The 288,358-nt window shown below is 36.1% G+C and overlaps 7 protein-coding genes and 3 long non-coding RNA genes across 20 annotated transcripts in view; 9 read left to right on the forward strand and 1 right to left on the reverse strand.

Annotated features, from left to right (window-relative positions):
• Positions 1-10,330, forward strand: part of LOC584837 (histone lysine demethylase PHF8) — a 26,865-nt gene extending 16,535 nt beyond the window's left edge. For both annotated transcript variants that reach the window (XM_031000540.1, XM_031000542.1), the window contains 11 exons: positions 1,912-1,998; positions 2,719-2,886; positions 3,404-3,627; positions 4,095-4,258; positions 4,994-5,112; positions 5,599-5,693; positions 6,722-6,960; positions 7,338-7,546; positions 8,151-8,370; positions 9,009-9,133; positions 9,608-10,330. In XM_031000540.1, the coding sequence (XP_030856400.1) occupies positions 1,912-1,998; positions 2,719-2,886; positions 3,404-3,627; positions 4,095-4,258; positions 4,994-5,112; positions 5,599-5,693; positions 6,722-6,960; positions 7,338-7,546; positions 8,151-8,370; positions 9,009-9,103 (1,620 nt within the window). In that variant the 3' untranslated portion in view covers positions 9,104-9,133; positions 9,608-10,330. The remainder of the gene's footprint in view (positions 1-1,911; positions 1,999-2,718; positions 2,887-3,403; positions 3,628-4,094; positions 4,259-4,993; positions 5,113-5,598; positions 5,694-6,721; positions 6,961-7,337; positions 7,547-8,150; positions 8,371-9,008; positions 9,134-9,607) is intronic.
• Positions 10,331-13,115: 2,785 nt separating this feature from the next.
• LOC105440461 lies at positions 13,116-17,697 on the forward strand. Its single transcript, XR_971656.2, has 3 exons — positions 13,116-13,281; positions 14,547-14,696; positions 15,885-17,697. It is a non-coding gene; the product is annotated as an uncharacterized LOC105440461 (long non-coding RNA).
• Positions 17,698-17,714: 17 nt separating this feature from the next.
• LOC100890200 lies at positions 17,715-35,721 on the reverse strand. The gene is made up of 13 exons (XM_030972387.1): positions 35,512-35,721; positions 35,062-35,130; positions 34,057-34,143; positions 32,768-32,803; positions 32,106-32,151; positions 30,646-30,785; positions 29,532-29,666; positions 28,584-28,718; positions 23,329-23,442; positions 22,748-22,824; positions 20,780-20,974; positions 20,318-20,504; positions 17,715-19,187 (listed from the first exon to the last, which is right to left on the reverse strand). The coding sequence occupies exons 1-13, from the start codon at positions 35,563-35,565 to the stop codon at positions 19,020-19,022; spliced, it is 1,443 nt and encodes a 480-aa protein (XP_030828247.1). The 5' UTR covers positions 35,566-35,721; the 3' UTR covers positions 17,715-19,019.
• Positions 35,722-37,347: 1,626 nt separating this feature from the next.
• On the forward strand, positions 37,348-50,457 carry LOC100890124. Its single transcript, XM_030973187.1, has 13 exons — positions 37,348-37,748; positions 38,410-38,472; positions 39,377-39,463; positions 39,963-39,998; positions 40,949-40,994; positions 41,425-41,561; positions 42,652-42,792; positions 43,238-43,375; positions 44,218-44,313; positions 46,246-46,322; positions 47,451-47,639; positions 48,320-48,506; positions 49,386-50,457. The coding sequence occupies exons 1-13, from the start codon at positions 37,707-37,709 to the stop codon at positions 49,566-49,568; spliced, it is 1,422 nt and encodes a 473-aa protein (XP_030829047.1). The 5' UTR covers positions 37,348-37,706; the 3' UTR covers positions 49,569-50,457.
• A 911-nt stretch (positions 50,458-51,368) lies between these two features.
• LOC115917981 lies at positions 51,369-61,389 on the forward strand. Its single transcript, XM_011677002.2, has 13 exons — positions 51,369-51,757; positions 52,425-52,487; positions 53,306-53,392; positions 53,882-53,917; positions 54,577-54,622; positions 55,063-55,199; positions 56,212-56,352; positions 56,808-56,945; positions 57,515-57,610; positions 58,781-58,857; positions 59,447-59,635; positions 60,314-60,500; positions 60,772-61,389. The coding sequence occupies exons 1-13, from the start codon at positions 51,716-51,718 to the stop codon at positions 60,952-60,954; spliced, it is 1,422 nt and encodes a 473-aa protein (XP_011675304.1). The 5' UTR covers positions 51,369-51,715; the 3' UTR covers positions 60,955-61,389.
• A 2,643-nt stretch (positions 61,390-64,032) lies between these two features.
• Positions 64,033-76,190, forward strand: LOC100893481. The gene is made up of 13 exons (XM_030973188.1): positions 64,033-64,441; positions 65,109-65,171; positions 66,823-66,909; positions 67,406-67,441; positions 68,415-68,460; positions 68,916-69,052; positions 70,110-70,250; positions 70,693-70,830; positions 71,379-71,474; positions 72,654-72,730; positions 74,150-74,338; positions 75,018-75,204; positions 75,467-76,190. Exons 1-13 carry the CDS (start codon positions 64,400-64,402, stop codon positions 75,647-75,649), a joined length of 1,422 nt encoding a protein of 473 aa, XP_030829048.1. The 5' UTR covers positions 64,033-64,399; the 3' UTR covers positions 75,650-76,190.
• Positions 76,191-94,634: 18,444 nt separating this feature from the next.
• Positions 94,635-96,817, forward strand: LOC115919238. Its single transcript, XR_004061757.1, has 4 exons — positions 94,635-94,702; positions 95,433-95,519; positions 96,115-96,150; positions 96,767-96,817. It is a non-coding gene; the product is annotated as an uncharacterized LOC115919238 (long non-coding RNA).
• Positions 96,818-97,098: 281 nt separating this feature from the next.
• LOC105440471 lies at positions 97,099-104,582 on the forward strand. The gene is made up of 8 exons (XM_031000053.1): positions 97,099-97,272; positions 98,181-98,321; positions 98,721-98,858; positions 99,596-99,691; positions 100,002-100,078; positions 100,545-100,733; positions 103,247-103,433; positions 104,264-104,582. The coding sequence occupies exons 1-8, from the start codon at positions 97,216-97,218 to the stop codon at positions 104,432-104,434; spliced, it is 1,056 nt and encodes a 351-aa protein (XP_030855913.1). The 5' UTR covers positions 97,099-97,215; the 3' UTR covers positions 104,435-104,582.
• A 1,956-nt stretch (positions 104,583-106,538) lies between these two features.
• On the forward strand, positions 106,539-214,747 carry LOC594527 (inositol 1,4,5-trisphosphate receptor). 10 transcript variants are annotated; one of them, XM_030972394.1, is made up of 55 exons: positions 106,539-107,004; positions 113,773-113,843; positions 115,821-115,936; positions 120,183-120,269; positions 121,375-121,533; positions 122,272-122,370; positions 135,160-135,243; positions 144,682-144,828; positions 149,668-149,763; positions 150,184-150,344; positions 153,260-153,359; positions 156,148-156,308; positions 156,761-156,902; positions 157,389-157,541; positions 158,143-158,315; positions 158,873-158,992; positions 159,649-159,849; positions 160,330-160,581; positions 160,999-161,155; positions 161,858-162,008; positions 163,302-163,349; positions 166,668-166,855; positions 167,355-167,795; positions 168,843-169,040; positions 172,697-172,798; positions 173,513-173,650; positions 174,227-174,352; positions 174,801-175,001; positions 175,485-175,736; positions 176,305-176,430; positions 177,006-177,134; positions 177,617-177,737; positions 178,437-178,612; positions 179,354-179,502; positions 180,050-180,161; positions 181,254-181,310; positions 188,214-188,522; positions 188,861-189,086; positions 189,550-189,824; positions 190,370-190,570; positions 191,037-191,147; positions 191,600-191,695; positions 192,646-192,780; positions 193,681-193,788; positions 194,243-194,435; positions 195,115-195,237; positions 195,723-195,895; positions 196,339-196,503; positions 197,120-197,306; positions 197,985-198,119; positions 199,107-199,273; positions 199,812-199,977; positions 201,280-201,440; positions 202,090-202,251; positions 208,219-214,747. In XM_030972394.1, the coding sequence occupies exons 1-55, from the start codon at positions 106,913-106,915 to the stop codon at positions 208,294-208,296; spliced, it is 8,457 nt and encodes a 2,818-aa protein (XP_030828254.1). In that variant the 5' UTR covers positions 106,539-106,912; the 3' UTR covers positions 208,297-214,747. The 10 variants fall into 10 exon arrangements, with proteins under 10 accessions (XP_030828254.1, XP_030828255.1, XP_030828256.1 ...); XM_030972395.1 differs by lacking the exon at positions 181,254-181,310 and adding an exon at positions 181,685-181,726; XM_030972396.1 differs by lacking the exon at positions 181,254-181,310 and adding an exon at positions 181,685-181,717.
• A 39,373-nt stretch (positions 214,748-254,120) lies between these two features.
• LOC115919508 lies at positions 254,121-270,120 on the forward strand. Its single transcript, XR_004061884.1, has 2 exons — positions 254,121-254,209; positions 269,107-270,120. It is a non-coding gene; the product is annotated as an uncharacterized LOC115919508 (long non-coding RNA).
• The last annotated feature ends 18,238 nt before the right edge of the window (positions 270,121-288,358 follow it).

A 288,358-nucleotide genomic window follows, 5' to 3' on the forward strand; every position in this document is an offset into this window, starting at 1 on the left:
ACAAGTATGGTCAATATTTGTGTGTATATCATTTCTTGAAACTTTGATTAGTGGCTCATTTTGCATGTACTGGTATACAACATGTAGATTCACTAATATTTTCATGTGACACTATGTGTATGTTTTTCAGTATCAGGTGCACTAATATTCTTCAGAAACAGTTTGATGCTATCCCTTTTAGAATATGGTAATTTTCAATGAAGCACTGCATACAATAAAGAAATAAAACATTAAACATATTGTAATAAACCGTCAAGAAGCCAATTAGGTATTGTATTAATAAAGAAAGAAGTTGAAATATTAAACTGAATAGGTGGGTATAATGTGTCCTATATTTTTCTCTGAAGTTTCACATAAAAACAGAAATAAAAATGTTGTCAATTCTACTTTCAAATTAACATGCAAAGAAATTATTTTGTCTTAGGTTCTTTAAAATATCATGCAGTAAACTGCTGCAAAAACAGCTGCATTTTTTAAATTTCTTGTAAGTGAATGGCAACTGTGCTCAAAGGTCTTATGCATATTCACTGAGCTGTATGTTATAATATAAATAATATGAAGCGTTATTCACTTTACATCATCATAAAAGAAAATGAAAAGCAGAGGATAACTGCTGCACACCTGGGGGGTGTTTCACAAAGATCCTAAATTGAACTTATCTCTTAGTTGGACTTAAAAAATATGGAAAGCCATTAGCCTCTTTGAAAATATTTTGTAAAAGTTATTTTGAAAGGCATTCATTGTTTATTGAAATCATTCATATTTTCTATCATCAAGGAGATTTCATGTTCTGGATGTGGAATTAATAAAAAGTCTAAAATACTTGAATTTCTGCTTTTGAATATATTTCATTTAAAGACTCCAATGGCTGTCCATAATTTTTAAGTCCAACTTAGAGTTAAGTTCTACTTGGGATCTTTGTAAAACACCCCCCTGATGAAGTATTAAGTTTAAGGAAACAAAGAAGTGTTCTTTTCTGGACTATTTGATTTGGAACTCATTCTGGGTAGGGGCGAAGGGAGTGAATATTAGTCCTTCCCACCCTAAGTTTTAATGATCGAAGGGTTGGGATTTTAATTTGATAGATTCACACACCATTCCTAATACCCTGCATGAGACTTGATTCACATAATGTACTAAGAAGTGAATAGCAAAGTTACATTTAATCATACCTCTGTGCATGTATCTACCCCTATTGAGCTATTGTGCATAAATGTATATTTATTCCACTATTTTTGCCTTGTATACAGGTATTGATATACAGTGATGTAATGCATCAATGTATTGAATGTATTATCATATATTATTTCTGAAATTTTGAGCCATGTTCCTGTATAACCTATGGATGTAGATAGTATCAAAGTCCTCCAGTGCCAATTCACAGATGTGTTAAATCCTCTCCTTCCCTTTCAATGTGCCAATTTTTTTCTTCTTCAAAAGCACGATTTATTCTTACAGAACATAGTGCTTAATCATAAAGTTCCTGTACTACATGTGTATACTTTAAAGGTAAAGACCAGTTATGGTCATGCGATTGCATTGTGAAAGAAACGTTGTGGAATCGATCAGAAAAGGTTGATCATCTAGCATCTAGCATCTGCAAGGTTCTGGAATCATCAAAATGATAAGAAATTTGGCCCATTCTTCGTAAAGTTACAAGCACTATACACAGAAAGATGTATATGGGACTACCCTATATCTCTCACAGACCATGAGAGAAACAAATTTACCAAATATATGAATTAGTAGGTGGTTTCCCGGCAAATTTTTTATCATCATGTATTAGTCAAAACATATTCTTTCACATGATTGGTAATACTGGTCTTTACCTTTAATGCCAGCATACATGTCAATTTAACACTGGTGAGATTTAAGAAAGCAGCATGTTTCTGTTGTATTCTTTGCCTGCAGGTCAGACACCATCAGAAAGAGATTCCAGAGGCCATCAACCATAGTCGGTTGATCAAGGAGCTTGCCAGGGAACTCAAGTCATGTGAGGTAATGACAAACTATCCCTTAAAGCCCCACTGCACTACTTATAGCTGCATGGGCCCTCTATATAGCAAACAATGCCTATTCGGTGCCTGTTGGTCCCCCATGATCCCTTTTTCTTATGTTAAGTGAGAGCTGATTTGATTAGATAACCACCTGTCATTGACCTTGCAGGGAGGTCTAACTCCCTGGCCAAACTAGTGCAGATGGGCTTTAAAGTAATTTTATGCTGTAGATAGGGTCCATTTCAATAAAGTATTATTATCATTGTGATACAGTAAAGACCAGTGAAGTTATTGGGCATTTCAAATCAAATATCATACAAGAAGTTGAATTATTCTTTTAAGTAGAATTAAAAACTGACTAACAAGGTCAGGGTTTTTAAAGTGCAGTTCCAGAAAAAATGATGGTGTAAATGTTGACATTTTCAGGACTTTTTTTATAGATATCAGTTGAATTACTTCAAGGAAAACAACACATAATGCTAGGGTACATCAAAAAGATTAGTGGGAGTTTATGCTAACGTTAGTTTAACTGAACCATATTTACCTTCAATTATCAATTATGCTTAATAGGTAGCTCCCACTTTATTAAAAGAGTAACTATGCCATCTTTTTCCTGTAGAATGAATGGTGCGAATCAGAGAATAAAACGTTTTCTTTTTAATGGAGAGGAATCTGTATGTTTAATGACTGTCTTTCATTGTTTTTTCTTCTCTCTTTCTAGCCACAAACCAAGAAAGAGAAGAAGAAGTTGAAGAAGAAGAAAGGCCAACTGGACGTTAAGCAGACTGAAGCATTAGAGATTCTACACAGCCAAACAGAAGATAGCCTTCGAGGCGGCATGACATCACACCGGTTACCTGCCCTTATATCCAACCCATTACCCGGTTCGGTGAGTATCCCTAATTACATGGAATTTGAAATACTTGTGACATGGAAGGTAGTGTTTGTAGTTACATTTGACAATCTAAAAATCATTTTCTTTAGAGCACATCAACTACCTGGCTCATCAATACTGATGATGACGATGGTGACGATGATGATGGTGATGATGATGATGATGGTGGTGAAGATGATGATGATGGTGATGATGATGATGATGATGATGGTGGTGATGATGATGATGATGATGATGATGATGGTGGTGATGATGGTGATGGTGATGATGATGATGATGATGATGATGATGATGATGATGGAAATGATGATGATGTACATGTTTCATTATATGTAGTCTAATAATGATATTGTTTAATGTGTTTCAAGTATTGAGCTCGAGCACAAGAAACCAAACATACCTCAAGCTATACATTCCATAGCAGACTCCCTAGATCAAGTTCAAACAGTCTAATACACAGGTTTCTCTGTATGATAATTTTATTGTTTCAATTCATTTGATGTTTGTCCAGTATCGAGCCCAAGCCCAAGACACCAAACCCCTCAAACTACGCATTCCAAAGGTGGAGTCTGGTGATCAAGGCCAAACCTCGACCACTGCAACCTCAGGGAGTGAGGATGAGAGACATCGGAAGAAGAGAAAGAAGAATACAACAAAGAATACAACAAAGAATACAACAGACTCTAGAAATCCACAGATGCTCAAACTTGTTGTCTCAAATGGCAAAATTGTCAGGTATGCAGCCTTTTTGAGGGATTGTGCTTAGGTGCCCTTTTATTCTCTATTTTATAGACTATAAAGTACAATTCAGGGTATTTGCGCACAAATTTGCATCACTTCAAATGTAATGCCAGAAAAAAATATTTAAGACTGCTCAAAAGAGTTGCAAAGAATTTCTATCAATAGTTTTAGTAGTAAGCAATGTAATTCTTAAGCATTTGTGATATGTAGATTTATTGGATATTATGTTTCTCAAGAAGTAATAAGTAAGCATTGGTACATCACATAATTTATGATAATGAGAAAATTTGAGTTACTAGTTCTCTTGTCCTTCAAAAGGGCTTACAAAGTATTATAAGAGAATTAAAAAGAAGACAGGGCTTGTCACAATTTTTTTTCCTTTAAACAAAATTTTTGAGTATACTTGTTTATTATTGCAAATCAATGTATTTATTTGTTCGTTCTCTTTTATTCATCAATAGTCGAGGTGGATCACCTGTAACAGTTCAAAATACTGGCTTCCAACCCATATCTAAGCATGAAGCCAGCAGTGAAGAAATCAACGTTGATGATATCTCGGCCGAAGACATCAAAGAAAGACGGAAGCTTATGTCATCGCAAGGATCTCTCAAGCTCAGATTATCATGTAAGACACGAGTGTGTGATAAATCTTTATTAATGTATCAGGCACTATTTTCATTAGGACTTTAAAGTTTGTAAAATTCATGAACTGTTGGAAGGTTGAAAATGTATCAACATATGAAAATGAACTGGTGATGCATGTGGGAACTTGTAATGTATGTAGCCTGTGTTAATTAATCATGAAAATAGCAGCTCGTGGAAATGTCAGTGTCCCTATCCTCTGCTAAAATATGTCATCCATTCTTATTCAGGTCGTATTTACCATCATATATACCACTTCTGTGTGTTTACAGCCAATGGTAATTCTAAATATTAAGGTGGTATGAGCAGTTCACATGACAGTATTCATCATTACACATCAGATACACTCGAGTCAGATGATTATGTCTGATTCACATCTTATTTACCATCTTATTTATCATTACCATATATGTTTATTTGTATTTACAGTCAATGGTAAATCTAATCATTAAGGTGGTATGAGCAATTCACATTGCAGTAGTCATCAAAATACTTCAGATACACTTGACTCAGATGATGACGTCTTCTTGTACTTGTCTTATTTACCATTACTATATGTATATTTTTCTTTACAGTCAATGGTAAATCTAATCATTAAGGTGGTATGAGCAGTTGACATGATAGTAGTCGTCATAATACATCAGATACACTCGACTCAGATGATGTTTCCCTTTACCTATCATATTTACCATTGCTATATGTTTATTTGTGTCTACAGTCAATGGTAAATCTAATCATCAGGGTGGTATGAGCAGTTTACATGACAGTAGCCACCATGATACATCAGATACACTGGATTCAGATGATGATGTCTTGCCTTCGGATAGGAGTCCTAGGGTATGTATGGTTCCTTGCTTTATCTGTCCAGTTCATCTCTGATAGTGGAATGATTAGGTCAATGCTATAAAAGATATATTACTCAGTAAATGGCTGGAAAAATCTGATAGTTTGACTGTTTCAGAGGATTAAATATTGGACTTCATAGTATTATACAGGTAAAACATTTTACTATATGACTGAATAGAACATATATTCAAAACTGTTGTAGGTCTATAGTAATGAAGTTTTAATCCAAATATCAGTAATGAAGAGGCCTTTTTATAGGTTTCTGTCGATGATCTTGGTTTTGATGAATGCTCCGTTTTTCAAGAGAGAGGGAGAGAGAAAAATCAATTAAAAGTGAATAACGTGTTTGGAGTTTGTATGATGCTGTTTCACTTAAATACATATGTGCTTTGTTATCGCAAAGTTGCTAAGTAGTAAAAGACCACAAAGTTGTATTTCAAAAATAGAATAATTCTCATTATCTTTTTTCTACTTTAGGCTCCTCAACTGAGTAATGTAGATGTCTTGTTACAAGCAACCAAACTTGAACCCTTACCAACAATTAGTCTAGCAGACATTGAAGCTGAGCTCAAGTAAGTATCAATACATATTCATCAATTGATTTAAAACTCATGTGCTGTTGATTGATGGTAATGGTCTTTGTACGTTATTATACAAAAGACTATTAATACCATGTGATGGAACAATGACTACATTTAAAAAATTTAAATGCTATTGGGACTATTTCCTGAAAGAAAAGGAAAAAAAGGACACCATTGTGAAGCATGAAAGTGTGTTATGCAATGTAGTTAAAGATAAAATTGGGAACTGGTCATGCAATGTCATTTTGTTTCTTTTGTTGTAAATATTGCAATATTCTAATTTACTATGTCTAGGAGAATTTTGATTTTTTTTTTTTTTTTTTTGCTTTTTTCTTTCTTATGTCTGTTACATGTAATTTTATCTAAGCGCCACGAGCACCGAAAGGTGGACCTGTGCGCTGTAGAAGTAGCCACTATCATTATTATTATTATTATTATTGTGAAAGAAAAGATCTGATTTTGATTGGCTGTTGAGCCCTGTTACCGCGGTAGTTGCCATTGATGGCAAAGTTACCATCAATGGTAAGTTTTATGCGACAGGGCCCTGGAAGTGATCGGGAAATTTAATGTAGTACATAAGAATTGATGTATACTTTTAAGATTTGGAATGATCAGAATGAAAAGGAATTGACACAATCTTGCAGAAAATAACATAAAATTGCACACAGGATAGAAATGGGGAAATGGGACCACACACACATGTGGCATGAAGGTTTGGTCTAACTTTTTCTGATATTGTTCATCACGTTTCAATTATGACAGCATTCTCTTTCAGGGGACATTTCTACTATAACATTTAGTGCATTAAGTGCTTCAAAAAGTAAAAAATCTTTGAATGACCTGTCATAAAATATCTTGATAATCAGACAGGCGATCAGCTTGGAAAAGTCATGGGATTCCTGACTGACCTAAAAGTTTATAATTAAGATTGCACCATGAGCTAATTCCAGGATTTTATTTAGAATCTGAGGCAAAGATACCCAATCCCTTGCATGTTATATTGTGTCCTCCTTGATCAGGAATCAGCCAGCATCACCAGGAACACAAGATGCTATCCAAGGAATGCTCTCCATTTCACTCCCAGGACGATCGTCCACCAGCCCCACTCTTGCCCATGAAGACGACGACGACTACGATGACGATGACAGCAACGATGAGGACTCCTCCAGAGAGAGGAGAGCATCCAGACACAGACATCGGAAACGATACTCGGATGACCTCGAAGAATTGCCCAACTGCTTTCAAGATGCCAAATATGGTAAGAAAGGTTTCTTTAATGTGGGATGCAAGGTGCACAATATCAGTACCATCGTTGATTCCTTCATGTTTAATTGAAAGGAAATTGTTACATCTGTAGTGCTTATATTTTTGCGTGTGAAGAGTAACATTCATATCTGTATCCTTCAAAATTCTTCTTAGATTGATTTGCAAAAACTTTTTTTCATTCTGAATTTTGAATATAATAATGAGAAGGTCAAGCTTTTATCTTAATATTTTGCAATGCCATTTCAAGCAAATAATGTTGTGCTGCCTGTGCAGAAAAAAAAATTATCCAGATATTTGCTCTCTCTCTCTCTCTCTCTCTCTCTCCCTCTCTCTCTCCCTCCCTCTCCCTGCCTCTCTCTCTCCTGACAGTATACCCATCCCTGGATGACGATGGAGACGGTCCGCTCTTCAAGTCTAGAAGCAAGACTCCAAGGAGAGATCAGTTGGACCTGCCCTGGAATCCCAAGGCCAAGGTGTTGACTCCGAGTCAGAAGCTAATCAGACCAGTCAGGGAGAATGCTAGGAGACCCAACATAGAGACAGGGTTAGCGGACGCTGCAGCCAGATTAGCAAACAAGGTACCTACAGATATTTCCTTTCTAAAATATAATTTAATAGTGCAGATAAGACTGGAATCATATATGCTTTTGATAAACTAAACTTATATTCTATACTGGTAATCAAGATGTAAGTACCATGCAGTTAAAAATAGATGAAAAAATGCTTTTGCCTTTCCTTTGTGTTTTTCTATTTTTTTCTTCTTGTACACTAAGAATTTATCTTTGATGTGCCCTCTTGAATTTCTGTAAACAAATGTGTAAAATTATTCATTAAGTCTCTTTTTTCTCTTTTATTTAAATTAAACCTTTTTTGTGACACCCATGTCACATTCAGATATCATGAACAGAATTTTGAGAGTACATTAAGGCTTTAATCTTTGTTTGAGAGTACACTAAAGTAAGGCCTTATTCTTGTCATTTTAAACTGTACATAAAATTTTAGATCAAGTGTAGAATGATTATGTACCAAAAGAACAGGAAGGGCAGCTCTTTCAATAAACATATCGTAGAATTGTTGTCACAGTCTTTGACGAATTTGCCACCAATCCCCACCGAAAGCAATAGACAAGACTTTACAATTCGACACACCCTGTGATCCTCTCTATCTACTCCTATCTCTTAGCCGAGACCAAAGAGGCAGTACATCAGGCGGAAACCCCTCGCACCCAAGAGGGCAGCAGAGCCCCTAGAGGATATTCCATCGACCAGCAGCGCTTTCCTGGCCCAGTCTCAAAACGACCCGTTCACATTCCATGATGCTCTGGATGTAGAGGACATTGACCTTACCCAGAGTGCACCAGCTGACCTGCTCAAACCAAACTCTGCCCTTGGACCAGGAAGACGTATGTTTTTCATTATTCTTGTTTTTTGTTGTTTTTGTTTTCTCTCTTTACCTCTTCAGAGAGACTTTATTATTCCATTTCAAATACATATATTTACACATAGACTATTTGTCATTATTCTTGTTTGTGTTGTAATATCCAGGGTGATTTAAGATATTTGCTCTTATGATAACTGCCCTGGGCTTTATTTCTGCAAAGATTTAAGGTTGGGGTTGCATTTGGGTTTTAGGTTAGGTTTGTTGCGGGAACATGCGACGTAGAACCGTTCTCAACTTGTAGGTTACGTAATTCAAACATACCATTAGTTTAGCAGGAATGTATTTTGTATTTTTTTGGGGGTTTTTTTTTTGGCACTAAATGAGTAAATTTCTGGATTTAATATCACTCCTTATAGCTGCTGACCTCTTATTTGTTAGTTGTTCATGAATTGTTAAACTATCATGCGAGTTATGTTAATTGCTGTTATAGTATATGCCTTCTTAATTTCCTGCATGACTGAATACAAGTAAACCCTGACAAATAGTTTTGATTCATCCAAGGGCTTTCTAATCATTTATCACTTTGAGATTTCCAAAAGATTCTGTTCAAAAGTTTTAATTTTTACTAATGTTTAAATTCTATGAATTTGTTGTTGACAGCTCCTAACAAGAAACCCAGGAAGGGGATGGCAACGGCTAAACAGAGGCTGAGTAAGATCCTTAAGATGAAGAAGGGAGGAAGAATTATTATGTGATGATCTGCAACATCAACATCAACAAAACAGGTATTGTTATTAGATTATGTCTACTTTCATATTATATCATGTATTGACTATAATTAATGTAATTAATATGCAACTGACTTGCACTTGTCACAACTAAAAGTAGCCCCTGACCCCCATAAAAGAATTGTCAAATTGATGTTGTTGTGCTCTGTTTTGGTATACTTAAAATCAGTTAAATCTGTGATTACACCTTATTTCCTTCTTTAGTGTGACATTTACCAACACAAAATATAGTTCAAGATGCAATTTGTTGATGAGGAACATTGCTTCAGTCACCTTTTAGTTGATTTTTGTTTCCTTCACATTGGCCTGCATATGCAAATTGTTTACTATTTGTTTATTAAATTGTTGTCACATTACTAGATGTGTTATTAATCCTCTATCTCTTTTCTATCCTCCCCTTGTCCTTCTGATTTCCCCCTCCTTCTTTTCCTCCTCTTACTTTTTCTTCTTGCCCCTTCGCCTCAAATACAGAATCCAAAATTCCTCACCAGGCTGAACTGAAGAGATGGAGATAAAGTGACTTTTCACTGCTTCATAACTTCAAGGGCACTGCAGGAGCCAGCCACCACATAGACACAATAAAAACAACTTTCATAATGTACAACAATTCCAAGATTCCAAAAATCTAGTTTTCTAAAGATTCATTCAGGTGTAGAACAGTGGTTATCATGGGATGTTCCCTCCACCTCAGAGTTGCAAAATACAGGCAAATCCTATATCAATATTACACAGCCTACTTCAAGCTGGTATCACCAATCAACCTTTAAGGTCGATTCTGTGTCTACATTACTTCTGGCGTTTGAGTGTAGTTTGGTATTTAGGTTCTTAGAGCTTGAAGTTTGTTTTAGAGGTATTATAAGACAGATTCAATTGTAAGTGATTTTGCATTTGAGTATATACAACAGGTATAGGTATTGTTTATGCTGTATTTCATAGAGTGTACCTACTTTTGTTGTTTTGGTTTATCTAACCACATGTAAAAAGATTAAATGGAATTCTTATGTTCTCTTTGTCAGAATGTTCCATAGATCCATACAAGATTGTCTTGATTTTCATATGATTTTGATTTTGCTTAAATGCTTTAAAGGGACTTGGTAACATTGTTCAGATGAGAGAAAATGGTGCTAAGGTAGTGACTTCAATGCTAGATGTACAATTAAGATAATCTAAGTGTCTCACAGTGTCGCCTTCAAAGAAAACCAGAAATATCTTTGTGGTTTGAGAATTTGTTCAGGATTGTTTGTATGTTGGAGGGTTAGTACAGTAGAAGGAATGTAATGAGTAACATTTCATACAAAAATTACCCAGTTTTTTCATCAATTTTTCTGAACATGACATGTATTTACATCAAAAAATGTTTTGTGTGCAAGTTTGGTTCAAATAATTAATTAATTAATTAGCCTTCAACAATGTTACCGAGTCACTTTGAGTAGAAGATGCCATTGATTGTTAACATTCTTCAACCATGGCAAATCCCACCCAATGATGCAGATAATCAATAGTGTCATAAGAAAGGTTCATGATATGAGTCCATGATGTATTAACTGAGCAGAAGTCACATTTGTTATTATAATGCTTCAGTTCCAATATCAATGGTCATGATTTTTCTGAACATGACATTTATTTACATCAAAATTGTTTTGTGTGCAAGTTTGGTTCGAATCTACTAAGTTTTATTTGTGGTCACTTTCAGAACTCATGATTTTGTTTGAAAGGTAAAAACCTCTATTGAAACACTAAATGATAATAGTGATAATGCACCCACCCCAACCTCTCGACTAATCAAAGATGTTCATCCAGTAAAATTGTTGAATTTGTCAAAGTTGAATTCTACCTTTAAACATTTCAGTGACTAGGAAAGAGAGGATAAATTAACAGAAAATAAGGAAGAACAGTATTACATGCACGACCTAATCAAGGTTAACTGAAATAGTATATGAAATTGTAAAAGATGGGACTAAAATGATTTGTAATTTGACATCTTGCAGGTACAAGAATGGACAGACCGTGAATATTATTTGAAGTTAAACTTGCAATATAATTTTATCCTTGTACAAAGTCTTTTATAAATATTTGAAGGGCATTATATGTTAGTTTTCTATTTAGTACAGACTGTTTTCAGATTTTCCATTAGCTTAATTGTGTAAGCCTTAATATTTCACATATCTGAAATTAATGATGTCTTTTTGTGAAATGCTTGTTTGGACTTAATTTTAACACTGCACTCAGGTACCCAATGTTGATTATCTGAGGGTTTTAATGTTTGCTTTCTTTATGTTTGTACCCTCCCATTCCTCATCATTTCCTTCTCTCAGCCTAAATTCATTTCTATTCTCTCTTTTAGCCTAGGATAATAACAGTTATGTGTTGCTCTGAATAAGGATTGTTTTGTGTTTCACTACATTGAATATGGGTATGTTTCTCTGTACAGATAAAGACAAATACAAAATGTACATACATTGTAGATCCGCCATAGAGTTTGTACTATTTTCTGTAAATATAAATGCATGTACATTGTATAATAACCTGTACATTTATACAAAGTGTATTATACAAACCATTTCTGAGTGCAAGAGTAGAGAATAAGAAGACATTTTTAGCCGTGTTTTGAGGTGCTTGTTTGTTTTATTCCTTGTTTTTGTTCCTTTTATTTTCATCTCTTGTTTGTGATTGTGATGTTTTTTGTTGTTGGAGGTTTCATGAAGAGAGTACCATGAGAAAATGATAAAAGCTGCATAAAAACAAAACTGTGTTTATTTTGTATTTTGTTACCATTGTCTTTATAGGAGTGAAACAGAGTGTCCATTGCTAGCAATGTGTTGAATATTGGAGGCAGATCCTCAGGCAAAGCAACAGATTAGGCCATTTTCACAATGTAGTCAAATTTAAAGCATAAATCTTTGTCACGTGCCTCGTTACAAATTATGTAATTCACCTGTAATAAATATGATTGTATTTCACTAGTCAGAATGTGAGAGGGGGAATGGTCTACCTGTCAAATGTAAAGTTTCAAAGCCATTTATCACAGGTGAGGGTGCTTCCATGTTCCTCCCCTCTCTCTCCCTCTTGTTATTCATCTCCATCTTCTTTTTCTCATTATATATTTTTTTTTCTTCCTTTTTTTTCTTTCTTCCTTCATCATTTTTTTCTCCATTTCATGGGGAGGGGCACACAAAGTGATATAGTCGCTATATACAAAGCGATATTATTTTCATTTCTTTTCACATGATAAAAGCAATGACAAACAAGTAAATGGAATGATATAACAGAAAATTAGCATTGAAATATCTTTGACATTGTTTATTTTAGTCTTGTAATGCAAAATAATTTGGTTACAGGAAATGAAAAAAAAACGGAACCTACTTGGAAGCAATACTTGTTAGGTGTAGATTCGCACAATAATAATATACATTCATACAACTATTTTTTTTTATGCGGAATAAAAAAACATGACAAAAACAAACAGTAGCAGGATGACAAGATGAGGATGTTACATGAAGATAATAAGAATGAGAGAGTGACAAACGAGAAAACGGCAGATCGAAAGAGAAGAAGAAGACAGAGAGAGAGGGGGGGGGGGGGGGGGGGGGGAGGAAAGAGAGAAAGACGGAGAGGGAGATCGAGAGAAATGGTGTCTATGATATGGAAACGAATATCATACACAATTTTGATGTGAAAATAGCCACTCGATCCCGCCAAATACGAAAACAACTGGGGATCTATAGTTATTCTGATACGTCTGCGCCAAAAAGTGCTTGAAAAGTTTAGGGCATTTTTTAATCGCTTTCAGCCCTATACACTGGGAGATGAATAAGTATGTGATTCACCCACTTGATTTAGAAAAATGATAATAAGAGGGAGACATTTTATCTTAAAATGAATAGATTTACGATGAAAACAAAATCAAACCCGGATCTCTTCCTGTCGAGTCAGAATACGTCATGCGTCATATAATAATAGAATTCGTTACTATACTCGGTACACATGACATACGTGACTTGCATAGGCCGCATTAGAGTTTTCGACGCTATTGGTTCAACACGCACATAGCATTGGCTGGTAAACATAAGAAGCCTAAATTCGCAATTACCTTTGGAAGAAGTACTGAAATTGTTTTAACAAGATGGTATGATTGATAATTGACGGTGAGTACTACTTAATTACATTTCTAAGGATTATTAATAATGTCAGTGAAGTATTTTTGAGAGTGTATTCCTACTCGTATTCGCACTCTATATATCATATGTATATCAGTGACTTGCAGAAAGATATCCTCGTCTGTATGCAGGTATGTGCACATTATTGTCCATGCACCTAGCTGTTTCTTGGCAAGGGTACTTATTAATAAAATATGGTGTGAACATTAAAACGTGCAGAAAGTTGTGTTTCATACTTTCATTGCTTTTTTTTTGCTGCAATATGATGTGAAGTGTGCAATCTACCGGCTGATATGTTGTCAATATATATACATATAATGCGTGATACAGTACATCATCATAATAGACAATCATTCAATAAAATATCATAGTACAACTACAAGTAAAGATTTAGTTTGCCTGCCCCATTCCTGGCAACTTATAAATGCTCATGGGAATCACAATGATTTTCATCCTTTGTTTTGTATGATTTGTTCTCCTACATGTATGTAATCCTCTGTATACACTTTGTTTTGCCGAATAAATAATATTAATAATAATAAAGTACGTTAATTGTAACTTTTCAGAATTTTAAAACCAAGCTTTTTTGTAAAGATTATGAAAGGCATCATTTGTTGCAATAGTTCAATCTATTTCTATTACCGGTATGTGTTTTACTCTGTAAATTAGCCTGTCTGTACTAGTTTAGCCAGGGGGGATCAGGCACGTAGCCAGAGTTTGATGTTTGGAAGGGGCACATATATATGTAACCAATCGAGGCCAAAAAAAGGGGTCTAAAAAAGTTCAACTGATCTTGGAAATCTTGGCTATAAGTAGTGCAATGGGGCTTTAAGAGTAATTGCATGGGTTTCTTGTAAAGCTGAAACTAATTTGAGATTTTGAGCTCTAGCTCTAATTACAAAAAATGTCATAGATCTACATGCAGCATAAATGTCTTTTTCTTCCTGGTCAGGAACTGTAACTAACTTAAATACTTATTATTTCGTCTATGTGTCCTATATTACCTTAATATATATGACTAGGATTGATCGTAACGTGCCTTCCTAATGCTGAGTACACCTAGAAAGAATGTATAACTTGCAGGTAGAACCCAAGTTTTATTTATGCCATGTATCCCATGTACCAAAAATCTGTGTCCATTGCTTTTCATATGTGTGTGTGTACCGGTATGTGATTTTCAGCAAGATTTTGACATTTTTTCATAGTTTTGTTGATTAAAATTCGATATTGTGTTCTTTTTCTTCTCCTTACAGCCTGCGCCTACGTGGGTTGGCAAGTCCGCAAAGTCTTCCGCAAGTGTACCAAGTCTGGACCGGCGGAAGGGGATGTGGACAAGCTAGCTGATAGCTCACCAGATGGCCAGGGAAAGTCAACATGTATCCTCAGGGGTGACCAGTCAAATGGTAAGGCTAGTAGATTAATTCATAAGTACATGACTTTTAAAAAGCACAATTGAAAATAATTTCCTGCTTTTCCAAAAAAAATGTAGATCTCTTGTGCCCCTTAAGACTGCTTGTGCCCCTGAAAGGTAAAGGCCAGTTTTGGAAACGCCCCCTCTCAAAAAAATGAAATGGAAGCTCTTATTACCTATCATGTGAAAGAATGCGTTTTGACTAATACGTGATGATACAAATTTTGCCGAGAAACTGCCTACTAATTTATATATTTGGTAAATTATTATATCTATTTGGACCTGATAGATATTGTGCACGAGTTGCGTAGTCCCATATACATCTTTCTGTGTACAGTGCTTGTAACTTTACCAAGACTGGGCCAAATTTCTTATCATTTTGATGATTCCAGAACCTTGCAGTACACACCAATACTTATATGCTAGATGATCAACCTTTTCTGATCGATTCCACAACGTTTCTTTCACAATGCAATCGCATGACCATAATTTTCTTTAAATACTCTGGCACTACATTTCCTTATGGGAGAAAGTAATTTTCCTATTATTGTCTGGTTAAGGAAATGTATTTCAAGTTGCCTACATTGCCATTTTTAATCTTCTACTTGGGTCTTTTCCCTGTTTGCATCTCCCCTCTCTCTTTCGTTCATCTTCTTTATCTCCCTCATATTTTAATATTCTAATCTAATTGGTCAGTGTCAAGCGGAATGTATGTAAATTTCAAAGCTTGTGTGTTTGACCTCATGTCTTCTTATCTTTCCTCATTTACATTGCTGTTAATCTTTATATTTTGACTTGGCCATATCAATTTTATTATAAGATAAAGATACAACCATGCAAAAGATAAGTAGATTATTGTTTGTTCTGTTGTTGTTGGATTTATTTTCTACTTGTATAAAATATTAATAATTACCATATACATGTAACGTAATATTATATAATTTTGAATGTTGTTATCCCTTGATTCTTCAAATTTGGTATATTAATATCTTACCAAAGGAGATGTAATAGCAGGAATATAGTGCCCTTCAGGCTCTCAGCACAATATCTCTCTGAAACGCAATCTCCATTCTCTTGCTCTATAGTGAATGTACCATGCTTTTTGCATTTTCTCCAGTTTCCAGTAAATTGCATTTGTATTATTCTTTCATTTCTTTTTCTCTTTCTCTCCACTCTCCAGGTGTTGCCAATGGGAAGAGCAAGACGTACGAGCAAGGGAGCAACGGGACAGCGCCGCCCCCTGCCTGTGACACGGGAGGATGATACTAGTAACCCTTTTGACGCCAGTAACATAATCTCACACAGTCAATGTGCTTGTTATTAGATGAACTGGTATTGAAAGGGGTCAATTCATAATTTCACCCTCTGTGGCCTACAATTATACATGATAACTAATTTAAGTGAAGTTCCATCACATACTCTCCTATAAGGTGAACTCATAAATATCAATTTTGCATCCCGTTTCTTGAAGTGGAATTAAGCATTGTATCTGTTTGACATGTACTTTGGAATTGCCCATCACCCATTGAAGTAAAGCAAACACTTGTGTCTTGACTGACCCAGCTAAATTGGAAATGTCCCCCCCCCCCCCATCTTCTCCAAAGATAAGGACCTGACCTAAACTACCTCAATGAACTAATAATATTGCTGTCCTCTCATGTGACAGGGACATTAAAGGGCAAACCAATCTTTGTAACAAGTTGAGATTTTGTTTTAAAAATATTAACAAATTGAAAGAAATTAAAAGTTGATTCCTTAGAAATTATGTTGACAGTACGTCACAGTGATATTACTGAATTACCAATTTCATTCAAATTTATTAGTAAGTTTCTCAGGTATTTCTGCTGTCTTTCAGAGGAGCTTGCAATAGAAAGTTGGATTTTCCTTTAACATGAAGGCACTTTTGCAGTGCCATATATAAAGTCCTTTGTAAAATCCAAAGCAATGATAGTAAACTTCTGGTTATCCATGATATATAATGATTTCTTGTTTTGTGATTAGGATGTTTTTTATTGAACATTCTTTGGCCCTACATTCAACCCTTTTATGAATTTGATAAAGTGAGCATTTGCACAAATTTAAAGCTGCTTAGTCCTGTTAAATGTCCCCATTTAGATAGTTGTATGTACTGGTGCTGGAATTGCTGAATCATTATCCCACCCTGTATTGGAACTTCACTTAGAAATTGTAGAAAAGTGTATTACCGTATTAAATTTGTTACAACCTATCTCATTGCCGTTATTGATAGGAGAAATCTTTTCTTTTATTCATACCAGACTTATGATAGCTCAAAACTGAAACTTCCCAAACTGGGAAGAAGTTTTTGCTGGAAGTTACTTCTGACAGACGAAAAGAAAAGGTTTCTTCTCAAAATAATGGACAATCATCGTTCAACATGTATTTCTTTTAATGTGGTGGTGGTGGTAAATGTGGTGTATGTATTTATTTTTAAATGAAAAGTTGGAAAGTGTATGAATGTACATGCATTATATAAGGTGTAAATGTCTTTCATAAAGTTTTGGGATCTCTCTCTTTCTCTCTCTCTTTCTCTCTGAGTTTAATTATAGTCTTTTAGATGATGATATGATTTTTTTCTTTTAATCTCTTATAGATATTTTTCATCATTTGCTGATGGGGGTGTAACCCAGAGAATGTTGTTCATTCAAGGAATAACTGTTTTTGAGAGGCATCACTTATTTGATCTACTGGTATTGATGCATTTTGTCTAATACTTTACAGATTATTCAAATGGATTACACGTAGTACTCTTCATCATTTCTTTCTTCTTCTTTTTTTTTGGGGGGGGGGGGCAGGCAGAGTAATTTTGCCCAATAGATATTGACTTAAGACTACAAATCTATGCATAATCAGATAAATGGACTATGTTAATTTGACCATTATATATATTTCTCCTATTTTTGTAAATTGAATATCCTTGTGTCTATATTGCATAAAATGTTATATATTAAATAAAAAAACAATTAAAATCTTTACAATGGTATACACATGTTTTTTTACTCATTGTTTATTGGATAAGAATAATGTTTGTAAAAATAGGTATAATTTCTTCCAGAGATATATATATTTATAGACAGTGTTTTTCTTGATAGGCCTAAACCCATTTAACATGCATTTTAAGTAGCTGAACATAATTATGATTCGGTATGCAGTGTCAAATACATGTACATGTATTTGCTCAGAGAAAAAAAATGTTGCCTACAGGTAGCATCCTAAGTGAAAATATGAAATAAAGGAAAGAAATTAACAAAATGTTGGTAAATTCATCTCAAATGAAATTAAAAGGTCAGGTACATCCAATTTAATACACTGAATGAATAAGTAAATGTATGACAGATCACTTAGTTGTTGAAGCTAGGGTCGTGAAATGTTTCAGTCTGCTTCTAATATTACCTGTTACAAGCCTCTTAAAGCATTTTACAGGTTCGATAAGTCTTCGTTAAAATACTTCATCAACAAACTATGATAATCAATGTCCATAATTAATATATTCTGTATAGATATTTTTCTTTTTTAAATGAGCTTTTCTCCCACTAAATATGAAAGTATAAAATGCATGTAACTCGTTGTACACAGTACTACATCTGGTGGCGCTACTTTGAAGACTATAGCTATAGAAAGTGATAAAGTATCTATTAATGCTTTGTATAATTATGATGGCCGAGATTTTTTCTTCGAAACAAATCATCGTACATAAATACAATCGATAACTGCGAATGTAGTCTAGGAATGAGACAGATTACATGGTGACGTGTGATAAAATAATGAGATTGAACTGTTATTTGTTAGGTGTATATTTTATGAATATAAAAGGAAGAGAAGAGAATTGGGAAAATGTATGGAGACGGGTGTCAAAGAGAAAAGAAACTGTGATTTTGTTTGTGTGGAATATGAGACAACGTAGAAAAAGATTGTGCAATTTAGCTTATTAAAACGAGTCAAACGTCTAACTTCTTAAATAAACCTTGAAATCAAATGCTAACTGTAGTGCTTAATAAATTTTTCTTAAAGGACTGCTCCAATATTAAACATATAAAATGCACATGGTAAAACAAGATCTGACATGCAGTGATACTTCATAATTCCTTTCACCCGTTACCTTTCCGTTACAAAAAAAAAACGTCCAGTGACAAATCTAAGACAGTTGCATCACTTACATAACGTCACAATTACTTCATCTCCCCTCTCAATTATTCACTCCACCCCTTAAAAACGAATTATGAAAATAGCCATCCACCCTGCTATATGAGGTGTCCCTAAAAAAAAGTTGTCGATTGCCTCCCTCCGTCGCTTGATCTTAGAGAACGAGGATGACAGATACTGCAGCCAGAACGACCACGGATACGATGGCGGAGAGTGATTGAGCTCGACCTTCGGTAGGTGCAGGTGGTGTTGGATGTTGGTAGTCGGCGAGAAGGGGAGCAACGTTGAGCCAAACATCGACATCGTCAATCGAATCCAGCAGCTGTACATCAAACACATAATATGTTCATTTATCATATTCATATTATTATTATTATATAATCATTCTTTTTGGTTACAGCAAGCCATGGTACATTTAAAATACCTTGGTAATATATTTTTTCTTAACATCCTCTCCTCGTAAAAGACCTTTTATTGTTTCGCACTTCGTACTAACTAAATATGGAATCGGTGCTTTCTTTCTTTAAATATCGTGGCAGTGATGGTCTCTTCAAATTGATATTGAGGTACAAATCCAGGCATTTGTTTTTATTGCTCTAGGAATATTTCAGAAAAACAATGCGTTAAAAATAGATATGTTGATGCGCAGGCGCGTAGCCAGAGTTCGACGTTTGGGGGGGCACATACATGTAATCGATCGAGGTAAACAAAAGGGGTCTAAAAAAGTTCAACCGATCTTGGAAATTTTAGGGGGGCACGTGCCCCCCCCGTGCCCCCCCCCCCCCCCCCCGTGGCTACGCGCCTGTTGATGCGACATCAGACAATTTCATTTTTGTCCTGCAGGTTGTATCAATAAGATTAATTCCTTATTTTTCATCTTTATAACATGGGGTGAGGGATATGAGATGTGGAAATGGTATTGATCGTGCATCCAATCGTAGGTCCATGATCAAATGCAGAGACAACGGTATGCCTACTGCAAATAAGTAAACACATTTCTAATGGTAATAATATTGTTGGTACACGGTATTTTTCCAATTTCTAATTTTATTTATTTATTTATATAAGTATTTGTACATATTTCTGATATTTATACCGGGTAGCACATTTTCACCATAAGTCGTGCTCTTTCATGAGGCATTGCTTGGTAAGAACACAATGCATTAATCATGAATGAAAACTCATAACAATAACATAACAAAATACAGAAGGAAATAAGTATTATGTACACAAATTCTTTGGTACCGTCTTAATAAAAAATAGACTTATTCAACAAAATACTATTGCATATTTGTAATAGGCCTATATCCTATTATTATTGTTACCGTTTCAAATTCAAAATGTCAAAATTTGGTATACATAGAAGAAAAAAAGCTTTTTTTTTTTTTTTTTTTTTTTTTTTTTTTTTTTTTTTTTTAGAAGAAGAAGAAGAAAAAAAGCTTGTAAAATAACCTTTTGATGCTGGTATCCGTTTTGAGGCAGCGCGAACCTGTATCCAGACGGACACGATCGTGTGTTGACGTCATAGCTGCCAGCAGACACACTGAATGTCCAATCGGTTGTGTCCGAGAGGCTCTGACATGCAAAGTAGAGGTTTTGGGAACAGTCTGTCGGTGTGTACCAACGACTGTTGGTGCCACTGTGGAGTGCAAGAAAAATGCATTTATCAATTAGATTCCAAAGATGCCTTTAGAAATAAAAACCATCCCAATGTGTAAATCTCACACGAAAGTTGATTTGTGGTTTATGGAGACTATAGGGAGTTTCGTGTCGTATTCATCTTCTTCTTCTCTTCTTCTTCTTTGCTTCTTCTTCTTCTTCTTCTTCCTCTTCCAACATACTTGAATGGGGGCGTGGCCTGCCTTTCTACTCCCCCCTCCTCGATGGCAAACAACGCCCATACTTCCCACTCACCTGAGCTTGATACACGACGTCGAATCGGTGATTGGTGTCGCTGGCTCTCCTTTAGCCCACGTATAGACGGCTGTCTCCATCAGTTGAGGGTTGACCTGATCACCACCAGGGTACTGAATGCCACACTTGACGAACTCGCTGAAGTCTTCGATGATCCCCACTCGTGTAGGACCGTCGATGTTCTCATTGTCGAATCTATAGTGGAAGGAAGGCATAATAAAGGAAGGCATAATAAATATTGACGCATACATGCAATAAGAACCTCACATGAACATGGCACATAGACCTAACGGTACTTACTTGGTGCTTGTAGATGATTTTAAGATTATGCAAAATAATTCACCAATATCATCATGCGGTTGACAGTATATAAGTGTTGTTCATTTACTCCTGCCCAAAAGCTACCAATATGGGATGTATGTCTTTTTTAATCTTTCACTAGAGTATGCCACAAATTGATATAAGTACTGGGGTCGTACCGCAACGTGGGATAATCCGATAATGCATCCCTGTTCTATACCCTCTCCTCATTCGATGGCCCTGTTTCCCTCACATTTCATCAACCTAGTAACCCCCACCCCCACCAATTCCCTTTCAACCAGGGGTTCGTCCCATGGGACACGTCCCCCTCAATTGTTTTAGGGGCCGGGAATCGCCCCCCCCCCCGGAAAATTTGAAAAATGCACACAAAAAAAGTGTATAGCAAATACTGACTAAAGACTGCAACAAACTTTTAGGTTCTGGAGGGCCCAATAGTGCAGCGTTTAGACAAATAAAATGCAAACATTTTCTCGCTCGATAGCAAAGTGTTTTTATACTATAGTTTTGCTAAGGAATATAATAACCTGTGAGGGTGAAGTCACTTCCGTCACCTTCACCCCTCTCGTTCTCTATGCTCCCTCCAACTAGCGTAATGGTGGGGGGGGGGGGGGCTTGGGGGCAGTTGCTCCCTAATAAAATTCAAACGTGGTTTATTTCTAATTCGATACTAGCGATTTACAAAATAATGTTGCTGAAATAGCATGGTTTTTCCCTGAGCTTCCGGGGGCTCTGCTCCCTGGACCCCATCAAGGGCCCTAAGGCGGGCCCCTGGTTGCTCACGTGACCGCCTAAAACCCCTTAGATTCTGGGAGCTACGCCCCCTTTACCCCACTCCAATTAGTGACATGCATGCAAGTGTCACAAATAAGGTATCAAAACATGCTCATCCGACCGTAATTAAATGCCTAAAACCCTGAGCTTCATGGGGTTACGTCCCTTAACCCCCGCCGGGGTTTTGCCCTTGGAAACCACGCCAATTTACGCTCCACTCGCTTCGCTCGGTTTGCTCTACCTGATCGTACATACTTAAGCACCCCCCCCCCTTTTTTTTTGGAGATGGTCCCCCTCCCCTGGCGCTCAAGGTGTGATTTTTCAAATTTTCGAGGGCCCCCCCCCCCCCCCAAAAAAAAAAAAAAAAAATTAGTGCTCACTACCCCCCCCCCCCCCCCCCCAACTGAGCGGATTATCGACCGGCTGTTTCGCCGCTAAATATTTTCTCACGGATTGGGCCCCCTCCCCTGCCGCCGGCTAGATCCGCCTCGGGCGGGGCCTGCATGTAACATGTAAGAGTGGGGTGATGTGGATTTTTGTTTGTGTGCCTCCCCCCCCCCCCCCCCAAAAAAAAAAGAAAATAAAAAAACGTTTCTGCTCATTACGCCGCTGCTCCCTCGTTCCTCACATTTCGTCCCCCCCCCCCCCCCCCGTCATGAAAAGAAATCGCTAGATCCATACGCCAATGCGCGCGTGTGTATCTGATGTGAATACATTAAAATATCTTTAAATGTCCAATAACATAATACTAATAAATATTATTAACTTATTATGCAGATTAAAAGAAAAAGATAAATGACATTAATTTATACTCTCCTTAGGAAACAGCGGTTTTTATTGTTTTTATTGTTTATCATCAAAAAGAATAGAACTTACACATAATGAGTGCTGTCGCTGTAGAATCGGAGCGCGTTGGTCTCGTTCTTTCCTCCACATTGGGGATAGTTAGAGAACTATATGACAAGGATAAGTTTGAGAAAAAATTAGAAACATTCAATAACTATCGTCTAAAAATAAAAATGTTATGTCAAAATATCACTGCTCCTTGAAAGTGTTTGTATTTCTCGTTATTATTATTTTTTGTTACCTGTATAGTGTACTTCAATTTAATGCAGATTTCAATCTTGGACGTGATAGCATGACATCGGTATATTTTACCCAAGATGCTTTACAGAAAATACTCTCTGTATAGCGTCTAAGTTCAAAGAAGCAGCAATCCGAGGGGGGGGGGGGCGTTTCATCAACATTTGTCAGCCAACAACTGTCAGCACTGACTAAATTTGACCAATCAGAGGCCTGGAAAATAGTCGGTGGCAATAGAATTGTCGGTAAAAATGATTATTAGTCGCTGAAAACCACCGACTAATTGTTTCATGAAACGCCCTCCTGGGGCCCCCAACGCCCCCAACTTTAGTTGGATGAGATTTAAAATAAAACCACTCCTGTGACCCACTTACCTCATTCCGTTTCTTGTCCTTCCAGAATCCAGGATGGATAAACTTGCCCTGATGGGTATAGAACTCATCAGTTCCTGCTGTGGCAAGATGAGCAATCACAACGCTTTTGCCATCCTGTCGATCAAAAATAATAAATAATGCAAGTTTTTCTTATCTCACACACAAAAAAGGGAGATATTTATTTATTTTTATAAAAATCTTATTTGATAATGATAATAATACACAGCATTTATTAGGCGCTTAATACAGTTGTGTCTAAGCGCACCATTGTCTGTCTACAAATTACCAAGCAAAACTTATAATAAACACACACATTATAAATCTGTTCTTTATTCAATAAATCATGCATATATAGTAATACAAATACAAATGAGATCAAACATGAGTCTTTGATCAAAAATAAGGTCAAACAAATAAGGAATAAGATGGTGGGCACCTCCTTTGACCGACTCACGACTGCGCCGTGTAGAATATAATTCATGAATTAAAAAGGTGCGTTTTCAGCAAGGGAATGAGTATTATGAATATGCGCTAGTAATTTATCTATTTATTTATTCATTTATTCGTTTTATTCAAACCGGGTAACTCTCTCAGTATTGAAGTCATTTTTCTGACAGGCCCTCTATAGATTATAGGTAATAAATACAAAGGAAATTGAACAACTGTTTGTAGTGTCAAAGAAAGTTCACTTTCCTCTTTTTGTGCACTAAATGATTGACAACCCTGAAAAGAAATTTGTTTCTTTCGATAACTTGATATATTTTTGTATATATTTAACTTTACAGACGCCTTTATTTCTTATTTCTTTTTTATCATTACTTTTAGTGATATAATTATGATTTAGAGGAAATACTTTATGAAGAACATGTCAAATTGCAGACGCTATGTGAATGATGAGGTCTAGAAAATGGGAACTTTTAAAAGTTGGAATCTGTCTTATAATTAAACCAATCGATTAGCGGTGACCCGAGTAAAAATGACAAATACTCTTGAATCAGACATGACAATGACTGTTGGTATTCCCTCCTAGTTCCTTGAGCCCCCCCATCCCAACTCCCATGAGCAATACTCCTAGTATTAACCCCAGGCGCGCCGGAAGCAGTTTGGGACTGGGGGGGCAAACATTCCAGGGGGCTCACTTTCCAGGGGCAGTGACGTAATGAGACTGGAAGTTCGGAAGGGGGGGGGGGGCACACGCAATTTCTGCATCACCACCAGTCTTACACGTTACATGCAGGTCCCGCGGAACGTTTTTCAAAGTGGAGTATTATCGATCAGGTAGAGCGTAAATTGGCGTGGGGTCCAGGGAATGAGCCTCGGCAGGGGGTCAAGGGGCTGAGCCCCCGGAAGCTCAGGGGTTTTAGGTATTTATTTACGGTTAGATGAGCATCCAGGGGCCCTCTGTAAGGCAATTGACGTGTTCCAAGGGGGGGGGGGAGAGCCCCCAGAAGCTCAGAGGTTTTGATATTTAACTACGGCCAGATGAGCATCCAGGGGCCGTCTTAGGGCCCTTGGTGTGGTTCAGGGGGCAGAGCCCCCGGAATCTCAGGGGTTTTAGGTATTTAATTACAGTCAGATGAGCATCCAGGGGCCCGCCTTAGGGCCCTTAGTGGGGTCCAGGGGGCAGAGCCCCCGGAAGCTCAGAGGTTTTCGGTATTTAATTAAGGTCAGATGAGCATCCAGGGGCAGCCTTAGGGCCCTTGGTGGGGTCCAGGGGGCAGAGCCCCCGGAAGCTCAGGGGTTTTAGGTATTTAATTACGGTCAGATGAGCATCCAGGGGCCCGCCTTAGGGCCCTTGGTGAGGTCCAGGGGGCAGAGCCCCCGGAAGCTCAGAGGTTTTAGGTATTTAATTAAGGTCAGATGAGCATCCAGGGGGCCGCCTTAGGGCACTTGGTGGGGTCCAGGGGCAGAGCCCCCGGAAGCTCAGAGGTTTTAGGTATTTAATTAAGGTCAGATGAGCATCCAGGGGGCCGCCTTAGGGCCCTTGGTGGGGTCCAGGGGGCAGAGCCCCCAGAAGCTCAGGGGTTTTAGGTATTTAATTACGGTCAGATGAGCATCCAGGGGCCCGCCTTAGGGCCCTTGGTGAGGTCCAGGGGGCAGAGCCCCCGGAAGCTCAGAGGTTTTAGGTATTTAATTACGGTCAGATGAGCATCCAGGGGCCCGCCTTAGGGCCCTTGGTGAGGTCCAGGGGGCAGAGCCCCCGGAAGCTCAGAGGTTTTAGGTATTTAATTACGGTCAGATGAGCATCCAGGGGCCCGCCTTAGGTCCCTTGGTGGCGTCCGGGGGCGGAGCCCCCGTAAGCTCTGGGGTTTTAAGCATTTAATTACGGTCAGATGAGCATTTTTTATACCTTATTTGTGACATTGGCAGGTCACTTTTTTTTTCTCCGTCTTTCTTTCTTTTTTTCTTTAACATACTTTTTCAAAAAGGAGGGGGGGGGGGGGGCTCGAGCCCAGCCACTTTGCAGACCATGACATAAAGGCTTCTAAATTAGCGTATTTCGCCTGACTGTAATTTGGGAATTTCTTATTTTCCAACAAACGCATAAAAAGGTATGACTTAAAAAAGAAATGGAGAAAAAATGCCGGAAAATCATGTCACAACATCATCATTTGTAAATCAATTGTTTCGAATAAGAAATACATCACCCCCCCCCCCCCCCCATCAGTACGCCAGCGTTCAAGGGCTCATGTCTTCTCACCATAGGCGCCGGAAGTGGGGGGGCAGGGGGGGCAGTTGCCCCCCCCAGTCAAAAAAGTGGGGGGGCAAAACGCATTTTTGCCCCCCCAAAACGCCCCCCCCCCCCCCTCCAAAAAAAAAAAAAAAAAACAGTAAAAGAATAAACATGGCTTGTATTTTTAATCCAAAAGAACGTAACAATAATAAAAACCTGAATTGAATCACATATACAATTCCATTCAAAGAAACGGAAAGTTCACAGGAATTAAATTTCATAAACATTGCGCATGCCACCTATACGGTATTTATCAATGGAGGTCTAATAGCGATACGCGCATATCGTGGACATATTGTGCGAGAATGGGAAAGCGTGTCCGTTTTTTTGTTATAGGGGTGAGAAGACATGAGCCCTTGAACGCTGGCGTACTGATGGGGGGGGGGGTGATGTATTTCTTATTCGAAACAATTGATTTACAAATGATGATGTTGTGACATGATTTTCCGGCATTTTTTCTCCATTTCTTTTTTAAGTCATACCTTTTTATGCGTTTGTTGGAAAATAAGAAATTCCCAAATTACAGTCAGGCGAAATACGCTAATTTAGAAGCCTTTATGTCATGGTCTGCAAAGTGGCTGGGCTCGAGCCCCCCCCCCCCCCCTCCTTTTTGAAAAAGTATGTTAAAGAAAAAAAGAAAGAAAGACGGAGAAAAAAATAAGTGACCTGCCAATGTCACAAATAAGGTATAAAAAATGCTCATCTGACCGTAATTAAATGCTTAAAACCCCAGAGCTTACGGGGGCTCCGCCCCCGGACGCCACCAAGGGACCTAAGGCGGGCCCCTGGATGCTCATCTGACCGTAATTAAATACCTAAAACCTCTGAGCTTCCGGGGCTCTGCCCCTGGACCTCACCAAGGGCCCTAAGGCGGGCCCCTGGATGCTCATCTGACCGTAATTAAATACCTAAAACCTCTGAGCTTCCGGGGGCTCTGCCCCCTGGACCTCACCAAGGGCCCTAAGGCGGGCCCCTGGATGCTCATCTGACCGTAATTAAATACCTAAAACCCCTGAGCTTCTGGGGGCTCTGCCCCCTGGACCCCACCAAGGGCCCTAAGGCGGCCCCCTGGATGCTCATCTGACCTTAATTAAATACCTAAAACCTCTGAGCTTCCGGGGGCTCTGCCCCCTGGACCCCACCAAGTGCCCTAAGGCGGCCCCCTGGATGCTCATCTGACCTTAATTAAATACCTAAAACCTCTGAGCTTCCGGGGGCTCTGCCCCCTGGACCTCACCAAGGGCCCTAAGGCGGGCCCCTGGATGCTCATCTGACCGTAATTAAATACCTAAAACCCCTGAGCTTCCGGGGGCTCTGCCCCCTGGACCCCACCAAGGGCCCTAAGGCTGCCCCTGGATGCTCATCTGACCTTAATTAAATACCTAAAACCTCTGAGCTTCCGGGGGCTCTGCCCCCTGGACCCCACTAAGGGCCCTAAGGCGGGCCCCTGGATGCTCATCTGACTGTAATTAAATACCTAAAACCCCTGAGATTCCGGGGGCTCTGCCCCCTGAACCACACCAAGGGCCCTAAGACGGCCCCTGGATGCTCATCTGACCGTAGTTAAATATCAAAACCTCTGAGCTTCTGGGGGCTCTCCCCCCCCCTTGGAACACGTCAATTGCCTTACAGAGGGCCCCTGGATGCTCATCTAACCGTAAATAAATACCTAAAACCCCTGAGCTTCCGGGGGCTCAGCCCTTGACCCCCTGCCGAGGCTCATTCCCTGGACCCCACGCCAATTTACGCTCTACCTGATCGATAATACTCCACTTTGAAAAACGTTCCGCGGGACCTGCATGTAACGTGTAAGACTGGTGGTGATGCAGAAATTGCGTGTGCCCCCCCCCCCCCTTCCGAACTTCCAGTCTCATTACGTCACTGCCCCTGGAAAGTGAGCCCCCTGGAATGTTTGCCCCCCCAGTCCCAAACTGCTTCCGGCGCGCCTGCTTCTCACCCCTATAACAAAAAAACGGACACGCTTTCCCATTCTCGCACAATATGTCCACGATATGCGCGTATCGCTATTAGACCTCCATTGATAAATACCGTATAGGTGGCATGCGCAATGTTTATGAAATTTAATTCCTGTGAACTTTCCGTTTCTTTGAATGGAATTGTATATGTGATTCAATTCAGGTTTTTATTATTGTTACGTTCTTTTGGATTAAAAATACAAGCCATGTTTACTCTTTTACTGTTTTTTTTTTTTTTTTTTTGGAGGGGGGGGGGCGTTTTGGGGGGGCAAAAATGCGTTTTGCCCCCCCACTTTTTTGACTGGGGGGGCAACTGCCCCCCCTGCCCCCCCCCCACTTCCGGCGCCTATGATTAACCCCTAACTTATCTTGAATTTAATTAACTTAACTTCAGTAGATTGTTAACACCGAAAGCCATTTAATTTTTTTCTGACAGAAAGCACAGTTGTTGAAAGTGGAATATGTATTTTCATGAGAATTTTCGTACGTATAATGAATAATCATCCTGTCTTGAGCAAAATTTTAAAATAAAATTGATTTCATACCTCTCGCATGGTTCTTAATGTAGGCCACTCGTTGTTGTAGTTGTTTCTGAGGTCAGCGGGGGTCAAGACCCGGTCACCAAGGTAACGCTCAAAAGGCCCGTTGACCGCGGCATCGTTGCCCTGATCATACTTTTCCTGTAACCAAGGTAACATTAAAAGAATGGGTATAAGGGTCGCAACCTGAGAATTAATCTATATCTTGTTTGAAATAAAAATAGACAAGACAATCTTATACTCATAAACTTAAGTTTATGTATATGGTTTTAAGAAAATTTTTGTAAAGATTTTTTTTTTTTTTTTTTAAACCATTCGACTTAAAAAACTTGTTTTGTAATAATCGACGTGCTAAGCATCGTATACAAGTCGAAACTTGATATTTTGATATGGGTTAATAAAATACATAAAAACTAATATTATAGATAAATTAAAAAAAATACACAAAGTTATCAACAGGCGTACGCAGGATTTTTTCAAGGGGGGTATTTTAACATTTATAAATCGGGCCGAAAATTTCGCAACGACTCAGCCAGCCGCTGAATAAGCGGGGGGGGGGGGGGGGGGGGGGGGGGGGGGGGGGGGGTAAGAGGTCACTTTTTTTTTCTTTTTTTTGGGTCCCAAAAAAAAAAATCGCAACGACTCAGCCCACCGCTGAATAAACGGGGGGGGGGGGGGGGATAAGAGGACACTTTTTTTGGTCTCGAAATTTGAAAATTTGACATTTTGCACCGTTGGGGGGGGGTAAGGTCAGCTTTTTTAGGTCGGCCATGGGATTTTTTTTTTTTTTTTTTTTAATTACAAAAAAAAAAAAAAAAAAAAAATCCAAAGGGGGGGGGGGGTTAGGGGGGTTTAGGGGGTTTACACATAAGGAATACCAAAGAGGGGGGGGGTTAACCCCCCCCCCCCCCCCCCCCCCTCTGTGTACGCGCCTGGTTATCAAGGTGTACGTACGTTCATATAAAGTCTGATGAACTCGCCTTCGTTTTCGTCCAACCACGCACCGATCTCTTCCACGGGTTGGGAGAAGAGAACGTGTTCGCTGTTACATAACTGAGCAATGGTACTCCCCAGATGGGCTATGCGCATCTGTATGGGCACATTGACACACACAAATGAGAATCAAAGGAATTAGTTATCGATACATGGTGAAACCAATATTATCGTGGAATATATAGAATAATTTAGTGGATATGCAGTTCCTAATAATATGCGGTAAAAGATGGCGTAGCGTGGGTCGATCAATGGGGGGGGGGGGGGGGTTGTGGCGGCGTCTCATAGAGTAGATAGAATATGAGAGAACAAGGTCGTCAAGTAAGGGGAGGGTGTGCGAGAGGTCTTATCGTCCTTTTATGTTGCCCCCCTCTCTCTCTCTCTCTATTTTTTTTCTCTCTCTCTCTATCTATCTTTCATTTCTCTCTCTCTCTCTCTCTCTTTCTCTCTCTCTCTTTCATTCTCTCTCTTCTTGGTCGTTCTGGGGGGGGGGGATTATACCTTCTTATCTTTAGCTACACATCTGACAGCTTGATAGTCTTCTTTATGCTACAGTTTTACTATATATGGGTGTAATAAAATGCAACTTATCATATTATATTGTGCAAAATCATTTTCCCGTCATATTGAAATTACTCGTTATGATTTCTTTTGTTGCAATGTAGTAGAGGTCAAGTACAATGGGTGTGTCATCAATGAAACAATGTCCAGTCAAATATTGACATCGCGGAGGCTGATACCAATCTTGACATTAAAGCTATAAATCGCAGATGAACTCAAATCAAAGACAAAGACACACAGAGATCTATACATGTGAAGAGCCTTATAAAACTATACTTTTAAAGAGATGTTAAGATTATGAATATGAAACATAAAGTCTTGATATTAGTATCATTATTAGCATTAATATAATTTGCATCATTATTGCTGCAAATGATCAGTTTAGGCCTAATATTGTAGTTCACAAAATGCAAAATCATCAATAAATTTTATTTTAATACTGGTATTAATTTTATGATTATACTTTATTGAATTCTATATATTTGTCTTTCTGTTTTGGGGGCTTCATAGTTACCTCATTTTCACAATACCAGTTATCGAGCTCGATGGCCCTGATTCCCATATTGAGAAGATCTGTCAAACTGAACTCCTGGTTAGCAATCCCAATACACAGGCTGGGATTGTACGGGGGTGGCCATGTACATGTATCATTAGCTGATTATGGAGGGGAAAAAATAGAAATAGAAGGAAAAATGGTTTTAAAGAAAAATAATTAAACAGTGTTTTAGATAACTTATATTTAAAGGTAAAGACCAGTATTGGAAACGCCCCAATTTCAAAAAATGAAATGGAAGCTCTTATTACCAATCATGTGAAAGAATATGTTTTGAATATTACATGACGATAAAAATTTTGACGGGAAACCGCCTACTAATTGATATATTTGGTAAACGTGTCGCGCTCGTGTGTGTAGTCCCATATACATCTTTCTGTGTACAGTGCTTCTAACTTTATGAAGACTTGGCCAAATTTCTTATAATTTTGATGATTCCACTAACCTTGCAGTACATCTATGCTAGATGATCAACCTTTTCTGATCGATTTCACAACGTTTCTTTCACTATGCAATTGCATGACCATAACTGCTCTTTAGCTTTAAGTATCTAAAAACTTATTCATTTCACACTTTTGCCTCTTTCACTCTCGGCAGGCTTTTGTTGTTATTGTTCTGTTAGGTTCTTCTGTTCCCCTTCTTTTTCGATATTATCACCTTTTAAAAAACTTTCCCCCTGTATTCTTCTTCTTTCATTCTCTTCTTGCTCTTTTTGTCCTTCTTCAATTTTTCTCTTTTCTATTTACGGTTCTCATTGTATTTTGTCTGATTCTTTATAAATCCACCAACGTATATGTGTATCATGTTTACGGGTGAAAAATAATGGTCAACCTTTAACAAGATAATTCAAAGTTCAGATGATTTATTCAAATCAGGAGCCATTGTGCCAATTACTTAATTACTTAATCCAACATCATAGTTTTGTTTATAATCTTAGAGGTTGACACACCGTGCGTCTTGGTCATTATATCTTGTGAACATATTATTATATAGCCTTTGCCCAAACAGTAGTCACCATGTACCTGGAGACGTCTAGCTCGTGATACGCCCACTTTTGATAACATTTTTATAATGTTTACTAAATGTATTTAGTGACGCAGTCGTAGTACTGACATGGGATAGAGAAACACAGTACCTTACTTGTATTAGTGAATTATTTCATTTTTTTCTTAAACTAGGGCATAGGTTGAATGTATATGCATTGTCGAATTGAGAATCGTACTTCCTTATTTAATGACAATTGCAATCGTTTTGTATAATTCTCTTCCGTATCAACATTATAATCATGTACGCTATTACTATTTTGTTCAATCGACCTTGAATGCGTATGCATTTTGATCTGAATGAATACAAAGATAACAGCTATGTCGTGACTAGAATTAATTAATCAACGAGGTAATTGGTATTTTCTTGATACTCACCCCCATACAAAGTTCCATACGGTCGGGTATTGTATGAATTATGTGCCTTGAAAAGAAAAGAGAATGTTACTGCAAAGTGGCATCATACTAGATCAACTACACACGTTATTCTACCTATAGTTAATACATGTCAGCTGAACAAGACTCTGTTATCACTGTTGGCCTATAAAATAATGATTAGCGAATTATATACTCTCCACCATTTACAATGTATAATCATTCTGCCACTAATAGACAGCTGCAATAAACGTTTATGACAGACCATAGAATTAATCTTAATGTTGCTATGCTTATCGATTTAAATGAATAAAACACCAACTTCCTTCTTCTTTTAAGGCACAAAAGGATAAATATAATACACTGTAAGATTCCCTACTAGTAACTACGAATTTAGTTTAAATGATATCAAACGTTACTCGAATAATATGTATACAAATTATATTTATTATCAATCGTATATATAAAAATGTTATAATGAAAATATTTTTTCATTTCATTGCAACAGAGATGTTTCTCTTTGACTAGCGAGTGGTATTGAACACAAGTACAAGAATGATATCATTACCAACAAAGATATAATTATTATGTAGTATTTTGTAAAGTAATTATTTATGAGAGGAATGAAACAGACTATAGCATAAAGTAAGTGTGTTTATACTTACGTCCAGGAGTTGTGCATGATAAAATGACAAGTCGAGCTGAAAGTAAACAAAACAAAAAAACAATTAGCCTGTCATAAGCGTTTATCTCCAATGAACTCGACTACATCTGTAAAAATATTATTACATTTAGAAAAAATAATAACATTTAGAATTGGAAACAAAATTGAGGATTTCCTCGACAAAGCTTTTGTACCAACAAATTTCAAGCCTTTCAAAAATGATGCAAATGACTTCCGAAAAAATCGTCCACAGGCAATTTCAATTTTCCATCACCTTTTAATCTGAATATAATTTTTTGCGGATATTGAAATTACCCCTGAATTTTTTTATTGAAAGTAGTTACGAGCATTCTGTTTCATATGAGACGAAAGATGCAAGATATAATATGTTCTTTTATTTTTCATCGACTTAATAAAATAACACTCTGCTTTTGCTCACCCTTTTGATTTCTGTATGCAAATATATTGTCACGCTTTGGTCTCTATCTATTATCATTATTAAAGTACAAAGCATATTTGAACAGAAGATTGTGAATACACACATTGTTTTAAATCATTATACTCTGCTGAGAGATTGTGAAACTGATAAACGTAATATAAGAATTGCCAAACCAGGGCGGCGGGGCTGAAAAATTTGGATTTCGGGAGGGGGAATTTATCCTAATATATTTTTGAGGTTTTCACTTTTGATCATATCGGCGAAAAGAAAAGAAAAAAATCAAACAAACGAACAAACAAACAAAAGGTCGTCAACATTTTTGCAGTTTGCCGACAATACAAGGCTTGACAAATCTAAATGTACCAACAAAAAATTTAAATGGAAATGTCACATCCCCATACCCTCCCCCTTTTATAGCGTTGCTCCTGTCCGTAATAACGGTCTACCTTTCTTCTAAAATGTGAATAAATAAATGCTGCTTTGATATAGCAAACCAGTATTTATTAGTGATAATACCACAACTAGTGTAGTTTTGTATGACCTGTTTAGAAAAAAAACATTTATTAGTGTTAATACCACAACTACTGTGGTTTTGTATTAGCAGTTTAGAAAAAAAGAATTCATTTATAAATTATCTTCGCCATTATCAGAGGAAGAAATGGAAGAAGAGGAAGAAGAAGGAGGAGGAGAAGGAGGAGGAGAAGGAGGAGAAGAAATAAATGAAGAAGAAAAAGGAGGAAGAGAAGGAGGAGCAAAATGATAAGAAGAAGAAAAAGGGAAAGGGGAGGGGGAGAAGAGACTTTTTTTCTTAATAAAGTAAAATAAATTAGGTAGATATTTTTCAATCTTACCTGTACTTCAACCTGTGTCTTGAGTGTATTTTGCAGCCATGCGTCTACCTCGACCGTTCCTCGCTCACAATGTCCAAAGTCATCACACTATTGGAAGAGGAGTGGGAGAACATTAGTCAGAATGGAATGGGGTGTTCGTGATGATGATGATGATGATAATGAAGATGTTGATAATGAATTTCCAATCTAATCCAGTCTATAAGATATTTCACACAGTGCTTGGTAAATTCTGGAGGTTTTTGTATTTCCTACATATTTCAAGCTTTTAGATTCACGATTCAAGATTCAATATTCAATGTATTGAATACTCGCAACCTTGACGATTGAATTGTTACTTGTTACTATATATTTCAAAAACTTATACAAATTACATACAGAGGGAAAAAAAACAGATAGTAAAAGTAAAGGTAAAATACAATGACAGAAAAAAAAGTGTACACAAATTGCAAATTTAATATTGATCTAGAAATGGGAAACCATGGGAATTTCATTGGAATAGAAACTAATTGAAACTAGGAAATTGTCAATTATGTGACAATTCATTTTTTATAAACATATCATTGTAGTATGAAACGGGGATGATGATGATGTAGTAATATGTAATTGTGAAGTATAGAGTATGCCCTAGCGACATGTAACCCCGAGCATTCAAAGCAAACTTTCTTTGGTATGTTCACTTCCCTGTAAAGTATTTTAACCCTAAACATGGTGCTCTCTCAGGGGGAGGAGTAGGTCCTCCCCAGATCCCGACCATAGGGTGACGAGAAATTCTGAATCTTGGCACATCGATAGGGCATCTTCTAATGAACAAGTCCGCCAAGTTGCATATCTACATCTGAAATGAAATTTGGCATTGTAAACTATATTTATGGAGAAAATCCATGGTATCAAACGATGCGTAAGATGTCATGAAAGCTAAAGGCTCCCATTTTGCCCGGACCCTTTCGGTGTTAATGTGTTTCTTCTTTTTTGTTTTAAAGGAATAAAAGTATGTTGTATGCTTACCGTACACACTACTTCTGTACTGACACCTCGGCAATCTGCACTTGATGATAAATGGTGGCACAGAACGATCTAAAGACAAAATAACATAGGAATCAGGATCACGTATATCATTCTTAGATAATCGGCATCGTATTTTACGATAATGATCTCGATTAAAAAGAAAACACTTTAATGAGCACATGACAAATACATAATATCGAAATGTATTGTTTGCATTTTATTATATGAAACACTCGGTTTATCTTCAGATCATAAGCAAAGGAAGTTGAATGTAATGATCTTGAGTTAGACATTGATTAAATGGGGTCACGGGTTGCATTTTTAAGATTAGTGAACAGACTCTATCCTATAGTTTCTGAAGTAGGACGACTCTGCTTCAATATAATTATTTAGTTCATTTTGTCACCGCAAAACTTACACTTTTTGTAAATAAAAAGAAAAACTATATACCTGCAAAATGATGATAAATCCAAGACAATTCTTCTTTCCTAAAATCTGCGCCATGTTTAGACAATTCTAAGCCACCAGGATGACTGAGTTCTAATAATATACCTGGTATTTGAACCAAGGAGATTTATGGTTATCTAGTCAAGCAAACAATCTGCATCCAAAGATCAAATATCATGTGGGCTGATAAATGGCATACACGAGGTATATCACCCATTAGACGTTTAGAAGCGCACTGAGATCAATCTACTAAAATGTTGTGGTACCGTTCTCATTGCAATTGAGATACAAACAAAGGGTAGTATTTAAAACGCCCTATTATATAAATCATCTGAGGACATTATCTCTGTGTGTCTGAGTCCCCAGCATATCGTAAATCAGAGTGTTACACACAGTTTCAATTAATCTGCGTGTATATACATGAATGATGTTGTTAAATGTGATGATACGGGTTTCATATACCAGGTACGATAGCGCTCTAGGAGAATAGGAAGAATATGAGTGAAGGCAATATCCGTTTAATGATTGAGTCAGAAAAGCTTTAAGTCTATGATAAATAAAGCACATGAGAAATCATCCCTCAGCAGAACATTATATCAGTTCCTAAAATAAAGATGACTTTGTCATGAAACCCGAATCATCACATTTGTGATCATCATTCATGACTAATTGCAATTAAGCTTTTCTCTGCTGTGCATGCAAAAGGAGTAATTTTGTCTAAATCTTTCATCAATAACTTCATCGTTAAATTTTCTCACTTTAGCTCGTACATTCTATTCTCTGAATAAGTTTCGTTTCAAGATATCTTCCTCAATATTTTTTTTTTTTTTTTTGTATTTTGTTGTTTAGCAGGTGATTATAAATGTGTTATTCATATTGCATTTAAACAGACTTACATATATGATTCATAACCTTTTGACCGAAGTGGTGGGTTCAAAAAACTAAAACTATATTCTCAATAATAATCGTCACTCGCTGATATAAACCTAGATGAATATGGTTTATCATGATGAGTATATATGCCGAGTGGGTAATGTAACTTTTGCTATATTCATGATAACACTGACGATGCCAATGACCTTTTAAGAATAGCAGGTTCGTTAGTATTGACCTCACCCTAATATCCACCATTTTATCTTGTAATTTCTGCGACTCAGATTTATACGGGACCAAATGAGGCCAAAGGGCATTTGAAAGTGAAGATCAAACATGCTAATTGCAGTCACTAATTGTCATCGCCCGCTTTAAAGCTTACATCACGAAACCAAACAAACTCCCTGAAATATTTTATGTTGCCCATAAAGTTGGAATAGATTTTTCTTACCTCTTTTCATGAAATGATTGTGGCCATATGATTTATTCTTAAAAGACAAAAATTAAAATCTTTTTAGAAATGTATTGATTCATGAAGAAAGATCAATTAAGTTGTAGAAAGATATATTATACTGTCTCAATCCTTTAATGAAAAGAGGATAGAACAATCTATTCCAGCTTTATGGGCAACAGGAACAACAATGACAAAAGATACGAAATGACAACACTTATAGCATTATCGATCAATAATAACGAAATTTTCCAATTGTCTTTACAAATGTTATTAAGACAACTATCAAATGACCGTATCATTTAACTGTAATGCCTTGATTGCCTTCATTACCTGTTACGAACTGTTACAGCAATAAGAGCTGTGTAATTAAACGTAATCAAGTAAACTTTAATGATAAGAAATCAATCACCACAGAAGTGCAAACAACTTAAACTATTTTAGGGGGAAATTGAACCGTTTATAAAATTCATGTAAATCAACTGCATCAGACTGTCTGCATTGGCTGTTGTATATCTACCATTATAACTACCTGAATAACACTTTTAAGGAGTTCGGACAAAATCATCGAGAAAATTGTCGCGTTCCAGCAACCTTTTGTTGACAGGTTGACAAATGGGAGTGCCACATCCTTTTAAGTAGGGCAACGGATACTAATTGGGAGCCCGACACTGCAAATTGAGGATAATTAGTTTCAGTGACAACGTTAGCAGTTATTCGGTTTTTTGTATTTACTCAAGCAGCCTTTGGTAAATGTTAAGATAATATTATCAAAGATTGACCCTCGAAATCTGTCCTATGTGAAATTTCAAAACTGCTGCATAAGGTTAATACTGACGTGATAATTGTTAAGAAGGCAAATTACAAAGGAATAATGGAGATCAAATTGTTGCCTATTTTCATTTTCATCAGCCAGGTAAGTTCTCATAAGCATTCAAAAAGTCGAGTATTAATAAGGTAAAAATATCTTCTCATTGATGATGATCATGATGATGAAAATTGTTTTACCTGACTGCTAAGAAAGCATGCATATGCTTGTAAGTAGAGAAAGGGGACTGACGATTTTAAGTCCTCCCCAGTGGACTTGGTAGTGGAGGTTAAGGTGCATTAGCGAAGGGCACGAGAGCTTTGACTTGGATTCGAATCCGGGACCCCTCATTTCCGCGACCACTGCTCTACCCTGATCCATTGCGCCTTCCCCATGTATGTACATTCGTGTATATAAATCAAGAATTTTAGTACAGATATAAATACGTTTATTTCTTTGAATATAAAAGTGACGGTTTTGCTTATTATTCAAAATGGTGAAATTTCGAGTAAACATAAAAGGATATTCAATATTGCCGCCATCCTTACAGTTATGCTGTATTAAGTTGTAGGTCTACAAATCAAATATCTAGATATCGCTACATTTCTACCATAACTTCTATTGTCAATAATTTTTAAACGGTCTTTGTAATTACCGTTTCTGGCAAGTACATAGTCTTATCTCTTCTTAATAATTTTAAACATCAGAATTTCCTTGCACCATGTAATACGTCAAATAATGATAATCCTTGCAATTATTGTTTTTAAAGGTATTGGTCGACAGTACAAGTGGGGTACAATGCATTGGACTCAGCGCTGACGTCGTTTGTGAGGTTAGACATTTTTAAATCTTGATACACCACATAATATGGTGATCAGGATGGTATAGATTTCGAATCAATTATACATGTAGGTCAAATCCAAACTATTTCGTCGCATACATTACCGACCACATCGACATTTTGTAAAATATCTGACGAGTGTAGCAATTTGCAAGCCCTACATTAGATTCTGGATCAGACCCAATATCAAGTATACAAAATATCACTTTTGGTATCCGTATAAACATATTCATAATTTCATAATATTTGTTAACGTATTGGACATCATTATGGCAAAATACATTGCCCCATTGCAACATGCACTATACAAAATATCACTTTTGGTATCCGTATAAACATATTCATAATTTCATAATATTTGTTAACGTATTGGACATCATTATGGCAAAATACATTGCCCCATTGCAACATGCACTTTGTAGGCAAAATACGCTTTGTTTTGGTTCTTACTAAGATGGCAGAACATTAGTGAAGATTTTATATATTTTGACACGATTTTGGCTTTAAAACCCAAACAGTAAGCACAAGGAAGAAAAAAGTTAGGGGTAAAAATTTGTTTAAAGTAAAAAATAAAAAAAACAACAACATTTAAATGAAAATCTTGAGTGAGTAAAACGTGTAACAGTGCTGATGGTCAGCAAATATATTCCAGGTTTCACATAATTTTAACAAAAATAGAGGGCTAAATGATTCTCTTCCGTCTGACAAAGCATAGTTTGACATTTACAAAACAATGGTGTCACTAAAGTAACATTGAACTGTTGCAATTGCAAAATATTATAGACCATCAAGTTGTCTGTTGGATTCATCTGTTAACTCTGTGTAAAATTATATGAGTTAAAAGATGAGTCTTTCTCTTGTTATATTCTGATGCTACAATCATTCTCATAATCAGTGTGATGGATATGGACGGTGTATGAAAGGAACACTTGAGATTGACCCCTGGTTACAGTTCGCTCTCAAAACGCAACGAGAAATTCAGGTGAGAAATTGCCTTATTCCACATTTTGAAAATACAACGAATATTATCATGATGATGGTTAGCTAAAGATTATAACGTTAATGATAGTGACAACGATGGCTGAGATGATAATGATAAGGGGAAGTTCTTGCAGTGGTGATGATAGTGGTAGCTTTGGTATAGTATATTAAAACTGTCGGAAGTTTTGAACTTAAAGAAACTGATGATAATTAAGTACCTTCAGAATTACAACAAAAATTTTAAATCTTCATAATCTTTCTTCAAGATTCATTCTATTAATATTCTAGAGTTCACAATTCTATATATTACTTTATTCAAAATGTTATTGGTTTATTGTGTTCTTTTATAATATCTGGTTTTACATGGAACTTCATGCTATGCCATTAATACATCACTGGGACTGATTCGTCTACAAAACTCAATATTAAAAACTAATGTCGTATTTGGTTGCCTGCATGTAAATGTTTATTTCGTCTCGTCCCTTGTTGATTTTATGAAGATTGATCTTGCCATCGACAGAATGCAAATATTTGATGTAAGTACACCATTTCCAATTAACTTCAATCATATACATATTTGATACAAATTTAGTCATTTTTGATTTTCAAACACAACTCAATTCAATTTAATTCCACCAGGGTGTATTAAAACATGACTGGTAGTCAAAGACTGAATTATACATGTTTTTACGGTGCAAGTAAATCACAATATATACAAATCGGAACAATAACAAAAGATGTATATGTAAACTGAATGTTAAAGATACACCAATTAGATTACATTGATCAAATTGTAATTACGAAATGAAGACAGGCAAAGTTTATCACATTTGACTGTCTGTGTTTGTCTAAACATTAGCCACATTCAGTTAAAATTATGACATAAAGTCCAACTATGATATCAGAGATTGTTTTAATAAGGTTTCCGGTCCCCTCGTTGTTTGTTTGGTTTTGTATATTGATTTTCGTTTTGGGATATGTAAGTACTCAGGATTGTGTTGTATAGATTAGTCTAATTTATGTTACTCATACAGTAATATGCATTTTGAAAATAAAGAACATATTTCGTACGACTAAATGGACAATATTTATGTTTATAAAATGGGTTCAAGAATGTAGCCAATTAAAAGCGTCGAAATGGATCACGTGTGCGTGCGTTATTTTTATCATACGCACGGGGAGTGCATTTTGGTGCTTACAGTCGTCAATTTCTCGACTTTATACTCATATTGTAGACCCATCTTATAAAACAAATAACACGTGTTTTTAGATCGTGCATTAGTGATATGCACTGCACTTGGTTAAGTCACAATGAGATGGACAATGAACTCGATAAGTCTTGTTCATTATCATACTGTGCCTTTAACCTCCTCGCCGTGCTTTTCACTAATGTACTCGCAAACATGTATTATTTGTATATTATCATATAATTAATACAAATTGCTAGTGTTTTAAACTTTAGTACTTTTCATCTTCACACATGCAGGCTCACAATGCATTTAATAATCGAGCTTATGGAGTTGCCTACGGAGGTATGTAAAATATATTAATTAAAGCAATTTTTTTCAATAAAAAAGTTAAAGATGTTATTCAACATCAAGATTGGGCTTTGCCTCTTTTGAATAGACACTCAATCATGAAGAAGAAAAAAATATGTTTGTAAATAAGCTAAGTCTGGAAGTGGCTCTAATGGGTTCCAACATGGCACCAAATGCCCTCCCTTTCTTCCCATTGCACCAAAATAGACAACTTAAAGGTAACATTTTAACAACAGCAACAAAATTGCGGGATACGAAGTCTGACGTGTCTTTTGAAGGTAGATCCACTATAGAGAAATACATCTCTGTAATCACTATCGCTATCGTTGATTTAAAATGCAGTTACTTAATAGTCTGATGATAATAGGCCTATTCAATGTGACCTTTGCAAAAACAAACAAAACATTTGTATCCTATCTTCTAGCAAATGATACATGTCAATGGCCGCCACCGTATGATAACGTCTGCTTAGGATGGGCCAATCATGAATTCAGTATCATCGACATGTTAAACATGGGAGTCAGAGCTGTGGAAATAGACAACTGGTATTGCGATGGTGAGGTACGCACGCTGAGAATACATTTTTTTAAAAATATATTATGGACTCAGAGGTGGCGCTCTCGGAGGCGAGGTGGAGAGGGGGGGGGGGGCACAGGGGTCCCCCCACTTTTTCAAGTGCCCAAAATATGCCCCCTTTTCTTCGACTAGTGACCCTTCTCCTGTGTAAAAGCCCCTTTTCAAGTCTTATAATTGCCCTTTTTACTTTGACACGTGCTCTTTTTACATAAGTGTCCCTTTCCCTTCTGATTTGTGCCCCATTTCCTATCTCCATAACATGTACCCCTAATTTAAAGCGATAACATGTATAAACAATGCAAATTATACACAATGCTCGCTCAGATTTATGGTTGATGCAATTACGTAACTTATTAAATGTCTTTATCAGTCTTTCATGATGAGGTTGTGCTTAAAATCCCCATCAGAAATGCTTTCCCTCTTTATAAGATCTAATTGGTCGCAATGTGTCCTCACAAAGCACGATTATTCAGACCATCACATCGAACTGCAAAGTGAAATGTTTAAGCAGTATCTTGAGGTCTTGAGATGGCTCCTTCCCAAGAACTCCCCGGTAGGTAGCAACATAATGAAACGCCAAATCCCGTACCAAGAGAGAGAGAGAGAGAGAGAGAGAGAGAGAGAGAGAGAGAAAGAGAAAGAGAAATGAGGGATAGAGATGGGAGAGAGATAGGGTGCGGGGTTTTGGTTTTGGAAGACAGGGGGGGGGGGGGTGGAAGGACGAGAAATTGAAATTGAAATTGAAGAGAAATTGTGAGAGTGTGGAAGAGTTAGAGAGAAAGAGAGGGGAGGAAATGGGGAGGGAGAGCTAATACCAATTGATATTCGGGGACACTCAATCATGATAATCGAGAACCTGTTAAGGAAATGAAGGAAATGTGCTTCTAAATCTCAAGAATGATATTATGATCCTTAAATAACCTACTGTCCATTTTAGTCTTGAAGGCATGCATTTGTGAATACACAATATGTTATTTTTCACATATATTTTGAATTCCAAATCGTTGACATATTTGACCACAAAAATAAATCTTTAGAAATTACCAATAAAATGTTTTACTCCTTTCTTATTTAGATGCGGGTTGCACATTTAGGAACACGGCGTGCCATAGGTTGCGGAGAGTTCAACGTACTCTTTTCTGACGTCATAGCAGACATCGGCCAGTGGATGCACGAGCCTGGAAATGAAAATGACTTTATTCGAATCTATATCAATGTATGAAAATGTTGACTCTATGAGTATTTTTATTTAATAATTATGAATATTTTCGTATTAAAATCAGGCATATCTCGATTTGTATGTTTTTTGATAACGTTGTGTGAAAAATGAATCACCATTCCATTATTTTGACCCCATACGAATCGATTTCATGTTCTTCTGAGTTTACTCCCAAACTGGAAATAAGCTTAAGGAACATACTTTTCAATTATTTCCAATATTAGACATTCATGATTCATCAAATGATTGTATGAATTTTGATGAATTAATGAAATGAAAGTTCAAACAGAAAAATAATCCCAGGCTGCCAACGTAAATTCAAAGTTTCTCTCATTCCTGAAATAGGTTTAATTACATCTTTATGGCATATTTATTTGTATTCTCCACACTGACTATGCCTACTTTGAAACTTAATATATTTGGGGATTTTTTTTTATTAAAGGAAAAGTATGACCAGGGTTACGATGCTGAAGTGAATGGTCCACTGGAGCGTTATCTGGGTCATGATGAGATCTTGAGTCCTGCTGATCTAAGGGATACATACAGAGGGGTGTACCCGACGCTTAGAAGGATGAGAGAGGTAAGAGTTAGGCCGAGGGGGTAGCCGATCTAAGGGATACGCATCGAGAGGTGTACCGAACCCTTTTAAAGGAGTAATGGTTTAAGAAAGGTTTTAAAAAAGGGGTAATCAATTAAAGTTATGACCTTTTATAACTGCTAGTTTTTCTTTAGCTAAAATTGGCATCCCTCTCATATATTTTTGTTTTCAATCGTCCTCTTCCCATGTCCTTAGATTAGCAAGACAGTGTGCGCTTGTAAAAATGACGCCTGGCTGGAATGCTCCCCAGGGAGTGGAGAACATGCATACATTGTGTGCGGATGAGCCTGAATCGAATGACCGGGGTAATAATATGATTGCAGGGCCCTCAGGGAGAACAGTATGAATACTGATGAGGCTACCCTGGGTAAACAAGACATATTATTATTAGTATTATTATTATTATTATTATTATTATTATTGTTATTATTGTTATTACTATCACTATTATTATTCCTCGTCCTCCTTCTCCTTCTTCTTATCCTACATGCACTCATTTTTGTTCTCCTTCTTCATCTCATTCTTTCCTCCTCATTATTCATCTTCTTCTCCTCTCTTCCTCCTTCTCCTTCTTTTTTAAAATTTTTCGTCTTCTTATTTTCATCTTCTTATTTCTTTTCTATTTCTTTTTCTTCTTATTAGTACTTCCTTCCCCTTATCCTTCCTCTTCGTTTCTATTTCTTCAACTAATGCTCCTTACTTGTCTTCTTTTTCTTCATTTTTTCATTAATGATAAGGAGAACATACCGCTTTTAGCGACATTTGGTTGAATGTTTGAAATGAGAGGAATATTAATTTTGTTTTCAATTATTCATTTCCATCAGGATGGTAAGAGAGTGTTCGTGGTAAGCGGAGATGATACCTTACATCAAGGTAAATACATCCATGTTGGGCAGTGTGACGGTTCAGGAGAGAATGCGGTAAGAATATTTGTACACCTAAATGAACAAAGAGTTCCATAGTTGGGAAAAAGGTCCGAAGTGTGTTCCTTTCATAGTGTGGTCATAATGTGCCATCCACGTATCAAACTCTTTCTTTACACCATGTGTAACCGTTGCTAGCTACATGTAAAAAAAAAACTTTAACAAAACGAGTGCCCAAGTGCACAGTGCGGATCATACTGTGTGTCGTACATTTCTGCGACTCTTTTTGTGACTATAGTGTGTCACATTAACACTGTTCATAATTATGTCACACAGCGTTATAACGGTTGGACCACAAAGGGTTCATAAATTATATAACACCACGAAGATGTGAACATCCACACCACGGGTTAAGATGTTATGTTTACATTTTGTGAGACTCTCTCTCTCTCTCTCTCTCTATGTGGCTACAGTGTACCATACTTCGTCTTATGTTAAAATCGTATGATCACTGTGTGTTTACAAATACAGCACCACAGTTGTCCAAATATACTGTGCCATCGCACAGTGATTTATACATTATAATTTTTTTTTTACTGTTAGCAGATATCACTATAGTATTAATGACTGCTTTGAGAGAAATAGTTGTTTTATTACGCTCAAGGGAAGGTTAGAATTGTGCTATTCCCCGAGGCTTGCCGAGGGGAATAGCCCAATTGTAACCTTCCCGAGAGCGTATGAAAACAACTATTTCTCGAATATTAAAGCAGTCATTAATACTTTTATATGCCGAAAAAAAATAGACTAAAAAATAAAAAATAAAAAATAATTTACATTTTTGTCGAAGACGGGATTCGAACTCTTGCGTACAACAAGAGGTGTATCGAAAACCAACGCTTAGACCACTCGGCTATCGCGCGCCGTTAACATGCTTGGCAGTTTTCTCCAATATATACATTAAAATGGATTGAAAACGGCTCCGCGTGAGGGATGCTTCGCAAAAGCTCCATGAAACGGACCCTTCTTTTACTTTTGCAATGCATATTGGCACGAACTTAGATCAAGATCTATCGGCAGATGTTGTTTTTTTTGTTTTTGAGAGTTAATTTTCGTCTTCATGTCAACAATGCAAGATAAAATTGTCGGTAAGATCGATCGAGATTCAATTGTATTGAAATTGCCGACCAATTTTTCGCACACGTATGGTATCCTCCATCGCTCAAACCATTTTTTAACATGTAAACCTATGGGGTAACCATGGAGACTGACCTATTTTTTTAATAACCATGGTTATTAAAAATATTGAAATGTTTTAAGCATGGTTACCGGGAATTTTACAGGAACAGTTGAAGTTTATGAATGCAATTCGACCAATCAGATGGCTGGATTTCTTAAGTGAGGTATATAATACGTAATGTTTCATTCACTTTGTCGTCACACTGTGCTACAAACTGTGAATAAAGTATTACACAGTGCGTTAACAATACATTGTGGTCAAACTTACACGATATTATTGTTCCAAATCCAACATGGGTGTTACACTGCAATTCTGTTTGTGGCAACCAGCGAAATTGTGTATCACTGTGTCACACAATGCGAAACCAGTATATCCACAATGTGTTCATATATTCCATAGATTTAAAGTATACAAATATGCCTTGTTGTTACAATTTCACACGTTACAAGTAGGCTATAGAATCTATATAGTATTTCACACTGGCAACTCTACAATGATTTTTATATCCTTCCTATGGGTGCTACTGTGGTGCGTACATTCCTCCACTCTCGTTGTGCCCACAGTATTTATCACTGTGTCACGCAAGTATTGTAAAAACAGTGTTACCACAGTTGTGTTCATACCGTTAAAATACCAGGAATGAACAGTACTGTAGTCTGAATTGTGTGATCACATTCAAACTATCCAATGATAGGTTATTTCAACTCTACCATGTATTTCGCAATCTTAATTATGTATATTGTTTCGTCTAGTTCACCAACTACCCACAGTGTGGCGGCAAAACGGAGACGTACTGCAGGAGATTTCGCGGTGACGCCACACATTACGTGTAAGTGATGTCTTCTATCAGACCAGTGTCTTATTTTCAGATTAAGATTTGTTTATTCTACCATTTTCAAATAATCTTTAATATTTTACTCCCATGATTTTATAGGACTTTCATTAATCTAGCCTCGGAATAGGTTTAGAGTAAATGAACACCAACAGACGAAACTTGTTGGGCGAAGTAGAGAAGAAGAATGTTACCTAGCAAGGGTGCTGTCAAAGTAGCAAGACCTAATTTTATCTCTCTGAAATTTTATTCAATTTTGTTTATTTGTACATGTGGCACTATTTGGGACTGCTTTGAATTGTTTTTGCAATCGGAATAAATTTCTTTCACTCACCCATAGTTGATGGTATTCCTCATTTATGAATGTGTTACATATGTGTATTTATTCTCTCTCATACTCAACTAAAATTGTCTGTCGAAATTGATACTTTCATGCAATGATATTTCAGAATATGCTCTATTGAACTTAGCCTTGAACACTTGTCTTATTAACATTACTTGAATTATTTTGATAAACCATCCACATCTTTTATACACTTCTAAAACTGGTATGATCGATAATATTGATGGATGATTTTACATTGTTATTTTGCTTTTGAATTTTGATGTTAGTAGTATAATGTAAATATCTGATTACTTTGTAAAACAGACAATATCAGTCTTGAGCTGCATGTCAAGTTGTTTTTAATAAAGAATTAAATTTAATAAAATAAGACGTATTTAAAAAAAATAGTTCTTCACGTATTCTTCACAATATCAGCGAATAATATTTTTGGTAATGGTAGATGCTACCTAGAGTTTGCAAAATTGTTAAAGCCTTGCTACCTGAAAACTATTGATGAGTTTTTGTCTTCATTTAGTCTTAACGTCATCTAAGGCGGGCCTATAGCGACCGATGCAATCACCGATCTTATTTTCGCTCAATATTATCTACTCGCTATATAGGCCGCGGAATCGTTCAAAAACCGTGATAATACGGGCATGACGGACAAGACACAAAGCTGAATATTTGAAAATGTCATTCGAAGGCATATTACGTTGACCGAACTCGTTAAAATATTATAAAATATCATCATGTCGATAAAAAAAAAATCAAATGGTGTAGCCTACCTTGTGTATACCCAGATTTGGCGCTATCTACGACGGACCTACAGCGAGCGGTGCGATCACGGATATGAGTGAGATGGTGAAATGTCGTATCAATCTTATTGCTACAGATATGGTAACCCCTCAACTCATGATGACTGGGGTCTATACGTGGGCCTATGGAGAACCATCAATACAGCTAGATGAAGACTCGTGTGTTATGTTAAAGTATGTACATGTATATTTCTAAAATATTGATGGACAGAAAATGAAGTGCACACTCGTTGACGGGGCTCTATTTGTATTTTAACTCAATCCTCTGAAAGAACTGAGAACATAATAGGCATCAAATTTCAAATGAGCTTAAAACCGAAAGGCTACTCTTTGCATTAATTTTTTGTCATACTAAAGATTGTAATTTTTCATTGTAAAATGTTTGACAAGCAGTTGTGTGATCAGTTATGAAATGATAATCAGGTCAGTGATTTGCTCAAGTCATGTGAAAATTAAATCAACAAATCACAACAGAGAAAAGGAAGAATTTGTCGTCCAACAGAAAGACCTTTAGCTCGGTCATACAGCGAATACGACTCAACACCGACATTTAGCCGACTGATTCTTGGCTAATCAATTACGTCTATTAGGCCTATTGACGGTCTAGTGTCCGTCTCGTTGGTGTAACTTGGGTATTAGGCCACCCAATCTGAGTTTTACTTGCGTCTCTTGGGCATAAACCATTTGGAAAATAATCAATTCAGTAAACAAACGAAAGCCTCCATAATCTATCGGAGAAGTCACCCATTTAAGATGTCGGTCAAAAGTCTAGTATACCATAAGCTTTCAATAACCATTTTAACAAACATAAAACTATAATTCATGCCTGGTACACGTTTTCCGTCACATCACAGCCATGAAGACTTTCGTTGGTATACGTCACCTGATTGCGACCAATCATTGAGCTACGCGTGTCAAAGTTCAACAGATCCTAATGACTGGTTGGTCAGCGAATCTACCGGCCCCTATGACGTCACGCGCGACTTGTGTCCCATTGGCTATAAGTTCAGTCTACCTCACAATGGATTCAGACAACAGAAGGTTAGTGGTCTTTGAATTTGTGAGTGGAAAGGGGTGGATCTAAGATTGTGTTACCCGGAGTGGGACTTTAAAAATATAATATACAAGAGAAGGAAGAAAATAAAAAGGATAATGATTTAGCTTGAAACACAACTATCATATTGCTCCGATTGTCTCATTTTCGCTCGCGTGAACATTGCCAGCACAAACCACTGACCTCTACCTCCTGAACCGATCATCGCCCATTCCCATTCACTATACGTTACGTACTAAAAGGCTGTATTGTCTGACCGTTCATGAATATTCATGTTTTTGCTAAACTCGGCAAAATGTTTGCTTTTACTAAATGGAAAAATTACGGTGGGGGGATTGGATGAAATGGACATAATGAAATAGGCAGAAGTGATCTATGATAATTCATGCGTTTTAAGTTTCGTGTGCTCGACCTATAATCTTCAAATCGCTTGGTAAACTGAGTCCAAAGTTAGACTTGTTTCACATGTGTATTATAGGCAATGACGAGCTTGCAACCTATTTTGAAAAATTACGGTGGGTGAACTTTCAAAAGTCAATGAGACATGAGGGCTCAAATGAAAGAGCTAGTGATAACGTACGTCGGGGTGGATGTGCTTTTCGTTTAAACAAAAAATGAATTTTTAACGATTTTTAAAAAAAACGTCCTTAGGCTAACATGTTAGGCTGCTGACGCTGACCATGCTCTGACGATAGGGGGCGTCGTGAAATGAGACTAAACGGAGCCATATGATACAATAAAGAGGAGACATCGAACGTGATTTTAGTTGGGGTTGTAGTGGTTGTACTATAATATCCCTTCGTATTTGCAATTATATTCGTTTGTTGTTTGTTTATTTTTCTTCTTTTGTTGTGGTTCTTTTGTAGTTGAAGGAGGCAATGCAAGAATCTTCTGTATGGCTAAACTTTACACCTTGGCTGACGGGTAACTTTCCCGTGACAGAAGCCCCTCTTACCAGCCCCTCAGGAAACTCAGCATATAACTTTAAACCCACTTGGACCTCTTCTTTAGTCGTGTTTCTTCCTGCGGCTGTTAGCTTAATGGTTTAGTGCAACGTTTTTCAACCTGGGTGCCGCAAGACATCTCCAGGGTGCCACGAATGAATTTTAGTAATACATATATTATACACTCGCTTCGCTCGCTCGCAATTTTAGAAACAGGATGATTTCTGGCAGCAAAGTGCCTGAATACCTCCATATTTCAGCGACGAGGCGCCCCAATAGCCTTCTATTTGACATCGAGGTACCTGACAAATTATATTACATCTTTTATATTACATTTAAAAACAGGATAATTCTGAGCAATGAGATGCCTGAATCTCCTCATATTCGTGCATCGAATAGGCAACATAGAATGATTTTTATATTCATGTATTCTGTAGCAGGCTGCCTGCATACTTAATTATGTACTTCATCTAGTGTGCTGATTAAAAAGTAGAATTTTTGTCATATCAAAAGTGTCTTCTTCTTTTTAGCTCGCTTGCTCTCGAAATTTAGAAACGAAATGTGCATATGTGGAGATGACACTTGACAAGTGTGAGGGTGATGCAAATTGAATATTATGTATAATGAATTTGGGATTGGAGTGACGCGAAACTTTTTGTTTATCTTAAAAGAGTGCCGTGACTATAAAAAAAAAGGTTGACAAAAGTTGGTTTTATTAATAGGGATATATGGGGGCACTGACGAGTCTCGCCCGAAAATCAACTTCTCCATATTAAAATACTTTATTGTAGTTGATATGTAATTTCATCAAAAAATATTTGATGATTGTGTGTTATGATAAATCAAATGTTGTAATAACAGTCTGCCACTCTGAGATTCTTGTTAGTTGATATTTCAATTTCATGTAATGAGATTTTAAATTTCGATAGATTACGAATTGTCTAAATATTTGATGGAAGTGAATATTACAAATAAAGGGCCTCTGTTTTAAATATGAATATATATATGTTTATGTATATAATATAGAGAGATGAAAATGGGTTCTAAGTTCAGAAAAAATGAAACTGGAGACATGTGTAGTGTTAGAGTTTGAATAAAAGTACTTATTAATACAGCTTTTAGGAGCAAACAGTTAGAACAAAATTTATGAACATAATTACAAGTGTGAAGGAAATACATATTCGTAAACTGTTCACATTTTCTTGGGTAAAAGGCAGGTGTCATCATTAATCGGAGAGAGAGGCGGAGAGATGAGGAAAGAGTGAAAGAAAAAAGGATTGGAGATGGAGAGGAGGGAGGAGAGAGGTGCAGTTAAAGGGGAGAAAAAACAGGAAAGATTTAAAATGAAAAGACATGAGAGAGAGAGAGAGAGACAGAGAGACAGACAGACAAAAAGGCATATGAGCATATAGAATTCAAGGCTATATATCGCTGTATGTGTCTTTCACGTGTGCAAGGCAAATGTTTAAAAAATGTACATAAGCTTTAATAGAGAACTTTGGACTTCTTCATATTTTGGGGGAGAACAATTTATTCTAGCTTCATGGGTAACAGGAACAACAATGACAAAAAATAAGAAATGACAACACTTATAGCATTATCGATTTAATCAATGATACAGCAATTTTCCAACTGTCTTTACAAATTAATATTAAGACAACTATCAAATGACCGTATCATTTAACTGCGATGCCTTGATTGCCTTCAGTACCTGTTACGAACTGTTACAGCAATAAGAGCTGTGTAATTAAACGTAATCAAGTAAACTTTAATGATAAGAAATCAATCACCACAGAAGTGCAAACAACTTAAACTGTTTTAGGGGAAATTGAACCGTTTATAAAATTCATGTAAATCGACTGCAACAGACCTGTCTGCACTGGCTGTTGTATATCTACCGTAATAACTATACCTGAATAACACTTTTAAGGAGTTCGGACAAAATCATCGAGAAAATTGTCACGTTCCATCAACACTTTGTTGACATGCGCTGATATTAGGGTGTCATACCCTTTTAAGTAGGGCAACGGATACTAATTGGAAGCCCGACACTGCAAATTCAGAATAATTAGTTTCAGTGATACCGTTAAGAGCTACTCGTTTTTTGTATTTACTCAAGCAGTCTTGGTAAATGTTACGATAATATTATCAAAGACTGACCCCCGAAATCTGTCCTATGTGAAATTTCAAAACTGTTGCATAAGGTTAATACTGATGTGATATTTGTTAAGAAGGCAAATTACGGAGGAATAATGGAGATTAACTTGTTGCCTATCTTCATTTCCATCAGCCAGGTAAGTTCTCATAAGCATTCAAAAAGTCGAGTATTAATAACTTAAAGGTAAAAAGATCTTAACATTGATAATGATGATGATGATGAAAATTGTTACCTGACTGCTAAGAAAGGATGCGTATTCTTGTAAGTAGGAAAAGGTGACTGACGGCTTTAAGTCCTCCTCAGTGGACTTGTTTATGGAGGTTATGATGCATTACCGAAGGGCACGAGAGCTTTGACTTGGATTCGAATCCGGGACCCCTCGTTTCCGAGACCACTGATCTACCCCTGAGCCATTGCGCCTTCCCCATTTATATACATTCGTGTATATAATTCAAGAATTTGAGAACAGATATAATTATATACATTTATTTCTTTGAATATGACAGTAACCGTTTTACGTATTATTCAAAATGGTGACATTTTGACTGAACATAAAACGATATTTAATATTGCCGCCATCCTTTATGCTGTAATACGTTGTATGCCTACAAATAAAATATCTAGATTTCGCTGAAATTCTGCCATAATTTCCATTGACAATATTTTGTAAACGGTATTTTTAATTATTGTTTTTGACAAGTACATAGGCTTATCACTTCTTAATCATTTAGAATATTTTGAATTTCCTTGCGCCATGTAATATGTCAAATGATTATAATCCTTTCATTTTCTTGTTTTTAAAGGTGTTGATCGGCAGTACAAGTGGGGCACAATGCATTGGACTCAGCGCTGACGTCGTTTGTGAGGTTAGACATTTTTAAATCTATAATTGATACACCACATAATATAGTGATCAGGATGATATCGATTCCGGATCAAATAATGGGCAAATCCAAACTATTTCGTCGCGTACATTACCGACCACATCTAAATGTTGTAGTATATCTGAAGATTGTAGCAATTTGCAAGCCCTCCTAGATTTAGGATCAGCCCATATATCAAGTAACAAGCACTTTTGGTGTCCATATAATATTCATAATATCATATTATTTGGTAACGTATTAGACATCATTATGACAAAATACAATGCCGGATTGCAACATGCACCTTGTAGACAAAATATGCTTTGTATTTGGTCCTTACTGTGACGGCAGAACATAAGTAAGGATTTCATATATTTTGAGACGATTTTGGCTTTAAAACCCAAACAGTAAGCACAAAATGGCACATGCGAAGAAGAAAAAAGTCAGGGGTGAAGTTTTTGTTTTTAAAGTTAAATTTCTTTTAAATTTCATGTAAATAATAACATTTAAATGAAAACCTTAAGTGAGTAAAAATTGTTACAAAATTGATGGTCAGCAGATTTATTTCAGGTTTCAAAAATTATAACAAACATGGATGGCTGAATGATTCTCTTCCGTCTGGCGAGCATATTTTGTTATTTTAAAAACAACGGTGTCACTAAAAGTGACATTGAACTGTTGCAATTCAAAAATATCACAGACCGTCAATTTTTCTATTTGGAGTCAGCAGGGTGTAAACTCTGTGTAAAATGATATGAGTTAACAGATGAGCCTTTCTCTTGTTATATTCTGATGCTACAATATTTCTCATATGATATTAGTGTGATGGATATGGACGGTGTATGAAAGGGACACTTGAGATTGACCCCTGGTTACAATTCGCTCTCAAAACGCAACGAGAAATTCAGGTGAGAAATTGCCTTATTCCACATTTTGAAAATACAACGAACATTATCATGACGATGACCAGTTGATGATGATAATGTTAATGATAATGACAACGAGGGCTGATAAGGGGAAGGACTTGCAGTGGTGATGAAACTGATAGCTTTGATAATATACAGTTATCTAAAACCTTCAGAAGTTTTGAACTTAAAGAAACCGATGAAAATTAACTATCCTTCAAAATTACAATAAACTTTTAAATCTTCATGATCTTCAAGACCCGTTCTATTAATATCTAGAGTTCACAATTCAATATATTACTTGATTCAAAATGTTATTGGTTTATTGTGTTCTTTTATAATATCTGGTTTTACATGGAACTCCAGGCTATGCCATTAATACATCACTGTGACTGATTCGTCTACAAAACTCAATATTAAAAACTCATGTCGTATTTGGTTGCCAGCATGTATTTGTTTATTTTCATCTCGTCCCTTGTCGATTTTATATAGATTGATCTTGCCATCGACAGAATGCAAATATTTGATGTAAGTACACCATTTTTAATTAACTTCAATCATATACGTATTTGATACAAATTTTAGTTATTTTTGATTTTCAAACACAACTTAATTCAATTTAATTCCACCAGGGTGTATTAAAACATGGCTGGTAGTCAAAGACTGAATTATACATGTTTTTATACGGTACAAGTAAAATACAATATATATACAAATTGCAACAATAACAAAACGTGTAAACTGAATGTTAAATATACACCAATTAGATTACACTGATAAAATTGTAATTACGAAATGAAGACACGCAAAGTTTATCACATTGGACTGTCTGTGTTTGTCATAACATCATTAGCCACATTTAGATATAATTAATACATAAAGTCCAACTATGATATCAGAGATTGTTTTAAGAATGTTTCCGATCCCCTCGTTGCTTGTTTAGTTTTGTATATTGATTTTCGTTTTGGGATAATTATGTAAATGCTCGGGACTGTGTTGTATAGATAACTCTTATCTAATGTTACTAAAGAGGTAAATATACAGTATTATACAATTTATAAATGTAGAACATAATTATTTCATACAACTATAGTACATGGACAATATTTATATATGTATATACTCTATAATACTGTTGATACAAAATGCTAGGGCTTTAAATGTTAGTACTTTTCATCTTCACACAGGCTCACAATGCATTTAACAATCGAGCTTATGGAGTTGCTTATGGAGGTATGTAAAATATTATTTAATGTAAAATATTATTTAAAGCAATTTTTCAACCAAAAAGTCAAAGATTGGGCTTTGCCTCTTTTGAATAGACACACAATCATAAAACCTTTCCTTACCCCCTCCCAACTCCTCTCTTCCCATTGCACCAAAATAGACAACTTAAAGGCAGCATTTTAACAACATCAAAAACAATGGGGGGGATTTGAAGTCTGACGTGTCTTTTGAAGGTAGATCCGAAATACATTGGAAATTCTGATTGGGTCACTGAACCTGTCATAAGCTGACAGATCACTATTGATTATGATGAATCACTACCACATATTGTGCACGTTTACTCGCTATCGGTGATTTCAAAATGAAGTTACTGAACATTGTGATGATAATAGGTCTATTCAATGTAATCTTTGCACCAACAAATTAATCTTTATCCTGTCTTCTAGCAAATGATACATGTCAATGGCCGCCACCGTATGATAACGTCTGCTTAGGATGGGCCAATCATGAATTCAGTATCATCGACATGTTAAACATGGGAGTCAGAGCTGTGGAAATAGACAACTGGTATTGCGATGGTGAGGTAAGCACGCTGAGAATACATTTTTTTTGGTTTAAATCATGGACTCAGAGGTGGCGCTCTCGGGGGCGAGGGGGGGGGGGGGTCCCCCACTTTTTCAAGTGCCCCAAATATACCCCTTTTTCTTCTAGTGACCCTTCTCCTGTGTAAAAGCCCCTTTTCAATTCTTATAATTGCCCCTTTTACTTTGTCACGTGCTCTTTTCCATTTCTAATATAAGTGTGCCCTATTTCCTATTTCCATAACACTATACCCATAATTTAAAGCGATTAAGAGCAACTTTTCGCAAAACGTTTGTTCCTCTTTTTCCTCAAATTGGCCGCAATGCGACCTCACAAATCTTAAATGGTTATTCAGACCATCACATCGAACTGCAAAGTATAATGTTTAAGCAGTATCCTTTACTATCTTGAGGTCTTGAGATGGCTCCTACTAAAGAACTCCCCGGTAGGTAGCAACATAACGAAACGCCCAATCCCCTACCCACCCCTCGCCGTCGACACCCCTCATCTTCATAGATAGTTTATTGGTTTCCACAATATCTCATTTTACAAAGAGTGTAACAACATATTGAAAATGATTATAACATACATGTACATACAATACCGGTACACACTATTCAGAATATTGTCCACTGAGTTGAACTTAAGAGATATACTGGCGGAGCCTATGGAAAAGCAAAGCTTGTTGGGAAAGGCTCCTTTAACTACGAATGACAGACAAATGACAGATAGACAGATAGACAAATGACAGATAGATGTTAGTTAAGACTCATCCTAAGCTTTGCATCTCTAGGACCGAATTTTAATTATTTTTAAATTTTCCACCGAACTTGTTGCTTGTAAATTTCAAGAGAGGTCCACCTTGATCTTAAAGGCATGCATTTGTGAATACACAACATATTAATTTTCACATATTTTTTGAATTTCAAATCGTCGACATAAATTATTTGACCACAAAAATATATCTTTAGAAATTACCAATATAATGTTTCACTCCTTTTTTTTTTATTTAGATGCGGATTGCACATTTGGGAACAGAGCGTGCCATAGGTTGCGGAGAGTTCAACGTACTATTTTCTGACGTCATAGCAGACATTGGCCAATGGATGCACGAGCCTGGACATGAAAATGACTTTATTCGAATCTATATCAATGTATGAAAGTATTGACTTTACGAGAATTTTGATTTAATGCTTATGTATATTTTTGTATTATAATCATGCAAACCTTCGTATTTCTTCATATTTTTGTAATAACGTTGTGTGAAAAACGAATCACCATTCTATTATTTTGATCCAATACGAATCGTTTTCATTTTCGTCTGAGTTTACCCCCAAACTGGAAATAAGCTTAAGGAACATACTTTTTCAATTATTAGCGATATTAGATATTCATGATTCATCAAATGATTGTATGAATTTCGATGCATTAATGAAATGAAAGTTCAAATAGAAAAATAAGCCCATGCAGGGTGCCAACGTTAATTTAAAGTTTCTCTCATTCCTGAAATACATTTTATTACATCTTCATGGCATACCTTTTTAAATTCTCCACACCGATTATGTCTATTTTGAAACTTAATATATTTGGGGATTTTTTTTTATTAAAGGAAAAGTATGACCAGGGTTACGATGATGAAGTGAATGGTCCACTGGAGCGTTATCTGGGTCATGATGAGATCTTGAGTCCTGCTGATCTCAGAGATACATACAGAGGGGTGTACCCGACGCTTAGAAGAATGAGAGAGGTAAGAGTTAAGCCGAGGGTGCATGTAGCCGATTTAAGGGATATGCATCGAGAGTTGTGGCCAACAATTTTAAAGGATTAATGGTTTAAGAAAGGTTTTAAAAAAAGGGGTAATCAATTAAAGTTAGGACCGTTTATAACTTCTAATTTTTCTTAAGCTAAATTCGGTATCCCTCTCGTTTATTGTTGTTTTTATTCGTCCTCTTCCTCTACCTCATCATCTTCCTCGTCCTACTTCTCCTCCTTCTCTTTCTTCTTATCCTATATGTACCCATTTTTGCTCTCCTCCTTCGTCTCGTTCTCTCCTCTTAAATCTTCATCTCCTCTCTTTCTCCTTCTCCTCCTTCTTTTTTTATTTTCGTCTTCTCGTTTTCCTTCTTCTTCCCCTTCTTCTTACCTTTTCCAACTTATTGTTCCTTCTCCTTTCTTTTTCTTCCATTAATTCTCCTCACTCGTCTCCTTCATTTTTTTCATGAATGATAAGGAGAACAGACGCTTTTAGCGATATTTGGTTGAATGTTTGAAATGAGAGAAATATTAATTTTGTTTTCAATTATTCATTTCCATCAGGATGGTAAACGAGTGTTCGTGGTAAGCGGAGGTGATACCTTACACCAAGGTAAATACATCCATGTTGGGCAGTGTGACGGTTCAGGAGAGAATAAGGTAAAAATATTTGTTCAATATCCTACACTTAAATGAACAAAGAGTTTCTCAGTTGGGAAAGAGTGTGATCATAATGTGCCATCCACGTATCAAACAATTTATTTACACCATGTGATACCTTTGGTCACAAAGTGACCACAAAATACACTATGTGTAACCATTGCTAGCTATATGTAAAACAAAACTTTAACAAAACGAGTGCCAAAGTGCACAGTGCGGGTCATACTGTGTGTCGTACATTTCTGCTGCTCTTTTTGTGACTATAGTGTGCCACATTAACACTGTTCATATGTCACACAATGTTATAACGGTTGGACCACAAAGAGTTCACATATTTAACACCACGAAGGTGTGAACATCCACACCACGGGTTAAAATGTTATGTTTACATTTTGTAAGACGCTCTCTCTCTCTCTCTCTCTCTCTCGCTCTGGCTACAGTGTACCACACTGTGTCATATAATTTTAAAATCGTATGATCACCGTGTTAAAAAATACAGCACCACAGTTGTCCAAATAAACTGTAACATGACGCAGGGATTTATACATTATAAGTTTATTTACTGTGAGCAGATATCACTGCGTAATGTTTCATTCACTTTGTCGTCACACTGTGTTACAAACTGTGAATAAAGTATTACACAGTGCGTTAACATTGTAGTCAAACTTACACACTTGTTCCAAATCCATCATGGGTGCTACACTGCAATTCTGTTTGTGGCGACCAGCGAAATTGTGTATCACTGTGTCACATAATGCAAAACCAGTATATCCACAGTGTATTCGTATATTCCATACATTTAACGTAACTATACAAAAATATGCCTCGTGGTTGCAATGTCATACTTTACAAATAGGCTATAGAATCTATACAGTGTTTTACACTGGCAACTCTACAAAATATTTGCATGTCCATCATATGGGTGCCACTGTGGTGCGTACATTCCTCCACTCTCGTTGTGTCCACAGTGTTTATCACTGTGTCACGCAAGTATTGTAAACACTGTGTTGTCGCAGTTGTTTTCATACCGTTAACACCACAGAAGCGTGCATGAACTGTACTGTAGTCTGAATTGTGTGATCACATTCATTGTATCCAATAGTAGGTTATTTCAACGCTACAGTTTACCATGTATTTCGCACTCTTAACTATCTTCATTGTTTTGTCTAGTTCACCAACTACCCACAGTGTGGCGACAAAACGGAGACGTACTGCAGGAGATTTCGCGGTGACGCCACACATTACGTGTAAGTGATGTCTTCTATCAGACCAGTGTCTTATTTTCAGATTCAGATTCGTTTATTCTACCACTTTCAAATAATCTTTAAGCTTACTCCCATGATGTTATAGTACTATCATTAATCTAGCCTCGGAATAGGTTTAGAGTTAATGAACACCGACAGATGAAACTTGTTGGGCGAAGTAGAGAAGAAGAATATTACCTAACAAGGGTGCTGTCAAAGCAGCAAGACCTTATTTTATTTCTCTGAAGTTTAATTCAGTTTTGTTTATTTTTTACGTATTCTTCACAATATCAGCTCATGAATAACATTTTTTAATGGTAGATGCTACCTAGATGATGCAAAATTGCCTCGCTACCTGAAAATTATTGATCAGTTTTTGTCTTCATTTAGATTCAACGTCATCTAGAACAGTTTTATTTCAATCAGTAATTATCTAGCTATGTGTCGCGGAATCGTTCAAAATAGGAGTGGCAAAAAAAAAAAAAAAATTGAATCATCACGGCGTTTGTAATTATGATCATGTTAAATTAATTTGATGTAAACATAGAAGCCGCAATAATTATGAAAATTGAATTTTACCTATTCTACTCAGATTTGGCGCCATCTACGACGGACCTACAGCGGTGGGTGCAATCACTGATATGAGTGAGATGGTGAAATGTCGTATCAATCTTATTGCTACAGATATGGTAACACCTCAACTCATGAAGACTGGGGTCTATACGTGGGCCTATGGAGAACCATCATTACAGCTAGATGAAGACTCGTGTGTTATGTTAAAGTAGGTAGATTTCTAAAATATTGATGGACAGAAAATGAATTGCACACTCGTTGACGGGGCTCTATTTGTATTTGAACTCAATCCTCTGAAAGAGCTGAGAACATAATAGGCAACAAATTATAAATGAGCTTTAAACCGAAGGCTACTCTTTGCATTTTGCCATACTCAAGATTGTAATTTTTCATTGTAAAATGTTTGACAAGCAGTTGTGTGATCAGTTATGAAATGATAATCAGGTCAGTGATTTGCTCAAGTCATGTAAAAATTAAATCAACAAATCACAACAGAGAAAAGGAAGAATTTGTCGTCCAACAGAAAGACCTTTAGCTCGGTCATACCGCGAATACGACTCAACACCGTCATTTAGCCGACTGATTTTTGGCTAATCAATTACTTCTATTAGGCCTATTGACGGTCTAGTGTCCGTCTCGTTGGTGTAACTTGGGTATTAGGCCACCCAATCTGATTTTTACTTGCGTCTCTTGGGCATAAACCATTTGGAAAATAATCAATTCAGTAAACAAACGAAAGCCTCCATATATCTCTCAGAGAAGTCACCCATTTAAGATGTCGGTCAAAAGTCTAGTATACCATAAGCATTTGTGAGTTTTCAATAACCATTTTAACAAACATAAAACTACAATTCATGCCTGGTACACGTTTTTCTTCACATCACAGCCATGAAGACTTTCGTTGGTATACGTCACCTGATTGCGACCAATCATTGAGCTACGCGTGTCAAAGTTCAACAGATCCTAATGACTGGTTGGTCAGCGAATCTACCGGCCCCTATGACGTCACGCGCGATATGTGTCCCATTGGCTATAAGTTCAGTCTACCTCACAATGGATTCAGACAACAGAAGGTTAGTGGTCTTCAAATTGGTGAGCGGAAAGGGGTGGATCTAAGATTGTGTTACCCGGAGAGGGACTTTAAAAAAATAATATACAAGAGAAGGAAGAAAATAAAAAGGATAATGATTTAGCTTGAAACACAACTATATACAATAAAGAGGAGACATCGAACGTGATTTTAGTTGGGGTTGTAGTGGTTGTACTACAATATCCCTTCGTATTTACAATTATATTCGTTTGTTGTTTGTTTATTTTTCTTCTTTTGTTGTGGTTCTTTTGTAGTTGAAGGAGGCAATGCAAGAATCTTCTGTATGGCTAAACTTTACACCTTGGCTGACGGGTAACTTTCCCGTGACAGAAGCCCCTCTTACCAGCCCCTCGGGAAACTCAGCATATAACTTTAAACCCACTTGGACCTCTTCTTTAGTCGTGTTCCTTACTGCGGCTGTTAGCTTAATGTTTTAGGGCAACGTTTTTCAACCTGGGTCCAGCAAGACATATCCAGGGTGCCACGAATGAATTTTAGTAATACATATATTATACACTCGCTTCGCTCGCTCGCAATTTTAGAAACAGGATGATTTCTGACAGCAAAGTGCCTGAATACCTCCATATTTCAGCGACGAGGCGCCCCAATAGCCTTCTATTTGACATCGAGGTACCTGACAAATTATATTACATCTTTTATATTAAAATTACATTTTGATCACGCTCGTTCACTTCACTCACTCGCAACAATTAAAAACAGGATAATACACCAGTTTACAGTTGTATCAGTGCGCATGCGCAGACATGGGCGCCATTTTAAATGGTGAGTAAACAAAGTCAATGACCCGAGGTCACGTCAGTGGTATTTAGGCTAAGCGTAAATTAAGATTGCGCCCATGCAAATACACCAGTTTACAGTTGTATCAGTGCGCATGCGCAGACAGTTGACCTCGAGTCATTGGCCCCGGAAGCGGGGCCAATAACCTTTGACCAGTGGTATTTATGCGTAAATTAAGATTGCGCTCATGCAAATGATGATGTGCGCGCACAACGCAGCGCGTAGGCAGTGATATCATCATAATTTGCATAGGCGCAATCTTGATTTAAGCATAAATACATGACCTCTAGGTCATTGGCCTTGTTTAAAATGGCGCACACCACTGTAAACTGGTGTATTATGATAACATCACTGCCTGCGCGCTGCGCTGTGCGCTCACATCATAATTTGCATGGGCGCAATCTTAATTTACGCACAAACCAAATGACCTCTAGGTCATTGGCTTTGTTTACTCGCCAATTAAAATGGCGCACGCAACTGTAAACTGGTGTATTCTGAGCAATGAGGTGCCTGAATCTCCTCATATTCGTGCATCGAATAGGCAACATAGAATGATTTTTGTATTCACGTATTCTGTAGCAGGGTGCCCGCACACTTAATTCTGTACTTCATCTAGTGTGCTGATTAAAAAGTAGAATTTTTGTCATATCAAAAGTGTCTTCTTCTTTTTAGCTCGCTTGCTCGCGAAATTTAGAAACGAAATGTGCCTATGTGGAGATGACATTTGACAAGTGTTAGGGTGATGCAAATTGAATATTATTTATAATGAATTTGGGATTGGAGTGACGCGAAACTTTTTGTTTATCTTAAAAGAGTGCCGTGACTATAAAAAAAAGGTTGACAAAAGTTGGTTTAGGGATACATGGGGGCGCTGACGAGTCTAGCCCAAAAATCAATTTCCCCATCTTTAAATAATTTATTGTAGTTAATATGTAATTTCATCAAAAAATATTTGGTGATAATTTTGTTATGATAAATCAAATGTTGTAATAACAGTCTGCCACTCTGAGATTCTTGTTAGTTGATATTTCAATTTCATGTAATGAGATTTAAAATGTCGATAGATTACGAGTTGTCTAAATATATTTTGATGGAAGTGAATATTACAAATAAAGGGCCTCTGTTTTAAATATAAATATATGTATGTTATGTATATAATATAGAGAGATGAAAATGGGTTCTAAGTTCAGAAAAAATGAAACTGGAGACATGTGTAGTGTTAGAGTTTGAATAAAAGTACTTATTAATACAGCTTTTAGGAGCAAACAGTTAGAAAAAAATACATGAACGTAATTACAAGTGTGAAAGAAATACATATTCGTCAACCTTTAACATTTTCTTGGGTAAAAAGCAGGTTTCATCATTAATGGGAGAGAGAGGCGGAGAGATGAGGAAAGAGTGAACGAAAAAAGGATTGGAGATGGAGAGGAGGGAGGAGAGAGGTGCGGTTAAAGGGGAGAAAAAACAGGAAAGATTTAAAATGAAAAGACATGAGACAGAGAGAGAGAGAGACAGAGACAGACAGACAAAAAGGCATATGAGCATATATAATTCAAGGCTACACACAAAAAAACGGAACTAAGTATGGTGAGTAAAAATCGTAGCTCACTCATTCAGTCGAGAGAATATAATAAATGCATTATTTTACACATTTGGTGAAATTCTACACACATGATATTTAAAACGAGTATGCGACCCGATTATTTTCTCGATGAGTCTTTTTACTCATTAAAGTACATCATGTAAGTTAATATTGGATGAGTTTTCTCCATCTTTAATGACCGAATGAATACAAATATTCACAAGTGTGTAGAGTGGCTTTTTGCTCCCTAATAATTATGTCACATACACTTTAATCGTTGTATGAGTAAAAAAAAAAAAAAAAAAACTCAGTCTCTTCGAAGCTGTACTCGTCTTAAGAGCTATCTTACTCTTTGCATGCGTGTAAATATTTCGCTCATGAAAAGGCAGAAAAGGGGCCGTAAGAACGGCGATATAACCTGACTGACTGACTGAGTAATTGAAGCATTACTCACCAGTTGAGTTGGAGCGATTTACTCACAACATTAGGTTAAATAACTCAATAATTTAAAATACTCATTTGCCATGTCACTATAATGTCAAATTAACAAAACTCGTTCCTGTGCATTATTATTTTCAATTTAATGAGATAATGCATTCACTTAAGTGTGTTACTATAGTGTCAAAGTTTATTTGCCTATTTGAGTAAGATTACCCAAACATTTCTTTGTGTGTATCTAATATCGATGTATGTGTCTTTCACGTGTGCAAGGCAATTGTTTAAACAAGGTACATAATCTTTAATAGAGAACTTTGGACTTCTTCTCCATATTTTGGGGGAGAACAATTTATTCTAGCTTCATGGGTAACAGGAACAACAATGACAAAAAAATAACGAAATGACAACACTTATAGCATTATCGATTTAATCAATGATACAGACATTTTCCAACTGTCTTTACAAATTAATATTAAGACAACTATCAAATGACCGTATCATTTAACTGCGATGCCTTGATTGCCTTCAGTACCCGTTACGAATTGTTACAGCAATAAGAGCTGTGTAATTAAACCTAATCAAGTAAACTTTAATGATAAGAAATTAATCACCACAGAAGTGCAAACAACTTAAACTATTTTAGGGGAAAATTGAACCTTTTATAAAATTCATGTAAATCAACTGCAACAGACCTGTCTGCACTGGCTGTTGTATATCTACCGTAATAACTACCTGAATGATACTTTTAAGGAGTTCGGACAACATCATCGAGAATATTGTCACGTTCCATCAACATTCTGTTGACGTGCGCTGAAATTGGGGTGTTACACTCTTTTAAGTAGGGCAACGGATACTATTGGGAGCCCGACACTTCAAATTGAGGTTAATTAGTTTCAGTGACAACGTTAGCAGTTATTCGTTTTTTTGTATTTACTCAAGCAGTCTTTGGTAAATTTTAAGACATTATTATCAAAGACTGACCCTTGAAATCTGTCCTATTTGAAATTTCAAAACTGTTGCAAAAGGTTAATACTGACGTGATAAGGCAAAATTACGGAGGAATAATGGAGATCAAATTGTTGCCTATCTTCATTTTCATCAGCCAGGTAAGTTCTCATAAGCATTCGAAAAGTCGAGTATTAATAATGTAAAAAAATCTTCATATTGATGATTATCATGATGACGAAAATTGTTTTACCTGACTGCTATAAGAAAGGATGCATATTCTGGTAAGTAGGAAAAGGTGACTGACGGCTTTAAGTCCTCCTCAGTAGACTTGGTACTGAAGGTTAGTGCCTTACCGATCAGGGCACGAGAGCTTTGACTTTGATTCGAATCCGGGACCCCCCAGTTCCGAGACCACTGCTCTACCCCTGAGCCATTGCGCCTTCCTTCTTTATATACATTTGTGTATATAAATCAAGAATTTGAGTACAGCTTTAAATACATTTATTTCTTTGAATATAAAAGTAACAGTTTTGCGTATTATTCAAAATGGCGACACTGCGAGTAAACTTAAATGGATATATAACATTGCCGCCATCCTTACAGCTATGTTGTATTAAGTTGTATAGGTCTGCAAATCAAATATCTAGATTTCGCTAAAATTCTACCATAGTTTCCATTGACAATATTTGTAAACGGTCTTTTTAATTATTTTTTTGACAAGTACATAGGCTTATCACTTCTTAATCACTTAGAATATATTTTGAATTTCCCTGCTCCATGTAATAGGTCTAATGATTATAATCCTTGCATGTTATTGTTTTTGAGGTATTGGTCGACAGTACAAGTGGGGCACAATGCATTGGACTCAGCGCTGACGTCGTTTGTGAGGTTAGACATTTTTAAATCTATAATTGATACACCACATAATATAGTGAACAGGATGGTATAGATTTTGAATCAATTATACATGTAAGTCAATTCCAACTATTTCGTCGCCTACATTTGAACTCTCAAAGTATATGTTGCCTTTTTGTCAAGGTCTAATACTTACCGAAATATGCTAATAGTTACTTTTCATCGGATTTAAAAACTAATTTCTGTCTATGCTATAATGTTAAATTAAAATATCATACTTATGCAACAACGTTTTCTTGAATGTAAAGCAAAGCAAAACAAAACAAACAAACCATTCTTTTATTAAGAGGGTACCAAATACTTTGTATGTTTGTTTATATATGTTCATACTTACTGTTTATTGCTGTTATAAATTTGTGTTCAAGATTTTGTAATTAATATTATTATTATTATTATTATATATATATACATTTGTTAAACTATAATGTACCTCATTGAGTTTAAAGATAAACTTGAGTTCTGGTAAAAGAAGAAAATGAATTCTCACATAATCTAACGAAACTTACACTGAATGTTCAAGATTACAAATAAATGTCATGTGCCAAACAATTTTGAAAGAAAATATATACTGGCTGAGTAATGAGCATAGAAAGATAAGGAAATCAGGGTACTACTGGCCCCGACACCATGTGCGTTGTCCAATATACGTCTTTCTGTGTAAGTGATTGTTACTTTACCAAGACTCTGCCAAATTTATGATGATTTTGATGACCATAGAACCTTGCATTACACACCATTACTTGCATGCTATATGATCAACTTTTCTGATCCATTCCACACCTTTTCTTTCACAATGCAATCGCATTACCAGTACTCAAGTTTATCTTTAACAGGGCCTCATGGAAGACCACCATTATTGGTGATAATGAGTCACCCTGTTTAAATATCAGAAATAAATAAACAAATGAATAAATGTATCGACCACAACTAAATGTTGTAGTGTATCTGACGGTTGTAGCAATTTTCAAGCCCTACTAGACTTTGGATCAGACCATATATCAAGTAAACTAACACTTTTAGTGTTCATATATATTCATAACATCATAATATTTGGTAACGTATTGGACATCATTATGACAAAATACGTTGCCCGGCTGCAACATAAACCTTGTAGACTAAATACGCTTTGTATTTGGTTCTTACTAAAATGACAGAAAAGTAGTAATGATTTCATACATTTGGACACGATTTTAGCTTTAAAATCCAAACAGTAAGCACAAAGTGGGAAAAATGCGAAGAAGAAAATAGTTAGGGGTAAAGTTTGTTATAAATTTTTTTTTTTTTAAATAATATCATTTAAATGAAAATCTTGAGTGAGTGAAAACTGTTACGGTGTTGATGGTCAGCAGATTTATGTCAGGTTTCACATAATTTATAACAAAAACGGAGGACTGGATGATTCTTTTCCTTCTGACGAGCATAGTTTGTTATTTAGAAAACAACGGTGTCACTAAAAATGACATTAAACTGTAACAATTTAAAAATATCATGGACCGCCAAATTGTCTGTTTGGAGTCTGAAGGGTGTTAACTTGGTGTTAACTCTGTGAAACATGCTATGAGCTAACAGATGAGTAGTTTACTTGTTATATTCTGATGCTACAATCGTTCCCATGTGATATTAGTGTGATGGATATGGACGGTGTATGAAAGGAACACTTGAGACTGACCCCTGGTTACAGTTCGCTCTCAAAACGCAACGAGAAATTCAGGTGAGAAATTGCCTTATTCAACATTGAAAATACAACGAGTATTATAATAATGATGATAATGTTAATGATAATGACAACGGGGGATTGACATAATAATGATAAGGGAAATTACTTGCAGTGGTGATAATACTGGTAGCTTTGGTACAATGTACAGTTGACTAAAACTTTCAGAAATTTTGAACTTAAAGACGATCTTTTTTCTGCTTAAAAAAAAAGTTACGGCACCCAATCAAAATTAACTATCCTTCAAAATTACAATCAACTTTTATATGTTCATGATCTTCAAGATCCGTTCTATAAATATTGTAGAATTCACCATTCAATATATCATTTTATTCAAAATGTTATTGATCTATTGTTTTCTCTAATAATATCTGGTTCTACATGGAACTTCAGGCTATGCCATTGATAATTCATTACAACTGATTCGTCTGCAAAACCCAATATCAAAAACTCATGTCGCATTTCGTCCTTGTTCCTTGTTGATTTTATATAGATTGATATTTCTATCGACAGGATGCAAATCTTTGATGTAAGTTCACCATTTCTAATTAAATTCAATCATATTACGTATTTGATACAGATTTTAGTTATTTTTTATTTTCAAACACAACTCAACTCAATTTAATTCCACCAGGGTGTATTAAAACATGGCTGGTAGTCAAAGACTGAATTATACATGTTTTTATACGGTACAAGTAAAATACAATATATATACAAATTGTAACAATAACACAATATGTAAAACTGAATGTTAAAGCTACACCAATTAGATTACATTGATAATATTGTAATTACGAAATGAAGACAGGCAAAGTTTATCACATTGGACTGTCTGTGTTTGTCATAACATCATTAACCACATGCAGATATAATTATTGCCTAAAGTCCAAATATGATATGAGAGATGATTGCGAAGGTTTCCGGTCCCCTTGTTGTTTAGTAAGTGTTGTACATTGAATTTCGTTTTGGGATATGTAAGTACTCGAGATTGCGTTGTATAGATTACTCTAATTTATGTTACTAAAGAGGTAAAGAATATGCAGTTTAGCAGTGAAGAACATGTTTTATACGACTACATGGATAATATTTATGTTTATAAAATGGGTTCAAGAATGAAGCCAATGAGAATCGTCGAAATGGATCACGTGTGCGTCCAATAATTGTTACCGTATGCACGGGGAGTGCATTTTGGTGGTAACAACCGTCAATTTCTCGACTTTATACTATTATTGTTAGACCCATCTTATAAAACAAATAACACATGTTTTTAGCTCGTACATTAGTAAAATGCACTACACTTGGGTTAAATCTAATGAGAGGTACAATGAACTCGACAAGTCTCGTTCAATAACATCCGTGCAGGGCATATTCACTAATGTACTCGCAAACATGTATTATTTGTATATTATTATATAATTAAAACAAAATGCTAGTGCATCCGCAAGCCTATACTGTATAAAATGCTAGTGTTTTAAATGTTAGTACTTGTCATCTTCACACAGGCTCATAATGCATTTAACAATCGAGCTTACGGACTTGCCTATGGAGGTATGTAAAATAATATTTAAAGCAATCTTTTCAATCAAAAAAAGTCATAGATGTTATGTAACATAAAAATTGGGCTTTGCTTCTTTTGAATAGACACACAATCATAAAAGTATATTTGTAAATAAGCTAAGTCTGGAAGTGGCTCTAGGAGGTTTCCAAGATGGCACCTTACTCCTCCCTACCCCTATCTTCACATTGCACCAAAATGGACAACTTAAAGGTATCATTTCAACAAAAGCAACAAAAATGGGGGATTAGAAATCTGACGTGTCTTTGAAGGTAGATCCGAAATACAGAAATAGATCTCTGTAATCGCTACCAGTACCATATTATGGTACACGTTACTTTGTCGCTATCGTCAGATTTTAAAATGCAGTTACTGAATAGTGTGATGATAATAGGTCTATTCAATGTAACCTTTGCACCCCAAAAATAATCTTTATCCTGTCTTCTAGCAAATGATACATGTCAATGGCCGCCACCGTATGATAACGTCTGTTTGGGATTGGCCAATCATGAATTCAGTATCATCGACATGTTAAACATGGGAATCAGAGCTGTGGAAATAGACAACTGGTATTGCAATGGTGAGGTAAGCACGCTGAGAATACATTTATTTTCAATCATGAGCTCAGAGGCGGCGCTCTCGGGGGCGAGATGGGGGGACACAGTGCTCCCCCCACACTTTTTCAAGTTGTGCCCCTCTTCCTTCGACAAGTTACCCTTCTCCTGTGTAAAAGCCCCTTTTAACTTCTTATAATTGCCCTTTTTACTTTGACACGTGATCTTTTTCAGTTCTTATCCTTTTCCCTTCTGAGTTGTGCCCAATTTCCTATCTCCAAAACATGTACCCCTAATTTAAAGCGATTTAGAGCAAATTTTCGCAAATTTTACACAACGCTCGTTATCAGTCTTCCAGGATGAGCTTGTGCTTAAAACCCATCAGAAATGTTTTTTCCTTTTTAAAAGATCTAATTGGTCGCAATGCGACCTCACAAATCTTAAATGATTATTCAGACCATCACATCGAACTGCAAAGCATAATGTTTAAGCAGTATCTTGAGGTCTTGAGATGGCTCTTTCCCCATAACTCCCTGGTGGGTAGCAACATAATGAAACGCCCAATCCCCTACCAACCCACTCTCCGCTGACACCCCTCATCTTCATATTCTCCCTCAGATAGACGTCAATTAAGACTCACCCAAAACTTTGGATCTCTTGGACCCAAAGTTAATTATTTTTAATTTTCCGCCGAACTTATTGCGGAGCTTGAAACTACAAAGAGAGAGAGAGAGAGAGAGAGAGAGAGAAGGGGTTGGGAAGATGGAAGGAAGAGAAATAGTGAGAGTGTGATGGAGTTAGAGAGAGACAGAGAGAGGGAGGAAAGGGGGAGGGGAGAGCTAATGCTAATTGATATACGGGGACACTCAATCATGATAATCGAGAACACCTGTTAAAGAAGTGAAGGAAAGGTGCTTATATTCTGATCCTTAAATACTGCCCATCTTGGTCAGGCACGCATTTGTTAATACACAACGTGTTATTTTCACATATTTTTTTTAACTCCAAAGCGTTAACACTATTTGAATACAAAAATATATCTTTAGAAATGAATCACCAATAAAATATTTTACTCCTTTCTTATTTAGATGCGGGTTGCACATTTAGGAACACGGCGTGCCATAGGTTGCGGAGAGTTCAACGTACTCTTTTCTGACGTTATAGCAGACATTGGCCAATGGATGCACGAGCCTGAAAATGAAAATGAGTTTATTCGAATCTATATCAATGTACGAATATAATGACTTTATGAGAATTTTTTTATTTAATGAGTTTGCATATTTTTGGATTGCAATCATGTATCCTTCGAATTTGTTAATAACGTTGTGTGAAAAACGAATCACCAATCCATTATTTTGACCCAAAACGAATCGATTTCATTTACTTCTGAGTTTACCCCCAAACTGGAAATAATCAGGAACATACTTCGTCAACTATTTCCAATATGAGACATTCATGATTCATCAAATGATTGTATGAATTTTGATGCATTAATGAAATGAAAGTTCAAACAATAAAATAAGCCAAGGCTGCCAACGAAAATTTAAAGTTTCTCTTAAAGTTTCCTGAAATAAATGTTATTACATCTTCATGGCATACTTATCTAAATTCTTCACACTAATTATGCCTACTTTTAAACTTAATATATTTTGGGCTTTTTTGTTAATAAAGGAAAATTATGACCAGGGTTTCGATGCTGAAGTGAATGGTCCACTGGAGCGTTATCTGGGTCATGATGAGATCTTGAGTCCTGCTGATCTAAGGGATACATACAGAGGGGTGTTGCCGACGCTGAGAAGAATGAGAGAGGTGAGAGATAGGCCGAGGGTGTAGCCAATCTAGAGATACTCATCGAGTAATGGTTTAAGAAAGGTAAATAAGGGGATAATCAATTAAAGTTACGACCGTTTTTAATTTCTAGTTTTTCTTTAGCTAAAATAGGTATCCCTCTCGGATATATTTGTTTCCAAACATTCTCTTTACGTCATCAACTTCCTCGTCCTCCTTCTCCTTCTTCTCCTTTTTCTTATTCTACATGCACCCATTTTTGTTCTTCTCCTTTATCTTATTCTTTCCTTCTCATTCTTCATCTTTTTCCTCCTTTTTTAATTATTGTTCATCTTTTCGTTTTCAACTTCTCATTTCTCTTTCTATTCCATTACCTCCTTCATCTTACTTCTTTTCCCCCTTATTCTTTCTCCTCCTTTTCATTTTCTTTAACCAATTCTCCTTACTCGTCTTCTTTTTCTTCATTTTTCATTAATGATACGAAGAGCAGACCGCTTTCAGCGATATTTGGTTGAATGTTTGGAATGAGAGGAACATTACTTTTGTTTTCAATTATTTGTGTCCATCAGGATGGTAAGAGAGTGTTCGTGGTAAGCGGGGGTAATACCTTACACCAAGGTAAATACATCCATGTTCGGCAGTGTGACGGTTCGGGAGAGAATGAGGTAAGAATTTTGTTCAATATCCTACACCTAAATGAACAAAGAGTTCCTTAGTTGCAAAAAGAAAGGCCTACAGTGTGTCCATAGTGTAATCATAAGGTGCCATCCACGTATCAAAACACTTTTTATACACCATGTGATACCTTTGGTCACACAGTGACCCCAAAATACACTGTGTGTAACCATTGCTAGCTACATGTAAAAAGAAGAAAAAACGAGTGCCTAAGTGCACAGTGCAGGTCATACTGTGTGTCTCTTTATGTGACCATAGTGTGTCACATTAACCATGTTCCTGTGTCACACAATGTTATAACGGTTTGATCACAAAGGGTTCACATATTTAACACCACGAAGGTGTGAACATCCACACCACGGGTTAAAATGTTATGTTTACATTTTGTGAGACTCTCTCTCTCTATCTTTTTCTCTCTTTCTCTCTCTCTCTCTATATGGCTACAGTGTACCACACTGTGTCGTATAATGTTAAAATCGTATGATCACTGTGTTTTACAAATAGAGCACCACAGTTGTCCAAATATGCTGTGCCATCACATAGTGGTTTATACATTATAATATCTTTTTACTGTGAACAGATATTTCGGCATAATGTTTCATTCACTTTGTCGTCACACTGTGTTACAAATTGTGAATAAAGTATTACATAGTGCGTTAACAATACATTGCGTTCAAACTTACACATTTGCTCCAAATCCAACATGTTACTCTGCATTTCTGTTTGTGGCGACCAGCGAAATTGCGTATCACTGTGTCACACAATGCAAAACCAGTATATCCATAGTGTGTTCACATATTCCATACATTTAAAGTATACAAATATGCTTTGTGGTTACAATTTCATACTTTACAAGTAGGCTATAGAATGTATACAGTGTTTGACACTGGCAACTCTGCAAATAATTTTCATATCCTTCTTATGGAAGCCACTGTGGTGCGTACATTCCTCCACTCTCGTTGTGTCCACAGTGTTTATCACTGTGTCACGCAAGTATTGTAAACACTGTGTTACCACAGTTGTTTTTATACCGTTAACACCACAGAAACGTGCATGAACTGTACTGTAGTCTGAATTGTGTGATCACATTCAATGTATCCAATAGTAGGTTATTTCAACGCTACAGTTTACCATGTACCACTCTTAACTATCTTCATTGTGTTTTCTAGTTCACCAACTACCCACAGTGTGGCGGCAAAACGGAGACATACTGCAGGAGATTTCGCAGTGACGCCACACATTACGTGTAAGTTATGGATCTTCTATCAGACCAGTGTCCTATTTTCAGATTAAGATTCGTATATTCTACCATTTTCAAATAATCTGTATGATCTTACTCCCATGATTTTATAGTACTATCATTAATCTAGCCTAGAGTAAATGGGTAACCAACAGAAGAAACTTGTTGGGAGAAGTAGAGAAGAAGACCTAATTTTATCTCTCTGAAGTTTTATTCAACTTTGTTTATTTTTTGATGGGGGTGGCACTATTTGGGACTGCTTTGGAATGTTTTTGCAATCGGAATTTATCTCTTTCATTTTTACCCATAGTCGATGGTACTCCTCATTTATAAACGTGTGACATAATAATGTGTTATTATTCCCTCTTATACTCAAAATTGTCTGTCGAAATTGATACTTTCAAGCAATAATATTCCAGAATATGCCCTATTGAATGTAGCCTTGAATACTTGTCTCATTGACATTACCTTAATTATTTTGATAAACCACTGTAATATCCATATCTTTTATAAATTTCTAAAACTTATATGATCAATATCATTCATTTATGATTTTACTATTGTTATATTGCTTTTGTATTTTGATGTTAAGACATTATAATATAAATATCTGATTACTTTGTAAAACAGACAATATCAGTCTTGAGCTGCTTGTCATGTTGTTTTTAATATACAAATTAAATTTAATTAAAGATAATACATAAAGATGTTTTTAAAGAAAATAGTTCTTCACGTATTCTTCACAATATCAGCTCATGAATAGTATATTTTTATTGGTAGATGCTACCTAGAGTTTGCAAAATATTAAAAGCCTTGCTACCCGAAAATTATTGATGAGTTTTTGTCTTTATTTAGATTCAACGTCATCTATGATTGGCCTTCAGCGACCGGTGCAATCACCGATCGTATGTCCGCTCAGAATTATCTACTCGCTATATAGACCGCGGAATCGTTCAAAACCGTGAAAATACGGGCATGCCGGGCGACAAATATTACAAATTATTACCTATAAAAGGCATTTTAGCCGCTAAATAAAAAGTCGTATTTTGCACGCTGCTCCGAATATTAAACCGGAGCGGTGAATATTTGACATATTGCCCTCTTCCGGGTGAAATCAGATGGACCGGCAAACAGACGGGAGTAAAAATCAAGCTCGATACCAAAGTTGTATAGGCCCCTATCAATAATTTGCTTAAAATGCCTTGTTTAGGTAATAATAATTATATTGACAGGGCTTCTTTCGGGGTACATCAGAAATATTGACCGCGCTAAGACCATATTGCCCTCGTCTTCGACTCGGGGCAATATGATCTTAGCTTGGTCAATATATCTGATATACCCCTCAAGCCCAGTCAATATAATATAAATATCATCATGAGTAAGATTTTTTAATTTTTTATTAAATGCTGTACCTTTTGTACCCAGATTCGGCGCCATCTACGACGGACCTACAGCGACCGGTGCCATCACTGATATGAGTGAGATGGTGAAATGTCGTATCAATCTTATTGCTACAGATATGGTAACCCCTCAACTCATGAAGACTGGGGTCTATACGTGGGCCTATGGAGAACCATCATTACAGCTAGATGACGACTCGTGTGTTGTGTTAAAGTAGGTACATTTCTAAAACATTGATGGACAGAAAATATATCTTACACTTGTTGTCGTGTTTGTATGTTATTTGAACTCAATCCTCTGAAAGAACTGAGAAAATAATAGGCACCAAACTATAAATGAGCTTAAAACCGAAGCTACTTTAAGCATTTTTCTATACTCAAGATTGTAATTTTCATTGTAAAATGTTTGACAAGCAGTTGTATGATCAGTTAGAAATGATAATCATGTCAGTGATTTGCTCAGGTCATGTACAAATTAAATCAACAAATCACAACAGAGAAAAGAAAGAATATGTCGAACCACAGAAAGACCTTAAGCTCGGTCAATCCGCGAATACGACTCAACACCGACATTAAGCCGACTGATTCTTGGCTATAATCGGGTACTCTTTATTAGGCTTTGTGTCGGTCTGATGTCCGTCTCGTTGGTGTAACTTGGGTATTAGGCCACTCTATCTGGTTTTACCTGGGTCTCTTGGGCATAAACCATTTGGGAAATTATCAATTCAGTAAAAAATCGAAAGCCTTCATCGATCTATCGGAGAAGTCATCCATTTAAGATGTCGGTCAAAATTCCAGTATATACCATAAGCATCTGTGATTTTTCAATAACCATTTTAACAAACATAAATCGTATAATTAATGCCTGGTACACGTTTTCGTTCACATCACAGCCACGAAGACTTTCGTTGGTATACGTCATCTGATTGCGACCAATCATTGAGCTACGCGTGTCAAAGTTCAACGGATCCAAATGACTGGTTGGTCAGCGAATCTACCGCCCCCTATGACGTCACGCTCGATTTGTGTCCCATTGGCTACAAGTTCAGTCTACCTCACAATGGATTCAGACAACAGAAGGTTAGTGGTCTACAAATTTGTGAGTGGTAAGGGGTGGATATAAGATTTTGTTATCCGGAGGGGGATTTACAAAAAATGATGTGCAAAAGAGGGTAGAAAATAAAAAGGATAATGAATTAGCGCGAAACACAACTACAATGAAGAGAATTTGAACGTGATTTTAGTTGGGGTTGTAATGGTTGTACTATAATATCCCTTCATATTTGCAATTCTATTCGTTTGTTTGTTTGTTTATTTCTATTTTTTTTTTGTTCCTTTGTAGTTGAAGGAGGCAATGAAAGGATCTTCTGTATGGCTAAACTTTACACCTTGGCTGACGGGTAACTTTCCCGTGACAGAAACCCCTCTTACCAGCCCCTCGGGAAACTCAGCATATAACTTTAAACTCACTTGGACCTCTTCTTTAGTCGTATTTCTTACTGCGGATGTTAGCTTAATGTTTTAGGGCAACGTTTTTCAACCTGGGTGCCGTAAGACATCTCCAGGGGTACCACGAAAGCAAAGTGCCTGAATACCTCCATATTTGAGCGACGAGGTGCCCGAATAGCCTTCTATTTGACAGCGAGGTTCCTGAATATATTACATCTTTTATATCAACATTACATTTTGATCACGCTCGTTCACTTCACTCACTCGCAACATTTAAAAACAGGATAATTCTGAGCAATGAGATGCCCGAATCTCTTCATATTCGTGCATCGAATAGACAGCATGAAATGATTTGTGTATTCATGTATTCTGTCACGGAGAGCCCGCATATATTTAATTATGTGCTTCATCTATAGTGTGCTGATTATAAAGTAGAAATTGATCATATCAAATCATTCTTCTTTTTAGCTCGCTTGCTCGCGAAATTTAGAAACAAAATGTGTAGATAACACTTGACAAGTGTCAGAGTGATGCAAATTGAATATTCTGTAAATAAATTCGGGATTGGGTGTCCTATCTTTAAATATTTTATTGTGTAATTTCATCCAAAAAAAAAATACTTATTAAATGTTGCATAAAACAGCCTGCCATTCTGAGATTCTTTTTAGTTGACTTTTCATGTAATGAGATTTAAAATGTCGAAATATTACGAATTGTCTATTATTTTATGGAAGTGAATTACAAATGAAAAGCCCCTGATTTAAATAAATAAATATAGAAACGTTAAAAAAAATACATATTCGTAAACTTTTAACATTTTCTTGGGTAAAAAGCAGGTGTCATCATTAATGGGACAGAGAGGCGGAGAGATGAGGAAAGAGTGAAAGAAAAAAGGATTGGAGATGGAGAGGAGGAAGGAGAGAGGTGCAGTTAGCGGGGGAGAGAAAACAGGAACGATTTAAAATGGAAAGACATGAGCGAGAAAGAGCGAGAGAGAAAGTGAGAGAGAGTGTGTGTGAGAGAGAGAGAGAGAGAGAGAGAGAGAGAGAGGGAGAGAAGGGGGAGAGCGATGAAAAATGAACAGTTATAAGAATTAAAATCATGTCGTATATAGAGACTACAATACGGATTTGTTATCAAATTTGCTCTAGAATTAATGTATATGAAATGGTATAGGAATTTACATAGAAGCATAGATTTCAAGGGTATCCTATATCAGTGTATTATGTGTGCATGGCAATTGTTTAAAATGGCACACAAACTTAGAGAAGTTTGGATTTCTTCTTAACATTTTTTGGGAGTTCCTAGGTTCGAAACCAATCCGATGCGCTAGTGCATTCATCCTCATTACCAAGTGCCTCGGAGAGGACTTAAAGCCATTGGTCCCCTGGTTGCTTTTATACTTACAAGCACGCACATGGTTTCTTAGTAGAAAGGTAAAAAAAAAACATCAACCATCAACCTTATTTTTCCAATAAAAGAGACGGTCATGGTAACTTTGGACCCGTTATGCTTTCTTATATGATGAACAGAAATATACATAATACTAATTAAGTTTCCCTCACGAGTTGACGAATCAATTTTTTTTTGTCCCTTTTTTTTTTTTTTTTTTTGATTTTTTTTCCATTTTCAGTTGCGTGTTGCTATTTTTTTGTACTTTTTGTTGATCGTTCAACATCATGGTATGGATAGGGATTAAAGGTTTAGGTCCACGTTCTCCTAACCGCCATATGATATGGAGTATCATCGCACTTATATATCGAATAAAACATACTCCACATTGATTACAGTTACTGGTTGGAAAGAAACATCTATTTAATCAAATAGCATTCATAGTATAGATTATGACTTTGCCTTGAAATACCGTCCAAACCACGAGAAATGAAAACTGAATATTTTCCGGAAAATGCGGGACATTTCTTTTAAAATTATAAACATATTTTCCATGTTTCAAGAAAAAAATATTGTAAGTTGCGTTTACATAGTTACATATCCTGAAAAAAACCCCAATATATTCATGAGATGCGAGTCATGTTACCGGATCTCTATTTTTGATCTTCCGGTAAATTCCACGTCATGTTGTGCAAACAATGGATTAATACAGCAGAGTGGTATTATAATAGTGTTTGGAGGGTTCATTCAATCTATGAAGGCCTTGATGTTGAAACACTAATCTATGGTAGTTCTCTCATGAATACTTATGCAAAACAATGTTGTAGAATTGATACTGGCCATATTATAGTAGGAATCGTAGCAGTATATAAAAGGACTAGTCGCAGTAGTAGTAGTATAATTGTAGTAGTAGTGGTAGTATAGTAGTAGTAGTAGTAGTAGCAGTAGCAGTATTAGTAGTAGTAGTATAGTAGTAGTAGTAGTAGCAGTAGTAGTAGTAGTAGTAGTAGTAGTAGTATAGTAGTAGTAGTAGTAGCAGTAGTAATAGTAGTAGTAGTAGTAGTAGTAGTAGTAGTAGTAGTAGTTGTAGTAGTAGTAGTAGTAGTAGTAGTAGTAGTAGTAGTAATAGTAGTAGTAGTAGTAGCAGTAGTAGAAGTGGTAGTATTTTATGTGGTCAGCAAGTAGGAGATAGAGCCACCCCTCCCCCCCCAAAAAAAAAAAAAAAAAAGAAAAGAAAAATCCCCCACCCCGATCAAACGATTTTCCGCTTCTGAATCATTAGGGAATAACTTTACAATCCTGACAAAAAATGCAATTAGTACAGTCTGTAGTATACTTTCATTCGTCTAGACTTATCTTCTCGACTTATCTTTTCAAATTCATGTTATTCGCCGCACTGTCATTTCTTGTCTGTACAGTATCGTAATTCATTAGAAATGGTTTTTATTAAAATGATCATCGCAGCCAATGGCTGAATTGCGATCCATTTCACAAGGTTATATACAATACAATTGCAATTCAAATTGAAATAACACAAAATATGACATAAATCAATAATAAAACATATAGACATTTCATAAAAATTCATTGATCAAATTCAAATTTTTGTTTAAAAAAAAGAAAGAAATAGGGAGAGGTGTAGGAGAGGGAGAGTTGGAGTGCTGACAAAGAGAGAGAAGGAGAGAAAGAGAGAAAGAAAGAGAGAGAAGGGGGACGAAAAAGAGAGACGGAAATAGAGAGAGAGAGAGAGAGAGAGAGGGAGAGAGAGAGAGAGAGAGAGAGAGAGTTGAAGAGAGGAAGAGACAGACAAAGGGTACCTTATCATTACAGATGAGGGGAGATGGCAAGAAATATTCAATAATGCAGAAAATTGAGATAAAAACTATCAAAATTCATTTACATAGTTCAATCATGGACTGTGAAATTCTAAAAATACAATTTATATTGGTATTACATTTTATTCAGAAGATTTATAAAGTAAGGAAGAGAGCTGCACTGGAAGCGTTTTGTTTTACATCGGTATTGTTTAAACTTTGATTGAGATCTTAGAGCATAAGTGCTTTGTTGTCTAAGAGGTAAACATTCTTTAAATTGTGGGTGTTTGACAAGTGCATTGGCAAAGTCTATACATAACTGCTCACGTCTTGCTTCTAATGAACGTAGATTGCACGTTTCCAATGCTGCTTTATAATTTTCATACTGACGTCCTAAAATGATTTTGCAAGCTCTTTTTTTAATATGTTCTGAAATATATACATGAGTTTTTGTTAAATTACCATTGAAAACCGGTACCCCATAATCTAAAATGGAACGAATGTATCCTTTATATATAAGTAAAAGGTCATCTACAGGCAATCCATACTTCTTAAGGCAACGAAACATAAACAACTTCCTATTACACCTTTTTGTGAGATCGGATACATGACTATCCCACTTTAGGTTTGATTGTAAAATTATTCCGAGGACTTTGGCTTGATGAACATAAATTCATTCTTTGTCGCCAATGAAAATTGAAGTTTGTTCTTCACAATTTTTATAAATGTTATAACCATAGAGAAACACTTGGACGGATTCAGTAATGAAACATATGGCGTTGATTATTTGAAAACATAAAGTAATGAACATGATTAACAAGAGAGTGAGAGAGGGCAGCAGTCAGGAATAATAAACCTCGCCGAAGAAATCTCGCCAAAGGAGGCTAGAGCGTTGTTTCATGTAAGTGTGACGCCCTCATTTTTTTTTAAATTGTTGTCTTCTTTATGTGTTTGCTATTTTGTAGTTAAAGTAGGCAATGAATGATCTTCTGTATGGCTAAACTTGACACCTTGGCTGACGGGTAACTTTCCCGTGACAGAAGCCCCTCATACCAGCCCCTATGTATCAAACTAAAGTACACCAACAAGCAGGATATCAAGCGATGTGTTTTCCTGTGTACAATATAAATATATACTCATTTACATTAGTTGTGTCATGAGCGGTAATTCGAGTGCAGCGTTAATCAATGTGTGAAGAAGGGTTTGATTTTCTTCCTGAAAAAGATACAGGTACCTTCCTTTTTAAATTTGAACCCATTTCTTATCACCAATGTAGTAATGTAACAAATCACTATGACGCCAAAAAATTAAACTCTCGAAAATTCATGCAAGGCAAGGCACACGATGCGATAGTGCACTTGGGTAAAGCATTCATCATCATTGCCAAATGCCTCGGAAAGGACTTAAAGCCATTGGTCCCCTGGGTAGCTTGCACTTACAACCACACACATGGTTTCTTAGCTGAAAGGTAACTCATAAACCATCAACCATTGATAAAAGAGACGGTCAAGGTAACTATGGACACGTTCTGCTTACTTATTTATAATAAACCTACATGAATTATTTAGTATTATTAAGATGTTGATATTACTGTAAACATGTTAATGTTATCATTAACATGTTAATAATATCAATATGTTAATATCATGAATTGACATTCCCTCATGAGTTGACCAATCAATTTTTATCTTTTTTTTTGAATTTTTCCTCTTATTTTTTTACATTTTAGTTGCGTTTTTCTATTTTTTTGTACTTTTTGTTGATTGATCCACATCATATGTTTAAAGGGCATAAGGTCCACGTTCTCCTAACCGCCATATGCTAATGAGTGTCACCGCGATTATAAACAGACTATAACATACTCCACCTTAATTACGGTTACTGGTTAGAAAGAAACATTCCATTTATTTATATGGTTATGAGTTTACCTTGAATTACCGTTCATTAATACGAGAAAATAAAAACTGAATATTTTCCGGAAAATGCGGGACAGTTCTTTCAATGTAAAAAACATATTTTCCATGTTTTAAGAGAAAATATTGTAGGTTGCGTTTGACTTTACATACAGTAAACATATACTGAAAATTAATATTCATGAAGTGTGAATCACGTTACCGGATTTCTATTTTTGATCTTCCGGGGAATTCCACGTCAACTGTGCACACAATGGATTGATACAGCAGAGTGGTATTGTAATCGTGATAAAATGTGGAAAATGTAGCGATGATCTTTGTTCATTCTATCTATGTAGATGTTAAAACAGAAATATAATGTACAGTAGGCTTGCGTTTGCACCATGTGAGGAGGGGGGGGGGGATTATATATGGTAGTTCTCTTCATGAATGCTTATGCAAAACAATGTTGTAGAGATATTACTGGTAATATAGTAGGAATCGTATTATTATCAGTATTATTATAGTAGTAGTAGTAGTACATATAGTAGTAGTAGTACATGCAGTAGTAGTACATGTAGTAGTAGTAGTAGTAGTAGTACATGTAGCAGTACTTGTAGTAGTATTAGTAGTAGTAGGAGTAGTAGTAGTAGTAGTAGTAGTAGTAAGAGTAGTAGTAGCAGTACAAGTAACGGTGGGTGTGGTGGTGGTGGACTGATGGTGGTGGTGATGATGGTAGTTGTACGGGCGGTGGTGTTGTTGGTGATGGTACAGCAGTGGCGGATCCTTGAGAAAAAAAATCATGCAAAATCACGCGATTTTTACCTTTTTGGGGGGTGCAAATATTTTCGAGGACCAAAAAAAAAATTGTGCTCACTACCCCCCCCCCCCCCCCCACTGAGCGACTTTTCGGCTGGCTGAGTCGTTGCGATTTTTTTTGGGACTCCAAAAAAAAAAAAAAAATGTCCGCTTACCCCCCCCACTGATCAACTTTTCGGCCGGCGCGATTTTCAAATTTTCGGGAGCAAAAAAAAAAATAAAGTTGGGCCCCCTCCCCTAAGAAATCCTGGATCCGCGCCTGTGGTACAGGTGGTGGTTACGGTCGTGGTGGTGGTAGTGATAGACCGGCGGTAGTAATGGACTAACAGTGGGGTGGAGGTGGAGGAGAAGGTTGTGTTGGTTGTTGTGATGATGGTGGTAGTGATGGTAGTAGTGGTAGGGGTGTGGTTAATATTTCAGAGATACTGCGGGATCAGACATTTCCGACATTTTGACATCATCATGGAATTTTTCATGGATTTAAGTTCCTTCGCAATTCACGCCTAAATGTGGCCTATTTATTTCTTCTTCTTCTTTTTTCTCGTTAAATGCTACTTCATGCAACGAAGATTACGCAATGCAGTGTGGTGTGTGCCATGTCCAATATGTGTGTAGGTATCAATCCAGGTGCACATTACATCATTCATAGGCTATGAATGATGTAATGTTAATATATCATAGCTCCAAACCTAAAACGAAGAGATAGTTTATTCCCGGAGTTTACTTCATGGACGTCATCCTGAACTAGATTGACTGTAATAGAAAAATATCTACCATGATTGGAAATTGGATTGAGTAGACACATCTTTACTACCGACTATCTATAATGCCATAAAAGTTGAATTTCGTTGGTTCGTTGGTTCGAGCGTTTATTCATTTAATTTTCATAAAAAACACAGCAAAAGTAAATAAACATACAAATACATACATACGCAGAGAATGTTCAGTTTATACGAATACCTTCAAATGCAATAGGAGAACAAAGGAAAAGCCAATATTGGCCTTGATAAAAAAAAAAGTTCCCCTGAATATCATAATTTACATTAGTGAGTATATATTAGTTAAATATATCACAAAAGAACGCGAAAAACACAATATAAAGACAAACAATTACAAAAACATGTGTGAAATAATGTAAGATTGGAGGGGTAAAAAGGTTTGGAAGCTAAATTCAACGGTACTCGGAATACAAGGTCAGTTTCATTTGTACATTGAATTTGTTTATATAGGCTTACGACTTGAGGTAGAGTGTTCCATATGCTTGGCAAAGTATTTCTTACAGATTTGTTAGAGAATGAACTCTTTACTTTCCATAAATGAAACGTGTTGCTAATAATCACAAATACAAATACGTAGAGTCTTCTTTTGTAATTTGAAGAGGGTATCAATTTTTCTATCACCCGAATTATACTTTTTATTACCTTTTACCTTGATAATTATTTTTCCTACACTTTATTACAGGTCATCAAACGAGCATCAAGCACACATATAAGATAAAGGAAAACAAACAATAATGTCAAACAAACTTTGTACCTGTGCATTATCCCTTTTATGCTGTTATATACCATAAGCAAGGAAATTGTATTCAAATGTTAAACAGAGTATAAATCAATAACAATAATAACAAAGACTGTGATATTTTAAAAGCATTATAGCATGTTAAGTATATAATATATACCTATTGATGTTTAAACAAAATCAAATAAACTGGTTTTATTCAGGATGGAAGGCCGGGTGTGTCTTGATAATGCTTTTCTACGATAAGTCAAGAGGTCCAACACTAATCTATCAGATATGTATACACATAGCTACTCCTTGACCCGTTATAATGTATATTATACAGTGTGTCCCGAAAAAAACTATACACTTTTGAAATGGCTGCCGAATAACAAATATATGATTCTAGGGGGAAAAGTTTTATATGTATGGAAAGCTCATAAACTCAACTTTCATAATTATGACACCAACAAGTTTGAAAATAATTCATGCTTGGGTGAGCACTGCTCACTTTTGTAAAGGGTATGAAAATTAGGTTGCACAGGAATTAGCCTTCCAATTTGTGAGAGGTAAATCCTTTGGAGCTTACAACATTGAGGGTAATATGATAAATTCATGATTTGCTGAGTGAATTTCATGGTTTATTAAACCAAACATTTATGCACGGAACAGGAATTTCATTTTTCTAGTGTAGCATTGTTACTTTCCCTGGTAGACTCAGTGGTGTGTTCATGAGAGTCAGGATGGGGTGATGGTACATGTTGTAATTTCCATGTTACAAACTGTTATTTTTTACATTTGTGACTTTGAATAAAAACCTTCACCCCACATTTCAGTTACCATTTACCTGAAGAATAAGTAGCCGACATCTTGGACATTCCTTTTTTAAACAAACCGTATTTGAATATTCGATTTACATTATCCCTACCTGGGTATTGAGTATATCAATGAGATGTTCAACTAATCTTACAATAATTGAAATGTGGGGTGAAGGTTTTTATTCAAAGTCACAGATGTAATAGAATAAGAGTTTTTAACATGGAAATTACAACATGTACCATCACCCCATCCTGACTCCCATGAACACACCACTGAGTCTACCAGGGAAGTTACAGTGCTACAATAAAAAATGCAATTCTTGTTCACTCATGCATAAAATGTTAATCCCATAAACCAAACATTTCACTCAGCAAACCCAAACTCATCACAATTGATCATAAATTGGTCATATCATCCTCAATTCCGTAAGCTCCAAAGGATTTACCTCTCACAAATTGGAAGGCTAATTCCTGCATGCGCAACCTAATTTTCATACTCTTTACAAAAGTGAGCAGTGCTCACCCGAGCATGATTATTTTCGCAACTTTTGGTGTCATATGAAAGTTGAGTATATGAGCTTTCCATACATATATAACTTTTTCCCTAGAATCATATATTTGTTATTCGGCAGCCATTTCATAAGTGTATAGTTTTTTCGGGACACACTGTATACTAACTATCAAGGATATCATACGGTTTTATGCCTTCTACGTTCTCATTATTCAGGTAAGTTTTAACACATTGAACCGATTCTTCATGCCTTTTGCACACAAGGCGTCATATGCTAGACACGGGGCTGCGTCAGGGCTTGGCGCAGCCATTGACGCACCATGTTAAGGCTCGTTCAGATATGACGCAGCAAAACCGAGGCGTTTATAAATGATGACGCTTCACATTTCTGTATATTATATCACACAGAACTCGCGCAAGGTCTTTGTTGCCATTCATCTACACGGTTTTTTTTTTGGGGGGGGGGTGGAAGGGGGTGGGAGGGGGAGGGGGAGGGGGGTGTTGCGGCGGTTTACATTGCCAAAGATGAACAAGCCTTTAGAGAACAATGCAAATGTTACTGCACTGAATGCCTTAACATGCTTAATTGGTGCAGGTAATGACCCATTCAAAATTACCCTTCGTTTACATGTATGTTGTATAGAAGGGGCAGAGAGAGGGAGAGAGAGAGACGGAGAGGGGGGGGGGGGGGGGGAGAAGGGGGAGAGCGATGAAAAATGAACAGTTATAAGAATTAAAATCATGTCGTATATGGAGACTACAGTACGGATTTGTTATCAAATTTGCTCTAGAATTAATGTATATGAAATGGTATAGGAATTTACATAGAAGCATAGATTTCAAGGGTATCCTATATCAGTGTATTATGTGTGCATGGCAATTGTTTAAAATGGCACACAAACTTAGAGAAGTTTGGATTTCTTGATCGTTCAACATCATGGTATGGATAGGGATTAAAGGTTTAGGTCCACGTTCTCCTAACCGCCATATGATATGGAGTATCACCGTACTTATATATCGACTAAAAACATACTCCACATTGATTACAGTTACTGGTTAGAAAGAAACATCTCCATATTTAATCAAATAGCATTCATAGTATAGATTATGACTTTGCCTTGAAATACCGTCCATAACACTAGAAAGTAAAACTGAAAATTTTCCGGAAAATGCGAGACAATTCTTTCAAAAGTAGAAACATATTTTCCATGTTTCAAGAAAAAAATATTGTAAGTTGCGTTACACCTGACATACAGTTACATATCCTGAAAGTAAATATTCATGAGGTGGGAGTCATGTTACCGGATCTCTATTTTTGATCTTCCGGTAAATTCCACGTCATTTGTGCAATCAATGGATTGATACAGCAGAGTGGTATTGAGGTGGAAAAAGTAACGATGATCTTTGATAAGTCTGTGGAGGTATCATTCAATCTATAAAGGCCTAGATGTTAAAACAGTAATCTGTGGAAGTTCTCTCATGAACATTTGTCCAAAACAATGTTGTAGAATTAATACTGGCCATATAGTAGGAATCGTAGCAGTATATAGAAGGACTAGTAGTCGCAGTAGTAGTAGTAATTGTAGTAGTAATTGTAGTAGTAGTAGTAGTAGTAGTAGTAGTAGTAGTAGTAGTAGTAATAGTAGTAGTAGTAGTAGTAGTAGTAATAGAAGTAGTAGTAGTAGTATTTTATGTGGTCAACAAGTAGGAGATTGAGCCCCCCTCCCCCCCCCCCCCCAAAAAAAAAAAAAAAATCCCCCACCCCGATCAAAGGATTTGTCCGCTTCTGAATCATTAGGAAATAACCTAACAATCCTGACAAAAAATTGCAAGTACAGTTTGTAGTTTACTTACATTCGTCTAGACTTATCTTCTTGACTTATCTTTTCAAATTCATGTTATTCGCCGCACTGTCATTTCTTGTCTGTTAAGACAATATCGTAATTCATTATTCATTTATAACTTTATTATCAAATGTAGACTTCACTATTCATAAAGCACACCAGTAATGAAACATATGGCGTTGATTATTTGAAAACATAAAGTAATGAACATACAAGAGAGTGAGAGAGGGCAGCAGTCAGTAAAAATAAACCTCGCCGAAGAAATCTCGCCTTATGCTATGGTCACATTACCCAAAAGTAGCCTGCTCGGCGGCCGAGCGGCGAGTTTTTAACCAATTCTGCCCGGCGGCTGGCCGGCCACCGAGCGGCGACCAGCCAGTCACCGCTCGTTGTTAGGGCATCGCTCGGTCGCCGCTGAAGTTTTAGCGCGGAGTTAAAATTTGGGCGGCGCCTGCCCACTTTTCACTCGCCGCCCAAAATACGCTCGGTGCCTGGGCGGTCGCCGCCCGGGCACCGAACTAATCGCTGGGCGATTCCTAATTCCAGCAGCGACCGAGCAGGCTACTGATCGGTCGGTCGCTGCTCTAATTTGTGACCATAGCTTAAGGAAGCCAGAGCGATTTTAATGTGACACCATTATTTTTTTTTAAATTGTTATCTTCCTTATGTGTTTGCTATTTTGTAGTAAAAGAGGCGATGAAAGGATCTTCTGTATGTCTAAACTTCACAACTTGGTTGACGGACAACTTTCCCGTGACAGAAGCCCCTCATACCAGCCCCTCGGAAAACTCTGCCTATAATTATAAATCCTCATGGTCTTCCCTAGCTATTTTCCCCGATTCTTTGAGTTGATTCTGCATAATTATAAAATAAACCACTATCCCCAACGACAGATAATAATAATAATAATACATTTATATAGCGCAGCTTTTATACAAAATATATTCAGCTGCGCTGGTTAAGAGCTCCTTTTTACTAAATTCTACAAAATAAGATCACTCAGTTGAACAAATAAGTTTTTAAATTGGATTTAAAAACATTGAGAGATGGAGTGCTTCGTATTTCTATTGGCAAGCTATTCCATAGTTTGGGGGCAGCAATAGCAAAAGCACGGTCTCCAAGAGTTACTTTAGTTTTGCCATGGGGAATCTGAAACAATAATTATCTGTGGAACTGCGCAGGCTACGACTGTGTGATTGGACTTTGAGTTGAAGTAATTCTGTGATGTAATTGGGGGCTTGACCACTCAATGATTTATAGACAATTAACAATATTTTGGATGAAATTCTTTGACGGACTGGCAACCAGTGGAGTTCTCTCAGAAGAGGGGCAGATGGTGAGATGCCTCAATATCCCAAGTCTACCTTTGTGCTAAACCCGTGCTTATATCACAGGGTGCACAGTTAGGCCCTAAATTGTTAGATCTAATTGATATATACAGTATAATAATAAATGAATGAATAAATAAAATAAATACATAAATAAGTAAATAAATAAATAACTCAACAAATAATAAAAGATGAATGAAGAATAATACCAACAATAAATGTAATACCAAAGAACATCAACAAGCGTGATATCGAGCAATGTGTTTTTTTGGACAGAAGTTAAATGTTTGCTTGTAAACTCACTAAACGAAGGATTTGAAAATAATGAACTTTCTAGCACGCAAAGACAAGCTATAATTAAGCTATTACACAAAAAAGGTGATCAAACTAATTTAGAAAATTTTAGACCAATCTCACTTCTTAATTATGATTACAAGATTGCGGCATCAGTCCTAACTAAAAGACTCCAGAAGGTAATTCCCCCATTAATTTCCAATGATCAAGTAGGGTACATCAAGGGTAGAAGTTTAGCTGAAAATATCAGATTAATCGAAGATATATTTTATTATGTCCAAAACCACTCAGACAAAGGACTTGTATTTTTAACAGATTTTAGAAAAGCATTTGATTGTCTTAGTTGGGATTTTCTCTTTGAATGTTTACGGAAATTTGGATTTAAAAATGAATTTTGCAGATGGATCAATACTCTGTACACAAATGTTAAAAGCAGTGTCAATGTAAACGGTTGGTTAACAGAACAAATTAACATAACAAGAGGCGTACGCCAAGGGTGCCCTCTCTCGGCCCTGCTTTTCATACTCGCTGTCGAGGTACTAGCTATTAAAATAAGAAACGATCTAGACATCACAGGAATTACCCTTTTTGATTCAGTCGAAATAAAGATACTGCAATTTGCAGACGACGCAACAATTTTTGTTAAAGACACAAAATCTTTAAAGAAAGCTATAAAGCAGATAGAACATTTCGGTTTATTTTCAGGTTTAGAGCTGAATAAATCAAAGAGTTCCATAGTTAACATTAATGGAGACACCACTGGTGAAAACATTTATGGCATTCCATGGACCTATTCTGATGTTAAAATATTAGGGGTTCATTTTGGGAAAAATGAACAAAACCTAATAAACCCAAAATATCAAAGATTGAAAATATAGTACGTCTATGGAAAGCGAGGCGCTTAACTTTTTCTGGTAAAATAACTATAATCAAATCATTTCTTGTTTCTCAAATTATATACAATGCTCAAATGATTTCCATGCCGGAAAATGTAATAAAACTCATTGACTCTTTACTGTATACTTTTTTGTGGAATGGAAAAAAAACACAAAATAAAAAGAAAAGTGGTTTGTATGAGTTATGAGTATGGAGGACTAAAAATGGTTGATTTGAATGCTCTGTTACAAAGTTTTATATTAAAGTGGATATTGCACTACTTCTCCCACGAAAACTCAAAGTGGAAAAAGATAATTGATGGTTTCTTTAAAAAAGTGGGCAATTTAAAATATGTGTTAAATAGTAAATGTACAAAAGATGATATGAAGTTTTGTTTAAAGAATATAAAAATGCCCCAATATTACAAGAATATGGTATATACTTGGTTTGACTTTAAAGAGATAGTAGAATGTAAGACGCCAATTGATTTACAATGTACTAATGTTAGAAGTGAAAACATATGGTTTAACTCAAATATAAGAGATCACAACAAAAATGTACTATTTATTAAAAAATGGTTCGATGTAGGCCTTTTGAAAATTAATGATGTCGTAAAAAACTCTAGATTTATGTCTTTGAGAGAAATTGAAGAAAGATTTGAGAAAAAACATGCTTCTTTGTTTCAAGAATATTATATCATAGTAAATGCAATTCCCAAAGTTTGGAAACAGAATATGTTAAAACAGGTACATGTATATGATGCGACACGAGAAGAAAATGAAGGTGTCATGAAAAATGTTTTAATGAATGTTAACACTAAACGAAAGTCGAAGTTTTTTTACTCTACGTTGTCTATTCATTCAATTGTTAGACCTCCAATAGAAGAGAAATGGGAAGAAATGTTAAATAGTGCAGAGCAAATCGACTGGAAAGTCATATGGTCGTTTAATTTACAAGCTATGAAAGAAAACAAAATATCAGAATTCAATTTTAAGTTATTACACAACTTATTACCAAATAGGTATAATTTATTTAAATGGAAATTGTGTAACAATCCCTTATGTTTATATGATGATCAGTTACACGACAATCTCCATTTATTTGTAAAGTGCAAGCACACAAGATTGTTTTGGTTAAAATTTGGAGACATAATTCGAAAACTTTACAATGTTAATTTTTCTTTTGACAAGTTCGTTTTAATTGAAGGTTATAAATTGAAAAACAAAATATTTAAAAGTTTAAATTTTCTTATCATATATGCAAAATACGCAGTTTATTTAACATTTATGCAAGCAGAAAATCGCAAACTCATGTTTCATGAAGTCTCTATTCTTTGTATTTTCAAAAGACTAATCCACAATCGATTAAAGATCGAAAGGAACTGTAAAACAAAAAAGATATGCATTTTTGAAAACACTGTTATTCAAGAAAACGAAACATGTTTTATTTGAACTATGCTAAGATGCTACGATGTTATTTCAATTGATTGTGTATGATTGTTTGTTTTGTTCAAATGCATATATTTATCAATAAATTCATTTTACAAAAAAAAAAAAAAAAAAAGAGCAATGTGTTTTCCTGTGTACAATCATTTAAAGGCATAGACCAGTTTTGGAAACGCGCCCCTCTCGAGAAATGAAACGGAAGCTCTTATTACCAATCATGTGAAAGAATATGTTTTGACTAATACGTGATGATACACATTTTGTTGGGAAACCGCCTAGTAATTGATATATTCTTCGGTAAATTATCATATCGATCCGGCCTGGATAGATATCGCGAATGCAATTCAACATTAAACATTTGGGCATATATTTCTGCTTTTTGCGAATTTAGGTTGAAGTATTGCCATCTAAACGTCTGAAGGTAATATCTAAACAGTATTGAATGGATATTTTGCACCTAAAACCCTTGAACCGCAATTTTATCACTACCGGTCTTTACCTTTAAATTAGTTGTGTCATAAGCGGCAATTCGAGTGCATCGTTTGTCAATATGTTAAGAAGCGTTTGATTTTCTTCCTCAAACAGATACAGGTAACTTTTTTTTAAATCCCATTTTTTATCACCAATTTAGTAATGTAACAAATCACTATGACGTAAAATATTAAACTATCGAAAATTCATGCAAGGCAGTTGTTTAAAAATGGCACACAAGCATAAAGAAGTCTTCTTAAACTTCCTCTTAACATTTTGTTGAGGGATCCTGGGTTCGAAACCAACTCTATGTGATAGTGTATCTGGATACAGCAGTCATCCTCATTACCAAATTCCTCGGAAAGGACTTAAAGCCATTGGTCCTCTGGGTAGCTTATAATTATATACAAGCACACACATGGTTTCTTAGCTGAAAGGTAACACATAAAACCATTGATAAAAGAGACGGTCAAGGTAACTATGGACACGTTCTGCTTACTTATTTATAATAAACCTACATGAATTATTATTAACATGTTAATACTATTGTAAACATGTTAATGTTATCATTAACATGTTAATAATATCAATATGTTAATATCATTAATTGACATTCCCTCATGAGTTAACGAATCAATTTTCTCTTTTTTTGTATTTATTTTTTTGGATTTTGATTTTTTTTTTTTTTTTGGATTTTTTTTTTGTTGGATTTTTTTGGATTTTTTTTTTTTTTTGGGGATTTTTTTATGTAAGTTGCGTTTTTCTATTTTTTTGGTTCTTTTTGTTGATTGTTTAACATCATATGTTTCAGGGCATAAGGTCCACGTTCTCCTAACCGCCATTTACTAATCAGTGTCCCCGCGTTTATAAACCAAATAAAACATAATCTAACTTAATTACGGTTACTGGTTAGAAAGAAACATTTCCATATATTCATATGGTTATGAGTTTACCTTGAAATACCGTTCATAATACGAGAAAATAAAAACTGAATATTTTCCGGAAAATGCGGGACAATTCTTTCAATGCAAAAACATATTTTCCATATTTTAAGAAAAAATATTGTAGGTTGCGTTTGATCTTACATACAATAACATATTCTGAAAATCCATATTCATGAGGTGTGAGTCACGTTACCGGATTTCTATTTCGATCTTCCGGGGAATTTCACGTCATTTGTGCGAACAATGGATTGATACAGCAGAGTGGTATTGTAATCGTGAAAAAACGTGGAAAATGTAGCGATAATCTTTGATGAGTCTTTGGAGGGTTCATTCAATCTATGTAGATGTTAAAACAGTAATTGTAGCTCCTTGAATGCTTATGCAAAACAATGTTGTTATTATAGTAGGAATCGTAGCAGTATTATTATTAGTATTAGAAGTAGTAGTGGTAGTACATGCAGTAGTATAGTAGTAGTAGTAGTAGTAGTAGTAGTAGTAGTAGTAGTAGAAGAAGCAATAATAGTAGTACATGTAGTAGAAGTAGTAGTAGTAGTAAATAGTAGTAGTAGTAGTAGTAGTAGTAGTAGTAGAAGTAGTAGTAGCAGTAGTTATAGTAGTAGTAATAGTAGTAGTAGTAGTAGTAGTAGTAGTAGTAGTAGTAGTAGTAGTAGCAGCGGCAGCAGTAGTAGCAGTAAGAGTAGCGGTGGTTGTTGTGGTGGGGGTGGTGGTGGTGGTGGTGGTGGTTGTTGTGGTGATGGTGATGTTAGTGGTGGTACATGTGGTGGTGATGGTGGTAGTGGTAGTGATAGACCGGCGGTAGTAATGGACTAACAGTGGGGTGGAGGTGGAGGAGAAGGTTGTGGTGGTTGTTGTGATGATGGTGGTAGTGATGGTAGTAGTGGTGTGGGTGTGGTTATTTCAGAGATACTGCGGGATCATACATTTCCGACATTTTGACATCACCGAGATTTGTCATGAATTTAAGTTCCTTCGCAATTCACGCCTAAATTGTGCCAATGTATTTATTCATCAACATTACATTATTTATAGCTCCGAACCTAGTAAGAAGAGATAGTTTACTCCCGGAGTTTAATCCCGGAGTTTACTTCATGGACGTCACCCTGAACTAGATTGCCTGTAATAGAAAAATATCTACCATAATTGGAAATTGGATTGAGTAGACACATCTTTATTACCGACTATCTATAATACCATAAAAGTTGAATTTCGTTGGTTCGTTGGTTCGAGCGTTTATTCATTTCATTTTCATAAAAAAACACAGCAAAAGTAAATAAACATACAAGTATAAATACATACATACGCAGAGAATGCTCAGTTTATACGAATAACTTCAAATGAAATAGGAGAACAAAGACAAAGCCGATATTTCCCTCGTTAAAAAATAGTTCCCCTGAATATCATAATTTACATTAGTGAGTATATATTAGTTAAAGATATCACAATAGACAGCGATAAACACAATATAAAGACAAACAATTACAAAAACATGTGTGAAATAATGTAAAATTGGAGGGGGTAAACAGGTTTGGAAGGTAAATTCAACGGCACTCAGAATACAAGGTCATCAGTTTCATTTGTTTTTTTTAAACATTGAACTGTTTTAAATAGGCGTACGACTTGAGGTAGAGTGTTCCATAATTGGCAAAATTCTCACAGATTTGTTAGAGAATGAACTCTTTACTTTCCATAAAATGAAACGTGTTGCTAATAATCACTACCCGTACAAATACGTAGAGTCTTCTTTTGTAATTTGAAGAGGGTATCAATTTGTCTATCACATGAATTATACTTTTTATTACCTTTTACCTTGATAATTATTTTTCCTACACTCTATTACAGGTTATCAAACGAGCATCAAGCACACAGATAAGATAAAGGAAAACAAACAATAATGTCAAACAAACTTTGTACCTGAGCATTATCCCTTTTAGGCTGTTATATACCATAAGCAAGGAACTTGTATTTAAATGTCAAATAGAGTATAAATCAATAATAATAATAATAAAGACTGTAATATTTTTGAAGCATTATAGCATGTTTAGTCTAAAAGTAAAATACATATTTATTGATGTTTAAACAAATTAATTAAACGGGTTTATTCAGAGTGGAAGGCGAGTGTGTCTTGATATACTTTTATATACTTCTACGATAAGTCAAGAGGTCCAACACTTTATCTATCAGATATGTATACATATAGCTTCTCCTTGACCCGTTATGAATGTATATACTAACTATCATGGATACCATACGGTTTTATGCCTTCTACGTTCTCATTGTACAGGTAAGTCTTAACGCATTGTACCGACTCATCATGCCTTTTGCACACAAGGCATCATACGGGGCTGCGTCAGGGCTTGGCGCAGCCTCTGACGCACCATCATAATAAAGGCTCGTTCAGATGAGACGCAGCAAAACCGAGGCGGTTTTTTATGATGACGCTTCACATTTCTGTATATTACATCACACAGAGCTCAGAGAGTACACGCAAGGTCTTTGTTGCCATTCATTTACAAGGTTAATTTTTAATTTGTTTGGGGTTGGGGGTTGGGGGGGGGGGGGGGTTGCGGCGGTTTACATTGCCAAAGATGAACAAGCCTTTAGAGAACAATGCAAATGTTACTGCCCTGAATGCCTTAACATGCTTAATTGGTGCAGGTAATGATGTAATCAAAATTTCCCTTCGTGTGCATCGGGCATAACTCTCTCAAAAGAGGGGTCTGTTTCTTCTTTTAATTACATGACCCGTGTGCAGGTGTTGTGCTTTGTACATTTATGTCGTAGAAGAGGCAGAGAGAGAGAGAGAGAGAGAGAGGGATAGGCAGACGTGCTAATAAAGAATTACAGATGGAGAGGAAAATTGGGAGGAGGGAGGACTGAGAATTCAATGGAAGACATGGAAAACGGAGAGCACTAAACTTCCGCATCTCTGTCTATATTACACATCAAAATGAGCCCCCCCCCCCCCCCCCCCGTACCTCCCTGTGATAAAACGGGATTTATCTGCTTCATTTTGCACTATTTTGACAATAAAACTGTGATTTTTTTTTGTGATTTTTTAAATAGTATTTTGGTATACAATTTTACTGATGTAATATAGCAGGCCTTGATCGGTTGTACCAGCGGCAATGGCTGCATCGGACTGAGTGCTGATGTGACTTGCCAGGTAAGATAAACAATAGTAGTCGTTGAGATGAAGGTAGGAAATGTCGGAAGTCTAAGATAAGGAATGTTCTTTTTAATGTCATTAATCCTGGTGATCATTTAATGTACATTGGTATCATACTGCTGCTGTTTTGTTCGGTTTAATTATATTCAAAGATGTTTTGCCAAATATATTTGATGCATAATTAAATCCCAAATAAACTCATATTTTATCAAGATTAGATTGAGGGTGATCATCAAAGGCCTAACATGCTTTTTGCATCCTGTACTAATTACAATAACATATCAATGCCGGCAAACCCAACTGGCGAATATTAGACGATAGATTTATATGAAAATAACGTTTACAAAAGTTTGTATCGACTCTCTCTTAATTATCTTTCTATTCATGTGGACATATACACGCCTAACCTTACAGGTTCAAATTTAAATCATTATTTTGTAATAAAAAACCTGACGTAGACGAATTATCTCATCAAAACAACAACCACAAAAAAGAAACAAAACAACAATTTCAGATATGCTGGATAGAAAAAATTGACTCAACAAAACAAAGGCAAATTGTCTGAAACATTGCTGTACATTATTGTGTTCACATTTCATACATTTTCAAAGCCAACGCTTATTCTCACCCTCTATTGACCCCTCCCCCCTCTCTCTCTCTCTCTCCCCCTCCCCCCCCCCCCCCCCCCCTCTCTCTCTCTCTCTCTATCTCTCTTTTTTGTTGTTAGTGTGATGGATATGGACGGTGCATGAAAGGAACGCTCGAGATCGACCCCTGGTTACAATTTGCGCTTAAGACACAACGAGAAATTCAGGTTCGTGGAATGTTAAATTCATTGGTGGCTAAAGATAAAGATGTTGACGGTGATAATCACGATGGAGATGATGAGAGTGGTGATGATGATTGCAGATGGTGATGGTGATAATAATGATGATGTTGATGATGGTGACGGTGGTGGTGGGGATTGTGATGTTAATGATGGTGGTGGTGATGATGGTTGTGGACTTTGGATGTGGTGATGGTGATGATGGTGGTGTTACTTATGATAATAAATCGATTTGATAAAGGAATTATAGATAATTATATGACAAAGAAGAAGACCATAATCTATTACTTTAATTTTTTTAGACTGATTTTCTTGACTGATAATCGTGGCCATGATGATATTTATATTTCTGCAGAATTTGCTATTCTGCGTTCATTTTTGTATGATTGCATTGTTTATTTCTTGTTAACTTTTCAAACTCCTTAATCGGTAAAGTTTTCATGAATTCATTTTCAAAGAATGTTATTCTTTTCTCGATATCGACTAAGTATTTCATCGATCTGTGCTTATGATTTTTATTGTGCCATGAAGCTTCAGGAGGAACAGATATTTAGATCTTGTGTTATGTTAACCCCATGCACAGATGGACATCCCTGTTGATCAAATGCAAATATTTGATGTAAGTAATGATGATGCAGAAATCTGTCTATCATAAAAGTCGATATAACCATTTTATGTATCTATATTTCCATAATATTTATATCTATTGATAGCATTTTTAATAATGTGGTCAATGTGTCTGATGGTTTAGTTTACGTTTAAAGTAAATCAAATCAAAATCGACGAAATTCGTGAAATGAACTTTGTTATTGCATTGATTTTATGAATGAATAATAAATGACAATTAATAATTAAAATTAATTATACTAATATTGGATATTTTCTATAGTGCACATATCCACCACATAAAGGTGCTTAAGGCGATCCAGTATTACCCCTGCTTTGCTAGGCTACCGTTTTCGGCGCTCAAAGCATTCGAGGATTCCTTCCTACCCGTATACCATAACACATTGGTGTATTGTTGATAATGCGGTACATTTTTCTGATGGTTTATTCCATTATAAAGCAAGATAAATCAAACAAATCGACGAAATTAGTGATTTGAACTCAATTTTGTTAATTTTTTTTTCTTAAAAGATTCAATTCATTACACTTTTCGTAATTCATGGCGATGATGATGAATTTTTCATTTTTTAGAATAAAGTCTAGCATTGTTTTATTCTATCCAAACACAGGCACATAACGCATTCAATAATAGGGCATATGGACCCGTCTATGGAGGTAAACGTATTTATCTTTGAAACAAGATTTATTTTTTCCTTTGGATGAGCGTAATATGGGATACATTAAACGTCACAATTTGCTTAACATTTTATGTAATGATTAATGTCGAGATTTCATTTTGATTATTGAGTGGTATAATAAAACAAGTGAAGAATAGGAATGTTTTAAAAAAAAAAGTTATTCAACAGTGATATTAATGATTTAATTTCTTCTTCAGATTATATAGTTCATTCTACTTTTTTTAAAGCACCATCTTAGAATGTCAATACAGTATATCAACCTGATACGCTTTGTTAAAATCAATTAATCTTATCTTCTAGCAAATGATACATGTCAATGGCCGCCACCGTATGATAACGTCTGTTTGGGATTGGCCAATCATGAATTCAGTATCATCGACATGTTAAACATGGGAGTCAGAGCCGTTGCTATTGACAACTGGTGGTGTGATGATGCGGTGAGTAATTGAATAATCAAGGTCCTCTTTTATCAATTTTAAAGCTCGAACACACTATATAAATTATATGCAGCCAATTTCGGCTCCCTTTTTATTTAGTGTTTGTTGATTGATTGTTTTGGGGGTTTTGTTTTATGATTGTTTTGTTAATGGGAAGACAAATTAGCATAAGATACATAGATCATGTAGGTTAAAGAATCATAGTTGCTTTTTTATAAGATAGGGGCATGATGAAATATTAAACATGTCATAGGTTTTTGTATTACCCAATTATAACTGCAGCGTGAGTCAATGCATTAAACTTAAAGCGTCTTTTGACTTAAAGGTAATACAAAGTTTTGGTATGGGGTTATGGATTTGGTTCAAATGAACATATTGGAAGCATAAGCGATCCTACAATATTCAGTGATCGTTGTCGCGGTTGAAGTCTAGTCTAAAGTTATGGAATTGTAAATAATTAACTCTTTATGTTGTATAGCTCCTTCTCAAGGTCAAGATATTAATTAAGCTATAAAACAATGATTCTTGACTAAAATCGACCGAATAGCTATTCCCGTATAGAAATTATATATCACAACTACAAAGTCTGAGATTTTCATGTCCGCAGCTACCATTATACGGCGGTAGGCGCTATTTAAAAATTTATCAAAATTTACGGGGAGCATCGGTAAATTGTTATATTCAATTTTTCTCGAAAGCAGAATTGTTTAAGGGGCTAAATTTTCTAGCGCTTATAATGCATCCACAGGGGCATCCAAATATATCAAAATTGTAAAGAATTACTATCCACCAAATTTCAAAATTTCCCAAAACTTTGTATTACCTATATATACAGATCGTTTACTTTGCATGCCTTATAATCATACTCTCATCTTTTGTTTAATTTTTTTCTTTTTGCACACTAAAAGATGAGGGTCGCACATTTGGGAACACAGCTTGCCCTCGGATGTGGAAAGTTCAACGTACTCTTTGCTGACGTCATAGCAGACATTGGCCAATGGATGCACGAGCCAGGAAACGAAAATGAGTTCATCAGGATCACCTTGGATGTATGAAGCTACAAATTTTCCGTTGTCAAACTTCATATTTTCAACTGCATTTGTTTAATTGATAGCAATCAACAGGCACTGGGTGTACATTATTTTATAAGATACTATTTGAATAAATAAAAAAATAAACTCTTTTCTTTACAGGAAATGTAGTTGCCGGAGACCTAATTTTTTAAAGGAAGAATGAATCAATTTAAACAAATTTTAATTCGTCTTTACATTTAATGACAAAGTCATCAGCATTTTTCGTCAAGTGGGTATACGTTTATTCCTCTCAGTATTAAGCTTTGTAAACCACATGAATAAAATATGTACATGACTGTATTCATCATCATAATACAATTATCTAGTCACGCAGTGTCACTCTCTATTTTCTTTTCAAAATATTTGAATATCAAGGAAAAGTATGACCAGGGTCACGATGCTGAAGTGAATGGTCCACTGGAGCGTTATCTGGGTCATGATGAGATCTTAAGTCCTGCTGATCTAAGGGATACATACAGAGGGTTGTGGCCGACACTCAGAAGGATGAAAGAGGTGAGAGTTGGGCCCTGGTTTAAGCAGAACTATAAGGGATACAAAGGGCGTGGCCAACCGTAAAAGGGTAAAAGATGATGATTGGTCTTTGAAAAACAAGCATACAGAATAGTTTTTCCAAATTATGGGAGGATGGGAGAGGTTTCAGCTGATCTCGGTGACACAAAGGTCGGGGTGTGACCAACATTGATGCGGAAAGAGAGGTAGAATGAAGCTCATCCCACACTGAGAGGTGTGGTCATACTCCTAGGGTGTGGCCAATTATAAGGGGTGGTTAGAAAGCCAAGGGCTATAGGTAGTCTTTGAAAAGCTTTACATACGGAGGGTGTGGCCAACACTTAATATACGGAGGATAAGAGAGGTTTATGGTTTAAACTATACATAATAAGGAGGTGTTTCGGGAAGGGGGAGGTGAAAGAAAGAGGGGTAACGGTTATAGTTAACTTAAAAATAAACCATATACGTATTGAATGATTAAAGACGTGTACCAGTTATAACGGTTTAGCATTTCTTGTGGGTTCATCGATAAAAGACTTGAAAGAAAATGTAGATTACCGAGAGTCCTTTTTAGGACTCCTAAATCCTCCCTCTCTCTCACATGGTGCATCCGCAAGCCTACTGTCTACATCACCATGCACGCCGATAGTTACAAGCAGCATCTAATGTAGATCTGGTTATTAATATTTGGAATTTCTCTCCCAAGTTGTCTCTATATGCTTTTTTTTACTTTCATCCAGGATGGTAAGCGAGTTGTAGTGGTGAGTTCGGACGATACCTTACATCAAGGCAAATACATCCATGCTAAACGATGTGAAAGCTTCCCTTTCAATGAGGTGAGAATGATAACGAAATTGATGAATATTTCATAAAACTGTTTAGTTTGATAATGTAATTACAGTGACGGTATTCGCTTCAATGTTGAATATGTGCACGCATTAATCACTATTTGCCATGCTTCACCTATATAGGTCCGCTGACTACTGAGACCTTTTTATTTCAAAGTTAAAAATATGAGTTGTATATCAATAGAAACTTGCCAAGCTTCAAATGTGTTCTCATGCAATGCCGTTATAAAATACACATTTGAACAATGCCATTGAAAAATGCCATTTTGATAAATACAATTGCTTCAATTCCATGCAGTTCACAAATTACCCACTATGCGGGGGTAAAACAGATTCTAACTGCAGGAGATTTCGAGGAGACGCAACACATTACATGTAAGTAACCATGGTAACCGTCTTTTCAAAGAAATTAATGTGATACGCAATATCATCATCATTATAGTGTTGTTTTTATAGAATTTTAGTAAATTGACGATACGCATTATATTATTACTATATGTTGAACATTACGAACATTGATAATGATTTGGGGAAAAAACCCAGAAAGAGGGTAGTAGATTTTTTTTTTTTGGGGGGGGGGTTAGCGGACACTTTTTTTGGGGGGGGGGGAGGTAAGGTCACTTTACGTTAGCCGTGGGCATAATTTTTTTTTTTTTTTTTTTTTTTTTTAATTAAAAAAAAAAAAAAAAAAAAAAAAAAACACCAAAAGGGGGGGGGGGGGTTTAGTTTTTTTTAGGGGGGTTGAACCCCCAAACCCCCCCTCCCCCTGCGTACGCCCCTGCATGTAAACATCGAAGCCGCAATAATTATTATGAAAACTGAATTTTACCCATGTACTCAGATTTGATGTTATCTATGACGGACCTACAGCGAACGGTGCGATAACTGATCTGAGTGAGATGGTGAAATGTCGTATCAATCTTCCTGCTACAGATATGGTGACACCTCAACTCATGATGACTGGGGTCTATACGTGGGCCTATGGAGAACCATCAATACAGCTAGATGAAGATTCGTGTGTTATGCTAAAGTAAGCAGATACGGTTCAGGCAATAGTTCGAATTTCAAGTATTGAGTATAAAACGTGATTGAGATATAAAAGAGAAAGAGAGGTGAGAATTAAAGGTGCAGGAACAGAAACAAAATTATGTTGATAAAAAGAGAGAGGGAGAGGGGAGGAAAATTAAGACAATTTATTCTGCTGCAGGAAATAAAACGCACACTAAAACCTAGAAGCTGTCCTAAATGTAAAATGATGGATTAGGCATGCTACTACCCCAGGACACGTCTAGTCTTTTACCCTCTAAGACAGCTATCCCTACAACAATAGCTGCCGGACAACACTCCTGGACAACTATCCCTGACAACTACCCACGGCACCCAAATCCCATGGACATAGGCGCCGGAAGTGGGGGGGGCAGGGGGGGCAGTTGCCCCCCCAGTCAAAAAAGTGGGGGGGCAAAACGCATTTTTGCCCCCCCAAAACGCCCCCCCCCCCCCTCCAAAAAAAAAAAAAAAAAGCAGTAAAGGAATAAACATGGTTTGTATTTTTAACCCAAAAGAACATAACAATAATAAAAACCTGAATTAAAGCACATATACCATTCCATTCAAAGAAAAGGAAAGTTCACAGGAATTAAATTTTTATAAACATTGCGCATGCTACCTATACGGTTTATAATAGCGATACGCGCATATCGTGGACATATTGTGCGAGAATGGGAAAACGTGTCTGTTTTTTTGGTTTTGTTATAGGGGTGAGAAGACATGAGCCCCTGAACGCTGGCGTACTGATGGGGGGGGGGGGGGTATATCTATACGATACCAGTGATTTACACATGTTGCTATTATGACATGATTTTCCGGTATTTTTTCTCCATTTTTTTTAAAGTCATACCTTTTTATGCGTTTGTTGGAAAATAAGAAATTCCCAAATTACAGTCGGGCGAAAAATACGCTTATTTAGAAGCCTTTATGACATGGTCTGCAAAGTGGCTGGGATCGAGCCCCTCCCCCCTCACTTTTTGAAAAAGTATGTTAAAGAGAAAAAGAAAGAAAGACGGAGAGAAAAAATAAGTGACCTGCCAATGTCACAAATAAGGCATAAAAAATGCTCATCTGACCGTAATTAAATGCCTAAAACGCCAGAGCTTACGGGTGCTCCGCCCCCGGACCCCACCAAGGGCCCTAAGGCGGGCCCCTGGATGCTCATCTGACCGTAATTAAATACCTAAAACCCCTGAGCTTCCGGGGGCTCTGCCCCCTGGACCCCAGCAAGGGCTCTAAGGCGGGCCCCTGGATGCTCATCTGACCGTAATTAAATACCTAAAACCCCTGAGCTTCCGGGGGCTCTGCCCCCTGGACCCCACCAAGGGCCCTATAAGGCGGGCCCCTGGATGCTCATCTGACCATTATTAAATACCTAAAACCCCTGAGCTTCCGGGGGCTCTGCCCCCTGGACCCCACCAAGGGCCCTATAAGGCGGGCCCCTGGATGCTCATCTGACCATTATTCAATACCTAAAACCCCTGAGCTTCCGGGGGCCCTGCCCCTGGACCCCACCAAGTGCCCTAGGGCGGCCCCTGGTTGCTCATCTGACCGTAGTTAAATACCTAAAACCCCTGAGCTTCTGGGGGCTCTGCCCCCTGGACCCCACCAAGGGCCCTATAAGGCGGGCCCCTGGATGCTCATCTGACCATTATTAAATACCTAAAACCCCTGAGCTTCCGGGGGCTCTGCCCCCTGGACCCCACCAAGGGCCCTATAAGGCGGGCCCCTGGATGCTCATCTGACCATTATTCAATACCTAAAACCCCTGAGCTTCCGGGGGCCCTGCCCCCTGGACCCCACCAAGTGCCCTAGGGCGGCCCCTGGTTGCTCATCTGACCGTAGTCAAATATTAAAACCTCTGAGCTTCTGGGGGCTCCCCCCCCCCCCCCTCTGGAACACGTCAATGGCCTTAAAGAGGCCCCTGGATGCTCATCTAACCGTAATTAAATACCTAAAATCCCTGAGCTTCCGGGGGCTCAGCCCCTTGACACCCTGCCGAGGCTGGACCCCACGCCAATTTACGCTCTACCTGATCGTTAATACTTCACTTTGAAAAACGTTCCGCGGGACCTGCATGTAACGTGTAAGACTGGTGGTGATGCAGATTTTTCGTCTGCCCCCCCCCCCTTCCGAACGTTTTTTCTCATTACGTCACTGCCCTCGGAAGGTGAGCCCCCTGGAATGTTTGCCCCCCCAATCCCAAACTGCTTCCGGCGCGCCTGCCCATGGATGGTTGTCTGGTAAAATTACATTCACTAACATAAGGAGGGTGGATATAGGGGGGGGGGGGGGGGTAGCTGATTGAGAGTTGGTAAGTAACGCTTCAACGATTATATAGGAGTAGATGTTCTAAAGTAACAGTCTTTAATATAGGCTTTCCGATATGCTAAAGTGAGCAAAAGATAGGGAGCTTGATTTGTATTCACTCTTCACTTTAGATATATAGTAGAAGAAACAATTTTTCCACACTCTTCTTAACTCTCATAATAATAGCCACGCAGACTTTCGTTGGTATACGTCACCTGATTGCGACCAATCATTGAGCTACGCGTGTCAAAGTTCAACGGATCCGAATGACTGGTTGGTCAGCGAATCGACCGGTCCATATGACGTCACGCGAGACTTGTGTCCCATTGGCTACAAGTTCAGTCTACCTCACAATGGATTCAGACAACAGAAGGTTAGTGGTCGTCAAATCAGGTAATGAACTGTGGTGAATCCGGGATTCTTTGTACGGGATGGGTGCACAGACAAAAATAAAAATGCTGAAAAGGAGAAAAACAAAAGGTATACCTGTAATGGAATATTATCATGTAAGCGTTTTCTCACGTTTTATTAACGTGATAAAGGTTGCATTAGTGTGGCAGATAATTTGGCCTGGGGTACACGGTCATCACCCCCGATCCAGCACTGATGCTCAATCATTATGGATGCCTTATAATTAATTGTGTATTTCAAAAATTGATTAAAATTTATTAAACAAACATTTAATGTTTGTTTAATAAATTGAATACATCAAATAAAACATATCGTTATCAAAGCAGATTTACTTTGTGGAAACGAAACAGAGCTAGAAAGAAACTTTAGAATTCAAGAGGTTATTCATACTTAATATCAGCATTCGTATATCTTCCCTTCTAAATTAAAAGAAACCAGTTTATGGTATCTTACACACAAAGATCGTATCAATCAGTTTGATGTATTGATTACCTGACTTTTTTGTCAGCATAAAGGCAATATAAACGTGAAGTAGGACAAACGAACAACGAATGACATAGTCTCTCCGGGAAATGTATCTAAAATAATTATATTCACGTATACATTATGCAATAGAGGGCAGCATAAAAACGATCGCGAACCTGTCGGAAACCAAACGACATTGTAATTAAAACTTTGGATATGATTAATTTTAGTTGTATTAGATCCTTTTTTTCTTTTTCAGTAATTTTCGTCACTACTTTTGTTTGTAATTGTATGTATGTGTGTTTATTTTGCTGTTTGATCTTATAGTTGAAGGAGGCAATGAAAGGATCTTCTGTATGGCTAAACTTGACACCTTGGCTGACGGGTAACTTTCCCATAACAGATGCCCCTCTTACCAGCCCCTTGGGGAACTTTGCAAACTACCTCAGAACCTTTTACCCGGCTCTTCTAAGTTCTATTGCCTATTTTGTGTTTTAATGGATTAAACCGGTTAATTTTTGAATGGTGGATAAAGAATATTAGTGTTACTTAGCAATCACGTGTTAGATAAGAGTGCGTTTTTTTTAAACCGTACTTTTTGAAAACCTTATTTCATGCTGCGATTATTCCGTGCTCATTTGTTTCTTTACCATTAAAGATTATTACTTTCACTATCTTTATCCGATTATCAATATGTTACATTTACTATATGCGGCAAAGAAAATGGTTTAACATTTTGTACTTAAAGACACGGCTTATAAACTGTACCCTTTTTAAAATGAGATTATAATTTTTTGCACCCCTCTCTTATATTTCAATGTCATGGTATGCGCCATGCTTTTCTCGTCTTTTCATTCGATATACAGTGAAACCTGTCTATTGAGATCACCCAAAGGAATCAAAGAATGTGATCACTGTAGACAATGGTCTTTCTAGACAGGTTCTGCAACACACATTTCTTTCTTATGGGAGACAAGATAATTATATGCCCACTTTTATCAGTAGACAGTCGGTTTTTATAGAGAGGTTGCTGCTAGGTTTAACTATTTACTTGACTATATTCTGTAGATAATTAATGTTAATGCCAATAATAGTTATAAACCGAAATAACTAAAATAACATGTGACTCCAATTAATGATATTTTGTCTGGCCTAATGTGAAATATGTATTCAAGATAATGTAAACATGCTTAACTCAACCTTGGCTACGCTGCATTATATTTAATGTATATTGAGATTACCAATTTAAAATAGGCATACGAACATGACAATGTTAAGCAGTAATTTTTAAAAACTACCTGATATTTTTTAAAATACTATATGTTTTATAAATGTTTTTATGAAATGAGAATAATGGTGAAAGAGGAATTTATTAAAAATAAACTTCATGCGAAATAGAAATTGAATTCGATTGTATTTACTGAACTGATTGTGTTGCAGATGAAAGATTACGTGTATGCTTTAAAACCATATGATTAAGTTTCAAATTATATATGCAAATAATCAGTTATGAGTGGATAATGTCACAAAGATTGTAAAAGGATTCGCATTGCTTTTTAGGGAACAACCCGATTGCTCATAAGATTAATGAATATATCGCGGCCTCCCTTTTTTTCCTTCTCTTACTTTCTTACTTTTTCAGGCCAACCGCTATAATTCTATTTCTTCTCCAACCAAAATAGTATGGTCCATTATAATATTTATTTAAAAAAAGAGTACCATGGCTTATGTTGGAAAGGTAAGGGGTTATTCTCCTGACAAAATTATCTCTACCAAAAAAAGGGGTGGGGCAATAATCTTCAATTATGAAGGACTGACTTTGAGCATTTTTCTTAGGAATGTTCCGGGGAATGTTAAGTTCCTAACAACATCATATGAAACATGACTCCATCGGAATGACTTTTGGTACTAAATAGATATGACTGATAATCATGACATGATTATTAAATGAGAAGTATTATTCTAACAATATCTTTTTGAGTGTCCATTGTGAGTAACAAAACAAAATATAGAGAATATGAAATGTAAATTAACTTTTGCTTGCAGTGATAACTTTATCAAAATAGTCCTAAACTATTTTAGTTAATTCAAAAGAAATCAATAATATTATCATAAATCTTAATTTTACACGCACATACACACAAAAAAGTTTGCGTAGGCCTACATTTTGTTACCGGCGCGAACCTATATGATAAAAATGTTTCCTTGGTTCATTTTTGTCAAAATTGTGATATATTTTATATCAATGTATTGGGTCTATGTGACATGAATTTTGATAAGAGAAATAATAATCAAATGAAATAATTAAATCTTAACCAAGATATATAGTTGGTGTTAAATTGTAGGTGGAAATATCTTTTAATTTCGAAAGCTTTCCTACCCCCCCCCCCCATAAAAGAGCCTACATTCCCAACGTACACAAGGGCAAATTAAAAACAAACTCTTTGCTAACAACTTCTATGGGTCGCCCCTCCTAATACCCAGACTAGATAAAGTCATAAAAATGTTGTTATTATGTGGACTGGATACGCCATGCTCTATTAGCAGAGAGGGAGCTGGAGAGGATTGTCGCCATCTTTCGGTCAATGAATCAACAGGTTTCATATGAAAACTATTTGCTGTGTACATAATTAGAAACTAGCGGGCCAACGATGCTGGAAAGGCTCTCCTCATCAGTGATTTTTATGTCTATTTCTTGAGTTTCACGTGAAATTATTAGCCTAAATCCGTAAAATAGTGAATATGCAACATGCTGCTTCGGTAAACTTCATCTGAAAGGGGACTATTTATGTGTTTAACACTCGTGCTAACACGAAATCTCACCCGAGCTGCTTCCGGATTGTGCTTCATGTCGCTACCCGGCCCATCCCCCGTGGAATTTGCACGGTGGTAGACTGTGTACGTTCATCCCTGCATGCTGTGCTGCAAATAATTGAACAAACTGAGCGAGAGTAAACCATTGAGTTACATGCCAATATGGGGGAAATGGCTGCCAGTTTTCTACAATTTGGCGATATCGTATCGCTGTTTGCAGAAGGCAGTGTGAATGGATTCATTCACACCCTCGGGTAAGTTGTGATTTGTCTCATATTTTTACTTGAAATCTTTATGTTACTTTTTTTTGTTAGTTATATTTAGACTAGATCTAGGCCTATATACTTATTATAGATCTCTATACCGGTATTTATAAAGAGTCTAGATTTTCTAGGTAGATTTAGTCTGACAATGAATGACATTTTTCATGATCAGTGATACATAAACCTATAACAAACCAAGCCTAAGGTCAATCAAGACCCAACTGGAAATAAGCTCTTGAGCTTTCGTGGGTTATCCTGTTCAAGCTGACTTATTTTTGATCTGTTATTATTGTATATTGTTGTATGTTGGAAGCTTGTCGAATAAAAATCAATCGATCAATCAATCAAGATAAGGCTAACTATGACCAGGGGCCAAGCATGGAGGGGTAAATTTGCCATTTAGAGGTCATTCAATCGTCTGTAACGTACATAGATCTAGACCCCAATAATTTATATACATTCTGCCCAATTTAGAATGTGAGTAGGTTTGTTGATCTGCATAGGCAGTTTGTCATTTTCTTGTCCATTTTTTTTTCTTTCTACATGTAACTGCAGCATTCTTTTTGCCAATTTTTGGTAATACGTCTACTTAACTTTACTTTAATCCAGCGATGCTTGTAATAGATGCCTATTCATCGATTGTAGATGTTTTCAGTGGTCACACATTATTCTTGTCTTTTCAATCTTTGATCTTTTTTCCTTTTCCCCAACACTGTGCAATGGTCCAGTACTTTTATACTTCATTCACTTTTAGTGGGAAGTGTACAGTGTAAAAAAAAGTCTTCTCTATTAAAGTACTTGTGATTTTCATTGAGGTTTATCAAGAAAGAGGAGGAGGTCTTATATTTCCTTTGCGCTGTATCCATACATTTACTAAACAATTTCAAAATTGGATTGCCCTATACAGACTGTATTCAGTATGTTATGAACGTGAACTCAAATACACTTTTGAAAACTAATTTTCTAACCTCTGTACTGTGCTGCACAGTAATATGCTTTCAATCAGTGTAAACAGCAACATGTCCCCTTTTTTGAATTAAGTTTAAGATCAAACACAAGTCACAATGTAAAGTGTGTTTTATTTAGATTTTTTTGTAATTTGAAGTTTTGACTCATAGAAGGCCAATTTATATTGCAGAAAATGTTAGTAGTATGTTATGTTAGTAGTAAAGTATGTAAAGTGTGTTTTATTTAGATTTTTTTTTGTAATTTGAAGTTTTGACTCATAGAAGGCCAATTTAAATTGCAGAAAATGTGAGTAGTATGTTATGTTAGTAGTATAAATCCCCAGGTCACTACAGTAGAAAGTTAGCAACACGCGTAACATTGTAGCCCTCCTTTATCAGATCTAGAAACTCTTCAAGAAATTCCACGATGAGATACTACATTTACATACATGTATATGGCTAATTGGCTACATAATAATAAATGTGAGTGTATGATTTCCATTGCATAGTTTAAATAGCAAGTGAATTGGTCAAGTGTGAAGCCTTTAGTATATCACAAGTTTACACTACTATACTACCCTGGGGAAAATACAGTACCAGCAAGAGATAAATAGATAGTGTGCATGTAGATCACTTTGCTACACTTGCATGAACATTGAAACACAAACAAGGTCCACTTTGTATTGTGCAAATATAGCAGCTACATATGTATGAATGAGATAGAAAAAGGTTGTTTTTAGAAATGGTATTTGAAGTCATAAATGGTCTGATGTTGGAATGGTGTAGGCTTTAGAGTTCGAAATCTTTCATGTTTTATATATTTCTCACCTGTTTTTAAAAGATATTTTATAATAAATTATTTTTCTTTTGCATTTGGTTTTATTTAAGAGTCTAGGCCTGTAATTCTCACAATTGCGTTTCTTTTTCTTCTCTTTTTGTTTGGGAGGGGTTTTCTTTACATACATTTGAGCATCCTCGCCTTTATTTATTTTAAATTTAAAATTTTTCATTGTTAAAATCTTGCATATTTTTCAGAGATGACTTATATTAATCTACAGATAGGTTGGCATCACCCATAAGGTTTCTTAACCTGTTGTTACAAAGCCTATGATAACATTGGCACGAGTCAATGGAAAGAAAGTTCATGATGAAAATTAAAATTGAATCATATCCAACATATCGTCCCTATTTTCACGAAGTGACGGTAGTGAGGAAAATCGTCACGCAAAGTGAATGCGATTTTCATTCACTACCGTCACTTCGTGAAAATAGGGACGATATATTTCATATCTTGTTTTTGCCTGTATGCACATCTCCTCACATAGGCCTTACATGTATGTATACCTTTAAGAAGAACATCTCTAGAGGGTCTACCATAAGAGAGACATGGGGGAGTGTTTATGGCTGTTGCTAGGCAACAAGCTCAAAACTTCTTTACTCCAGCCTCTTACTGCGATACCCCCATGCGCTCCAAGCACTTCCCGTCTCAGGCACTTCAGAGCAGTGCGGCTATGATATGTGGTGAAAGAGAAGAGTTTTTTTTTAATGTAGTTTGAAATACTCTAGTCTGCCTCCAATGTGCCTGTGTTACTAATGATTAAAGGTGGTCTACTGGATGAGAATTTAAAGAAAAGGTTGTAAAAATGACATGTGCATGGAAAATATTAAAGCATTCTTTCAAATTGGGGGCTTTTTATTATAAAAGGATATTCCATTTCAAACACTTGTTCATTTAAAAAAAAAAAAAAATGGTACCAGTAGTCTTCTGAAGAACATCCATATTTCCAATAATAAGAATAAAAATGGATTGCAGAAGATTTTATGAAAAGGTTGCTCAGTATACGGAGTGCTCAGTGAACATTTCTAATGCTGGATACCAGATTCATTCACAAATTTCTTTGCTCATAATCTAAACGAAATATTAATATTGTGCAGTATGAGTACATCAAATAATTTTTTTTTTTTTTTTTTTTTTTTTTTTTTTTCCGGCAGCAAGCCAGGTCCGGGTTAAAAAAACCGATCGGGGAAGAACTGCGAGGTGCAGTTGAAGGTGCCGATTTGTGCTTGTGAACTTGTCACAAATAATAGTAACAATGTCGTTTTTAGAAGAATGTGTAAGATCATTAATGTAAATTAAAAACAGTAGAGGACCTACATGTAGGATAAAACCTTGTGGTACGCTTGTATAATAGAAGAAAAATTGGAGGAATTATTATAAACTACATTTTGAGATCTATTAAAAAGATTTTTTAAAACCAAGATGACAGATAAATTGGAGTGTTGTTCTAGTTTCCGAGTGGTGAGTCAACACACCGATTACTGAACTGGGAGACATTGCCAGGCATAGTGCCAGGTGGAGGGGGCATAAAGTGTGTATTATACACAGAGATTTACTGTACTTGTACAGTAGGTTAAAGCTGAAGACCAGTTATGGTCATGCAATTGCATTGTGAAAGAAACATTGTGAAATCAATCAGAAAAGGTTGATCATCTAGCATAGATGTACTGCAAGGTTCTGGAATCATCAAAATGATAAGAAATTTGGCCAAGTCTTCATAAAGTTAGAATCACTATACACAGAAAGATGTATATGGGACTACACACATGTGCGCGACACGTGCATTTGTATCTCTCAACAGGCGAGAGATTCACTAATTTACCAAATATATCAATTAGTAGGCGGTTTCCTGTCAACATTTTTATCATCATGTATTATTCAAAACATATTCTTTCACATGATTGGTAATAAGAGCTTGCATATCATTTTTTGAAATTGGGGCGTTTCCAATACTGGTCTTTAAAAATGTATTCTTTAGTATTTTTTTTTATGGTATTCTCCATCAATAGCAGCAGTAGGGCAGCATTTCTCAAAACCATTATACATGTAAGTGCAAATGTTTATTAAAATTAACAGGGGTTTCATGGGATGTCGGTGAAGTTGTACTTATGACAGTTAGATTCTTGACATGCCGCCCAGAAGTCAAAAACTTAATTTGTCCTTGTGTATCAGGAAATTGAAAGTAGAGACTGCATTCTAGATTTCTTATTGATTGTTTTTACCGACTTATGCATTGTGGTTTGAGTTTATTATGAAGTTTATTATGTCTGCAGTAACTAGACAACTTGATGACCTCCTCTCAGTGACCTCTGGGCATATGTTCCAGTCTGTGATTAATCTTTTGTTCTAGTCACAGATGACACAGAGCGCTTCCTGTAAATAGGAAATGTATAGATCGCAATACCTGGGTGGTGTTTCACAATGCCTTTTTTCAATGACAAATGAAAATAATCAGTGACAAATCTGCTGATAACAAATCAGAAGTGAGGATTTTAGTAGCTTATAACAGAAATTTTCATTTGTCACTGATGACAAGTTTTGTGAAACACCCCCCCCCCCCTGGTTGACATCCTGGGCAGGCAGTCTCATGTGTTCTACAACACATGCTCTGGAGCCTGGTGACCATTCCCCTCGACCCCTAGGGTCAGTTTCCTGCACAAATGAGTTCTTTTGTTCATCCTTGGAGTCTTGGGCAAGAACACTTCCTGATCCCATTGCTTAAACCCTACCCTAAGACCAAACTCAAAACTAAGATGCCTTTTCAATCACAATCCTAACCAAATTTCTTTGACAAAATGAAGCCTGACGCAATTACATGTAGTGCTGGATGGCCATCTTCATACCATTTCTATTGCTCCTGTGATATACCACTTCACAAGTCATCTATTTCAGTCCCAATTCCAAGGTTGTTTTCCCAATTTATCATTTTTTGGAGCTTCTTCTTCTGACACCAAAGTCTTAATTTCATCTTTTAGCTCTTCATCTTTCTGATTCTACTTTTTGTAATCTCAAGGAATTGACCTATTTGGAAAAAGGGGTTTAAAGGGATTTTCCTGTTTTTCATTTATTGCGCAATCACACTGTTGCAAGTAATTTAATTTAATACAGTTGATTGTATCTTCCTGTCGTTTGGTTAATATAAAAATGGAGCTAAACCTGTGGTGATGTGTCAGAACAGAAGATTAAGTTAGCATGTGCATGCATGAATCCCCTACTTGTAACTTTGCAGTGTTTCTGGCTCTGCTAAATCCATTTGCATACACTCATTTCTTGTGTGATGTCATTCTGAGGCTAGAAGCCGTCAGCATTACCATGGTAACTTAACTCCCCCATTCCCTGGGGTAAGTGTACATTTTCAAATCTCTTTTGTCTACCATTCATTTGTGGTGGTTTGTAGTGAACAGGAAGCTATTAGGCAATCGGTGAAAGCCTTCAAGTACGTTCAATTCTAGAGCTCGTTCACACCTCTAAGATCAGACGATTTTGTTTTGAATTTCATCATTTTATATCTCTGTATGAGGTGTGCCATTGGTTCATTAAACTCTGAGTCCTCCCCCCTTCCTCATCCCTCGCGCCTGAGCGCCCCCTTCCCACAAAATAAAAAAAATGTTCATTTTCACCTGTGAGATAAATATATCAGAAATATAAAAGATAAGATAGAGACACTCAAGGTAGACAAGAAAGGTCGTCTTTATAGGCAGCAGGTCATTATAAAACAAATTCCTGTTGTACATGTTTCAATGAGAAGTAGTTTTCAAGGGAAATGAAAAATGCGGTCTTTGTAGATGGTTGGTCTTTTTGTACAGGTGGCCACTAAAACGCAGATTTGACTGTATTGAGGGGTCAGGTTTGCCATTGGTCCATCCTGTGGTGTGCTGAAAGAATATATATTTTTTGAATGAAGGTGTGAATGGTCCATGCAGTGATAGCATACCAGGAGAATTGCTTTGCATCAAGGTGAAGATGGTATAAGCCGTCACCATTTCCATGGCAACCTAAATACCATGTTGCCCTCAAGTGATAATTTAAAATCTTCTATGTCTGCGAATCATTTATGGTTCATTTTGAAGATGATAATTATAAACCCTCTTGCTAATTTTTTTCATGAGCAAGTTTCCTAATTGGACTTGATTGTAACTGGACTACCTTATTTTTCTGTTAAATCTTAGTTCCCTTATGTCAGAAGAAGTATTAATCATTGTCTTGTCGCAAGTGATATTTTCAAATATCTTTGTCTTCTATTAATTTATTCATTTATGGAAGTTTCATGCAGCAAAAGAATTGATTTAAAATTTACACAACATTAAAGTTTGCAGTTCTTTAACATTTCTTGTGAAAATGGCTGTCCATAACAGTTTCATGTCCTGGAAGTAAAACAAAATGCCACTTGGTCTGAGCACTACAGTGGTTGGTCCAAGAATAATACGCTAGATCTCAGAGAATTGTTATGCAAACATATACATGTAGGTGTACCCGGTAATAAGAACATTCTTCTTTGTCAATAGGCAGTGTACCATCGTGAAATTCATGTTTTTATTGAATTTTGATCTATGGAAACAAAAGTAATAATAGACAGAAAGAAGAAAAGGCCCTAGACAGGATTGATGTGTGATGTACATGTAGGCATTGAAAGCTAGTGAATGCTTGAAAGGAGCTCTGGAAAATAGTGGGGGAGATAATTTTTTAAAGATTTTTCCACAAGGAATATCATTGTGACAACAATAAATTTAACTGTCAAACATCTGCAAAAAAAGTTACATTGCAATTAAGGCCTAATCCATATTTCATACCTTTGTAAATTAATGAATAAGAGAATACTACAATTTGTTGAGAGAAACAAATATACATTTCCATTTGAAAGAAGAGAGAGAGAGATGGAGAGTGGGGGCAGGGAGTGTGCAAGCTAGTAATTGTTGTAATCTTTGATTTCAATAGTATTTTTTTCTTTCCTTGTTTTTCTCTTCCGATGCATAGGTTGGTTGACGACAGGTGCGTTGTTCAGCCTGATGCTGGCGACCTTTCAAATCCCCCGAAAAAATTCAGAGGTAACTATAACTTACTCTTTTCTTGAATATATACATGTAAATTATTAATGGATTAGGATAATTCTAACAAATGATGCAAATGTCATTAATTTTTATATAATCTATGCATTTACTTCATTACATGTAGATCAGAATAGTTGCTTGTAGTGCACAATGTGATACAACTGTTGATAGAATATAAAATGTAATGTGAATGTCAATGAAAAGAACATATTACCTATCAGGTTTTTATATGATAAATATGAATAGCATACTATAGGCCTGCTATGCAAAATGTAAACAATAGCCTTGAGACCCATATGATGTTATACATTAGCGCTGGCTTTTTGAATGGGAGAATTCCTTGACCAAGTTTTATGGTATAATAAACTTAAAGTGAACATGTGTATCAGAGAAATTTGATCTCCTGTACATTCTGAGTGAATGAATATTCATAGGATGATTATATTAAACTATCATTTTCCTTTTCATTTGTCATCTATATACCCATCTCTGTCAATGCTTTTGAGAACCAGAGACTACTTGTAGTCGGTACATATACATGTACATGACATGACATCACTGATACAATGTCTACAATGTTTAATGGATTAACGAGATATATAGTCTGTTTGGAGCCAGATGGCGTTGACTCATATACTTTTACACAGAGATGACTCCCTTTTGGCTCCAAACAATGATATACTAACATGCAAAGTACATATACAGGATTACTTACAACACCTGTTCTATTGTAAGAAATAAGAAAGTTATGAATTTTTGAATTTTGCAATCAATCTAGCACAAATTGGACCTACTGTGACGTACATGTACATGTATTTTGCGAGGTTACCTCCCATTTGTCCTCTACTATTTTTTTCCTGAAATTTCTCCTTTCTCTGAAGAATTTTTTTTCAACCAGACATGACCCTAAGTATAATTATTGCAACTATGTTTCCATACAACCCTTGTATGAAACAAATAAATCTATTCCGTCACGAATAACTAAGAAAATGAAAGTTTATGAAATATCTGTATAGTGCAAATTGGAGAGGACCTCATAAGATACGTCATAGTGTTGCCAAGCCAAAATGTGATTCATTGTTGACAACATTTAAAATGTACAACTTTCTCAAATCTCTGACTCGTTCTCTCATTTTTATGTTTCTATTAAAAACCAACTTGATATCAGGGTGGACTTCCCCTTTAAGTAACATATAATCCAATGTAAATGTACACAATCTTGAAAGGGAGTCAGGTATTACTTAGCGCTTCTTATGAACAGAGTGCTTCCAAAAATATGATTTACGTCCTTCATGGGATGTACATGTAATTGAATAACTTGCATTAGATAACCACATTAGTGACATGTGCTAACAAAGTGAAATTGAATCTCCTTTTAAGAATTATGGCTGTGTTGTGAAATGAATCGCATTGGATCTGATGCATGGTACTATAGATGTAGGGAGAATGGACATGTAATGGAAGAGGCCGGAAGGAAAAAGAAAGATGGAAGAGGCATAAGGGATACTACATTTTGATACAATCATGAAAGGAGTTGAATGATTTATTAATTTACAATATATGTAAACCAAAAGAATTAAAAAATAATATATCCTTTAAGTCGAAATAGAAATGATCAACATAAATTGAGGGAAAATAGATACTCATTTGCAGCAACAAATTTATGATATGAACATTTTAGAGAAGAGAAATTAACACATTGGACATGTTGCATATTGACCTTGAGCGCAAATTATAGACTCTTGAATAAAAGACAGTGGAATCATATTAAAAACACAAACAAAATATTGTGATGTTGTTTTAATGCTGTGTATACCTAAATCATGTACATGTACCTCGGTCTTCATGATATAAATTCAGAAACATATCAAAAATTTTAACCCCTTGCTTACGGAAACCAGATGGAACCTGTATTACGCCTATGGGAGTGAGAGATTTGATTAGTCTAACGGTTAATTTCTTCTTCTGTCGTAGACTGCCTCTTTAAGATCTGTCCCATGAACCGTTACACTGCACAGAAACAGTTCTGGAAGTCGGCTAAACCAACCATCTCAAGTGCCACCGATGCTGTCTTACTCAAGAAACTACAGGTAGGTAACCATGACGTGTTTGGCATCACAGTAAAACCACTTTTTTTCATTCGCTAAGGTCTAGAAAGCCTCTTTTATTATTCCACTTGCTAAGTTTTAATGACAACAAAGACATATTTTTTCTGATATAATGACGTTTCCTTTTCCCTTTATGCAATATACATGCCTCCCTGCATTTATAATTATATGAATCCTCATTGATCAAATGTTATAACATTTCTTCACTGCTGGGAAATGGGTATCAAATCCCTCTCCCATCTTTGGATAACAGATGTCAACATTTCCTTGCCCCACTTTACAGGATTGAAATGATTTGAAGTGTAAGGGTTCTTGATATTATAACTCAATATGGGTCCAAACAATTACTAACCAGCTAAACATTAGTTTAGGATGGTAACTTCTGGTGTAACAGAACCTTTCAAAAGTATCGTTCTTGTTTAGATGGATTTCAACTTGGATACCTTCACATACATGTACCGGTATGTAACATTGTAAATGATATTATTGGTTATTTGTAATTTTTCTGAATTGAAAGTGTTTCTGCTTAGCCTGCATGACAATGCAGTGAATGCACAGTATTTATCTTGACTGACTTTTTGGGAAAAAATTACAAAAACAAACAATAATGATGTGGTAACGAATGCTTCAAGAACAAGTCCAATTTATTTTTTCTGAACTTTTCTTGAGCTATTCAGTTAAAAAAAAAATTATCTGTGAAGAAAATAAGTGTAGTTTAATAGAATAAGCTCAATTACACTTGATTAATGGTACATGTAGCTGTTCAATATGGATATGAATATGAATATGAATTACATTTCTTCCAATTCTTGATTAATGAACGTATATTGTTTGCAACAATATTCCATTGGTATAGGTACGCATAATTGCATATGATATAATTTGTCGTATTATGTTGGCTACAGGATAAAATATTTTGCCGTTCCTCCGACTCGTAACCTTGTGTACATTCATGTAAGTGTATGCAGAGTAAATGTATATACATTTTGTTTGCAATAGGCCTATACCATGATATCTACCTGCACATCTACAATGTAATTCAAAGCTCTGCGAACCCTGGATCATGTTACATGTAATGAAAACATACACTGTCCTCATAATGTGGTCGTTTTTATGAATATAATGAGACGTGTACCGCTTTGGTTGCTGTATTTGGTATACAAAATTCAGATAGTACTGTGATCAACCGTTTCTCTACCTGAATTCAAATACATTTTCAATACACATGGGTAGAAAAGTATATCAGTACTGTATTAACGGTGTATTAACCGCACCTTTTTGCCGCCGAAAAAAATTCAAAGTCGGGGGGTGCGGTTTATACACGGTACACCAATTTTTTTTTTTTTTTTTTTTTTTTTTTAAAGTTTCGATTTATGCCCCTCTACCTGGCGCTATGCCTGGCAATGTCTCCCAGCTCAGTAATCAGTGTGTTGACTCACCACTTGGAAACTAGAACAACACTCAAATTTGTCTGTCATCTTGGTTTGAAAGTAATCTTTCAGATAGATTTCAATATGTAGTTTATTATAATAATTCCTCCAATTTTTCTTCTATTACACGGCATACCACAAGGTTCTATCCTAGGTCCTCTACTGTTTTTTAAGTTGGCAAAAAAAAAGTCAGCAATTTTTTAAAATTTTTTAAAATTTTAAAAATTTTTATGGCGAAAAAGAGGGGTGCGGTTAATACACGAGGGCGGTTTATACAATATTGGTAATACCGGTATTGAGATACACTTCCAGAGAAAATTGTATTTCCCACACCTATTGTATGTGTGGCTAACACAGGAGTGAATTCAAAAGTGATATTAAAGTAAATGTGTACATTTTATCAAAATTTGAACGAGCTAGCATGCCTCTGTTTGCTCTGCCTTTTCATATCAAATACAATTTTAAAGAGCATTATATTTTAAATGATGGTATGATGTTATTTGGTGGTGGTGGTTATTTTACCTGACTGCTAAGAAAGCACAAATGCTTGTAAGTAAGCAACCAGACGGCCGACGGCTTTAGGTCCTCTCCGAGGGACCTGGTAATGAGGATTAATGCCTTACCAAAGGGCACTAGCACATCGCCTTGGTTTCGAACCCGGGTCACTGGATTACGAGACCACTGCTCTACCCACTCAGCTATCGCGCCTCTTGATGTATATCATGTGATATTGAATTTTGCTTCATTCAAATTTATGTATTATCTTGAAATAATGATGAATCATGGTTAGGGAAAAAAAACACCTCTGACATAAATTTGATTGATTTTGTGGTTCTATGTTTTGGATCTTACTGGAAAGCTGCACATGCCTGTGTAGTCTAGGTTAATTAGAATTTGATTGTCATTTGAGTGCCATGTTTATAGATCAGAATATAATTTATTTATAGACATTATAGACTTTACATGTACATGTACATGCATATCCTTTGGACTGCATTCTCATGTTTCTAATTACTGAATGACGCCTCTACCCAGTAGAGCTTAAAACCAGAAGAAGAGAAAGAGAGAGAGAGACGGAGAGTAAGATCTAGAGAGAGAGAAAGGATGGGGGGGGGGGGGAGGGGGTCGGAAGTACCAACATTTGCTGACAATCGTGCAAACCAATGTAAATATAGGGTGTCAAGAACAAATTTGTGAACAGTTTTGTTCACAAATATTGACTAGTAAAGAGAACTTCCCGCCTCAATCAGCACCCTCACAACATCACAATTTTTTTGGCTTATTGTGTCAACATTAATTGGAGTGTCCCTCTCTATTATTTAGCCTACAGTATGTGTAGGTCTTAATACACCCTATCTTATCAAAAGACAGGTGGTTCTTAGTGAATATTCAAAGACTATTTTTCATACTCACAGTTTGTACCTTCAAGGCATATTTTATAATATAATATGTAGAAAAATATGATACCAATACCCACCTGGGCAATTTCTGTGCAATTTGTCCCATACGACATATGAAATTTATCCATCTATTTCATCCGAAAATGAAAATATCCCGATATGACCAATGCTCAATGGCTATTTCTGGTATTATTAATGTTAATAAAGGGTCATGTCAAGATCTTTTTTCATTTTTGGATGAAATAAGTGGAGAAAGAAATGTCGTACATATTGCAAGGTATCAGGTATTTTTTTGGAATCTAATTGAGCTGATATTGTCTGATTGTCATAAGGTCACATTTCAAGAGGTATTTGGGAAGCATTCCAAATTTCAAATGCATATCATTTTGTCCCGTTGTGAGGAGGGAGACAAATGTGCGAAGTGGAACCCTAATTTTGCTCATGTTGATGGGAAATATACATTGTACATTATTTTTCTAAATGTTACCAACTTCAATTACCCCAAAATTGTCTTGTAGTTCAGATACAAGGCCTACAGCATTTTGCATTGTAGAAGAACAAGATCATTCCATATTCATGTCATTGGAAGCGCTTTCTTAGTACACTCCACAGCCTTTATCTACATGCAGCCTATCTGCAAAGTTTTATTGAGTGGGTTACCCAATAGGTACTTGTATGTAATCCTATCTTGTTTTATGATTGAATTACACTCAGTGTTTGTGTATCTAAGCAGACCTGGGACTCAAATAGAACTGACCCTATTTTGATGATGTGAACTTGAACTCCTGAACATCCCAATGGTCTCATTTTCAAAGAGCTCTAGTACATGGAAGTTGTTTGTCTCAATTTCTAATAAGCCAATATATTCTTTCCAGTTGTGTACTTAACCTAAGGAAGGGCACAATGTTGTGCAGTTGAATGTACATTTCCAATTTTTCATGAAATCTGCACTGAATAAAGGTGATATTATCTACTCTTTAATTAAAACTACACATGAAATGTACATGTATTGCATACTGTAAGTTGCTGCTCTGAATTCAGCTGTTTTACATACAATTATGTTAATGAATAAATGAAAAATCTTGTCTATCAAATTAATTCAAGGTTTATTAAGATGTGAGAAATTGTAGCATCTAGGAATGTACATGTATGTATATCAAGAAATTCAAGTTTGAATTGAAGTTTTGTTTTATACTCAATAAAAAAAATAACATTAAAACATATACAGTCATATAATTGCAGATAAAATACATCACTATACAGAATGTAGATTCCAGAGAAAGGTGAAATGGAAATGTGGGCTTTGATGCAGAACCCCAACGGAACCCCAACAGAAGCAAAGAACATAAGAAATGCTTTATGAAACATTGTTTGCTGTTTATATTTATTTCTATGCAGCATGCGTCTGAATTGGAAAAGAAGCAGAACGAATCTGAGAGAAAGAAACTCCTTGGCAGTGTGATCCAGTATGGCAGTGTCATTCAGGTAAGAAAGGAAGGGAGATGAAGAGAGAGGAGGAGAGCAGAGAGAGAAAGAGAGGGAGAGGGAGAGTACAGGTATGAAAGAGAGAGGGAGAGAGAGTATGAGAGAGAGAGAGTGAATAAGACAAAAGAAAGACTGAGTATATTATTTCAAAATTTGAAAGAACTAAGAATGAAACAAGGGAGAAAAATCGAGATATCTTGAATATACATTCTTTATTCTGAACTTTAGAAAATAGTAAATAAAGAGTTCGTAGAGAGAAGGGGGAGATGTTATAGTGGAAGAGGGAATCGAAAAGAGAAATGAAACTGGTGAAAAATGACAAGAAAGAAATGGAAGTACTTGTAGATGAAGAAATTTGTTCTCCCATAGAACGCTCTGTGTGAATTGCACCCAACGTGTGACCCTTTTTTTCATAATTATGATCTGTTATGCTGTTACTGTGGAGCAGAAACACTTGCAATTACGTACGTTAAGTTGAACTTAATTATGTATACCACGATTATACTGTAATCATATTAATCTTTCACATGCAAGGTCAAATTAATTATTCAAGAATATCATATTGTATTACTGGTGATAGGTTCATTGTTCCCAATTAACTTTTGATATGTGTATTATATTTATTCAATTGTTAATTATGGATGATTATTCTATATGTGAGAAAGCAGTTTACAGGATATGGGCTAGGGCGTGTAATAGACTGTCATCTGCTACAGTGTATGTTAATTCTTAAATCAGATCGGAACTGCAACAGCTCAGTACCGTGATTCAAGATTTTGTAGAATGACAATTTTACAAACCCCGACCACACAAGAATTTTACAAACCCTGACCACACAAGAAAGAATTTAAGCAAACATATTATGGATACTTTACGGTTCTGGTTTTACAGTATATATATATTGGGTATATATTTTAACAGTATGTATACTATATATCCCTAATGATGAATATGATAATGTAAATGAGATTGCTCTGAAATATCTTTTTTCTTTGTAAACCAACCCCTTCAGACACAGCTTCTCTTCAAACTTTTTCTACCAATAAATGATTTGTATTTTTAAATTTTTTTAATAGAAGATGATTTGTGTTATTTCATTGAACAGTTACTCCATTTAAAGAGCAATAAGTTCCTGACAGTCAACAAACGTTTGCCAGCTCTCCTGGAGAAGAATGCAATGAGGGTGACTCTTGACGCCAACGGTAACGAGGGATCATGGCTGTACATTGTGCCTTTCTACAAGCTCAGATCACAGGGAGACAATGTAAGTGGTTTTATATTCCTTTGGTGTAGCACTTGACCAGTTGTATGTATGGGTATGCAAGGATGAACTGACTAGATTTTGGGTGAGAAAGGGCAAAGGTCAAAGGTCTCAGGGTCATAAATGTGTTTAAAAATACCAGAAAATAAATCGTTACCGATATATATCCAGAACCATTGAACAGATTTTTACCAAACTTGGATGGTATGTGTATGAGAATCTAAGGATGAACTAAATGTATTTTGGGTAGCAGATGTCAAAGGGCAAAGGTCACAGGGTCATGAAAGTGTTTTAAAATACCAGAAAAATTACTGCAGTGACTTGCAAATTATTGAAGCAATTAAAACTTGGATGAAGTATTCATTCATTCTTTTGAAATTTCACAGTGCTTATCGTAATAAGCTTCTGCTGAAATTTGTGGATGTGAGAATTGCACAGAGGGCAGAGGCATAATTGTTGACTGCGCGCTGACAAATAGATGAAAATTACTTATGGTATTGCATTATAATGTCTCTGTTGAAATTGATTATAAAAAGCATTTAATTCATGTTAGATTTCGTTTTCCTCTCTGGCCTTTTTATGTTGTCCTTACTGATTTCCTATCATCCTTGTGCCTGTCTCTCTTCCTCTCTCTCTCTCTCTCTCTCTCTCTCTCTCTCTCTCACACACACACACAGCAATGTTTTCTATCATTCTTCCTGTCGGCTATAATCACCTTCCTTTGTGTTTTATCATCCATAGGTTGTGGTTGGTGACAAGGTAGTCTTGAATCCAGTCAACGCAGGGCAGCCTCTACATGCAAGCAACTATGACCTGGTGGATAATGCAGGCTGCAAAGAGGTAAGGGAGCTGGTCAGAAGACTAATATTCTATAATTAGGGCTTTGCAAACTATACTTCCTTCAGTAGTCTTCATTCATTACATATACATTATATGTATGTGTGAATGTCTTCATGTACTCTATATGCTTCAGTTTCATTCCTAGAAGTCGCTCTGTATCTGAGATGGATATGTCATCTTAGTATGTATCGCTCTGTATGTAATTTCAGATTCTTGGAGATTTCCACCATCGGATAGAGTCACCATCGGATCGACAGAGTACTCTGTAATTTTATGCTTCATATTTATTAGTGGCTTCAAGTATAATTGATTTCCTCGTTGGAGAAGCATGTATCTTTTTTGGAACAAGACTTTAAAAAAAAAAATCATATAAAATGATCCTATTCAAAAATTGTGAAAGAAACGGTGTGGAATCGATCAATAAAGGTTGATCCTCTAGCATATAAGTATTGGTGTGTATTGCAAGGTTTTGGAATCATCAAAATGATAAGAAATTTGGCCCAGTCTTGGTAAATTTACAAGCATTGTACTGTATATGGGACTACACGAACATGTGGCATGAACATCCGTCCCAAATTTGTATGCTGTTACATACCATATTTGGAATATTAAGTCATATGAAGAGCTATGCTTTTCAGGGAACATTTTTTTTTTCACTGATGTTCTTCCACACTTGCATACAATAACAATGATAATGCTCACAAATTATTTTTCCCAGAACTCAATCTTCTCTTTAACTTATGGAACTGCACTTTTACCATAAGATGTGCAATTGAATCCACTGGAGAGAGATCTGATTTTGATTACAAAATTAAAAGAAGACAAAAGATTGTGTTGATTACAACCTTGTAATTTTAATTATTTTTGCTTCTCACTTGCGTATTAAGTGCTATTTGCTCTTGATATACACGGTAGTAGACTGCCTAAGGCAAACCTCCATGCTGCAGAAATTAAAAAGGGCATACCTGGAAATCTGTTTCTTAAAACACATAGATCACAAGTACCCTTAGAGATCTTGGTTGCGTGCAGCAATATTTTTTCCAACATGTGATGAATTCATAACAGTTGTTATTTATTTATTTTTTTATTTTTTTACTTGATTTGGGTTTTGAGGTGGTCTACCACATTTTTTATAAATTTAGGCTTTACTTGATATTTTGTTGTTGTTGTGGCATTCTGATTTCAGTAAATACTATTTCCAACCAACCTGAAGAATCTCTTCATTCTTCAACCAACAGACTGAAGAAAGATTTAGGAATATCTTGCCTTCTATTGTCTGCATATAAAATCTAAGCACTCTATTGAATGAATGAATGTGGGATACCAACAAATATCATTCAAATGCTCTTGCAATGAATTTAGTTAAAGTGATATTATACAAATTATGAGATTTGCCATATCCTTTCAACATGCAACAGTTTAAGTAGAACATGCTTATTGTATAGAGACGAGCTGTATTCAAGGTGCCACAGAGTCTCCACTTCAAAGGAGTACTCAGCATTTATTCAAGATTTTAATGGAGGAGAAAATGTGAAGTGTCCATATGTAAAGTATAAGTAGTATTCAGAGGGGTAGTCATTAAGTATATAATCATAAAGGAAAAGATTTTGATGAGAGAAAATGTGAAATGTGTTGTTTACAAAGTAGGATTCTAAAGTAGATCATCTTGTGTAGAAAATTGAACGTAGAAATGGTTGATGTAGAAACCAATGCGGTCACAGACAATGACCAAAGTCACAAAAATAAAGTCATATATACAAAAAGAATGTCATGAATATAGAAAATAATACTCATCAAAAGAAGAGATGTTCTAGAGGTCTATAGAAGTTAAGGAAAATCTAGTTCATTTACTCCCTTGACTCCTCAATTGAACACCTGAATTAACCCCTTGATTACTGAATTCTCCTATAACACTGTATTCCCATAGGCAGCGAGTTAATACTTAAAGGTAAAGACCAGTATTGGAAACGCCCCAATTTCAAAAAATGCAATGGAAGCTCTCATTACCAATCATGTTAAAGAATATGTTTTGACTAATACATGATGATTATAAAATTTGCCGGGAAACCGCCGACTAATTCATATATTTGGTAAATTTGTTTCTCTCATGGTCTGTGAGAGATATAGGGTAGTCCCATATACATCTTTCTGTGTATAGTGCTTGTAACTTTGCGAAGAATGGGCCAAATTTCTTATCATTTTGATGATTCCAGAACCTTACAGATGCTAGATGCTAGATGATCAACCTTTTATGATCGATTCCACAACGTTTCTTTCACAATGCAATCGCATGACCATAACTGTTCTTTACCTTTAATAACAGTTTGAATAGCACTTGGAAACGTCCCCAATGCCTTGCCCACACACAACCTACTCCTTGCCAAGAAAGGAGGCAAGTGGGTATTGATTTGTCAATTAGCGATGATACATGTAAACGGACCGCCTAAATCAAGCCCCAAAATGGGAATACTAATGATAAATCTCCTCCCAACACACCATTGTCAACAAACTACATATGTAGATTCACATTGTTTTTGATGGGAAACGCCTCGGGTTTGATGATCCTTTGTATTGAAAATTCAAGCATTAATCAACAAATATCTATCATAACAAACCATGACAAGGAATAGGCTGCATTTATGACATACAAACCCCTTCATGGCAAGGATTTAAATCAGCTTAGGGACTGACCATCTTTTTAACACCTACGCATCATGTCTCTAATGGTACATTAATGTAAATTAGGACTGCTAATTGTCATAGACTCACCATTAGTTAAACAAGCCAGCTGTGTCTTTATAACGTCATGTTTTCTTTGCCAGCAAACTCTTTAAACTAAGATTCCAATCTTTGGATTTGAGATTCATAAGACTGAGCAAAATTGTTAGGAACATCAAAACATTTGTCACTTGTGGAAATACATGTATGAACTTGTATAATATTGGAAATAAAGATATGATATTTGATAAAATCTCACCCTGGTTTTGGCTGGAAAGATTGCAATGAAATGTTTGATACGATGAGTTTGTTGAACAAGATGAAGATCAATTTAGCCCTAGCATTTTTGCAAAGCATTGATGCAAGCACCATATCTACAATCATTGTAGACAAGATTATTTTAAAGACTCAAATTAATAAATCTTTCTTTTAGCTCTTTTGAATTTGGCAATACTGATATTTTATCAGTAACCAATGTTCTAAACATCAAACAAAATATGAAGTGTTAAAGTTAGAATTAATATGGCCCGATAATCTGATAATTGTTATCAAGAGAATCAGCGATTCTGTATTTCCATAGTAACTACATAAACATGAATTTTCCTTTTTACATTTCAAACCATTACAAAAAAAGAGAAAAACTATGATAATAATATTTATGATTAAAAAAATACTACTGGCAATTCAAATTTTGCCTTTCATGTCTACCTGTGCAATCTTCAAGTTCTAAATAGAAATGCCATAGTTCATTTTAAAATACTAAAAGCTGAGATAACTCAGGTAGATGATATATTTGGGAAATGTGTGTTATACCATGATGACATTGTATTCAACATCAAACACTGTTATTTTAGTTTTGTTATAGAAGATAGAGATGTCTGTTTCTAGATCAAACCAAGATTCATTGAATTGGTATTCAGTGAGTTAACCATAGATGACTGTATGCCTAAGGGACACGATGGGGAGGGGGCGTATCAAGAACTGCCATTACGAGAAGCTCCCTCGTGCTTTCTACCCAGCTTGATGAGATAATTAAGACCTTCTAGACTACTATAGGCTCGTTCAGACATAAGGTGACACCGATGGCTCGTAACAAAAACTTGGAACAGCAAAGCATAGTGATATTAAACAGTAGTATATAAGAGAGTACATCTTGAGACCATTGCTGTTTGCTGATATACTGTTTGTTTCTTATTTTAATCTCCAATTTTGCCTTTTGCCATAAAAATTATGTTGTGCTGTAGTATATACTTTCTTTAAAGGTAGCTAACGTGCCTTGTCTGAATGACAGAGCTACATGAAGGCTCTGCTCAACACCTTTATGGAAATTGAGTTTTGTGCCAAAACTGTGCCTGCAGACTACATTGCACTTGTAGCTCATATGATGAACTCACTAACACCCACTTCCATTATCAAAAATCTGAAGTAATTTTTTTTCCCACCGATGGTATGTTTTTGATGCACTTTTCTGATCTTATCCTGAGAAATTTGCATTAATATCTTGTCTGCTGAGAGCCAGAAGCCTTTTTGCTTTCAGAAGGACATTGACTTTAACTTTAATACATAGTTAATGGCTCTCAACAGAGATGCAATCACTATGAATATGACTGACAAAGAAAGCGGACAAAATATACAGTTCCTCAGGTAGACAAAGGAACATTCCTTCACTGCTATTATGTAAAAATGTGTGGAACAGGTGTCACATGCATATTCACCTTTTTACATAATAGCAGTGAAGGGATGTTCGTTTGTCTACCTGAGGAACTGTATATTTTGTCCGCTTTCTTTGTCCATCATATTCATAGTGAATGCAGTGCAACTCACTTTCATAATGACACCATCATGTTTTGTAATGCCTTTCAAATATGAATTTTTGAAATGAAAATTTGCTACTTCCAAGAAAATCATGCATATCAAGAAGACAAAGGATTTCATTACAAAAAGCAGTAAACAGAAACATGCAAGCATTACACAAGACCATACGCTTTGAAACTGGATAATCCTCTAGACGGATGGGAATTAAGCCTCTGGGATTGATGTCTTGTAGATGAAGAAGGGTGCATGTAGATGCATGCATTAGCTTCATGCAATAGAACCATCCTTTGTTCTATAACCACTAGGATTAATTTAGTTAATTGAGAGCGGCATTCATGGCCAGAGGGTTGTATTTAATTAGATAGTGTTATTCCCCAGCACGTGTATCTCATAGGAGTTGAACACGACAAAAGCTATGTTTAAAGGCCCACTACACTACTTGTAGCTACTTGCGCCCTCTATATAACAAACCATGCCTAATCGGTGACCATTCGTCCCCCATAATCCTCTTTTTCTTATGTTAACTGAGAGCTGAGTTGATGAGATAACCACCTGTTCAGTGACCTTGCAGGGCAGTCTTATCTCTCCTGTAAACTATGGCAGATACGCTTTAAACGATAGACCATAACTTTAAGCTCGTAGATTTAAACTGGGAGGTTAATTATCTTGTCGTAAAATTAATCTTCGGTTTCATAACTCAAAATTTACTCAAGGTTTTAAACCATGAACCAATTTATTGTTGGCGCGAAAAATATGAGCAGTTTGTGATCCTCACTTGAAGATATGCCATGCAGATATTTAACTTCAAGGTTTTGCCAGCTTGTAGTTATAAATGTCTGCATGCCTAGATTGTATGTTAAAACTTCAAACACACATTGTTTTGGTTCCTTGTGAACCTGCGTTTTTTAAAAGAGGTTTCACAAACTCAAGATTTAAAACAAGAACAGTTTCGTGTGAACATAGCTGTGAAAGTAAATGAACCTAATTCCTTTTTCAGTCTGCTGATATGCCTTCTTCTTTCTGTTTCATTGTCATCATTACCTTTTTTTGTTCTTCTTTGCTTTCTTTCCTTCTTTCTTTCTTTCTTTCCTTCTTTCTTTCTTTCTTTCTTTCTCTTTCCCCTCTCTCTTTACTTTCCCTCATCTCTCCTCCTTTCTAGCAAGTCCCCCCTCTCTCTCTTCTCAATCCCTTTTTTGGGGTCTCATAATTTAAGCATTGTCATTTATTCCAATTTTCTTCTTGACATATGTTTTGCTTGAATTTTACACATACGGTACGTGTACTTGTATAAGGCCTTTTAGTAGTTTCCTTGCCGTAGATTTAAAATAATGGTTAATTCCTTGTATAGACTTTGAATGCATGACGAAGGAGATAGGACGTTAGCTGTCTTCTCTATATTCTCACTCTAAAACTTCTAAGCCTCTTGATATTTGTTTACATGTGTATCCAATGGTGATGAATTATGGATGAGAAGGAATAATCCTGAGCAGTAATGTATCGGCTCCCTCAATCTCCATGAATCCTACTCCAATCCTGGTTAGATGAGAGACGTCATTTGAAAGGATTTCCATTACAAATCATGATCATGTTAATCTGGAATGATAAAGTTTTAAGACATCATTGAAAGTTTGAACTTGCCTAGTATAGTGAAATATCCTACAATCTTGGTTGACTTTATGAGATGGACAAATAATTTATTATGCATGCCGGTACCTGTAAATCATGAATAACTATATTCTTTAAAACAAAAAATCTATATTGCGGAACAATATCATGTCAGGTTGACCCCTTGGACAACCCCCCCCCCCCCATCTTGATGAATATTCAAAGGAAAAACTGTCTCCTACCAACTTACTTCATCTTTGTGAAATGGTTTCCTGAACAACTACCTGCATATTGCAACCAGAGAAAAAGACAACTTCCTCGTAGGACAAATAACACCTAGGACAATCACCCCAGGATAGTCACCCCAGGATAATTACCCCTAGGATAATTACCCCTGGATCTGTGGACAAGATACCCTTCTTATACTCTTTTCTAACTGCACTGATATTCATCGGATGCATCCGGACGCATCCGATGAAATGGCCAGTTAGAAAGCAACAGAGGAGAAAAAGGCGATTAAATAGCCGATGAAAAGAAGAGAAATAGGCGATTAAATTCTCCTGCTCATTCTTTCGGTGTGACATCGATGAAACGGCCAGTTAGAAAGCGTCTTGGAAAAAAGGTGATTAAAACAGCGATTAAAATGGTCAAAGGTCGCAGTGTACGCGCGCTTTATCGTAACCAGCTGTGTTTGTTGACTTATGGTTGAACATGCTGCATGCTAGCTAGATGGAGCGCGGGCTTAATAATTACGCAATAATTCTTCACTTCCGTCACAGCGAGTGAATTTCACCGGCAGTTAGAAAGCAACAGGGAGAAAACTGCAGTTTCACCTTTGGTTACATAAGGAAAATTCAATCGGTATTTTCATCGGTGTAACTCCGATAGAAGCCAGTTAGAAAGCAGTATTATTTTGTCATGGTATCTTTTTTTTGTCCGTAAGGGGAGTCGTTTACTCAGGGAGGGTAGGATAAGTTTTTACCTGGTTATTTACACTTTTTTATTTAAATACTATCCGCTTGATAAAGACTTAGCCATTAAGAGTTTTCATTGGTGATCATGATCATTTTAATCCGCAAAGGGTGTTAAAAACAGTTGACAGCTTTGTATAAGGACTCAATTAACTTGTTGACATTTCTACAACCTTACTCAAGTTTTAATGATGAACATATTATTTTGATGCATGACTTTAACTCATTTACATGCAAACCACAAATTCATCAATTTGACACCTAAAGGTGTTTACATTGATGTAATCTTGACACCTTCAATGCAAATTTGATTAAAAAGTGAAATAATTACATCCAGCAATGAGGCCATATTAGGATGATCAAGATGTGTTCAAAACATGTATACATCCCATGAATATAATCTCATTTTCTCTTCACAAGAACTAATAATCAGTTGAAAGAGTGACCTACAACATTGGCAAACACAACATTTAGAGACCAAAAGAAAGAAGTTATCAGCATTATGATATAATTCTGTCACACCAAATCTTTTTGCTCTTGCACACACGCTCTCAACCATCTGATTACTAGTCGTGAAATTCAGAGTGGAAATTGGTAATGACGTGGTTGATTAAGAACTCTAGGAAACCACTTTTCCTGTTCTTGAACCCTTCCTTAACTCCGTCCAATTCTTTATACATATCCTTATATACATGTAATCACTTTCCGTAAGTCGTACCTTTTAAGATTTCATATTTCTAGACGGTTTCTTTTTCTCAATAGATTTGATATGAGATGGATATATTCATTACAGGAATTAACATTTAAATAGCTACATGTAGCTGTGGTTTTCAGGAGATACATGTATAGGCTTATTTGTCAAGGAAAAGGGTCAATCATTTCCAGGTTTAGACAGTAAGAAATATCAAATTTTGTGCATATACATTATACATTGGCTTTAATAGGATATGTGAAAGTTGATACACCACAGATACATGTAAATGTTATAATGTGTGCATTATCTCAAGTATAAATCAGATTTATGGGAATATGAAATGTCACAAAGGGGTGGGGCCAAATGGTGTTTTATTTAAAGCAAAAGTATCAGGATAATGCTGCTTATTCCTGTTAAGTTTTCATGTGTCTAGGCAGTTTCTATGATTTCATATATTACCAATTCCTAAGGAAGACTCTCAAAAGATAATATCCATGTTAGAGCACTGTGTTTAATGATTGATTAACTTGAAAGAATCATGAATCTGGATGAATGGAAAGACATCCTGTTTGAAATGGATATCATAGTGATATATATGCCAAGACGTGACCATATGCTCTTTCTCTGGAAACAGGATATATTTAGTTTAGTTTTTATTTGATTTGATTTGAAGTGGTTTTATTGATCAAAAAGCATACATTCAAAATAGCAGCCAAAGGCTGAAAGAAATTGAATTCGCAAAATATTAAAAATAACATTGAAATACAATACACTGGAAGTTTGTTAAATAAAACACTGTAATCAGCACCGTAATATACATATCAGAAACAACATTGAATAAATGAAATTCAAGGAAATGGAAAGAACAGATGAGATAAAGCTTGAAATAGAAGAAGAGGGAGAAAATGCATGCTTGGATAAACATTGACATTTACATCTACAGTAACATCATAATTTCAACCAATGATGAGAGATACTACTCTGCAGAGTCTATCGAATCAAAAGAAACTGTGTGTACAATGACTTTGAAGGTGTTTCCAATTGAATACCTGATCAAGTAAGGCTTACAGGTTGGATGCATCATGTTTAATATTTTTAAATGTTCAAATTTCTATTAATAGAGTTTTATCATTCTTAAATCTTAGGAAGAGGTAGACTTGTTGTTTACTATTGAATACAATATGAACTACAGGGCGGACTTAACGTCTTGAGATATATAATTTTTTGAGTATCGCCGGATTAAATTTGTGTTAAGGTTGAAATAATGCTTCAACCAAATTATTCTAGAGCTTTTGAGAACAAGAAGTATAGGCCTCCAGTTCGCTGTTCCAAAAAGGAAAAATGTTAAAACTCTTGTGTATGACATCAGATAATGAAAACACCGCTCTTGCTGAATCTTCCTTCCATGTCCATGGTAACCGTCATACCATTGGTGATGACAGGTTCTTGGCAGGTCCTTATGATGTGCCCTTGGCATTGTGTGTAGGAGTAAATTGATACCTCAGAGCTGTGACTTGTGAGGAAGTTGGATCTGATGGGTTGGAGGAAGCCCCATTCCCAGCTTGGACAAAGGAATCGAAGGATCGAAAGATCGAAGGATACTCAAGATAGAGCTCTTAATCTGCCTCCATCTCTATGATATCTGATGGTTGGATGGACTGGTTTGTTTTTAAAGGAAGGAACTTATGCCTCAGTATTTGCGTATTTGGCTTGCGTATTGCTGCATATTTATGGCAAGCCGTTTTAACATTTATTCTTATTTCTTGATATCAAGAAATAAATTCTTGATTTTAAGAGTTACAACAGAAAAACATTTCTTGATATCAAGAATTCATTTCTTGATATAAAAAAATAGGAATAAATGTTAAAACGGCTTGCCATAAATACGCAGCAAATACGCAAGCCAAATGCGCAAAGGTGTGACTGAGGCATTAAGGGGAAGGAAGAGAAGCAATATCAAATATCAAGTGCTAATCAATGTAATTGATTGTAATTTTGCACTATATTTAAGTACCGGTACTCGCTAATACATTTGTATCCATCACTTAAAGCCCTATTCAGTATTTCAAACATTTTTAGACATGAAAAGATAAACCGTGTTGAGAAAAAAAATGTTGAGGCAAAATAACATTATATGTGCATATGAAGAGCAAGTGAGTGTAAGAATAATGACTTTTCACAATGAAGTTCCCATCTTTAATTTAGTAAATGTACCAATTTTTGATATCAAGTACACTTGTCTCGTCTTATTTTGAGTTTTTTTTTTTTTTTACTGTGTCATGTCTGAACAAGGCTTCAGTGAATTAAAGTTTAAAAAAAAAAGAAAATCAGTTTTCAGACCACAGTTTGCTTAGAGCAAAGGTACATGTATATCTTCATGAAATGGATGCGACCTTATAAATCTTTAAATAGTTTTTAAATGACCTAAAGAACAGCATGATATATTCCAAGGAAACAATTTCAATCATGTACGGTCATAACCCATAAATAACCACTCAGCAGGGAGTCAGCAGATTAGCTCAGACAACAGTATATTTGTGACAAATCAATTGATATATCGTGAACTCTGAATTCATATTCATATTACACATACGTCGTCGTACAAAAAAACGTATAAAGAAACGTCATATATTTTGAAAAAACATATAAAGAAACGTCATATAATTAAAAAACGTATAAAGAAACGTCATATAATTACAAAACGTATAAAGAAACGTCATATAATTACAAAACGTATAAAGAAACGTCATATAATTACAAAACGTATAAAGAAACGTCATATAATTACAAAACGTATAAAGAAACGTCATATAATTACAAAACGTATAAAGAAACGTCATATAATTACAAAACGTATAAAGAAACGTCATATAATTACAAAACGTATAAAGAAACGTCATATAATTACAAAACGTATAAAGAAACGTCATATAATTACAAAACGTATAAAGAAACGTCATATAATTAAAAAACGTATAAAGAAACGTCATATAATTACAAAACGTATAAAGAAACGTCATATTATTACAAAACGTATAAAGAAACGTCATATAATTACAAAACGTATAAAGAAACGTCATATAATTACAAAGCGTATAAAGAAACGTCATATAATTACAAAAAACATATACCGGTGAAGAAATGTCATATAATAAATGAAACGTATAAAGAAAGCTCATATGATCAAATGGTACATAGTGAGACAGAAGAGACCAGTGAACATCAATTTGTCCTGTCTTCTGGCTGTGAAGAGGTCCCCCCCCCCCCATCCCCACCCCCATCCCCACCCCCATCCCCACCTCCATCCCCACCTCAATAATGAATCATCGTGCACCACGGGAGCCCAAACTTGTAGAAATTTGAGTGATATCAGACCCTCTGGCATTTCTTCAGAAATGTTTTGGATGTTTTGGTATTTCTAAAGACCTTACGGCGTGAAAAATCAAAGCGCAATCAAAGATTGAATGATTTTATTCCTGCTTGTGATTGATTGTCAAATTCTTATTATTTCTTTTTCGGCAGAATAAAGTTTCTCCTCTCACCAGTGATTGAGGACATAAATATATCAAAGGATTCAAATCAGTAGAGTTATCTTAGGTTTCAGGATATAGCAAAATGTTATTTGTATTTAATGGATCTGAAGTCATGGGCCATAAAATTGTTTTCTCATTTGAATTGTTACAAGACTTCAAGACTATACAGTTGAATTGTTACATACAAGAGCCAACTTTTATTATTTTAGGTTTGTATTATCATATACATTGTAGCCTATCAAAATGTTGTTCTTGTTATCTTTTTAATGTTCTCAAGTCTTTGTCTTTATTTATTTTTCATTTTTACGTGTAATTGATATAGGGGAATAATGATCAGCTCTTACTGAGTATTATGAATTTTTACAGAGCATTATTGACATAAAATGAGTCTTGAAATGATGAAATGGGTGATGTTATTACCTTTATATCTCTGACAGCAGCATTGTGAGTTTGCGCTATTGTGAAAAACACAATTATGTATACTGTTCGAGGGAAAATGTCTGCGTATAGATGACATAATCATATTCTCTGTCTTGGATTATAGTATACACTATTGACAGCGAGCGTGACACTTTTTGATAGAAAACTAATCTAGGAATTATTTCAGATCCCCCATACTCGACGCCTTAATCTCATTCATAAGCTGTCAGATTCGTACACAATTGGCATGCTACGTGTACATGTACATGTAGTTGTACCATACAACAACAGAGAAGAAAATTCTAAAAATCTTAGATATAGGTTTTTGTATTTATACAGCAATCCTCATTTTTCTACAAAAAAGAAATGAATGCAGTTTTGGATGAAGGATTTTGTTTCTTACTTTCTTTCAATATGGCTGATGAGCTGAAACTTCACAGGAAGAAAAGGCCTATGCTTTGAGCATTTGTAAATTTGATGTCAAGAAATTAAAATCTAGTCACTCTCTGAGCACCAGAATGGCATTAAATCATATACATAATTTGTGGAGATAATGCTTTTCTGACTCTCATTAGGTAAAATATGAATAGTTACCAAAAATACTGTTTTTCCTTTCTTCTCTTTAGTTTTAAGATTCTGGCAAAATCAAGTTATTGTCGCCTATCAGGATACCTTATTTTTAAAAGTATTTTAATACATGTATACAATTTTCAAACCTAACCTTTGTATCATCAATAAACAATGTCTGAATATTACCCTCTTTCGCATGTAAGTGTACTGGACAAGTTTTTATTTTGATTATACCATATACACTGACTATTCTAGAATTGATTTATTCTGGACTCTTTTCTTTCTAATGATTTGTTCTTCCAGTATTCCATATTTACTTGTATATTTCCAAATAGCAACCATGTCAAAGATAGCCTCCACCTACACAACTTGCAAAGATCATTCTCCATGTATTGTAATTAACATTTTAATATATTTACTCATTTAATATTCATTTATTATATTTGTCCTATTTTTCTCTTAGGTGAATGCAGTGAACTGTAACACATGCTGGAAGGTATCTCTCTTTATGGAACACAAGGAAAACATTGAGGAAGTATTGAAAGGGGTAAGTATACAAAATTTACCGCAGGACACGGGGGCTAGATGGATTGCTAAATTAACCTTTCCTTTTATTTCCTGTGTTACAAGTAATAAAATAATATTCAACAGCTGTCCTTGTGAGATGTAGGCTACATGTAGAGATGCTTGATGGTCTTTTAATCCATGAATTGAAAAGGATTAAAATGTAATAATTTTAATTCAGGAATGAAAAAACAGAAAAGCCGGGGGACCACACAATAATAAAATCATTGTGAATCAGAGCAGAACGAGTGTTAAATGTGTCTGGTGATACAGCATTTACTCAGTAGATATTTAGATATTTGCTCAGTGAAAAAAAATACACGGTGGCTCGGGCGAATTAGCCCCTGAAATGCCTAAAAGAGCCCCCGAAAATCAGAAAAGAGCCCCTGTAAATTTGCATAGAGTTCAATGCAAAACAAATTTTAGAATGTTATTTTCATGCAGGCAAGCTTGAAAAGTAGCCCCCGAAAAATAAATATTAATTTTCCCCCTGTATTTGCTACAGGCATTTTTTCATCAGAGATATTAGGTTTTAGGTTATGGTGATAGGTCCAGAGGTGGAGTTCATTTGGTTAAGATTAGAAATTTATCAACGAACCTCATGTCTTTCAATCGCCTATGAACATCAAGGAAGAGAAACTGCTTTGATATCATTTTATGGTTGTTTTATAGAATGAAAGAAGACATGTTTATCATATGGTGACAAAATATGGTGGAGCTAAAAAAGAAGAAGAAAATAACTCTCATGTAGAGTAGTCCCTCTATGAACAAGTTAGGAAAGTTTGTGAAAAGAAAAGTGCTGAATGTTTGATACTGATAAAAATAGTTAGCTACTGGAAATACTTTACAAGTTCATTTGTGAGAAAACGTGAATCATGTGACAAGAAAACGTGAATCATGTGACAAGAAAACAAGGTTGTGGTGGTTTTAAAAGCCTTGGATGAGCAATGAATCCAGGATGGAACTGTTGTGGTTCCCCAGGAAACGCAACCACAGGGATGTTTGCAATGTGCAAGGCATCCCGTAGGAGATGTGACGATAGCACTTCTTCCAAGAAAACCTGAGAGTGGTCCACTAATTTGATGTCAAGTCCTCACTGTGAAGTAGATGGAAACTGTGACCCTGTTTTGTTGTTAACGGGGTCAAATGATTCACAGGAAATACCAGTTTTAATATCAATCATAATTAAGTTGGAGTGACAAGGTACATAATTATAGATAATTAATTTCAAACAAAAATCATATAGAGGTTAATGTATTTAAGTATTGTTCTGTTTTTAATTGTGTTTTTTTAAACGAATAAATCACCCTCTCCCTTACGGTCGTGAAAGCTCACCCTGCATATTAACAGTGTAAAGAGAAACATGAACAGTGATGTCATCACCCACAATGAATTTAGAAATAGAAGTGAAATCTGAAAGTAATTATTAAGATTAAGTTAAAACTCCTTACAGGTATGTCTAAATTGTTTATCTTTCAACTATTACCTTCACAAGAAAATCACTCCTCTTTTACTCCATGAGTACAAGAGGCTTTTACATTTTAACATGATGAAATAGAGATATGATACAGAAAATGAGATTCTGCATAATGGACATTCAATAATGCGCACCCTCCTCACTCCTCAACTCCTCCCCCTCCCCCTCTTAATTCTCATGATGGACTCCGGATGTATCAAGGGGGTTGCGTAGCGGATTCCGCACCCCTCCCGTAGAGGATATTTAAGGTATCTTGAGGGCGGGGGACAGGAAGAACATGTTTGTTGTTGTTGACAATGTTGCCATGTCACAGAGTGCAGCACATGAATGTGCCTCATGAGACGTAGACCTCAGCTCAAGGTACTCCTAATGACAGGTTGTTACAAAATATTTGGGTACTTGCCCACCAAGCAGGTAAACATTAATGTGGCAACACAATATCTCAAACACCTACATGTACGTACCGGTACCTGTTTATTTGCTTCTGACAGAAACTATATATATATAATAATTTAAATTGCACCATCCTGTCAACCTGGTGCTTCAGATTCATCAGTACTACTCCAGGTGTAGTGAGCATTACTCATTCTTATTATGCAAGTGTGGAAGAACATCAGTTAAGACATGTTCCCTGAAAAGCATGGCTCTTCAAATGCCTTCATATTCTAAATATGCATGTAACATCATAAAAATCGGGGGGGGGGGGGGGGCGGCTTTTTACGCCACGTGTTCGTGTAGTCCCATATACATCTTTCTGTGCAAGTGTTTGTAACTTTACCAAGACTTGGCCAAATTTCTTATCATTTTGATGATTCCAGAACCTTGCAATACACACAAATTCTTATATGCTAGATTATCAACCTTTTCTGGTCGGTTCCACACCGTTTCTTTCACAATGCAATCGCATGACCAGAACTCAACTTCATCTTTAATTTCTACCAGGTAGTCATTGAAGAGCCTAGGTGGAGAATGCCAAATGTAGATTAATGTTTTTCCAAAGCATTTTTTTTCATGCCTGGTTGATGATAGTCAGGTTACCCTTGTTGGTACACTTGGGTGAGAATACTTAATGCCTAATTTTATCACATTGATTTAGTGGAAATGCTCTACTATCTTGTTGAGCAGTATTCTCTCATAAGATCTATATCACATTGTTCTTCCTCCCTTGATGTCACATATTGTTACCTATAGTTTCTCTTGGCACTGCCCTTAACATAATATTGTTGTATTATTGTCATTTCAGACATTCAGTACCATAGTACCTTTAAGCAGTATGAGATTGAGTTACTACTTAGATGGGCTTGCTGATGTAGGTTTTGACTAGAGTAAATAGGGATGCCACTTAGAAGGGATAAATCTTTAATTTGTTTTTCTTTATGATACGCCTTGCTTTCCATCTGTTATTTATCCTGCGTTTTGTTCCTAGCTTCCACCCTCCTTTCGCTATTATTCCTCTCTCCTGCTCTTTTATCCTCTTTTTGCCTTTTCTCTTTCACTGTCTCTCTAAATTATCTCTATCGCTTTCTCCCTTGTCTTTTTCTGTCTATTTTTAATCCCCCTCTCTCTCTTTCTCGTTTTCTCTTACTCCCTTTCTCTCCCACTCTCTTTCTTATTCCTTTAGGATGTAATTTTCTGACCATAGAACTATGGTGATGGATACGTACTTGTTTTATCTTGAGGTTCTTTTCTCAGTGAATTTCAGCTTGTTATGATATCTTTCACCATCCAAAGTTCTTATGTTTTTGCCTAAGATGCAATCCTCCTCTCAAAACATAGAAGTTCAAGGTAGACAGGATACTGCATAGCCTGAAGGAGGGGGGCTGGCCCCCAATTAACTCAATTTCCTCAAACACACTGCTTCTCTAATTACAAGGTGCAAATGATACCCTCTATGCCCATCTGACCTCATGCTAAATACTGGTAGGGACTGACAACCATGTGCAAACAGCCATGTAAGAGTTTCTTTTCTTTTTTCTTTTTTGATAGACAGGGAGAAGAATAATTTTGTAAAGCTTATTAATTAATCTTGAGATGTTACGAGAATTCTTATTAAAACAAAGTGAAAAGAAGCAGGGACTGGGTGTTAATTTCCTGATTCAGAGAAGAGCTCCAAATCACTGAATGTAATATATATTTCAAACATTCCTTAGAAATACAATGCTATTATTTTCCCTTTAAAAAAATCTCACAACTGAAAACAAGGCTAATAAAGTTTGTACTAAATATTGTTTTTAATTTTAGAGCGAATTAATGTTATCAAGTCAGGAATATAAAGAGTTCAAACTAAGGATTCTCCTGCAAGATGTGTGCAAGAAGAAGATCTTTAGCTTTAAGATACTCGGCATGTTTACATGAAATTTAGGTTTTATTACCAAATTCGCAGTAAAAGAAGAAATGAAACAAAAAATAAGAAGGAACGTCATTGTAATATCCTTGTCTAAAAGGACAGAGATCCATACAAACTTTTAGGTACACATGGATAATAATGTTGTGCAGGCGTGAGTTGAAGGGCATGTTTACATCCTGTGTTCTGTTCGATGTTTTCATTGAAGCATTGTCAGAGGAACTTCCAGAAATAGTTAACGATCGATCGATGGGAGGAAGGAAGAGAGAAAGGGGACCTGGCTAAAGTGTCAGTGATGATAGCCCAATGTCCTGTTCTATACCAAGCACTTGTGGTTTATAATAATCATGTCCAGACATGTGCTCATGTGCGCTGATAAACTTAGGGGGCGTTTATTGACCAATTTTTAGCCTAGAATCAGCGTTTTCAGACGTCTTTCCGGCAAATTTTTAAGGTGATAAACGCAAAACCTTTTTCAAACGTCTTTAGATATGGGCATATTGTAACGTCAAAAAAAGTGCGTTTTGAATGTGACATACAGCCAGAATCATGTTTCCGAGGCAAAGCTGTTTTGAACCCCACATACAAATCGGACCTTCCCAGGTTAATTTCTGGTTTTGCAGGCTAGTGCCCCATGTGTTGTGTCATGTTGTTGTACAAGCATGTGTATGTAGTTGACCTCTGAGAAACTGTTTGCTTCCCGGGTCAAACGGCGCAAAGCAGCTGCGCAGAGACAAGGCCTTTATTTTCAATCTTGAAGAGACAATAAACGCGACATCCCGCAAATCATGTTCGTATATAGTAGGGTTCGATAGTTACATATCTAGTGGCAAGACACGATAAACGCACCCTATGTCCAGAGTACTTTTTACAAAAGGAAACTGTCATTTTTCAGGGTGTTACAGAAAATCAGAAATGCTGTTGCACACTTGTAGCCTACATTGTCTGCTTAGAACAGGGGCCCTGTATCATAAAACTTTTTATCAATAACAAATTACAATAACTGTTATAAGCTACTGAAATCGTGGCATTGGATTGGTTGACAGCAATATTTTCATAGATATTTAGCATTTGTTATTGATAACAAGTTCTATGAAACAGTAGGAAGGATGTTGACTGTGTAAAAAGAAAGGACTTAAAGAGAAGGTTGAGTTCTGGGAAGAGGTGAAAAATAATTTGTGAGCATTACTCATTCTTATTATGCAAGTATGGAAGAACATCAGTTAAGACATGTTCCCTGAAAAGCATGGCTCTTCAAATGCCTTCATATTCTAAATATGCATGTAACATCGTAAAAATCGGGGGGCCGGCTTTTTACGCCACGTGTTCGTGTAGTCCCATAAACATCTTTCTGTGCAAGTGTTTGTAACTTTACCAAGACTTGGCCAAATTTCTTATCATTTTGATGATTCCAGACCCTTGCAATACACACAAATTCCTGTATGCTAGATGATCAACCTTTTCTGGTCAGTTCCACACCGTTTCGTTCACAATGCAATCGCATGACCAGAACTCAACTTCATCTTTAATGCCTTTGTGCTTATTAATAGATTTTGTCAATAGATTTTGTGCAGTTCTGCTCTATTAAATTTACCAGTATGCATATTGATGTTGCTCCGGGTAAATAGACATATATGTCCCTGGTACCTTTGAGAAAATTCCATGACTCTATTCATGCAGGCAGTCAATTAAGTGCCTAAAAAATTATTTCATGGTTTTACTATGTAGGTATTCATCTTTGATTTCCAAGTATCAATTGTGTAGGTAATCCTGAACTGAGCCTCAATGTACCAAATTAAAGAGGCATGTTCCCCGTATTCCAGAGGGCGTTCAAAATACGTACCCGCTGGCGGACGGTGCTAGCTGCCTATTGACACCAACAGAATACGGCTCTTACGCAGATGGCATGTTCCGAATGCCCGGACAATACCGATTATCGCATACATGTGCCGAAGTAATGCCAATCGCAGTTCGGCTCTAAGATTCGGCTGCTGTTTCCGCCCACTTTCGTGACGTCGCGATCGTCAGCGATCAGCTGGCTTGGCGAAGGCAGGCCAGGCCGCGCGTACTTTGATTGACAGCTGTATGCAAATTAGAAGTCGATCTTCGGAACCAAGATGGCGATGACTAGAGCAGCGATAACTACACTGGCGGGAACGTGCCACTTTAACATAAAAATAATATATATATATTGATCTGATATATTTGTGGTCCATTCTCAGAATCAATAATGATTATTGCTCATTTAGAAGGATCTCACAAAATTTGTACCTGTTCCTTTCCATAATTGAAAAAAGGAGGTGTTCATCCAATATGAGAGGAATTCATTGAACATCACTTCAGTTATTATATCTGCATCCGATTTTGCTCTTGAATGTCTTCTCTAATTGCAATATATTGATCATTTTACCTGATAAGATGGTCTGAAGGGGAATTCCCTACCCTGTAGTCAACTGCTAGTAGTAGTGGGAGCATTATTAAACCATTCCTTCCTGAAACCGGGTGGCCCATGTATTAAGCCTATGGCAATGAAAGAATTCAGAAGTCAACAGGTTAAAGCAAGAATATCTGTGTACCTTAATGAAGCCAGTCGGTTTAATTTGCACTTCATTTCCTTGGCTATATGAAGGAAATACCAGCTACTATTTATATAGCAGATGGCATAGTGCAGTACATTGTGTTGTCCGTAGGTATAAGGTATTAATTGAATCTTCTGTAGCACGATGGCATATGCAGTGTAGTGATCGCTTTGTTGACATGATTTTTTGCTGCTCAGTCCATGCCATGTTTCTTCAAAGTGAAGCTGATACACATGTAGTAGTGCATTACTACATGTACCAAAGTATTTTAAAACGTTTTAAAGGGAAAGACCAGTTTTGGAAACGCCCCCCTCTCAAAAAATGAAATGGAAGCTCTTATATTACCAATCATGTGAAATAATATGTGTTGACTTATACGTAATGATACAAATTTTCCTAAGAAACCGCCTACTAATCAATATATTTTGTGGATATATTATATCTATTTGGACCTGATAGATATTGTGCACGTGTCGCGTAGTCCAATATACATCTTTCTGTGTACAGTGCTTGTAACTTTACCAAGACTAGGCCAAATTTCTTATCATTTTGATGATTCCGGAACCTTGCAGTACACACCAATACTTAAATGCTAGTTGATCCATCTTTTCTGATCAATTCCACAACGGTTCTTTCACAATGCAATCGCATGACCATAACTGGTCTCTATCTTTAAAGCAGTATAATTATCATAAATCCATTTGCCATCTTAAGTGCCCCGTACCTGATAGACCTGATACATGCTTGGTCGTATGTTTGCCAATGGAAACTGTAAGGAACATGTTAGCCAACTAGCAGACTATTTTTAAATCGATACTTGTTTCTAATAATAATAATAATAATATGGATATTTATATAGCGCCGGTATCCGCCAGGCTCTGACGCTCATGGCGCTGTACATACATGTATTACTATCACAAAAATATAACATTCTTAACTAAAATAAAGTAAACTAAAACAACACAAATTATTACGCTACACTGACATGATTAAATAGCACTGTTTAGAAAGAGATGGGTTTTTAGAGCAACTTTGAAGGCATGAAGGGTAGTTAAATTATGAATACTCCAAAGGGACGGACCAGAATGAGAAAAAGCTCTATCCCCCCAGGAACTGCGCGTCTTAGGGACAACTAATAAGGAGGATTGAGATGAACGAAGACGTCTTGTAGGCTTATACTTAACAATCAACTTGATATTGTAGGAAGGAGCAGAGTCATACAATGAATGGAAAACTAACAACAACAACTTAAAAATGATTCGGTCACATACCGGGAGCCAGTGAAGAGTTTTGAGAATGGGGGTGATGTGGGTTCTACGAGAAGAAAGTGTGACAATACGTGCAGCAGTATTTTGCAGTTTCTGAAGTCGAGAAAGTTGTGTGTTAGGGAGTAGATAGAGAATAGAATTACAGAAATCTAAGCGTGATGAAATAAGAGCATGTACAAGTTTCTCTGTGGTTGAACGACTTAAGTATTTCCTAATAAAACCTAGATTTCTGGCAAATCTTAGAGAAAGAAGGGTATTAATAAGTTATGTAAAACTCAAGGGCCCAGTTTAGCAAGGTCTAATCAAAATTTCATCTGTTGAGACTGAGCTGGAGGGGTGTTCAAGTGTCATTCTAGGGTCTTAGCAAATGATTTATATCAGGGTAATCATGGATGCCAGCGATTTCATGAAGCCATTCCCGGCACTGTCTCTCTTCTACAAACAGATTGTACCAGGGTATACAGTATATGCCTTCCGTCTTCACTTTAATAATCAATATATTTGGCCTTGTGGGATAGGTTATATGAAGTCTAAGCAAATATTATGATGGTAGGAATATGGCAGCCTTTGAAGTGCTGTGGAAATTAGGCCAGTGCTGTCAATGTTCATTCAGGCAGAGAATCAAAATGTTCTAATATTTGCTATGACCCGATCCATAGACACTTTGCTTGAGTTACTAAATGTTACTGATGTAAAAAGTATAGATTAAAGTTTAAATTTGGCATATATATTCTGCTCATTCCTAGATTTTAGAAGCATGAGGAGTTTTTACTAACTGAAGTTATTTTCTCATGAGAATAGAAGAATTGGTTGTGAAGGTAGATTCATAATTCATCTGTTTGGAGCCAGAAGGGTTTCAACTCAGCGTAAAATTATTAGAGTTACCGGTTCTTCAGGATCAAAGCAGATGATACATGTATCAATATTGTTTGTGTTTAATAGTTGATACAACTATAAAAAGGATCTTGTTGAATGCTTCCTGTTTATATTTCAACCAGCTCTCAAAACCATAAGTTTTAAGAAAACATGATTTCTTCATCATCATTTACCAACTGCCAAATCAACCATTGCTGGGATATTTTTGGCATATAATTCTGCTAAATAAATGAAGTAGTCGAGAGGTAATCCATTGTTCACATAATGTTGTGGTTGCCCAAATTAAGTCATTGACGTCAAAGATGGTGTGATTTATTCAGCAGGTTGAACATGTAGGTGTTGATAAGCGAAGCTCGGGGAATCAAATAGATGTGTCTTGTTTCTATTTTCTATTTATAAATTTATAAATGCAGTTTATAAGAGATGAAAATGGCATTCTTTATTGACAGCATGTGTTCAATTTGAGGTGTAATGTTGTGGCAAAAACATGCATAAAACATGATATTATATTTCATGCGTGTGAAAGAAATTTGTCTGGTGTATTTTCCAAGCTAGCCTGCTTTTCTCTGAGTACACAATCTCATTTTATATTTGGTCTTATATTAAGTAAAAGGAGGGGATTTATGTGATATTAACTTGTGTATTCAGTGATCAAGTTTCAGATTGAATATTTGAGTTGACAATTTCATACTTGATTTTTCTTAATATTGCATTATTTCTTTCAAAAATCAAAATAATAAAGACGTGATATATAATAACCTTGAGAGAGGGGAGAAGAAATGTGGAAATAGAGAGAGAAAGAGAGAGAGAGAGAGAGAGAAATGTATATGAAGTTAATGTTTTTGCTTTCATTTGTTTCTTTTGTCATTCCTTCCAGGGTGATGTTGTAAGGTTGTTCCACGCAGAGCAAGAGAAGTTTCTAACCTGTGATGAGTACAAGAAGAAGAGCTATGTCTTTCTCAGAACCACTGGCCGAGCTTCAGCAACGGCAGCTACCAGCTCCAAGGCATTGTGGGAAGTTGAGGTAAGATTCCTCATGTTCAGGCCATTTAATAGTTGTTCGTTAATCCCTAAAGCCACGCACCTTATTCCTCTTTCATTTGGAGCTACAATTCAATTTTACTTGTTGAATATGTTAATCATTTATTGTATAAGCCAATAATTTTGTGCACAGGTACATGTATTTATATGTACAACAGGGACAGAGATACTTCAACAAGTTTCAGTTTTTGTTATAATTACCTCATGCTATACTACTCTTCGCAGGTGTATAGCTAGCTCAATTTGTTATGATGTTGAAAATGCATAATACTTAGAAATAAAACCCCTGAGAAAATTAATGGCTTACACTATTTGGTGAGAGAGAGAGAGAGAGAGAGAGAGAGAGAGTGAGAGAGAGAGAGAGAGAGAGATGATGAATGTGCAAGTACCCGGAATGCCTGTGTGTATGTGTGCAAGCTTTTAATGAATTCATTTGCATCTTCAGGAGTGAATTGCGGTTAAATCAATATTTGATTTTTGATGGCAAACAAGATTGTTTAATTTACATTAGGGATTGAATGGCTAAAAACAGGTACTGTATTTCATTGATTGGATTATTAGATGTCAAAATGAAATCTAGTGTTAGATTAATTGTCAAAATACAACCTAAATTTTTCTCACACACTGAATTTAACAACGATGCGTTGGGATACATGCAGTTATCTTGTAGCTCCATCTTTTGATAGATGCAGTCAAAATTAGAATTATGTAAATACATTTTTATCAAGCACTCTTGTTTAAATTGAGCTGTTCTGATTTTTTTAACTCTGCTGTTCTTTGTATCATATAAATTCTTTTCTCAAAATGGAATTGGGCTTTGTGCATACTAGTAGCATTCTTATCCTTACCATTTTTTTCATGAATTATGATACTTTTTGGTATGTCCTTTTTAGATGTGGTATTAACATTATTTGTATTACTCTTAACATAATTTATGAACACAGAATTATTATTTTTTCAACAAGTGATCTAGTAGTATTTGCCACACAATGTCACACAGCATGATGCCATGAAGAATGCTGGCAGAGGGAACATAGTGTACTAGTTCGAGGGAGATAATTGCAACTCCCTATCATCATCACGATGCTACAAGCTTGCAACTGATTTCAATCATACGTCCAATCTGCGTGTGGTTTAATTCCATTATAGATTACTTTAATAACTGATGGGAGGCAGATAGTCTGCATTAGAAACATGAAGTACGGTACCCATATTCAATGCATATTTAAAGAGCATGTATAATGTCGGTCACCACAAATTGAAATTTCACTTTATAACAATTGATATGTATCCAGCTATCCATGCACAGAGACCATAAAATCGATGCATAAATTACCATAATGTATAAGTTTCAACAATTTTCTCATTCTTTTGTCCTACATGTCGAACTAGGCCAATGGTAATAATACATTCTTCTTCCGCTGTATGTGATTGTTCTGATTGATATTTACCAACAGCAATTAATACATACATTTCATACAATGATTTTACATATACAAAAAGAGAAACTATTGGTTGGTAAAAGGGGCCAGATGATAGCACATGTGCTAGTCGAGCCTAACCCCTTAAACAGCTAAACAAAGTCTTATCGTACAAATCAGTTTAGAAAACGTAAAAAAACAAAAAATAATGAATTTACTATTACAATTGATACATTCTGCTTGTACACATGCCAACTTTCTATGATGTTTATTCCTCCTCTGCTTTGTAGGCCTACTTGTAGATGATTTCTCAAAATTGTAGGCACTCTTAAGTGTACTTTTATTAATCTTCTTTGAACATCAAATTTGTATTAGGAAATATATATATACAAAAATCATAGCAATTACACCCTTGACAAGTTTTTACCACCATTTGGTCGGTAAACTGCGGCTTTTAAAAAATGATGAAGTAGAGTGTACTACAGGTATCTCTTCACACTTCTGTATCGTAGCACAGGGCTCAGTGAATACGCATAGGCCCTTTGTCACAGGCTTGTGCGATGGTTGTTTTGCAGGCGGTTAACCACGCCATATATGAATGAACCTCTACTCATGCATTTCCTTTATTTGCCAATAATATCAGGCAAGATATGTTATCAACGATACCTTTAACCAGATATCACTGTGCCTTGCCATGTGTTTGCAATTGCTACATTCACCTAATTCATATCACCTGTTTCGAGGCGTAAAACTGCTAAATCATATAATTTTGCATAGTTAATATTCTTTGACTCTCGATAGAGTACATATATATATATATATATATATATATATATATATATACTGTACATCTTCATTATTTATTCATTATCTTTTACTGTTTCTTGTAAGAGAACGAATGTCAACATGTATATGCTTCATTTAGCACCCTCTGTTCCTTTATCTCTCTCTCTCTCTCTCTCTCTCTAAAATATACCCCATGATCTATGAAGGATATGCATGGAGGAAGTTACTTATAGATTTGCCAGCTTGTGTTTGCTGGAGAGGAAAGATTGGGAGGAAAAAAATCAATTCATCTGCAAGATAAAATCAATGGTATTTGCTTTTGTCTGCAGGTGGTTTTATGCACATTTGCAGCTGATCAAATCGTGATTGGTATAAATGATTAGGTAATCCATAATATAGTCAAATAGATAAGTAGAGGATTAGTGAGGGATCTACATGTAACTAGGTTATCACAACAACTTGGTTATCGTGTTTTATAGTATGCTCTTTTATAGAGTGCTTTATAAGCAACGTTTTAATTTTTATTATTATTATCTGTATTATACTTCATAATTTCCTCCAAGATACAGATATCCTCATTTTGAATAGTAGTTAAGTTTTGAATAGTAGTTAAGTTAAGGGTTCTACAGTAGGCTTGCGGGTGCACCATGTGAGAGAGAGAGAGAGAGAGGATTGAGGAATCCTGAAAATGACTCTCGGTAATCTTTCTTGAGGGTGTGTAGTCCTGAAAAGTTAAGGGTTCTTCTTTAAAGGCAAAATAAAAATGATATTAATGATGATAGTGATGATGATGCTCCAGACTTCATAGGTAAACAAAATACACTTACGGTACTAGAGTATACTTTTTTTCTGAGAAATAGGAAAATCAATCATAAATGTAGTGCTGATTTGTTTTCTTGAAAGATAGCCATTTAATGTTGTTATCAAGGGATAAATTTGACAAAAACCCATAGTAGAAAGTTGAATTCAATATTTGTTGAGGCTCTGAACAATATGCATGGCCAAGATGCCATCTCTTACTTGGATACATCATTTCATTTAATTGGATCGGAGCCAGAATTGCATTAACTCTATGAAGGATGATATATTATAAAATGCCCTTCTGGCTCCAAACAGATGAATTTATGTACCGGTACCTGGTCTGTCTTCTAATTTCCAAGACATATCACTTTGCCTTTGGGAACCAGGTAGCTCTTGTCTAAAATAGAGCCTATGGGATTAAGGTAATTCAGAAGAAACTGGAATAAAAGAGACCACATGACATGTTGCCTTCAGTTAGGTAAATGTAGAACTTGAAAGTTAGAGGATAGATGTAATCGCCTGCAGTACGCTCAACATATCATGAGTCATTTGTACCGTTCTGCCTAGCTGCAGACAGGTTTGGCTGGTATTCAAGTAGTTTAGATCAGCAAGGTCTCACGATGTTGGGAAATACAATCATCTATAACGTTGTTCAAAATGGTTGGCTTGCAACACTGTTTGCTGTGTCAGGGTACATGTTGGGGTTCAAGGGAGAGCAGCTTCAAATGGTTGCAACTGATCCTAAAGAAAAAAAGAACCAGCAAATATCCGGTAGTTATTTGTGTTTAAAGGATTATGGATGGCAAGCACACCCTTGCCCCTTTCATTATGCATTATATAAAAAAAATAAAGAAATAAACAACAAATAGATCAACAATTCAACCAAGATTTGGATGAATATTTATAAGTGGTTTGATGTTGTGGTTTAATACCATTTTCAGAAGCCAGTCCTTTTGCAGACGAGATTTGCTTTTAGCCCATCAAGTTGAGCTAGGTTGTTCTATATTTTGCATGGAAATTTGTCATTATTAGAAGCCAAATAAAGGAGGATGAGAGAGGGTGAGATAGGGGATCTAGACAAGTAAGAGGAGGTGATTAAGAGGCAGTAAAATTTGCCAGATTTGTTGAAGGTTTTCAGGATTCTGTTGGCTGTTTTGTCTGTCATCATCATCCAGGGATTATAGGTTGATTACAATCAGTTTTCTTTACAAGGTTGTTCTAGCCACAGTCCATCTTCAGACGCTGATAGTAATCAAGAATATGATGATAGCTGATGGTTACTGAGCTATCCAAGCTAGTACCTGGATAAGGATTTGGGGAGGGCATCGAGAGAGTCTATAGAGAGCCAGAAGGGCGTTAGCTCTGTATTTTATGCCCTTCTGACTCTGAGCAGGTGCTATTAGTTTTTTCATCCAGTACATTTAGGCTATGATAATTAATTCATTACAGCACCTGATGGTGATGGATTTCATATTTTAAAGGTTATTTCAGGTTGAATACTGAGACAGAATGTCTTATTTTAGACCATTTTACATTTTAATTTTGTTCAGAATGCTATCAGACATTGAAAGTAAACAAGAATGCAATGGTAACCGATAGCTATTTAGAAATCCTACATACTACATATACTATGTACTTTGAGGGGGATGCATTTTTAATATGCAGTTGGAATATGTAGCAATGTCAAATTTGAATATATTACATGTAATTTGCTTATTTCAAGAAGCAAATATGATTTTGTTTTCTTCATTTTATGGCTAACTCATATAGTAGGCGTTTTAAATACCGTTTATGTTTGTTGGTTCTCCTTTCAGGTTGTTCAGCATGATCCATGTAGGGGTGGTGCCGGTCATTGGAACAGCCTCTTTCGTTTCAAGCATCTTGCCACAGGACAGTATCTAGCTGCAGAGGTGAGATATATAGACTGCAGATCATATATTCTTCACTTCTGTAATTAGCGACTACCTGATTAGAAAGACCACCTATCTCTAAAGATAACCCTCTTTTCCCCCCTTGAACAGTGTTTCTAACTACAAAATGGACAAAGGTGTTCAAAAATTTGTTCAAAGAAGGACCACCTTTTTGTAAAGACCAACAGCATTTCTTGTATTCCTTGAACAGTCTTTATATGCAGATTTCACTTTTACAAGATCGGGTGGATCGAATGGATGGGCATAAATTTAAAAAAAAAAGTTTTTTTTTTTTTTTAGATTTTCAGCTGCTTTGGGGTGTAACGTTTGAAAAGGGGGTACCAGAATGCCATTTAGGAATAAAGTAATTTGATCCAACCTACTATGACTGATATTTATGGTTTTTTTTTTTTTGTGCAGGCTGACAATGACCCTACCAAAGACCCAACCAGAGAGAAGTTAAAAGGGCCTCATGGAGGGACAACCTATCACCTTGTACCCATGCACCATGGCAATGACATCGCCTCCATATTTGAACTGGACCCTACCACTCTGCAGAGGGGGGACTCCCTGGTACCAAGGTAATGATCATCATCTCTTGACAGAACATTTGTTTGTAATGAGATGCTAGTCTTACTCTTATCGTCTCCTATTGACACCCATTACTGAATTCAAGTGAATCTTTATGCCATTTCTCTGTATATAGCAGACAACTCTGTTGATAAATGTGCATTTTGATGAAAAGTGTGCATACTAATACAGACTCATCAAATAGATGATGATGATGATTGATAGCACTAACTTTAGGGCCATATTTTTGTTTTAAAAGCAAATAAAACATACAAACACAGTTAACACACACACACAAATAAAACATTCAAAAGCACAGGATGGTACTTGGTGTAAGAGAAAAGAAAGAGTAACTGGTTTAAGAGAAAAATACCAGTAGGTTACGTTCATGTGAGGTATCTTTAATTAAAAAGTATATTACACAGGAAATATATACATAAGCAGATATGAAATTTACACAAGCAACTGCGAAACAATGGCAAGATTGGGATATTTACACTTGTGGAATGAAGTAATCTACAAGTAACTGACAAGAAGGCATTTCTTGGCAGAAATTTGTAAACAAGAAGGAATGTAATTTACAACAAATCAATGGAGCAATGGGTATTGCAATTGAAGTTCAATAGGTCATTCAATCTTGTTCAGTGTTCATATTCAAATTTCCTTTGATCTTTTTCTCTCAAATTGAAAGTACATGAATGTTTGTTTGACAATAAAAGCTGTATGAATCACTTTGATTTCATGCAACTTGATAGTGGAGATATTTTTTCACTGGATCAGGCACATATCGTAATACAGCAGAGGCATATAAATAATACTGTTATTTTCATCAAGTTCTGATAGGTCAACCTTTTTTCCTTTTTCATCCTCTCCTGTTTTTGTTACTTTTCTCCCGTCTTCTTGTCATGGTTTCAGTTTTATTTAGTGCTATTTTGCTAACGAAAGGACTGTGCTTAGCTCAAGAATTATGAAGAAGATGAATAGAAAATAAATATTGATTATATTTTATGACCTTGACATTCTTTTTTTCAATTTACAAATTTTCTGAAATGTTATCCAGTACTTCTGAGAGTATTCCCCTGCTTTAAGAAATGCAGTTGGCAAATGTTATCACCATTGCTAAGATATCTTGAGTACATGGATAGGGCTATATCAGACTTGATAATTAAAGTAAATCATTGTGGATCTGACAGTACTTATACGAGCTAAAAGAAAGAAGAGAGCTTGGGCTTAGACCGTAAATAATTTGCTTTTATGCCGTCAGCCTCAAGATTCCAGTCATGCCTAAACAGAATAACATTGGGTTGCGTGAGAGCAGGGATGTAAAAATAGGCTCAGAGTGAGTTTCAATATACATGCATCTGTATATTGATAAGAAGAGAAGAGATGGGGATAAGCTGTGAAAAATTGGTAGGGATTGAAGAATACAGATTCAGGGGGAAATGAATCTCTGGCTGGAAAGAGAGAAATAAAGATATAAGAATTCATTTACAAAGGGAGAGATAGAAAAAGACAAAGAGAAGAAGAAGAAAAATCAGGGAAAGTGAGCAAGAGAGAAAGAGACAGGGAGAGAGACAAGGAGAGATAAAGAGACAATGAGAGATAAAGAGACAGGGACAGAGAGAGAGAGAGAGAAAGAGAGAGAGCAAGAGAGAAAGAGACAGGGAGAGAGACGATTAGAGATAAAGAGACAAGGAGAGGGAGAGAGAAAGAGAGAGAGAGAGAGAGAGAGAGAGGGCAAGAGTGGAGAGTGAGCGAAAGCAAGGAACATAAAGCAACTTCATGTAAGAACTGGCAGAGAGATTAATGGCCAGGCATTGACGTCACATGGCCATTGTAAATCTGAAGAAAGAAATGTGTGGCCATATTTTCAAACCTTCTTACTGCGATCTGATCTTGCAAATTGAATTGCTGTATGCTCTTTATCACCGGCACGAGGACTCTGTGAAGGAATCCTATCTTATGCACAAGTACGTGCTGTTGAATATATCCTTCCTACATAAACATTCTTGAAAACATACTTTAACATCAGTAGATCATTAAAATCGTCGGTACATTGTACATCATTATTTATACTTCATGTGAACATCCAGCATTTCATCTGTTTCGAACTACAAAGGCACTAATGACATGTAAAATAATATTTCTTAATGCCATTGTGGCATTCAGCTGACAATTTATGAACTGTTGAGTATCATCTTTGATGACAAGAAGATGAGGATAAGAACGGGCGGGGAGGGGGGGGGGGTTGAGAAATGAGACCCCAAAAGTGGAAATATATTGGAAAAGATGAGGAGAGTAAAAGTTAGAGAGAAAGGAGGAGATGGAGGATGCTGGAGAGAAGAAGGGAAGAATATTAAGCATTGCTGTTGAATCAAACAATATTTGATCATTTCATGATATGTATATTCATTATAATACACACTTCATAAAAAAATGAATTGAAAGAGGGAGCACATCAGACTAATAAGTCTTGCCCCAATTCTTCTTCTTTTTTGTATCGAAAGATGTTAGGTTTGTGGAATAAAAAGTACTAATAAACTTTCTTGCTTGTCAGAAATGTTTTGATTGAAAAGGTCTAAAATGGGAAACCTTTCTTTTTCTGGCTTAGTGCCTCGAAAAAAACAATCCTGGATCTACTCCTGCTTCATTAGTATTACAAATCTATTATTCATTACTCTCTTTATAACACTGCTCTCAAATTTGATGTGGTTAAATTATTCCATGTTATCTGTATGACTACAGAACTGCAATATCAGAAAATATCTTAAAATGTTAAATGCTCCCCTACTTTTCATATGAGGTTGTTTTGACACTTCACTAACTCCACTCTCCACGTCATACCTCATCTAAATTTAGAAACATTAAACACGATTGGTTTGATGTGAAAATTATGACATATGGTTGTATTTTTGTTTCATTTCAGGAATTCATATGTTCGTCTCCGCCATCTATGCACCAACACATGGGTTCATAGTACCAGCATACCTCTGGATAAAGGAGAAGATAAGCCTGTCATGTTGAAGGTAAGAAAACAACAACAATAACAATTACAACAACAAAAACAACAATAATAGATACTTCTGTAATACCTCAGTCTGTTGGGACCGCCACCTGACCAATGATAGATACAATTAAACACTACATTACCCCAAGAAGCTAAGATTCTGTCAATCGGCAGTTGGTTGGCATGATTGAGGTATAACGTTGGGATAGGAATTGGCTGGAATTGGGCCTGATAACATTTTGTCCGGCCATTAACATTCAACTACACACATTGGGTAAGATTATGGCCAAAACCATTGACTTCAACATAAATTTGTGAAAATTACATTTAAAAAAAGATTTGTGTACAAAGAACTTTACTTTAAATATTATGAATTGAAGGAAAAAATGAATGTACATGCATTTATTATGTATAGTATGAGGAGAGATATGATTTTCACACATATCCAATTTCTATTTGATTGATCAGTCATAAAATATACCTGATTGATTTCAGATTTTATCAACAATTTCTTGTGATATATTTGATCAGATTTTACCATTTTGGAATGGAAAAGTAAGATATTCTTGTCTTGAGATTTCATCAGATATCTGTAAGAAGCAGAAATTCCCAATATAATATTATGACATCAGTGAGGCCCATCCATACATGGGTGGTTTCTAATTTCCATATGCCAACACAAGGAAATTACTGATCAGTCAGCCTTTAATGTAGAAAAAAATAAAATCAGTTAATAATTAGATTCCCTGTATTAATAAGGAATTTTCCTCATTTAATATTTTTAGCAAAATGAAGCAAATGTGAAGAGGAAGGTGAAAATTTGAAACTGATGCAGTAAATGTGTACCTGATCATCATCATCGCATGCCCATAAGAGGGGTGTCAACATGTTCTTTCTTCTGGTTTTTAGTGTTTAATTTTTATTTGATTCTTAGCTTACCTGTATATAAATGTTGTTAATTTAATAGGTTTAGGTAAAGAAATAGATGATAAAGCTGTTTGGCTTCTGGATACAATTAAAACGAAGGCTTAGTTCTTAAAAGTTAATTGCATTATAATCATCAATCAACTCCCACACATTCCTGAGGCAACATTATAGGGTTCTCAAGTTAAGAGTATTACAATTTGATGTGGGTGTAGATTTATAGCTCTTTTTTTGTATAATTCATTTTATAGCCAGGAGAGGGAGAGGAAGAGGTAGTGAGGGATGGAGAGAGGGTGAGAGTAAAAGGGGAGAAAATAGAAAGAGAAGTAGTAAAATAGAAAGGGACATAGTGAGTGGGGGAGTAGAGAGAAAGAAAAGAGGGGGAAAAAACACTGATAAAGAAAGACGGAGAAAGAGTGTGTTATAGGGAGGAGGGAGGGAGGGAGGGAGGGAGGGAGGGGGAATAGGGGGGGGGGTGTCAAATGGGAAATGTGGCAAATAGAAAGAAGGAGGAGAAAGAGAGAGAAAGAGGGGGGGGGGGGGGCTTAAAGGGAGATGGAAAAAGAATGAAAGGGAAAAGTGAAAGAAAATATTGTAAAGTTTGTTATTTTGACTTTTCATCAGAAAGGTTGTTGATACCAGGTACTCCACATCAAATTGCATATTATATACCATCCAAATCACCCTCGAGCAATGTTTTTATAAACATAATCTCTAAAATCATGAAAAATATTCTTTCACATAGTCTGTGGTTCCAACACTTTGTCTTCAGAAGCATGTTGCCTCTAAAGATCAATTATATTCAGAGCTATATATCTATGTATCTCATCTGAAGCCAGCAGGGATTTCTCTCTCCATTTATTTCGGAGCCAGCTCAGATCAAAGGAACCTGCCTGAAAATGTGGCATAATTGGGTCAGGCATATATACACATATATAGAATCCACCCAGACTTGCTTATCTCTTGAATCGCTGCACAGGAGGATGATGTTTGGTGAATTATCAGATCCAAGGTGGCATTTGATTTGAGTTTGATTTGTCAATTGCTAGTATGTACTACCCCCAAAGCTAATATTCCTTTTAAGCTGTAACCAAGTTGATTCCAATAGAAATCAATGTACCTCAGGATGTAGAAAGGAATTAATTTTTGGGAGTTGAACGCTCTATTCAAATGACATGATCTCTTTTAAAAAAAAAGTCATAATAAAAATTTTGCAACCCCCCCCCCCCCCCCCCCCCCCCCCAAAAAAAGAAGTTTATTTGAAATTTGTCTGAGAATATCGTTTGTTGTGACATAACATTACTGGGTACTTTTAATCTATGATGATCACTACATACATTTCAATTGGTGTTGTTTTAATGTATATTTAAAATTCTAAATACCAAAGGGTAATATAAATATGTATAATAACCAACATACATCAGTTAGTTTCCTTTATAATTTTGATAGAAAGTGAAAGTGACTACCAATATTTCTTGTTTTGAACTACAAGTATGAGTATTCAACTCTCAATATTTATTTATTGTTGACTGGTAATTAATGGCTGACAGGCGCACACACATCATGGCATAAGATAAATCCCTTTCTTATACACCTGGCCTATGGTTTGAGTAGAATATTATTTTGTAAATACTATTTGTTTTCATGGCAGGTTGGTATAGCCCAGGTGAGGGAAAACAAGGATGCCCTTGTTATCATTCATATAGTTTCCTCCTGCTGAAGTCAATAACCTGAAGCCTTATCCTACAACTGGCATAAAACCCAGTTGCAACTCTAACCATAACCTTTATCTTTGACAAAATAAAGCTTTCAGCAAATGTAGCCAAATAAAATTTTCGGTGACTGCACCACCTATAAAAAAGATTTTTATTTTCTCCTTGTAGGTTGGTACAGCCCAGACTAGGGAGGACAAGGAAGCCTTTGCCATCATTCCTGTCCCACCCGCTGAAGTAAGGGATCTAGACTTCGCCAATGATGCTAACAAGGTCTTATCAACAATATCGTCCAAGCTGGAGAAGGGTGCCATCACACAGAATGAAAGAAGGTAGAAATTTTCCTTCATTAAACGTATTTGCTTTTTGACAGATGGAATTTCCATCTATTCTTCACTTTTACCCTTTATTCTCTACCTATCTTCCTCAGTGGCTCTTTTCCCTTTATTTTCACCCCTTTCTCTTGATCCCCATACCTCTCTCCTATCTCCTCGCTATTTTTTCAATCCTCACCCTTTTTCCCCTCAATATCTTCTCTTCATCTGAGATGGAAAAGGGTATTATATTTGAAGAAAGAACTGATGTGCTGTTTGGCCTCTATTCTACTTATTTGCCAACATGTACTCATACATGGATACTTGCAAACCAAGGTTTAGTTTTCCACAATGAAACTTTAGCTATTAACAGTGCTATATTTGTTTCTACATCGTTTTTGCAATTTTTAAAATATGATGTACTTATCCTTTATCTCTTGTAATTTCTTTCTCTTTTCCAAATAATTTAGAACGGTGACCCAGCTGCTGACAGACCTGGTGTACTTTGTAGCCTTGCAGGAAAACCAGGGAGGAGAGGCCCTTTCAGTGGTCATCACCAACCCTGATAGAGATAAACAGAAACTCATGAGAGAACAGGATATATTGAAACAGGTAATGAGAGAGAAGGGGAGGAAGGGGATGAGAATGAAGGAAGAGGGGAAGGGCAAAATGGAGAGAGCAAAAGAAAGAAGGGAAGGATAGAAGGATTTTGTAGTATTGCAGGAAAACCAGGGAGGGCATGCAATCTTGGTGGTTATTACCAACCCTGATAGAGACAAACATAAAATTGTGAGAGAACGGGAAATATTGAAACAGGTGATGAGAAGGAAAGAGAGAAAGGGCAAGAAGAGGGAAGGGGAAAGAAGAGAGAAAGGGCGAGAGAAAAGAGGGATGAGAGGAGGATGTTCATGGAGGGAAGAAGAAGATTGGAAAATATATAAATGAATTGTGTGAAAGTAAGCTCACTAAATTTTATTGTTGTGAAGTATCACGAACAATTCCCTTATGAGGGTTTCTGCTATCATTGTAATTTCCTAGATTTTGCCCAAGTATTTACCAAATGTTAAATCCCAAGTTATGTCTGTGTTTTTTCATCAGATATTCAAAATCTTGCGAGCCCCTTTCAAGGGTGAGCATGCCATGCTGAAGCTGGAGGAACTCGCTGATCCTAGACATGCCCCCTACAGACACATATGCAGACTGTGCTACAGAATCCTGAGGCTCTCACAACAGGCATACAGAAAGAACCAGGTACGTTGAACCCCTGTGTGTTTGATTCCTTTGTCATGAATTGTTATGAAATCTTTCATGGGATATGTGTAGTGAGGAAAAAAATTGAGAGTAGAATAGAAGATCTAACCAGAAATTCCTTTTTTGTTTTAGATATCAGACTGTTAATATGTCACTTTCTGTTGATTATGACAAGGTTTGCATTTCATAAAAATATGTCGTCTTCTATCCGTCTGTTATTTTGTCCATCTCTCCCTCTTCTTCTGTCTCATTTTCTCTCACTCTCTTTGAAAAGCTTTACCATGAAAAGAATCTATTACTTGTTTATGACATAAACTGAGAGTCATTTACTTGAATAGCTCTCCTCTTGCTTACTATTCACTCCTCATCGTAATATAAAACATTAGAGCCAATTCCCTCCTTCTTTACACTGAAATATGACCATCTGTCATTCGGGGGAGTACATCACCAAGCAGTTTGGCTTCATGAAGGAGCAGAAAGGTTACAATGTCCTACCCGAGAATACCATCACTGCCTTTACACGTAGCTGATAATTTTGTTCAAATAGTACATCATTAGCCTCCCAGGAATGACAGTATGACCCTTTTTTCTCTGTTTACAGGAATACATTGCCAAACAGTTTGGCTTCATGCAGGAGCAGATTGGCTATGATGTCTTGGCTGAGGATACCATCACTGCCTTGCTACATAACAACAGGAAGCTCCTTGAGAAACACATCACAGCAGCGGAGATTGAGACCTTTGTCAACCTGGTCAGGAAGAACAAGGAGAGAAGGTAAGGAGATCAGAGATCAGTGATCCTACTTTTTCTCATGCAACGTTTGCAACAGGCTTTATTTCATCAGAGTTATAGAGCTCAATTAATGTATTTATTTACATTCAACATTCAAAATCAAATGTGAGACAAATAAAAATGTGACCATGTTGTCAAAGGGGGAGGAGGGGGTGGGTATGGTTTAAGATTGGGTTTAGTTTCTGATATATGTTTGGTGGTAGTGTTTGGTCAAGGGGTAAAAGTTCAGGATTGGCTGCATCTTCAGAGCTTATACATTTGTATCATATCCAGCTGTGTGTTTGAACAACTCTAAATTGTTAGTGACAAATGTTTGAGTATGAAGAGTTGGAGTAATGACCATGTGGTAAATACCAATAACAATGAAATTGTTAGAACCCTGTCTAAATATATTTTTGTTTTGTTGATCAGGTTCTCAAGTTGGTCATTCATATCATTATCTCTTCAAGTCTAATTCATGATGATACATCGAAACCACAAATGTCCTTTTTATATCAGTACTTGAACCAACGATGATATGCATTTCCTTTTCTTGCTAGGTTCTTGGAGTATCTGTCAGACCTGTGTGTATCAAACAATCAAGCTATCCCCATCACCCAAGAGCTCATCTGTAAATCAGTTCTCAATGATAGAAACATGGACATCCTCATTGAGACCAAGTAAGTCAATTACACATTATCAGGTTAGGTCATATTGGAAACAAGACGTGTGTTTAAAACGTTGATAAACTATAATGAGGCCTAAAAAAAAGATGTTGTATTGCCCTTTAGGTGCCAAAACATGGGACGGTCGGTCGGAAATCTTTTTTTTCTCTTCTCGCTCTTTGGGCAGATATTTCTCAGTTTTGAATGCTATTATATTTTTTTTCTTCTAAAAAAACTTTTTTTTTAAATAATTTTTTTAAAGCCAACGAAAGATTTCAAGATTTTGGGGTCGGTCGCAAAGGGCAATACAACATCTTTTTTTGTTAAGGCCTGATTGAAAATTCAACAGGATTGAAAAGCACAGAACTTATTAAAAAGTATATCCTATTCTTTCAAATAGATACATGTGCTTTACACAAAATATTTATTATTATTATTATTAAAATACCACATTGTAATGAAGTTAGTTGACTTTCATGAACATTGTATGTTCAGAGAATGTTAGAGAGATATTAATTCTTATTTGATCGTACTTTTCGACCATTTTTTTTCCAAGGAATACTAGGTTCTGTAAACAAATTTACTAGAATGTGTTTTAGGAGTCCCTTAAATATGACACCTGGGTAGAGAGCGACAACTGCAGATACAATAACTTATTTTTGATTCTTCAGGTTGGTAAAGACAGAGCTTGAGTTGGAGATTGAAGTGGAGGGCGAAGATGGCACACCTGGTGAACCAGTCATCACCATCGAGGAAGAGGAAGAGGTCGTGCTCTTCTGGGAAAAAAGTCAAAGGTCAAAGGGCATACGCGAGCTTGCCATGGGTGCTGCAGACAATGTCAGAGAGGATTCAGATGTTCTGGGTTACTACAGGTTAGAAAGAAAACTGGATTTATATTGAGGATGTGTGTTTGAAGAAAAAAATATCAAGTATGTTTTAATTTGCATTGGATATCATGGTAAGTTATAAGCTGTCATTGGGATTTGGGAGCTAGGAATCTTCATTTTAAGGCTATTGTTAGACATTAAATCAGGATACTACATTATCATACAAGAAGGAATGCTATATTTCAGTATGGATGTTCACTTTGTATGTTCCTTGGTAATGCATCTTATTTCATATATAGTGAGTTCCTGATGTTTTTCTTCTCTTAAGTACTCATGTTCTAAATAAATCGGTAGTTGAAACAATTTATACAATCAAATCACCATCTAAAACTCATTCGTTATACCTTCAGGCTTAATGAATGATTCAAGTCCACATTGGATCTACCTTGTAGTAAGAACACAGCTATTTTTTGACATTATTTATTTTCCATGAACAACGTCTCTACTCCATTTCAAACCCTGTAGGTACCAGCTTGACCTATTCTCTCAAATGTGCCTGGACCGTCAGTACCTTGCCATCAACCAGATCTCTATCCAGCTCGACATCGATCTCATTCTTCGCTGCATGGCAGATATGAACCTTCCGTATGACCTTCGAGCGTCCTTCACCAGGCTCATGCTTCACATGCATGTTGATCGTGACCCCCAGGAGCAGGTGACCCCTGTCAAGTATGCAAGGCTATGGTCAGAGATACCAACCCAGATTACCATTGATGAGTAAGTAAATTTTCTTTTCTTTTTGTGATAAGCTCATAAGTTCCATAAAAGAATGTTTGTAATCACATTTTACAATTTTGTATTTTGACGTATATATATTATAATAATAATAATAATAGTGGGTCCTGGTATAGTGCTCATGTCTGTTAGATTTGACACTCCTGATATCAAAATTTAAATAGATTTGTTGTTGTTGCTCATTTACATGTTTTTGTTTAAAGTGGAGTTGTGCATGTGAATGAAATTTACTTCATGGATTTCATACCTGTGCTTTGGACTAAATCCAACTTGGAATGGCATGTCAGGAATTTTTTTAACAGAAAACATGAAACTAAAATGTGGCATTCCAACAATATACAAATAAATCCCGCTGTGCGACATAATCAGGCCTTATCTGACACCTTTTGATCTCATTAGCTATGACACTCATAACAACGTTGGAAATACATATGCCAAAGAGGATGTTAGACCCAAGTTCTCGGACACCATCAAATTTGTAGAGGAATACCTATGCAACGTTGTCTCAGCAACATGGTCCTTTGCCGACAGTGAGCAGAACAAACTCACCTTTGAGGTAAGATTTTGTTATCTTGCATTGCGAATTCCCCATTTTTTTCTCCTTACTCTCACTCTCTACTCTCGCCTCTCCCTTCTCTCATCTTCCCTTTTCTGTTTCTTGTATTTCTCTCTTCTTATCCTCTCTCTCCTGCTCTCTCTCTCTCTCTCTCCCTCTCTCTCTCTCTCTCTCTCTCTCCCTCCCTCTCCCTCTCCCTCTCCCTCTCTCTCTTTCTCTCACTATCTCTACTTCTCTAATTACCACTTTCCCAGAAGCCATTAAGGAAGTATGAGTTTGGAATATGTCTTCTCAATTTATCAAACATAAAGTGGGGAAATTTACCTCTATTTTGATATTTCTGTGAGTCTCTCTCTCTCTCTCCTTCCCTCTACTTTTGTCCTAATGGCTTTGCCTCCCTCAAGGGTGGTTCTTTCGACCACAATGATCACGATAACTACAATTTTAACTTCAACTCAGTCTGACTCTTGAAGTTTTGTAGAAGAGGTAGCAAATATCATTGTTTCAAGTCCCATCTCACAGTTTTATGCTAAGACCCTTTAGCACCTATTTTCTGAGATCAGCAGCATTGCATTGCAACACAAATATCCAATACCTCACTTTTAGGAGACTGATTAGGGAATGGTTAAACGGTTATCACCATTGCAATAAATCACAAGAGATCAGCCGCTTACTGTCTGTTTTGATCTGTCTCTCCCTCAGGTGGTGAACCTTGCCAAGAACTTGATCTACTTTGGATTCTACAGCTTCAGTGAGCTCCTGCGTCTGACCAAGACCCTTCTGTCCATCCTGGACTGCACTCCGGCCTCCAGTCTGGCCTTAGGGGGAAAGCTTGACCCAACCAGAGAGATTGGTCAGTCCTTTTTTATTTTTTATTTGGTCCAATTTGACAAATACACCTTCCACTCATGAAATCGTAATCCCATACCTTACTTAGTTCTTGATCATTTCATTTTCATTTTCATACTCATAAGTAGACAAAGAGGGTCCCCTTTACCTTCATCCAACTTCTGTGATGTAATCTCATATAAATCTTTCCTTTCTACATCCTTAAATGACATAGGCAAAAATCTTGCTGACTTCTCCAAAATATGCCAAATCCAGATACTATATTAGCGAGATACCCATCATATGTTGAAGGAAATTTCTCCTATCCTCACCTGAAACCTTGGCAGTGCAATCGTGAGCTAAGTTCCACAATTAAGCTACTGATTACACTTTCTCCAAAATTTAATTGGCCCAGTTAAACGTAGCCCATTAACTCATTCTTCAGGGCTAACCATGAAAAATTGACGCATAAAAAGCTCTATACTGAATGAATGATCATAAAACAGAAATTATAAAGTTATTGATACTAATTTACAAAAAAAATCTAAACAAAACAAGGCCGCCCCCCCCCCTCCCCCCCCCCAAAAAAAAATACTATTAAATTAGAAAGATGCCCTACCCTTCCTTGTCAAGCGTTAAGATTTGTTAAGTTTGAAATTTAGTAATATCTAGAATGTACATTAGGTGTGGTTCTGTTTTTATAATTTCTTTTCTTTTATATTATTTTATTTTATGTGAAATAAAATTTGCAGTGATGCATTAGTTACAAGATTCATAGTTTAATTGACAGATCACCTCATCTTAGTAATGTAGATTGATTCGCTTTTTTTTTAGAAGTTCATTCATCTTTTCTAAAAAAGTTTGCTATTATTTGGAGAAATTTTAAATATTTTTTGTTGTGATGCAGATTATTTATGTTCTTTTTCCAATCCATTTAGATTAAAAAGTGACAATTTAATGTACTAAAAATTGTATGTGCATTGCCTTGATAGTTGAATTTTTTTTTTGTCTTGCTTTTAAATATTTATTTGGTACTTTATCGGTGTCAAGACAATGCAAAGACTTATTTTTATGTTTTTCAAGTTTTTTTTCAAATCAAATTTAGTGTGTTGTCTTATATGTAAGCATTTTGCAGTACACAAGAACTCAGATTGTTTTTCGTAAACTGGGGGTTCGTATGAGTTACATATAGCTGAGACTGAACAAATGTAAAAAAAAAAAAAAATTGGGGGGGGGTTTACACTCTGTGACTGAAATTATTGTGAGCCGAAAAAGCAAATGTCCAATTATTTTGAAATTGCAATCCATATATCGTTAGATAAGAGGTCCTATGCTATCCGAGGTCAATCACATTTAACGGATGAGAGTAAGTTCTACAATGCTTATGTCACCACTATTATCAGACCCATTATTTGTCATCATTCCATGTTGGTCATACAATGCTCTGGAGATATGTATTTATAAATGCTATATTTATGCATAATTCAAGGGTACATGAGGGTTTGTGTAATCATGTTTCAAGAATGGTTTATGTATCTAACTTGACTCTTGTCTAAAGTTAATCTTTAAATTTAGAATACGATCAATTGATAGGAAGAGCAGCAGACCTTTACTAGCCACAAGCTATCATCACCTTTCAGAAGAAATGTAATTCTTGTATGAGTGCAAGGAATCATATGAAAAGCAAATATCTATAATATCTTCATATGACATGTATGAGAAGAACTTACTGATGTTTTTGAGAATTTTTTGAAATTACTAATGGGGATTCCTAACATGGTGTTTGGTTCAGAACTGACTTCATACTATGCGTTAAATGTCCATGTTTTAAGTAAATTCATTGTATATTCCAGCAGTTAGAATGCAGATTACATTGTAAAGTTTGAAAGCCATAATAGGTGTAAGGCCTAACAACGATTTACATGTATGCAATCTGCATTGTAATATTCAAGATATATGAATTGAAATTGAAAACGATACTGTAATTATTCAGGTGAATGTAAAAGTAGATCAAGAGACACTTGACGAAGACCAGTAATGTCATAAATTTGAATGCATTATGAGAATGGCCCATTGAATAATGATTGTCAGATAAGGTTTTTGCTTCTGGTAGGAAAAGAATTCTGGTCATGTGACCTTGTCATAAAATGGCATATCACGGACGATACACCTGTATATGAAAGGGAGATAGTCACACAACTATAAATTAAGGATGGTAAATTTAAGTGCATCTGAGGGCCAGCAGTTACCATGCATTATGTGTATTACATGTACACTCTTGATAAGTTGATTTGGGCTGTATTGTTGGTGATCCTCAGATAACTTCAACCCAAAAAATGACAAGAGTCCTATAACCATCAAACAATATCTTTTTTAGACCTTCAAGTCTTTAAGTTATCAATTTAAAAACATGTAGAAATAAAAACCTGATAGGCCTATAGAAGTTTTAAGTGTCAATAGTTCCGCAGAATACTTAATTTGACTGAGCAAGAACCACATGAATTACATGTATGTATGTAAGGTTTGCCATGTCCCACTTAACATTTTTGGTTTAGGGTGGTAAGATTTTAATCCAGTGATGGTACATTTAATGCCTGGATCAAAAAGAGAGCTGCGTAATGTGTAAATGATATCATAAAACAACTAATCTTCTAAATATACATGTACATATATGTCGTTTTGTAGTTTGTCTTTTTTACCTTCTTCTCTCTATCCAATCTTATATGTGACTCGGTGTGGGTACAGTCAGTTCAACACTGTACCCAACTGTATATTTTTGTAGCTTTATCGTTTCTCATATTAACCTCATGTCGCTCTTGCTAATCTTTCTAAAATCAGAGCCACCAAAACAAGGTACAGTCTATTGATAATAATTGTGCTGATTTTGTCCTGTCTTGTTCATTTATGTATTGCTGGGTAATTGTTGCCATTGGTTGCTGCCGGCAGAACTTTTTATGTGCTTTTACGTGCTGTATATTGTGTAATTGATGTATGTGTCTGTGTAGTTTGGTACATCCGAGTCTCCTCATACTGCAGCCATGTTCACTTCTTTTTAAAGCCGGTTTTTAATTGCTTGTCATATTTTTCATGCCTTGAGATATATAGTTTACATGTATGAGCTGTGTAGGATTTAAAAAAAAATACATTCTTTACAAATTAACCGATGTACTGTTTTAATAGCCAGCAATGCCATTGTACTTTTTAATTCACTCAGCTCTTTGCTTCAATGTTCTTTCTAATAGTTTGTCAAATTTTGTGAGTACAGTTTTGCTTGGTGATGGCATGTATTTTAATGTGTGTAAACAGTAGTGTTCACTTGTAGCAATTCTAAGAAATTGTTACATGTCTGTTTTGTAGACATCTTATGATCTTAATCTTTAAAAGTTATAGACACTGAATGATTTGGAGTGCAGTGTATTGTTTGTGCTTACTTCAGTGATGCAATGTTTGATGCCTGATGAGGTACCAAGTTTTTTGTGCAGACTTATAGTCCTGAGTGCAACTAGTAGAGATTTTTTTCTCGGTATATTTTAGCACTGACACCAGATTATACACTACATAATGAATTCATTTCATGCATTAAACATGTGCATTAAAAGTAATCCCAATAGATTTTTCTATTTTATCTGATGTCACATTTATTAGAAGTTTCAGATAAATTGCCTAGATAATGAACAGAAGCTTTTCATTCATTACAAAGAATTTCTCATCAGAATTGATTAGAACAGAGGACATGCATTTCCAAATGTCATTTGTTTTTATTGAAAGCTAATGATAAATTTATCAAAAATGCGCAGTAGATTTAAGCAACAAAACTGACAATGGAAGACGTGATGATAGAAAGCAAAAGTCATGTCTCGTCTTTAGATTTGTGCACTTTTACTTCTATTCTTGCCTGAATTTATGAAATAATGAAAAGAAGGAGTGACTAAGTTTTTATAGTAAATAACATGTAGACAATTTGGGCAATGAAATGCAATGCTGCATTTAGACTTGGTCAAAGGGGAATATAACAAAGCAGCATCTAAATTTGACATGTTTATATCTTCCTTTGTTTAACTCTTCAGTCATAGACCTTTCATAAACCCGCACCAGTCTTTAAGTTTTGAAGAAAAAAAAACTCTTTGCAATCACAATCAAGTCATATATCTTAATGATTTCACCGAAGACATATTGCTTCCAATTCATAAAGTTTTCATACATATTCATTTAAAAACAGTTAAACTTTATCTCTGAATGCTCAGACTTCATAGCCTATGAATGCTATGCAGACTTAAAAGTAAATTTCAAATCACCTTAAATCATTTATTTTCAATCTTAAAACCACATTGCAAAAATCATTAATTAATCATAGAAAGTGAGAGTAAGCAGAATCATGAGAAACACCCCAAAAGCTTGTTAAATATTTCTTCTTAAGAAAAGAATACTCAAAGAACAAATTATGACTAGACATAATTGAACTTTGAGTCATACAGCCACATTTTTTCCTGTGATAAGTGCTCCAGGCTTTGTTTCTGAAAGATATAAGATTAAGGGTAGAGTTTTAGTCCAGAATCAAAGTTGGGAATTTGGTTAGTACAGAATACTGACTGCAGAGCAATCGTCATTAGAGTATGTATTTGATAACTGTACATTGACTTTACTGTTTCCTAACACAATCCTTTACTCCATGTCGATACGACAGGCAAGGGAGGAGTGTTCCGATCCATCCATGGTGTCGGAGCAGTGATGACAAACATGGTGCTAGGGACTGGTCTACCTAACGCTGGTAGGACTCCCAATCCAGCCAACAAGACCAATAGACTGGATCCAGGCAATAAGGAGGATGAAAGAGTCATGGAAACCAAACTCAAAATCATTCAGATTTTGCAGGTAAAAAGTGAAAAAGTCAAATCTGCTGAAGGCTTGGTATTATTATTAACAGATGCATTTTTCTTTTGTTCTAAGTGTAAATGAATGGCAAATGGAGATGAAAATAGCAGCAGCAGGCAACAAAGGTCCTGCTCATATACACTTATCTGTATTTTTAGTCACAAAATGTGAAGTGCAGTATGCTTAGAAAATTCTTGTGGTACACCTCCATAGCTTACAGTGGCATGTGTGAACAAGAATACAGTGACCACCTGTATAGAAAGACCACAATTTTGTTTCCATTGATTAACTAACTTAGGCTTCTCATTGAAATCTGTACTGAAACCTGTACATAAAGACAATTTGCCTGTAGAGAAGTTACTTGTCTCCTTTAAGCGGTCTTTTTTATACAGGATTCACTCTGGTGTATTTGTACTTTTTTTGTCTCAAGTTACATTGTGAGTGAAGTATGAAAAGCTGTAGCTACCATATTGTTACTTCTATACTATCTCTCAAACAGTTTATTCTGAATGTCCGACTGGACTACCGCATCTCCTGCCTGCTGTCCATCTTCAAGCGAGACTTCGACGAGACCAAAGACGGCCAGGACCAAACCGGTCAACCGCAACAGCCGGTCCCCAACCAGAATGGGTCCACCAACTCCACATCCTCCCACATATCCAACAATACAGGGACAGCAGGAGGGGGAACGGCAGTGGGAGGCGGGGGTACGGACCAATCGGGGATCAACCTGGAGGCCATTGGGGATCAGGCGGAAGGCATCTTTGAGGGCCAGATGGATGGGGTTGATCTGGACCTTGATGGGCAGGGGGGCAGGACGTTCCTGAGGGTGCTGCTGCATCTGACAATGCATGACTACCCACCGTTGGTGTCTGGGGCATTGCAGCTGCTGTTCAGGCACTTCAGCCAGAGACAAGAGGTGCTACAAGCTTTCAAACAGGTGAGTGATGTGGACTCTACATATCGAGGGTTCAGTGACTCAGAGACGTAACTCCATATTTTGCCAAAATGAGTATTTGATATCAAAATGTTCAGGAAAATGTGGGCTTTCCAGGAAACACAAAGACTTAACTCCACCCAACACTCCATTGAAGTCAATGGCTAGTGAAACATAGACTTAACTCATTAAGGCTTAAGTGCTCAGTGACACATAAACCACTGTTTCTCAAAATGGCCAAAATGGCGTTACGTCTTTGTGTCACTGACCCCTTGATATTGTCCATGAACTTTATGGTCTTAGTATTAAGCATATGGAAAGACATTAAGAAATCAATGGGTCAAAGTATGGGGGTTTGGTTGAAGGGATACATGTAGGAATCTTCTCGTCACTTAACCTAGGCATAATGTTCTGCCCAAATATAGACCTGAGTGGTGTTTGCATTGCAATAAAAAACATCCTGTTGGCTAAGTTTAGCATCACAACAAGACTCCATGAGTGTTGCCCTAAATCAAATGTGCTTATTGCTTGTCGTAACTGTCATTGTAATGGGGCAGAAAAGAGAAAGAGAGGCAAATAGACAAGGTAGTGATTACACTAGTGAAGATGGTAGAATCACTCATTTTGAGTTGGATACAGATAGAGGTAGAGTGAGAATTAAAGGAAAAAAAAAAGATAAAAGAGTTACCCCACACCTACTCTCCCTTGAGGGGACCTTAACTGTCATTGTGTATTTTGTATCATTTCTCAATGACATGTTTAATGTCTCAAAATCAACCCAGAGTTGAAATTTTTTCCTTCCATCATGTCATAATCAGATAAAGAGTCGCTGTCATTAGGCTAATATTTTCAGTTTGTTATCCTTGTGTCAATGATCCCTTAAAGACCATCTGTACTAGTTACGCCAGGGGGATTAGACCACCCTGCAAGGTCACTGACAGGTGGTTATCTCATCAAATCAGCTCTCAATTAATATAAGAAAAAGGGGATTATGGGGTATCAACAGGCACTGATTAGGCATTGTTCAAAAATGTTATATCTCATGTTCAGGTGCAACTGCTGGTGACCAAGAAAGACCGTGAGAACTACAAGCAGATCAAGAAGGACCTGGACGAGCTTCGGCTGCTTGTGGAGAAGTCTGAGCTCTGGGTCTACAAGAGCAAGCTTGACAGGAGTCGCAAGAAGAAAGATGACGACGATGATGATGACAAGAGAAAGAAGTCAAAGTCAAAATCAAAATCAAAACTGGTAAGAGTCCCTAGCTTGTGTGATAGCATGTTTAATGCTCTTTGGTTTTGAAAAAGTGATGTGTATGTTTGTACAGGTGTATAAACGTATACTTAGGTATACAGGCTGTTATCAGTCAGATATGATGATATGTATTTACGTCTTGGACTTCACCGTGCAAACTACATGGATGTGACTCAGTTTGAACTGGGAGCCGTCAGTCTGTTTGTAGGCAAAGACAGAGCTGACAGTACTGCTACATCAAAAATCATATCTTCCTTGAATGGTAGTTTCCTAGTTCAAGCTAATGATCAAGAAAATGAGTGATGAAGCAATTTTCATTTTCAGTTTTCATGGGCTCTGTCTTCTGAATTTTGGGCTTAGGAGTGAAAATCCAGATTTATTTCCTTTTTTTTCAATCCCCAAAGTGTATACTTCCTGTGGTTTATTTTTTCCCCTCAAAGTCATTCCCATATCTATGCATGATTATCTCAAATGGTTTCTGCAATATAACTCTGCAGTTATATATCATAATTTTTCAAAAAAAGGATGGTCATTTTTCATACTGTTTAATGATAAACAATATTCGTATAGTACATGTCACTTTTCAGTTCATATGTGCAATATGTTTTTCATATCATACAGGCTATATTTTCAGAATAGATATGCATTTTGTTACTCTGGATATCATGGCTTTTATATTTGTATCATTTTTGTAAAGAGAACAGATGCTATATCTGTATATCGGCCGGTGAGTGTAGACATCTCTTCTGCAGATGAATGTCGCAAATTCTTTTTTCCTCTTTATTTCCTTATTTTTCAATGACTCACGGCATGGCATCTTTCATCAAAGCTTTTTAATGCTTGAATCTTTTGAGCAGAATTTTGCTGTTGGTGGTTGATCATTAATTATTTCATTTTTAAAAATTTCATTCAAATGAACCGTCTTTAGCTTTTACACAATTATTAAATTATCTGCTCTTTGAAAATCTCTTTAAAAAATACATGTAGGTTGTGTCATTACTTTGTACAAGTATCTTTGTCCATATATATTAGTCATTCGATATGATATGACAATGAAAATGTTCATGTACTACATGTCAATACCGGTACCATTATTTGCTAATGGTCTTTATCAGAAATCGAATGAAATGGATATGCTTGCTTTTTTGATAAAGTAAGTGAAGTGTTTGCAATTTTACCCCCCCCCCCCCCAAATGAAACTCAATCACTTCCCCATGCAGCATTTTTTTCAATCTTGTTCAGACATCTGCTGGTAGTGCTGATTACTTGGTTACCATGACAACACCTCGTGCTGTACAGATATTAGAACTTTCATTCAAACAACTTTCAACAGTTCATCTACCTACAGCAGTTTCGAAGGAACTGATACTGCATTAGATGAATGTTACTGCATTAGATAAATGCTACAGCATTGCTCTGATAAGCACATTTCACTAAGTTAGTAATTTTGAACGAAAGCTTTGAGCTCTTGTAAGATTGAGATGCAATTTTCATATCCAACTTTGATGTCAACATCATTTCTTACACAATAAATATCAGACTTTGAATAAGACCAAACTGAATGCATTCACTTTTATCACGTGTAAAGCTGTACACTAAACAAGACTTGCTTTCATGCAACGCTATAACCATAAGATCACATGAAGGATAATGAAAGCTCTAAATACGCACATGTCACTATTCAAATTTAGTAATTTTGAACGAAAGCTTTGAACTCTTATAAGATTGAGATGCAATTTTCATATCCAATTTTCATGTCAACATCATTTACACATGCATTTTTGCACTTTTGCCACAAGAAAAATCAGACTTTGAATAAGACTGAACTGAATGCATTCACTTCTATCACATGTAAAGCCCTACACTATAAAATACTTGCTTTCATGCAACGCTATAACCAAGAGATCACATGAAGGATAATGAAAGCATATATACATGTATGTACACCACCACCACCAGGCTGCAATGGTTTACAAACCGAAACAACTCAAGCCTATGTCACTGCTTTCACATCATTCTCAATACATCACATTGAAGAGCCATCAGACATTAATTCCTACGAGCTAATGATTGCTTTCATGAACATTAAAACTTCAGAGGGTTAAAAAAAGCTATAATTATAAAATCACTATTTGTTCAACTCTTTGTCACTTGTTTTCAAATATCTCATGTTTTGATTGCATGTTCTTGATGCTATTTCAATCCGCAATTTTTGCACGAAGGCTATTGGGTGTATGAAATTCTTCTTCAATGGGAAATATTTCCTAGATCGACTCCTTTGACAAACATGTACTAGAGGACTATCTTAAGATGTTCATGATGAAGCATTAAAGCCCATATTACATTGAGCATGTACTTTTCAATAAAGGCCTTTTATTAATTAGATTAGGAAGAAGCGTGTAGATTTTTTTTCAGATTAGATTACGATTACTACATGTAGGAGAGTATCTTTTAAGCTTCCATAGTGTAAACAACGCTCGATTATTCTCATGAGATAGAATGCAAGATGAAATAGAGCGCAAGATGAAATAGAACAAAAAGATGAAATTTGCAATCAGGGTTTGTGCATTTATATTTTTGTTGACCCTCAGAAGAGTAGAGATAAAAAATGAGGATAAGCTGTCTGTTAATATATCAGAGATTATGGCAGGTTGCCATTTGCAGTAGGCAGGAATAGATTTTCTATTCACCAGAGCACACTTAGCATTTCATCTTTGTCACTCACATATATTATAATCTCCTTTTGTGTGGGAGGGAATTTAGATTGATAAATCAAAGAAAAGAAGGTTTCAGTCTCTATTTTAACTTTGAAAACCTGTCATGACACTCAATTTCTGTACTGGTATGTAATATTGTAATAGAATTAATACAGACATTGAGAAGAGGACTTATAAAGGAAATACTATGTAACAACAATCATAATAATTAATTTGTATGGTTTAGTTTTACACTCTGATCTGGGTTATGCAGACAGTGTACAATCAAGGATATTGAGTGTGTAGACACATAAAACATTTTAAAGAGGATCAAACAATACTCTTGTTTTCTATTCAAGCTATTATGATCTAAGATTTGTAGAGTTGAGATGATTTTTTGAACTAAGTATTATGATAATCCTTTCTTTGTCACCCACCCTTTCTTTATTGGCAAAACTTATTATTTATTTTAATACTGGCATGACATAAAGCAAGCTTGATGACTGAACTGAATTAATTCGGAAAGGGTTGTTTAATGTTGTGGATTTCATTGGGTGGGAGTTGTCCCTGATTACCATGTATAAACAAACCTTAACATACTTATAATAAGAGATATTTATATGATATTGGATGGCTTCAAGTGTGATACAAGAATATATTGTCATAGCGAGAGCAATATATTCTTGTATGACACAAAAAACAAAGCCATACAATATTGTTATCATTATCTTTATTTACTAGAGAAATAACAAAATTTGACTTACCTGGGTTCAATAATATGGCTTTATTTTTGTCATCGATATTGATAGTTTAAGTTGTTGGATGACTGAGCGATACAAAAACAATATTGATCAGTCATCAGGATACTGCGCTAAAGATATTAAATACACTGATTTATTGTACCACTTGGAAGCCTTACATAGATAATAATTTGATATATTATTTTCATTTTATTAGATGTCCCAAGCAAGCAGTGTTGGAGAAGGGTCATCCATCGACCTTGACCTTGGACCTTTGGTTGACCCAACCAGTGCCCGCAACTACAAGACCATTCAACAGGTGGGTAGAACAAGATTCATCGTAGATTGTTATTGGAATCTTGTATTCTATATTATATGGCTTGTGCAACTTTTTGTAACACTTATTTCTTCACCTGTCACAGATTTATCTTTGTTGACAAAAAATGGCCTAGTAATGAAATTCTAATCACAACTGAAAGCTTTTGGTATTAAACACTATGTGGCAGCCAAAGTAAAAAGGTTGTTGATATATTATTTCATCAAAAGAACAAGTCATGCTTACATGTATCAGGTCATTTAGAAGAATTAGGGAAAAGTTATAGAAAAAGAAAGAAGAAACAAAGATATGATGATGAAGTTAGATTAAACACTCACAATACTAGTTTTGTTTTTTATTTTTTTATTTATACTTAAAAAACAATGAAATGGAAAGGGGGAAAAGAAAAAAGAGTTGAAATTATTGAAAAAAAATTGTGAATACAATTTGTTTTAATTAAATTTTTTATGGCAAAGTCAGCCTGCTATCACTTCGGTTGATTTCTTTTCTTGTCTGTATATTTGCTCATTTGCCACACTTGCATTTTTGCCCAAAATTGAAGGAAGCACTGCTTTTTGCCACTCATTTGGCTTTTCAAAATTACCTATTTCCAGTCTTGATTAGCTTGATGGAGAATATTTTTTTTAAACATATAAAGAGTCAAAATCATATTACAAAAATATAAAGTTCATATCTGATCCATACTGTCTCTTGTAGATTCTGTGTCGTCTGAGTTCCTTGTGCATCAATGAAAGCGGTGGAGTAAGGAAGAACAACAAACATGAACAGAGGCTACTGAGGAACATGGGTGCTCATGCAGTGGTGCTAGAACTCTTACAGATCCCGTTTGATAAGGTAACATGACAGTTTATTGTGAAAGACTAATAGTTTTGTGTATATTTTTGATCTTCAAAATTTGTATATAACTCAATGAAACAATCAAAGAACAAATGAAATGAAATTAAAAGGGAATTTTCAGGATATAATTTGTATGCTGTTTTTTTACATCAGCTACACGTATATTTAAATAGGATGAAACCTTACCGGTATGACTTATATTTAAAAAAAATACTTGTAATACTTTTTTCATTCATCAATAAATTGTAACAACTACTATTGAAAGTCATTTTCTGTCTCCTAGTTTAGATCAGAGGGTTTCAACAGAATTTAGTGAAAGAGCAGAGTTCACATTCTTTCCACCTAGAGGGATTTGTAACTGTGTATTCAGCATAGGGTACCTACTGACTGGAGCATATGAAAGAAGCTATTTTACTCATTATCTTTAGTTTGAGTGGGAACACATTTGAAACTTAAACTGTCCCAGCTAATTAGGCTACCCCCCCCCCCTATATGATTACAACTCAAAATTCTAACACATTTTTCTTGACTCTCTCTCTCTTTCTCTTTCTCTCTCTTCATCTCCCTTGACAGGCGGCTGATACAAGGATGTTAGAGCTGTTGCGATTGGCCCATGCATTCCTGCAGAACTTCTGCTGGGGCAATCCATCCAATCAGCTTCTTCTTCACAAACACATCCACCTTTTCCTTAATCCAGGGGTAAGAAGTTATACTGTTGCCAATCACAATGTAAACAAATTGTGAGGTTGTTCTATTAGTTTTCCTTTACTTATTTGTATCCAAAATAAGCAAGTTCAACTTATCAATCATCTTTTTAATAAACAAAATTGAAAGAGATAAAATTCTTATTATCTATTATCTAGTAGAGTATGGAAGGCCACTGCAGAACTGTAAAGTGGTCTATACCATGTCCAGTAATGATTTTCCTTTTTCCATGCATTTTTTTTGTTAAACTACAAAATTCCTTTCTTTAGTTTATGAATGCTAATGTTCATTTAGATGAAATATGAAAGATTGCAGAAGCCATAAGATGATGTAAGCATAAATATAGAAGATTAAAATGCCTACAAAGTTTTAAGCTACATGTACATGTATTGTGCTTTTATGACTCTCTGACTCTCTCTTTCTCTTATGTTTTGATGAGTAGCTGCTGGAGGCTGAGACCATGAGGCACATCTACATGGACAATGTCCAGCTGTGCAGTGAGGTCTCAGAGAAGGTGGTCCAGAGCTTCGTCCATCACATAGCCACTCAGGGCCGTCATGTCCAGTACCTCAGGTTCCTGCAGACCATTGTCAAGGCTGATGGACAGTACATCAGGAAAACACAGGATATGGTCATGTCAGAGGTAAGATTTAATTTTGATTGATTAATCGTCAGCTGGTCCTTAATGCTATATTCTCCATGAGGGGGGGGGGGGGGGGGGCTTTAGTCAGCCCTTTAAGTGACCTAGCGATTGCTCTGGCTCCTTCTCTAGGCTTTAATCCAGTATATAGGGTTAGGTTTAGGGTTGCAATTGAGTTATAGGTTAGGTTTAGGGTTAGGGTTAAGGTTAGTAAAGTGTTTGGTCCAGGATTCAGGTTGGGAAATTTGATGTAAGTTGTAGGATATCAACCATGGAGGAATTGTTTTTAGAGCATGTGTCGTACGATCCCTTGTAATGTTTACTGCCAAGATGATACTCACTAGGATTAAAAGGAACCAAAAGCTCTGAGACATTGCAGACAAGTTACAGAATGTCTTCCCCTAAAATAATTATAGTTACATTCCCCTGTAGAAATGAGATTGTAATATTCTGTAGATAATCCTTCACCTTTGTTTCTAATAACAGTTGGTGAGCGCTGGAGAAGATGTTCTTCTGTTCTACAATGACAAGGCCTCCTTCAACTCCTTCATCAACATGATGAGGATGGAGAGGGAGCGCATCGATGATTCCAGCCCCTCCCAGTACCACATCCATCTCGTGCAGCTCCTGGCATGCTGTACGGAGGGCAAGAATGTCTACACGGAGATCAAGTGCCATTCTCTCCTGCCGCTGGATGATATCGTCAGGGTGGTGACGGATATAGACTGTGTACCAGAGGTGGGTAGTGAGATGTGGGATACTGGTAGGATAGGGGGAGGGGGGGGGGGTGGGAAGAGAGGACAGGGGAGGAGGAGTTGGGAACAAGGAAGTGGCGGGAGTAGGAGGGGTGGGGAGGAGGATGGGAAGGGGAGGAGGAGGGAGAATGGATTAGGAGGGGAGGAGGGGGGAAAGGAAGGAGGAGGAGGGGGAGAGGAATGATGAGGGGGTAGGATGTGGGGAAGGGAAGAAGAAGGAGGGGAGGAGGAGGAGATAGGGGTAATAATAAACATGGTGGGATGGTGTTAATAATGATGAAAATCAAGAAGAAAAGGAAGAAGATGGGGAGGAGGAGGGGATGGGAAGGAGGAGGTAAAGGAGAGGAGAGAGGAGGGGATGGGAAGGATGAGGGGAGAAGGGAGGAGGGGGAGATAGAGGGGTAATGATAAACATGGTGGGATGGTGTTAATAATGATGATAATCAAGAGAAAAGGAAGAAGACGGGGAGGAGGAGGCTAATAAATGTTTTTGATAATAATTACTTATCTCATCACTTGATATGTATTTTCTATTTTCTTATGTTATTCAGGTCAAGAATGCTTACATCAACTTCTTGAATCACTGTTATGTGGACACTGAGGTTGAGATGAAAGAGATCTATACCAGCAATCACATGTGGGATCTCTTTGAAAACTTCCTGGTTGATATGGCATTGGTAAGTCACTAACTAGTACATTTCTTGTAGATGGTCGATTTCCTAATATAAGAGTAGAGTCATTGGAGTATACATGTATTTCAAAAGGGGGAGTTTTGTGGTACAGAAGTTCATTCACTTGACTCTCACTCAAGAGGGTGCATTACAAATATCTGCCCAGTGCATATGACTTTAGATGGGGCATTATATTGATAATTGTTTTTCTTCACCCAAGTATTAAATGGGTAACTGGCAGGATCGATTTCCTGGAATGCACTGTACACCATTTAAAATCAGTTAATTGTTAGCATGAAATACATAAAGTGTAAATTCAACAAGATTTGTTTGTAACTACATGTACACCTGGAATAACATCTGAAAATTTTATTGCAATCTGGAATGATTCAATATTTTTAAATAAGGCCAAATAAAAAAAATCATGTTGAAAATCTAGGAGATTATGAAAGTAGATGATCTGACTAGTGCTAGCATGGAATGAATAGATGTATTATCATTATTGAAGAAGAAAAGATTTCACCAAAATATGTATTTAAAAATTGATTTAAGTATTTCTTCACTCTGTTTTGTGATTGGAGGTATGTAATGCAACAACAGACAGGAAACATACAGACATCATGCTTGAGAAGTATGTTACAGAGACTGTCATGAACATCATCACCACATTCTTCAGCTCACCATTCGCTGATCAGAGCACAGCTGTACAGGTGAGCCAAACCTCAACTTTGTTTTTTATGATGGGCAGGATATGCAGCCTTTAAAGTATTGTATACAGTAAAAAATCTTAGAAATAATGATATTCTATCACATTAAAAGCTTATCTTTAGTTTTAAAATTCAAAACAAATTCATCAATTGTGAATTTAGAAAAAAATATCAGAGAGAGCATGTGAAAAAATGTAGCAACCTCTTGATAAAGGCTACCAGTCTATTGTGGCAACTTCGGTCATCTCCTATGAAGGAATGTGTGATGTAGATTATGTCTTGAAAGGCCATATTTTATTAATGTGTCATGATAATAACAAAGTGAAAATAAATGTTGTTGTATATAAAAATGCCATCTGAAGAATTAGAAATACATCTTTAATGAGCTCATAGTTGTATATATTTTTTTTTTAAACTGTTTTTCTATTTTGTTATTTATAAATTTAAATTGTTATAATCTCATCCAAATATTCATTGTCCTACAGTCCCACCAACCCATGTTTGTGCGTCTGCTGCAAGGTGCATTCAGGGTCTCATTGTGTCAATGGTTGTCGGGACAACAGAAGTACCATGTAGAGAACTGCATCAAGACTCTCACAGAAATTGGTAGGTTTAATTTTTGATGCTGATAATCAATACATCTTTCGTTGTGAAAATTTGGACACTGTTTGGCCTCTTAAGGCGTTGTGGTCTGGGGGATATGTTATTGAAAGCTGGGTTGACCTGTTCATTTTGAATCTCAGCCAGGACACCTTGAGTGCTCCATAATAATAACATTTTTTCAATTGTGGACTAGATGGAAATTGTTTAGGGTTTGTGTGCACTTGCAAGATATTCATCTATATTGCTTTTACACAACACAAAATTGGATACGTGATTGGATGCAAATGCATTTGGTGCTAGTTGAGATAACAGGTATTGATTAGAATGGTAATCAGAAAACTGGATATTTGCAATGCCTCTATGCCGTACTGAAATATATGTGTGGTAGCTATGAAGGAATTTTTCCATATCATTCTAAAGTGCAAACACCCACAGCATGTGCTGTTCCTGTTTATTCATGGCCAGATTAGGTAGTCTTCATTATACCCGTAATTGAACTCTATATTTTTTTGTTAAATCATCTTTGGATAAAAGCAACTGGTGCAAAAATATTGTGTAACTTATGCTTGAGTACATATTTTTAAATTCCCCTCAGCCAAGGATGGTGGCATTGAAATCTTTAGATGAACACCATAAGAGCAGGTATATTGTGCTTGTACTAAGTTTATTTTTTAGTACATTTTATTTTGGTTCTCGTTACAGCTAAGAACCGAGGCATCGCCATCCCTGTAGACCTGGACAGCCAGGTGAACACCATGTTCTCTCGCTCTCAAACTCTGATGAAGCACACGCGTCATTGGTTGAGTCAAGGCAGGCTGAGAAGAGACTCTATGATGGCCATCTCCAGAGACTACAGAACCATCATTGAAGGCTTACAGGTGAGTAGAAGAAAAGCAGTTGTAACACAGGTGATCCCATGCTTGCTTTGGTGACAATTGCTCTTGGCTTTCTGTTGTCAAACATAGGGAAAGGGTCAGGGTTGCAAAGGTTAGCATTTGGTTTATTCCAGGAAGGAATGCATTGCCCCAAAGACTCATCTTCTTCTTCCCTGAAAGTACAGTCCACCATCTGGGGGGTGTTTCACAAAGATCGTAGGTTGAACTTATCTTTAAGTTGGACTTAACAATTATGGAAAGCTGTTAGCATCTATGAAAACATTTTGTATGTACGAGTTATTTTAAAAGGCATAATATTTTGATTCTAATCATTCATATTTTCTATTATCAAGAGGATTTCATGTTCTTGATGTGGAATTTATGAAAAGTCTAAAATACTTATATGTTTGCTTTTGAATATATTTTAATTTAGGCTACATATAGCTCTCCATAATCTTTAAGTCCAACTTAGACTTAAGTTCGACTTAGGATCTTTGTGAAACACCCCCTAGTGTATTGTTCTACTATGTGACAGGTGTGGTGTGATGTACGAGAGACAGTATCAAATCTTTGCCATCACCTGAGGACTATCCACTCATTATAAGCCCATTGACTTCTTTTAACAGAGGTTTTTGTTTTTTTAGTTTTTATTGGCGTGTATCATTAATTTATTAATATTTACATGTTTGTGTGCATAGTGTCTTCAAGGCTTGCTATTCTGTTTTCTGATTTACTTTCTTCCAGGACATTGTATCGATTCTTGAGGATCAGTTGAGACCCTTGGTCCAGGCAGAGTTATCAGTGCTTGTAGATGTGCTGCACAGACCTGAGCTCCTCTTTCCCATCGGTACTGAAGCCAGACAGAAGTGCGAGAGCGGAGGTTTCATCAGCAAGTAAGTTGATGTTCTATTAAGTTTGGTTTGAGTGGGAGTTGGGGTGGAGGGTAAAGAATGATATACTCAGACCTGGGGGGTGTTTCACAAAGACTAAGATCGACTTTGAGTTGGACTCAACTATGGCAGGACGTTCATGCCACTAGTTGCTCTCACCATTGGTCTCTCAATTATGATCTTTAAATAATATTTTTTCCTTCAATAATGAATTTTCAAAAAATGTAAATTCTGTAGATTTGTGATCTCAAGTTGAACATCCCTTGAGAGACTAATGCCAGTTATTGATGAGAGCAAACAGTGGCATGAACGGCCTGCCATATTTAAGTCCAACTTAAAGTCGATCTTAGTCTTTGTGAAACACCCCCCAGAGCTGCTTTTTCCTATCTGTACTGAAGCTAGATAGATTGGAGGCATTATCGGTTGTTTAACTCGAACCGGGTACCATGCGATCCACAGTCCAGGGACATATCCACTAGACCACGATGCCATGGCAAATCAAAAATCTAATAAAGAATCATATGATCTCTATTGAATTAAACTTTCACAGGTTGATCAAGCACACAGAGAAGCTGTTAGAGGAGAATGAAGAAAAGCTTTGTATCAAAGTGCTGCAGACACTGAAGGAGATGATGACTGTTGACATCAACTATGGAGAGAAGGTTAGTAGGGGTCAAAGATCAAAGGTCAGGTTACATCTTAAATATGTTGGGAGTATATTATATACACTACTTAAAACGCATATTGTGCAGTGAGAGCACACAACGGTAAATCATCATTTCTCATGTGTTATATGCTCAAATCTCAACTCTTCTGTTGATAATTCAGGTTATGCAAAGAATTAAAAATTATTGCAAATGTCATAGACCTGCATGTTTTGATTCCTCATATTGAAGATGTAAACAGACCTTTGTTCCATACACACCCTTTTTGGGCTGCATCATTTTTTAATTTTTTTTAAAGATTGGGAACAAAATTAACCATTCCCCTCCTTTTTGTAATCAAAAGGAATTACAGGCAACATTAACTTCCAGGCATACTTGTATTATGCACGTAACTTGCATCATTCAACTATATTTTGTGACATTGAGGACAGGTTCCTTTATAAAAAATGCATGTTACTGTCATCGATATACAGTGCTCATTAAAAATGCAACCATTGTATTACTCTAAAGAAAATGCAACATAGTAATAAAGTATTTAAAAAAGGTCATCTAATTCAGAATTATTCTTCTTTTGTTTTATTAGCACTTGTAATTAATGATTATTTTGTTCTTGATTGCCAATAAAGTGTAGACTAAAATTATTTATGAAGTAAGCAATGCTAGCGATTTTCTATTCCTACTTCCTCCCTATTGAGGATATAGTTTTCATTGTTTAGGTTGAAATGTAGGGAATAGCTACAATAGTTGAAGAGGAATTTCATTAATTCAGTATTACTTGTTAGTCCTGACTCCATTGTTTTGTATCTTTTACTAAAACTACAAAAAATGAATGATCAGCAGTATTCTTTAGAGTCAAGATTAGATCAATCTTTTCTCAAAGTGCCCACATATCTGTTATCAAACCTGTTCATCTACATGTCTACACACTGTATGTGAACCCACAATTATATAGTTGTCCATATTCCGATATGTCTACCTATATATTATATAACCTTCACTTATGCTTATATGTCTCGTTACATGATCTTGTCTGCGTCTATGAAGTCAATTGCTTATTCACTTTTATATGCAAAATTCCACCACGCAAAGACATTTGACGAACCGCCACCCAACTTGACCAAAAAGCAACAAGAAGACGCTTCGCGGGTAAGATTAAATGGTTGATGTACACAAAGGGAACGGTTCTTTAAAACCAGACGCTAGCCATACACGCAATGGGCTATTCTCCATCTAATTTTGGTCCATTTGTTTCCTAAGCAAGCATGAATGAAGCTCTATATTGTCTTGTTTTCTGTCAGTGCTTAGATCAAGTCTCTGCTTCTCTTTGATGTGACTTTTCTTATGATCCTCATATACGCTTTGATTGATTTATTTGTTGTGATAGATAACCATCGCTTTAGAGCTTGTGGGTTGTCGATGGTCAATGCGCTAGCCTTGCGATCTCGACTATCATGTGCATACTTTTTGTAATGTATATTTCTCCTGCATTCTTCTTTATCACTGTTTTGTTTCCATTGCAGAAGAGAAAAAGTAGTAGTGATTCGCGGCCTGATGTATGTATGGTAGGAAGAGGGATGTCATATCTAATGTAGTTTATAGTCATGTATCCATGGTTACCGTAGTATATAGTGTGAATGAGATAATTGCATACAAATCACCTAATGAATGATCTTACTCAAAGCAATTCACAAACTATATTGTGACACACAACTGATACATTTACGCACGTAGCTACACCGACCAGCACCTTGTAACAGATAATCTCTATCATTTTATTTTGATACCAACATGTTCAGATTTTATGCGTATACATTTGTATTTGAATATCTTACTTAAAGTCAAACTTGAGGGATAGGGGGAAAAATTGTTCCATATCATGTGCCATTGCTTCTCAGCTTCATAGATTCATTGCACAGTAGATACAAGAAGGCATCCTAACCCATACAAATCACAACAAATGAGAGGAATTTCATTTATTTCATTAATTTATTTCACTCTCTTTTAAAAAACATCAAAAGTACATACATGTTCGTTCATTATCAACATAAGATAAAAGGAAGTGGGGAATCATGAAAGCCAAAATTGGCTTGATGAGAATGATCCCCAAATATATACTAAGCATAAAAAAGATACAAACTTATTTTATATAAAAAACATAGTACATACTTTCACAACAACAGAGGACAGAGGAAAGATAAAGATAACAAGGTGAAGATAGTTACAGGAAGGCAAGAAGAGAGAGAAGATAAGAAGTTTAAGAATTAAGATTGTACAGTTATAAAATCTATTAATAGAGATCACAAATTGAGCAAGCATATTAAGTAGCATAGATAGCACACAAATACATACATGAAACCAAGCTTAAAATGCTTGGCTCATTTTTATCATACACATGTAACATTTGATTCAGAGTATGTATCTGGGATTGTATATGACAATGTTGTATGAATCAAGTTTGTATCTTTAAGGCTATGTATTTTTAAGCTTGACTTTTGCAATGCATTTTCGTGAGTTTATGAATATCGTGCAGCAAAGGGCATCATATTGTGAATGGATTATCCAAATTCCTTACATTTTAACGATTCCTTTTCTTATTTGATATGGAAAGACATACAGTAGTGCTCACTTGTTTGCTAGATAGTTGACCAATTGACATCAGCTAATCTACTGTTAAAGGAAACCAAAACCTTCATACTAAGTTACTTTTATTGTAAAGTTTAAGATATTTGAAAAATATCAGTGAAAATTTGAACAAAATCGGGCAAGGAATAAGGAAGTAAGAGCTTTTTGAAATGACTAGTCACTAGAGGGCGGTATTCAATTTGATGACATCATCTGTGGACAACTCTCCATGCCTTTTGTACATCAAATTTCATGTTTTTCCTTCTTTCTTGTGATTGAGATAATGTACTCCCCCGAAAGCAAGATATAGAATGCAAAATGATATTCTACTTCACATGTTATGAAGTCGGATCAAGAACACAAAGAAATACGAAGAAAACAAAAAAATTGTGAAATTTTATATACAAAAGGCATGGAGAGTTGTTCACAGATGATGTCATCAAATTGAATACCGCCCTCTAGTGACTAGTCATTTCAAAAAGCTCTTACTTCCTTATTCCTTGCCCAATTTTGTTCAAATTTTCACTGATTTTATTCAAATCTTTTAAACTTTACAATAAAAGTAACTTAGTATGAAGGTTTTGGTTTCCTTTAAGTTATCCTTTTACTATTTTGTAACCCTGTACATAACAGATTGATTTTCGGATGCTAATAACAAAACAAAAAATAAACTTTGATGTGTCAATGCAAATATGATATTCTGGTAGCTCTGTTTTTATATTTCCAAAAAATGTTGAACTGATTTTGTGAAGGATAAAAAAAACTGTACTTTTTGCTTTGACCTTCTGTTGGCATCTTTAAAGATCTATAGTTAGTGAAAATGTGCAGCGAGAACTGTTTTATGCTACTCATAAAATAGTGTCATTCTTTTATCCTTTTAAAAAGAGGTGGGTTTGCATCCTAAACGTGTGGAAGATTTCATTTCAGATTGGATATGTGGGTTAGGGATTGGACTTAGATTCATGTGTGAAATATCTTTCAGCTTTCCCATTTTTTTTTTTACCTTAATGTTGACTTTGTATTCACCTCTCAAGCTTAAGCTCATTTTTGACCCATACAAATCACTTTATTTACACTTGTTTGCAGTGTATTTAGTTCTAGATACTTGTAGCTTCATTGATTTATAGGTACTTGGTAGTTGAAACCATCAAATATGGAGGAGATTTACAAGTGAACATGGAATTTACTCATCACTTTGATTTAGTTCTTTGTAGATTATCTTTTTATCTCTTGACAGGTATCTGACATGACTAAACTTGATAAACACAAAACACAAAAATTACCACAAATATGACACGAAATTGCTGGTGTTGGTCACCAGCTGGGAAGCACCTTAAAGATTGGAACAGATTACGTAGTGAATGTGTACCTCCAAGCATCAATTCCATGTATTCCATGGTAGATGATTCCTTCCATTCACAGTCATCTAATACTACCGACTATTTAGCACAGTTCAAAATTAAAGTTGATGTCATTGCAAATCACTTTTGATTTTATCCCATTTTATTTCCCCATAAGTAGAGAAGCAATACCATGAAATTTGGAGCTCATTTTCTAGCGAAACTTGACCATCACCGACCACTCTTGATTTATTCCATTGTAGATGGCTTCTTCTGTTTATAGACACTTGATACCACCAAATTTGAGAGCGCATTTCCAAATGAAGGTTTGACCTTTGACCCTTTGAATGATGACCTTGAGATGAATGCGGCATTGAATGAAGGAATTAATTCTTATTCCATCCCTTACTGCAAACTTTTTTTTTGCACCGATGTTATCTGAATGGGAATGTCCTTTTTTTTTAGCATGTTACTTCAACCTTACAAGATGCCCATACAAATTAATGTCTTCTCAAATTTCAATTCAATTCAATTCAATTCAAATAATTTTGATTTCAATAACTCAAAAAAAGAAGAAGACATTTGCAATACAACATAGAAAATGAAACTTATTCATTATTATACAATATTAAATGTTGATAAGTAATCAATGCAGTTTAGGATACAAGATATACAATCATAATATTACCATAGATTAAGAATTGAGAAATCCACTAAAAATCCATGTATCACTAGTTTTGTCAAGAGATGGTTTTGTAGGAAATTCCTACATAAGCAGAATCCTTCATTATAGACCAAAGTGCATTGTGTGACCAAAGGAGGATCATTAGACCAAACAATCAACCTTTGATTTCAAAATCAAGAGAGAATTCAATCTTTCTGATCATGTTTATGAATTTTTCTTACATCCATGAGCATGACCTTTCATTATTTTAGCATCTTGCCCTTCATTATCATTATTTGCTGTCACTTTGTCTTTACTGAAAAAAGAGTCTATCATCAAATTTGAAATTTGCTCTTGAGTGAAATTTAATTTGTTAGAAATAAATTGACTCAAGATGGTGAAGGCGAGTGATGTTTTTTTGCATGCATCATATTGGCATTAAGTTTGATTTTATCTTGACTGAGCATGCTTGTGTTTATGGATCATTCTGAAATGTTTAAAATTAAAAAACAGGTACATAATTAGATGTTTATATGACAAACGTGGTTGTAGGATGATCCCCTTGAATACACCCTCAACTACGCTTATACAGTAGTAATAATAATAATAATTAGATAAATTTTTATAGCCCAGCTACTATACGAATATACTCTAGTACGCTTTGATGAAAACAAAACTACCCACAGTGCTACTTTACAGACACACAATTAAAAAACACATTTAAAAGCTCCTGAAAAAAGTGTGCTTTCAACAAAACTTTGAAGACAGCAACAGATGAGGCTTTTCTTATGTGTGGTGGTAGGTTATTCCAAAGTTTGGAGCAGCGACTGAAAGCTGAATCTCCAAGAGTTGCTTTAGTTTTTTTGGTGAGATAGGTTTAGAAGCAGCTTGTCCTGAGTACCTTGTAAGTTATGTGCATATAGATGTGATTTAAAAGATACAAATTCAGACAAATAACCTTTGGACTATGAACCCAATAAATAAAACCCCATCCCCTCCCCCTGCATCAATTTAACTCTAATGTCTCCTTAGAATGACCATCTCATTTCAACAATTACTCTCAAGACAACTATTAAGTTCATTGCTCCTCCCTTATAGTTTTTCCAAGGGATAGTTATCTGAGAGGTAACTGGATAATTTTAATTCTCTTGGAATGATAATACGAAAGTTATTTTATCATTATGGCATGCTAGTGAATAATTTTGTTTTGATTTTCTTTTATTTATTGTTTGCATCAAAACTCATTTACAGATATAATGAGACTTTTTGAAGAATGATTTGGTTTTTGTAGCTATGTTTACAAATTTCCTTGAATGACTTACATTTTCTGAATTCTTTGTATTTTGCATATATTACAATTTTGTTACATCTTACATGTGCAATAATCTCTATTACTGAATATAGTTCTGTAATGAATTTTACTTTGTGATTTCTGTAGACATGGTAGTTTCAAAATGTTAGTATCCTTTCTGTGCAGATGAAGGGAACATGAACTGAATTTAGAAGATTTTAATTGGAGTGCTGCAGAAAATAATTACCTTGTACATGTAATTGCTGCAGTAGTATAGAACACATTATCTCATTAATATTCCTATCTTAATTTCATACTACTTTGCACAGCAGTGGGTCCATCGGGCACTAATCATATGATGTAGATAACAAGCTTGTGAAATCACCTTCATAGCCGGTACAGTAGTACATGCTACTGTACGTTTGAGTGAAGATATAATTATACTTTTGCAGCTTATATATTATTGCTTGCATTTTTGGTCACAGGCATAACAATTAGCTTTGCATTTTGCCATATCACAAAGCACTCTATACTTTAGAATAGCGAGAGTTTCAAAGGAGTTATTTGATTTGATCATGGGTATTATTCTACTAATATGCAATGACACACAAAGCTGTATTTGCAATATGCATTACTGTTGTTTGATCATTTGTTTTGGCAAAATACTCTTCAAATTCTAATCTTATATACAGCATTCTTCTTCTTATCAAGCCACTACACAAGTCCCGTCCAGTGGTCCACACAGGCTCTGGCACAGCATCTAGAATACAATATTTAGAAAATGTGCCCTTTTTTGAGGTTCTTAAATGTTACTGTTAAAAAATGATCCTATGAGACAGACGCTTATGACATTAGTTGGAAATTAATTATAATTTTTTAGTCTGTAATCTTTGTAATCGGAATGTAGCAATGGGTGTTGACCCATCATTGGGCAGGAAATAAATCTAATGATGCTTAGTTTACGTATGTTTCGTGGACCGAAGTTGGCCGTTGCATGATTCATATGTCGAAAGTGTCGGATATTTATGGAGTCACTGAAGTGATGGTTAGCAGAAAATGAGCATTTGGTAAAGACTCCAGTTTTTAAATATGAAACAAACAGATTGTAGCTTGTACTACATTTTAATGGAGTGTTTGTAAACCCATAAAAGATTATTGGTTAGAAATCAGACGCAGCATTTTACACATCCTCTATAAATGTAACCATCCTGTAGATGACACAAAATTGCACAGCAAAATGTGTTGAAACAATGTTGCTTAATGTAAGCAGTTCTTGATTTGTATTGTTAGAAGAAAAAAACGTTTACATGTGATGTTTGTACATGGATCATGTAACTCATTTGTGTAATTTTTGTATCCCATTACATTATGCTATTTGTTCATATTTTGTATTGATTGATTCTTTAATTGAATTAGTCCTGTACTAAAGTTGTGGGAAGATAGTGGGAATAGCATAATTAATCCTTTATTAAGTTAGTGTAATAAAGCAGCATTTATAGTAAAAGCTCTATTAAAATCACATTCATTTTAAATTATAACTGCAAGAAAGACCCTAACTTATTTAGTTGAACTATAAGCATATATAAATTAAATTGGATGGTATTTCCCTCTAGTATCATATTGAGTTTATGGTACCATACACATTGTCTATTATTGAACATATGTTGACTTTGGAAGGTAGGAAAGAGTATTCACGCTATACTTGTAAGTTTTGTAATTGAAGGATATAATTTGATTGGTACATGTATTCCAATTTGCAGTCACAATTTTAGCTAATAGAAAGAGAGAGAGAGAGAGAGAGAGAGATTCAAAGAAGAAAGACAAATTATCCAAGAATCCTTTTTATTGTTAAGAAATGTTATGTAGGACACACAAGTAAGTAGAAAGGTTGTTATACTAACAAAATTGTGCACATTAAGTATATAAATACATTATGCAGTATACTGTATAACTCTTGAGGTTTGCTATTTTTCAATGTCGGATAAACATTGATTGATCAGCACAGCAAATGAAATAAAACATTTGTCCCTGACGCCATCTGTCCATACTTTATTAGATAGCAATAGGCTCTGTACTTTGTTTAGTACTTTTTTTTAGTTGATTTAAGACATCTATCCTTCTGCAATCCACAGGGCGAGAACCTGCGACAATCCCTCCTCTTCCGTTACTACGGCAAGTCCCACCCCCACTACACCCGGGAGAGTGAGTCCACCCATCATCACCATCACCGGATGTCCACCGTGGTCAGCCCCAGTAACCCTGGCCACTTGATGCTGAGCAGGGCGGAGCTGACCCTGGCCATGGTACAGAACCAGCTTGACCAACAGGGAGCTTCCATCCTGGTGATTGACCTGGTGGTGAGGAATAGCAGTAACAGGGTGTTCCAGGAGAGCGTGGAGCTGGGGATAGCTCTACTGGAAGGAGGCAATCCTAATATTCAGGTATGACCGTCCTCCATCTTGTGTCAGATGGTTAACTCTTGTTGAGTACTGAATTCTCTAATTGCCATAGGCTTAATACAGAGACCCTCCCGGTTCCCGTAGGCAAAGGGTTAAGTTTTTCTCATTCAGTTGTTCCACCTCTGTCAGTTAAAATTCATTTTAATTTGCTATTCAACTCCTTGATTTTGATTTTTCTTCCTTTCCATTTACATAAAATATTTAGGATGACTTCTTCCGTCTTGTGTCTGGTCAAGTTATCTTTATTTGTTTCTTGCTCCACCGCTGCCATTTGTATTCTTAATTTTGCTATTCACATCTTAAACATTTCTCCCTCTCAGAAATCCATCATCAAGCATCTCTCATCAACGGATAAGAAATCTGAGCGTTTCTTCAAGGTGTTCTACGACAGGATGCGAGATGCTCAGGCAGAGATCAAAGCCACTGTAACAGTGAACACGGGGGAAGGCATCACAGGGAAAGCAGCTGATGAGAAGGAGACTGGAGGAGCAGGATCAGGAGGAGTAGGCAGCAAAGAGGGTACCCTTGGGGGCCATCAAAGGAGGAGTAAGTTGTGCTTGTTTTTATTCTGTCATTGTGACCTTCAGAGGAGGTGTGGAGGAGTTGCTGTGGTATATTGGTTCATTTTCTTGATTATTACTTGAGAGGTGCGGGGTTCAAATCCCAGGCTGGTGTCAACGCACTTTGGCAAGACATTAAGTACCATTTGCCACTTATGATTCAGGTATAATATATCCTTGGATGCATGAATTCCTAGTACACTAAGATCCAGAATGAGATTGAATGGCAAAATCAAAGATCTACACAAATGTATTCTTCCTCTCTGCATGTTCTTGGTGCAAAATATACATTATTAAGACCATAGTCTGTCAGTCATGATGGGAATGATCAAACCAAGCTATTAAAGGAATCTTTTGTGCATACAAATTTGTCTTTTCTTAGAATGGATCATGAGTTGAAAATTTGACTATTCATGTAATTTTTGCTTTTACTATTGTCATGACTCCAGTACGAATGCACAATGGTTCTATCAGTGACGACCTGAAGGAACAGCTTGTGGATGCTGCCCTCCATACCAGCAAAGCCTTCTCCGCTCTGAGGAAGGGACGAGATGATGAGCTCGGGGAGAGGGGTGGTATCGGGATGACCAACATGGATGCCTTGGGTCAGATAGAGAAGAACAAGGATGATGAGAAGGGTCTGATGAGTCCAGAGGTCACTATCATGGAACCTATCCTCAGGTTCTTGCAGCTCATGTGTGAGAACCATAACAGAGATCTCCAGGTGAGTAAGAGGATGATGATGATGATGATAATGGTGGTGGTGGTCGTGGTGGTGGTAAGGATGAAAATGATGATGATGATGATGACGACGACGATGACGATGATGATGATGATGATGACGATGGTGATGATGATGATGATGGTGATGATGGTGGTGGTAAGGATGAGGATGATTAAAATGAATATGATAATGATGGCAATGGTGATGTTTATGGTGGTTTTGCTGGTGATGATGGTTGTAGTCATGAGGATATTGATAGTGACGATGATCAGGTGATAAAAATGATGATGATAGTGATAGTGATGATGATGATGATAGTGATGATGATAATGATAATGACGATGGGGATGATGATAAATGATTAAGTTTACCTGTTAATTCTGCCATTTGGCCTGTTCCAAACTCTTCTTGTACATGTATGTGGTAAGATGTCTCCTTATACACTAGCTTCTATTTATGATTTTAATGGAAGGTCTCATGCCATTTTTGCCAAAATGTGAACTGACAACAATTATAAAATCATGACATCCTACCCCAAATTCCAGAACTTTTTGAGGCACCAGAACAGCAAGACGAACTACAACCTAGTGAGTGAGACTCTTCAGTTCTTGGACTGCATCTGTGGAAGCACCACAGGAGGACTAGGACTGCTAGGATTGTACATCAACGAGAAGAATGTCACTCTCATTAATCAGACGTTAGAGAGTCTTACAGAATACTGCCAAGGACCTTGCCATGATAACCAGGTTTGTGCTACTTTTTTTACTTATAGAAAACAAATCATATGTATAGTTTGAATTCGTTTTTAGATTAAAGAAGGTAAGTTGTTTGTTAAAACAAACAAAAATGAATGAATACCATACTTTTTAATCTGGATTGTTTTTGTTTTTTTCTTCAAAAGATATGTACTTCATATTTCATCCTTTTCCTTCTTTAGTGTGATGTAAATAAATATAAACTTTCATTTGATATTGTAGGGACAAAGATGAGTCCATGTTGTAAATATTTGTTTGTACAAGTATATAAATTTACCTTACAAGTCTTAAATATGCATTGAAGAATTTTGTTTCATATGAGACTTCCACTACACTCCCAGTTTGCGAGTCTGTACAGGCTTTATGTTTTAGGTTCAGATGATGTGTATGGGAAGGAATGTTATATTGACATCATCATTCATCAGATTATGATCATTCCAATCTTGCCTTTCTACAGAACTGTATTGCTAACCATGAATCGAATGGGCTTGACATCATCACAGCACTCATCCTTAATGACATCAATCCACTCGGCAAGAACCGCATGGATCTGGTTCTTAAACTTAAGGTGAGAGCGAGCTATGTGACCTGTTTTTTATGCTATGATAATTTGACTACCGTAGGAAAAGGGTTGCTTCATTTCAATTGTGGCTGCCACTTGTAGAAATGAAGACAAAAAAGTTCAAACTTTATGACAACATGAGAGTGTAACAAACACCATGTGAATTGTAAATGTAAGTTGTAAGAAAAAGCTGCTATTTATGAGTGAGAACTTTTAGTTTATCAAGAATTTGGAGAACGTTCTGAATCATAAAGTTACATTTTACTAGTCCCTCTACTTTGCACTGTAGTAATTTTATGTAGAACTGGGATCAGTTTATTGCAGCTCTTCTTTATGAAGATGGTGCCTCTGTTACATGTACGTGTAGTAATGTTAGTGTTGTAATTGTGACAAACTGTACAATGTGCATGAATTCACATAGATTCATATTTTCTTTCTTGGTATTTCTACTTGTGTAGAATAATGCATCTAAACTACTCCTGGCCATCATGGAGAGCAGACATGACAGTGAGAATGCAGAGAGGATCCTCCTCAATCTAAGCCCTAAGCAACTGGTAAGTACATGGGATTGGAGGATGCTAGTATGCAATAGGTAGAATAGAATTGTATTGTTCAGAAAGCAAATGACAGCTTTCTTTACAAATGAAAGATATACTAAGACCAAATTAAATTGTGTATGTTGTGTGAAATTTTTTAATGACCCAAATTGGCATACGAATGCTCCATGCTACCAGGGAAACACATGTAACAGAATCATCATCTAGTCAAGTATTTTTCATTCTTTTTCATTGACAAGGACAGTGAGTTAATGTTATAAGAAATTCTTGTTTTAATATCTGCATGACAAGTTGTTTAAATAGTTATTAATTAAGAGTTTGATGATGATTTTGTCTGTCTTAGGTAGTGGTGATCAGACAAGCCTACCAGCAAGAGGATATGGAGTTGGATGAGGATGAGAACATTAGTGGTGGTGATGGTCATGGTCATGATGAGGATGAGGATGAGGATGAGAACATTAGTGATGGTGATGGTCATGGTCATGATGAGGATGAGGATGAGGATGAGGATGAGGATGAGGATGAGGATGAGGATGAGGATGAGGATGAGGATGAGGATGAGGATGAGGATGAGGATGAGGATGAGGATGAGGATGATGATGAGGATGATGATGATGATGACGACGATGATGATGATGATTATGATGATGGTGTTTAGGAGGAGAAGGAGGAGGTTATGGTGTACTGATTACATAAGTTTTTTCGACTGTGATTAATACTTTGAGATTGATTATGTGCGTCATAGATGGAGGTGCTCAAACAAGCCTACCAGCAAGAGGATATAAGAGGTTGATGAGGATGAAGAGATTGGTGGTGATAATGAGGAGAAGGAGGATGAAAAGGAGGAGGAGGAGAACAAAAAAGAATGATAGGGACATTATGATATACTAATTGTAAGAGTTTTGGTGGCTTTGACTGATAACCTTAAATTAATTTTGTTTTCCCAGGTGGAAGTGATCAAACAGGCCTACCAACAGGAGGACATTGAGGTTGATGAGGATGATGAGATCGGTGGTGATGACGAGGAGGAACCTATCTCACCTAGAGAAGTGGGTCACAACATCTACATCCTGGCACATCAGGTAAGGAAGGAGATTCTAAAAATAATATTTGATTAGTGTAGAGGTGTCGTAGTCATTGATCTACATTTGCCACTCTCCACCCAGGTGTTAAATGGGTTCCAGGTAGGATGCGAAATTTAATGTGGTAAGTTGAGCAAGTGGCGCTTGTAAAAATGACGCCTGGCTGGCATGCTCCCCAGGGAGTGGAGAATGTGCATACACTGTGTGCGGGTAAGCCTAAATCAGATGACTGGGGTAATGACATACATCTGTAAAGCGCTTTGAGAAGGCCTGTGGTCCTCAAAAGCCCTATAAGAGAATGAACTATTATCATAGTCGAGTGGTTTAAGCACTTGAATGGAGATTGAATTTCGTGGGCTCAATCCATGACCTGACCTCATGTCTCAAACCAAGGCATTCTATCTTCATTGCTTCTCTCCACCCAGGTGTTAAATGGGTACCTATTAGGTTGGATTGGCAACATGCCTGAATCACTTAGAGACATTATTGATGAATTATAGAAATTGCATTTTACTAATCAATCTACGTTCAATATGAGGAAGAGTGTATTTTCATGCAAATAAATTGAAAGGGATCTGAATGTTCTTTTCTTGCAGGCTCTTGAATTCACTATGTATAAATGTGGTAATTTATAATCTTTTTTTATCAATCAGTTAAAAATTGTGTTACAGCTTTTGTGCACAGTAATTTACAGTGTGAAAAGATAGATTTTTGTTGAATTGACATAAAGAATGAAAAGATGCAATACGACCATAAATGTAAAATAGTTTTTACATGTATAATCGAACATATTTTCAGATGCTCTATACAGGGATCATTTCTGATTTATCCAAATCATGCTACCCATAAATTGATGTTTTACTTTACAGCTGCTAATGTATTTATCTTCTATTATTACAGCTGTCCCAACATAACAAGGAGTTACATGCCATGCTGAAGCCAGCTAACCCATTGGACTTCAGTGAAAAGGCATTAGAATACTATGCAGGTCACACGGCACAGATTGAGGTTTGTTGCTAATGTTTACATTAGAGAATACTGTCATTGAATTAACATGTTTTCAATAATAAGCTTCCAATCTAATACGATTATCAGAGAATTTTACAATATTCTGATTTTTAAAGAAATATTTTGTTAATTAAATGGGGTTCAGAAATTACTTGCTTCTCTTTTTGTCATATTGAAACAATTCAAAGTTGCAGTTAATCACATGTCCTTAACATGTGCAGTTCTTTAAAATACTCAATTTATGATTTAGCCAAAAATTGGTGTTAAAAAAAAATGTATTTTTGCATCTCAAGCATGATGAAACATGAAAAAAATGTGCATTCCTTCAATGCCAATTTGATATTCTATCAGCATATTGATGATGTACCCTTCTGGATGCATTCATATGTGTTTCCTGATGAAGATTGTGCTTCAGGTTCTGACCTACATGTATACATCCAAACTTTGCATGCAGATCGTACGTCATGACCGTACCCTGGAGCGGATTGTGTTCCCGGTGCCTCCGGTCTGCGAGTACCTGACCAACGAGACCAAGACCAAGGTCTTTGTGACAGCAGAGAGGGACGAGCAGGGTAGCAAGGTTGCTAACTTCTTTGAGCAGACGGACGACATGTTCATGGAGATGCAATGGCAAAAGAAACTCAGAGGTTAGTGAGCGATGATACAGTCAAACCTGTCTAAAGCGACCGCCCAAGGGAAACACAAAAAGTGGTTTTGTAGACAGGTTCCTTTCGTACATGTTTCAATGAGAAACCATTTTCAAGGGAACAAAAAATGTGGTCCTTGTGGACAGGTGGTCACTAAAGCAGATTTGACTGTAACTCTCTTTTAGGAACAGGAAGGTGGACTTGATATTTACTCCTGTGATGTTTGCTCAAGGCTTCATTTCAAGATAAAGGGTAAGGGTTGCAGTTGGGTTTTAGATTAGGTTTAGGTTGGGGTTAAAGTTAGGATTAGGTAAAGGGTTCAATATAGGGTGAAATTATGTGAGCTTTAGACATTGCCCACTGAACAATTCTTGCCAGAGCATGTTTGAAGCAAAAATTGTTTAGTGGTCCCTTTTTTAATGTTTTCAAAATTATTTAATTTCTTTTGTTAAAGGGTTACTATTATTTTTGTTAAAAGCTTTTCAGTTAAAATGCCTTTTTTAGAGGGACTTGTAATGAGGATAAATGCATTACCAAAGGGCACTAGCGCATCGACTTGGGTTTGAACCCTGGACCTCCCAGTTACAAGACCAATGCTCTACCACTGAGCCATCACGACTCATTGAAAAAGGATACACTTGACTGTAATTGATGGAAATATCTTGTCTTTTCCTCACAGCTAAGCCGTTTTTGTCCGTGGCAAGTAACAACATGACAAGATGGAGTTACATGTGCTTCACTCTGCACATTGTGATGAACATCATTGTAGCTTTCTTCTATCCATTCAAGGATGGCACACTAGGTAAGTAGAGAGGTCTCTGTGATTTTCAATCTTCTTAGACTTTAAGCATATAATGCTTGCATCATTCCCCATTTTGGGGGGTGAAATTGAAATACATTTTTGCATATTACATCATTTGCCCCCCCCCCCCCAAAAAAAAAAGAAACCCCAAACAAATCAAAATTTACCTAATTTGTCAGTAGTAAGAAGCTATAATAATGGAGATTGAAGAAACCTTAATTAAAAATGTTTTATTTGCTATTATTATGACTGAAAAATTGTATACAGGTACATTGCATTGTAATCTTATTCATCAACATTTATAATTTTATAGTCACATGTGGCATAAATCAAAAACTTATTTCACTAACTTTTCATTGCTTAGAAATTTTCATTGCTTTGAAAGATAAGTGATTCATTTGCATCAAACATCATCATCTTTATTCACTATCACTCTCACGTTCAAAGTGATACTATTCAATCATTCTGTCTTTCTTCTCTTCAAGATTTTGATCCTCGTCTGTCTAGACTGGTATGGACTGTGATGTTCCTCTCTCTAGCAACCATCCTAGCCCTACCCAAGCCAGCAGGGATCAGGACGTTCGTCATAGCAACGGTGCTTCAGATGATCCTTCTCGTCGGGGTCATCCCTACTCTCAGGTTCCTAGGGATTCTTAATGTAAGTCAATGGTGTTTTAATGGAGTGGTTTTAGCATTTGAGTTGTAATAGTGAAAACATAGTTTGAAGCCTTAGCACATTTCTAATGTCCTTTGACGAGATAAAGTCTACAATTGTAACTCTCAACCCAGATATGTTGGTTCCGAGTAGAATTTATCTTTGTATGACAAACTGCTTTGAAACTAAAACCAGGGTACAGATTTCTTAATGGACAGAGAGCTGTTGTTTCTATGTGCTATGTGATGTAAACAAAATGATGGATATATTGTACAATGAATGGTAATCCAGATGATGATTAATGATTAGCACAGGATTTAGTCAAAGTCATATGGTTTAACAGTAGCCATTGCTTCAACACCTGTGTGAAATGTTTAAAATGATGATCAGTTAAAACGATAGTACACTTATGGATTTATCAGCAACATTTCTCTTCTACTTCACAGATCACGACCAAAATAGTATTTATAATGAGTTTCTTTGGCAATCGAGGCTTGATGAATAAGCGCTTTCGCAGCGTCATCACAAATTATGAAGTGCTCTATCACTTTGCGTATGTGCTCATGTCTGGATTGGGTATAGCAGTCAATCCTCTCTTCTACAGCGTGTTGGTAAGTATGTGGGACTACACAGTATTCATGGGTTCATTGTACTTTCGGCAAAGGCCATCAAACAAGATGCTAACTGTGAGTTTTAGCGATAGAACTGAATTTAAAAAAAGACTTAATAGTAAGTATGCCTCACTTACTATTTGGGTGGGTCGTTAAATTAAAACTCCAACAATCTTAGTTGCAATGCCACATGAAAAATATTGCTCTCGAAATACCCCCATATTCCCAAAAAAGACTAATGATAGTTCAAAACTTTGGGCCAAATTTTGATGCTTTGTGTGTGTACCGGTAGTCCTATAAACCTATGTCTGTGCAGTGCTTTTCACTGTAAGTTATGTTGATTTAGTGAATTTTTTAATGATTTCAAAACTACTTATCAACATTCATGGGTAGCTTATGGGCAGTTTCTTTCACTATACAATCACACCACCTGGGTGGTGTTTCACAAAACTTTTCATCAGTGACAAATGACAGTTTTTGTCAAAAGCTAGTGAAATCCTTGCTTCTGATTGGTTATCGGCAAATTTGTCACTGATTTTTGTCATGTGTCATTGAAAAAAGGCTTTGTGAAACACCCCCCAGTACCCAACTTTATTTTTAATCTAATCCATTGTAGATGTTGGATGTAATATACCAAGAGGAGACGCTTCATAATGTCATCAACTCAGTGACTCGTAACTGGAGGTCTATTGCCTATACCACCTTGCTGGCTCTCATCCTGGTCTATCTCTTCTCCATCGTTGGATACCTCAACTTCCGAGACGACTTTGTGATCGGCGTCACACCGCCGCAGCATAACGCCAGTGAGTTGTCACATCTCATCCGTTGGCTTTCATGTATCTTATGTGTTGTCGATTGTTATAGTTCAGATTTAGGTAACCGGTAGTTGACCAAATCCATGACAACCCAGGTTGAATAAACTCATATTGGTGAGAGCCAGAAGGGCGTTCACACAAGCCTTAACACAGGGTTTACATCTTTCTGTCTCTCAGCAGTCAGGCTCCTGCAGAAGAAATCCAAACATATCTTGATTCAAATATTGAGGTTTTTTTCTTCTACTATCCCCAGTTTATTTGCTGATTATTTGACAAGTCATAAGCTAAGATGCGTTTTAAATATTTAAGAGTAGAATATCTTTATTTTCTCCTGTCTTTGCGCTTCATTCTAATGTTTATGTTTTTTTATTTGGTATCTTCCTTTCCAAGTTTATTTGATATTTATTTGACAGATCATAAGCTAAGATATTTATTTTATAATAAGATTCATTCTATGATATTTGCGCTCGTCATTCAGAATGTTGATTCATGTACCATGTCCAAGTCCAGAGTGCTAGATCATATCTGAACTCTTCAACTGTGCCTGCCTTTCTTGATTCTCTACCTACACATCAAAACAAATCACTGCCTCTTTTACACGCCCACATCATGGCTTCCGTTTCTGACTCCCGTCTGTACCTTCTTTACCCCTCATACCCCTCTCAGCCTCCAGTGTTACCCCACCGTCGGCCCCCGCGGCCCCACCCCCTCTGCCAGAACCCGGTCCAGTCTGTACGGCTAAAGGAGGAAACTGCAGTGGCCAGAGTGTGAGACCTCGCAATATCTACACCATGCCTGAAGGTGAGAGCAGGGACCCATTTCACAAAACTTGTCATCAGTAACAAATGACAGTTTTTGTTATAAGCTACTGAAAACATTGCTTCTGATTGGTTATCAGCAGATTTGTCACTGTTTTTTAATAATAATAATAATAATACATATGATTTATAAGGCGCCAAATCCACTTGACAGTCAAATGCTCAAGGCGCAGCTTGTGCAAAAGATGAAATACATACATGATACATTTATAAAAAGTGCGATAGGAAAGGTACAGACATGAAAGGTAATGGTAATCAATTATAAGCTAAATTAAACAGATATTTCTTAAGATTGTTTTTTAACACCTCAGCAGAACTGCTATTCTTAACCCATTGAGGGAGAGTATTCCATAACGAAGGCCCAGCATGTCATTGAAAAAAAGGCTTTGTGAAACACCCTCCAGGACTGCATTAAACAGTCTATTCTTGACACCATGAATCGCCTCCAAAAGCATTGACCAATATGCCACTTTCCATCTGTGAGAATTTATTTCACCATCTTTGTCAGTATCCCTGTAAGCCCATCATGTATAAATTGAGTCTATATGACTCTCTGTACTGACCCTCTGCAATTGTTAAAATACTGTAAGATCTCTGATATACCCTTTTCAGCATTAGAAACTGAGTACATCTGTATTTCTTCATGCATTTTGTGATGGTTGCAAATTTGCTATTGTTTTGTTATTGCTTTTCAGTATCAATATTGTATTTAAACTGCAAAAATATTTGTTAAAGTCTCACAGTTCCAAGGTTCATGGTGGTATGAATTGATGCTTACATGATGAATCAATTTAGGGATCATTCATTGCTTTGTTTTATTGCCTATACAGAAGTTATGTTTCGATTATATAAATGTAAATGTAAGGGTCACACATTGCAATCATGCACTAGATTAGGGAATTGCCCTAAAAGAGGATTTCTTGAAAGTCAATGTGATTGTATTTATATGATTTTTTTTCCCCTTCATTAGCAGTCGCAGAAGAAGTAGAAAGTTCAGAAACAGCTGTTGCCATGGAGGATGAAGGAGAGGATGAGAGGTTCTGTGATACCCTTATCATGTGTATCATTACCACCCTCAACCATGGGCTCAGGAGTGGAGGAGGTATTGGAGATGTTCTCAGAAGCCCTTCAAACGGGGTAAGTCAGATGATGATGTCACAAGGATGGTGATGAAGAAGATGATGAGGGTGAGGGTTATGATGATGATGTTGATGTTGATGATGGTAAAAAAGGAAAAGGAGAAGGGTAAAGATACTGAGAGGGCTGATGGATGAGATGTTCTGTGATACCCTCATCATGTGTATCATCACCACCCGAAACCATGGGCTCAGGAGCCCTTCATAAGCTGATGAAATATACAGAGATGGTGACGATAATGGTAATGATGGATCAAAGTGGTGGTGGTTGTGATGATTATGATGATCTTTTTCTTATCGACACACTACACAAGTCCCGTCCAGTGGTCCACACAGGCTTTGGCACGGCAATTCACAGCTTCCAGGTCATCTTGGGTGCATGGCTCTGGCAGGAGTGAGCTGCTGGTAATGATAGAGATGATGATAATGATGAAAATGATGAGGATGATGATAATGATGAGGATGATGATAATGATGCTGTTGATGATGTTTGTGTTAATAATGCTGATGAATTTTTACAATCTTTCTTCTTAATATAGGAGCGATGGTTTGGTCTGAGAGTGATGTACGACCTTCTCTTCTTCTTCCTCGTCATCATCATTGTTCTCAATCTCATATTTGGTGTTATCATCGACACCTTTGCCGATCTTAGGAGTGAGAAACAACAGAAGGATGAAATTCTCAGGAACACTTGCTTCATATGTGGTGAGTATGGTGTGATAGTATGGATGCACTGGTGCCAGGGTTCTCGATCCATAACACCCTTGGTGTTAATACCAATCATGGGATACTTCAAAAATGAACACCTTGGTGAAATTTTCATCAACTTACATACCAATAAGTGTAACATATTTCTTCATTTTCTTTAACTGTACACTTTCAACAAGACAAAGCTTTTTAGTTTTCCAAAATTATTTTGACTGTTTGAAAGGTACAAAGGGAGTATAATTACACTACGTTCTGATGTGCAATGTTTATTTTATGTAAGTGGGATGAAAATCTATTATGTTTTTGGGTTGTCTGTCCGTCCGTACGTCCCGTTCTCGTGATCGCGTTATCTCAAGAACTGATGGATGAATTCCTGCCAAACTTAAACCATGTATGTATCTGGCAGAGCCAATGAACTGATTAGATTTTGGGGTCAGGGGGTCAAAGGTCACAGGGCTCATTATGTATGCAAAAATTGCTCGTGATCACGTTATCTCAAGAACCGATTGATGGACTCCTGCCAAACTTAGGTCATGTATGTATCTAGCAGAGCTAATGAACTGATTAGATTTTGGGGTGACAAGGTCAAAGTTCAAAGGTCACAGGGCTCATTATGTATGCAAAAATAGCTCGTGATCACGTTATCTCAAGAACCGATGGTTGGATTTCTGCCAAACTTTAGTCATGTGTGTATCTTGCAGAGCCAATGATCTGATTAGATTTTTGGGTTAAAGGTCAAAGGTCACAGGGCTTATTATATATGCAAAAATAGCTTGTGAATGCCTTCTTATTACAACTGACGGATTGATCACTATCAAACATGAGACATGTTTGTATCTTGTAGAGCCATTGACCTGATTAGATTTTAGGGTCATAAGATCAAAGACCAAAGGGTCATACACGTATATAAAAAATAAATTGCAATCGCGATATTCTGCGAACCTGTTAATGGATTACAATCAAACTTGAATTTAAAAAATTGCTCTATAGCGGAGGCATCATTTTCGACTGCGCGCAGTCGAACATCCATCTAGTTTAGTTGATAAATCATTTGCATCTAAAATTCCATAAGTGTACAGTTGACCGACAAATTTATATGTGTACGTTTAAAATGACTGATCATTAGAAAATGCAAATTAAGGGTATTTAGCACCTTGTAATGACCAATATTTCACTCGGAAAAGTTCATGCCTGGTCACATGTCTGTCTTAACCAATCATTTCATTAGGATCTACGTCATCATTTTATTAAACCTATTATTCCATGCTTTAATGTGTGTTGTTGTTTCTTTCTTGTCAGGTCTGAATCGATCGTCCTTTGACAACAAATCAGTGACGTTTGAAGAGCATATACAGGAGGAGCATAACATGTGGCACTACATGTACTTCATAGTGCTAGTCAAAGTCAAGAACTCAACAGAGTTTACAGGACCAGAGAGTTATGTCTCCGACATGATAAAGGTAAGTCTGTTATCCTCATTATGAAGCATAGAATTCAGAGTCCTAATAATGCAAGACTTCATGGAACCTCATCTTTTAGTTTGTCAATCCTTATAAATGATTGTCAATCCATTGTATATTGTGCACATGCTGTACCTTTAGAGCTATAAACATTATATTTCCTCGTTCATTAAAGAAATATTGATTCTAATCATATCGTCTAGTTAATATGTCTATATATCAATGGTAGACAGAAGGTGTTCCCTAGAAATATTCTGTTAAATGATTATAAAGTTCACTTGTGATGAATTTCTAAAAATGCAATGGCCCAGAAAGGGTGAAGGAGCATCTCCTGCCCTACAGGCTCCAGGGCTCTGTTTATTGAAGGCAAAGACCATGGCCGGAATTCACAAAGGAGGTTTAAATTTAACCCATGATTCAAACCCTTATTTACACAGCCCATGGTCTAAAATTACTGCGAAATAAGCATGAAACAGTTAGATGTCCAATATTAGACGCGCGCAAGGCAAGATACGCTTATTTTGTGCTAATTTTAGACCATGGGTTCAACCTCCTTCGTGAATTTGGGCCATTGAGTTTCAGCTTTCAGGACCATTACTGTATTAAAACAGAGTACTTATTATCCACTTATTCATCTACTGTATTGTAGGAGAAGAACTTGGAATGGTTCCCAAGGATGCGAGCAATGTCCTTAGCAGCTGACGAAGGGGAGAGTGAACAGAATGAACTGAGGAATCTACATAGCATGCTAGAGAGTACCACTAAGCTGGTCCAGACACTCAGTTCTCAGCTTGCTGAGCTCAAAGATCAGGTATGTATTGAATGTACCTGTACCAGGGGAGGGGGGGGGGGGGTGTGAGGGCAGGGAGAAGGGTAAAATGTGAGGATGGTGGAGGAGGAGAGATGAATGGAATGAATTTAAATGTACTGTCATTAGGCCTAAAAAAAAAGATGTTGTCTTGCCCTTTAGGTGCCAAAACGTAAGTCGGTCAGAATTGTTTTTTCTCCCTCTTTGGGCTGATATTTCTCAGTTTTGGATGCTTTAGTACATATTTTTTTAATAATAATAAATAATAATAATAATACATATGATTTATAAGGCGCCAAATCCACTTGACAGTCAAATGCTCAAGGCGCAGCTTGTGCAAAAGATGAAATACATACATGATACATTTATACAAAGTGCGATAGGAAAGGTACAGACATGAAAGGTAATGGTAATCAATTATAAGCTAAATTAAACAGATATTTCTTAAGATTGTTTTTTAACACCTCAGCAGAACTGCTATTCTTAACCCATTGAGGGAGAGTATTCCATAACGAAGGCCCAGCATGAGCGAAGGTTCGTTCCCCCCACTTTGTTTTAACCCTAGGAGTAACAAGTAAGCCAGAGTTTTGAGAACGTAGCTGTCTAGAAGGAAAGTAATGCTTAATCAAGCCGATGTTATACTGCGGAGCAGAGCCATGTATACAGTGAAATAATAGCAAAATAATCTTGAAAACAACACGTTTTTCTACGGGCAACCAATGGAGTGATTTGAGGACTGGTGTGATGTGACTGTACTTGTTGGACAGGGTCACGACACGAGCAGCAGCATTCTGTAATCTTTGTAATTTTGCGAGTAGGTTGTGAGGCGAACTAAACAAAAGGCCATTACCAAAATCCAAGCGAGAAGAAATCAAAGCATGAGTAATTTTCTCGGTGGCACCACGGTTAAGATATTTACGAATAAAACCCAAATTGCGTAACTGATAACGTACTGATTTTGAGACATATTGAATTTGAGTAGACATTTTCATGTTTGAGTCGAGAAACACACCAAGGTTGCGACATACATTAGATAGGGTAATTTCATGTCCAGCAAGAGTAATTGAAGTGATGGAAGAAATCTTCTCTAACTGAGTCTCAGAACCATACATTATAAATTCGCATTTGGCGAGATTTAATTTCAGTGAATGTGAGTTTAACCAATTATGAACATCTTGTACACAAGTCTCAATGTTATGGATAGCGCTGGCTGCATTGCTCTGATTGGGTTTGAAAGAAGTATATATTTGAATATCATCAGCATAAACATGATAAGAGAGAGAATGGCGATGAAAAATACTCTTCAAACCCGTTAAATATAACGAAAAAAGCGTGGGCCCGCCCACAGAGCCTTGTGGAACTCCGCATGTAAGTGGTACAAAATCTGAAAGGTAGCCGTTTATCAAGACAGCTTGAGAATGGCATGACAGGTATGATTTAAACCATTCCAGGGCTTGACCTTTAATACCGAGTGACATGAGGGTATTCACCAGAACAGTGTGGTTAACAGTGTCAAAGGCGGAAGACAAATCAAGGAGTACCATAGCAGTTACTTTTCCGCCATCCATCTCCTGGAGTATAAAGTTGGATACATTAACAAGGAGGGTTTCTACACTGTGGTGGGGACGGTATGCAGATTGAAATGGGTCAAGCTAAAGACTAGTTATGGTCATGCGATTGCATTGTGAAAGAAACGTTGTGAAATCGATCAGAAAAGGTTGATCATCTAGCATAGATGTACTGCAAGGTTCTGGAATCATCAAAATGATCAAAAAATTGGCCAAGTCTTCGAAAAGCTTCATAGAAGCACTGTACACATATCTCTCAACAGGCGGTTTCCCGTCAAATTTTTTATCATCATGTAATATTCAAAACATTTCTTTTACATGATTGATAATAAGAGCTTCCATTTCATTTTTTGAAATTGGGGCGTTTCCAATACTGGTCTTTACCTTTAAAGCTTATCTGCCGTAGTTTATAGGAGGGATTAGACCGCTCTGCAAGGTCACTGGACAGGTGGTTATCTCATCAACTCAGCTATCAGTTAACATAAGAACAAGAGGATCATGGGGGACCAATGGTCACCGATTAGGCATTGTTTGTTATATAGAGGGCGGAAGTAGCTACCAGTAGTGCAGTGGGCCTTTAAACATTTTATTTTTTAATCGTTTAAATTTGTTTTTGTTTTTGAAAAGCGGACTGTAGATTTCAAGATTTTGGGGTCAGTCGCAAAGGGCAGTACAACATCTTTTTTGTTTAGGCCTTATTGTGATTTGTTGTTGTTAATAAATTTAAATAAAATTCAATTGAAGAACCTACATATCATACTACACAAATTTAGTTCAGACATTCTTGCTCAGAATTTGAGCAGACTGGAAGCATATGCATGTAGGTATTGAAGTAATCATTATTGCAAAGAGATATCATGATATCCTAATCATTCATAGATATATTTGTTTGCATTGTAGAATTTGTAGAATTTTATTGGTAGAATTTTATTGACTCTTTGACCCCCTCTTGGGCAATGAGAGTACAAACAAACATAAAAGTATAAATAGCAATGCATGACTTATGAATACAATTCACATACATTATACATAGATAATGACACAAAGATACAAACAATAATAGGTATATACGTGTATGAAAGTACAAACTTGAACAATGAACCAACTCGTAAACACAAAGTATATATACATGTACAATATAGATAGTGACAATAATAAAAGGATAAGTATAATGCAGTCTATTTACAAGCTAGATAGGAAACAAAGTAGGCTGTTTCACTATCCTACCCCTACAAGTACGTGTAGGTTCAGCTCTTAATTGTACTTCTTGAAATGCTTGAACTATCTTCTTTCTCTGTTTTTTTATTAAATTTCAACATCATAAAGGCGAGTAAATCTTGCTAAATTCTTCAACTGAGAAGTGCTTCTAGTATTAAAAAGTTCTGTCATGTGCATAGCACTTGGTAGCTTAGACTTACAATACTTTTTTGATACATATAAACATCTCTCCCTTTGAAAATATGGACAAACAAAAATATAGTGAAATTCATTTCCTATATCAGTGGACAGACAGAGTATGCACTGCATATCACAATGTGGTGTGTTCGCATCAAACCGACCTTTGTTTACTGGTAATTTATGTGATCTACACCAAAACTTACAGAGAGTAAAACCATCAGTTTTATTTAGGGTGAGTAAATAGCTTTCAAATATATGGTTGCATTTAAATATTCTATAATTTGTGCAAATGAGATTTGACCATACTGCATCTCTCCATTCCTGACCCAAAATATCATTTAGTCTCAGTTTTAACAAAGAATTAATATTTAAGCCAAATCCACTATTTTGGCCTTGCCAAATATTGGAGAGACCAGCTTGATTAAATGTGTCTTCAATCAATTTTAACCATGAGGAAGTAAATTCCAAATGTTCATCTTTATGAATGGCAGAAATGAATTTTAAAAGGACATATGAATATTTGCTATCTTTACCTCTCAAAATTCTTGACCAAAAATTAACTAATTTACCCTTCACATGATTCAAAATCAAACCTTGTCCAGTTTCTCCATAAACCATATAGTCTGGAGTATATGAATCTACAGATAATAACGTTCTGAGGAATTTCCTATGGAAAACTTCAATCTGCTTTATATCTTCATGTCCCCAGATTTCACTACCATACAATAATATAGGCAAAATCAAATGGTCAAATAAATGACATTGAATTATTAACTGACAACTGTATTTTCTTCGCTTTAGTCAACATACATGTACTGTACAACGCTTTTCTAGCCTGCACTATCTGCTTTGCCATTATCATTACCATTATAATTAAACTGTACTCCGAGATAAGCAAAATCATATACCACATCTATTTTTGCATGACCATACATAAAATTTAGTATCTTCCTAACTTTCCCTCTGGAAAAAATCATTATTTTAGTTTTACTCGCATTGACTGTTAGGTGCCATGTATCACAATATCCTTGTACTGCATTCAGCGCTACTTGTAATTCGTCAGGGCTTTCTGCCAAAATGATCGTGTCATCAGCGTACAATAAACAAGACAACTTTCAACTTAAAAAAAAGCTCTAATTCGTCACCCTGTAAGGTATTATCTATTTCTTCATTTAAAATTTTTAAGCCAGGATAAATTTTGGCAATATGCTCTTGAAAGTCATTTAAATAAACGGCAAACAGCAATGGCTAAAGGTTTTTACCTTGTCTAACTCCAACGTTACACAAGAAAAATTCAGACATTGCGCTGTTGTCAGAAATACAGGGCTTCGCACATTTGTACAAGCTTTTAACAACATTTAGGACTTTGCCATTCACACCTATTTTTAACAATTTAAACCACAAAAACTTCCTATCATTTAAATCAAATGCTTTTTTATAATCTATAAAAGCACAATATAAGCGTTTCCTTTTCTGTAGGTAAAAATTGATAATGGTCTTCAAAACAAACACATGATCAATGGTTGAATATGTTGAATGAAACCCAGCTTGTTCCTCACCTAACATACGATTACTATCAAGAAAGCTAGAAATTCTTTTATTCAAGACTGAGGTAAACAGTTTACCAAGGCAACTTAGCAAGGTAATTCCTTGATAATTATCTGGATTTGTGTTTTCACCTTTATTCTTAAAAATTGGGATAATCGCTCCTATACACCATTCAGAGGGTACGATGCCACTATCCAAAACAATATTGAACAAATCAACAATAACCCTACGCATTTCTAAGGGGCAACTTTTCAAAAACTCATTTCTGATCAAATCTTTACCACATTCTTTTGCATTTTTCAATTTATTATTCATTAATTCAACCTCTTCTAATGTGATAGGTTCATTCAAACCATCATTTTGTATCATCACATCATCAGCATCCAAAGGCATCCTTTCCTCTGAATTATCCTCTGATTTACATACATTTCCTAGAGATTTAAAATGCTGTACAAGATCACCCAAAAAAACATTGATTGCAATTTTAATTTGACGACCATTACTGTTTTATAAATCCCAAAATGCTCTTGGGTTTCCTTGTTTTTTCAAGGACCGTAAAGAGGCACTAAAGTCTTTACCGTAATTCCTCCTTTTGTACCTTAGCAATTTTTTATATTTCTTACTTGCCAAAAGAAAGTCACTTTGTAAAACATCAATTTCTGTAATACTTGAACATCTAATCTTCTACCTAGCTGAATTTTCCTGCTTAGCCTATTCCTTAAATTAAGATACTCTTTACGAGCAGCTTCACAATCAGCATCAAACCACAGTTGTGATGCCGCCGAATTCACATTATGCTGTTCTCTATGACTCCTTGCTATCTTTGACTGTTCCCACTTACACACACCAATATCTTATGCAGCCTGTAAAAAAGACTTACAGATCTCAGAGTAGCAATGATCTACCAATTCCTGACTTACATTTCCATGAATATTTCCCATAATTCCTGCCAATTGTACGGTTAATCTGTGCAGCCTATCTGAGTATTCATTTGCATTTTCACAATCCCACTTAAAAAACATGTACCTGGGTTTAGACAAGTCACAAAAAGGTATTAATTTGGGTATCACCCCTCCCTACTTTAACATCGTGTATTTCTTGGTTGTGTGTATGCTTTGATTGCAAAGTCATAACAATAGGACAATGAACGTCCGATAAACACTTATCAAATAAGTCAACCTGGAAGTTTTGTATGTTATAAAACAATTCATGAGAAACAATAGCATAATCAATTGTGCTACAACCCTCATTCTTATTGAAACATGTGAAATTTCCAATACCATTATCATCATCCAGCCGACCATTGACAATAGCAAGACCTAAAGTTTTACATAAATCAATTACATGACTACCATTGTTATTTACCTTAACATCCATATAACATGCATAATGAGATGTTTCCCAACTGGAAATAGATCGTAATTATATACTGTTTTTTGTTTTCTTCATTCCACAGATGACTGAACAGAGGAAACAGAAGCAGAGAATTGGACTTCTCAGCACACCAGCATTACCTTCCATGGGACCACCCTAAAATTGACCTCTGACCTCTGACCCCTGACCCCACCCTAGAGTGTCTCCTAACCCCACCCAATAACCTTTCACCTCTATTTGTTATGAAGTCTATTTCTTATAATATATAATTGTATTGCATCAGGCTACTTTTTTGATGCACTACTGATATTGTCTGTAGATACAATTTTTATTTCACAGCTTTATATCTTTATATCTTTGCTCTAGTGTCGTGCAAATGTAGAGTGACTTTGTTTATTTAAATAAGTACATCAATCAATCAATATGCATCATTTTATCATTAGTAACAGTCCATGTGGGATATGTTTCTATAATTTACATATTATGCCATTCTTTTTCTCCACCTATATTGATATTATACTTTTGTTAAACTCTGAATTCTGAATTGAAATTACCGTCTTGTGTAGATTGGGTAAACCAACACTGTTTTAATATCGGGATCATCTTACAAACTACAGGTATCTAATGAACAAATCTTAATGATATGAATTAGTTCATTTTATTTGATGTATATCAGGTCATGACAGTTACTTGAGATATAGACTGTCCTGGATTATGGTGCTAATATATTTATATATTATATTGAAGAATATTATTCTGTCGCCAACTCTGATCTTTTATATGCAGTTTATTGTAGCTAGTAAAGAATCGTGGTGTCCCAAGGTATACTGTTAATAGATATTAGTTATTAGAGATTAGTTCAGCTGTTATTTGAAGAAATCAAAAGTAAGTTCTCAATTATGGAATGGAATGGTTTACTCTCAGAAAGCCAGCATTGACAGATTATACAAGTTAACAGCATTATATCCAGGAGTAACGTACTATTCAGCGGTTTTCAGGGCACAATTTCAAATATGACAAGTTTATCAAGAAAAAAATTACTTTTAAGCTTTGTGTTTATGATTCATATTAGAAATTACAATTACAATTTCATTTTTTTTTTCTATTTCAGTTTGAATTCATTTATACACTATGATGCACAGATGGAGAAAACTCAATTTCAAGTTTTTGTTTGTATAATATTATTTACTGAGAGCCAGAAGGGCATGAATCAAGTTTTTACAAACTATTTTGGGTCCTGGCAGATATCTTTGGAATCGGGTTATGTCATGTATGTATTTTTATTTATTCATGAATTTGGAAACTAGAGATTTTTGCTCACACCATTTTGTAATCACCTCTATGCACCTTGTGATTAACTTGCAAAGAAAACCACTTGAAAGAAAGGTGCATGTTAAGAAATAGAATGCTGAAGTTTGAACTCTCTTTGTATATTTCTAAATGAAACCTTTATAAGATTTGATATAATCATGACATCATTTTGAATATTTTTAGAACAGTAATATAATACAGTTCTTTTCATGTGTTGACCCTTTTCTTTCTTTTTTCTTTTTTTTGAAAAACAAAAATGACATACCTTGGACAAGAAAAGTGCCGTTTGTAAAAATCAATTAACAAGAAAGAAATTATGAATATATTTTGTTTGAATCGTGATCATGTTTATAAAAGAGATATATTTGCTGGTTTTTATCGATGATGCATCAATTTGTGGTAGAGCATTAGCACTGGGAATAATGTTAACATTGATATCAATGGCTGATTTGGAATGTAATACAAATTTTTTTTAAATGCATATTTAGCATGAATTGTGGTATAGCTATTTTCTTTTGTTACGTAGAAAGGAAATCTATACTGCATTGATTTTTGTAAAACCTGTATTTCATTCAATTTCAAGTTATTTTTAAAGGGGTTGGGGACAGCAACTTCAATCATGCAGCATTAAACATATCTATGCAGAGTTGTTGCCAGGTTTGATTTGTGGGCATGATCATGATTTGATATAATTACATTAAAAAAAAAACTTTATATCAAAGAACAATTCAGGAGATATAATGATATGCTTTTCAGTACGATTAAGATATAACTCAGATATAATGCTGCATATCAAACTCTCATACTTTGCCACAACTTTTGAGCCATTCAGCTGTGCATTTGTAATCAGTTTTATAGTGATAAACTACATTTTAATGATGGATTACGTCTTGTCCGTACATGATGCTGTGAAGAAAATGTATGTTGGCACAATAATGCTAGACACGCTCACTTATCTGAGTTTTTATAAGATGCAGAAATGTTAGGTGCACTATGCTAATGTCATTTTATTTTGCAGTCCGGTTACTTTTGAGACAGTTTAATTGGTTATATGTGAACAAGGTGTTTAGAAAGCAATTTTACATGCATTGAACATTTTTTCTTTTTTGGTACCGGTACTCTTGAAACACAAAACCCCTGGAATCCAAGCATAAAGTAATCATGACTCTCAGGAGCATCTCTGATTTTATCATTACTAAAATAGTAAATATTGGCCAATCTCATTAAACATGATTGAGACCTTGGTTTTCTCAGCCCAATCTCTTTGTAAGAAAGCATTGTTCAGAGTTCATTAACATCAATGGGAAATGCAACTAAATGATGCAATACCACTCTGGACTCGGGACGTTTGTTGTGCGTTACATGTAGCCTTGATACATGATTCAGGATTTCAATATAGTTAATTGAAATATCACAATGCAATGCTTTCTAGAGAATAGTGCATTAGGCCACATTCACACGTGATCTGTAAACCGATTTGAAAAAAGAAAATGTTTGACAAATGCATAGCTCACTTCAAATTTCTGTATCTATTATTATTATTGTTATTTATTATTTTTATTGTTATTATTATTATTATTATTTTTGTTGATTATTATTATTATTAACATTATTATGGTAACACACAGAAAAACAAGGAAGCTTTAATAGAAGTCTTTGCTGCACTCAGCTATCATTTTTACACCCCACTTGCCACTCATTAATGCCTACAATAGTGCTGTTTTGTCACACATTGTTTTACCAAGGTATTTTACATTATGTGTTATTGAAGCATCAGACTACCAGCCAACGCCAGACTTTATGTAAATCATTACGTCATGTTCTCTTGTTTCATTTAAGAAGACTCTCCACAGTACAAATTATAATTATTTTTTAATTATTTTTTAATAAAATGATTGTATTTATGAAGAACACACTTAGTATTTTTAGTTGCAGGAGCTATATTGCAAAATGAATACACCTGTAAATGGACCCCCCCCCCTTTATTTTGTAAGATCAAATATCAATGACATTGCCATTCTACTTGTGATTTCAAGAGATGTTTATGTAAAGCAACATCAGTCCAATGTGTGATTTGCTGTAATGAGCAAGACATAAATGTTTTGATTTTAAAAAAGAAGACAATTTTTGAAAATAACCACTCCAAGCTTTCTTCATGCATGAAATTATCAGATGTATAACAACAGAGAAATTATTGTAAGAAAGAAACATAAAATTATGTAACCCTTTGATGAGGCTTTTAAAATTGTGTTTCTAAAGGGAGTGGCAAAAATAAATAAAATGATAATCATCTTGACAAATAAGATAGATAAAGAAAGATAATTGGCATGTCTATGACTCGCGATAGATTGATGTGGTGTAGAATGATAAACAAGAGATGCAACACGAGTCAAACATACCAGACCTCAAAACACACAGTGAAAGGGAAGATAAAACATATCTACAAAAGAATTCAACTTCATGGCATGCCTGCAGTGTCAACCTAATCTGTCAGGATTGTAATGGCCCGGAACTGACCAATGCAGGTCTCTGTTGACGTAACGGTCATTTAGATCTGTCGGCAATGTTGCCCACTCGCTGATGGATGCTGCCAATTTCAAAAGTGACACTTTGTAAATTACCTCGTTTATCATCAAGAAATGGTGCCTACCTTTTTAAATCGGAACCATTATTGTCCATGAATAGAAAGTCCATCACCATCATGCACATTATTTATGGCTTTTGATATATATACAATATTTATAACTCGCGTGTTTCATCTGTAAAAAGCGCACACTAGAGAAAGTGGTATTACAATGGTGTTGTATTTATTGTTTATACACAAAAGGTTCTTTTTATGACCAATTATAAACTAAATAGTTGGTAGATACATGTAAGGGTATTGTTGTATATTGATACTATTGCCCATCACAATGGTTTGTGGTCATATCCTCTTTTCTTTTTTTATAGCTCTCTCATAGATTGATATGCAGGGAGATGATTCATATATAAGGTGCTTTATTTTTTATCGTAATTTATGCTAATGACAGATTATGCACTGGAATAGAGTAATGGGTGGTAGTAGTTTTCTATGAAATAATATATACAAATACCATGCATGTAAGATACATGTTTGTGTTTCAGTTGAATGCTTGCAATCAGTAATTGGGACTTGCACATGTACATGTAAAATGTAGACACTCGGTTTCAATTGTATGTATTAGAGGATGGGCCTTTTTTTTAAATAACCACCCACCATCAGCTGTTTACTCGTGCTAGAGTATTTAGTAATTAGGGATTTATGAATATAGCCTGGGATGCCATCATGATGTTAACACACAATTGTTCTATTTTGTATTTTTGTATCCAAAGTGTGACTTCTAAATCAGATAGAATACCAATCATGAGTTCAAAATTACCAAAGAGTATGAACCTTGATCTCTGTGCTTTCACTGTATGCTTACAACTTTCACCACGTGCTTACAACAAAAGCCCCCAAAGTGCTCTTTCTGTTGTCTATCTTTATCAACAATCAGGTATCCTATTGCCTTTCTGTAACTGAACTAGATTGAGGTTTTGAAGGAGAAAGAGCAAGTCAAAACTATTTTCCATCATATGTAGATGATATTATGATCACCCCCACAGATCTCTTTGTGTTGTCTATATTGATAATCAGGTATCCTATTGCCTTTCTGTAACTGAACAAGATTGAGGTTTTGACGGAGAAAGGGCAAGTCAAAACGATTTCCATCATATGTAGATGGTATTGTGATCATCCCTCACAGATCTCTTTGTGTTGTCTATATTGATAATCAGGTATCCTATTGCCTTTCTGTAACTGAACAAGATTGAGGTTTTGAAGGAGAAAGGGCATGTCAAAACTATTTCCCATCATATATGGATGGTATCATGATCACCCCCACAATTCTCTTTGTGTTGTCTATATTGATAAGCAGGTATCCTGTTGCCTTTTTGTTATCTGGATTGAACCGGAATGAGGGTTTTCAACAAGATATAAGAATAAACTCAAGCAATGATATGTTGTCTGTTGAGAAACCAAAGGGTGTTACCTCTTTGCAGAAGCTAATGATTGAATGCCCTTCTGGGTTCTGGCTCCTAACAGACAATAAATCAATATTATTCAATCACAGATCTCTAAAAAATTGTGGTCTTTACCAAAATGCTACCATCTATCCATATTTTATTTAATTGATCTCTGTATAAATCTGTATATCATCACATGTTATTTTTGGTACTTATTGATGTAAAACTATTAATCATTATTTTTGATGTAAAAGGTCAATCCCCTTCAAGCAATGAAATGCCTTGACACTTTTATCACATTGAAAACTCAATCTCCAACATTTTATTGTCCATTTTCCTGCACAGTGACACACAGAGAAGATTATATTTTCTTTTGTGATGAACAGTAGTTTGTAATTGATTAGATTATATGTTTTAAGAGCCTACATAAAAGATAAACTAAAAGGAATTTCAGTCATTGTTTACAATGAGTTTAAAACAGAGGTGCCTTTTGAATACTTCAAGTACCTTTATTGATAACATTTATAGATAATAGGATATAATGTAAACAAACTTTATATTATTGAAAGAGTTCTCTGTCAATAAATATGTTATTTGCTATTCAAAATTTGTCTAGGTATATTGTAACAATAGTTATATTATAATAAGGTTGAATTCTACAATTGCTACACTTTGACTTTTTTGTAAGATGGGGTATAATGTTGTAAAGTGATGGCAAATAATTTCTAAGAGAGAATTTTGCATGTCTGTAATGTGTATATCATCACATGTTATTTTGGTGGAATTTTGTTAAGAATGAATGTATTTATTGAGATTTATATGAATGATAATTGATAAAATTCTATATTCTGCTTGCACAAAATGATTTCTCTTTTGGACAAAGCCCAAATTGGACAGAACAAGTGACTTGCAAGAGACTCAAATATTAGTATTTGTTAAATGTATGTTTGCAAGTGTGTACTATTTTGTGAGTATGTGATTTGTTTGAGGTCTGTCTCATTTTGCATCATGCGTTGTCATGTGTTCCTATGCTCTATTTTATTAGGAAGGCATATATTGTATAATTCTGAAGGAAACAGCCATATAATTGACTATTGTAAGTTATTATTGTCACAATTGAAAACTGTATATTATTATGAGCGATAGCGGCCCATATTGCCTTGTGATACGCCCCCAGATGATGCCTTTGTATGTTGTGTAGAAAAGATATTTTCTAAATGAAATCATGTTGTCACTGATCAAATATGTTTGAAACAAAATATACTTGTTGACTTGTATATTCAAAATGGGTCTTGTGTTTTCTGTAACTTTGTATTTCTCATTTGATTGGGAATTTTGTGGTGTCTTCTTATGTCTTGAATGGTACAGCACATGTTTATTGGAAAAAGTCAAATTAAGTACGCATGGAGTACACACAAACAAAATGAGCCCCTAATAATTGCCCCCCTATACCCCCTCCCCCAGCAATTTTAGACCTCAAAAGGCACCTGAAAAAAACATGATGAAATTTACTTTCATTATTTATTTATTTACTTTGGTGTGGGGCAATGGCTCATCTTTTTAAATTCCCTTTTTGCTGGTCGCAGAATTTTAAAGACGTGTTTGACATGTGACTTAGCCAGCATTTGAGGAAGAATGGAACCATGATAATGCACCCCCACCCCCATCTGATGGATACATTTACATGATTAACCTTGCATGACAAATTCACAAGAAAATAATAGGGAAAGGACAAAACAACAAGCAAAATATTTTGACAAGGGATGAATAATTACATTTTATTTTTTTTATTTTATTTTTTAGTGACTTTTATATCTATAGAGCATCAATACATTTCTACTAATAAGTTCAAAAGTTTTGAGCTAAACTTCAGTTCAGTGACACTGTAGTAGAACTATAAGTATGTTGATATATATTGAAGATTCCAACATTGTAGCTACATGGGGCATGGAGACACATGCTCCTGTCTCCAAATAAAAATGGTGAAAGAGGGGAAGGGAAAGAGTAAGGGAGAGGGAGAAAGAAATTTGAAAAGAAGATGATACAAGGTGATCGAGGGTGTGATAGTATCACCAACCTCTCATAATCCCTCCCCCACCCCCCCCCCCCATCAATTAATTCATATTTTATCCCATGCTGGACCCATGATACGTCATTAGAGGTGAAGGACATGGATCTGTTTATCTTCTTAAAATCCATAGAAATAGAAATCATAGCAAATTGAGTTTTAATTATTGCACATTTGGCTTACCATAGTTTCTATCATCAACTTTCGTTTCACATCTTCTGCAGACGACGAGCGCGCTCGAGTGAGTTCGCCTCAAATCAGGCTCAAATCTTCGATTGGTGACCGAAATTAGTACAATAATAGACAATTAATCTTCAATGATTGTGAATGTTACCCTTTGACAGAATTTTGTTAAAGTTACGGCAATCGTAAAAGAATACATTAAGAGCGAGAACAACTGTCGTGGGAAAACACCCCGATCAGCGGGGTGTTTGAAGCGGGTCAGTGACCAACACGCCAGGGAGAGGTTTGGCGTCAAAGCTCCACCAGATTCTCGATAACAGGGGCGTGACCGTGGGTGGAAGTCTTCAGACTTTCCACCTTCAATAACAAGTCTGCCTCATTCCTGAACTGGGTAGACTTCTCTGGGGACAAATTTTTCAAGATAAAAGCGGTAAGTTTTTTATTAAAATTGTAAAACGTGACCGTAAATAGGTGAATATAAAGAATATAAAGTTAGACTTTTTCTGTCGTTCCTTGACCTTGTAAGTTGTATTTGTGTGAGTGACTGGTGACTGATAATGATATGCCATTACAATTTGTTTAATTCTTTGTCTTTGATGTGACTGTAAATTGTGAATGTGTGATTCAATATAAGTGTGAACGATGATTGAAAGACTGCAATTGTTTCATGTTTAAACTTCAAGTAAAACTGTCAAAACTTGATATTTTCCACTCGGATCAATAAGAATTAGTATTCATATCCTTTCTCGACCTTGTGAATGATCCATCATGGATTTGTTTTGTCTTGCCCTTGATAAAAATATGAGTGCGGTCCTGTGTGAATTTTATTGTGTTCAACCTTTAAGTTGCAGAGGGAAATTCTTGACTTTTGCGATGTTGGGTGATCATATACAAATGTCAACATAATTACTTTTTAGTGACGCAGGAAAAACACACACTTCACACAGAAGTTACAATGTTTACAATACAAGGACAATTATGGAATATTAAATTATAAATAATAATAATAATAATCTTTTAAAGTCCACTCGAACTTTTATTAAGTCAAACCGAAAATGGAAATTCCTTTTGCCCAATTAATCGTGAGCCCGGTAGCCACTGAGCAGCGCCGTGCTCTATCCCTTATTGTTGAACGCCAAACAAGGTAGGTAGCAGCAACTCCCGTCTTTTGACGTCTTTTGGTACAACACGGCCGGGGTTCCAACCCACAACCTCCTGGTTGTGAGGCGGACGCTCTACTGACTGAGCCAACACACCGGTATCCCAACCATGACCATACTGTGCAGCCTCTTTGACAAGCTGATCAATACAACAGCCAAACACAAGATAGAGCTCTGTCAAGCTGTGAATCACTCTAGAATAAAAATACCAAAGTAGAGATAAAAATGTATTGTTCTTTCTTTGAAAATATGCATTTCACCCAAAGATTGAGTAGTTAAAAATGCACATACTGTTATTCACCCTAATAACAATGATAAAATTCATCCTCTTTTCTACTCATATAACATATTTTTTTCCCTCAAACTTCAGAGAAACTTTCACAATTTTAAAGCTCCTAAAACACTAATTACTCCACGTAGGTTGTTGTAAATAGCAACCTTCAAGTTGGGGGAAAGATCTATGCACACACAAAAAAGTATCTTTAATTTAAATATTATGACTATTGTTTTTATTTTGTTAATAATAATTATCAAACAATGCAAAGTGTTAACACCCTTATTACATTGTATGCACACAAATTTATGCTACCTAAATGTAGGTAACTTCAAGTAGGTATGCTATACATACCTGGCATAATGATATCTCAGCACTTGACAAAAATGATGAATTGATGCATGTGAGAGTTGTACTTACATGTAAATTTAAATAAGAATCCTACCAAGTCTGAAGGAAGGGAAATTTGATATATTGCATGGAAATTGAGAAAAACTGCATGAAGGTTGCCATAATTTGTAACTGACATGTGTGTTATTTACAAAATGTATTCTTCATCATGAAAGGCTTACATCATGAGGTTTATCACATATATATATCCCCTTGATGAGATATAGTTTTTAAACAAATTATGCGCTTCACATAATATTGCTCTGTATTACTCTTTGCTCAAGCAGTCATTAGCATAAAGCTTATTAGTATCACCACTTTACTGGAGAATTAATGATATACATGAATGTATACAAGAAATATTATAAGCCCAATTCAAGTGAATTTCAGTTACAAGTGAGTAGCATGGTGATGAGTATGATGATTAACTTTAAAAAGAAGATAGAGACAGAGAGATGGAGAGATACACATTGAGAAAAAAGTGAGAGATGAGAGAAAGAGAAAGAGAGAGAGAGAAAGAGAGAGAGAGAGAGAGAGAGAAATAAAGAAAAGAGAAAGAAATGAATAAAACATGCAATAATGAATAAAACTCAAGTAGAGGGAAGAGAGCAGTTGCGCATATATTATATGTCTATTTGTGAACTTATTTTTACAAGTTCTATTGTATACTGCTTAAATATGTCCATGTATAGTCTCCAGGAATGACAAATGATTTTGACTGTATCGTCCCCCAAGGGATCAATTTCAATTCCATGCGTACATGTGCATCTACGTCACTACTGAACAGCAATTTATCATTTCTTTTCACCATATTGTGACCTTAAACTCACAAAGCATTGGGTTCGATCGAGTAGACACATTCTACCCAATGTGGTATTTCATGCTCATCAATTCTAATAACAGTTTCAAATATATATTCTAATCCATGTGCATGCTACATGTGCATGCATGATGCTACATGAATGTATGGATAATGTGAGATCTATATTTGTTCCAAAGTGTGCTGCTATGCTTATAATTCCTGAAAACAAATACAGACATTGAAAAATATAGTTTCATCTTAATATTAGGGTGTGCAATTTAAGTTAGAAAAGGGTTTTCTTAGCGTCAGTGATATCATGTCTAGCTGTATCTTTATTTCCTTGTGACCGGCAGGCAATATTAACTTTATTTTGTTGACATTAAACATGCACCATAGAGATTTTTTCAATAGAAATACTTCATTATTCTATAAGTAGCCATGACATTTTATTATTCATGAAGATTTGTTAGCTCAAGGAAAAACTCACAAGTGCTAGAGTCTCTTTTAGAAATTAGGGATGGCCCAATTTCAAGATGTTTCATCTATATGCAAAATGCAGCTGAGATATTCAGAGCAGGTTGTATTATGGGCAAATTTTTTATAAGAAGAATTGAGGTAGTCGGTGATAAAGCATCAACAGTATCTTGTGTTTTCATACAGGTTTTCGAGGCGACACTTTTTCTGAAATGGTATATAATTTAGTTTGAAGTAGTTGGACTGAAATACATAGAGTTACTTGGTTTGCACTTTTTCAAGAGACTTAACTAAAAGTGATCTGTCAAGGATTACTTTTTCTAAAGACGATAGAGAGGGAAGATTACTTGAGAAAGCTCTCTAAATTCTGAACTGTGTGTGTGGGCAGAATACATCAGGCTAAATTTGTGGGGGCTGTAGTTTAATACAGTCAGATAAGCGTGAGTGAGGAAGATATACTGCTAGAGCATCCAAGATAGATGTGCATGCATGCGTACAGAATAGGTCATGAATAAAACATGCAGGCGACCAAGATGTAGGGCACAAGGTTTATTTTCTTCATGTTTTTTTTTGTTTTTTGGGGTGTGTGCGGAGGCCCTTGAAGAAGGCATGTGAATTTAATGAGAGGAGATTTCTGATGAGGGTCTTGGGAAGAAATCACCAGCCTGTTGCATATAGGAGTTTGGGTCTCTCTCTTTCTCTCTCTTTCTCTCTCTCTCTCCCTCTCTCTCTCTCTCTCTCTCTCCCTCTCTCTCTCTCTCTCTCTCTGTCTCTGTCTCTATTTGTATCTCTCTCTGTACCTCTTCCGCACATCCGTCTCACGTTTTCCCTCACTTTGCTGTAATATGTCATATTTTCATTCCTTCTGTGCCTGTTCACCTCATCACCCATCTCCCTTTCTTTCTCTCTGATTCTCTCTCTCTCTCTGTTTCTGTTTGTCTCTCACTCTTTTTTTTTTCTCTCTCTCTCTCTCTCTCTCTCTTTCCATCTCTCTCCCTCTCTGTCTCTTTCTCTATCTTTCTCTCTCTTTTCTTTTCTGTCCTTTTCTCCATTCGTTTTACCGAAAGTTCTCAATTTGTCCCTGGAGTGAGGCAACCTTTGACTTCTCGGCACAAAATCACTATCCAACAACCAGCTTGTTGTAAACCTGTAGATAGCATCTTTTTAAGTAGCAAAGGCAATACCAATATCTCTTAAAATCTCAAAGACAATATGATTTCATTTCTACTGTGCAATGTACTTTTTTCCTCTTCCAAGTGATCGCGTCAGTCCTCTAAATCACACATTGGAAGATCACAGCAAGAAAAAAAAATCTATTTACAGTATGTAGATAGCTAAAGATGCGTTGGCATACATGTACAATATGATATTTGCTGCAAATGCATAATAAGTTGAATATTAACAGGGTTATGTTATGCATAATAAGTTGAATATTAAAAGGTGAACTGATATGCTTTCAGTAAAATAAAAATGCACTGTGGTGTAAACGTTAATATTTTTCCTCTTTCAAATTTATCCGGTGCATATCTTTTATTAGAAGGATATTGTTTCTCTCAACTGCCATAATTTCTCCCCATCTTTCTCTCTTTTCTTCTCTCACTCCACCCCTTCTACTACCTGTATAATAATAATAATAATTATTATTTTATATCCACTCTTTTGTATGTAGAGTCTCGTCTCACCTTCTTTAATTCCTCTTTTAAAATACAGACACTACTTATGTACACAGCACTCTCTATTTTTGTGCGTTGATCATAGGAATCCCCATGGTATTCGTCTGCATATTATTCCAACTGCGAACATGATAAATAATGGGTAGTAGGGTCTTTCTTTGTCTGTATCTCTTGTGTGTGAGAATGTGTATGTTTGAGGTGAGACACAGTTCCTTTTCCAAACATTTTGAACTAACCAGCCTCCTGTTTTCTCAAAGATGTAACATGCGCATTTTAAAGAGTCATTGCCGGTAGCGACATCTGACAAAATGGACATGTTTCATTTTAAGACATGGCCATCTGTAATGTTTGTTTCTCTCTCATACAAACCCTTCTTCAATGTATGGTAAAAAAAACAAATGCACTTCATTATTTCAGTAAGTGTTTCCATGTACATGTATATGTATGCATTAGATTATCAAAGTGTTTAAATGAAAGTCTTGATATTTGTGCAATTGTAATTATAATGTTGATGGCTCTCAATTTAAACGAATGGAAAGAAGTAGTATCAAATACTTTCTACTGCCCATATGTTGTGGCCAACAATAATTAACACGTTACCTACATGAACCCAGTGGATCCTGCATTATAGCCTATGGAGTATGTGAAGTGAGAGATTTTAGTAGCCACTGGCTTAATTGAATGGAAAATATTTAACCTTCACTATCACACACGACAGCTTTCATACAAAACTTTACTTTATTGATTTTCTTGCACTCATGTTTTGATAGCTTTCACCTACTATGAATAATATTAGTCTTGTCTACCAGCTGGTTCATGGGCACAATTGAAGCCTGTGTAGTCTTTTGTGTCCAGCGCTTTAAACAAAAAATTCAAGAATTGATAACGAATCTACTTAGGTTAAGATTTAGAAAGCTTAAATGCCATGATTATAAATTATTTGTCTTTGATCTCCTAACCCTGTGACTACTGAATTCTCTAAATCCCATATGAATTTACAGAGACAATCTAGTTCTAATAGATGATGGGTTAATAAAATATGATTGAGAACACTTTGTTTAAGTACCTGTAGGCTATTTTTACAGTGTCATTAAAGTAGTGGAAATTCCTTTCTTGCTATCAGGAGTAGATAGCATTTATTTATATATTTTGGATCAATTTCATTTGCTAACATTTCTTTCTATTCAATTTGGGCTTTGTTGGTTTATTGAGACCTTCATTTAAATTACTGATTACATTCTGTTATAACAGTAAATTATGTACATGATTTTCTATAATGAAAGAATGTCTCCCCACATTAAATATCCCAGGGGCAATTTCCCCCTATTAAGAACTCCAGTTGCTTTTTTCCCGCTTAAATCCTTATGGAGTTTCTTGGAGCAACATGCAAATTGATTTCCACATACATGCATATATTTTTGTTAAATTTAATACAAATCGGTTATATAAGCTCCAACAACTTTGATGTAGGAGTTTGCACGTCGTTTGTATAAATATAAGCTGTCACAACATGGGAGCAATGAGTGAAATTAAATTCTAATTTAATTGGGCTGGTATGTGAATGCTTCAAATAAATGATTTAACACTTGAGCTAACAGGCTCTGCAGAACAACTGTTTTCTTAGTTACTCAAACACAGAGCTTATTGTTGACTCATAGTATGTGTCTGTCTTTGCAATCAGCAATGATAGTGGGAGGTTTTCATGTGAAATTGTACTTAAATCTGATATTCAGAATGTGCTGTTATGAATGTTAGTGTAAATTAGAAGCACGGCTGGATAAAAAGAACATGGTTACACTTACTGAGTCATGAATTTGTTTGCAACAAGATGTAGGTCAGTACATGAAAGTAAATCAACCAGTGATATACAGGGAATAATTTTCCTGGTATCGCATCGCAATTTGCTATGTATTTTTGCATGATTGCTATACAAAATATCTTTTGTGTAGCAGTTTTCTTCCATAGAAATGTACAGAATTTCATTTGAAATATTTATCCATCAGCTGAAATTGCTAATAAAAAAATTTAAGGAAAATTATTCCCTGATATAAGATGTAAGTGTGTTTGTTGCATGTATACTATATGATCTTGTTGTGTCAGGATCATGTCTTTTCTGTTTACAGGAATACAGTATGTGTCCATATTCTTTTTCTCTTCCTGTCTTTTCACTTCAGTTGATATGTCTTTTTATAGTCTATTTAAATAGGTGCCAATGGTTTTGTCCTATGGATTAGCAGCATAATCAACAATGAATTCAATCTATGAAAGATATAAGATCACCTAGCTAGCCTAGCTGCCCATCTCCAGACCAACAATAGTATTTATCCTTGAACGCAAACCTCAAACCCTGAAACACTTCCAGACCCTTTTCTCCTCTAGCTCGATCGTCTTCATCATTATCATTAGGCGTGGAGCAGAGCTAGACCTATGGCTCGCAGACAATCAATAACCATGCAACGTGTGAAATATTTTGGGCATGCATTTAACATGTGGAGATTAAACAAACACAAACCTGTAGGGGAGGTGGGGAGGCAAAAGCCTAGCTGTGTTATGGAAGGCTGTCTGTACAAATTGCTCATGAAACCGGAGCTGAAATGCCATATCAGTGAATTGGGATATGAAGAATGGGAATCTGGGATGGATGAGGGAGGAACTATTTAAGGCCATATGGTGGGGGATTGTAGGTTTAATGTAAGTAGTTGAATATTTTTGAAAGGGGAACAGTTCATTGAAGAAAAAAAGCAGAATGACCAGAGCAGTACACAATTAAAAGTAAAACACAAGATTTGTTGATATCATTGTTGTTTAATATTTTGGAGGGATATACTTTTGTTCTTATAATTAGATCGGTCAAACACATATATCAATGATATATAATTATATAGAATAAACATAAGGTAAGATATATCAGACCAACCTAATGATGTCTTGAAATATGTATTTCATTTTAAAATGTTCCATGTCTTTGTTTTCAAATTTTGGCAATTGAAGTAAATTTGTTATACATCATACTTTTCCCCTTCACATACAGGCTATTCCCTTTAAACAAGAAAATGTACTTAAACTATTTAGCTACATTAGGTTTCTTCGAAAGTTCTCTTCCTTGACTTTTCCGAAATATATGCTGTCACTACTTTGCAACTTATATAAAAACTTCCTGCTCTTGCTCCAGAACATATGTTTATCCCTGCCTCTGTCCCTCTTTTTGAGCTAGCCTTTCCAATCTCGGTCGGTCGGAATGGTTGTTTGAGAAGAGTCTATGTGACACTCAGGTGGCAAGTCGTAATTGGAAACTGCGGAATAACATCGACAACCGACATGGCTATGTTGGTCCCCACCTCTTGCAAATTCGGCACTGAGCGAGAAAATTGAAGTGTGATTAAATTTTGCGGTCATACTTATTCATAGGAGAGAGTGAGAGTGTGTGTTGGAAGAAAGATGCTCCAAATCAAAAGGAGGGGAAGGACGAGAAAAAAAGAGCAAGGAAGGATATATGAGGGGGGAAAACGTGTCACCCGGGAGATTTGACAGGACTCGGGCGAAGGTGTTCATCTGCAAATATGGCCAGATGCGTATTTAGCACATCGTCTGACGAAACACGCAGGGAGAGTTGGGGGGGGGGGGGAGATGTCTAGTGGAACCACCTGAGAATTACTGGTAGACGTAAATCGTAAAAGGGGTTACCTGCACTTTCCCGACGACAATGCCGAGAGGTGTCGGGTGACAGTAGGTAATATTGGGAGCGGTCCAACCAATACCGGGCCATGTAGGTTTTGCGGTCATCCTGTGGATGGCAATCAGAGACAATCATTGATTAAATGAGATTTGGTTTGACCATTTAAGCGGGATATTGGCTTGTTTTAGAGCTAGGTCACTCTAAGATTGCTCCTGAGACAATGTGAAGAGACTGGAATCCAATTTGCTCCTTTTTAAAATTAAACAAATGTAATCTTTATTGATGTCATGCTAGTTTGTATTGATCTTCATATACTACTTAGAGACTTCGGTGGTAAGCGGTTTATTACTGTTTTGAAGAACTTGTGTTGTCTATCTTTATGTTGTGGGTTCCTTACCATGTGCTCAATACTATCATTAACACTAATTCGTTCGTAGAATTTAGGATCATTGGCAAAGAGAAAATACTTTGTGGTAAGGAATTGTGAAAGATGAATTTGATTTTGGTTTTATTTTGATTCCCCCACTGGAGAATATCATGGGAAATACTTATCATCATACTTAAAGGGATAGTTGAGTTTTTATATAGAGGGCGCTACACACAATAATTTATTTGTGAGAAAATGAAAAGCTGAGTGTCAAATTTGAAAGAGCATACAATTTAGATGACAAAATCATCTTTGTTTGATCAAAATCAGTTCAGAGACGGCTGAAATATGCCTAGGAGAGATTGTAGAATGGAAACAAGACAGAAAAAAGTGCACAATGTAGAGAGGAAGGAAGGAAGGAACATTTTTATGAAAGTGTAAGAGTGCCTGTGGCATGATTGAGGTGGAGGATGAAAAAGAGATCTTGTCGAATATGAGAAATGTTTGTTGAAGAAGAGCATATATAATGCACTTAACAATCATATGGTATGTCAACATACATTTGGGTAAAGTTTTAAAGCAAAAAAATGTAATCTGATTGAAGACACTTAATCTGCTAGCAAGAAAGAATGTGAGGGAGTGGCGGGGAGGAAATGAGCTAAAAGATATAGAACTAGATAGATATGGACAAGTGGGAAATTAAGAGCAAAGAGATGAAATGGCCCTAGAATGACAAAAACCCTGAGATGTACAGAGGGTGGAGAGTCAGGAAAGAAGGAGAGGAGATGGAAAGAGACAGGAGGTTGTCGCGGATACGCCATGTTAGCTATGATAACAGGATTGACGGCTGCCTTCTTGTTACAAGCAACACTACCCAAATAATCCCTTGTCAACAAGAGAGTGACAAGCTTTGGCCAAGGCTTTAGCGTCCGTTTCCTGGGCCAGCGCGCTTGCTTGTCTGTCACAGACACGCTGGATTGGTCAAAATATTTGACGATGACGGGTCAAGTTACTAAGTGCTTCGTGTTGACTCTCAAGCTTGTAGAGAAATCATACATATGATGTGAAGAAGATGGCTCGTAGACTGATGAGATTGAGATAGAGATGGGTGTAAGAATAGGAAATAGAATACATGTAGCAAACATTTAAATTCATACAAGTCTGAAGGTAAATATTGATTGCAGACTTTGTCTATTGATTGGTGGTTTATGAGTAAACAATGCTGACTTACAAAGATTTGTCATAAACTTTTGAAGGACAATTGAAGTTGAACATCCTTCATTTGACAATCCATGGATGACCAATGATTAATTAAATTCATTCTTCTGTCTCTGTGTCATTGTATGCTTATAGAAATAGCCTCACTCCTTTGCCGTGTTTGTTGCTATTTCATGTTTTCCCATCATAATTGAGCTGTCTGATGGTATTTCTCTCTCTCTCTCTCTTTCTCTCTCCCTTTCTCTCTCTCTTTCTCTCTCTCTCTCTCTCTCTCTCTCTCTCACTCTCTCTTTTTCTCTCTGCTTCAATCTTCTTTATATTATCATCGGCTGTCCCTTTCCCCTTCATTTAACTGTTTCATTGTCTGTTTATTTCTCCTGAACATTTTGATGCAAACTTAGAAACTGAATATTGATAGGAAAATATATGTGTATTGATAGATACAATGTATTTCACAAGTAAACAGTCATGATCGAGTTACAGTGATTTTGCCATCAAATTTTCAGAGGCACTAAAAGGCTTCCTGTTCCATTTTCAAATAAATCTAATGACGGTATTTAGATTATGGATGCTGCCTTTGGAAACCTTATTCATCAATTCTTAAATGTCATGGAATAAAACCAAATAAAGATTCTCCTGATAATATCAATATAGAGCGAGGCCTACATGTATGCCAATGTGACATGATGTACCCGAGACAAAGAGGAAAGATTTTGTTTTTCACTTTTTGAGCATTTCAATAATCCAATTTTGCAGCTTTGTGCTTACAGTACACGCCGAAAATCTCCGCAACACGATTACACGATTTATTTTTAGGATTACACGGTTTACACGATTCACCTGAATCGTGTAACTGTGTAATCGTGTAAATTTACACGATTGAAGAATGTCGCTCTGAATCGTGTAATCGTGTAAATAGTTAAGTGCATTGGTCGGATGATTCGACCAGATGCAACAATCGTGTAACTGTGTAATCGTGTAAATTTACACGATTGAAGAATGTCGCTCTGAATCGTGTAATCGTGTAAATAGTTATTAGGGTTATAAGGGCATTGGTAGAACGATGCGACAAGCTGCAACAATCGTTAAATCGTATCCTGCTTACACCAATTGCTTTATACACAACTTACCTTCAGTGTACATCAGTTAATTACTGTACTTTATATTCGTGTATAAACCTCAGCACTTTCCACTAACATGTATCGTATACTAATCCGTGAGACAAGGTAGGAAAACGTCAGAAACAGGAAGACAGATGAAATAGTAAAGGAAAAAAAGATAGCTACGAGGAGAAGGGAACATTATAAAAGGAAAATGAGGGTTGAGAGGCACGATAAAGATAAACAGAAAAAATTATGCAAGAGAGAAAAATGGGAAAACTAAAAAGTTGACCGGAAGAAAAGAAAGAGTGAAATAGAGTGATAAAAAAGTAGGGCGAAACATAGTAAAATTAACAGAAATGAGAAGGCTATGAAACGGAGAGGAATAGAGACAAATAAATAAGGTAAGAGGGGAACATAATGAGGGAAATAGAGGCGAGAAAGATATGGGGGAATGGAAAGATATTGAAAGAAAGAGAGAGAGTGAGAGAGAGAGAGAGAAAGAGCGATAAAAAAGCTTTAGTTGAAAGAAAAGGGGCACCGATCAGATTTTAATAGGGGCATTTATCGGAGTTGATGGGGGCATTTATCAAAAGTGAAGAGGGGCACTTCTCGTACTTAAAGGGGGATACTTACTAGAGATTAAAAGGACACTAATGAGAATGGAAAATGGACACTTATTGCAAAGGAAAATAGGAACTCGTCGAAGGAAAAGGGGCGTGTGTCAAAAGAAAAGGAGCACTTATCAGAGTTGAAAGGGGAAGGGGCACTTTTACAAATTAATAGGGACACTTGTCAAAGTAAAATAGGTACTTTTCCTACACTCAAAGGGGCACTTTGGGGGAACTTGAAAAAGTGGGGGGACACTGTGCCGCTCTAGAGCTAAACGTAACTCAAAGACAGTTGGCCATTCACTTATTCTATTCATTCTCGGCTTGCAACTGTTCCCTACACTCTGTAGCCAGTGGCTTACATACTTACGTACATGTAATACCTATTGTTCAGGGGGATCCTATGTTCAAGGGGAACCCCCTGAACAATAGGTATTATGTAAGGATCTCTGCCTGTAGCTAGGGCAACGGCCTTTGTCCCCGGCGAGGGTCAATGGCAGGCCACATTCAGAGTAAGCTTCTTTTGTATGTGACAGGAAGTGTGCCCTTAAGCCTTGACCGTAGCTCTTTATACATATAGCTGAATAATGCAATGTTGTAAAAGGTAATTTACGAAAATGATCGAGGAACGCTAAAAAACCAATAAGTGATCAAAGTCTAAGGCCCGAATTCACAAAGGAGGTTTGTCGTCAAACCTTGGTCTTTGTTCGTCATATGACGAGTTTTGACGCGTTTTTACAAACCAGGTTTGTAAAATGGATAATGATTGAATAAAAAAAAAGTATAACGATATTCATAGTAACGAATGAGGTGGTGAACATAATTCTAATTGGTACAGCCTTGTAATGTAAGAGTATCACAACATACTTAATTATGTTAGCCCTCCTTTACATTTTGTAATCATTTTTACTTATTTACAACTTAGGAATAACAAAATTCCCCCCTTTCTTCGTCGTTCATCGCTTTTTTCTTTTTTTCTCACCGAGGATTAAATCCGAGAGTGCTTTTCGGAAAGTGGACTGATTTTTTTAACTTTCAAACAGTCTATAATAAAACTAGAGACAAGACACTGCAATTAAAAATATATACAAGAGAAAGAAAGCGTAATGTTCGCTATCCGCTCGTATCGTCCACTTGTCCTCGTTCAACCAAGAAGTAACTTCTTGCTTTTACTGAACTAGACATCCTTAACCTGCTCACCATCACCACTGAAAATAAATTGTAACACAATTCCAGCGAGCAATCGAATCGTGTAAATTTTGAATCGTGTAATCGTGTTGCGGAGATTTTCGGCGGGAAGATTACACGATTACACGATTCGACCTGAATTGAGGAATCGTGTAATTTTACACGATTACACGTTTACACGATTCAAATTTCGCTTCATTGGCAAAAAACGAATCGTGTAAAAATAAATGGTTACACGATTCCCGCGAGCAGTCGAATCGTGTAAATTTTGAATCGTGTAAATCGTGTTGCGGAGATTTTCGGCGTGTACTGTATTTATGATACATTTAGTTATATTTAGAACTGAATGTAAAGGAATGTTTAATATTCAGGTGAACATTTGCATTAATATGCAATTGATCATTAATGTGGAGGGCTAGGAGTGCCAAGTTTGACAGACATGAGCGTAAATACAAGAACCCATTATTATTAGTAGTAGTAGTGGTAGTAGATTATGATTATTATCATTATCTTTATCATTATCATTATCATTATCATTATTATTATTACTATTATTATTATTATTATTATTATTATTATTATTAATTATTATCATCAATTACAATGTATACTCCCATCATTCATGAGCAAGCCACATGGCAATGATTTTCAATCAGTATACTCAAAAATATATTCATAAATATTTACTGGTTCTATGTATTTTTGTTGTGAATAGATTCTATCGCAGCTTAGAAATATGACAAAGCCATACGATAATTCCATTTTTACAATTTCACTGATATAGCATCTATATTACAAAAATTATAAATGTACACAATGTCCATCACAAACGAAATTGTTACAACTTTTAGGATCGTAATGGAATTGAAAACTGCAATTTATCTCTTCTTTTCTTTTTTTCTTTTTCTTTTTTTTTTTTGGGGGGGGGGGGGCGCAGGTCTCATAGTAAGACACAGTCAGCCCTAGCTGGGAGAATAAAGTGATATAGTTAGCCCACGTATTTGCATGTAGCCATGTTACAAGGGAAGGACATTTTAAAGGAAAGGGAATTTCCCTTATCAATTGCGGATGTACTACAATCAGTTTTTTGAAATGCAAGCAATTAAAATTGCCTCGTTCAGGGATAAATCATTGGAAACGTGACTGTTGTATTCAGATCAGTAATGCTTCTCCCCTTCTTACACATCTCAGTTACAAAAGCCTTGATCAATTCTCTTTGAATAGGCATCAGAAAGAGCGAGTTTGGAGCATAAATGCTTAAGTGCTGATTTTCAACCTCTTTTATTGTGAAAGCTAAACATCACTTAAAAGAACTTGCTTTTCAATTAGGCTTATACAATTCAGATATAGTACACTCAAGGGCAAATTTATAGAGTGCTTTCTGCTCATGTAATGAAGCGATTTGATTTGCTTTCTTATAGGGTGCATTCAAGCGACAATTTTTCACCCTAGAAACATGTTTTTCAAAGACGTTTAGTTTAGTTTAAAACATGGTTGCATTCAAGCGATTTAAAGTGATTTTTCGTTGGTCGTAAAAATAACCATGTTTAAAAACGCAAACATAAAGCCCTGAAAAGATGCGTTTTGTATCGTGATTCTGCAGAATCATGGCCGCTAAAAATGGCTTGACAGTCGGAGATCTCAATTATGATTCTATAACGTCATTATCGTGGCCTGCTTCCAGTTTGGCCAACAGTCGACTGTAAACAAATTAAGAAGGCACGTGGCGAAGTTGACCTATACTTCCTGGGTCAAACTGCACAGTGTGATGAGAAGTGGCTGGGCTTGAAATGAGCGAAAAATCAGTGTTAATGAAAAATCGTTTGAACGCTCTCCCACAGTAACTGATTTTTTACGGCGTTTTGATTTGTGATTCTAGCTTCAAAAAATTGCTTGAACGCACCCAAAGACACAAAAATATCAATCTAGTTTCCACATGAAAAAGTGTTAATGAAACATACAAGTGATTTTTAAATTATATATGGAATATTGCAATTTATGCTTGTTTGATCTCACTGCTCTATAAAAAGCAGATAATTATAAGTCTTAATTTTGATAAAAACTGAGTCTATTTTCATATGTCAAGAGAGCAAGGGTATCTAGATTTGCCCCTCAAATAAGAAAAACTTGTTTTTCTTCAAATTAAACAGACAAGCAACAAAACAAAAAAAAATGCTTCAGTTGCAGTTTGACTCTTCATTTGTTTTCAGATATTTTGAGGTTCAATTTTTGCTTGAGAGCAGACCAAGAGCATCTGTTCTATGGTAGCACAGATCACCATGACATGTTTTGTGTGTCAGACTGGTTCTTGAAAGCTTCTTCATACTATGTATTTAGGATAATACATTTGAAGGTTTACTTTTTGACTACTTAATGGAAGTGGTCCAGGACCAGGAGAGCACCCTGACAGAACCCATTCAGGTGCATCTGTGTCTTCATGCCCACTCGTGCTGCTTCTGCAACATATATATAATGGTGACAATTGCTTCAGGCCTTATTTTGTCAAAGATAAAGGTTGCAGTTAAAAATGAAAAATGTTGGTTTAGGATTAGGGTTATAGGGATGGTTTATAGTCCAGGGTTGAAGGTAATAATTCTGTTAGTGTAGGATATTGACTGCAGAGTAGTTGTCGCTATTGCAGTACAACCTCAGAGCACTATAGCATTCAGGATGATCCAGCTGAGAGCAAAAATGTAAATGAGGCCCTTTGAGAGAAAATCTTTACTTGATTATAAGGATATGTATTATTCTGTTACCCAGCTAGACTCTTTTCTAGAGAAGCCATTAGATGCATGATATGTAAGCCACCATCTCTTAAACAGTATGCAGATACTGTTTCTTCATTTTACTGTAGGCATTTTAAGGGAAGTTCCCTCCTCCTTTTCCAAGGCAACCTTCCGGTAATCTATCTGTTATATGATATCGTTGTTGTTAACGTATTATGTCTTTTACATAGAGAGCTGTAGAATTTATGCTAGATTTTGACCTTGTAGCCAGCGTTTCACTGTTTTGGGTGTAAAAGCTTCTATGTTGTGGAAACAAGACTTAAGTGACATATTTGCCTAAGGTACTTTCATTGCTTTGGAATGCTTTTACAGAGCATATGGAAAGTATTTGTGAGAATTAAGCTTTCAATAAATCACTTATCTATTGCGGCTGGCCATTTTGCATTATATGTGAATTACATCGAATGTATGGCTATATTACAGATTGCAAGGTAGTGTAATCAAGCTCAGAATTTTTGAGAGATTATAGTGTTGATGTGATAAATAAGACCTGTTTAATAATGTTATGCATACTCTTTGAACAAAATTTTCTCTTCGGATGACTGCAAAGCTTGCCAGAGGCTTGCCAAACATAGCAACAGCCAATGTAGGCAAGATGAATTCCATCTATAAATGTGCCATTTTTCATGCAGATGAATCAGATGGGTGGTAATCAAGAATGTGGGAGAAATATGCTTAAATTGTTAAAATTGAATGCCTATAGTGTCAGTTTTTAAGACAATGCAGAGAGAGAGAGAGAGAGAGAGAGAGGGGGGGGGGGGATCAAAATATCCAATCAAAATAACTTGAAGTATTTGATTGAGAAGGTCAAAAGTATATCGTATTCAGTACTCAACTACCGAATCACAAAGCACCTTCAATATTTCAGTAATTGTTGGACATGCTTTTAAAATTGGATAAATATACTTGCTCTCTTGTACGTGTAGTTGATGTTGCTATTACCTCTCTCTCCCTCTCCATCTCCTGCCAATCATTTGTTATCAGAAGAAAAAAAATACACAAAATAAATATCTTGCAAACTCTGCATTCATTCATTCCGTTGCATAGTTTGGGGGAAATAAAAAAAATCTTACTACAATTTTGTTTTCAAATGGCAAGAGAGATATTCTGTTGAGTCATTCAGTTTTCCAATTGCCAAATGATAATCCAAATCTTGTAAATTCAAAGTCCCTCAATTTTACTTCTTCATTTAGCTTTCTTTACTGAATGTTGAAATGATTACACAAGCATCTTCCTAGCTATTTGAGTATTGAGTATTTTACATGTAGGTCTACTGAATTCTATCTCATTATCTAATTTAGAACTTTCAAAAGCAGGAGCAACAAACCTTTTTTTAAGTCAATGCTAGTCAAATCATCTGTTTGGAGCCATCACAGGGAAATGCCTTCCTGGCTCCATACAGATGACATACAGTGTATCATCAATTGGAGAAACTTCTCAAAATTATAATATTGCAAACATTTGTTGAAATATGATGCTTGCTTGTTGGAATGTTTTATATTTTTATAATATTTTAAAAGGGCTTTATCTCATGTATTTTAACAATGAGAGTTAACATCCTTCTGGCTCTGAACAGATGATACTAAAAACATTGTACTCTCTTTTTCTCTTGATCTCCTCCTTTTAACTTCTTGTGATTTGCTAAGATAAGAGAAGAAGAAAAAAAAAGATGTCGTCCAAAACGTATGACAAGATTTTCAAGTTGCCGTTCATCCAGGGTCGCACTGGAGATGTCAGTCAAAGTTAATACGCAGGGCCAGATGGGACTTAATACCATAAGGGTTGTCAAAGGAGAAGAGTACTAAGGTCTCATGTGCCATGCATCATGCATACAAATACAAAACTGGAACAATAATGCATGCTTTTTAACTCTCACTATCTATCATCGTCACGTTGAAAGTAAATAGTGATGCATGAGCATTTATATTGCGCTAATAGGTCCATGGTTTGATAAGTGCTATCTGTATTTTTGTAATGCGGCATCATTAAGGGTAAATGCAAATTACAGAGCTATATTTACCTTCACATGATTACCCTTTCCTTTGCAATCATTGCCTGTCTGGCGAACTATGGGAAAAGTAGAGATTACATGGAAATTTAAGTGGAAATACATAATGATGCAAGTTATGATTCTAAAAGCTATTCATTGTGTATCTTTATATAGTAGATGGATAATATTTTCTGGTAAAAAATTATACAGAGATGGATATATAATTGGAATAGCCTTTTGGCCTTTTTTTAATCTTGCCTTTAATTTTAAAATGATTACTTTTGCCTTGTTTTATGCTGTAAACAAATGCAGTATGCATGTAAACTGGAATTGAATTCCTTTTAGAATAGGGAAAAAAGTATACTTTTATGCTCATAATCTGAAGTGTTAATTATTCGATGAATTTGAATGAATTGAAGAAATTATCTTTACAGTGCTATTTAATCATGTCAATGTAGCGTAATAATTTGTGTTGTTTTAGTTTACTTTATTTTAGTTAAGAATGTTATATTTTTGTGATAGTAATACATGTATGTACAGCGCCATGAGCGTCAGAGCCTGGCGGATACCGGCGCTATATAAATATCCATATTATTATTATTATTATTTACTATACATGAGAATGAAACGTTTAAAGATAATCCTCATGATGAAAACATATACTTGGGCACCTCCTAGAAAAGTTTTACTTTATGTTCATCTTAATACTTGATACTTGATACTTGATACTTAATAAGAGAAAGAGATACTGTTGCAGTAGAAATTAAAATATAAATGAATTGGGAGGGGTATTGATGTGGATATGAAAATGCTCATTTGAAGTAATTATGACACTTGTGAAAAATGTCATGGTAAATAAAAAGCTCAGATTAAGTCAAAGCATCATCAAGAATTTCAAAGAAACTAATATCGTTTTGCCTTTTAAAGTTTTAAGCAATATCGTGATCAATATCTAGTGCAAGATTTAAGAATTGCAAGGAATATCTGTATAAATGTTTCGACAAAGAATATTTTAATTAAATAATTAAAAAATGCATCCTTAATAATACTTTGTAAAAGCATGGCTCTAGTTCCTGGATCTTTTACCAAAGGCCGGCAGATCCAGGAGTCTGTAAGGGGATGGATGCATGGGCACAAGTTAAAGAAGTCTCTATGTGACAAGGAGGGGGAAAAATTGCTCACATATTACAAGTACCTGCTTAATCTGAAAATCTCTGACAAGAAAAATAAGAAAACAAAAGAGGGAAAATTGTTTAAAGTTTTAATTTACTGTATAAGAATGGATTGGCTGTAAAAGGGGAGGGGCGCGTGTGCCCTACCCCCCCCCCCCCCCAGATCACCACTATACCCACACATGCCAACATGAGTACTTTTTGGCTTGCCAGGATGAACATGTACTCACACCTTTTTGGGTCAAGTAGGACAGTGTACAGGAAGGTGGCAAGGCTTTCATGCTTCTAATCTAGACCATCAACAATTTTCTTTGATGGCATCAAGGGGTCTCATTCTCCCAATCACTTAAGAAAGGGTCCAATTTCTGTGAGTCGATGCCGGTGATAAGGAGCCTTGGGTATCCTGCATCAACATCGAAGATGGTGGGAAGGTGGCTCGATCTGGTCTCTTTTTAACCCTTTGACAAGAGCAAGCTAAGTAGCTAGGACTGGGATCTACTCGACTTGAATTTGTGTGTCTTTCCAATATCAAACATGGACTTCATGGGTTTAACTAGGTAGAGTCATATTTAGCAACTTACTTTTACTTTCCTTTTTTTATCCGCCCATTATTAGTTTTTTGGGCTTTGGAAGATATTTAAGCATGCTCTTTGCGTTAAAAGAGTTGAAATATGAAACTGTATTATTCAAACTGTACTCAGTGGGTTAATTATTTTCCTAGATTACTAGAAACAGTTATCTTGCTATTTTACTATCATCTTTTTTTTTCATCTTTCCATAGTCTCTTAGGCTAGTGGAGATTAAGCATGTGATAGTGTTTAAAGAGTGTAAACTTGATGTGAACTATTACCTTTCAGTCACAACCATTATCGGTCTTATCAAGCTAAGCAACTTCAATTTACCAATTATATTTGCTGCCTTTTGTCAAATCTTTATGCTTCGTTGGACAAAACAGTTTGTTTAAAGGTAAAGACCAGTATTGGAAATGCCCCAATTTCAAAAAATGAAATGGAAGCTCTTATTACCAATCATGTGAAAGAATATGTTTTGACTAATACATGATGATAACAAATTTGCTGGGAAACCGCCTACTAATTGATATATTTGATAAATTAGTTTATCAATTGGTATGTGAGAGATAAACGCATGTGTTGCGCACATGTGCGAATAGTCCCATATACATCTTTCTGTGTACAGTGCTTGTAACTTTACCAAGACTGGGCCAAATTTCTTATCATTTTGATGATTCCAGAACCTTGCAGTACACACCAATAATATGCTAGATGATCAACCTTTTCTGATCGATTCCACAACGTTTCTTTCACAATGCAATCGCATGACCATAACTGGTCTTTATCTTTAACTATTAATATTTAAAGCATCTTTTGATATTCAGTTTTCTATCGTCAATGAATGAATCATTTTCAGTAATCATGAATTCTCATGACAGAATTATTGATTCAAAATGAGATTTTCGTTTCTCAAATGGATCAGTATTTAACAGTCCGATTGTGCAGCCTTTTCACACACAGCTAAAATTCATCATATGTAGAGCTGATTAGTTTAAAGCTGTTTAACTCAACAGCTTTAAAGAAATTTTTCCCTGTGTGAACGTTGTTTATACAATGTTCGGACAGATACAAAGTCGCAATTCATACGCCCTTCAAAGCAGGCTGCAGATACGAAGTGCATATCTAGAGAGCTTGAAATTTTGTGTGTGAACGGATATACGTGTTTAAACACGTGTTTAAACGCTCAGTAGGGCCATTGCGCATTTACGAGCAATGACAGAGCAGTTAATCTTGAACGACCGCACCAAAATTTTCTGTGTGTGAATGATGTTGTTTCTAAACCTGATTAGTTTAAAGCTCTTTAAACTAAATCAGCTTTAAAGAATTTTACCCGTGTGTGAAAAGGCTGTATGTTACTTTCATGGTGAGAAGTAAATATGTTTGCCTGCATGCCAGGCAATAATAAAGTATACAAAAGTTACAATTTCGATATATGTTTTTGTGGCAGTGGAGACGTGCCTGCTAATTATAACGTTCATCTTAGGCACTTTGTAGTGTGAACATGCCCCTGACAATGTCATCTTGGTTGTTGACAAGCGCACACATGTCCAGGTGCCTCCATGGTTTGAAATACAACTCGTTTGATTCCTCCTGACATGGAGATGGTAGAAAGTGAATGATAGATGGCAACATACGCAGGACACACATACAGCTAGCTCACCGGCATGAAGCGTTCCCTTCCCACGTGCATTTAGATTGGATTAGCGGATAACCTGTTGCATTCTGCTTCTTTCCGATGAGCTGCATATCATTTAGAATGGTTTAGACCCCTCATACCCATTAAAATGCTGGGTAGATGTAAATGATGTGCAAAGGCAATGACGTTATGGACTCGCGGTATTAAGAGGGCTAGCGCATCGACAAGGGAGCCGTTTTAGCTTGACAATGCATGTAATAATTGGCTGCTTAACGGACGGGATCCATGGATGCTTGGATAATATATATTCGCATAATATACTTGACAGTTCTTCAGGCTACGCTTTAATTCCAACATCTTGGCACTCTTCTTGTAATTCAATAGTGCATCATGGTTGATGTGAAGATGTATATTGTACACTCTTCAGCTGGCAATAACATCAAAATGTACAATTCCTATTTAAAAAAGTGCACCTAATGGTTTTGAAGTTCATTGTATTTGAAGGGGAAGAAATGCTGGATGACACAAGAAAAGATAAAGAGGCAGGAGAGAGAGAGAGAGAAAGATAGAGGGAGGAGGGAGAGATTGAGGGAAGGAAAGAGAAAGAAGATATAGATGGAGAGGGGGAGGAGGAGGAGGGGTGTGATGTCGGGGTAGGTTGAAAACTAGAGAAAGATAGAGACACAGAAAATAAAAATTTGTAAATTACCCATTACACACAGAAATGCAGGAGAGGGGGAGAAAAAGGGGAGCGAGGGAAGGGGGGGGGGGGATTAAGAGAAAGACATAGGCAAATAGAGAGAAGTGAGATACAAAAAAATACATTTCCTCATAGAAAGAGAGTAACAGATGGATGAACAGACAAAAATAAAAATAAAGTGACAGAATGAAAAATTTGTGTTAGTAATTGCCTATGCCCTCACGTTAACCATATGGTAGGAATACTCCCCGGGGAATGGAGATGGTGCACATTGTCCGTGAATGAATCCGATGACCGGGGTAATAATATCTGTAAAGCGCTTAGAGATGGTATTCTGTATTAAGCGCTATATAAATACAGACTATTATTATTATTGCTCATTAAGATGTTTAAACTTGAGCTAAAATCTAAAATATATATGCATTTTAGGGGAGGGTGGTCTGACTATTACTAACTATTGAATATTTTGTTTGGATTTAGGTTCAATATAAACACATCTTTCTCTGACTACAAATTATTAAATGATACAAGCAATAACCTTAAGTCATTTTTAGTGGCATGTATTTTGTGTGCATATGTGTGTGGGCGCGCGTGTGTGTGTGTGCCATTTACTTCCTTTTCTATGTGCTCATATTAGGACTGTATGTTATTCCTGCTTTGAATGAGAACACATATTGATTATTAGAATAGCAGTAGACATTTGATAGTAAGATAAATATTTGGATTCTTGCATATTGAAAGAAGAGTAAACAGAACATTTGTAGATCTAGAACAGCGAGCTCTTGACCTGTATTGTGAGCATGCCTTCACAGTACTTCATGTTGTTTCCGACATTACTGGTTTAATACATGCATGTATTGAAGAGTATGGCGGAGAACTTGAACATATGGTGAATGTTTAAGCAGCCCTATCAATTGCTTATATTGATTGCGATACCAAACAATAGCAATTACCCAGAGCGGATATTGATCCGTTCATCCAGACTCCTCTATTCTAGACTAGGACTGGCTGTAAGAGATACCCTGCTAATTAATCTTGCTTCTTACTTCAAAATGAATTGATAGTATCTGTAATCCATGAAGTGGGTGGACCTTTTTCCTGTTTTCTCATTGTAATTGTAAGTAGGTTAAGCAGGGAAAAAGGCTTTGTGAAAGCTTAATTGCTTTTTTTCCCCCTGTGGCTGAATTAGCCTTGGTGAATAATAATATAATTTTATTCTATTAAACATTATTAACTTTAAGTAATGCATAATCAATAAATCAATAGTTATATGGCTCTTTAGATGCTTCATATCTTCTTAAATTGCAAAAGCGTGGTATATGTTTGATGTTTTACATGTCTTGAGTCGTTTTTTAATTACACGGGACTATTATGTCTTATTAAACAGGGTGCCTTGGTGAATGAAAAAAAATCACCTTCTGGCTTCTTGCTGCATGCTTATGCTTCAGTAAAAAGGGAATGTGGCTTGATATAGATATACTTTGCTTTGTAGTTAGCTTCAATCATGACTGCAAGAAGTTTTCTTTCTTTTTTCTAATAAAAAAGATGTGATATTAATGCACAAAGTTGAATTTATCTATCAATGACCAATTAAAATACTCTATCCTATAAATCCAGTCAATTCTGGCAATGCCGTTCGCAAGACAGCACTTCCGACATTCAAAATAGCTGACAAGCTTATTTACAGCGAGATGCTCAAAAACACATCACATGTAGCTTATTCATGGCTTTTTACATTGAGAGTGAAGCGTGCATTATTCATGATGGCATTTCATGTCAAAGCAATTGTTTGTGTTCATGGTCGAAAATGCATATCGTAGGAAGTCTATTAAATGGGCTTTCATCCCTTAAAGCACAATCTGCATTAAAGGCTATATGATTTCATTCAATGACAATGCCTGAAATTACAAAGGAATAATACTTTCAGAGAGTTAATTATTGCCAAATCCAAATGAGATTATCAGAGGGAATTGGAATACTTGAAAGCAGTGAGAAAGTTTTTTTAATTTTTTTTTTAAATGGTGATTTGATTGGCATATTTTTCTATTTTTTAATTCTCTTGTATGACATTTCTTGAAGAAAACTTTCACATTTTATAGTCGGTACCCCCTTTTTTTAAAGACTGCATAAATAGCAATTTTGTAAAGGTTCAAGAAACTGTTAGAGCCAATGCTGCTGGAATGTGCAGTGTCTACCAGCGGGTATTTGCTAGGTAGGACACACTGTGCACGGTGGTTCCTTAAAGTCTCATTCATACATGCTAATATGGTAAACCTCAAATCCTACCACAGCAAAACAAAATGACATAAGTGTAATGATGCACTTCCCATTTCTGCATTTTACTTTACAAGTATGCTTTGGGGCCTTGTTTTGGGCAACTATCCTTTATCCTGTCACCTCCATCTGCCATTCATTTACATGTTAATGTATTTTCATTTTGCTGCAGCTTTCTTCTTTTTTCCCCCTTTTTTTCTTCTTCTTTTTTCCTCCTTTTTTTCTTCTTTTTTTCTTCTTCTTTTTTTCTTTCTTTCTTTCTTTTTATGGTGCTCTTTGCCTTTTCATGTGTGAATGAGGCTTATAACAGCAAATTGTCTCAGTATTCGTACAGGCTTAAATGTCTGATGGCATATTGTTCAAACAACTGTAAGCGTACGTCAGCAAACTAAATGAGACAAGAGATAGAAAATTGATCACATTCACAATACAAAGCGAGCAGCCTGAATGGGTTCATTCATTTCCGGATCAAACAGGGTTTTTTACTTGATGTGTTTCTGCAGAGCGGAGAACGTGAATATACCTGTAAGTTTAAAACCCCCTCTATAGACAGAAATGATAAACATTATCGATGATAGCATGAGTGGTACGGTATATCACATGTGTTCACACAACAACAAGGGTTTTCCCTGAAAGAAAAGGAAGTACATATAATATACATTTATAGTATGTTGAAGTCCTATAGAAACATGTTAAAAGAGAAGAAGTAAGAACACACCCGGTAATAAAAGAACCCGCTCTAGAGACAGAAATAAACCATTTATTGGTTATAGCACGAATGGTTTTCACATTCATCCACACAAGCGAGAACGGGAAAAGAAAGGGAAAGTAAGAGTACTTTGAAGTCCTGTGGAAACATGCTGGACGAGAAGAAGTAAGAACACACCCTGTAAAGATTCAGCTCTGGATACGGAAATGATACATTGTTTATGGGTGAGAGCATGAATGTTTTTAGAGTGTATCTGCTCAAGCAATGACTGGAGAAGAAACTGAAAGTAGCATTAGTCCTGTGGAAACATGCTGGAAGAGACTAACCATGCAAGCACTATTCAAAAAAGGATAAGAACCAAAAGAATAAAGAAGAGAAAAAAAAGAGGTAAAAAAGAGAATAAGATGAGAGGGAAAAGAAAGTACTGACGTCATGCAATGTCTCAAGTGGTCAGGATACATTTCACCTGGTCACCTGTTTCTTCAAACTTTGTGGATAGCTTACTAACCCAGCCAGACTTTATGATCTGCAATGTAGATGTATGTAGATGTACACACATTTTAGGGGGCCTAACTATAGCTTGTGCATCCTCTCTTTGGTCTTTGGTAGTTTATTAAAAAAGCAAAGGTATCTGAAAAAATTAAGACCTTTGATTTTGCTTGTTGGAGATTATCCCCCCCCCCCCCTCCGAATTTGGGAATTTGGAAAATCCTGGATCCATCCTTTCTTTTGTATGCTGTTACTTTCTTGTGCATTTTTATTTAAGTGGATCACAATTTTTTCAGAAATTTTGCCAGCCTTGCTATGTTAGAAGCTTGGATACAGGGCTCAAATGTCTATTCTTGTTGCATATTATTAAAACACTAATAAAGGCTAAGCATATATACCCTTCTGGCACTCAGCATACAATTTTATCTCTTGAGAGACTGAATTAGAGTGTTGATACTGTAATTGCCCTTCTGGCTGTCAGCAGATTTATTGGTAAACCTTTCTATGTTATCAAAGTACAGTGCTCAAAGATGCTATATTGTTAACCATCAATGAAGATTTCAACCTGAAACTGTCCTTCTCTAGCCCCACCCTCTCTAGCCCCACCCATCATTGGAATGCAACCTACACGCTCTGCTTCAATCCTCATTGCCTCTTGAAATTAAACCACTGCGTTTTCACTGATTCATTTGATGTAATTTGTTTGGCAAGCCTAGAATCGGACATCTGCTGACCAAGAGAGCCCTCTAGGGGTAGGTCAGGCATCTAGGTCAACTGTCCATTAAATGAAGATCGGTAGCCAGTGGCATGCGCTTTGTTCTATCCGCACTACTCCACAGAATCCTTCATAGAGAGCCAGAAGGGAGAGATTTTCGTTCATTAGCAGAGTGATTGTTATTGATAATTTTGACCTATAGCATAATAAGGCCCTTAAGATTTGCATGAGTAAATGTTGGATTTTTTCATATTGTTGTTGTGATTGTTTAGTTATTTTTGTTGCTGTTGTTAGTGCTTGTCGTTTTCTTGTTGTAGTTCTTGTTCTTGTAGTAGGATTGGTATTTCAGTAATGACACCCAAGTGCTCGTATGTTAGGCCCAAGGGACACATAACCCTTTGAATCATATTTATGATTATAAAACGCATTGACTGAATTATCATTTTCCATATGACTTAATGTCAGAACACACAATCCCCACATTGAGTTCCATGAGAAAAGAAAGGTGACCGGTCACGGCAAGAGGAATACAGTCCCACTAACTTGCCTTCCTGTTAGCCTCTAGCAAGTTTGATTGGTCTTCTTAACTATATGTCTGGTGGGCTTAATCTGAAGACAGGTGGTAGGAGGCGGCCGGATGGAGTGGGCTTTGAGTTGATCACAAACGATAATATGACATCATAGGAGAATTGAGTCTGAAGTAAATTAGAATATATGATTTACTTTACCTTCAAGCGCTTTCCACGCAAGTGCAATATGTAATAACAAGTCTATTTCCTTTTTGTTAATTTAAAGGAAATAAAGGAGAAAGAAAATTGATTAAACTTTGATATATTTTATTTGAATAAACTTCGCTGTTTTTGCTAGCAAAGGAACTATCTACAGTAGATATCAATGTGTTATCATCAAACTTTTTACAAAAAGTATGCTTTTTATTGACAACAGAATGTATCACTAAAGGCATGTTTAACCGCATTTAAATTTCATAGTAGTTTGATAATTGGCCAGTTAGGAGTGATCAGGGCCTTAATTTTATGTAAATGTATAGAACCTAAAGGCCTTTTAGCACTCAGCAGATGAACTATCTACAGTAGATATCAACGTGTTATCATCAAATTATGATAATCTATGCTAATTTTATTTCCTCGTCAATCTTTTTCATGGAAGTTGATTGAATACAATTTAAAATATATTTCTTTTAGCATGGTAATCTATGCTAATTTTGATTCATAGACAATCTTTTTCATGCAATTTGATTGAATACAATTTTAAATATAATTCCTTTTAGAATTGTTCTTCTTCTTCAGGCCGAGCTATATTATTTTTTCTATGTATTATAGAAGATGAAAACAGATTTCATTATGATTTATTAAATTGATTGAGAAAAATATTAACAGCATGGCAAATTAATGATGAAGTTCTTCAACCATTATTGGCTTTTGTTGACCAATATTAAAACAAGGGACTGTCATAATTGACTTTTTTCACACATGCATAAAGCATAGAAGTGATTCGTTTCACATTCAGAATGAAATGGGATACGTAACTAATTTCTATCTCATTCAAAATTATTTGTTAGCACTCTTTTATCCATTTGAGTACCACAAATGAATATGTAAAGTGAATCTAAGTCACATATCGAACAGCAATTCTTAATTTTTTAATTTTCAACTTTAGCTCATTTTGCTTTCTTTTCCCCGAGTCGTCAAGTACAATAGTGGGAGAATTGTGAGCCGGCTTTAAAGCGATAATAATCAAATTAGTCCAAAATTCTGGTTTCCTAATCTACATGTTTGAATCATGCTCCTCTTAAGCTATGAGGCATGCTTTGTGCATTTTCTCTATTTTTTTCGTCATATTTCACGCCTTCGATTCCACCAACTTGATTGTAATTGGATGTTGTGTTTTCCCTCTCACAGGTGTGTTTCTTTATTGAATCACTTCGCAGGTGGTTAAAGTATCCATCCCAACTCAGGCAAATTAGATTAGAGGGTTGCTTAAAAACTAGAACTGGGGAAAAAGCAGCCTCTAACTACTGCTACATTGTATGCCTTTGGTATAATTTGATTTGGGGATTGAGTTTCAGTGCAGAATCAAGCTGCGAAAAATCCTCCAGACAAGGAAAACAACACAAAATGGTTTAGAGTTTCACGCTTTGTCCTTGGGAAATTTCAGCTTCTGGGAAGTCTTAGGAAGATGGGAATTTATGAAAACCACTAGAGGGATTGAATTAAGAATATAAACAAATTAAGAATTTCTTGTTATTTTTTAATTCTGTACATGCCTTTTGAACGATAGGCCATACTTACAAAAACTGTAAAAGGTTGTTGGAGATTTGTTAGACCTAGCAACAATCAGTGCATTTGGGATGGCAATTGACCAAAGAAACATAAAGACATAAAGAACCATTGTATTAGACCACGTCTACTCTTTTAAATGTCTCCTGAACTCAAACTTTCAGATGGAAATGAATAACTTAAATACAGTAACAATGAATTGTACATTTGCTTCTTACTGGTACAACAAACACCAGTGCAGTGTTTCACAAAACCAGTGATCAATATTAGATCGCTGTTAACCCAATGAAACATGTGGATTAATTCTACACACATTTTAAGGGAACCGGATGTTGGTAAACTTGTATGACGGTTTCATGGAAGAGTGCACTGATCTTTATTACTTTCTACTTGAGCTAGAATTTCTTAACCAATTCCTTTGAAATTGTCGAAAGATGCTTAGATTTTGATTTTTTGAGTAGTCCATAATTGCCAGACTCAACTGAAGGGCATCGTCAGCCATCACCTAATATTGAAGGTCAGCCTTGCATTCGTTATTGACTCAACTCGTCCTGATGTCTGTCATGTACCAGCACTGTTACCATCTTTCTAAAAATCTGAATAGCATTTCTTTTTAAGATTCTAACAAGTATTTTTTAGCCCATTCCTTTGAAATTAGCAACATACACTTAGATTTAATTCGTTTTAAATGGCTTCCTAGCATTTTTTTAGTTTTAAGTCTAACTAGCTTTTTAGAACCCATTCCTTTGACATTTCTGAAAGATACTTGGACCTACCCTATGAAGGTTGTAAGCCATCACCTAATATTGATAGCTAGGTCAGCCGGGCGTTATTGACTGAAATCATCCTGACGTCTGTCATGTTCCTCAATATGTTCTCCTCACAAAGTCTACCCAGAGAATGCCAAACTACACATCCCCTTGATGTATGCCAGACAGGCCAATCACATCCAATCTTCCTCAATTTGAAATCTCGTTGGTAAAAGTTCACGAACCCGTCCCAGTCAGCGTGAGGCTGCCTCCAATACCTACCTGACAACTCTGCGTTGACATACAATTAGCCACCGAATGTTTGTGTTGGTTTAAATCTTCCCCTGCCTTATTCGCCAGCGATGTTTACTTAACCTATATTCCCTGTTTAGATTTAATTAGAAGTGAGAGAGATGTACGTTGAACTCATGCTGTTTGTAGCTTTTTTTAAGGTAGGATGCTCTTAAGTTGAGATTGAAAAGGTCAGAGGAAAGATCTTAATGTTGACTAAGTTCACATTAGCTTCAAAGGAAGTTATTGGCCGGATCAAGTGTCTTACGACATCTAAAACGATACTCTACTCTAATACAACACACTTTTTAAACAGTGCTCTACTGAATAAAGCTTATCGATCCACTCTCATTGTTGAACACCCACTAACAAGGGTCAAATATTGTAAGCAAATTATATGCCAGTTTCCAATATTTGGGATATACTAAAGACATAATGAACAACAATCATAGGGAAACAGAACTTAACTAGATAATATACTACATATTTTCTGTCCATTTAAAAAAAAAATTACTAAATCTTCATGCAGTTGACTCAAGCCTACAAATAGAGTTGAATGGAGAAGGTTTGTACTTCAGTTTTAACAATTCTTACCCAAAGCAGTTTGCTAGTGTGTGGAATACAGAAGTTTGTTGACACTATACTACTTCATTAAGAGAATCTAGAGCAGTAAAGTTTTACAATATTCTTTCTCAATACAAGACAACTTATTTTGAGACTTGAGATTGTTCTAAATTTATTCCTCCTATATCATGTTGATTTCCAAATCATATTTTAAAACTATGTTATAGACAAAAGATACGCTGTATTTTATTGTCTTATATCCATTAACAAAATTTCTTTAAATGTAGAAATTATAATAGTTGCCTTTTCCACTGGATACAAACGGTTTAAAACTCTATGGCCCAAATTCACAAAGGAGGTTTGTTGACAAACCTTGGTGTTCGTGCATCATATGATGCGTTTTGACGTGTTTTTACAAACCAGGTTTGTAGAAAACGCGTCAAAATGCGTCATATGACGTACATAAACCTTGGTTTGTCGACAAACCTCCTTTGTGAATTCAGGCCCATAGGAGTAACATTTTCCATGTATGTTTCAAGTGTAGGTGGATATTAAAATAAAATAAATCCTTTTCTTATTGCATCTTTTTTTAGAGCTGTGGATTACCTTTAAATTAGGTATTACCTTAAAATTAGATTGAAATGTATTAATGAGCATTATGCATACAATGTGAACTTGTTTTGCTAGATATGTCTTTCAATAGGTCTCAGATGTGGAAAAACTATCTGGCAGGAATTAAGACGTGTGCCCCCAGCATGAAAAAAAAAGCAAACATAAATGCATTATTGAAATTGCCTTTCTTCTGTCTTTGTATGCTAAACCTCGCAAACTTACTGCTTATCATTTCTAGACCTAGATTACCAGACCCAGATATGCTGCGGGGCTGGATGGATTTATGCACCATTAAATTTCAGATCCTTAAAGAAAGCAGAAAATAAGAAGGGATATTGACTGCTCCTTTTCATCATTCGCCATAAATTCAAGAAATAATGATAATACTTATCTATTCTTAATGTCCAAAGAAAGGTTTACTGACCTTGTTTTCTCGATCAAGTGTGCTTCCTATTTTAAGACTCGATTCAAATGTAGTGTGGCGTGATTCTGGCTAAGTGTGATTTTAGCCATTAGTGTAAGCTGGACTATGAATTCAAATGAGGTTACGTTAAAAATAGCTGGGGCAGCATTAAAATGTCATCATATAACATTTTGCAGATTCAAAGAGGCACAATAGGTATACGTACTCCTTATATTTTGGCCAGCTGTGTTGCATGCAAATGGAGAAGAAAAAAATTGCTGAAATATACATATTCACTTTTTTCTTCAAAATCCTGTATCCACCACTGCTTTTTTGATAATTCATGTGTATCCCCCTCCCCCTCCTTTAAAGATTTGATCTGCTGTTTTTTTTTTTATGGAAAGGTATACTTATAAAGGATTATCTGTTTCAATACATGGCACCTTTGATCCAATTGTGATGTTTGATCCCATATTTTCTCTTGTGTCAATTGTTCTTTTCAATATTCATCAATGACATAGGGTTAGAGTTTAGTTTACGATTGAATTTTAGGTCAAGGTTGGAAAATTAGGATGAGAATTTAGCAATTATCACCTTAGCATGTGTGTCATACAATCCATATTACACAAGGTTGTAAATACTTTGGTTGCATAGCAGGCCTATAATCATCATATGCTATTTAATAGTAAATATCATCTGTTGAGGGCCAGATGTTTGCTAACTCTGAATATCAGTTAACAGCCTCATGTAAGGCTGTAATAGTAAGTGCTATGAGATCAACATGCACTAAATACTGGGATAATATTGAGAGCACCGTGCTCCTAAAGGCTCTTGCCTTTCATACAAGAGGTTCATGGTTCAATCCTCACTCGGTGCTTACATCCTTAGACAAGGCTTTTTGCCCATATTCGTCCCTCTCTACCCAGGTGTAAATGGGTACCTGGCATTGCTGGGGTAATGATACTTGCAGGGCCCATAGGAATTAAGAGCAGTATTGATACTGATGTCAGTACTCTTGTTGAATAAGACCCTGTTATATTTTATTTGGGTCATAAGGACATTAAATCTCTAGATGTCCAAGGATTTGAATTACATGTACATATCACCTTTCTGGCTTTAGTAGATGTCAACAAACTGCAAGGTCAATCAATAACATTCTATAGGTTAACATTGACCTCGCTCTGTAACTGACCTGACACTATAACTGACTTATCATCTGGTAAGGACTAGAAGGGCATTCATTCATATCATATAACACAGAGTTAACACCCTTTCAACTCTTAGCAGATGTTAGGGGGAAGAGCCTTCTGGGCAACCACTTTGACTCTGCAAAACAAGGATTATATTGCTTTCAATTCTATTAGGAAGTGGACATGCATTTCGTCCGAGGTGGTGATGGGGTTTGCGACACCGAGAGTGACCTTGCAATGACCTTGTCCTAGGAGACAGCTAAACAAATTACAAACAGGTTCGATGGGTGCAGTGAAGGGTATATGCAACTGATAATGGAGTGTGATGGCCTGCATTGTAGATATTAGTACAGATGTAGAGAGATTGCTTTAAAGGTAATGCTTATAGTTTTGGTAGCTTGTAAAAGTAATTGGATAGAAATGTGTCGTTTGTTTTGTCGTATAGGTATGAAAAGACAAGCCAAATATGACTCCATTCTACCCATGATTACTGATAGATTTTAGTGTATGAAGAAACTGCAAATCAAAGTTAACACTCAGCTATGTCCAAGGCTGAGCTAACTGCACTGCGATGCCGTAGAGGTTTGTAGGATTCATGCATGCACATTTGTGTGTTGAATTTTTCACATGGACATATACATGAACTTGTAGATTTGAAATGAAATCGCCCCCCCCCTTTGGTATGAGCCTCTATCTTGATGATATTGTGGTAGACTTTTGGTTGAGAAGTGGGAGGGGTTTCAATAAGACTTCAACTTAAAGAGTAGATGATTACCATGCTGATTGCCACCTTGGCACGAGCCCCCGTTTTGATGCAATTGGAGTAGATTGTTGGATGGGGAATAGGAAAGGGTTTCAATAAGACATTCAACATGAAGAATAGATGATAACCATAATCCCCTTTCACCCCCCCCCCCCCTGCCCCCCCCCCCCCATTACCATCACCTTTGCAAGAGCCCCCATCTTGATGTAATTGGGGAAGATCATTGGATGGGGAGTGGGAAGGGGTTTCAATAAGACATTCAATGTGAAGTATATATGATTACCATACCCCCCCCCCTCCCTCCATCACCACCACCACCACCACCACCTTGTCAAGAGCCCCCATCTTGATGTGATTGTGGTAGATCATTGGATGGGGAGTGGGAAGGGGTTTCAATAAGACATTCAATGTGAAGTATATATGATTACCATACCCCCCCCCCCCTCCCTCCATCAGCACCACCAACACCTTGTCAAGAGCCCCCATCTTGATGTGATTGGGGAAGATCATTGGATGGGGAGTGGGAAGGGGTTTCAATAAGACATTCAATGTGAAGTATATATGATTACCATACCCCCCCTCCATCACCACCACCACCACCACCTTGGCAAGAGCCCCCATCTTGATGTGATTGTGGTAGATCATTGGATGGGGAGTGGGAAGGGGTTTCAATAAGACATTCAATGTGAAGTATATATGATTACCATACCCCCCCCCCCTCCCTCCATCACCACCACCACCACCACCACCTTGTCAAGAGCCCCCATCTTGATGTGATTGTGGTAGATCATTGGATGGGGAGTGGGAAGGGGTTTCAATAAGACATTCAATGTGAAGTATATATGATTACCATACCCCCCCCCCCCTCCATCATCACCACCAACACCTTGCCAAGAGCCCCCATCTTGATTTGATTGTGGTAGATCATTGGATGGGGAGTGGGAAGGGGTTTCAATAAGACATTCAATGTGAACAGTAGATGATTAGCCACAGGATTTATCTTAATGAGACTCACACAATGTGTGGGTGGAAATATATTTTTTGATCATTAAAGATTCATTCTCCCTCAAGTGATCCTTTTAAAGTATTTTACTAATGAAGACTAGAATGATAGAATAGAAATAGCATAGCACTGTGCCTACTCCAAGATCTATTTCTATAATCTGCAATCTACTGTAGATGTCAACTTACTATTCACAAAAACTCCATCTATGCTTTTTTATTTCATCCAAGTGAATTGAAATCAGGGGTTTATTGGTTTATCGAATATTAGGTTGAGATACAACTTAATTTCATTGAAAAGGGCATATGATTCTCTTTATCCGTGTCTTCTTTTTACGAGTGATAACCCTTGAAATGATAATTTTGTGTTGAGATATTATTATTCGAAGTGATGAGACATTTAAAAAAAAATATGTAGATTTCATATTTTATTCTGGTGGTACTGGAGTATATGTTTGAGTTTTTTCTCCTTTTTTTTGGGGGGGGGGGGGGGCAGGACGACGGGGTGGAAGGGTGATGATGAGTATTGTTTTAATGTTGTATTGGAAGAGGAACTGCTTTTTCAACATAAAGAATTGTAGACGATGGTCAGACTTTCCCCCCTTTGTGAGAGCCCTCATACTGATGAGATTTGGATGGATGCGTGGGAAGGGGGAAATAGAGGGGAAGGTAGAATGATGATAAATTTCTTATTACTGTACATGTGCTATGTGAAGAGTTGTTGATGATCAGACTCTACCACCATGACCAAAACCCCTATCCTCATGAGAGTGGGATTGATATGTGGTTGGACAAGAGGTAGAAGGGGGGTGGGGGGGGGGGGGGAGGGGGGTATACACAGAAAAGAAATGAGACAGGTGGTGGGGCTGATGATAAATATATTGAAATGTAAAAAGTAGTTGATAATCAGTCTTTCCAAATGACAAGAGCACTTTTCTGATGAAAAAGGGGTGGATGTGTGGATGATTGAAGGGGCATGTTTGTGTGTATGTGTGTGAGTGGGGGGGGGGGGGTGGGGCGGGGGAGGGATGTGATGAATTACTTTTTTTAATGTGGAGAATTGTGGTTGATGAACTGACACCTTAACCAGTGCCCCTGTCCTGGTGGTATGATTCTGGGGTAAATATGGGTGGATGGGGAATGGGTGGATGGGGAATGGGAAGAAGAGGGAGAAGGGGGTGCAAGAGATAAACATCTTTTTATGTGATGAACTGTTGATGATCAGACTCTCCTATCTTGGCAAGAGCCCATGTGATGATCAGAACGGAGTTGAAAGGTGTAGAAGAAGGTTGTGGAAGGAAGGGGAATGATTGGGTGATATTAACAAGATTACAACTACTACAAGATTACAACTACAAAAATCAACCTTAGGCAACTTCAGTAGCCTTGTGCATTACCCATTAAAATGTGTGAACATGACAATGCATTATTACGTAATCAGAACACGATGGGATATGCCATAGGCTATTGAAATTAACTTTGAGTCGATTTCTTTAAAAAGTAGTAGCGATCGTGTTTATTAAACTTTAATTGATGTGATGAATAGTTTAAGAAAGGGCTTTTCACCTGCTAGGGATCCTTCCCCACTTTACTTGATTAGTGAAAGCCTTTCTTCTGATGAAACTGAGTTGGATGTGTTTTTTGGAAAAAAGAGGAGAGAAGGAGAAGAGGAGGAGGAAGATGATAAACGTCTTTTAATGCAAAATGTCATAGTTGATGATGAGACACCTTATCGAGAGCCCCTCTCTTGATGAGGCAGGCTTGAGACAAGCTTTGATGAGTGAGTGCAGGTGATAATACCAAGCAAAGCAGCTGAAATGTGATCCTAACAACGATACTGACAACCCACTCGATCTTGACTGGCGATACGGATGACCATATCGTAACAGGTGATTGGTAGGAGCTGTATTAAATACAGTTGAAGTAAATGAGAAGAAATGTAGGAAATCAATATTCAGGCCCAATAAACAAGTGAAATTACTGAAATATTTGATAACGATATGATATTTGATGGCGTCTTCTTCAATTTGATACAAATCAATTTGATTTGAAATGTGATCCAACCAACCATACAATCAACCCACTTTACTCTGTTTGGGGATAGAGGTAGCCATCCACTAACATGTGATCAGTAGCCTCATCATGTACACTGTAATTCAAGAACAACAACAAAATGAAATCCATATTCAAGCCTCAGTATTCACATATCGTCCTTGTTTTCACGAAGTGACGGTAGTGAGGAAAATCGTAACGCAAAGTGAATGCAATTTTTTTCACTACCGTCACTTCGTGAAAACAGCGACGATATAATGTGAAATTGCTGTATATTAGAATCGCATGATGATTGATGTCTTCTTACATTTGATTTAATTTGATTTAATTTGATTTGAGTTGCTGACATTTTTCATAATGGTGTGATATTAAACAGTATCTTTTTTTATTTGATAGGTTTCTCATCCAAATGTGATTCTTTTTCCCAAGTTTGATTAGGATGAATAAATTTGGAGTAAAGTCATGTGTGAATGCATTCAGTTGGAATGGAGACATCCTACTGAACAAATTTACGTTAGGCTGATGATCTATTTCTCTTAAAACTTATGCAGGAGTGAATTTGAAATGAATCAGGTAAATACAAATGTTAAGCTACCCACAGCCAGATTTAATTGATGAAAGTGTCAAATGAAAGAAGAGGTGATGGCTCATATACATCTAGTATTTCTGTATATCAACAATATTTAGGGCTGAATTTGAGTTTCCCTGTTTTATGACTCGTGCTGCATACCTTCATACTTGGTCGCTCAAATTCTTTTTCTTCCTTTGGGAATATTTTGTTAGTTAGAGCTGAACTTGAAAGAGCAGAGGTTGATTCTGTTTTTGAAGTAGTAGCAAAGATGTCAATAATTAAACTGTCCAGTGTCCACCAGCACTTCCCCATCCACAAGGATGAGAGAGGCCTCTCAATATAAATGTTCCATTTGGAAGACACCTGATAAATTTGATATATGAAAGATATTGAGTTATTTTGAAGTGCATGTGATGTAGACACACAAATCTCTATTTGTTACATTTGTTTGTAAGAGGAACATATAAAACAAATCATCTTAATTTATGTGAGTATTTCATGTTTGATGCTATTTCAAACATGTGATCTAACATTAAAAACCTTTAAATATTATTCAGAGTATTTTTAAAAGATGGATGAATTTTAAGGGCAGGCAGAGAAATAGCATGTCATATCTATTTATTTTAATATAATCATGGTTTTTACATTGATTGACATGGATGTTTTGTTCCTGAGTTATCTTTGTTCTTTTATAGATGTTTTTAAAAGTACAAAATGTATTCCATCAAAGAGAATTTTGAAAAAAGTAATTGAAATGCACTTAACTTTTAGTGGAGAGAAAGTTCACAATAAAAATATGTCATTCCTGTCATATTCACAATATTGACTTTATTTTCTTTGAGTTTTGTTGTATTGAGATGTTGTTTTCTGTATATCCAGTGGACTATTTTATGTAGCTCACATCCACAAGAGTACCCTGACTGTGACGTGCCAAGGAATAGAAATCTTCATCAAAACGTGAAGCACTTGCAACGGTCACTCTAAATCAATACCCTACAAGGTTAAAAGTCTCCTGAACCATAGGAATTTTTATTGATTGCAATTCAATTAATTAGATTCAGCTTTTGTAATTAGAAATTAAGTCAATATTATGCCTGGGGTGAGAAGTGAAGCGTGTAATAAGTGTGTCGTGTGATGCAAGTTTGACGGTGCTGCAGGGAATAAAAGACTTGCGGAGGCATGAAATTGATTCAAGGATTAGTTATGAAAATATATAAAAGCAGCGTAACAGATGTTTTGCAAAATGGAATAATATTTGTCGCTTTCCCACAATATCAGGGATATGCACATATTCAATAATTGGTGATTATTCTTATGACAATGAACACGTACCTGTATTTCTGCTGATATTGTAATTGAAAGGCACGGAGTATAACAATGTTATGAATTGTAAAATAAAACAAGTCAAAAGAAATTGATAAATTGCATTATGCATTTTTTCGAGTGTGGACAATTTTGCATTATTTTCCATCATTGCAAAGCCATGTTGATTGATGTATTAATATTGGGAACAAACCTTGGAAATCTATAACCACTCACAGTTTGCTGAATTGTTCAATTGCTTCAGATCGGAGCAAGCAAACATTATTTTGATAGTTGATAATAACATCAACTCCCTGTTGACATCAAAGTAAGAACACTGTTAAAATCTGTAAACGTTCTTGATTGTGTTATGATGGTTACTGCTGCTTAGAATAGTTTGTTTTTCTACCCCAGAGTTTTAGATTAAACGTTCACTTTGAAAAGAATGAAGCTGCTAATTTCATTTTCTTGTTGTTGCCGCAGTAATGAACTCCCCAGTGTAGGAAATAGACTCATGTACGTTTGGATTTACACACATTCAAATAGAGAATATGTTCTACCATGTACCTCCATTTGTACATCATTATAATATGACATTTCTTTATTCATATCTCTGCTACAGGTCTTTGAAAGGATGAAGGCAAGTTGAATCAAGATTCTACCAAGAGAAGCCTAGCTATCTCATCAGTTGTGATCTGATCATCTAGGTGTACATGGTATGTTACCTTACTTCTTTTCTCCAAATCTTCCCCCAAAGTGACCTAGCATGTACATTCATCATGTGACCAGCATGTATGTAACCTGTACCAAGAGCTATTCAGATTTTAACTGAACCTCTCTGAGTTGCTGTATGGGGAACTGGAAGTTAGGTCTTAGACACTGCCTCAATTTGGCATTTCTTTCAAATATTTGCACTGGAATACATCAGATTTCATGGATTGAACAAGGGATGCATGGTATCTTTTGATATTAGTAGAACAGTATGAGGCCAAACTGAAAATGCATCATTTTGTTTTGTCTGAACAAGCCTTTAACAGCTTAATACTAAACTAATTTTTTTTTTTGGGGGGGGGGGGGGGGACAGCTACTTTCTATAAAGCCTGTCATGATTATTTGCTGAAAAGTTTTTTGTATAGATTATTTCAATTCTTATTAAAAGATTACAAGATGCATATGTGCATTTAGTTCCAAACATTGTATCATCTATTGAAAGCCAGAAGGGATGTAGCTCTGTATTAACCCAATGACTGCCATGTTTTCTAATTCCTATAGGCTTAATACAGGTATGATTGGGTCCCATACGCAATGGGTTACATTAGTTAATTCCCCTATGACTCTGAGTTTGAGATTGTATCATAATGTCTAGCATTCACCATTTTGAATTATCAAAGTGAGTATAGAATTGCAATTCTATCTACAGAAAAACAAGCCTTCTCCTACATTCTTTTCACATGCATTTCACATTTTCCCTAAAAGGTTGTTGTTGTTTTTTATTGCCGGGAGAGAAATATAAAGTGACCGGAATGCTAACATGAAAATGTTTGCCTGGGACTGCTTAAAAGTATTTTATTTGCATATATCTAGATACAGTATTACTAGTACTCACCTTCTACAGTCAAAGTGCACTAACATGTGTTTTATATTCTGGACTAAAACCCAAATCCTTTTATTCGGCTCCTCTCTATTTACCTTAAATATAGTTATTGTGACATCCCATTTTTAAGTGAGATAACCAGATTTAAATGTATTTTTGAAAAGAAGACAGATGTGTTGACATCGGGTGAAGCGCTTCATGGAAGAGCATATTAATCCAACAGTAGTGTTTTGTTTTGATTGAATTTCTCTCTTAAAATAGCATCCGCTGATTGCATTACTTGAATTTGAGCAAGTCATCTTGAGCACTTTTCTGCGTGCTATAAACAATAGCAATGCGCTTATGACTGTTCCACTTTTCCCCCACCCACACACGGTCTTCTAGCTGTGATTATATCATTCATTTTAAGCTCATTATCACCAACCCTAAGGCTAGTAGATACAATCTCTCTTGTCTCATATCATCAGTCACATGTCTCTTGTGAGTACACCTGTAGACTTATTAATGCTGTAAACAAGAGTGACATAACCACATTTTCTATCATTCTCGTTCGCTGGTGATGTTCCTGTTTTGATTTTTGTACACAACATCGTCCATCTCCATCCTCCCCCTCCTCCAGAGGTTGCACATGCCTTGCATCCACAGCTCAGGGCTATCTTCCACATTCAATAGAGTTTTCCTATCCTCTCATCAGTCATTCTAATGTCTTCTTGCCGTCGGTCGTCTTCTCCTCGCCACCTCACCAAACCTGTTGTTATTGCTCGAGAATTTACATTGCACACACGCTTGAGAAACCGCAATTGCTAGAATTGAATCATCATTCCATCACTGAGCAGCCGAATATTGGAATAATTCCTCATTTCCCCGGCTCTTTCTTTCCTTTGACTTGCTGCACGTGATCAATGCCAAGTCAATTGCACTTCGGTACAGGCAAAAGAAGATGGAGAGAGAAAAGGAGCCCTGATCAAATACGGACCGTGGCTTGAGTTTAGACTGCAAATTTGCCAAATGTTCTACAAATTAATTCAATTTATGAAAGGGGTTATGCATAGCTAGTAAACGTGAGTTTTTTTTGCCTGAGTGATAAATTGATTGAGGACACTCTCCAACTGTGTTAGCAATGTTTGAGTTGTTAGTGTACAAGGTGTGATGGAAGTACAATATAAAGAATGGCAGACAGGGGTGCAACTCCTATCAAAGAAGAGGTGTGATTTTATGAATAAACATGGTAAGAGAAGAGAGATTTCAAAGTGTAATATATAAAAAATAATCATTATCGATTGAATGAATTGAGTATGTGCAACATACAAGGTCATATACTTAGTGTGATTAAGTTTGCCTACCTCTAGACGTAACATGAGTGATGAAAATATAAGGGCAAGAACAGAAATGGTATGCGACGTATAAGAGGAGGAAAGAAACTAATTATACAAATTGACTAGGCAGCAAGAATTCATTCAAATTTGAAAGAAGTTCGGAAAATGAAAGTGGGAGAAGTAGGTGGATATTAATAATAGAAGGATAAAGTTCTGTAGCTGTACTTGTGACCCATTTGTTAGAGATCTCTTGTTTACATCAAGCAAACAGCTGAAATGGAGTTAATTGAGCTCTCAACATCTCTCTCACACTTTCCTTTATCCTTTTTTTCTCTTTTGCCTATAGTCTGTCTTCCAACAGTCGCTGTAAAAAACTTTGTTTGTATAGGAATGTGAGACAGAGACTGAAACTGTTGCCATAGATACCTGTAATTAAACCACATGGTAAACAATTCTTGCAACAGTCGCATTTCAGTTATTGGATCAGGTCCATACCAGGCTTGAATGGTTTATTATCCTGTATATATTTATCAATAATGATTTTGGTTGTGATATACTCTAATTTGTGAGTAGCGTTAGAGAGATAATAGTTATGTTTGATTTACAAATGTTTTATACACATATTACTGTACAGATTCTTTGGTTCATAATAACGCTGACGATATTTGTTCATCACTTTCTTGAGAGACTTGAGTTAAATCTATGTGGTCTTTTTAAACCCAAGTTTGAATGGTTGGCTTTTACTACATTTTGTACAAGTAAGAAAATAATACATATCATAAAAAGTAATGACTCAATCATCAGCCTGTTTGCAGCAAGTGTAAAGACCCTATTAATTATTGGCTCTTTCAATGAAAATATTGACATATAAAATATTGATGGCTCCTTTATTTCATATTTAGATTTTAAGATTAATCAAGATAGTAATGCACTGTGTACTTTACTTTTCCTTTCATCCTTGCAATTTAGAATATGTTTGATTTTGATTTACAATGAAATAGTTGAATGAATTGCAATCAAATGTGTGTTTACTTAGAATCTTTGAACACCCTAAATTGCTTTAGATGAAAGCAGAACAAATAGAAAAGTAGCTGGATGAGTGAAAGTTTGAATGAAATCAGACAAAGAAGAAGAAAGTTATGATTTATAAAAATATTTGTAATCGTTATCCATCAGGAAATTTCTTTAGTTGAATCTGTAACGTGACTATAATCAAGAGGCTGACATTTGTTCCAACAGACAGAATTACTAAAATGTTTATTTTTTAGAATGTGTACATGTAGCTCATGGAGTGTCTCTTCTTTTTAGAGGACCTGTAATAATATATATCCGTACTATTTTTAGGAGTATTTCAATGGAGAAGGAGCTTAGGAAAGAAACAATACATGACAACAGGAGAGTTGTCTGTGACTACGTCACAATCCACAGACCTAATTGCCAATTTGAGAATGCACAGATGTAATGATTTCATATTTCAAACATTCATTACTTTCTCATTATTTGTCCGACTTATTTCCAACTTTTGCCATTCTGTTTTCCTTATTTTTCTGCTTTCATACAAATGAACTCTTTAGAAAAGTTGGATTGCCTTTTAATCCCCTTTCTGATTTAGCAAACTTATAATGAAATAGATGTAACTGTCTGAGCGTTCACATCAGTACATTATCAGCACATTATCACATACATGATCAGATAGAGCTAACAACTTTGATCATCACCACTGAGCTTCTGGGGGAGAAATATTGATCCTGATAAGCTTCAGTTTTCTGCAGACCTTCAAACACCACTAATAATTTACATTGTCATTGATTTAAATGATACACCGTTCCCATGGGAGCATTCTGAACTATATCTAAAGTGATTGAAAAGCCCCAATGGGGTGCCTAGAGAAACCTTCTCTCATACATCTACATCCCAGCGCCATTAGGAGCCGTGATGTTAATTAATAGTCAACCAAAGCTGCAACGACAGGAACCCATCTCGGCTCGCTTTTCACACACAGCTGCGATGTAAACAATTTAACATTCAATCATTAGCTCGAATCTGAGCTCCATTTGTGGACAAGACTTTGCTGAATACCGACCTCATTGCCAATATTTGGAGTTTTGTGGGAGGATGTGGGTTTAATCATTAGCTAGATGTTGAAATGGAGCTCGCTTTACAGAGATATTGGTTTTCACTTGAATTGCATCGCTTGATTGAGTCCCTTTCATCTGAAACTGAAGCCAGGATGTTCACATTCCAAAAGATGTCCTGTATTTGAGTCAAATTAAATATTTTAAACCGTCAGTATCATGTAAGTCCAAGGTATTTTATGATTTTATGTCCCACATGTTACCTAGTATAATGGATGAAGTAAATAACTTATTGAAAATGTTATTTTGTTTCTATCTTCTATTCAAAGCCATATCAAGGGCTCTTAAGCTATCAACCCAAACATGTACATCCAATACGGTATACATACAGGGCAGAATCGCTATTTTCCCTTTTTTTCTCCAGAATTAATCTGGTATTTTCATGTTTCAATATAAGCAAACTTTCTTTTACATTGCTATCCTGGCTTAGTTACTTTGTAAAATACTAGAGAATAGAAGTTATAATGTTGTGTTACATTAAACACGAATGAGAACAATACCAGATGAAACAAACATGATCATGTATATTATATTAAATGTATACTAAAACAGGGCCCTATGATTGTCAATTATATGTTGTTCCTATGTTCATATGTTGAAGCAAGATTGTTAATGTAAATATAAATAATTATCCTATATGGACACAATAAAGAAATGAAATGAAATGAAATAGACCAAATTTAACAGCATAATGATATTACCCCAAATTGCTGAGAATCTGTATGTTGGTGTTGGTTTGGCATGGTGTGACTAAGGTATTATGTGGCAAAAAGCAGTATTAAAGATGATCTGCTTGACCTGTTGAATGGAATAATTTTTAGAAGAACCACTGTAAGACCTTCTGAACTACTGCTCCCTGGATTACCTCATCCATTACCATCCCATTAGAAGAAAACTATTACTCCCTGACTGTACTATATCGACTACTACTTCCACATCTACCCTGGACTACTAGCTCCAAGAATAACTACCCCCATATTGACTGCTTTGTACTAGACTCCTACCCCCTGTCTGTTACATTTGACTACTCTGCAGCTATACCCATGTACCTCCAGACAACCACCCTCTAGCTCATTAACCCCAGAAAACTAAGACTGTTACCCCTGCGTAGGTATCTAGGGGTACTCCTGTCCAAGGAGTATAGTCCAGCAGGCTAAGGGATAGGGATAGTTGTTTGTCCTTGGGATAGTTACAAAGAGATGGTTCTAGGAGTGGTAGTCAAAGGTGCAGTCATCAGGAATTGAAGTACAGTCAAACCTGGTTGGTGGCCACCCTGTCTATAGTGGCAATGCATGTCTCCTTTAAAATGTGGGTTGTAGAACCTGTCTAGAAAGGCCAGCTCTCTACATTGGTCTTTTTTTCTTCTATTGATCACTCGGGGGCCTTTACAGACAGGTTTGACTGTATATGCAGAGCCAAGATATTAGTGATGGAAAAATATTCTAGACATTGGAAATGAATGTAGGTTGACATGTCACCCCTGCTGATAAAGAAATGATGAATGGTAAAATCTGCTAGTTCTTAATTGAATAATATGCAAAGTTTTTCCATCAACTCTTAAGCTTCAGATCAAGGGAAGTCTAGTGCGTCATGATCATCAGTGTTTTCTTCAGCGATTATTTACCAAACATAATGCCATACGCATTCCAGCTATTCTTAGCTACCTTACAAAAGGGCTACCGTTAATTATCTGCTAGAAAAGATAAATGGGAATCTCTTAATGGGCTGTTGGATAACACTGCTGATGGAAGGAATGCATTAGTAGCTAGTGTTATCATTCAAAGTGCCATTGCTACGAGCCGCTAGTCCACTCTCGATCTCGTCTGTCTCAAAACTTTAAAGGCCATATTGAACTATTTTTAATTCTGTGTAAATCAATGCTTAAATGTTGGTAGAATACTCATTGGAAAGTTCAAATGAATAATATTGGGGGGCTACTGTCTCTAAATTGTCATTTTATGGTATATATTTCCTAGAAAATATATTATTTTCCCTCTAATTTCTCATGGAATATGAGCATAAATATATTCAAAAAATATTTTAAAGCTAAGGATTTGGAACAAAAGATTGATGAAAAATATATTTCAGTTGAAATATTCCACAAAATATATTTCTGTGCTGATTTTTCACTGTTTTTGCAACTATTAAAAAAAACTATTTTCATTTTGACCAGGATAAGGATCCATCTCCCTCAATGCATTGCTCCCTCAGGCTACATGGCTCATAAACTAAACCTCTCATTGGAACAGCAATGTCTGCAGAAGTCTTTTATCGCTTCACTACATCTACATCCTGCCAAAAAGCAACCTTCCAAAAAGCAACCTTCCAACATCTTTCAGTCCGTTCAGACAAGAGAAAATTATACGAAACTTGTAGAAGGAAACATTGTATGAAGAATCATTGTATATTGAAAGGGGCATACGGACTAGGTACCAACATCAAGAAACATATTAAAAAAACTAGTGTTGAAGTCAGTTGGCCATTTTTGTGTGCGCGCTCATGGGTAATTAGCCCATCCAGTAATTCAGTTTAATAATAATAATAATAACAATAATAGCCTAATAGTCCACTCCAAATTTTATTTTTATTTTTGTATGATATAACATGAAGTGTAGAATAGGACCCTGATTCTTTATTTTATTTCAATTTCAATGAAATGATGCTCGACATGTTTGGCTATAAAACATTCCGTTACACAACGCTTGGTTTAGAAAAAAAAAGAAGTAATAGCCTATTGTATAGCTATACAGTTTACGTATAGTGGTACAATGAGTTTCGGGTAATCTGAACGAATGTCTGTCGATCTTACCTGCAGAGATCATGTGAGCAGACAGACCATTGAGTCTGACCACTTTATAATTGTGTGCACATATTTTCTCCAGCAAAGGAAAAGGTCATCACATCTAATAAAGCGTAATGATGGCAGGAGCATAAAGTCTCTGCCATTTTGTTTTTTTGGAGGCACATTACAATATCACCTTGAATTATTGCTTCACGGTCGGGAAACAGTGCTATGTAAATATGTGAGGAAAGACTGCGCCTGCATGAACTTGTGGCATCTGGCCAATGATTCGAAGATTGTGAACTCTTGCTGGTGGTTCCTAATAACTTGTGGGGGAAGGACGGAGAGAGAGAGATTGAGAAGATAGATGTTTGTGGGGGGGGGGGGGTGGGTGTCAGTGGGAGAAAATGGTAAACCGATATTAGATTAATCATGTATTGTACAGCCAGACAAGCAAAGAGAGACAGAAATTTTGCAGAGGAGGAGACAGGCAGACAAGCAAAGAAAGGAAAGAGAGAGAGAGAGAGAGAGAGAGAGAGAGAGAGAGAGAGAGAGAGGGAGAGAGGAAAGAGAGAGAGAGATGGAAAGAGAGCGAGAGCTAAGGGAGTAGAGAGGAACAAAGAAATAGAAATAGTGAGAGAGAGAGAGAGAGAGAGAGAGAGGGAGAGAGAGGGAGAGAGAGAAACACAAACACACATACATGAAAAATACAGAAAACACAGACAGATGAGGGAATATATGGGAGATTGTAAGCACGTTGCTGGCCTAAATATCGAGTTACAATCAAATTTTTTTTTTTTTTGGTCTGTGTATTATGCACTCAATCAGGTTTGGGGAATAACAATTAGATTGCATGAACAAACAAGGAACCTTGGTAGTATTCAAAATCAATAATGAATATTCCAAATCGATGCTTTAGGGAACAGCTATTACCAGATTTACATTTTGAAATATATTTGTGCTAAAGTACCTTGGTTTTCAGTTTATTCAAAGCCCCAAATATAATTAATTTATGCCTCCTCTGAGTGATGGAGATTAAATATGAGAAGCATGAGGTTTTCAGGTTTTATGTTTGTCGTTCTTGTAGACTTTTATCTCATGAATCGTTCAACAACAAAAAACCTCAAACTTGTTTTTAATGTATATCACCATGTAAGGATTTCAAAAAAGTAGATAAAATGTGTGAGGTAAAAGGTTAGAGGTCAGGTTATACGATCTCTTGTTATTGGTTTTCATGTTTTTTTTCTGTTGTGATTGCCTCATGGTTGTATAGGATTGGCTTTCAAATTTTGTTTCAATAGTTTTCACCAGCATAGTTCTTGTCATATGAAAAGCATAAGGAATTCTCTCCAAAAAAGAATTCCCAGTCATGGTTACTTGTGATGATGATTATTTTTCCCGCCTCCAGAAATCATGGAAATCAAGAAATAGGAGGTTCCCTAGTAACTATCTGAAATCTCTTTTTTGTCCATCCGTATGTTGATGAATACAGTTTTATCTACATGTGAACATGTGTACTTTTCTTTAATTCCATCATGTATGCCTGACATAAGGGCGTTAGGAGGGGAGTTACCCATACCAGCTATGGGCCTTTTAATGCCCTTCTTGCACTGAGGCACACAGAGATATTGCCGCTGTTGATTCCCAATCCCATCACATCCTGTCTTGCCATTTCCTCTCCTCAAATCATGCATGACAATAAGCTAGATTTTGATGGATGGCTCGGACGATCGTCGTCAGAGGAATAAAGTGGCAAGATTTCCTGTTTTTACCACCGCTTACTTCCACTTCATTTTATTTCTGGAATATTTTCTCGTAGCTAGGAGCGGCGAGGTAGGGGCGCTTGAGAACCCCCCTGGTGTTGCCGCTGTGTACACCTCAAGGTACTTTAATGAGGAAAAGTAGACTCTTTTCAGATTTTATATATTATGCACTTTTTGCTTGGATTGACATCATTCCATCTGAAATCATCTGACTTGTAAAGTTGTATTCACATTGACCAATATAAGTACATATTCAACAAGTTTCATTTTGGTTTTCATTTGACTGAAGATGAATCTTTATCCAACTGCTTTGAAAAGAGATAAGCATATTCCTGCATGCCTTGCCCCTCTCTTCCAAAATCCATGAGTATACTCATGAATATCATCTCTTTGCTTCAATGAGATGAGAAATAATTGCTTCAATGATTTTCTCAGATCCCACGTTATTTATTCCTGCCATGAATCCTTGCTACGACTGTATGGAGAGTAATAACGTATCATTATCATATGCCATTAGAAATGCACATTTTATGAGAGGCTTTCTCCATGCTCAATGGAATACGGTGACCTATACATTGGAATATTGAAATTTCTTTTCTTTTTCAAAACTATTATTTTGACTTGTAGTATTAAAAATGATTAATGTGCCTTCTCTTATTTTCTCAATTCCCTTTATCAATTTATCTCTTTTCCTGTATGTATGATATTGCTTGAGATAAAAAAAGAGATTAGTTTGTCTTTCTCAATATTTTTCTATATTCTCTTGATAAAAATCTTCCTAAATTGCTTTCACATAAGGAAAGCTCTGGTGATAGATGTGAACTGAATGTTTTCTCCATAAGATTCCCCTAAGATGCTTTTATCTAAGGAAAGCATCAAGGGGTAAACAGGATGAGAAAGCTTCCTCCTAGTCCTAATAGGATTCTTTCTCTTCTTAAAATCTTTTCTCTCCAATGAGTGCACTTTTGGTTGATGTGAGCTGAATGTTTCCTCTAAAAGTCTTCCTATGACACTTTCATTTTTTTTTTTAAAGTTGGATTTGGGGTGTGAAATTTTCCTCCATCTTTGTCCAAAAGATATTTTCACCCAAGATGCATTCACGGTAGACAGGATACAAATGTTCCTCAATTAGATTTCCCATTTTTATGAGACATTGTCAATGTAGACATCAGTCGTATACCTACTTGTTTTGCGATGATGCATTTAATCAAAGAACACATCAGTTGGATTTGGGTTGTGAACGTTCCCCTTTATCTTTCTTCCTGAGGTGTTAAGAATGTTAACTTGAGGCCCGGCGGTGTGGAGAAAAGTTGCAGCCGATGCACGTTCATACACTACACTTCTCACATAGAGTAAGGTGTAAACCCAGTATTTAGTGTACCTGCATATGGAACCGGTAATCTACATGTACATACAGATCTTCATGACCGGCTACTAAGCCCTACGAAGGTTCACAGTAGAAGAAGGAGAAGAAAAAGGATTGCATCAATCGTATTTTGGATGTGAACATTCCCTCCATCTTTCTTGCTAAGATGTTTTCTCCTAAGATATGCATCAGTGGTAGACAGGATGTAAGACCCTACCCACTTGAGGATAGAGGTAGAAGCTAGAAGGAAGATGAGATTTACAGGTCAAGCCCCTTGAAGGAGAGACTGCATCAGTCAGTAGCTCCATATGTTCTCAAGGTTGCACAGTATTTAGTGAACACATAACCTAGACACTAGCGCACACACACACACATGTGTGTTTACCTATGTATACACACCCACACCCAGTCACCCATCCATGCACACAAATTCCCCACCCAAAAAGATAAAAACAAGTACATTGCATTATTATCTAACTTTCCTAACGTTTTGTTTCAAATAATTATTTCAGGTGCACAAAAGAGCGTTCGTTTCACAATGTTGAATTTTTTTAGTGGTTTGTAAATGTGTAATAAAATAAAGAAAGGAATTATCTTGGACTATATTGAAAGTGTAATTTAGCCTAAAATATAAGTGAAGGTAAAAGCTAGTTTAATTCTTTTAGCATAGATTAGCTGTTGCAACACATCTGTAAATAAAAAAGAATAAAATGATAATCTAATTACAATTTTAGTATTATTCACTAGAAAAATCTTAAATTGTATATTACCAGTCCATTTGACCAGTAATTTTGCCAGCTGATTTTATATGTCATCCATTCACTTTTTCTGTTAACTCATTTCCACATAATGTGCTTTAATTATGATGTCCATTTAGATAACCAAAATACTCTGTCATTTGTTCATGTAGATTATTCTCTTTTATTTAGCAGATGAGTATTACGTTTGTCTTGATATTTTCATTTCTGTTTTTTTCTTTTTTCATCACTAAGTATCTCTCTCTCTCTCTCTCTCTCTCTCTCTCCCTCTCTCCCTCCCTGCACTCCCATGGCAGTGATCTATTAATCAATATTATCAAATAATTGACATGTTGTGGGGGTGGATAAAGTGCAGGCATGATTACAATCCAATCACACTTCTCTTCATTTATTGCAATTTGATTGCCATCGTTCTCAAACATAAATGAACCGTATGACAATTGTATGGCCCAACCACAATGAGTAGCTGTAATTTTCACAAGCAATAATGCACACATTTGAAATGCGGTCTTTCCCTACAGCAGTGCAGCAATTAAAATGTATACAGATTCATGTATTTTGTATAATTTAGTTATTAATTTTCATGAGAATGCATCAGTTTTAGAACACTATAAGTTTTGATCTTGATAAAGAAACATTGTGATATTTTGTTTTTCCTTATTCCTTTCACCTATACTTCACTTGCATTTCTTTCCACAATCTTTGTACAGCATATCCTTGCCCATACGCTCTCTCTCATCACTCCTCAACTGTACTCTATTCAAGCTACTACAGTACACATATTAGCATTGTCACTGCTTAGGCCAATGCAGTATACACATGTCAATTAATGCATGCAGCTTTCTCTCTCTCTCCCCGTCTCTCTCTGACCGGCGACCTACGAGAGCGTAGAGAGCAGAGCTGCCATGCATGTCATTCAGTTCCCTAGTTGGCGTAGAGTGTGGATGCATCGTTTTGGGTTGGCTGTTGCGCCAGCCAGCTCGCCTCTGCCGCCGTGATGGTCATGCGGTCTTTCCTCCTGTTAAGATGCCAACCGTCTCGGGCTAATCCCACCTCTCCATCTCGTTGTCGTCAGGCCGGAGGGCATCCTTGCTGATCGGTCAATGTGAGCTAGCATCTCTCCTGATTGATTCCATGTTCTACTAAATTTGAGCACTCGTTGACGGGGAGTTAAGCTCTCTTTTTATTTCTCAACAACCACTCATAAATTTTGGCTTAACCTCATACGGACTACCAGGAATAAATGTGTCTGGAATGCTGCCACTGCGTTATTGCCTGATCTGTTTCAACTTGTACTTGATACATAGGCTATCATTGTTTTAAATCCTGTTTGGATCTACATAGTGAAGAATTGTTCAAGTTCGTGAGAGAAGTTCCTCTATTTTACTTCTGAGGTCTCCTTAAAGGAATCATAAACAAACTTGGAGACTTTCATACATCGGGAGTCACATATTTGAGAAGATTGTGTAAGTTAATACCAGTATGTGTTTCATTTCATTTTTCATTAAGTCCATGAAGCCTTACAAATTTGACATGAAGCCTTTCCTCTTCTTATTAAACAAGTATACAATGATCTATTACCGGTATTATACATTGAACCAATGCTTGTTCATGTGGGAGTATATAGCGCATACATGTAGAATGCATGCTCCCATCTTCTCTCTAGCTGTTTAATGAGACTTGGTGAAGATGAAAGAAAGAAGAGAAGTGCAGAGGATATTGAACTACTCGGACCAAGCTAGCTTTGATATATGTGATCTGACAAGCAATAGCATACACTTTGGTGATTAATCCCACTATACCTTGGGAATGAGATGAAATTGCCTTGACTAGCTTGCTTGCATTCTCCAGGAGACAATTTCTTCTCATGAAGTTTTTATTACCCTTCTCCCTTAAATCTGATCATGATAATTTGACATTGACCTGTCTCTTAAACATGGTGATTTATGGCTTAAAATTACTGCGTTTGAAGGTGATCCTTCATTATATAAAGACAGAGATTTATTTCTACTTGCTTTAGATGCTTCCTTTCTATATATATGATATATATGACCAATGTATTATCAGTCTTTGTCTACTTGAAAATTGTTTCTATGAATTATTGAATTAAAATTGCATGTATAAGAAGCTTACTTATCAATTGATATATAAATCAAAATATTAGAGACAACCTTATTTCAATATGCCATACCTTTCTTTGCCCTGTCCTGTTAAGTATCCAAATTTAGATTGTCCAATAAGTCTCCAGTTTGTATAATTTCTTAATATAGTGAAACATATTTCCAGTTGCAAAGTGGAATCTTGGGTGTGGTCACATAGCATAGTGCATGAAAAGTTATGGATTAGAGATATTTTTGTGTTTCGATCAGCAATAATTCTGTATATTTATTATTTTCTGGTTAATAATAGATCAAGGTAATTTAAGCAGTACATGCACTGATAGTCATATTATATTAATGGATTAACGATGAGTCTGATTCCAGCTGAGCGACAACGGCTTGTCACTATATTTTATCTTGACAAATTGTTTCAGGTGTAATAACATAAGGGATTCACGAGAGAAAACAGACATTGAAAATGAGGTAGAAAAAGCTGAACTCATGTAAACATGCAAAACAAAATATTCAAAGAGAACTAAACTTTCAAATAAATACTGGAAACAATTCAGTTGAGGATATTATGAAAAAATGATTAAATCTTGAGAATGATAGAGATGGACAAGAAACAGACAGAGGCCGACAGAGACAGTCGACGACAGAGAAAGAAGTGAGATGACGAGAGGAAATAAGAAAAAAGAGAGATCAGAGCGAGACAAGAAGGCCCTTATGATTCTTGCAGTTTATAGTAAACTCTTCAATACGACTGAAGAATTTTTATTGCTTGCGTGACATTATTGGATTTCTGTACCTTCGACATTTTCCAAAATAGTATGGATCTGTAGAAGAATTGGGGCGACATATTGCCATCGGAGTTCCCGCCAATGCTGCACTGCCTCTCATGTTTCTTTTAAGTCTGTGAGTGCCGCAGATTGAAATCTAGCCCGTGCTGCAAAGCAAAAGGAAAGTTTGACGGTATGGAGGGGGAGAGGCTTTCTTTATCTGACTAGCCTGCAGACATGAGAATCTATATGCCTAGCTTGTCTAGTGAATGGTTCTAGCTAGGAATCCATCGGGTAGCAGCAGTTTCCCCCAAAAAAGTGATTTGGATGTGAATTAATATGACTCCATTGGTGTATCTGTGATAGAATTACAAAGATAGAGATCTTATTGGAATTTCAAGACACGAACATCGTGACATTTAGAGGTCTGGTTATATATTTATTTAAAATGATTTTTAACCAAATCATTTTGGAAGGGCTTTCAAATGATGAAATAACTGGATATTTATTGGTTGATTGTGGGACATATAAAACAGTTTTTTTTCTTCAGAGTAATAGAAGCTACATTTTCTTATTGCTGCATCTGATAGTCTTCCAGCAAAGCATATAACACTACTTCCGAGAATGTCAGAGTAATATACAAGATTTTCAGCATTAAATCTGTCTAGGTTTTGTATTTACTACATGCTATATAACCTTGAAAGTTTTAAACAGTCTCTACTTCAAGATGCTTGACCTATAAATCTCATCTTACTTCTTCTACCTTCAACCTCAATGTATAAGTCCGTAACTTTTAATGCCAATTAAAAGAATTCATGTAAAGTTTATTTGCTTGCAATATTTGCATATATACAAATATAAATCCTCCAATATATTTATCTGTGTATGATTTACTTATATATAGAAAAACAAACCATCTCATATATGCTTTCTTACATTTTCAGCAGCTTTCAGTAATAGGTTATAAATAATCTTAGCGCCTGGAAGTGTCTTGAAAATGTTGTTTTTGTCTCATTTCTAGGAAACGCTGAATCTGGCCATGGATTACAGAACGTGATGTTAACCAGCATTGCTTGCGGCCAGTAACCATGGATAACTTCATTCTCACGTTGTTCTACGATTTCAAGTTCTCAAGAAGGAAAATCGGCTTTTAAAGCTATCCACAGTGAATCAGATCACTTAAATGACAAAAACAAAGATGACTGATGGCGGGGATGAAACAAACACCACCAACAGCTCGCAGTCGACTACCACTGCCGCAATGTCGCTGCTTCGGATGTCCCGCAGCTCCCGTAGCTCCAGTTCGCCAGAGCTACACTGCACCTCTGCGACCCTGCCCAACTCCACCCAACAGGTGTTGACGTCGCATTCGGCGGACGAACTCCACACAGAGGTGCACTTGCCTCGAAGCGAACCTGTGAGGAAGACTTTTGTGAACAGGCAAAAGTACAATATTCAGTGTTGCACCTTGCCGGTGTGTTTGATTACGCTGCAGGTCTTACTTGGAGTAACTGTGATTGTTTTTGGAGTAACCATGCTGCACATGACCCCATCGTTGAAGACTAGAGATGCACCTTATTGGGCTGGCATAGTGGTGAGTGACCTTTGAACTTTGATCCTTTATTGATTCTGTAATGCTGTCCTAATTCATCTTTGTACTATTAACCAAGATGAATATTGAATAAATGTTTTCATCAGGTGCTCCGTGTATCTTATAAGTACTCTGAAGGTGTGGATGTTTGTGGATGTTCTCTCCAAGTAATTAAAGTATATGAGACTTTCTGTATGTATATTTTTTAAACTTTTGTGCAGTCATTATATGTTAGGTGACTAGAATATTTGCACATTGGTTTGCATTGACCTTTTTTCTTTTTTTGAATAAAATTTATTGTTGTCTGTATATATTCAACTTATTATGGATATATCAGTGAATAATAAATGTATTGGGGTTATTCGTGCGATGAACAGAAGAGCAATAATGTGTTCAAACAAGGAATTCATGATGTAGCAGAAAAATCAAGAATAGAACCTAATAACGGAAGAAAGGAAATCTGATTGGATCATCCATTGACTTACGAGACTCATTAAATTACATCATCGTTAATGTAATAACCTGGACTGTGAGTACATAAAAGGTCTTTATTCCATTACAAGTCAACAAATTGGGGTTTAAGTGGGCCAGACAAGATGTTATATCAAGTAAGAATCATCATTCAGTAGCATATATCAGATTACCGTTATGGAATGTCAACCAATCTTGATGGCGGTGTAATTGGTTGTGAGTAAAGAACGAGATTATGGTTAATGACCTATCCGTTGGGATGGCTTGAGCTGCTTTCTAGCCAGGAATGACTTAATTAGGACAGGGGGATCGGTCCTTGAATGGTCTCGCTTGCATGCTCGCTAGTATTTTGTCTCCAACGGGATGAAGCGAGATGTTTGGCGTTAGGAGGATGTAGCATTACTTTGATTGGTCTTCAGAGAGGCGCATCATTGGGAGAATTACCGAATACCATTCCATGTTGATCTACTTATTGTCTACATAGTTTGTCATCAACATTTTAGGTCTCCATCTACATTTGAATTGTACATGAATGTACATTTCAAATGTAGTTTTCTTTTTCAGGGATTTACCCTTGACGTTCTTGAAAAAGAGGGTTTAGTTCCGGAAATGGTTAAAAATGAGTGAGATTTCTCTGTCTTTTTATGTCGGTTTAGAAGAATATCATCTTAGGAATGTCCCTTAAGAGGAGGATTCCACCTCAAATGCCCCATATTTGAAATATGATAAGAAATAGCTGAATAGCAGAATTCTTTTATCATTGTGATGATTCTAAAACTACACAAGTATACACCTCTTATCAACTAATTATAATTATTAACTACATAAAATGACCAACCTTTCCCAATTGCTTTTAGTTTCTTTCACAGTGTAATTACGTGACCATCACTCATATTTATCTTTAATCTGAATGCAATTTCATTTTGACATAATGCTCAATTTCCATAGATTCCAGTTCTAGTTATGGGCAAAGTATTCAGTGGGATATTGAATGAGTTTAAATTCTATGTCTTTTTTATTGAACCCATGACCTTGTGCTTAAACTACTTATTATTTAAAGTATTAGTCCTTCAATTTGTTTCATTATTCATCATTACAATGCCAGTAAGTGGGGGAATTCTTCATGAAAATCACTTTTCCTTTCAAAAAATGGCTTGACTTTTTGTTGGTGCCAACATTTTTTCATCCATCTGTCAAAGCAATATCCATGGCAAGAGCATGTGATACATAATGCTCCATTTTGTAAGGGGTATTCCTTGAAAACTCTGTCTATGGGGACTGTTTAACTATTCATAAGACGAAAGTAGAAGAAAAATGAGGATGTAAACAACAAAAATCATGAAAGCAGAACGGTAAGAAAGCTCACATGTCAAGACGGGAGACTTCGCTCGTAATGTTTTTCCAATTTTCTCAAATTATTGTCCGTAGGCTGTATGGAGACAGTTAAATTATGCAGTGAAATCGGAGTTGTCATGGAGTGATATGGTCATATTCCAAGACAAGCTGATCGTAGAAAATGCAAACAAGTAAAAGAAGATGAAGAGTTTCTGTTCTTGTCCTCAAGGAATGTTTCCGAAATTGATGAGATTATCGAAGATTGATTTTATTCAAAGGATTTCATTTGGTATGGGTGACTTGATTTCAGTGCTTCCTGTTGGGTGTATCATTAGCATTTTGTGTTCATGTAGCAACTTATTACCACTATGAGTAGTTCATTGATTATTCTCTAGAGCTGCTTTTGGCATACATTTTATGTGAACCTGTATAACAATTTCCAGAGCAATTGGAGTTGCTAGTGAGTGATACTAGGATCGATTGATTCTAGACAATGCTTAAAAAGGAAAGAGGATCTGTATTTTTTCTATAAAGCTTCTTAAAAATGAAAACAAAAACTGTTGGTAATTCTTCTTCAAAGTACTTCCTGTTTGAATGGTTTTTGTGTTCATTGAATTTTATTTCAGAAAGTATTTAAGGTACACAGAATTTAACGAGGATGGTTTAAATGATCTTTTGTTTTATGAAATAACAACTTGTCTGTTGAGAGCCAGAAGGGTGTTGATACTGTGTGATAAATTAAATGAGTTAACACCCTTCTGGCTCAAAACAGATTTCATAAAAACTACTATACTCTGATTAAGCAGTGTGATGGTGACCATACGTTAAGTGAATTTCTGGTGATAACAAAAAAAAAAAAAAAAACAAAAAAAAAAAATCAAAATTAACAAGGCAAATACACACATAAAAATTATTCTTGATACACTGCAAAGAGGACACTAATATGATTCTTAATTAGGGTAGTTGGGGGTATTTAGTAACTATATCCTAAAGTTAAATTATTGTTTAAATTTCTGAGCAATTAAATCATGATTTTCGACAATTAATCCTTTTTCCTTCTAGGTACCGGTATGTCTTTAATTTTCACTACAATGTGCTAAACTACCTTGATACCCAGTCTTCTGACATGAATGATCAAGTATGTTTTATTGTATGTTTTCGATAACATTTTTGATTGATTTGAAAGTTGATATCCAATGATAGTAACATGTCATAGTAAAATGTCATCTTCCTCAATTAGAATCATCCATCTATTCTAGCCATGCATCGAACAAGTGCGATTAAAAATAAATCCATGCAAGATTTATTGAATTATCTTTTAAAGTGATGCATGCTGAAGAGTAAGCCATGCTTCCATTAAAACTCAAGCTAAATGGAGATGTGCTAGCTGCCACATTATTTATCTCCCTTCTTTGATTTTGTTTCTCTGCCCACGCAATGAAGTTCCCTCTATCATCCGTCCTCGTTACCCCCGCACATTCTGGTCTGTGATAAAGATCACCCCTGCCTAGCCTCTCATTCCTGCGCCTCTCAGGGCTCTAGCTTCCCACCCCAATATGACAGGGGGGTCCTCTCTACGCTTGTGTAATTGTCTGGAGAATGACTTGGTCATTGTCTCGTGGCGACAGGCTTTTGATAAAAGGGATTACACAAAGACTCCTTCCTTCCGTGTAGCTTAATTGAATGCTACTGTAGATCGGACAATTTAAGAAGTTGATTAATGCTTCAGCTATTCAATTATTTTCAAGTGGAAGATCGAAACAGTGAAAAAATGCATAAATTAATCCTAGAGATTGGGGGAAAGTTTTATGATTTAGAGCTTTCAGAGTAGATCTCTTCTCTATCTGTTGCCAAAACATAATTTTTAGCATTTTTAAATATCATCGAATTCAGAGGTTTTTGTTTTTGTTTTTCTGTTGAATGCTCTAAATACAAAAAGCATTTTTTTTTAATTCAGATCATGTCTCCCCTCCCCCAGCATTTATAAATAATACATACAATTAATCATTTATGCACAGTTCAGAGATATTGTAACCCGTATGAGAATTGTTTCATGAATGATTAGCAGAATGGATGGGTAAACAAAATATACACATTCAGATTTAATTGAGCCATATGGCAGCAGTTGAGTATCAATTGATATATTAAACAAACATGTACAAATGTGAATGGCATAAAACTTGCACAAAGAGGACTAAACAAAATCATAACATATGCTAATGCTAAGAACCTCTTCTATCTTCTGTTTTCCCCATCTTTCACAACACATTTTCTTGACCAATCCTTCCTTAACTTTTTTTCTCTTCACAAATGTAACTCCATCCCAGTTTTAACACGTCGCTAGAGTATTTTAACTGAATGTACCTTGCAGAACCCAAGTAACACTTCTCCTTGTGTGTGCACTGCAAGGTTTCTATGGTGAGAGTTAGCATTGTAAGGATATAGTGTATGCTTATTTGTGAAATAAAGCAACAAAGTGCCTCAGCAATTCCAAAGAGCCAATAAACTGCCAATGATTGTCAGACTGATATTACTTTTGGTAAACATTTGGCACGGTAATGGACGTATCATGTTTCTGTGCATTGTATTAGAATCCAAACTGAATGCAAGTTAGCAAACAATACATGAAAATGAAGAGTAGGAGAAATGACAATAAGGCCTCACTAAAGGACTTATAGATCTATACCCTTGCTTTTTTTTTCTTTTATAGGAAGCATATTCATGTTTAATTCTTTAGACTCTCATCCTCTCAATTTCCTGTATGATAATATGTATTTTCTTATTAAATCTTTGTGATTTTTCTAATTTCACTAAAATCTGTGTGGATATGTATCTAGGTTACTTGCAAATGGGTATACTATTGTGTACATTTCTCCTATTGAGCACAGCTGTAAAGTGCTTTAGAATGTTTCTACATCAGCAGTAGATAAACCAGGGGATGATTTTGCAGGAATTTACTTTCATTTTCAAAGTTGACCTACATTAGAATACCATTGCCCCCCTCCCCTCCCCCATTCCATAATGAAATGCTGTTTCAGTTGTTTTTTACGGTGAAGGGAGGATTACTTGTTTACTGCCTCATACTGCCTTATACATACAGTATTTTAACATCATCTGTAGATCAACAATTAGATTTTTTTCCCCTGAAATTTATTTTTATTTTCTTCTTCTGGGAAATCATGTCATGACTTTCATAAACTAAACATTGGCTCATGAAATAAGGATTCATGGGTTTTTCAATAGCATTTCATCATTATAGTGGGTTCACATCTGCTGTAGATCAACTGGAAACATTGCTGTTTGAAAATGTACTTGCAATATTTTCTTTTGGATCAGCAATACTTCGTTTATTGTATTTGTCATGTCAAATAATCATGTCAATTCCATCACGCTAGATCAGCTAAGGGATAATAAATTGTGTGAGAATTCAGCTTTTTGTTCATTGAGTTGATCTTTTCATCAAAACCAAAATAGTATTTGTACAGTAGACATTGTCTAAATCATTTCAATCTGATTTGCATTCTTCCCAAATGAGATGCACATTAGTTAAAAAGTAAATGTACTTGGTGTTTGAATTATTTATTTGTTACTCAGCAAATTATCTCCTTATGAACACCAAACTGAATAATGTATAAATCTCATGCTTCAAGAGATGATATCACGAAGCAGTATGGAAGAATCCCATGGGCATTGTAACAATAACTGTATAAATTATGAACAACGATTAATCATTCAGGGGTTTCCCCAGTTATTAAAATGATTCTTTCTTATACTAGGCATGCATTGTGTGTAGACACAGAAGGTACATTGTAAACCATTGGGGAATCTTTTTGTGTGAATTTAGTGTGTGTAATGTGTTTGTGTACAAAAACAATGCTATAATCTGTATTCAGGCATCGATCACAAAATGGCAGCGTTAAAGATATAGGATGCTATGTTCAACTGCTAATCAAATGAAATGTAACATATTTTTGCCATGACACCCCCCCCCCCCTAAAGAAAAGCAATATATTATCTGAAACCTTTTAAAAGGAAATGGGTTTTAAGTCTGGCACCTTACATGCTTTTGCAATTACGAAAAGAAGGAATGCAATATAAAGTCTTGTTTTCTTCTTCCAAGGGGGTATATTTGAAAACAGCATGGGATGGTTATTTAAATCTTTATTGCACATAGCTGCCAGCATTATATGTCTAGACAGAAATGTGGTAGGTGTCAGACTCCCCGACCTTAAATATTCTGCAAACACTTCAAGGAATTCACTTACATTTTTACAAATAAAGCTAGTACTCCTGTTGGTTAAATTGTGCATTAAGCTATTTGGAAATACTGGGAAAGCAGATTGAAAGGTTTATGCCAAGAAATTAAGAGTGATGTTGTTAAAAATTGAGACGATTGACGTTTATTTTGTACAAAGTTGTACTAACATTTCTGTGGGCATAATAATTATAAAGAAATGTAGGGTATGTGGGACTATCACTTACATACATTATTGATGCTTACTTTGTTCAACATAGAGATGCATAGTCAGATGTGCTTCATCAAAGACAATGTAGACAGATCATTTGTCTTAAAGACTGCATATTTGCTTCTTTTGAATATAGTAAAGGAACCTGTACTTAAAGACTGCCTGCATATTAAGACCACTTTTCTGGCCTCCCAGAGTGGTCTTTACATCCTGGTTTTAATGCATCTCTTTGATACATGGAAACACAAAAGTAATGCCTTGTCAAAACATGATGAATGTTGTGATCATCTTTATGCAATTTTGTATGTCTTCATGTTATTTCTAGATCATATGGATAGTGTAATACTGCAATGTATCTCTATAACTTGTGTATTTACAAATTCTTCAATAGTGAAATCATTCCTTGTATCTAAGATTAGAATCTATGCTCACTGCCTGAAATGTATTTGGTCATTTCATAGAATGTACATGTAGAAGAAGAGTATCAGAATATTAAAGAAATTCTTGAGCTTGGATTGTTTCTATCAAGTAAATTCATACAACTATGGAGCAGTAAATATCATTGTTGTTTTCTGCTATGAATCATTTATTACTCCAACACTATTACAAGTGCGTTTTTCAATACAACAATAAATGTTGACCTCATTTATAACTGAATCATCTTCCTTCGCTATAGACTTAATATAGGAACTACAAGGCTGTGGTTAGCAATGGGTTAAGCGCGTTATCTAGCTACTATCAGTATTAAAGACCACAAGTAGGAAACATATGATTGAAGTAATACCATCCATTGCAACTAGATCTCCAAATTCAATTGAATTTGACTTTCATGTCATCAACAAGTTGTTGATGGATGCTTGAATTTCAAACCGAAATTCAAGAGATCGACCCTATAAATAGATCCCATCTCAACTTGACTAGGCTCAGGATCTTCATAGCAGAGATTGTTGGCCCACATAATTAGAGTGGAAAGCAAGAGACAAGCGAGCATCCCATGTTCATGCTAGGTTCAACCTCGATGTTATGCAAATTGGCAACTCAGGAAGGCTAGATGTATCAGGAAATTTGCACTTAGTGGGGGGCTCTGTGCAAGGTTTGTGACTTGTTGAATTAAGCTTCTTTTGCTTTAAAGGTAAGAATGAGTTCTGTTAATTGATCTGCATAAATTGCAACAACACTGAATCATTGATTTTTTTCTCCATGTAATACATTGATGATTTTGATCAGTAAATTGGCAATAAACCTTCATAAATGTGCTTAAACGCATGCTGAGAATTACTAACACTCAAGTGCCCTCATGAGATTTCATCTTCAAATGATGGGCCAAAGTGAGCAGATTTTCTGCCGATTTGCATTTATATTATACATTTTTATCCTACGTACATGCAGTATAGTCAAACCTGCCTTTTAAACGGCCTCCTGTATAGAACTTAGAAGGAATTTAAAAAAAAAAAATTCTTTTGAATATAGTGACTTATATTGAAACAAAAAGTCCACCTTCCTACTTCATGTATAAAGTCTGCTTTTCTGGTCTCCCTTGAATGCTTTTTATATACAGGTTGCCCTGTATTGAACATTCATTGTGATTGCTGCTTGAGTTTGTGTTAATTTAATTGCTATCCTACCCTGAGTTCATTAATTCTTCCTTTAATTTTCAAGACATGGTTTGAATTCAGCCCACTGTTTCACTGTGAATCATCAAGGTTAATCAATATACTAGCCGGATGGTTGCACCGATCTCAGCTCTCTTCATCACACACTGAGATGTATTCAAGTTTTACTCTTGCTGGCAGTAGCTAGTCTTCAGGCTCAGACACTCTTCAGTTGCATCGCTTAGTAAAGAGAGGGTCTGAAATGTAAGACTGTTGACTGCACTTCTTGTGTCTTATGACAAAGCTAGATTAAGTTGAAAGCTTTTTTGTATTGTGTTAATAACTTTAGGTGTGTCAAAATGTAGTTTACGCCTAAATCTACATGCATGCAGAAGATGCAATTACTATTACAGTTAACTTGGCATACATATCTTAAAGTTGCACAAGTCAAATTTTCAATAAGTCGAATCAATTTTTTGGACCAAACTATGCAAAACATATCTTATTTAAACTTTCCAAGAAGAATTTTGCATAAGTCAAACTTTTTTGTGGTCCTAGCAGAATTAACCTGTGCAGAGGTAACTATACTTGTTTTGTGAAGTGGAAAGATTTGTTTGTGTGTGTGTTTGAATTTCTTTCTTTTTTTCTAAAAAAACTATTTATTGTGAATGCTTCCTCAATTGCTGAAATACTACTGGTAGTTCATGATTTCCGCATACTCTAAATCTTAAAATAGCTACAGGATGTAACTACCATTAAGAACAATCTTTTCCTCTACTGCAGTTGGTTTAGTTTTAATATATATGTCCTTTTACGCAGGTAGCTACTTTGCTGTAGGTATGTGCTTCTATAATGATGGAACTCATTTTCTTTATGTGTGCTCTATTTCCCGTTTCGCATTTATACTCCAGCTACTGGTAATATGTATAGATTGGTCCTGGGATGGTTTCAATTGCCTGCGTCCCTTCTGATATCTCACATCCCATATCCACCGTTGCCCTCAATCATAGGAGGACATTAGCCTCCATAAAGCCCATCTCCGATATTGACCACCATCCCTCCCTCTTCCTGTCCCTCTCGCCTCCGACCCCCGCATCAAACCCCCGGTCTTCCTTCCACCCCCGGTCGGCCAAGAGCATGAAGAAGTCAATGTCAGCTTGATAACCTATATTGCCATGGCTGTCAGTATCACTTACAGGAGGTCCTGATCCACAGCTCTACACAGGTAATAAATCCCCTCTAAATGTATGACCAGGCAGGACAAGAATTGGATTCAGTCGGGATGGCAATCCGTCCCTGCAAGATGGTGGGTTCATGGATCGCCCCAGTTTACGCTTTCATGCCTAAACTCGATGGCTACAAGTAAATTTTTAAAAAATTGTTTGTTGTTTAAGTATCCCATCCATATTTCCTTATTATTTTCATTATTATTATTTTATAATAATTATTATTGGAAAAGTAGTAAATGCATTACCAAGTAGTGATATTACCAAGAATCGCACAAGTCAAGTGGAAACCCAAGGTGCGCTGCACACACTCTGTGGTTACATTAGAGAACTCATTTCATGGGAAACAACTAGTAATCAGTTCTGTGATAGGTTAGTTCATCAATAGAAAAAGAAGGAAAAAAAATCCATGAATGAAAATTGCTATTACAAGAACTGCACATGTGTGAAACCTCATCAAGGTGCCTTGCTTGGATGCTTTAGTTAGATTGAAGAATACATTTCTATGATTTTGATCTTTCTATCTATCAAAAGCAAAATAGGAAATCCAGGACAATGATATTATTTTACCCATTTTAAAATCACTTTGATAAAAAACACTCAACAGAAACATGTGTTTTGTGACTCCATCACTATCTCTAAAATATGTAAGGATGTAGTTGAATAAGTTTGGAGAAAGAAAGGGCATAAAGAATTGATTTAAAAAAGGTTTATTAAACAAATCCTCAGATGTGCAATAACAGTGTGACCTATTTTTATTTTCTATAATCTTGATTGAGGAAAAAATACTGTACCACTTAAAAATATATCTTTAAGTTATCTTATGTCTTTGGTTAACATACTCCTGTTAATCTGCTTTAGATAATATAGTTTTTCACTCAATGCTTTGTTGCTTGATATTTCCTACATGAATTTGCTTGCTTTTTATTTATGTGACTTTTTGTATGACCTTTCTGCTAACGCTAAACTTGTTAATATTCTCATTCAAATGTTGCCTTCATATAACTGGTGCCCCGGGTGCAATGTAAGATTCCATCCAGTTTGTGATGTTGGTTTTTCCTTCTTTAATTGCACGAGCTTGAAACTTGGATGCATTCTCAAATACATACATGTATCATTGTAGAGCTTGACTCTAACACTGCACAAGTTATCCATCTCAATGATAAATAAATCTTCTGAATCTTATTCAGCGATGAAAGGGAGTCGTCGATGCTTGGGGAAGGTCACGCTTCTTCTTTCAGGTGAGGCTTCTTTTGTGGCGATGGAGAGACGAAAAGAGACAGGGACCCGATACCCTGGGGGAAAGGAGAAGCAGTCTTTCAGCATACAACAATGGCATTTCCATCATGTCGTGTTTTCATAATGGCATGAGAGATTGCTAAAAGTCACGTCTTGAAAGACGATGTGCCATCAACCCGTTCGATCCCAGACCTGGTAGTGCGTGCAGATAACGGACAGTCGCTTCTGAGGCATGCCTCGTTTGGGTTATATTGCCACCATAATCTTCCGTCAAATGTTCTAAGCATTCCATGTTTACGTAAATAGGGATTTTTATATTGTGTAATACTGAAACGCCAGCGGCAATGGAAGGAAATGTAGGTTGCTCCTGAAGTTCAAAAGCTCGTATTTTAAGCAGTTGATGCAAATATTCAACAGCTATCCTTGTATGATGAGGTAACCATCTCAGAAAACTGCCATGATGAAATAAAGATGACATGAAATGATACACTCTTTGTCATTTATTTTATAAGCTGCTCACAAGAGGGCGTTAAGAGCTGTATTGTCTGGCAGTAGGGGCCTTCCAACGGAATGCCAACAGCATTTTGTTTTTATAACAGTAAATAAATTCAAATCCAATGTGTTATAAGATACAGGAATGTGAGGCAAATTATGATCATATAACTTGACTTGATTTGAATTTATTTACTGATTTAAAAACAAAAAATATGGCCTTGCTTTAAGTGCAAGTACTTATTTCTGACTCTGACTTGCCAATCATTTATTTATGACATAGTTTTCATTTCACCCAGCAATTTACTGGTTCATTTGAACAAGCTTTTATGGGTGTGTCATTGAAGTGACCTTCAAAAGATCTTGAAGTTTGTCAATTGGTGTATAAATGTACTGTAGTTTTGATCATGTAAGAGAGCCAGGAGGGCATTGACTGTGTGGCCCGAATTCACAAAGCAAGGTTTGAGCTCAAACCTCCTTTTGTTTCGCCAAACCTCCTTTTGTTCTTTACAAACCAGGTTTGTAAAAAACGTGTAAAATGCGTCATATGACGTACGAAAACCAAGGTTTGTTGACAAACCTCCTTTGTGAATTCGGGCCTGGGAGTTTCAACTCATGTAAGGTACATGTACAATACATCAGTTGCGTTTGTATCATCTGCTGAGAACAAGAAAGGCATTTACTATAAGAGCGTCAATGTATATAATGTACATTGGTTATATCATTTGCTGAGACTCAATTGGGCATTGACTGTGTGATCTTTAAAGAGAAGGTTGAGTTCTGGGAAGAGGTGAAAAATAATTTGTGAGCATTATTCATTCTTATTATGCAAGTGTGGAAGAACATCAGTTAAGACATGTTCCCTGAGAAGCATGGCTCATTAAATGCCTTCATATTCTAAATATGCATGTAAAATCGTAAAAATCGGGGGGGAGGCGGCTTTTATGCCACGTGTTCGTGTAGTCCCATATACATCTTTCTGTGCAATTGTTTGTAACTTTACCAAGACTTGGCCACATTTCTTATCATTTTGATGATTCCAGAACCTTGCAATACACACAAATTCTTATATGCTAGATGATCAACCTTTTCTGGTCGGTTCCACACCGTTTCTTTCACAATGCAATCGCATGACCAGAACTCAACTTCATCTTTAACAGATGTAATGTACATCATTAATATCTGGTGAGAGCAAGACTGGTATTAACCCTGTGGCCCGAATTCACAAAGGAGGTTTGTCGACCTTTTGTTTCGCCAAACCTCCTTTTGTTCTTTACAAACCAGGTTTGTAAAAAATGCGTAAAAACGTGTCATATGACGTACGAAAACCAAGGTTTGTCGACAAACCTCCTTTGTGAATTCAGGCCTGTGAGTTTCAAGTGATATAAGGTACCTTTTAGAGCCAGAAGGGCATTACTGTGTGAGTGTTGACTGATGTTGCATACATTCATCCAATGAAAGTCAGATGAGCGTTAACCGTTTTTAGTACCAACTTATGTAATATACATTAGCTATGTGATCCACTGAGAGCAAAAAGAGCATTAAATGTATGAGTAGAAAATATCCTGTTTCATCACCCATGAATTCTTAAGTACCAGTCATTTGAAGTTTCCCCATTATGCTATCTTGTGCCACTCTATATAAAGCCTGACATTCAAGTCTAGCTTTTATTATTGTGAAGTGTGTGTCCCAGCAGTATTCACAAGGCTTTGCTATCATTATGTCAGCATTTAGATAACTTGGACAAATGCTGAAGTTGTAGAAAATCAGCTATATTTAGAAATAGGTGATTTAGGGTTTAAAGAAGTAGGAATATGATATATTCAATCTCTAGCTTTTACAGCTTCACTTTCATTTCAGTATTGTAACATTTTCCTGGCTAATAATTTGTTTTCTTTTCTGCATTGTTTTGAATTATGAATTATTTTTCACCTCATAAACTAAACGTGTGGAATCATGTTTAAGTCAAATACCCCAAAATTCTATCCTTATTTTCTTTTGACTTCAGTTTACGTGTGTACACTTAAGGAAAGTGTAATCTGTGTGATATAAACGTCTCCTTTTGCGAATATGCAAGACATATTGTACAATTGGAAATGGAGATATGGAGATACAACACAACCTTGTTGCACACACCCATACCCACACTCTCTTTTTCTCTCACCTCTCTCTCACTTGACAGGATAATTTGTGCACATAATTGTAGACACTTTGAAATGTCAGCTGAAATTCATACTCTTGAATGGAGCGATGTAATCTATGGTTAGTTGGAGCGAGCGTGGGAAGGGCTTATTTTGACAAGTTTTCTGTGACATTTAAAGATAATTTGGTCCATCGTGGGTGTTAATTGTTGAGGATCTTTGCGTAAGATAATAGTAATCCTCCCTCTTGATCTCTCTTGGCATTCCACTCCTCATCATCCCTTCTTGTCTTACTAAAGGATTGCCAATTTGCCAATGATTTGTGGAGAGAGTGGAGTAAGGCTTAAGAGGAGATCATTTTCTCTTTAGCTGCTTCGTTGTACAAGTAATTAGGATTGATCATACATGTTTGTCCATCTCAAGTGTAACGTGTGAGCCTGACAGATGATGTAGAGTATTCACAATTAAATTGTCTTTTGATAGAAAATATCTAGACCTTAAATTATTCATGGAGTAAATTGGAATCGTTGTGCATTGTGGAACTGTCTTAATAAGCAAAATTAAGGATAAAATCAGGAGAAATAAATTGCTGAAATTGACGTATATGCTGAAAGCAAAAACAGATTTACGCACAAGTTTTCAAAAAAATACTATACACTCCTTCTAGATTTCACGTTGTAAGAGTGCGGACATCATTGTCAAAGTCATACTCGTTAAAGTAGCTTGATAGGAAAGGTCTTGCAATATGGAAGCATATCTGTAGCAATATAGTTCATTTAGTAGTTGCTTGGCCATCCCAGATTCGATCAAGATATTTTTGAAGGCACATATTCCTCCTATCAAGTGAAATAATGATTGCTTGACCCGCATTGTATAATCCAATCTACCTTCTTCAGATGGGCTTTCTTTACAATACTAATGCCATGCAAGGTCAACTTAGTCATGAAGTAACACACTGTGTTTTTTAGTGCTGTGACCGTGTACACTTTTATTCGTGTACACGCACGCACAACCACCACCACACATGCAGAAATTCACTACACGGATAAATGGGGGATAAAAAATCACCTGTTTTTCAGGGTGCATTATAAAGTGCTGAAGTCAATATTTCCCAAAAATATATCAGCATCAGTCTAAAAATTAAAGTTTCAATTCCAATGCTACTTCATAAAATAATCATTTCCATACACCGTACAACTTTGATCCAATGCCATCGAGTCTCTTCTCTTGTCGTTGTGTAAATAGCCAAACAATGCCGATCATTGCGGTCAGAATTTCCCACGAGCGCGATGGTTTTGTGTGCAGTACCATTACTATCGAAACATTTTTTTGGAGAAAATCCATGTTCCGACGCTTGTGCAATTTTTTCCCTGAGTGCGAATGCCCGCTGATTTCCATTGTGTGTTTGTTTTAGTATATAAAAAAAAATGTGGCTGAAATGGCTGAAATACTGGATTTGGGGGGGGGGGGAATTTCATAACTGTGTACGCGTGTGCCGTGTGGACGGAGAAAAAAATTATTCGCTAACTCTCAGCACTAGTGTTTTTCCATGCGCTTGTACGTAAATTACTTTTCTTTATGCATTACCCCCCCCCCCCCCCTCCGAAGAAGAAAAAAAGCAGCAATATAAAAACATAGAACAGGTGAATAATTGCAGAGTCAATGGTGGGGGGGGGGGGGGGGGGGTACAAAAATTAACATCATGCAACAAGGCCCCCTAAAGCATACTCATTTTGCACACTCTGCTCATGTCATTTTAAATTGCAATGGTTATTCTTTTATTTATGCATATTTAGGTGAGCTTCAACAACTTATGTGAAAGAGTATGTAATAAACGATGGAAAGTATGTGTTAGGAAAGATTTTCAATGTCATATTCATACCGGTACCTAATACTGTATGATTGAGAAGATGAAATTGCAATTGCACATTACACCCAGGCCTTCCCCTTGGTTTAGGTAATTCTAAGAGTGCAGTATACAAATCAAATGGAATTGGGGCAGACAACGACAGTTCCATTCCTTTCTTTTCATGTTTTGCCATCAAGGGTTGTACCACTCTACCTTGTCTTGTCATTTAGAGCCTTAATGGTGACCCATTTCATCAACAGTTTTGTGCTTAATCAATACCAGGTTTAATCAGTCGCATGCTAAGGTCCTACACTCTCACACACACCCTCTCTCTCTCTCTCTCTCTCTCTTTCTCTTTTTCTTTCTCTTCCTCCTTCTCTTTCTCTTTCTCTTTCTCATTCTCTTTCTCTTGCATGTGCAATCTAAATTTCTCATTGACAGAATTTCCTTCAAAATGGAACTTATTTTCAAGTAGGGGCACGATTACAGGAAGAATGTCAAATGCATGAGGGTTGAATGTGTATACATGTACAAAGCTGAATAGATGGAATTATGTCGCATGAGAAATGACCCAGATATGACAGTCACAATTAGATTGTGAATAAGGGATTGATTGTTCAAGTATCTGATAGGAAAGGTGATTTCAAGCTCTTTGATGCCAGAAGGACGTTGATTCATACTTTAACACAGAGATAACGCCTTTCTGCCTCCAAACAAACTATTTTGTGATGCCTTCCATAATTTACACAATGTCTGCATGTCGGTGCATGTAGCATCAAATTGCTGCTTACAATAGAGTAAGGTGTTACTGCCATGGAGGATACATATATCCAAAACAGCTTTATTGCAGCTAGGTATTTTGCAAGATGAAGAATGTTTATTGGCAAAAATAAAAGAAGATATCAGAGAGCCTTCTGAATATCTGAAATTCATTTTATTTTCATTCCTGTTTATCATGAAATCCAACACTCACTTGCTCAGAGCCAGAAGGGCCTTAACTCCTTATGTTTACACAGAGTTAGCGCCCTTCTGGCTTTCAACGGATGAACTAATACCTGTATCGTATTTCTTTGTAGAAAACAAGCTAGGGTTTGTATGAATTGATGCCAGTTCCCTCACCACAATGTCTATGTCTCCACTTTCAATCTCTGTCTCTATCTCATGTATCTTTTCATGTCCCAAGGCACGAGAGAAGTATCGAATTGCTTTCCAAGGAGCTTTGCATTTTTCTCACTAGTTGCTCTATATTTTTCTTCCACCACCCCAGTCCGTTTTTCCTCCTTCTTATTTTCTTTTTTCTTAAAAAATTCCTCTTTGGCTGTGTCTTGTGGTTAAGATGTTTTTGATCGTCCGTGAAGAAAGAAAAACAAAAAACAGCAAGAGTCCAATTAGATTGATGCATCAATGTCAGGACTGTTGATAACTGCTTTGCATGTACAGTATGCCCTGGGGTAAAACCAAAAAAGCTTACATGTGTAGCTTGTATGCCTTCATCATTGCACCACTGTATATCACTCTGCAGTTTTTTGCATCTGAACAATCCATGAAGTCTGTAATATATGTGCTGTTTACACAAATGGAAAACACCAGATTGAGAACAACACTTTCAGTGCTTTATTATAGCATCAAGTCAACACTGCAAATTGTGCTGTTATATATTCACATAATGAGAAGATTAACACCTACAGAAACTTGTTGATTACCAAATTCTCTTGTTCCCATTGGTTTAATACAGGATCCTCCTACATGTAGTTCCCATAGCCAGTGGGGTAACAATTTTTAAGTGGTCTGTAATGGGTCCTTTTGGGAGAACTCTACACCAAATTGCAAATTTTCACCATTTATGTGCATACCGATATGTTCACATCATGTCAAGATAAACAACACGTCCTTGTTTTCACGAAGTGACGGTAGTGAGGAAAATCGTAACGCAAAGTGAATGCAATTGTTTTTCACTACCGTCACTTCGTGAAAACAGCGACGAACAGGTTATATCATTCAATGTACTAAAAATATGGTATAAGAATGACAGATAACAAAATCTGAGTAATGAAGTATGCCGTAGAGGTGTTGTGGTCAAGTGGATACGTCATTGGACTGTGGATCAGAGGGTCTGCGGTTCAAGTCTCGCCACGGCACGAATGTCCTTTGGCAAAATATTAATCTACATTTGCCACTCTCCACCCAGGTGTAAAATGGGTACCGGTAGAAAGGATTTCCTTGAATGCTGTGAGCGCCAAAATCGGCTGCCTAGCAGAGTCGGGTAATAGTTTGAGCGCCTTGAGCACCATGCAAGGTGGACATGTGCGCTATATAAATATCCAATATTATTGTTATTATTGTTGTTATTACTCTTAATAAGGATACAACATTCATATCAATGAGACATAAATAACATATTTGCAAATTCACAAGTTTGTATATATGACCTGTTATCCTTATTGATATGTTCACATCTACAAAAGATAAATGCCAGAGTTAGCAAAATGTCACCTTGTGTATGTTGTTAATATGTCCAAACGAAGAACATTTACGATTAACTTTAACATTTTTCACTCTCTGAACGTTCTAGCCTATTCATTTCCAGGTCTCATGACTCTGGAGAAGTCATGTGACACTTACTTTCCCGGCAGATATCTCATTTCCCTTTCTCACACGACAATGCTCTAATTAATGAATCCCTGCCTCCTAGGTATGCTGAAAGGTTCTGGAGAACACCTAAGAATATCTTTTACATTTGCCTTTTCAAGTGATGAATCCAGTGTCATGTTTCATGTAGATTTCCGTCCAGTAATGTCTGTTGTAAAATAAGGAATGGTTTGTGCATGAGTGAGGAGGGAAACCATTTCATCGGACAATGGAATATTTCAAGAGCGTAACAGACAATAGAAATCTTCCCCTAACCGAAAGATAAACAAAAATCCATGTACAAGTTGATTACTATGCTGCTCAACTTCAAATCGTACAGGAAGAATATATTTTTGTTACTGATTAAAGAAACCTTTGTCATATAAGCTGCTGAACATTTGAAGTATATGTATGTAGAATATGACACTCTGATTTTTTTGTATATCATATTTTTTGGTTGTTTTAAGGTTGGAATAAATCATGTTCCATTGTTTTATCTTTACTGCTTAAGTGTCCTCACATCACAGCCTGCACTTAAGGTTCTGATCCTTCAACAGTATCATCTGTCTTTAAGCAATCCTCAAGATGTACACACTTGGCTATAGCATTGACTTCATTTAATATTACCAGTAAATAAAACAAAATTTGCAAAAATTGTTTAGCAGTACCGGGAAAAATAATGCAGAGATGATGTGGTTAAATTTGAGCATCATGAATAGTTATGACAGCTCTTCAGAAAAGTGTCCTTGAAACAAGCAGGGGCAAATCTTTGAAAGTGTCTACTGCTTTGATAGAAATGTCAAAGGTCCCTTGTCTGAGGATTTACAATCACTCACCTGAGGCCTCAAGGTGTAGCAAATTCGGTATTTGAATAAGGAATAAATTGTTCTTATTCTCCTTGTAAAGGTTCTCTTCGTAAGTAGAAAGTTTGATGACATTGGGACTTCTCTTTTCTTTATGCTGTTTTTGTAAGAGATGAAACCATTGATATCAAAGTAATGTTAGCAGTATTTTCCAATGACTAACAGATCGGTTTCCTTTATGCTAACATTTTTTTATATATTTTTTATTATTTTGATTCCATTTATTGCACAACCCAGCTAGTTTCCAATATGCATAGATTTTTAACATAGATTTTCATATTATTTTCATTTCTTTTATTGCGAAACCCTGAAACAACATCGAGCTTTCCCCAGGGACCACAAAAGCTAAAATTTCAGGAACAAATATGTCATTGGGATTA

Source organism: Strongylocentrotus purpuratus, unplaced genomic scaffold, assembly GCF_000002235.5.
Source record: "Strongylocentrotus purpuratus isolate Spur 01 unplaced genomic scaffold, Spur_5.0 spur5_scaffold_6, whole genome shotgun sequence".
In the NCBI taxonomy this organism is placed as follows: domain Eukaryota; kingdom Metazoa; phylum Echinodermata; class Echinoidea; order Camarodonta; family Strongylocentrotidae; genus Strongylocentrotus; species Strongylocentrotus purpuratus.

What these genes read in the sequence shown, in the direction of transcription:
- LOC100890200 (XM_030972387.1), bottom strand. Translation starts at nt 35,565, where the DNA reads ATGGCGCAGATTTTAGGAAAGAAGAATTGTCTTGGATTTATCATCATT. An exon ending in AGACACAGGTTGAAGTACAG is followed by an intron (nt 32,804 to 34,056) that starts GTAAGATTGAAA and finishes GTTTACTTTCAG; the next exon opens with CTCGACTTGTCATTTTATCA. An exon ending in ATCATGCACAACTCCTGGAC is followed by an intron (nt 32,152 to 32,767) that starts GTAAGTATAAAC and finishes TTTCTTTTCAAG; the next exon opens with GCACATAATTCATACAATAC.
- LOC100890124 (XM_030973187.1), top strand. Translation starts at nt 37,707, where the DNA reads ATGGAGATCAAATTGTTGCCTATTTTCATTTTCATCAGCCAG. An exon ending in ACAGAATGCAAATATTTGAT is followed by an intron (nt 39,999 to 40,948) that starts GTAAGTACACCA and finishes TCACACATGCAG; the next exon opens with GCTCACAATGCATTTAATAA. An exon ending in GACTCGTGTGTTATGTTAAA is followed by an intron (nt 47,640 to 48,319) that starts GTATGTACATGT and finishes GTCACATCACAG; the next exon opens with CCATGAAGACTTTCGTTGGT.
- LOC115917981 (XM_011677002.2), top strand. Translation starts at nt 51,716, where the DNA reads ATGGAGATTAACTTGTTGCCTATCTTCATTTCCATCAGCCAG. An exon ending in TTATGGAGTTGCTTATGGAG is followed by an intron (nt 54,623 to 55,062) that starts GTATGTAAAATA and finishes CCTGTCTTCTAG; the next exon opens with CAAATGATACATGTCAATGG. An exon ending in GGTGACGCCACACATTACGT is followed by an intron (nt 58,858 to 59,446) that starts GTAAGTGATGTC and finishes TATTCTACTCAG; the next exon opens with ATTTGGCGCCATCTACGACG.
- LOC100893481 (XM_030973188.1), top strand. Translation starts at nt 64,400, where the DNA reads ATGGAGATCAAATTGTTGCCTATCTTCATTTTCATCAGCCAG. An exon ending in TCTTCATTTTCATCAGCCAG is followed by an intron (nt 64,442 to 65,108) that starts GTAAGTTCTCAT and finishes ATTGTTTTTGAG; the next exon opens with GTATTGGTCGACAGTACAAG. An exon ending in AAACGCAACGAGAAATTCAG is followed by an intron (nt 66,910 to 67,405) that starts GTGAGAAATTGC and finishes GATTTTATATAG; the next exon opens with ATTGATATTTCTATCGACAG.
- LOC105440471 (XM_031000053.1), top strand. Translation starts at nt 97,216, where the DNA reads ATGTTAAACATGGGAGTCAGAGCCGTTGCTATTGACAACTGGTGGTGT. An exon ending in TCATCAGGATCACCTTGGAT is followed by an intron (nt 98,322 to 98,720) that starts GTATGAAGCTAC and finishes TTGAATATCAAG; the next exon opens with GAAAAGTATGACCAGGGTCA. An exon ending in GATTCGTGTGTTATGCTAAA is followed by an intron (nt 100,734 to 103,246) that starts GTAAGCAGATAC and finishes TCATAATAATAG; the next exon opens with CCACGCAGACTTTCGTTGGT.
- LOC594527 (XM_030972392.1), top strand. Translation starts at nt 106,913, where the DNA reads ATGGGGGAAATGGCTGCCAGTTTTCTACAATTTGGCGATATCGTATCG. An exon ending in ATCACATTTAACGGATGAGA is followed by an intron (nt 163,350 to 166,667) that starts GTAAGTTCTACA and finishes TCGATACGACAG; the next exon opens with GCAAGGGAGGAGTGTTCCGA. An exon ending in TGCTACAAGCTTTCAAACAG is followed by an intron (nt 167,796 to 168,842) that starts GTGAGTGATGTG and finishes TCTCATGTTCAG; the next exon opens with GTGCAACTGCTGGTGACCAA.